This window comes from Schistocerca gregaria, chromosome X, assembly GCF_023897955.1.
Source record: "Schistocerca gregaria isolate iqSchGreg1 chromosome X, iqSchGreg1.2, whole genome shotgun sequence".
Classification (NCBI taxonomy): Eukaryota; Metazoa; Arthropoda; class Insecta; order Orthoptera; family Acrididae; genus Schistocerca; species Schistocerca gregaria.
The window spans coordinates 679,511,683-679,800,040 of NC_064931.1; the positions used below are offsets into that span (position 1 = coordinate 679,511,683).

Below are 288,358 nucleotides of genomic sequence, written 5' to 3' on the forward strand. Positions count from 1 at the left end.
TATTGTTTGTAACCCACTTCCAAGCTGTTTTCCATCTAGTGGGAATTCCATCCAGTACTTTTTCCCCAGAAAGCACTTGATTATCATTCCCAAGAACATTCTGCCTGAGCATAAGCTCTGTAGAAAGGAGTCACCAAAACTGTGTTATTCCTTTTCTTATATGGTATTTCTACAGATAATAAACTGAAAGCAAACTAAAATTCACAATGGAAATAAGTTGTAAAGGAAGAAGAGACAGAAACATAGGAAATAACAATAAAAATGATCATTTCATAGCTTTTAACACCAAATATTAGACATTTAATTTTCACAGAAATGTACCACAGTTATAACAATCTGACATCAATTTTTAGCTTACATGTTTTACAGATTTGCCATTGAAAAAGTGTATACACTAATATAAATATCCATATTACAACTGAATGAAGTAGTTGTAATTTCTGTTTCTAATGTGACTTCATTCTCTGACACAGCAGTGTATTCTCCAAACTTTTCTTCAATTAGCACTGTTATAATTTTGAGACATAATAGTAAGCCATACATAAGTTTTTACATTAAGCTGCACATAAGGGTAAGAAATTTTCCCAAATAGTTTTTTAAAGTGGAAGTACTAAACTTGGTCATCAAACTGTTACACAGTTTAAATAACTCTCAACATCAAGATAAATGTATTGGTTCCAAAAGCTGAAAATTCTCAGGTTTCTTTGCAAACTTCTATCCATGTAATGTAATTCCACAGCTGTTACAAAATAAAAATACTACATCTTCCCCTCCACTCACACACACACACACACACACACACATACACACACACACACACACAGAGAGAGAGAGAGAGAGAGAGAGAGAGAGAGAGAGAGAGAGAGAGAGAGAGAGGAGGAAGTACATGTATCAGTAACAATCGTCATCCTTGTCATATGAGTATCAGGTATTACTCACAGAAACTGACAATGGTCAATGAATTTATACTTAAATATGTTTTACTTCACACTACTAATCTGTATCAGAAATCACAAGAATTATGTCAAAAATAAAGTTACTTAGGATTTTCAGTGAAACTATGTCATTTTTTCTCCAGTAACATTTTTTTCTGAATAAGGTCGAGATATGTTCAATAATTTCAAACGTCAACAACTTTCAATCTCAGAGTTTTAATTTTGTAATTTTATATCAATAGTCTAATATTTCACAGCATAGTTAACACATAAAAGTTTCACAATTTTTTGTTTCAGGCTCTCTCTCTCTCTCTCTCTCTCTCTCTCTCTCTCTCTCTCTCTCTCTCTCTCTTCTCTCTCTCTCTCTCCACACACACACACACACAGATTTATGTGGGTGATCACTATCTTCACTCTGATTAAAGTACCAAATTTTCTCCCAGTAATACACTGACAATTACGACAATTTGAATAGTCAATGAGACACTAATAATGCATACCTAACATATGTATACATTTAACATCCACTTTTTCTTTTTACTTTACAATGTATGTATAAATTTCCATGTATAACTGATAGATATCAGAAGTGCATGTCTTTCAATGACAATTTTGTGATTATTTGCTGGTAAGAGAATTACAATATTAATTAACCAAAAACAATCATAAGTGTTAATTCATATTCAGCAAATTCATATGTCAAATACTCCTATTCTGCAGAAGTAGATTCTCACACTTAACCACAATTATAATAGAATAGTCAATGAGAACCCAATAATAGATGCCTGCCATATGTATACATTGAACATTCACATTTTTTAAAAGTTTCCAATGTATGTATAAAGTCCCAGGTATAACAAATTGAAATTAAATGTGTATACTTTTCAATGGAAATTCTGTTAATGTATGTATAAATACCCAGGAATAACCAACTGAAGTTAAAAATGTATACTTTTCAATGGAAATGCTGTTAATGATTTCTGGTAATGGAACTATGCAATAAAAATACCAATTGACCAAAAACAATAACAAATATAAATTCATATTCAGCAATCTAACATGTCAAATATTCTTATTCTACAGGTTATTCTCACAGTTAATCACAATTAGACTACTCAATGAGACACCAATAATAGACACCTATCATATGTAAACACTTAACATCCACTTTTTCCTTTTTTTTCTCTTTTTTTTTTTTTTTTTTTTACTTAACAATGTATGCATAAATTTCCAGCCATAACAGATTGAAATCAAAAGTGCACAACGTTCAATGAAAATTCTATGAATGTTTTCTGGTAACAGAACTATGCAATAGCATAGCAACAACAATTAACTGAAACAATAATGCAATAATGAATACAAATTTATATTCAGCAATCTAACATATCAACTACTCTTAGTACTGCAGGAGACTCTCACAGTTAATCACAATTAGAATACTCAATGAGACACCAATAATAGACACCTACCATATGTAAACACTGAACATCCACTTTCTAATTTTTTAGTTTACATTGTATGCACAAATTTTCCAGCCACAACTATTTGAAATCAAAAGCGCATACCTATCAATGAAAATTCTGTGAATGTTTCCTGGTAACAAAATTACATAATGACAATGCCAGTTAACCAAAAAACAACAAATATGAGTACATATTCAGCAGTATAACATGTCAACTACTCTTAGTTCTACATGTGATTTTCACAGTTTATTGAAGTTAGATTAGTCAATGAGACACAAATGACATACACCTACTATATGTAAATGCCGAGCATCCACTTGTTTTTAGTTTCTAATGTATGTTTCCAGGCATAACCAGTTGAAATCAAAAGTGAAAATGGAAATTCTGTGAAAGTTTTCTGGTAACAGAATTATGCAGTAACAATACCTATAACCAAAAACAATAACTAATATGAATTCATATTCAGCAGTAAAGCATGTCAACTACTCTTAATTTTACATGTGATTCTCGCACTTAATCACAATTACAATAGTCAGAGACACACCAATAATAGACACCTACCATATGTAAACACTGAACAACCACTTTTTTTAGTTTACAATGTATGAAAAATTTCCGGGGATAACTGATTGAAATGAAAAACTGCATACATTTCAATGGAAATCCTGTGAAAGTGTGCTGCTAACAGAATTATGCAATAACAATGTCAATTAATCAAAAACAATAACAAATATGAATGTATATTCAGCAATCTACATGTCAACTATACTTAGTTCTACAGGTGATTCTCACAGTTAATCACAATCAGAATAGTCACTGTGACACCAATAATAGACACCTACCAATATGTAAATACTGAATATTAGCTTTTTATAGTTTACAATTTATGTATAAATTTCCAGACATAACTATTTGAAATCAAAGTGCAACCCTTCAATGAAAATTCTGTGAATGTTTTCTGGCAACAGAATTATGCAGTGACAATATCAATTAACCAAAAACAATAAAAAAATATGAATTCGTATTTAGTAATCTAACATGTCAACTACTCATAATTCTACAGGTGATTCTCATAGTTAATCACAATTACAACAGTCACTGAGACACCAGTAATAGACACCTACCATCTGTAAAAACTGAACATCGACTTTTCTTTCTTTTTAGTTTACAATGTATGATAAATTTCCTGGGGTAACTGATTGAAATCAAAAGCGCAAACCCTTCAGCGAAACTCTTGTGAAATTGTGCTGGTAACAAAATTATGCAATAACAATACAAGTTGACCAAAAACAATAACTAATATCAATTCATATTCAGCAATCTAAGATTTCAACTTTACTTAGTTCTGCAGGTGATTCTCACAGTTAATCACAATTATAATAGGTACTGAGACACCATATAACAAACATGTACTATATGTAAACACTGAACATCTACTTTTTTTAGTTTACAATATATAATAAATTTCCAGGCATAAATGATTGAAATCAAAAGCACATACCTTTCAATAAAAATTCAGTTAAACTTTGCTGGTAACAGAATTATGAAATAACAATACCAATTAACCAAAAACAATAATAAATACGAATTTATATTCAGCAATCTAGCAGAATGTCAACTACTCTTAGTTCTACAGATAATTCTCACAGTTAATCACAATTAGGATAGTTAATTAGTTAATGAAACACCAATAATAGACACCTATCTTATGTAAACACTGAACATCCACTTTCCTTTTTCCTTTTTTTTCACTTTTTTTTTTAAATACAATATACGTATAAATTTCTGGGAATAACTAATTGAAATCAAAACTGCATACTTTTCAATGTAAGTTCATGTTAATATTTTCTTGTAACAGAATTATGCAATAAAAATAAGAATTAACCAAAACAATAACAAATTTGAATTCATATTCAGCAATCTAACATGTCAACTACTCTCAGTTCTGCAGTTGATTCTGCACATGCACACGCACACACATACTTGCACTCATGTACATGCAGGTGCACGTGCACACTCTTTCACACACACACACACACACACACACACACACACACACACACACACAAAATTCTGCCACTCAAGACTAGATTCATAAAAAGATGGGCACAAAAACTCATTTTACTTCTTTGAAAAACTTTTCATATAAAAAAATGTAAATTATTTTGTGCATTCATGATTTTCTATTACAACATAAATGTAATAAAAAATTAACAAAACATACATCATGCACAATTTTACATATATCAAATGCACATGATTATATATGGTATGTAACATTATCCTCATGCTGCAGAAACATTTGACCACCATTTGGTCACCATCTGCCATGTAGTATTCAAGCGAGGTAACTGTAGGTATCTCTTTGGTTCTCTGCTCGTTCCAAATATTCCTTCTCAATTAGTATATCAATACATTTCTGTAAGAATTCAAGACTACAATGATTATTTATGCATAAAACACAATTATGTCTTCATTATTCATAAGAAATCAATTAAGAATTTCAGTTTCAACTATAAAGGTCAATCTAATATTAAAGCTACAGAGCTGTGAGGATAAAATAATCTTATTGATCTACACCACGTGTTACTTACTTTGATAACATGAACTCTGGGCTTAAATCTTGATGCCAACTGCTCTAATACTTCAGCAACAAGTTGCTGGTGCTTCAGTGTTTTTCTCATTTTCAGTATTCTCACTATGGCTGCCTGTATTAATATTTTGCGATCTTCTTCGATAGTCTTCTGTGTTGCCTCTTGATCATGTCTCAATTCTGATTTCAATGGTATGTTGATATTCACCCTGAGTTTCTTACTGGAAGAGAGGGAAAACTATGATGAGGGTATTTAATATACAGAATATTATTATTTTGAAGCAGAAATTATTACCAGAGAAACTGCCACAGGCTCAAAAAAATTATTCATAAGAGGCCTTCAACACAAGGAGGTTCTGTCTTCAATACTCTAATTCTATCTATTTTTACCACGCATTTGAATGAAAATTACTGAACAGATAAAGCTAGTGAGTGACTTACTTTTTGTAGCTTGAACATAATGCTATAACAGAAGTAGGTTGCAAATCACTTTCATCATCTTCAGACTGAAGGAGCTTTGTTTTCATGAGAACTTGAATGACCTGTACTAGTACATCGAGACTAATTTGAGTTGATTCCTGAAGCTGTTGCACTGTCCAGACCTCACTCAAATTATACTGCAATAATACTGCCATCTGGAAGGTTGATGCCTGTAATGTATACCTGAAACAAAATATCATTTTGATGGAAACATTCAACAGAACATTAAGAGTTTCAGAGTAATGGCAGTATTAAACTATGTACTAAAGAAAGGTTGGTGAAAACATTCAGCTGAGCAATAAGTGTTTCACTGTAATGGCAATATTAAACTATTTATTAAAGAAAGGCATCCAAAAACACAGGAAAACAGGTACAAGTTTCTGTTGTTGACAAATGCAATATGGCCAGGGGAAAAGCATATAAACATTTGTTAATATGTGAAATTAATTTAATGCACTGAAATGAAATCTATAGACTGACGGGTATGAAAGTGATTAAGATGCAATGACATCAGTGCAAATCATCCAGATATACTGAACCTGCAATGTAATGATTATGTAGTGACAAATGAAATTCTGTGCCAGATTGGTCTTAAAACCTGGATTTCCTGCTTATCCCAATCAATCACCTTAATCATTTGGCTATATCGGCCCATCTCCAGGCCTAATTCAAACATTCATTTTATTTATGTTTCCACAAATGATTTCTGAACATTACTACAGGGGTTCTCCCATAAGGTATGTGAGAATAGCATCTTTGGGGGAATGAAGTCAGTGGAGGACCATGACTTACCATACAACAAAGGCTATATGCATAGTGATTCAAAAATACAATTGCAAACCTGATGGACAGGTTCCCTACAACAAAACAAGACAAAAATTTCATATAAGCATATGTAGTTTATTAAGAAACTTTGTGTTCAACACATCAGTTACACATTGTAACTGAAATAGTTATTAACTTAGAAACTCATAATAATTGTTCAAAATGCCTGTTGCTTCCATAAAAATATGCATTTGCTGAATCATGGCTTGTCATGCCCTTTCAAATACTCTCTGTTACGCAGTGTTCTGTGCCACATTGATGAAGAGTTTTTTCATCCGTCTTGACAGCTGCATGAACAATTTTTTAAGATGCCACAAGAGACATAACTCCAAAGAACTCACTCTGGGAGAATATGTAGCACATGGAACTGGTCCTCCCCTACCTATCGACATGTCATGTAGGTACCAGTCAGTTAAACTCAAACACTAAGACTAAAATGTGGTGCAAAATTATCATGCCATCTAGGATACTATGAGTCAAAGCTTTCTCTGAATGAGTGCTCTGAAGTTGTTGGGTTGCACTTGGAAAGCCACCTAATGTAAACTTTCATTAATAACTCAAAAACTAAGGATTTTTGGACATTTTTCTTGTTTTGGTGTAAGGGACATGTCCCAAAGCCTGTAAAGTCATTTTTTAATCACATTGTGTATGAAATTGATTAAACACACTGAAATGAAATGGACAGATTGATGGGATGCAACCAATGATGATGCACACATCAGTGTGTAGCATCTTTGGTAGAAGAGTTTACAAATCATAGATGGAAACATCATTGATAATGAACACTGGGATCAGGCCTGTAGGTATGCTCAGATAGTGTAAAGATTAATGTGACTGCTCGCGATAAGCAGGAAATCTGGGTTCAAGTCCCAGTATGATACAGATTTTCAACTGTCCCTACATATTAATTACATTGCAGTTTCAGCATATAAGAAAGGTTTGCACTAACTTAATGTCACTGTATCTTTCTTCAATTCACTCTCATAAATCTATTCATTTCAGTTCAACACATTTAATTAATTTCATATACAAGATTATTCATAAGTACCTCTGTGGCTTTAGAAGATGACTACAGAAAAACTACAAGACATACAGAAAAAATGACACATAACCATGTCTCTCCAAGTTTTGATTCTAAATACACACTGTGGCATAGTTGCATGGGGTGCCCCTAGTGGGCAGGTATCTTAGAACACAGCAGATAACGGACCAATGTTTATGTGCTTAGAGTCTTGAACTTGCTAAATGTGGTTCAATTTTGACTTTGTGCCAAATAGGAGGTAAAAAGACTCCAACAGAGAAAATAATCTATGGGAGTTATAACACAGTCTATGAGGTTGGCTGTTTACGAGGTGCAGAGAAAACAGCCATCCAAGATCCCCAGCAGAGAAGATGGACTGTGTGTAAGAATCACAGATCAGGATCCCAAAGGAGTCAATGACTCATGTGAGCAGAGAACTGCAGATACCATGGTCAACTGTCTGGCCCATTTCACATGAATGTCTGCATGTAAAGCCATACCAGCTGCAGTTATTGCATGCGCTGACTACTTCTGACAATGGGGTGCATCCTCATTTTTGCAACGGCTTCTATTGCTACCAGTGGAAGACGGTTTTCGACAGATGTTGATTCTCAGTATTGAAGTCATGTTTCATATTATTGGAAAGACATCTACTACTTTAAGTGTCTCATTTCATAATCTAATTCCCTTAGCATCACCTGATTTAATTGGACTGCATTCCATTAGCCTCATTTTGCTTTTGTGGATGTTCATCTTATATGCTCCTTTCAAGACACTGTCCATTCTGTTCAACTTACCGTTCAGGTCCTCTGCCGTCTCTGACAGAGTTACAATGTCATCAGCAAATCTCAAAGTTTTTATTTCTTCTCCATGGATTTTACTGGTTGTGCAATACGCAGACTGAATACCATCGGGGATGGCTACAATCCTGTATCACTCCCATCTCAATCACTGCTTCCCTTTTGTGTCTCTTGACTCTTATAACTGCCATTTGATTTCTGTACAAATTGTAAATAGCCTTTCACTCCCTGTATTTTACCCCTGCCATGTTCAAAATTTGAAAAAAAAAAAAAAAAGTATTCCAGTCAACAATGTTAAAAGCTTTCTCCAAGTCTACAAATGCTAGAAACATAGGTTTCTTTTTCTTTAACCTATCTTCTAAGGCAAGTAATAGGGTCAGCATTGCCCCACATATTTCAACATTTCTATGGAATCCAAACTGATTTTCCCCAAGGTTGGCTTCTACCAGTTTTTCCATGTGTCTGTAAAGAATTCGTGTTAGTATTTTGCAGCCATGACTTATTGTTTGGTAATTTCACACATATCGACACCTGCTTTCTTTGGAATTGGCATTATTACATTCTTCTTGAAGTCTGAGGGTATTTCACTGCCTCATGTATCTTGCTCACCACTGAATACAAAAAACCACAGTGGAAAAAGAACTGTAGATGAATATGCTATTTTTGTTAGTAACACACACCACTTCACATCTCTCCCTCCCCCTTGCCAGCCCCACCTACACAATTTTTACAATACACATTCTGTACAGAGTTACAAAATGTTTCTTTTCCCCACCACCACATGAAGTCTTAAGTAATTAGGACCTCAGTAGTATCATAACACACCTTTCTAATTTGTGTGGATTTTAAAATATACTAGTGCTGTAGTATTCGGCAACCTCTTGAACCAGAAATCAAATTACTGAGAGCCCCAATGCATCACAAGAATTACACAATTATGTCTTTTGAAAACTGATGAGGAAGGGAGAATAGAAGAATGAGAGGAAATACACACATGCACTTTTTTTGTTATGGCTTAAAGGATTAAACAGTGAGGTGATCAGATCCTTGGTCATGAGAGAGGTCACCTGGAGTTAGTGAGGTCAGATATAAATTTAACTGAATTCTGGAAGCATGTTGAAATGATAAAATCCAGTTGCTGAAAGCAGTATTGATACTAGAGCTGATAAATAACTTAATGGGAAGTAAAAATATATTGGTTAAGCAGGTATGTAGGTCAGGGAGAAGACAAGGGTTCCTCCAGAGCTCATCTGTGGTGAGAGAAACACAACCCACATCTGACCCCCATCCATGTTATTAAGGGCAAAGGCTGTTACACAGTCAAGAACATCTTCCAGCCAGGAAATTTGTTTTAGTGAAAGTGTGTAGGCTAACAACGTAATGGGCATCAGTTGGGCTGACGGTAATAAAATAAGGGGAGAGAACTAATCAGGTCAGTAGATGGGTGGGGCATGTTAAGCATTCCTCAAGGCTCTGCACGCAACAGCAGCCATACCTCACATGAGCCCCAAAGAATTATACTTGAAGTGTTAAAAATGGGAACAGCACTCACTATTCATCACAGTGCTAGCACAAAACATAAAAACTCATGTGGCAGGAAAAGGGCTAACTGCATGTAAACCAATGAAAGCAGAATAAAAGAGGGATGAGCAAGGCAACTGGCAAAGGAAGTATGGGTTGGTTCAAATGGCTCTGAGCACTATGGGACTTAACATCTATGGTCATCAGTTCCCTAGAACTTAGAACTACTTAAACCTAACTAACCTAAGGACATCACACAACACCCAGTCATCACGAGGCAAAGAAAATCCCTGACCCCACCGGGAATCGAACCCGGGAACCCGGGCATGGGAAGCGAGAACGCTACTGCACGACAATGAGCTGTGGACAGGAAGTATGGGTTGAGGGGACCCTAGACACAGAGTGCAGTGTGAGATGCACCAACCCAACCATACTGCCTCTGCACCAAAAGTAGTTAAAACATTATATCTGAGAATAAAAACAACTTTCATGGCGACAACAAGAGATCAGTTCAACTGCACACGAGTCGTCGGCCAATACTGGGAGCAAAGAACCCAGAACACAATGCGGAGTTTATTAGAGGGGGCAGTAGCCCACCAAAGACTGTTCCTAACTCTGAGTGAGTAAATTATTTATTTGTACCCATAAATCTTCATTTGGGATCACCAAAGTGAATGCTGAGCAAATAACCACTTCTATAGCCAAATGGTTGATCCAGTTTATTCCCTGGGATACCCACTGGACTTAGCACCAAGGTAAATATGACTAAGTATGCAGTTTGAATAAGATCAGAGAGAAGATCATGAATATCACATATCAGAGGCTGACAAGAGTAACATCAATCAATAATCTGGAGACTTCTCATTGAGTCAGTAGGGAGGTCAGTTAAATAAACCATAGGGCTCCGTTAATGGCCAACAGCTCCATAGTAAAAACAGTACACATTCTTGGCTGCAAATGTTATTCCTGACTGATGGGAGATGTAAAAGCATATTCTGCCCTATCTCTGGGTTTAGAGCCTTTGGTGTAAATGATAGTAGCATCCTGATATTCTAGAAAACCTGAGAGGTAACAATGTCGAAAGGTCATGGGAGCAAATGAAATTTTGGTCCTTGAAATAGATGAGACTTCATTTGTCATATGGGTACTAACCAAGAGAGCGTTTACAGATAAACATGGCAAGTCTAAGGAGGTTAGATGGAGGTCCCAGCAGAGGGCCTCAATGTGATCCCACATGAGGTCAGGGGTCAACACCCCTTGTATATAAAAAGAAACTTATAAGATAGATGATTAGGAAATTATCAGATGGTGACTGTGAAAGTGAGAAAGAGTTGATACTGTCAGAACTAACAAGTAAGAGCCCACTTTGGTAAGAAGACTATCTACAGGACTAATCTGGAAGATGCCAGTGACCAGTGATGGACTAGGTCCAACAATTTCAAAGCTGAAGGTTCCACTCAGCCATAAAGTTGGCAACCATGGCCCAATCAGGACAAGACCTGGACGCAGTAAATACGCAGTAGCGTAGTGAGATCCTCATCCCAACTATTGTGGGCAAGTAAGCAGAGAGCGTTAAGCTCTTGGATGCAGCTAGCTTTTAGTTGACAAATGCAGGACAGCCATGTTAGCTTTTTATGAAATAACAATCCCTAAAATTGGAACTGTGCATCGACATAAATTCATGACTAGCATTTTCACAAGACAGAACTGAAAACCATAGGAAAGAGTCGAAGAAGAGGCCCTTTAGATGGCACCTTTGAGCTATAGATTGGGAGCTAAACGAAATGCAAAAAATGCTGACAAATAGCAGGAGGGGGGAGGGTATGAGGGGGGTGCAGGTCACTTGCTGATTGATGATGGAGCTGAGGGAGATTGTAAGCCTCAAAAGCAGGCTGTTCCAACCGAGTTCCAGGGAGCCAGAGCGCTCCGGAGCACTCCCTGCAGCAGCTTGGAGTCCGCGCGGAGGGGGAAAGCGAACTCACTGCCCTCTGGCCGCATACAGCCCCGCAACTGACGCAATAATCCGTGTTTGATGACAGCTATGACTAGCCGCAGGAGCCTGTACCTCTATTGGAGGATACCTTTCTATTCATTGAGAGGGATGGTCGTCCGCAATGTCTTGTATGTCATAAAGTATTTAATTCTGCGAAGAGATAGAATATACAATGACACTATACACGTCTTCATGCAGCGCACTACGATCAGGTAGAAGGCGTTGCATGCAGAGAACTGGTAGCCCGGCTTAAGAATGACATAGCAGGACATATAAGTTCAAAAACAGTTTTGTAATACGGAGGATATCAAAACATGCAACATAGTTCATGTTCTGTAATGCGTTTATAATTTTCAGGTGAATGAGTGCAGAGAAAACACAACTAAATCTGCAATTCAAGCAAGCTACAGGGTCGCTCACATCATTGCGACAAGTGGCAAGCCATTTTTGGTGGGACCACTCGTAAAATCATGCAGGGTAGCAGTTGCACAATGTTTGCTTCCAGTGGAGATGCAGGCAATTGAAGGGGTTTGCCTGTCGAAGCAAACAATGTCTCGTTGAATCCTGGACATGGCAGCGGATTTAGAGACACTGCTCAGGAAAAAGGCAGAGAGCTTTGTTGCATTTTTGCTAGCACTTGACGAAAGCACCAACATATCGGACTGGGCTCAGCTTGCAGTCTTTGTGTATGGTGTCGACATGGAGCTGCAAGTAAATGAAGAACTCTTGGATGTGGTACCACTCGATTACACCGCAACAGGACGTGACATTTTTGAAGCTGTTTCTGAATCAGTGGACAATATGAATTTGCCATGGGATAAGCTCCATTCTGTAGCGACAGATGGTGCACCACAAATGATCAGGCGTCACAAAGGTTTTGCTTCTCGTTTGAAAAATAAACTCAGGGGCGAATTCAGGAAAGAAATTTTGACTCTTCATTGTTTTATTCACTAAGAGGCACTGTGTGCTGAAACAGTAGAGATAGGTGGCGTAATGAAAGATGTTGTGAAGTGTGTGAATTTTGTGTGGCGTCATGGTATGAATCATCGCCAATTCAAAGGATTCCTGAAAGATATGGAAGCGGAGTATGGGGATATACCTTACCACAGTACTGTTCGTTGGCTGAGTCGGGGAAAAGTTCTTGATGTTTTCTTTGCCATTCGTGAGGAAATATCCCTTTTTCTCGAAATGAAAGGGGAAGAAATGTCTTGTCTGAAAGATACAAAATGGATATCAGACCTGGCATCCCTAGCTCATATAACTATGCAGCTGAATAATTTAAATCTGTCACTGCAGGGCAAAGGGCAGCTAATCGTTGACATGCACAACCAGATCAAAGCATGCATGAAAAAGTTACATTTATTTGAGAGGCAGATGAGTTATGAACATCTAACATTCTTCAATCCTCATGCTTCTTTAAAACTACCTGAAGGTACTACTTTCAGCGATTACCAAGCAAAGTTAAAGCAGCTCATCACATCGTTTGAAACACAATTCCGAGAACTCACTAGTTTGGAACTGGAACTTAAGGTGTTCAGCACTCCTTTTTCAGTTTCCCACAATGACTTGTCACCGTCACTTCAATTGGAGATAATTGATTTGTAAAATTCAACTTTGTTGAAAGAGAGGTACTACAACACGTTGGAACTGTCGCAATAGTATCTTTCATTACAGCAAAAAACATTTCCCAAGCTTCACAACAATGCCGCTCAGATCATGTGCATGTTTGGATCTACGTATTCTTGTGAGCAGCTTTTCTCAGCAATGAAAAGAGTAAAAAGTAAGGAACGATCGTTTCTTCAGGATGCAACAATGAAGGCCATCCTCCGCATTAACGCTGCGAACACTTTGACGCCTGATCTTTCCGATCTTGTAATGAAAAGAAATTGTCAAGCTACAGAGTCCCAATAAATTTAGTATGCAATTTCTTGTATAACAGTAGTTTCTTATTTATTTCCTGAACATCGTATTCCCTGGTGTAGCATGTCACCACGCCTTAGCAGCTAAGAGTATGAGGTTGTCGATCTTGTAAAACGCAGCTGGCACATCAAAATGCTTGCCTTGTAGCATGCCTCAGCCAGCCGTGCGGCGTGCTGGCATGCCGGCCCACTTGAATGGTCACAGCGAGTGACACGGCTCCCTGGAGCAGGGAGTGCTCTGCGGCACACAACGGAGCCGATGAGCTGGAACAGCCTGCTCAAAAGCCTCAGTCATGGATAAAGTAAAATGTGATGGAATCAAGTGCTGGCATGTGCCTCATGGATATCAAAAAAGATTGTTATGTGGTGTTGGCATGAAGAAAAAGTCTGTCAAATTGTTGTTCCAAACAAAACTACTTGTACACAGTCAATTGTGGATCATCCCTCTCAGAAATTACACTCGCAGGGAGGAGAAAAGTCCAATGATTTGACAACACAGCATTATTATTGGCCTACCATCCTGTCAAGCAGTTTGCAGAGAAAGTTGGTGAGGCTAAATGGTCAGTAGCTGTCAATGGACAAGGGTTTCTGCCTGGTTTAAGGATTATGATGATGATGATACTATCTCAGTATTGCAAAGGGAAAATACCTTCTAGCCAAAGATGTTTGAAGATCCTGAGCAGAAAGAGTCTTTGAATAACATTCAAGTGTTGGATCATCTGATTATGAATTGTATCAGGGCCTGGAAGCAATCCCCAATCAGTGTTAGCTTCATTATATGTTTTGGCATGACAGTGGGGTGAGATTTAGAATAAGGATATGTCTTCAATTTGTGTTTATGAGATCAAAAGGTAGGTGACTAAGAAAATGATGCCAATGCTGTTGCAAAGTGTGTCACAAAGTTATCAGCAAGAACCTAGAAACACCACTATGGAGGAAGACATCCAGGACAGCTGCTGATCTTTAATAGCAAAGTAGACAATGGTGTTTGACCAATATGGAAGATTATGAGGCATAGGCTCTGAAGGTGGAAAGTCAGAACTGACAGCACTCCTTCTTAGAGCATTCAATTAGACAGTGAGCCTTAGCAGTGAGCTGCTTCAAAGTGATGAAGGTGGTTTAGTCTTTTCGTTTGCATTCAGAGCTGCAGCAGTTCTATTGATTACATTATTAATGGAGAGCAGCAGGCTACTATAAGTTTTCAGTAGGTATGTAATGCAAAAATCATATATCTTGACTCACCTTGTACAGAAATCCCCTGACCAAGAGAACAACAAGAAACACTTCAACTCATAACTTTCGACGTACTTCTTTATGACATTGTTTGATACCACACAATAAGTAACAGTAACAACAAATACAATAGCAACACCGTGCAATGATTCATCAGGAAAGCAAGCTGCCTGAAATTATAACACAGTGCAAGCAGATGGTGTTGTGATGATGCGGTGAGGTTTGCCAACAGGTATCATGGGATTGGCAGAATGCAGTCTGTGCCTCCCACATGGGCTCACCCCCCCCCCCCCCCCCAACCCCCCATTGCTGCTTCCATCATAGCTGTCAATGCAATTTTGAACAGACTATAATTCTGAAAATTTAAGACACTGTTTGATGTAAATTCCAGCACCGCCATTTTTGTTATGTCAGCTACAAGTTATGTCAGCTATAATGTGTTCCTGAGTGATAAATCTGTCAACCTGATTTTTGGTCAGGCAGTGTTCTGAGACACATATCACTTCTACATCCTTATTTCCTCAATCAAGCATTCATCAGACATGGTATATTCGAATCATACACGTTGTAATTGTCTATGTTGAGGTTGCTGGAATGTTTACTTTTGTTAAAAAAGAATTATCATCTACACTCTCAGTCTTGGTAGAAATCAATATCATTTCACCAAATTGGAAGCTATAGTCTAAAGATACATCACTTTTGTCTCTGATTTCATATGAATCATACCTGAAGTAATGACCAACAACTGCCTTTCGCTCCCTGTTGATGGGGAACCCAGATACTCTATGAAATCATTTCCCTATCGTGATTATTTCAATGTATATTATATTTTTAAATTGCCTGCATACATTTTATGTAACTTTATTTATCTTTTCTACTTCCTTATTCAAACAGCACCAGTTACGTAGACATTGATGATGGGGTACAGAAAAAAGACCGCATCTGCATTTCTGAATTCATGCTGTCTAGGTTTCATCTGCATTTCTGAATTCATGCGGTCTAGGTTTAAGGGAAAGCATGAAATCTTTTGCATCGTTCTTTGCTATGTCCCTGCAAGAAAAATAGAAAAAATCACTATTGTTTAGCTCTGAAATTTTTTCATGACTGATTGCATGCAGTTGCTGCCTTGAATTTTGCACCTGGTTTTACCATATGTTGATCTAATATCTAAATATACTTTGCAATTTTGAGGCTATAAGTGTAAACGTCACTTTTACATGTACTTTTGTGGAAGAATCACTGTTATTTGGTCAATAATCACTAAAAGTACGCATGGTGTCTTGAATCACATTTTCTTCATTTTTACTTTTATTAATAAGTGATCTTATCACATGGTTCCACACTGTTTATAGTTTTAAATAGTCTGTATTAGGAAGTATTTGGAAACAACTGTCATTCACTAAATTTCCATGCACTACACAGCGGTTTTCACTTTATGTATGCTGTTTTTATATAGCACTTTTGTCCACTGTTCTGAATCGCTTGGACTGTCTTGCAGAAGATATACCCAATTTTGTTTTGTTGGCGACTCAATTTTTTCTCTCTTAAGTTTTGAAAGAATTGCAAATTAGAAACACAATCTTTCAGCTTCATAAATTCATCTTTACACTTTGTACAACTTATTTTTCAACTGTGCAAGTTACGATTTTTCATGATAGTATTTTATGAACTATCACACTGGCCGCATTCTTGTATATTTGTCTACAATATTAGTGTGTCACAACTGGAATCAGTCAACACATACAAACAGCTGGATGAAACAAATTGTATGGATATGAAATGGAATTGTGACATTAGCTCAGTCATAGGTAAAGGAGGTGGCAGACTCAGTTAATTGGTGTCAGGCTTCAAAGTAAATTGTTTACAGAACACTTGTGTTGCACATGATAGAATGTTTTATGTGATGGATCCATACAAAACAGAAATAGCTGGAGATATAAACATCATATGACTCCTATACAGATCGTGAAGAATGAGTAGACTAATTACAGTGTGTACAGATGTATTTAAGCTGTAATTCTTCCTTTGCTCCATACACAATTGATAACTTGTCAATAAGAAAAGTAAATGAAATATAAAATTTTATGAAAAAAGAAGGATTACAAATCAATGTTCAAAACTAAACAAAAGTCAAAAATTAAAAAAATAAGTAAATGTAGGAATGAAGGGCAAAGCATGAAACGTGTTAACAGCTTGAAAATGTTCAAATGGGTGTGAAATCTTACGGGACTTAACTGCTAAGGTCATCAGTCCCTAAGCTTACACACTACTTAACCTAAAGTATCCTAAGGACAAACACACACACCCATGCCCGAAGGAGGACTCGAACCTCCACCGGGACCAGCCTCATAGTCCATGACTGCAGCGCCTTAGACCGCTCAGCTAATCCCTCGTGGCTAACAGCTTGAAAAAGTACATAAACTCAGCAAAGAAAATACAAAAGGAGGTGGTAAGCAGCAATGACTCAAATTTCAAAAAGAGCTTTCTAACAAACTGGAAATCAATGTTTCAGTGTACACAAGGACTGTGAACTGCTGAGAGAAAGAAAGATGGTTCATACAGTTAACTATGTATAAGAAGTGGATGTATCACAAATGTTAAGAAAGCAGATGTTTTAGGAGTACAGGAGACCACCCATCAAAAAGCAGAAGTATTGGCTTGTTGACAGGCACACACAGAAAAGAAAGAAACTTGCCAGTTTTCAGAATGAATCCTTTCTCGTGCTGGCAGTTTAATAAATGTGAAGGAATGATCAACACTAAGCACGCCAAAACATATTTACATGAGAAAAGATATAAAATCTGGCACATCAAAAATGCGAGGAAGTATTATCCCCAAAGATGAAACACCTTGTATGACAATAAAGAAGGGAAAATTTGCTTAACAAATGTTACAGGAGAAACAAAATCTTGGGAGAAAGAATTCTTCTGATAAGTAAGCAAATAACCTGAGGCAAAGAAGGTTTTCATCAAATTGTTTATATGGAAGGTATTATTGCATCAAATTCCATGGCAAATAACTGACATTATAGACAGAAAAGATTTAGAAGCAACTTAACAGTATAATTTCAGCTCTTTTGAGAAAGCTTGATTCAAGGATGCTTGTGTTATGGATATAGAAAGGAAAGGCCTTAAAGAAACAAAACAATACAAAGTGAAATCTATAAATCACATTCATTTCCACAAACACTCCATACAAACTTGTTGAAATTAAATTGCTCCGAAATAAAATTTTAATGATTATCTGACAAATACACCAAAGTAAATGGATAATACATAGATGGTCAGGGAGGTGGCAAAAGGGGGTGGAAAATGACTGACTTCCACAAAATGTTGATTTCTGTAGAGAGGACATTATTTTATTACTGACTGCTAAATAATTTTTCACGAATGGTCACAGTAAGGTCTTCCTCTATACAGTTTCGTATGGTTATTACAGGGTTAGTAAGATCTAAGTTTTCAAGTGCAATATCTGGTTGCTGTCAACCACAGCCTTTTGCGTTTAGAGTGAGCCCCATAAATTTCAGAACATAATACAACCAAAACAAAGATAAATACTCTGGTTTACATAAGATATCATAAAGCTTTCATAAACACACTATAACTTATACATTATACTACAGGCTTACAACAAAAGATGCATAACTATAAAAGTGGCATTATTTTCTAGCCAATAGATAAACAAGCAACAAACCTGTTTTTGAAGCAGTTTGTAACCAGTTCTCCCTTCGATAAGTTATGCAACCAATGCAGCTTCCTACCATTGTGCTGGGTGCCATAGAACATTGCAAAACGTTGTAAACTACGTTCCAGCTGGAAAAATAGATATAAATATCATAAAGGAGATAATATTTTTTCAAAGGTACTTCACATTTATTTCAAGTGGTTTCACTCAACAATCACAACACTTATTATTACAGTCTTGTTATTTAAAATGTTGCAGATATCACAGAATTTTTAAACAGGGCCAGCCATAATGTAATAGAGCTGAAAATTATTATACAATTTCTATATGTTGTGAATCAAAGGGGAGATATAATGAAACAAAACAATGCCAGTGAGGAGAGAAAAAGCTAATTCATAACGCTAATAGTGAAACAAAGGTAACAGTGCCGTGTTAGCAGCAGTAAGTTGTAGATAGGTAAAAGATAAAAATTTTATTTTTTGATGAATTTCCATGTTATTTTTGTCAAATTTGGTGCAATTTCTCAAAAATTTAATTGTTACTTTCTAAAGGCTTATTTTTCAAGTATGTTCTTCATTTGGGTTTTATTTCATCATTTTTCAGTGTTAGGTTCAAAATAATAGTAATTCCATGTAGCTCAACAGTTTGGCCAAATCTTTCAACTGGTCACTATTTCAGAGACTTTTCCCATCCCTAAGCTACCCCTGAAATCCTACAGGGAAAAAGGACCTACTGTTTAATCCAAACCATTTGTCATTTCTGGTGAACCTAGTTTTCTTGAGATGTAAAGGCTAGGTTAAACGTAGACTGAAATATTCTGCAGTCCAACCAGGTTTTGATCCTGCAACTTTTTGGTTTCCAGGGATGCACTTTACCACTCAACTAGCAGGTGCAACATGTCCATAAATCATGTAGTAAAGTGTACAGCAATATGCCACAGATAATGTTTACTGCATATCTAGATTTCCATCACTGTGTGGCCATCTTCAGTGCAGTACATGTAAGTTAAAACATTGAAACAACTTATATACAAACATAATATTCATGTCAAAGATTGAGTTCACAATGAAGGGGGTCACACAGTGAGTAAAATCTGGATATGCAATAAATGTTATTTGTGACTGAGTACTGTACCCTGTATTACTTAAAATAAATACAGTTGCTGGGCACATCTTTTTCCCCATGGAATCAAACCTGATGTTCATATACTTACAAATAATATTGGATTTTTTCCACTGCACATCACATTCACTTCAATTATTGAGAAAAGACATTTATGTTAAACTTATTAAATCTAATCAATTAAAGAACAAATAACTCTGCAACTAAACACTATTGAAAATATTTAAAAAGAAAGCAGTGTCATAACTTCCAGGTTCTCTTCAGACACATTAGTCAGCACTTCATTAAAGTGTGAAAACACCTGCTTGGGGTCTATATTTGAAGGTGGAAGCCAAACTACCTTCAGTACAACAGTAGACATTTTACATTGCTCATATTTTCTGTTTGCATGGAAAGTTGCTTTTCCAGTAAACTCTGAAAGGATTTGAAGAACACTAAACTGCAGAAACTTCCATTTCATGTATACATAACAGGCCATGTCAAACTTTGTGGCAGATTAAAACTGTGTGCCGGACCGAGAATCGAACTCGGGACCTTTGCCTTTGCATTTAATTAGACAGTGAGCCTTAGCAGTGAGCTTCTTCGAAGTGATGAAGGTGGTTTAGTCTTTACGTTTACATTCAGAGCTGCAGCAGTTCTATTGATTACATTATTAATGGAGAGCAGCAGGCTACTATAAGTTTTCAGTAGGTATGTAATGCACAAATCATGTATCTCAGGCAAAGGCCCTGAGTTCAAGTTTTGGTCCGGCACACAGTTTTAATCTGCCAGGAAGTTTCATATCAGCGCACACACCGTTGCAGAGTGAAAATCTCATTCTAGGCCATGTCAACATTAAAAGAGTTCATGATGACTCTAGTTCTAAAATAAGAACCTAGGACTGTTTACACAGATTTTCACAGATCTGTGGCCATAAGGATTGGCAGCCTAGTTTGAAGTTGCAACACAGTGTCTTTCAATGTTTCTTTCACTTCTGCCTGAAGTATTTCTTTCTTCATGTTTTTAAGAAGTTTGCTGGTTTCACCACCAAAACTTCATTTTCCCACAGTAATGAATCCATCCTCTAGCCATTTTAGCTTGGAAGGAAGGAAGATCAGGATTTAATGTCCCATTGACATTGAGTTAATTAGAGACAGATTTGTAACTTAGAGATAACAGTTTTACCCAGTGATGGCACATTCCTTGACACTTTTGCGCAACAAATTGTACTAGAAATTACATGTTTTTGATTGATCTTATGCATCAATTACATCACATTTTTTTGTAGCACAATACTGAATGCAAATACCACCAAATACAACTTTATTTCACAAACATGTAAACCAACAAAGTGCCTCCTCAGTTTGATTTTATCAACCAGTCACAGCTTGAGATGTCACACAAATATGTTTCTGTGATGTCACACAAAGGAGTTTCTAGTTATACAACAGAACAGTGAGAATGCTTATTTCAGTATATACTCAATATTATTTTTATTGCTATGCAGTTTTTTGGTGACAGCATGATCTATAGTGTAGTCCAAGGCTTGACTGGCTGATAGAAGCAAAGCAAACTGAGCAGGCATGATTTACATGTTTGCAAAGTTTAAGTTCCATATTTTGTGGTTTTCATATTTATACTTGCTTGCTACAAAAAAATAACTGTTTAACTGATGCAACACATAATACCGCTCTAAAACTCATTATTTTTTGGTACAATTTGTTGTACAGAAAAGTTAGGAAATGTGTCACCAGTAGGTATAACTGTTACCAGAATGGAGTTCGTGGGAATTGGGTTTCTCCATCTGGTGTCACAACTAAGGAATCAATTCTTCATGCAGGAAATGAATAATCGTTTTAAGATTACGTACATCGAGGAGAAGGTTGTGCCTGTGGTACAATGTACCTAGGAGCACATGATGTTTCCTGGTCAGTGTTTCAATCTAGTAACTGATTCTCAAATCATATGAAGGGATGCACATTAGAAACTGCCATATGCAGTTTCCAGCATTTTCTACAGTTTTTGTTGTTGAGAGCCATGAGGCTGTGTTTTGTGCAGAGTTTGTAAACATTGTGAGCTCTAGATATTTAAGTGCTACGTATTAAACCTATATGGAGGTTAGAGAGTCTTATGGTGAATATAATTCTGTATATTTTTTAAAACGATTTATGTAACATGTGGACGGTTAAGCCATACTTCATCAGTCACGCACCTTCTTGTACTTTTAAACAGGTTGCCTTACCATGAAGCATGTTATAATTGGAAGTGAACTGAGTTTCTCTAATGTCTTAACAATTTTTCCCGTCTTGAAAATGCAAATTTGTGTTAGTAGGCAATAACTTCTATTTAAAAATGTTTTTAACTTCTAACTGTGTTTTGATAATTAGTCTTCTTAAATTGATTTCACTTACTAATTTCTGGTGTGTTGTACAGTAATAATGTAGCACAGAACTATAAAATACGGTACTGACATGATTTTTTTGATTGCAAAACTTTAAATCTGAATAGAATATTTATTCCTCGGTATTCCTGACCATGTTGTACCTCACGACAATTTTTCACATTTGCAAAAACCTTGCATTTCTGGAGTAATTTTTGCAACTTCAGAAAAGATGCAGCACACATAAAGTGAATGCTATCATTTCAAAATGGAATAAGGAAATATATCAAACTCCTTTTACAGGGCTGGCTAACGGCTAAAGTCTGAAAAGTGTTTCAAAGTACAACACTCCCCCCTACCTCAGCCTTGAAAAAAAGTTAAAATCCAATTTCACCACTAGATAATTATCATTTACCATATTGGTAACCTGCTGCCTTCAGATTTATAACATTTTTACGTGGAAATGAAGAAAATTTCAAGTTTTACTACATTTCACAAAAACAGCATTTTTTGCATAACATTGTCAAAAACCTCCAGGTTAGCATTATTTGTCATGTTATCATTAATACACAATTTAATGGAGCTAACAAGGCATGGCATACCCAAAATAACTATAAAATATGGGAACAAAAACAAAAGTACCAATATGAATAAAAATGTAATGGTGGGAATCAAAATTTGATAAAATAAATACAGAAATTTTGTAAATAAAGAGAAGGTGTAGTGAAGGGTGACTAAAAGCCAATGAAGACAAAAAGAAGCAGAAAAAACTGAAGAAATCAAGAGTACAGTCTTGCCCAATAATGTAAGAGCAGCAAATTTTGTAAACTTTAAAAGAAATTGTACAGGAAAAGGAAAGAAAGTAGCACCTAATTTTCTGCTAACAAGATTCAGAGCACTTTGAGCAATACAATGTTATGAATTTCTGGTGAATTTAGTTTACAGAGCTTCTACATTAATGCCGAACGTATTTATGTACACATTTTGTGGCACATAGCTGTGTAGCAAAGCCATAATTTACTTCCAGGTGAGCTTCAGTCTTGCATTATATGTCCCAAGCAACAAGTAATAGAAAATACCAAAATATTTCAGTATTTTTAATTTCACTATTATAGCTAGTAAAAACGCATCAAACAAAATCAAAAACGTTTAATAGTTCTCTCATTTTCGACTAACTTTTTGACTGTAGTTTTATCTGCACAAGTGATAAATATAATGCAAAAAATGAAGATAAATACTAACTGTATTTTTTACTAGCTGTTAAACCAAGATATGTACAACAAGCCATAAGTTAATGTTTGAAGCCTGACAAGCTTTTGTGTTAATGGGTTTGAAACTGGTCAAAACATATTACTATCTTACAAACACAATGAAACAAAATAGTCCCATATAATATCAAACACAACACTAATAGCTGATAGGAATTAAATATTTTCTTATTTCCTTTCTATCACTTTTGCCACATTTTCAAATTGGATCTCCACCCTGATCATCAGTCTGCATGCTCTGAAAATGAATAGGCTCAAGTCCACTGTCCAGTTTCCATGGAGATATGTAACAGCATCACACAGTCTATTGTCTTTTTTGGTATTTCTTCTCTATCTGCAACCATGGTTTTTCATTAGGCATGAAACGAATTGCACTGGACATAAAAGTTGGCCCAGGGATTTCTGAACAAAACACCTTGTAGAGTTACAGGTTACAAAGGAGGAAGGACTAACTGTACTATCTGCTGCACACACTCCTGGAATTACATCTGCAGCTGTCTCTAAAGTCTTATTCAAATTTCCACCAGTACAATACTAGAAATAAAGAAAGATTTTACATTGGCAGCCACAGAACAGCACTTTACGAAAAGGGGCCTCAGTAGAAAGGTATAAAATTAGCTAATGCACTGCCTAGTGCAGTCATGGCTCTTCCTACAGTTAAACTGAAACATCAGCTTAAGAAATTTTTAATAAAACACCCTTTCTACACATTAGTAGAATATCATACTTATATGAAGAACAACAAATGCTTTGTGAAATTATGTGAATAGAAATCAGTAAACATCTTATTGTAATTTTGTTGTAAATTAATGACATATTCAGAAGAATGTGTCTTGTGTATTGTACAAATAACTTTAATCGTTACTGTTTCTTTGTACATGTGCAGTGTACCATTTGATGTTGAATAAAACTATTATTATTATTATTATTATTATTATTATTATTATTATATGAGTGTTCATGTCAGTAATGTTTTGATTTGGAGTTCTGTCAACCTAAGTCAAACAGTAGGCTATGCGTAACAAAAAGAAATACTGCAGAACAAGATGAAGCATGTGTGCACATGACATATGGGAGAATGTGTGTGTGAGTGTGCAAGGAAGGGGCAGGGGAGGATGTGTGTACCTGTCTGTCTAGTTCAATTGGGTTAATTAATCATTATGATCAACCTATAATTGCTATACTCACGGAAAATATTGTAGTTATTACAGGAATCAACAAGTCAAAGTCTTTCACAATATGACTTACACATTAAGAGAAATGACCTTATAATCAGTCATTATTCTCTAACTGCTTGTGTGTGTGTGTGTGTGTGTGTGTGTGTGTGTGTGTGTGTGTGTGTGTGTGTGTTCAGATCTTTGTTGAATATCAAATTATTTGCAATATTTTCTGTGTTATCATTCGAAATTTCCACCTATGAAGCAATGTGGAGTGGCTTTTGACACCTTCGAGAAAACAAGACAACCCAACAGTTTTGCTATGTCACCATGATGTAACGCTAAATGGTCTACAGCTAGAGGCTATATTGGCAATATGATGACAGTGTTTTACTGTTAGTGGATTGCTGCTGATCTGTGAGTTGCTGAATGTGTTGTTATTTCTAGACATATCTTTCACTATGGCACAGTATTTGCTTTCCATCACACAATGGTGAATAAATGTTGTGCACCAGGCTGTACTGGCAATTAACAGACCGGGAAAAAGATATCTGTGTTCATATTTCAAAAGGACACCACACTGAGGTAGAAATGGACTCAAGAAATTTGACAGGAGAACTTCACTCCATCAGATCATTCTGTGGTAAGCACTATCAAGTTACATTTATAACGAAGTATGCAACAATAAATTATAACCACAAAAGCTCCATCATCAGCAACAGTTTCACTGAAAGTGTTGTGCAAACAACAGTCAAATTTCAGATTTAGATTGTTTCGCTGTGTTAACTGTACAGTGCATAAGTTACATAAAATTATATGTGATAGCATGAACAGCTTATTTAATTTTAACTCCCTAAGAAATTAGAAAAGTAAATGCTTCATTTCAAAAATTCTGATCCTAAAGTTCTTTTAATTTGATGAGTAGCATTTTCTGCAGAATGAATAACAAAATGTTTTTAAGGAAGAGAAAAGTACTGATCTCTCTTTGCTATAAAAGATGTGTGGCATACTTTTAATAATGTGAAATATTTATAGTAAGATGATGTGTAAGCACTGGTACAAAAAATTTATTTGAAAATTTGTTAGGGATAACTTTCTTTTCATTTCCTTTCCAAGTTTGTCAAGAACACTTTATCCTGAGAGATCTGATTCTCCAAACCACTGCAGTTGACTGAAAAGCAGGGAAAACATAAACACTTCCTTTGGAAAATCCCAGATTGAAAGAAAGTGCTGCACCATGCTTATTACCAAATGTCCCAGATATTTGAGCTCAAGACAAGATGTTCCATGGGAACCCCCAAGTCAAAGAAGACAAGAGGCTGAAAGCAGGTGCTTTGGCAACAGCCATATCCGAAAGCACAGAAACAACTTCTGCACAAAAGGAAAACAGCAGTTTTCAAACTAATGATGAATTTGTGAGATAAAGTGAATATGTTACGAAGAATGAACTGTGGAGTAAATTTGTGAAAAAAGTATGTACTGTTCTGTATTTTAATTTTGAGAAAGCTCCATATGTTATTGTGTATATAAAAGTTTGCAGAAACCTCACTGTTGAATTGCATCTGACGCCTCCAAATGAAACAAGATGGCCAGGAGTGTGGAAATCGCAAATTTTAACACGAGAAATAGTTATAGTTATGTAGTTAAAAAGAAAACCTGTGAAAATTGTAAAGCTGAAATTACAACAGCTATATCTGAAAGCACAGAAACAACTCCTGCACAAAAGGAAAACAGCAGTTTTCAAACTAATGATGAATTTGTGAGATAAAGTGAAAATGTTAGAAAGAATGAACTGTGGAGTAAGTCTGTGAAAAAAGTATGTACTGTTCTGTATTTTAATTTTGAGAAAACTCCATGTGTTATTATGTATATAAAAGTTTGCAGAAACCTCACTGTTGAATTGCATCTGACAGCTATAGATATTGTTGCCAAATGAAACAAGATGGCCACGAGTGTGGAAATCGCAAATTTTAACACGAGAAATAGTTATAGTTATGTAGTTAAAAAGAAAACCTGTGAAAATTGTAAAGCTGAAATTACAACCCTAAACGAACAAATTTCAAGCCTACAATTCATAGTCAATAATTTAAAAGGGAAATAGCTGGACTGAATAAAGAAATCGGCAAAGTACAAACAGTGAAAAATTTGTGTGAAGTGAAACAAGATACACGTGATAAATCATCCAAGTCGATAGCAGTGTTGGAAAAAGTTCAGTCTCAAATCACAAAAACTGTTAAAAGTGTTACTTTCTTAGACAAAAACAAATATGATGTCTTGAGTCATAACGAGTGTACAACTGATTGTGACGTTGTAAAAACCTGCAATTCGGACACCAACAGTAAACTTGGAAACAGTGGTAAGGGCAAAAACGTATCATTAAGGAAAAAGTGTGGTATTCCCTTGCTTGCTGACAGCCACGGCAGAAAGCTATCAAGCATGCTCCGAGAGAAAAATCGAGAAATGGCAGTGACTAGTATAGTGAAACCTGGAGGGGGAACACACCATGTCGTAGACACCAATCTTCAGATGAACACAATACAACATAATGACTTTATAGTATGTATAGTGGGTTCGAATGACATAGCTAAAAATGAAGCCGATGCCTGCATTAAAACGCTACAGAACTTTCTAGAAGTGAATAAATCTAGGAACACAATAGTAGCCATTGTGCCTCATAGACATAACCTAATTTACAGATCGTGTGTTAATAAAGAAATTAGGAAAACTAACATCAAAATTAAGAAACTGTGTGCTGAATACGCAAAGTGCGATGTACTGGACGTAAGTAAACTACATCGAAACCTACACACCAAACACGGAATGCACCTTAATTATGATGGAAAAAGTGTTATGTGCGATCACATCAGTGAAATAATTAAAGAAAGACTATTACGAAATAGATCTGTCTATCAGCTTCCTGAAACACTTACAGGCAAAAATGAGGAAAGCAAATTCAACAAGAACGAAGAAAGCAGGAAAGAGGAGCCATCAGAAGATCCACAAAGGACTGCAGCAGCTACATCTGTAAGAGTTAATTTAAGATCAAGGCGGAACATACCCAAGAAGGAGGATTTTTTCTATCCCCCTCTGAGAAAAGAAAAAACTTAGCATCACCAAACAAGTTAAAGATAGCATCATCAAACAAGTTAAAGATACACCATAAAACTTGCAAAGGACTCCATCAGCAAATTGTAGTAAATAAGGTAAAGTCTGAACCTCCTCACCAATGTGTAAAAAAATTAAACAAAAAAATTATTGATCTAAAAGTATACATCCATAATGCGCAAAGAGTCAAAACCAAACTTAATGAATTAGAAATTTTGTTATCAAGTGCAAGTGAACTGTCAGATACACAGATATTATGTATTAATGAACATTTCATGAGGTCTTTTGAAATAGAAAGTGTTGTGATACCAAATTTTAAACTCGTAGGTCACTTCTGAAGAACATCTTACAAAAGTGGAGGTAGTTGCATATTTGTAAAAGACAACATTACTGCTACACCTTGATATTTTCAATTTGTATAGTATTAAAAAAGATATAGAACTGTCAGGTGTAGAGCTTACAGGTCTAAATGTTTATATAATAGCACTTTACAGGTCACCCTCTAGTAACATAGGGACTTTCCACAAAAATCTAACACCAGTAATAGAAAATCTAAGTAAAGGAAAATCATATAGTGTTCTAATATGTGGTGACTATAATATAGATTTTCTCTCAGAAAACACTAGCCACCTAAGCATTAAAAATTTTATGAACAGCTACAACCTAGACCTAATGGTTAACACTCCAACCAGGATAACAAATCACAGTACCACTTGTCTGGATCAAGTAGCAAGCAATATAAATTGTACTGTATCCCCTGTCAAACTAGGATTTTCAGACAACAATGCATTAATTATGCAGGTCTGGTTGCAAAATAACAGTCACAAACACAATAAAATCACTGTACAGAGGAGAAACTTCAATAAAACCCACATGCATACTTTCCTCTTTGATATACAAGATGAAAACTGGAAAAATGTATATGAGGCTCAAACAGTAGACAGCAAATATGAAGCATTCTTGGATATTTTCTGTTATTATTTTAATTGCCACTTTCCCTTACAAACAAAATGTATCAACAAAGATAGGAAACTCTCCAGCTGGATCACCCCAGGAATCATTAGATCATCACAAAGAAAAAGAGAACTTTTTTACATTAGCAAATCCAAACTAGGCAGTAGTGAAGCATTTAAGTCATACTTTACTCCATATAAAAAGATATTAAGGAATGTAGTAAATGCAGCAAAAAAGCTACAGAATGATAACTACCTCAAATTATCATCAAATAAGAGCAAAAGCATGTGGCAACTTATTAATATGAATACTAATAGAGGAAAACAACTACAAAGTGCTATTAGCTTAAAAATAAATGGAAAATTAGTCTCCAGTGGGAAAGAAACAGCAGAGGAATTCAATATCTACTTTACAGAAACAGTAGGAAACCTGGCTAACCATCTTAAAAATAGCTGTCCTGTACAACTAGAACCAAACTTATGCTCTGAGACTCTATTTTTAAGGCCTACATCTGAAATTGAAATAGAAAAGACACTTCACAGCAAAATTTAAAAAAAATCATCTGCTGGACAAGATCAAATTCCATGCTTCCTCCTTCATAATTGCAGTAACTTTATCAGTAAATCCCTAGCCCACATAATAAACTTCTCATTCCTGAATGGTGCATTTCCTGGTATGCTCAAAATTGCAAAAATTATACCTGTCCACAAAAAAGGAAGCAAAGAGGATCCCAGTAATTATCAACGAATTGCACTGCTTTCAACTTTTAGTAAAGTATTTGAATATATAATGGCCACAAGAATCATGTCCTTTCTAGACAAATAAAATATCCTGTCACCTGCTCAGTTTGGCTTCCAAAGTAAGAAAGCTACAACTGATGCAATACAAGGATTTCTAGATCATGCACTGGAGCTTGTGGACAAAAAACTCCCAGCCATAGGTATCTTCCTAGATCTAACAAAGGCATTCGACATGATTAATCATAGTATACTTTTGCAAAAGATGCATTTCTATGGAATAAGAGGAAATGCCTATGACTGGTTTAAAAGCTATCTGGAAGATCGACAGCAGTATGTCGAATTAAATGAAACTAAGCTCTCAGGTACATTCCTTTCCTCCATACATACCATAAAGCAAGGCATTCCCCAAGGCTCCGTCCTGGGCCCCTTGCTGTTCTTACTTTACATAAATGACCTTCCTCACAGCCTACCAGATGCAAAAACCCTTTTGTTTGCTGATGACACCTCTATACTCATATCTGCACCTGAACAAATTCTCCAATCTAATATAGATAGAACCACACATCAAATAAGTCGATGGCTTCAAAGTAACAGGCTGCTACGTAATGCAAAAAAGACAATTGGAATAACCTTCCACACGGCCCAAAACAGAAATCCATTACTACCAACTATATCACTGGAAAAAAATAATGTTAAACTTGAAAATGAAATAAAATTTTTGGGGGTTACTATTACTGATACGCTCACATGGAAAAGGCACATTGACGTTACCAGCACAAAACTTAGTAAAGTATCCTTCATGATTAGATCAATAAGGAATGTCACTAACACAAGTACCCTAACCACAATGTACCATGCACTCTTTCACTCTGTACTTAACTAAGGAATCATCTTCTGGGGACAAAATTCTGAATCAATTAAGATATTCAAACTGCAGAAGAAGATAGTCAGAACAATTATGTTCAAAAAACAAAGAGACACTTGTAAGCCACTATTTAAGAAACTAAATATTTTGCCCCTCCCATGCGAATACATACTAGAATTATTATTCTTTACCAAAAAAAGTATCAACAAAATTAGCAAAAATATGGATTACCACAATTATGACACAAGATCAAAAACCTCTCTAAGAATACTTACCCACTCAACAAAACTGTACAGTGATGGTGTCAGGTGTATGGGAATAAAATTATATAATCATCTTCCAAATTTTATACAAGAAATCCAAGAAAAATAAATTCAAACAGACAGTGAAGTCTCTTTTAATAAAAGACTGCTTTTATACCATCCAGGAGTATTTGGAATCAAAATTGTCTTAGTGCATGATAATGTATCAAATCTGAATGTTGTTAAGTCAATTGTCACATCATGTAACAATTCTCTGTAAAGCTGTAACTTTAAGTAACATAATTTTGTAGGTAATGTAAAATAATCATTCTTCTGTGTTCTTGTTTACTGTTTTAGACTCCTGTAAACTGTATATTTGTATTGACTTATCCCATTTCAGTTGTACAAGCCATTGTACTGATTTGATCTATGGGACAAATAATAAATAAATAAACACAGGCAGTTAACAATGTAAACACAGTTGAAAACATTTTGGAGTTATTTATAAAATTAATTAATGGCAGAGAGAGTGATTTACACATGCCAGTTATTCATGCCTTTCTTGGACCTTTACAAGTTAAAGAAGGTAAGAAGAAGGTTGTTCCATTCCTGAAGTCAGAAACTGCATTATCTCTTCAATCCAAAGATCATCATAAATTTGGTGCAGGGCTTTTGATTCTTTGTTCTCCACATGTTTGTAAGTTTTTATGAACATCTGGTTTTGTCATTCTATCTCACCCAAATTCATTAAGGAAGCTTAGCTGCAACACAAATGTGAACCCAAGTAATCCTCATTTCTTAAGTCATTTGAAGGATGAAGTTTCATGTTTGGAACCACATGAACAGTTTGTGATCTTTATGCTACATGAGATTCACATCAAACCATATGTAGATTTCAAAGTAGGAAATATTACTGCTGGCAATAGCAATCAGTGCACAGGCATTCATGATACAGCATATTCATTCTCCTTTCAAAAAAGTTGTGTCACATTGCCTGTGAAGAAACTGAATGCAGAAATATTTTTACTGTAAAATCAAACTTAAGTGCTGCAAATTGTTTTCAAGATGTTAAAAAACAAAATTCAGAATTTTTAGTGCACAGTTTGACAATGTTACCTTCTGTTGCTTAATATGGATTACTGGTTGCCTGTTACTATCCTCTCAATAAATCCATAATAAAATACTTTTACTCTTTAAATGAATGCTGCAGCGCATACTGTGCTGAGTGATAAATGCAAAATCAAACATGTCCTGAAAATGTCAAGAAACAAAAAGTTGAAATTTTCAGGCACAGTCTGATATAAAATTCCCTTTGAACACTTAATAAACATTGCTTCCTACATACCACATACTTGCACTTCCAGATATAACAACTAAGTTCAAAGAGAAGGTGAGTCACAAAGCATAATTTTTCACTGCTAAACGAAGACAAAAAATGCAGTGATTAGGTACTCCAGTCATGATTTCTTTGCAATAATTCACAACAGAGTAACAAGTGGCAGAAGGTCTCACAATGTAGCAGTTCTATGTGGGCAGCTAAGAGCAAGATCACAAAGCTGTTGGCAGGCCTTGTGTACTCAGAGGTGTTGGGTGACTCATGTGCCCCAGTGATGTAGACAGCTCTACTGTAGGTGAAACTACAACCGAGGAGTGTCTTTAGCAAGGCCAGATTAGGCCATGGTTCCTGATGATGGGCAGCAGCCTTTACAGTAGTTGGTAGGAGCAACAGTCTGCATGATTGACTGATCTGGCCATGTAACATTAGCCAATATGGCCTCACTATATTGTTACTGCACACAACTGAAATCAGGGGGAAACTATAGCCATTATATTTTTGCATTGAAATCATGCAGCTCTGCTTATGGCTTAATGATGATGGCTATATCTTAATTGTATTCAGCAGCAAACTCTCACATGAACACATGCACTCAGAACAATGCACAGTTCGCCTGGTCAAGTCATTCAACAGAGACTGGTTCTGTACTGATGGTCAACTGCACCAAGGCATCAATATAATTATCTCAACAAATTGGAACCAAATTTTTCTCATCACAACCATTACTCCTGTGTCCACAAAACTGCTAAGAGCACATTTTTAGTACACAGATTGACAATGACAGTTTATAAGGCCACTGATGATACAAGTAGTAATTTCAGGGTGCAAGTGGTTCAGCAAGGCCTGTCAGTGTTTTGCAGGTGTGTTCTGAGTTTTACACTTATGCAGAAAATACACTTCAACGTGGTAATGGTTGAGTCACTGCTGCAACTGTGCAGTATCCTAGTAATCCAGTGAAGGCCTTCACAGGTCTGAAGTGTATTAATATCAGAGATGTGACTGCTTATCGCACATTTCAATTGCCACCTGCTACCACTGAAAACACAGAGAAGACACTGAATGCAACATCTGCAACCTGTGCAACCCAATCAAACAACTTTCCAGTGTCCTGTGAGATTGTACTAAGTGCATCTGCTTCAGAGGGAGAAATAGTAAATGTTCTGTAACTTTATATTCACAATTGCATTTCAAGTTATGTTCAAAAGCAGACACTTTAAGAGACCAGCACTTCACTGACTTTCATTCAATGACTAATAGAAAAGCCATCTGCTACTAACACTGCTACTGTTGAAAACTCTTGACCATTGGGGCACTTTGTAGTTAGTTTTAGCATGAGCACTGTAATATAGTTGTACACCTGTGAGACTAAACTCTCCATGTTTGGAATTGAATTTAAGTGATGCGGTTTCTAAGGTGAGTGCAAGTAAATGGGAGACCATTGCGAAAGTGACGTTCAATTGTGAGAGGTTAACTTCACAGTGGTCAAAAATCCTAGAGAGCTGGGAATGCCCGCATTTTGCATGTGGATGGGAGTGTGGAGATAGCCAGGGGCCTATGGAGAAGGGAAAGTAAGTGGGTCCATAAAACAATGAGGCAAGTGATGGGACTACCCATGGGATTCCGGCCAGGATGAAAATGCACTATCTGTGTATATGGAGCATGAAAGAGAATTAACTCACGTGAACACAAACTGATTACTTGGTAGATTCAGTTCATAGCATTTGCCAGTTAGTTTGCAACACATTTCGCTGCAAATTATGTGATCTAATTGGACACAATGTTGGTCCCTTGGCTGAACTTTGTTCAAATTAAGTCCAACTTGCAAACAATAATTGGCATACAGCCATGGGGTACATCACAGGACATAATTTAATTACTGCAAACACATGGTTTAAGAATCATAAAAGAAGACTGTATTTTAGAAGAGACTTGGGGACACTGAATGGTTTCAGATTGATTATATAATTGTAAGAAAGTGACTTTAAACTGTAAGACATTTCAGGGGTAGATGCAGTTTTTGACCCTAATTCGTTTGTTATGAATTTCACATTAAAACTGAGGAAACTGCAAAAACAGATAGAAATTTTAGAAGATGGAATAAGGATAAATTGAAGGAACCAGGGATTGTTGATAGTTTCAGAGGGAGGATTATGCAGTGATGGACTGCAGCAGGGGAAAGAAATTCAATAGAAGGTCAATGGATAGCTTTGACAGATGAAATAGTGAAATCTACAGAGGATAACATATGTCTAAAAATGAGATTGACAAAAATGCATAATGACTAAGTAGTAATGGGTAGAAGAAACATGCACAACTATGGGGAAGATAGATGCCACCTGTACAAAAATTGAAAAGATCTTTGGAAGTAGGTGCAGATGAAATGGAAGACATGATACTGGAAGATGAATTTGACAGAGCACTTAAAGATCTAAGTATAAACAAGTCTTCTGGAGTAGATGACATTCCTATACAATTTTTGAAATCCTTGGGAAAGCCAGCCATGACAAAACTATTCCACTTTGTGTGCAAGATATACAAGCCATATGAAATTGTGAATACTGCTGAACTATCATTTTAATAAGACATGGTTGCAAAATATTGACATGAACTATTTAAAAAAGAATGGGAAAACTGTAAGAAGCTGACCCTGAGCAAGATCAGGTTGAGTTTGCCCTGTGGCTTACGTTAAAAAAAGGTAAATCTACATTTACAGCATTTGTAGATTTAGAAAACATTTTGACACTGTTGACTGGATAAAATCTTTAAAATTTTGAAGGTAGCAAGGATAAAATACAGGGAGTGAAAGGGCATTTACAACTTGTACTGCATTTATAAGAGTTGAAGGACATGAAAGGGAAGCAGTGGTTGAGAAAGCTGTTAGACAGGGCTTTAGCCCATCTCCGATGTTATTCTATCTATACAATGAGCAAGCAGTGAGGAATTATAAAAAGGGATTAAAATACAGGGAGAATAAATATAAATCAAGGTTTGCTCATGACAGTGTAATTCTATCAGAGATGGCAAAGTACATGGCAGAAGAGTTGCACAGAATGTATAATGTCTTTAAAAGAGATTATAAGATGATGTCAATGAAAGGAAAACAACAATGGAATATAATGGAATTAAATCACAGTTATGGCAAGGGAATTAGATTAGGAACTGGGACATTGAAAGTTGTAAATGAGTTCTGCTGTTAGGGATGTAAAATAACTGATGATAGTTGAAGTAGAGAAAAATATATAAAATACAGACTAGCAATAGCAAGAAAAGCTTCTCTGGAAAGAGAAATTAACTGACACAAAATATAAATTTAAGTGTTAGGAAGCCTTTTGTGAAGACATTTGTTTTGAGTGTGGCCATATACTGAAGGGCAAAATGTGGAAGATAAGCAGTGCACACAAGAAGACAATAGCTTTTGAAATGTGTTGCTGCAAAAAAAATGCTGTATGTCAGACCGGTAGACTGAATAACTAATGAGGAGGTTGTACTGAACTGAACTGAAGTAAAAAGAAATTTACAGCCCAATTTGCCTAAAAGGAAGGATTGGTTAATACAACACACCCTGAGGCAATCAGGTATAGCCAACTTGGTAACGGAGGGAAGTGTGGAGGTTAAAAATTGTAGAGGCCGATAAAAGAACAAGACGCAGCAAGCAGGTTCAAATGGATGTGGGTTCCAGCAACTATTCAGAAATGAAAAGGCTTGTACAGGATAGACAAGCATAGAGAACTGCATCAAACCAGTATTAGGACTAAAAACAACAACCGCCACCACCATCACTGCCGCCACCACCACCATCACCACCACCACCAAAAACAACAACAACATTTGTTATTCTTTAACACATTTCTAATGTACATCATAAAAATTTAAAAAGCACAGTAATATTTTCCAATTGTTTCAACACATGTACTCTATGACTGGACAGACCCTCAACTGTGTTTCACAATTGTCAAAATCATGCTATGTTAAGATAACTGACCTCATATCACTTCTTCTTCAACTTCTTCTTCTTCTTGTGTCTTTGTCGTACATCAGCACAGGGTCGGCATGGTTAGCAACAGATTTGGCATGGTTAGTTTAAGGGGCAGCCAAATGCCCTTCCTGTCATCTGTTATCACCCAGAGATGGAATATGTGTACCCGAGCTGTTTGTGTGTAGTGTGATTCATGTGAAAGTGAGTGAAAGTTTTCTAAATGTTTGTGAATCATGTAATTGTGGTAGAACTTGGGTACCAGCCTGGTATTCACTCAGTTGGATGTGGCAATTTGCTTAGAAACCACATCCAGGCTCAAAAGAAGACTGACCGTCATCATTAAGCCACTGGGCAGATTCAGTCACCAAGGATGACACATCTCACCATCCAGAAAGCAGTGCTTTAACACGCATGGCTATCTGGGTGGTCAACTGAGCTTGTATCATTGCTATCAATTTATGCAATGTATATCACAGGTATCACTTTGACACACACACACACACACACCCACACACACACACACACACACACACACATACATACATACAAGCACAAGGCCTATACAAAAGCAAGTATGCTATTTAAGAGTAATACTTACTTCAGAGGGCACTGTAAAGTCACATGGCTGCTGAAATGGCCAAGAACCAGATGAAAGTACTTGGATATTGAAATCTATGTCCAATGGTTCGTGTGAATTAATCAGATGTGTTTTGAACATCTCGTTTAAGTCTTTGGAAACACCTATGTCCTGGTGAACAAGAACAACTGCTTTATAAAGTGCAAAAATGTGCAAGGTGTTAAGAAAATTAGATTTTATTCCAAAACAGTTTTTACATTTTTGCAATGATACTAAAATGTATTAAAAATAGTAATTATAAAAAGAAAGATTATTAACAGACCTGTACACGCAACAAAAATGCTTGTAAATTTGCACTTAATTTCATTATAGCCTCAGATAAAAAAAAACTGTACGTAAATATAGTGCTTGAAAATAGTTCTAAAAAGAATAAAATCTACTGGTGACTCCCACAGATGTTATATAAAGAATTACATAAAGCCAACAGTGCTTGTGTGTGTGTGTGTGTGAATTTCTTCTTCATGCTGTGCATGCACATCACACAACCTATGCCAGGAGAATTTTTAACAAACTAATATGCTTCCAACGCGATTAATCTCTGAAAATGTAACTCATTACTGCAGACACTAATCATTGACAACTTTTGTACCATGAGACCTCAAATAACATACCAAAACAAATTATAAATTGGACAAGAAGGAGAAGAATCTTTCATCTTCAATTTCCATCGTCAATGCTCCATCCAAAATTACAAAATGGTTCAGATTCTCACTCCACTCACTCCATTCATTTGCCCCCAGCCAACAGACCTACATTATCACAAGAATTATCTGAAAATAATCACCTTGTTCAACGCTGATGTATTCTCCTCAGCTGTTTCAAAGAATTACCATCAGTAATTACAAAAATACCAATTTTGTAGACAACAGAAACAATCACTACAAGGCAGCTGATGTAAAATCATGTGGAGCCTGCAGAGAGAAGTATTGTATGACTTGATGGTGTACAGAACCAAGTCTAGCTCTTTGAATTCATTTTGCAGTTAAATCAATATGTGATTGCACGAAAAATTCAGAAAACTCCTAGATAATTTCATACTTTGATGCCATGAAGATATTTCTGATGAACTGAGAGTAGGTACTAAGGGAAATAAGTTTTCCCACCACCTGCTGACTAACTGTACTAGATTAATCTTTTTTTTTTTTTTGTATTTTACAATGAGCACAGCCAAAATGTTGCTTATTCCACGATATGTTACTCAATGTATGTGACAAATTACAACAGAAATTTTCTATTAGACATAAAAGTTTTCAGACCAGCTTCTGACCCCACATTTCAGAACAATTGCCAACATCACACAGAGCCACAAATTGTACTCAGATGTGTGTGTAGATTGAAATTCCAAACACATAACGCAAGAGTGTCAAGAGTATGACACTTTGAACTTACTGGAGTTATCAGCCAATACTTCTTGAGCTGACAATGATCTCCAATGAAACTTCAATCAAATAATGATAGAGAAAATATATTCATTAGATTTTCTATAACAATGCTCTGAAGTGAGGCCCATCCATGCTGCTGTTTTCCACACATAATCAAAAGAGGCTTCGTATCTCTATCTGAATGATTGCAAAACCCTGGTCAGGCCCTATGACACCTCACCACTCAAGTTTCTTACCCAAGGTTTCATATCCTTAAAACCATAACAACTCCAAAGCTATACACTTCAATATCATTGCTACAAGATTACCTAATTAATTTAAGGAAATGTACAAGCACTCATGTCATGTATGATCTTAAGTACAACCATTGTCCAGGTGTGTATTTATGCAATTATGACAACTGCTAAGCTGTCAGTATGGAAACATTGACATAAATCAGCTGGTCCTAAAATGATCATGTGCAATACCTTGTAATGGAGCATATGCTGTAACAATAGCAATTACTTCTGCAATTATTCCACCATGTGGGCAATCTTGATACTGCTAGAGAACTAGTACTCTCATAATATAGCAGATGAGAATTTGCACCACATTGCATGCTTGGTTCCTAATGCCTACTGGCCTCAATTTCATGCTCAAAACACCTATCAAAGAAATTCTCCATTACACTCTCCTTGCTCCTCTTCATAACTGCCATTGTCTAACTCCATTTTCCCAATTCTCACTTAATTTGATTGTTTCCCTGACTTCTTCACGTTTTTTAAAGCTCCGCAGTCCCAACCTTCACCCTCCCGCTTCAGTTTTGCAACTTTTATCACCAACTTACTTCCCTTAAGTGATGCTTCTCCACCATCTGACCATGCGTTTTTCCTCTGTTGGTGTTCATTTTTATCTCCACTATGTCTTTATCCTCAGTCTATTCTACCTTATGTCCAATTTGTTAACCACTCTTTATGCCACCTATTGTCTCTCAGATTCACATATTTTCACTATAATTAATATTTCACCTCTTAATCCCATTCTGCTGTTTGCTCACACACATAGAGTTCTGCATGATTTTCCTACTCAGTCACTAAATAAATAATCTTTTCTCCAATCAAGTCTTCTGTTCTGCCAAATTAAAAAATCTCTAGTAGTGGACATTAACATTGTTTCATCTTTCAGTTGTGCTTTGATCTGCAGCAGCTTAGAAAGTACATCTGTATCCCATATTTATTTCATCATGTTTCAGATGAAAGATAGCGTTGAATGTCCTGCCAATGACAAGGTAATTTAGAGATCAAGGACAAGGTCCAGCACATATGGATGAAGAACTTCACCACAGCCTTTAAGTAACTTGGTGAAACCACAAAGAATGTAGTTCCAGATAGTTGAACAGGGATTTGAACCACACCTCTCAAAAATGTGAGTTTAGTGTCTTATCCATTCAGCCATCTTTCTCAGTCATCTTACATTTTCTCGATTATGTAAAAAATTACTGAACATGGTTGCTGAAATAGACCACAACTAAAGTTGGGGGAACAAATTTTATAATTTCTAGATTTGTTTCCCTGACCAATTCACAGTGTTTATAAGTATACAATGCTACAGTTTGACAACTGAGTCATTTTCTGCTTATCAAGTCTATATAGCTGATTCTCATTTCCACAGAAGCTGATTTTGAGTCTTAATCTTCACATATAAGTCAAGTCTTCCCTTCAAAGACAGTATCTAGGGGCCAACTGCACCTACAGATACCAGATATCTGCTCATCCTGTAACATAATGCATAATGACAATGTGGAATGTGAGGTCATTCTACACTAACAGAAAGAGGCAGAACACTATTTCTTCTGTGTCTATATTAGTTTTTGGAATGCATGCTGTGGCGAGAGAGTGATCTGTAGTGTAGTTTGAGGTCAAAGGTGGTTGAAAAATGACAGTTTGGTTGTGAGTTGCAAAGTGGTGCTGAACACGTCAGCTAATCCATAATAATAATAAAGATCATAACAGTTTCAGTAAGGTGAATCCCATTTCCACGACATTTTTCAATACGACAAGTTAAAGTTAAACATGCAACACTACAATGTTGTGTCTCTTTACTTCCTGTATATTGGTACTGCACAAACTTTATCTGTCAGCAATACAATATAAAGCTACTCTGAAATAAAGAACAAGTTGAAAAAGGGGAGACAGACAGACAGAGAGAGAGAGAGAGAGAGAGAGAGAGAGGAGTAAGAGGGGAGGAGGAGGGAAAGGGGGAGGGGGAGGGGGAGTGGGAGAGGGAGGGGAGGGAGAGAGGGAGGGGGAGAAAGAGAGGGGGGGAGGGAGGGAGCGGAAGATCTTTTCATACCTGGAACATCCTTTGCAGTTTTGATGTGTACTCAAAACCACATGTTTGTTTTAATTTAGAAATCATTGATGCCTCCGCATCGTCACTTGCAGACATATGGTGCACCAGACGCTTTGCCAGCATTTTGCTATAAAATTTTTGAAAAACATCTTTGTCTTCTATGTACTTGAAGACAATCATCTGTAGAAATTGGAATAAAAAATTAACACTCACTGATGTCTAGGAGACATATTAGTCATTATGTACCATATGAAATTGACAACAAAAGAAACAAAATATGTTTCCAAATGTTTTTCATGGAATGAAATTTTTAATAAAGTACAAAAAGGCATTAGAGTCTACTGTCTACCATAAATTTATGTGGAATGACTTAGTAATTCAAATAGTGAATATGTTTTTGAATCATTGTTAGAAAATACAATACTATGATTTATTTAACTGTAAAATAAACAGTTTCTTTCAGGCTAATATACACTCAGCCAATCTAACACTAAGTTAGTTATTTGCATGTTCCATAGATTATAACTGCAACATCTTGTTACAATATGGAACTACTCAGGTATACAATTACAGTGCATCTTCTCAGCAGAAAATACAGCAACATGTTGACAGTCTCATTCAGAAATTCTACCATAGGGTAGAAGGAGGTGTCAAGTAGCTAGAAGTTTAATCTGCATTTGAAATTAATTTTACTAAATTCTTTACATCACTTAGCATGCAGTCAAAGATTTTTATGACTGAATACCTCACTCATTCCTGTTCAACACTAAGGCTGAGTCATCAATAGTGTACACCATTTATTTTTTTCCTCCAGACTGTGATTGAGTACTGAGAACAAACTTCATATGAGTGTAAATGTACTGTGAACTGGTTGTTAGGGGAAACAGTTTATAGTGATATTTGGTCCACAATAAAACAAGTGATACACAAAGAAATTAACTAATGCCTCCATTCTTTGTGGGTAAATGATTCAATCATGAAAATTAGGAAAATTAGTGCCAAAACATCTGTCAGGTAACCTGGAGGTAAGAAACAAATATGTGATGTATAGATAATTCTAAATAGGGGCTTGCTTGACTAGCTTTCACATTTTCCATGGATTTACAATGAATGTCTAACATAAAAGTACACAAACAGAGTAAAACACTCAGTGTACTTTCATGTATAACAATATATTATATAGCTAAAATCACTCTGAAATCACAATGAAGCAGAGTGAGAGGAAGACATGAGTCAAACTCAGAGCTTTGCTTTGGCACCCTAACTGAGCTGCTTTCAATAAGTAGTTTGCACTTTAGGTGGACTATGATGCCAGCTACTCATCTATACCATCTTTGTCATCTATCTGGCAAGGCAGAGTATTATTTCTCTAAAAGAATCATGTAAATGTGTTAAAATTGACACAATGAGGAGCTGCACTCATTTACAAGTAAGTTTACTAATTATTGTCAAATTATTGTGCTTTTTTCTCAAATTAGATTTAAAGTTGTTATTTAAAGTGCATCCCAGCAGAAGCTCATATAAATGATGCATTTATTTAAAGATACCAGAAACTATCAAATCAACGGATGTGCTGGTTAATGAACCAGCCTCCAGATTTTAAGTTGATCAGAATAATTAATATGATGACACTGCTGAAACTAAACATTCATACATTCAGGAAGTGAGCAGTCACATGATACATCATATGATGAATCTCCGTTAATCAATTATGGTTACTTTACTGGAGGATAAAATTTGTTTATGCAGGAAGTTTTTTGATGATAACTCTAAAAAAAGGAAATATAATATTTAAAACTCGATAGTATTTTTCCAATACCAGAAAATTTACCTTCGGTTCAACAAGTGAATGCTGTGGCTTTAGGAAAATAACTGATGTATATTTTGCAATATTGCAACTTATAAACAAAGAATGGTCAGTAACAGTCTGAAAGCTTCTATGCGTGTATCAGGGTACACTGAGCTGAGACATAACTGTTAAGAAAAAATTCAATAAGTTGTACTATTTCCATATGAATTAGCACTGAAGTTGGCCAATCAGCCTGTTGTGCAGTCAGCCTACAGCTACAGAAGCCTGCTTCTGTTTTGTGTGCATACAATGGTCACAAAATACTCGTACTTGGTGTGTGTAATTTGCCAGCAACTTTTTGGGATGTTACAAAATGTGTTTCCTTGCACAGATAGCTGTGGATGCATCTTCTCATAGGAAATGCTTCTTCTTATAGGATTGGAACTGTGGTCTCCCACCAGAATTGGTCTATCTGACAGGTCCATTGCTTTTGCCTCAAAAACTCTCAACAAAGCACAGTACAATTATAGTCAACATGAAAAAGAGGCACTCACCTTTATCTATCGGGTTACCAAGTTCCACCAATGCTTCTATAAATGGAAGTTCTGTTTCGTTTCTGGTAATCAGCCTTTAATGGCTTTGTTCAATTTTTCCAAGCCTATTCGACCCCTCCAAGACATGAGTGTGTGCATTCCATTTACAGAACAGAGAGGCATGAAGGAAACTGAGAATAACCTGGAGAGGCCAACAGCTGACCCACTGTGACACCCCAATGCTTCCTGGTCACAGCCCCACTCCAAACACAGCCATTTGTGTTGTGGTTTCAATGGCAGCCTATGCATGGGAAAGTATTCTCTAGTCTGGCTGCTGCTATTCTCCAACCAGTGGTGTGGGATGACACACAATGTTACAAGGAGGCCATTACTTGTTCTAGCAGTGCAGGTATGAATGGGCTACAATGTGCTTGGTGCCAAATATGGCAATCCTCTCTTGGCCATATGATGTCAGCTGATGTCTTGATGATAAGTTTGCCTATCCTCACCTTTCCATACAGTCAAACGCTGGACCACTGCCACATCTGAATACTCTACAAATCTGGATATTATATGATTGGACCAGCAGGTCGACACCCACAACGAGACCCCTTTCAAACTCTGTCAGCTGCTGATAACACTGTCTCTCACAAGTACATGGCATCTCAATGTCCTTCACAGTGATCTCTCAACGCCTGATGATGTTCACATCCCTTCCATACCCTACCATGTCTGGTAACAACACTAAACACAAACAACACTAATATGTGTGGATACAAAATTACCCTGACATCTGACCATGTCTTCTGGGTGCTTCACTTTCTTAGTTAGGTAAGCAAAAGCAAACCAAACAACTGCTACTACAACCATATACATGAGAAAAACTGCTCATTGGTAGTATGTGCTTGACACAGTCTCATGAGCAGTTTAGTGATTCATTCAACTGGGATGTCACTAGATACTGCACTGGCTGTCAGCAATGTAGCTGAGTGCAAGACTGGCAAGGTGTGCAATTTCATTGCATCAGATCACAGAGATCATATTGGTGCTGGGCTTTCCACATTTTGAGCATGAAAGGTATTAAGTGTGTATTCCAATTCTGTGAAAAGTACAGTCACCATAGCAAAATGCAGACATATGTGCAACAATGTAGCTGATTAGTTGTCATTTCAGTACTGGACAACAGCAGTCAGTTAGCAGTTATACTGCCCAGAACCATCTTCGGCTATGAGATACAGAAGCCACTTTCCCACACATATATTCCTACTGAATGCATGTCAGAGTACAGAGATAAACATGGGAGCAAAAACAGCACCAGCAAATCATTGAAGCTTGTAAGAAGGACTGGGGTAATGAGTTGCAGTATATGCTGGTACACACTGGTGGGAGGGATTGTTTTACTGCTACGTGCACATCTGAGATATCTCCTTGTAATTTTTATCTTTTACTGTAGATAAAACTAAATATAAATTATTGGTTTCTCACTGTTCATATGACAAAAATAGCCTTGCAACTTGAGGAGTGGACTTATAATATCCATTCCCAAATTCAGATAACTGACTGACTTGTTCTAGATAATCATTATACTTAAGCTTAATTTCAATAATTGCAAAATTTCGATTTGCAAAATGTGTGCTTGCATCACTCCATGAATAAAACTGAATTTTACGTACAACTTGATTGAGTGTATCCTCGAGTTCTGCTTCTTCAGGAATTCTGCTGCTTTTTTTCAGCACTAAATCACAAAATTTTGCAAGTAGTTCTGGTGACTTGGATGAACTATTTGCCAGCTTTGTCACTGAATTTCCATTGATAAATTTTCCGCAAGCTTTGTCAAGAGCAGCAGCAAATCCCGCATCATTCTTAAAAGATGTCAAAACCAAATAATTGTATTTCTTATACACTTCCAGTATAATCTCCACATAAATTTTTGGATCCTGAAACAAATATTTTATATCATTATGTACAGTAATGTTACTAAATTCTTGTTAAATTTGTCAAGAATGACTGTACACTAAAGTCTGAGAACTACATTGTGTAACATCAAAATATGTATGTAATTCTCTGTGACCAATAATAAAGTTATATATATTCAGTAATATTTCATTTTAAATGTACATTTCATCTTGTTCTGTGCCATATTTGTCAGTAGCAGCTAACTAAGCCATGAATTGTTCCTTAAGCTCTTAAGAAAAGTATTCATAGACAAATTTGATGAAATTCAGTTTCATCCTACAACTTCAAAACAAATAGTCAGTGTTGTCAACTATATTACATGTTTTTTTATTTCTTTTGTTCAAATAAGCTTTGTAATATATTAAAGTATTGACAATATTCTCTCTTCTTGGCAATATTTTCTAGTTCACAAAAAGGGGACAAAACAATGGTAAGAGATCACCAAATTTCATTAATATAAGCATTTTAAAAAAGCCATAGGAAGAGATGTACATTTTGTATAGAAAAACATTGTCATTGACAAAGAATATGAATACTGATAAAGGCTGTCAACTGATCAGAGTGTATTCATCTTGTTAAGATGTATTATAATCAACCAATCAGAAATTATTACTATTAGGACTATTTCATAACTCAGCAAAGATTTTTGACTGTACGCACCATAATATTCTCATGCAATAAAACCTGGTCCTCCCCTGTGTTCTATCTTTGGTCCTTTGTTGCTTCTAATGTAGTTTAATTATCTTTCGTTTGCAATGTCATGAGATAAAATGTTGTCCTTTTCACAAATGATACAAATACATGAATTAAAAAACAGTAACACTCATCTGAGCAAAAAGCAGCCTGTGAAAAATCTAAAAATATAAACAGATGGTTCAACGTTAACAATGGCAGTTTTCACAAGGTTCAATACATGTAGTTCTCCATTTGTCATGAAACAACACCAACTACAATCTGCTCACAAATGAAATGCAAGAAGTTGAAAGTGTTCTGTTTTTTGGGGACTACAAGTAGACCACAATCAGAATTAAGAAACCTCAAACCACACTTAATGAAGTGCCTTATTTCATTTATATTTGTAGTACACAAGAGCACAACTACATGTAATTTAAAAATGCAGAAATTAGTTTATTCAGCATATTTCACAAAATTATTTCTTGGTAAACATTTTCAGACTAAAAAAGAACATTGTAAGTATTACATTGTCTGTTAGTCTTCAACCACCATATAAGACATCTCGTCTTGAAAACTTATTGTGTAGAAAGAAAGCATTCAAACAAACTAAACCTGCACAAGAAAGGGCACTGGGATTCACAGCATGACTCATGAGAGTTAAAAATGGGTATAAACATAGCTAGAAGCACATTTAATAAAATGTTCTGGGCTACTATGCCATGGTCAAATGGATTATTATTATTTATTATTATTATTAGCGAATGTCCCCATAGGAGAACGATAAGCAGGTGATTTATCAATATTTCTTTAGGTTCTCCTTGTTTTGCCAATATTTCTTCATTTTCTCCCCAAAAGCCTTCTTTCTTTCTTCAGTCCACTTTGGTTGGTATGGTTTTGGTGCCGTCTCTGAAGTAAACTTCCACTTGTCAATTTTTCTTCTGAATGTATCCCTGTCTGATGCGTCTGTTATGTCAATTTTTGCTTTTGTCAAATCCTTCTTAACTTCAGTTACCCAGGGTATTGTTGCTTTAAGCGATGTCACATAGTCCAATAGACGTTTAGTTAACGTGTTTCCAGGTAATCTGTGTAGGTGTCCATAAAATTTCATTCGTCTCTTTCTGATGTCACTTTCGATATTTGATAGTTTTCCAGTTGTTTCGATGGTCTGCAGTCTGTATCCATCTTGTGTGTATCGTGGTCCCAGAATTTTCCTAATAATTTTTCTCTCTATTTTCTTAATATCTTGTAAATCTAGTTTTATATTCAGTGAGAGCGTTTCACTTGCATATGTGACTGTAGGTTTGATAACTGTGTTGTAGTGTCTGATTTTAGTTCCTTTTGACAGGCATTTTTTGTTATATATGCTTTGAACAAGTCCGAATGCTTTCTTGAATTTCTGTACTCGGTTGTTTTGTGCTATTTTCTCGAGTCCTGTTGGTTCAATAACTTCGCCGAGATACTTAAAGTGTTTGACTCTGTTGATTTCACCAAAATTATTATTATTATTATTATTATTATTATTATTATTATTATTATTATTATTACATGATATACATTAGTAATAATATAAACTCCATATGCACCAAATCTTTGATAAATCTGGCAATTTTGTTCATGTACTGTACACTTATATGGATTGAGCAATAACTTTTCAGCACTGAACTACCACACTGTTATATTTATTTGTCTGTGTGAGGAAAATGTGAAGTTATTGTGAGGAAAGATATGGCAGCAAAACCTCAAATTGGACAAACATTTGGATGGCTGGGGAAGGGGGAGGAGAGACACAGATGTGTCCATATCAAAATACCTATCCCAGCATTTTACTTAGTGATTTACAGAAATTACAGAAGATATATAAATGAGGGCAGCGAAACAGCGATTTGAAACCAACTGGTTCTGAATGTGATTCCAGTTTACCACCTTAACCAGTGTACCACATTATTCACAATAAATAGTTATACAATTCTATAAAATCACATTTTCAGGGGCATGTTTCAGAGTATTGACAACACTGATTAGAGGTGATATCAAACTTCATCACTTTACATACTTGATATGATGGTGACATCACGGTCTTTACCATCATTAAATACATGGCAGTACGTATGGTTGAGAACATAAAATGTCAAAAATATCTGATAACATAATTTAAAACTTTTATACAGAGCCCAGAAAAAAATGTAAAACTTCAAAATGCACAACACAGTCATCTCTTTGTCAGCTAAAATGAATTAAGGTTTTCTTCTTACACTTACTTTTGTCCTCTGTTCTGAATATAAAACATGTCCATTAAGTTGTGGCATTCTGAAATGAATATGTCACAGTCACTCACAAGAATAAAATGGCATGTATAACTTGTCTACGCCCAATATGGTGATGAGAAGTGAGGCTTCATTGCACATTATGGAATGGAGGGAGGAAAGCCTCAGTCAGATTGTTGCTTTTGCCACTTATTGCTTCTTCTGTCTCACCTCCAGTCACTCATTCTCTGATTGGTGCAGAACCTGGTCCAACAACATGCCAATTAACGAGCTCACAGAAGAATGGCATATGGTTCAACTTTGTCGCCATAACAGGTGCCTTCAATTGCTGCATACCCTTATGCATCTATACAAGAGTACCAAGTGTCACCACAATAGGTGTTTTCATTTGCTGCATTCTCTTATGCATCTGTACAACAGTACAAAGCTGACTGTCCCCTCCTGTGCTTTAGTAGCAGGACTAGGAGATACTGCACCTTCTGGATCATTTCCCATGTTTAATATATCTATGAAAGAACCTCTTTCTTGATAAGTGAATGGGAATAGATGAGACATTTCTTCCCTTGAATACATCCAATCAGCTCCAATGCTTTCAGGATCATGCAAAGCTCAGCCTGCAAATGGTAAATGTTTCTGGAAGGCAGTTCCTAAAGAGACAATAAGCGAAAACCACAGGACAGGTGAGGAAATTCCCCAGTATTGATCTGTAAGTATACAAACTGGTAAAGTATGGCGTTTATTAAAGAGATCATCGAAGTTAGGAAAAACATATTTAGCTGATTTCTTTTCCAAAGTATCATCTGATCTCAAATAATTCTGAGCCTTCTATGAAGTTAAAGTGATTACTTGCTTCACACTTTGAGCAACACATCAATATCTGCTAATATTCACAATTTCCAAAAGGCACTCAAAAGAGATTCATAAGTAGTCATGCAACAGTATGATCTGCCAGTTCCTGGGGTGCAGAACAGAAAAAAATGTAAGGTAGATGTCTCTGCAAGTCCCACATATGGAACTGTCCGAGGACATTAATAGTAGTGGTATGGCAGAAACTTCAAAGTCTCAGAAACAACCAATTGCCTGTGCAGGAAATCCTGCTGTATAACTGGCTCCAGCTGGTTTTAAGTTACTGATGCTGGAACAATATCTCCTGAAACTACACTAAAAGTGGCTAAGGAGTTATCTGGACTCTAAGACACAGACAAGACAGCAGCTGATTATATAATTCAAGATCTTTCTTACATAGCTAATGACAGTACCACTAAAATAATTTCTCTGAAAACTATGGTCCTTCCATGTTTAAGGGGTAAAATTAGTCACATGCCACGAATCAAAGTCATAGCTGGAGGAGGGATGGTTGTAAACTTCATTACTGGTATATACTAAGTCTCAAATGCCTGTTTCAGCAATAACTCTATCATGGATGAATGCTGCACACTTGTCTGACTTGTACCGGAGTGTAGAATACCACTACACTGGTGTTCTCCACTCAAAAAAGGAATGGGCTGAAGCAGTTAGAGGAATGTTTCATCAATTTATTCAGTACATAAACTGCAACAGCAACTGACTTTCTGTAGTGATACTAATCTCTTGACACAGGGGAATCAGAATCCTTAAAATCTGTTTAGAGCAGACACAAGCATATGAGCTACGCTGTTCCCAGCAGTTTCATTTCTTCCTTGAGCATAATGTAGCAGCCATGTTAGGGATTATGCTTTTCTCTTTCTTCATCAATGTATTCCTGACAGAGTCAAGTGAGGAGTTTACAGTGGCTCCCTCAGGCAGACATCAGTAACAACTTCATGATCAGGACTGCCGTCCTCTGATCCACTAGACAAGACCATAATCTCGTGACGTTGAACTGGAACTTCAAGATTTGTTGCTGTCCTTGATATTTTGTTTTTCTTTATCACCTCACCTGGAATATACAGTATTTTGTTGCTGTTTGTTCCTTTCTGGGCATATTCATAGGTTTTATCAGTTTCACATTCTGCACTTGCATACAGAAGTGCAGGTGTTTTGTATTTTAAGTAAATGCCATCATTTACATGTTAATGCCAGTATTTGGTTTGAATTACACTTTATTCTCTGAGTTGTAAATTTCTTTATTTGTACACGCAACTGGTCAATTTCTATGATCAGGCCTTTCTCAAGAGAAACTTAACACCCTGCTGGGCAATGATTGCAAAATTTTCTATACATATGGTTTCAAATTCTTGATGAAATGTTTAATGACAATTGGTATCTGATCTAGGTTACTTCATTACTGACTTTATGAAAGTGTAGCCTTGGAAAGCGTTAAAACATTTTTTCCGTCTCTGAGTGTGTTATACTCTTAGCTCAGTTTCTCTTCAATGAAGACTAGACTTCCCCACTCCACACACTAGGCAGCTCTCCAAAGTAATCAACATAGCTTAATTGGGGATTATGTTATGTGCGTCATGGGATGCTGAACCTCATTTGCCAGACTTTCGCGCATCATGGTGAAGTGCCTGAATCATTGGCAATGGAAGCAGTGCATAGATATATTTGTATATTGCTTAAATTATGAGCAGATGAAACCTGCTGAAATGTACGCTGGTGACTTTGCTACATGAAGTTATGAATAAAGGATGCAGTCTTTTGGAGGTAATGGATGTAGATAGAATGGCAAGTCAGAAGTTAACAATCTTAACAGAAACCACAACCATCACCACCAGTTCCTCCTCCTCCTCCTCCTCCTCCTCCTCCTCCTCCTCATAATCATCATCATTATCATCATAATCTACACTGCAACTCACAGATATGTTACTAGAAAATACACTGTGAATTGTAATAGAGAAACAACACCAGTGTCAAATGGTCTTCTGGCATAGTTGAGCCATCCCAAAGGGAATACCATCACATTCCCAACAATGTAGTCGATTAACACATGATGCTCTGTGTACAATCTACCAATTGAATTTGGGAACAAAATTATCTACTGTGAGAAGAATGTTCATGGAAGGGAGAGGGCCTGCATCTTCAATAAATACGAAGAAATATAGTAAGGGTTGAAGACAGGATAAACTTACTACCCAGAACACTTGTCAAAATTTTACTATATTCCAGTAACTTTTCAAACCTCAAAGTCTTATAACTTAATGCAAAGAGGATTACTCTGAAGACTGTAGAGATTTTCAAGGCAACTGAAGAGATGGATGTGGACATGTAATACACTGTGATGATGAAGGTTCCCCAACGCACAGGGACACTGATAACTTCTTCATTTACACAGTACTCCCAAGAAATAGGGCCCTACAGGAGTTTAATACATGTTATAGCACTATATGGTTGCAGAATTAACTTGTTAATGGGATAAGATATACATACAGGATCTGCAGTGTGAAATGGGAACCAAACCAATAAAAGGGGTAGGCTGATCCAGGATGTGATAGAAGATGTGGAGCTCTTATCTTTAAACAGAGTAAGGCAACTGAACACAACTATGTGGGGTCATTATGAATATCAACATCTCCATCCTCAATTGGCAGATTTACTGCAAAGAAAAAAATTTGGTAGTCCTATGGAGACCCCCATTAGAGATGTAATAAAACAAAATCTGAAACGCAATTCAGTTTTTAGAATGCAGACTGAGAGAAACTGAAGGATATTATCAGGTCATATCTTTTCCATACAGTGGTAAATAGTATAGGCTTTAGGGCACAATTATTTGTTCGACTCATTCAGCACCAATATCTACAACAATGAAGCAATTTAGTAACACAGATGTGGACCCCTAGCTGATCAATCTATTTCAGATGTTGAGAACACCCATAAGGCTATGTCACAGCCTTAAATGACACAGGAAAGAAAAACCAGGATCATTAGTTACAGACACTGTGAAAATCATTACAGTTCCATTTTACTATAGACTAAGCTAAGTAAATGGGAACATTACCAAAGTGCACAGATACAATATAACCTCTAGAACACGATCTACAAACTCCTGCCACAACTAGTCAAAACACACATTATATCATCCACACTGAAGCTAAACGATTGATCAATGACTCAAAGGTGGAGAGATTGCTGAATATTTGTTACAGAATCTATACTGTGACAATGACCCTAACAGAGACACTCAAGTATATATACAACACCAGATATGGAAGACACTGAAGAGAATTTCACAGTCACATTTATGAAAGAGTCAGTTATGCTAGCACTGACTAAACTGAAATCCGATAAAAACACCAGGCCAGATAACATCCACAATAAAGTTCAGCAACAGGCAGCACCTCAGATTGTGCCATTCCTAATGAAACTTTTGAATGAATATTAAGACTGGGAAACAACTGCCTAGCAATGCCTGTAGTATAGAAGTTGCTCTTCTAGCATTCCATTCAGATTGCTCTTTCAACTGACTGAATATGCATCATTCACGAACATGGTCACCTGGCACAGTGTTTCCTATATTATAGTTTATATCTTCCTGATGACAGCTTGGTTTTAAATTAATTCTCTTTCAGTTAATATGAAAAGAAAACTAATTTTTTACAGTTCCACAAAAAAAAACCTCTAGAAAATATAGTAATTGCTCATGACAACCAGGAACTAGAACAGGTGCAAACCACTAAATTCCTGGGGGTTCACATTGACAGTAGGCTCAACTGGGAACAGCATGTGTCCCTTACTCTAAAAAGGCTTTCATCTGCAACTTTTGCTCTGAGTATCATTACTCATTTTGGTGACATCAAAATTTTAAAATCAGCTTCCTTTGGGTACTTTCGATCATTAATGAGTTACGGCATAGTATTCTGGGGTAATTCACCAGCCTCAAAATAAATCTTAACTGCTCAGAAGAGGGCAGTCAGAATCATGTATGGGGTTCCTCCACGAACCTCAGGTAGAAAACTTTTTACACAGTTAAGTATTCTGACCACAACATTTCAGTACATATACTCTCTGATGAATGTAGTTAATAAAGACTATGCTCAGTATGAAACAAATTGTTCATACCATAACTACAATACTAGAGGTAAAGATGATCTACATGTTGAACTAAAAAATTTAACACTTGTACAGAAGGGAGTAAAGTATGCTGCTATAAAGACTTTTAATGCATTGCCTAATTATATTAAATGTACAAGAGAAAATGAAATGGTGTTCAAAGGTATGTTAAAAAAATACCTGTTTGACCATCCACTGTACTCGTTAGATGAATTCTTTTCCAGAAGTAATGCCCTCCCTTAATAATAGATGTATTTAGTCTCTTAGTTATTAGATGGATGATACAATATTATGTTAATGTTATAGTGTTAATGTTATAGTTATAATGTTATATTGAGAATTGCTATACTAGTTAAATGACAGCTTGTAAATGAGAAAAAGTGACACTTTTTAATATCTATATCATTGTATTATATTACTATTCTGTAGCATTAATTGTATTTGTACAATTGTATTGACACGTTCCACATCCACATGTACGGATCTATGGAATACGCACACCCAATAAAAAATAAAAATTAAAAAAAGTGACAGTCATAGATAAAACTTTGTGTCTAAGTATAAAACACAGCAGGTGGTAAGTCAAAAAATTCATAGTGCTTACGAATTACATAGTTAATTATTAGAATGGATGCCACATGCTGGTATTCCACACAGTGAAAACTTGGAACAATAATTCCTCTGAATGCTGGAACTGATCATCAGCTGAGCAGGTTGTCTGCTAATGGTATTTCCACAGTTCCCTTGACCACTGAATCCCAATAGGATGAGGCTGTGGCTAATATCTTGACTTTCTTGTAATCCATGGAATGTTCAGCCACTGCACATTTGTTGGGATGTAGAAGGCAGATATGTCACTAGTGTTCAATGTACCTTTCTTGTAAAGTGTGTACTGTTTCCAACACATGTCATCTAGTTAAATAATTAACCACCTAATTCATAAGTATCACAGATATTCTGACTTGTAGTTTCTTATGTTTCATTCTTAGATGCATAAAGTTTTATCTATGAATGACTATCCTGCTGCCAACTGTTTTATCTTTGATGCAGATGCATTTACTCCACAACATTGTGTCAATTGGTTTTAATTCTGGCTTGCCTTGAAGACAGCTATATGATTATCAGCTGATATACTAGATGCATGCCCAAAATATGACGAACAGATCAGAGTATTTGAAACCAAACTAAATTTGGTGCAGACTGGCTTACAGTAATGTTTGTTACCAAGAAGTTTGCATATCATACAAAAATACAGGGTGAAAAAAAAATGAAAATAATGCCATCAATCAATATACAAGACCCTACAGCATTTCCTCAATTATATCGCCATCCAATAGCAATGAAGAGAAGTTTGATCTCCTCAGATGTGGCCATCGATAAGGACCACATGCAGGATTTCTGCAGACTGGGGCCTAATGGATAGTGTACATCAGCAGAGACGATCACCAGCTGTAGCTGCAATGTGCAGAACTGCTGGGTGACAAGCACCCTATATAACTGGCAGCTTGACTTGGCATGCTAAGACCAATTTGCGCTCTTTTATAAAGCCATAAGTAATGAGCCATTAACAATTGGCCTATGATGACCCTAATTTGGATTTGTAATTTAGCTTGGCTACTGACTGGACTTTTTGACATTAGTTTACAGCAACTTTGGCATTAATTCCTGACTATGAATTGTCTGGCAAATAGTGTGGTACCTTTTATCACTGCTGAAAACTGTATGCCAATTGGACATTTGACTGATCATAGCGAAATTTCTCTAAGTGGCCATTCTCTTAACTGACTTGTTAGTGGTTTACCAAACTACAGGGTCATTAGTCTTACTTCAATTAATGGTGAAAATTGTTGAGAACTTTCTACAATGGAATGCTAGATTACTTCATTCCAATAGCATGAATTTTTTCCACAATGTATGTACACACAAATTTTTAATTTTGATTTTCTGAAACTCTCTGAGGATTACATCTCTAGAAGGTTGTACAGCATATTTGAATACAGCAATGTACACACGCAAACAGTGGTTCACAAGAAATGGTTTAGAAACATTCACAGAAAAATTATCTGTAGTATTGGTCAAAGGCAGCAATCAAAATAACTGAAGGGGTTTTTACCCAATTGTGGTGGTGACTGAATGTCCGCACAGCTCTAATGCTCCACTGGGTTACATTGTGCCTAGCCACTGACTGTGAAAGAAGTTGTTATGGATCTGTATTGAAAAAAATCAACATATGTCAATAGAAAGTGCTGAGGGTCTGTAGGCAAGCTGTGTGGTACACCTTGAAAGTTCACTATTAACTTAAGTGTGTGAACCTCCATAATTCACCGACACTGATTGCACCTCTGTGGCAAATCTCTTCCAAAAGAGCTCAAACCAGATCAATCAATGTCAAACACATTACCTCTGGATTAATAGGACTCTTCCCCTATTTGTAGATGTTTACTTATGTGTTAAAGGCACTACTACACCCAGGTTTCATGGAAGTTGGTTAGCTACAATAAACAGCAGATTCCAATCCTAGGTCAGTTCTCCACTCCTGTATCTTTCAAATCTGTTTTTTGCTCTCTCACTTTCCTTATTGTGGCTCATTCCCACACCAGAGACCTTTTCAGGTTAGATGCATTTAACACGTTAGATTTCTCCATTGCTGATGAGGTAAATTTAGTGTCAGATCAAGTTCTGTATCAGCAACTGGAGTCCCTCTGCTCTGAATTTTCATTTCTGTTTTCCCTGGACTAGGTTGTACTACTGGTTTTCAGGCCCACATTAGGAGGAAAGAGTCCATCTGCCCTCATTTTTTTCAGGCATGACAGACACCTGTCACATTGCATGGATCTGTCAAGGCTGAATTAGACCATTTGATGTAGCTCCACGTCATTCAGCCTATTTCTTTCAGTGAATAGGCTACACCACTGGTCATCATTAAGCTGATGGCAAGTAAGCTTCATCTATGGGGCGACTTCAATTTCATGATTAATGTACAGTCTGTGATTGATACATACCCTTTGCCCTGCTCTAATGAGTTGCTCACAAAATTTTCAGGCAGCCACTACTCTTCCAACATTGATTTGTCAGAAACACACCTCCAGTTCCCCTTGGATGAGTTCACTAGGCGCCTTTTTGTTGCCAATACACCTTTCAGCCTATACCAGTATCCATGCTTGCCTTTTGGTGTTGCTAGTGCACCAGTAATTCTTAGCATCTTTTAGAACAGCTGATAGCTTCTGTAATTGGTTGCATGAACTATCTTGACAATATCATTGTTTTGGATTCTTGCACTGAAGAGCACTTTAGTGATCATTGTTTTCTGTTTTTTGGACTGCGGGTCTCAGTGCAATCTTGCCAGATCTCAATTTTTTTAGCCATCAATTGTGTACCTAGGTTTTGAGGTTTCTTGCACAGGGGTCAAGCTGTTGCATCACAATGTTGCCGCAACTGCAGTTTTACCTTGGCCAACCTCCATTAAGGAATTACAGGCATCTCTAGTAAAGTTGTATACTACCATAAGCTTTTACTGGACAAATCCAGTGTTGCTCAGCCACTGCACACACTTTTGCACAAAAATATGCCTTTTCTCTGGTCCCCAGATTGTGACTGAGCATTCACTTTGCTTATCTAAACTTCAATCTGCCCCATGCCTTGCCACTTTTCAGCTGTGTCAGCATCTTGTGTTGGCTACAGTTGCCTCTCAGCACAGTCTTGGCATGGTGTTGGCACACAAATATGCAGGCAGCTCTGAATGACCCATTGCTTATGCTTCTAAGACTTTAACTCCTGCTCAGCGTTGGTATTCTCAGACTGGAAAAGAGGCTTTAGTGATAGTGTCCACCCTAAAGAAATTTCATGTCTTCTTGTATGGTTCTAAGTTCCATGGATCACATGCTGTTGATTGCTCTTTTCAACCCTTCAGCTTCCATGCTGGACCAGGGGGCACATTGTTCGCAGTGGTGGCTCTCTTCCTCTCCCATTATCATTATCAGATCCATTACTGGCTGATGGCGGAACAAGCCAACACTGATCATTTATCTTGCCTGCTGATCATGCCAGACCTGGTGTTTGATTGGGACAAGTTGCTTTGTTTCTATTTACATATTGAGAACCAGAAATTGGTCGATGGTTTTCCCATCACTAGCACCATGATAGCATCAGCCATCGCCACAGATCCTGTACTTAGTCTGGTCCTCTCTTTTGTGCAGTATGGTTGGCAGAATAAACCCCAGGCCACACCCGGATCCCTTACATAATTACCTCTCTCCAGCACCACCCTTCTGTGTAATGGAGTTCTTTTGTTAGCTACACAGGACACTGCTCCTCAGGTTGTGATCCCCACTTCCTTATGCTGTAATGTGCTGCAGCTTTGTGTGTCGGTCATTGGAGGACTTCTGGCACCAAGGATTTGGCCTGCCGGCATGTGTATTGGCCATGCATAGATGAGAACATTACACGGCTTATCGCCGTGTGTGCTCACTGTGTTCAGCAACAGGTAGCCCCGCAGTCATCTTTTTCTCCCTGACTGATGTCATAGTGCCCATAAAAGTGTCTACATGTAAATTTTGCTGGGCCCTTCCTAAATCGGTATTGGCTCACTGTAGTGGGTGTCTATTCCAAGTTTCCCTATGTGGCACGTTGTCCGTCCACACATATGGCAGCCGCTATTTTGGCCCTGTTTAAGATTTTTGCAATTGAGGGGCTTCCATATATTGTGGTTACTGACAATGGCCCCAGTTTGTTTCTCAAGAATTTGCATCTTTTTGTCAGACTAGTGGTGTTTGTTGTCTCACAGCTCTGCCATTTCATCCTCAATATAACGGTGAGGCTGAATGCATGCTGTGGATGTTTAAATCTCAGATATGGAAGTATGTCTCTGGCAGGTCCCCTGAAGCTGCTTTAGACTGTTTTGAGTTTGTACTATTTCACTCTAGTGGGGGACAAGAGCCTGACCGAGCTGCTACATGGATGCCAACCATGGACACTCCTTCACCTGCTGCAATCGATGCTGCTTCCACTGGCGCCACCAGCTCCGTGACAGTTCTTGCCAGGTGCACCTGTTTGGGCTTGCGGTGTTGGCTGCTGGCTATGCATGGTGGGGCTCTGCTGCACCTGATGCCGCAGCAACTGCTGCCGCCTCTGCTGCTGAGTCCTGTGAGGCTGTTGTCTCCAATGCCCCTGCTGATGCCTCTGGTACTGACCACTGACCTCGCATCCCCAGTCCTGCCCTATGGCCTCTCACAAATGGAGGGATGGCACACCAACCTGCCCTCTAATCACTTCCACTCCTACTCACTGGTGCCTGCTTGCCACATGCTGCAGCAGTTGCAGTCATCGGATGATGAAATCGAAGTCAGCCCTGTCATTGGTGTTTTCTGTAACTTGTGATCTGAGTGCCGTATGAGATCAGTGTCCCCCCCCCCCCCCCCCCCCGACACTACCAGTGCGTTTTTTATATCAATGCTGTTTTTCTGCACCACACATTTTTCTGTGCCTTGTGTTTTTCATGTTACAGAGGCCTCTTGGCACACTCTGGTCAGCCACTGAAGAAACATCATTATTTAACTGAGCACAAATGAGTGCTCAGCCTATTCTTTGTGCTGTATTACTGTTGTCCAGTCAATGGGTCCAGTGCTATGAACTTCTTGCTATAACATGGTAAAAACTGCCAAGACTTATGACAACAACACCCACTCGGATAATAAAATTTTGATGCAGTTTGTAAGATCAAATTTCACACCAATTAATGTATAGGCTGATGGTTCAAAAACCACCAGCTATGCTAGAAACATGTTCTACATTCCAAGTTTACAGAAGTCTGATTTATTTAAATTAGCAACAAGACCAAACACCAAACTATGCAACTTGTGGCCATAATAGAAGCACTACATTTGCACTCACATATGGCAAATGCCTTATACATCATAACTCAGTGATTCACTAATTGTTTTAACAATTATGAAGAACTTCAGTGACAACAAAAGTGAAAACCCTGTTGTATACATGCAGACTGAAAACCCTGTTGTAGACATGATCACTGAAGTGCTATTATTGATGTGAAGAGAAGACAAATCTGTTATCTTCAACTGGGCAAAATGAAATAGTGAAATTACTGGTAGTGAAGTTTTTGACCACCTGGTCAAGGAATCTGCTGCAGCAGTGAATGCAACTTGGACTGAAATCCCAATTATGGATTAGAGACATGTTGTGTTTAGAAGCATGACAGAAGGATGGCAATGAGAATGGGAGCACAGTAGTCCCTTTGCATAAATTTGTGAAACTTGATAATACAATGAAACCAGTGTGATGGGACAGTTAGCAATGCAGTATGATGTAACGCACAATGCACTTTTCCAGTTCACTGGTACTACAGGCAGCCAAATCTAATACCATACAATGTAGCACGACTGTAACACTGATCTCATAACATTGGTATATTATGTCTGGGAGTAATTTGACTGTGTGGTACAATCTAACAGAAATTAAAAAAGAAAGAAAGAGCAAGGAGGGTTTCCTAAGATCTGAAAGACTTCCAAGGTAATTATAAAAGATGACAAAACCATGTGGACCACAAGACACAAGGTCCAATTTGTCCCATTAATGACCTAGTTAATTCTAAGAACATATGGTCTTCCTTGGCCTAAGTCAATTCTAGTATGAGTTTAGACATGAAAAGTTAACTGACGATGCCATACATTAGTAGATAAATCCCGACACCCTTCCATTCTGGTGCCCCATATCCAGCTAATGCCAGGTACGGACTGGTATGGTATTTCTCCAATACAATACCTGTACACAGGCTATAATTATGATGGGATCACCACTCCCACAGGCATTTTAAAGCTACTGCCAGCTCCCCCCTCCCTCTCCTCGCTCCCCTTCTCTCTTACCCTCCCACCCACCCCCCACCCTGCCGCCCCAAGGAGGGATCTGTGTACTGCTTCTGTCTACTTCTGGTGTATATCATGTGGCATCATTTTTCAAAGTGTTTGCGCACTGTGCAAATGAGGTGGAAACTGGGAACCAGCCTAGTATTTACCTAAGTGTATATGGAAAACTGCCTAAAAATCAAATTTGGGCTGGACAACACACCAGCCCCTGTCATTAATCTGTACCAGAAGTGGGCACTTCAATGCCCTCGGCCACCCAAGCAGGTCAGATAAATTCCGACAAAAGTACATCATAGCAATGATAAACAGCACAGACGCCTTCAGTAATCTCTGGTAGCATACAATGTTCATATCAATAAGAGAACTTGGGATATGCATAAAACTTACTCCTTTGAAAATATAAAATATTGATGCCGTCAGGGAGTGTAATGAGGCACCAATTTTAAGTGATCTGCCAACCAAGCCCCTCTTCAAATCATGGAATGGGGATACAAAACATCGTTGTACTTATATATGACCTCCAGGACATGGGTTCAGGGAATTCCAGGATTGCACTGTAAAATAAAACCTGTGGTGTGATGGAACATAATGAGATGATGTTCCCGAAACAAAATTACCACTGCAACATACAAAACCTCACTTCCTACCATGGTAGAAACTTCAGAGAAACCTGATCGTTAAGCTGGGACCTGTAACTACAAAACAGAGCATTATTTGTAGGAGTGAATTTGGATAAAAAGGAAGTATTGTATACACGTTTACTCAGTGGGACTTAAAAACTTGCATGCATAAACTAGCCACAGTTTGCTCTGTGACATGCAGAGTACCCATACAACACCACAGTGCTATTTTCAGCAGTACCATTACCTCTGCAGTCAATGTATGTGCACAAGAACTGTTAATAGAGAAATAACACTGAGTTCCACCAGACCAAGATGGGCTACTCATCATAAGACTCACTGGGTCTCTGGAACTGTGCTAGTGGAGTCACTGCTTGCCACTCTGGGAATTTACCAACTGATATAACTAGTAGATATGTATCAGCATGGAACTGGTTGCTTATGTAAGATCCAGAAGAAGTACAAAAATGTGCCACAATAAGTAATCTTGTTTCAAAACTAGATGGTGGGTTTATGGCAGGAGAGTAGCACATCAGCAATAAGAGTTATAAATATTCTCCATGGGCTTCAAAGAAAAGGAAGACTGAACTATGTCAATCATTATCAGCACACAATCTACTTCTTTATGGGACCCAATACTTATTACAACTTTACATAAAATTAAAAGGCAATAGAAATGACTGTGTAAACATGGAGAACAGGATATTCCTGAACATAAAATAATTCACTGTACACAATTCACATACTTACGCATATCAACCAGGTAAATCATGCGAGTCAGCTCTCCACCAACTTGTTGGGAAGGTGGAGAAAGCACTTCACTTCCAAGAAATAGCCCTCTGTATCTTACTGGATATCAAGGGGGCCTTCAGTAACACGACCTTCAATTCCATGGTAAGGGCAGCAGAGGTTCATAACCTGGGGACCACTATATGCAGGCGGACCAAGGCCATGCTTAGTGGAATGAAGGTAGAGGCTACCATGATGAATGAAAAGATGCTAATTAACACCACTAGGGGCTGCCCACAAGGAGGAGTTCTGTCTCCTCTATGGTGGAATCTAGTGGTGAACAAATTCATTGTGGAATTAAATTCCAGACAATGCTTCTGGCAAGGATATGCAGATAACCTTGTCATAGTAATACTTGGCAAATTTACTGACACAGTTAGAAATACGGCACAAGGAAGTTTGGACATTGTGCAAAATTGGTGCATTAAACAGGATCTGAGGGTTAATCCTAAGAAGACTGTTTTGGAGCCATTTACAAAGAGACATATTCAACACTCAAGTTGGAATCTAAAGCTCTTCGATGAAACTCTGCCTGTGAAGGGGATAGTGAAATATCTAGGGGTAGCCTTAGATGAGAAACTAACATGGACCCCGCACATTAAGAGTATCTGCTCCAAGGCAAAAAGTACTCTAGTGGGTACTAGAAGGGCTTGTGGCAAAAACTGGTGCCTTAGCCCAAGGAATATGCACTGGATATACACCACAGTGGTCAGAACTAGGATTTCCTACGGGGCCGTAGTGTGGTGGAAGAAGGTAGAACAGCGGGTTGCAGCTAAGGAGCTTGCTAAGATGCAGAAACTAGCCTGCTTAGCCATAACAGGCAGAATTAGCAGCATACCAACTGCCGGAAGGGAAGCCATGCTGGACATTCCTCCACTACACCTTGGGTCAAGATGGAGGCAGCAGCTAGGGCACACAGACTTAAAACTGGCAGAAACTGGGTCTCATTCAGATATCCAAAATCACACACTAACATAATGAGTGAGGTAAATATAGAAATGGCTGGAGAAATGTCTGCTGACTATATAAAAACTGCCAACTGCTTTGACAAGCCTTACAATATAATAATTGGAAGCAAGGAGCAGTGGCAAAAAACAGTTCGACACTGTACAGGGGACATCGTTTGATTCACAGATGGGTTGAAAATAGACCACGGCATTGGGGCGGAGGTGTACAGTGTTCAGCCAAGACTTCTCTCTAGGAAAACTGGCCTTTGTATTCCAAGCTGAAATTACTGCAATCAGGGCATGTGTGGAGGAGAATATGCATAGGTGCTACAAGGACCGTAACATCTACATCTATTCAGACAGCCTGGCAGCTCTGAAATCATTGGCAGCTCCTGCAACAAGATCTAAGATTGTTGCAGAATGCCACAGGGCTCTGGTGGAGCTAGGGGGAAGCAATAGGGTAAACCTAGTGTGGGTCCCTGGCCACTCAGGGATCTGTGGCAATAAACAAGCTGACAGATTGGCTAGGATGCGGGCAACAACTCCATTTATTGGATCGGAACTGTCTTGATGATCACCAAGGCTATGATTAAGTTAAAACTCTGGAACTGGCTTAGGAAACAGCATGTAGGATATTGGACCAAGGTCCATAAACAAAAACATGGTAAGGTAATGATGCCCAAGCCATGTTTTAAAAGAAGCTCTGTAATCCTGGGATTGAACAGGAAAGAGATCAAACTCATGACTGGACTGATGACCAGCCATGGGAATTTCAAAAAACACCTACACACAATGGGTATAATGGAAGAGGACCCTAAATGTAGGATCTGTGATGAGGGTGAAGAAACTGCATCACACCTAAGCTTTGAATGCATGGCATTGGAGAGTACAAGATACAGAATCTTCGGGACAACTAGACCTGAAGAAATTGTGCCTAGCAAAAAACTGGTAGAGGGACGCCTTGCACTATTTAAGGGCCCTGGTTGGCTTTACTAGACAGACAGGGAGCGATACCACACCATAAACTTAGTTTCAGTGCGGGCAGGGGCGGGTTAGACCTAAGATGGTTTTAGCTTCCCTGTTAAAATCAAATCAAATCAAATCGTAAATACACAAACTTCACACAGAACAGATACTGACACATTCTGCCACATACAAATGTAGTGAAAACTGAGATTATGACTTGTACATTAAATTAGACAAATTGGCAAAGAAAATCTCAGAATAGTTGTATGTACCTTGTCAGTCCACAAATTTTTGAGACTAGTTTAATAAAAAAATAGAGAAAACATAAGATGGTGGTTTAATGTTGCAGGTGTTGTACATAGTCCCCCCACCACCACCGCCGCTGCCACTCGAGTACAATGCACAGAACATTCATACAACCGTGTGCAACTTTCAGAAAAGTCATTCCTTAGGACGTTGTTCTGTGTCACACTGGCTTGAATGTCAATTACGTAATCAAAAGTGTTGACCCTTCATATGCTCTTTGCTGTTATGGGGTAGGTTCATATTGATTTTATGATGCCTTGTCACGCATGATGAATTTTTTCTGAAAAGAACTGTCAGGGTTTGGCATTTCAATCAAGTTGCAACAGGCATCCACACATCATTGTTTTTGTTTGGGAGTCAAGGGGTGTGGGACAAATTTTGTGCAGACTTTTATCTTCTTTAACAATTTATCTCGAGATGTCGCTCCATTCCCATTTGTGGCACACCAAGGCTGGCACACTATAGCACACATCTACTACTTAACACTGCATGCTTACAATTGACTGGCAGTCTGCACATATGTTGTTTACAGCTCTTATTTCAAGTTTACACTGTAGTTACTGTGCTCAAATCATTTATACCAGGAATAAAATCAGTCTAAGAACTGTTTGGACACATGATATGTGTTAGGTCCACATGCACAGTAATGATCCCCTTCCTTCATACCCTAGTAATCTACTGATACAGAAAGTGCAAATGACTAGTAGTGAAAGTGCTACAGCTGCAACCTTGTTTATCATCAGAGATGTCACACCAATAAATGAAGTCAATGAATGTGGCCATGAAATGGCTGAACATCTAAAGATAATAGTTAGTTGTTGTTAATAATGTGGTGGTTAACCATTAACATCAACAGATATCAATTAGGACCGGAGAGAGAGAGAGAGAGAGAGAGAGAGAGAGAGAGGATGGGACAGAAAGGAGCTAAGACAATGAAAAACATGTTCTTTTATGACATCATAAAAAAAAGTAAAAGGAGAAGAAAATTTATTAGACTCAGATTTGTAGCTTACATTCAGAGCAGCTTCACCAACTTGATCTATGGCAGCAAGGCCCATGTTTGTAACATGGATGTCAAACAGGCTCCGTAAGTCTTGTAGACCAAATAAAATGTGAGATACCAACTGGTACATTCTTCCAAGATCTTCGGTTTTATAAAAATAGAGCAGCCTCTGGAACTCTACATGAAACATTTCTAATTGTTTTTCAATTAATACCCTCTCGCATGTGTCACAAAGAATATCCAATGTTGTTGGATGAAGGTATATGTGCACTCGTCTTTGTTCTTCAAATAGTCTCAGCTCAACCTGAAACAAATTTTAAGCATTGTATACTTAAGAAAAATTACATTCTAATCAATTACAATGTTGGGGTTTCCATATGCCATGAACTTAAATATAACAAGGAGAAAACAGGTAATGAATCTCAAATCAAAAAATTAACACATTGTTAACACTAGGTAACGAATACGAGTAGGAGTGGTTGGTTGGTTTGTGGGGGTTAAAGGGACCAGATTGCGATGGTCATTAGTCCCTGAGTAGGAGTGTATAGCAATATTACACATTTGTTCCATACTGCTTCAGGAAATGATAGTATAACATATCAAGCAACTGTGGCACTAGAAAGATGAGGGGCAAAAACTGCATGACATAAATGTGACATAAATGATCAGTACAGACATTTCAGAATGAAAAATAATGTAAAATGACAACATTTAAGATATAGAGAATGACAGTAGGAAGTACTTGCTTACATTGCCCACTTTCACTGTGACACTAATCCCTAGTACTCAAATACTCAGTACCAGGTATTAGTCATAGAATCTGTGGTGTTACACACTATTGACACTATGCCAGGCATTCTATATCAACAGGTTGGCAGTAACACATGTCACTGCCCAGCCAAACAACAGCCAGTTTGTAGATGCACCTGCACACGTGAGTAGCGCCACCACAAAACAATAATAATTAATAATTAAGAAGACAGCACACTGACACCAGGCAGTCTAATCATGGAGCTTACCTGCAGCCTTTACAGCATATTAGTTTGCCTCACTATTATTGTGATCGTTTATGATGAACATGACTGTGTAATGGACTAGTTTGGACTTGCAAAAGAACGTTAAGTATATGATGTTACATATAATGTGTGCTTCTAATTATTTTACTCTCTGTCTCAGCACCCACCTATTCTTCAGCATCTGCCCCTGGACCAAACCAACAACTGGCAATGAGACTGTACCCATGGATGTTCCAAAATTTGACCTCCACTTAGCTGCAATTTTTTTCTCCTTTAATTTATTGTTTTTCAGTGACTGTACATACTTTTCACTGTAAGAATTTGATGGAAATGATGACAAGAAATGCTTGCAGTTTAAGCCACCATACAATCGCCAACCTCGTCTCACACAACACAGCCACTGCCAGCATCACCTGTTTCTGGACCACCATTCTGTGCTTCTGACTCAACATACTAGGAGTAATCTGAGTACCAAGAAAAGCTCAATGCATGCATCATGGCACACTGCAATGAAGGTAGCGACAGGAAACCTTATTTTCTTGCAACAATTGGTTTGTTAATGTATAGGCTAGCCTGTAAGCTTTCCCTACTGCCCGCCCTGAAAGTGTTTCTTATGAAGAACTAACAGTTGCACTATGCAAACAACTTGATGAACAGATTAACACGGCAGCAGCATGTTAAAAATTCTTTTGTTTGCAGAGGTAACCAAGTCAGACTCATAAGCAGTGGGTAGCAAACTTACAAGGGCTTACACGCCATTGCAAATTTAAGTGCGAGTGTGGTTGTTATTACAGAAATCCCATGATCAGGGATGTCATTACTCAAAATGTGACAGATCCTTGCATATGCGAACAGATTCGTAAGACTCATGATCCTAGTTTGCAACTAGTTTTGGAATTAGCGAAGCATCAAGATTTGTGAGACAGTGCAATGGCCGACTTTGATTCTGCTCCTATTTGTGTTACACAGAATACTAGTAAACAGGCTGTGGCCATAGCTCGTGCACAACAGCACACAAAATCTCAGCCATGGCAGTGATATAAACAGATTCAGTGTGCCAGGTGGCAGACCAGTTGTGAAAAATCTTGTCTTCAGTGTTTCACAGCTCACAAGTGTCGGGTGTTCCCCTGTCTTGATGCTAAGTATTATCATTGTGGCAAGCACAGTCACTTTCAAGCTGTCTGCAAAAACCCAAGTCCAACAAGCACTTTACACATTCAACAAAGTCTCAATCAGTGCATGTAAATGCAGGTTTTTTTTTTTTCAAATCCAAGTAGTCACTCTAGTGTTACACAGTGCAAATCAAATGCACACACTTCTTCTATTCAGCATCACTCTGGAGACTGTAAATCAAAAAATAATACACAGTTGGACACTGGTGCATCAGTGACTTTGTTGACCAGAAGCATTTATGAACTGCCAGAAAAGCCTAAGCTACAGAAGTCACAGGCAACTATTTCTGGTTATGGTGGACATGAGATTCCTCTGTTAGGCATTTACAACTTACCTGCCACTTTTTGTAGCATTACCAAATAATTTTATTCACACTTTTGTGCCCATGTGACAGTGAAAACATTTTTGACATGGATTCTTTTGATTTGATTGGGTTGCACATTCAAGGCAATGTTCTCTCTGTGAACTCTTTTATGCCTACATACAAGTTAGCTGAAATGTGTGATGAATTTAGTGACTTTTTCAAGATGGCCTACACAAAGCTACTAATTTTGAGGCTTGCATTACTAAGAAAGACAATGCACAACCAGGGTTTTGCTGAACATGACCTGTCTCTTGCACTATCAGAGATCAGGTGGCGTAAGAACTCTTATCTTGGCAGGACAATGGTGTAATTTCCCCCATAGCAGCCAGTCAGTGGGCATCAGCATTAATGATATTTAAAAAACTTTCAGGCATGTTACACATATGTGCAGATTTCAAGGCAACAGTAAAGTCACACTGTGATTGATTCTCCCCTTTGCCATGGCCTGAGGAACTCATTGACAAATTTCATGCAGGCTGCTTCTTTTCAAGACTGATCTTTGCAATTCTTATCTGCAGCTTCCTTGGATAAACAGTCACAAAAAATTTTGTGATCAACATCCTCATGGGGTTATTTAAGTTCTTGAGATTATTCTTCAGCAGCGCATCCACACTTGCAATTTTTCAATGTTATTTGTCACAGCTGACTGCTACAGGTCCTTCTTGTTCAAACTATTTGGATGACATAGTCTTACTCCCAAGTAAAATCTTTCCAACCTCAGGAAATTGTTTCAAGTACTCTCAGATGCTGAGTTACAGTGTAATAAAGACAAGTATGCCTTCTTCCAGACTGAGATTGAATGTTTAAGATATTCAACAGTCAAGGCATCCACCCTTTTGCTGTCACACTAAACCACCATACAAGATCTCCCAGCTCCTGGGAACATCTGTGAACTCCGAGCTGTGTTGGGTAAATTGACTTCTTGCATTGGGTTCATTCTAAATGCCATACAGATTACAGCTCCACTGCATCATCTTCACCAAAAGAATGTTCCATTTAAATGGACTACAGAGTGTCCAGACACATTTCAGAAACTGAAAGATGCTTTACTGAGCAATTGTTGTTTGGTACATTTTAATTCTGTTAAGCCAGGTGTGCTTGTGGTCAATGCATTCTCTTACAGGATTGGCACTGTCCTGTCACATAGAGTTGCATCATTAGATAGGCCAATAACCTTCACATCAAAACTCCTTAACAAGGCATAGTGCAGCTACTCGCAGACTGAGAATGGAGCTCTTGCTATCATATATGAGGTGACGAAATTCCACCAATACTTATATGGCAGCTAATTTTACTTGGCAACAGATCACAAGCCTCTCATCTCATTGTCCAGCCCTTCGAAGCCACTCCCTCCATGCACGACACAAGAGCTGCAGTGTTGGTCTCTCTGCTCTTCTCAAATCACCAGTACAAAATTGTGTAGAGACCAACAGCTAAGCATTCGAACACAGACACTCTCTCTCGCCTACCAGTTGGAGCTGATTTGGCATCCGACACTTTTGAAGGTTCATGTTTGCATAATCATGTTCAGGACAATGAAACACTTGATTGTTTTCCCATCACAGATGGAGACTCCAGATCCAAGAATCTTTTGCAGTACCTCTGCACTGGTTGGCCAGATTCAATTCAGCAGATTAGTGATGCAGTTGTACACCATTATTTTGCTCTTCACTACAACTTTCTGTCCAGCTGTGTGTCATATTACACACAGACAAAATCCTGAGTAGTTGGATCACATTTGCTTCAGAAGGAAATTCTTTGCCTTCTCCATCAAGGACATTGGAGTACTCTGCACACTAAGCAGCTCACATAAAACAACTGCACACTGGTTGGCATGGACACTCCAACTGAACAACTGATTTCAATTTGTCCAGTGTATGCAGAACACATAATTTTTTTATTAGCCCTTACCCAGTGTCCCTTGGCAGCACTTGAATACTCACTTTGCAGGTTCCTGCTGGAATTCTCGTTGGCTTGTTGTGGTAGACACGTTTGGAAAGTTTCTGTTTGTGGTGACCCAGCATTCCACCACAATGGCTAGTACTATCCAAACTCTGAATTCGATATTTTGCACTGTAGGTCTACCAGAAGTGTTGGTTTCGGACAATGGACCCCAGTTCACATCGGCAGGATTTCAGCAGTTTTATGGCACCAATGGCATTAAGTATCTGATGAAAGCACTGTTCTACCCTTACTATAATGGCAAAGTGGAACGCTCCATCCAGCATTCAAGCAACAGATGAACAAGTTATGTGCTTCCCATACAACTAAGCATTAGTGCTCTTCCTTTCATCATACTGATCCCAGCAATAAAACACCATGCAACCAGCAGAAGTTTTGCATGGATGCCAACATAGAACACTGCTTCAGTTGCTGCACCTCTGCAGCTATCAACCCATCCTCCAGAGTGGTCTAAGTTTAATGTTACTGATATCATCATTTTCAGAATTTTTGGTAGGCACAGGTGGTAGAAATGAGGCATTATCGAGAAAGTCTTAGGCCATTCTTTATATATCTCACAAGGCCCCATTGGCCAGCAAAAGCACCATCAGCATCAGCTGCACTTGTGTGGGCTATGTGAACTTGCCACAGGTTTTTCATTTGTTGAGTCTGTGCCCAGGAGCACCCCGCAGTCACAGTCACCTTTGCCTTCCCCCATATATTGTGCTGTCCAGTGCCAGTCAGGGTACCAATGGCTGTCGATGCAACACTGTCACTGTTATCACAGTACCAGGAGCTCCAGCCACAATTTTGGATTTCATTTGCAGCCTTTGGAGTGTTATTAGTTTGCCTCTCTCTTAGTGTGACTGTTTACGATGAATTTGCCCGCACAACATACCAGTTTGGAATACTATTTGGACTTACAGAAGAAAGTTAAGTGACATTACACACATATTATGTGTGCTTCTAATTATTTTTCTCTCTGTCTCAGCATCCAACTATTCCTTGACATCCATCACTGGACCAACCCAACAAAATCAGCACTGTAGAAGACACAGGTAACAAAACTGGGCAGCAGAGCCATGAAAAGATACAGCAGGGCAAAAGGGGGCATACAAAATGAAAGGGAGGGACAGTGCCACATGTGTGGTCTGATGGAGGGAGGGTACTAGAAACTGGCATGGGGCAAGAAGTGATACAAGAAGCAACATCAGGCAGGAAGTGCGTAACATTGTTGATGGATCTGAGGCAAGGCGGCCACAGCACATGAGACAGCAGTCTAAATCACAGCAGATGGCTCTGTAGTGGGTAGAGCACTGCACAGCAGAGACCAGAGGGTGGATCATGGAAAAAAAAAAAAAAAAAAAAAAAAAAAAAAAAAAAAAAAAAAAAAAACAGGAGGTGGTGTGTCACGAGAAATGAGAGGGGGCCAGGTACCATGGTAAACGACAGTGTTGGGATGCTAGGGAAAAGTACACATTGAAAGTACTATGGGAAACTATACAAGGAAGTCTCTGTAGGAAATATGAGGGTCAGTGTGTCATAGACAACAGAAACTACCAGAGTTTGCATCATCAAATTTTGGCCTCATTTGAAGTAACTACTTTACATCATTCCTTCCCCTTAAAATTGCATATGCCGGGGCAGAGTGCTGTGGATAATGGCAGGGAGCAGAGGTTCTGAGTGAAATGGAAAGGGGGAGGCATATCATGTGAAACACCAGTGGCACATCGAAGACTCCATGACATGGAAAGGGAAAGCCACATGCCCTGTGAGGCACCACAGTAAATGCACTAAATGATGACAAAAGGGAGGGGGTGGTAGGGGGGAGGTGGGAGCCTGAGGGCATCCTGAATGTACACGTGGCAAGAGCATTGTAGGAAATGGCAGGGTGGCCCAGTAAGCACATGAGGCAGGCATGGGGTGCCACAGGAAAGTGCACAGAGCAGGGAGCTCTGGGGACAGAGAGGGAGAATAGAGCTATTAGCAATGAAAACTACGAGAATTATTATTTTCAAATTCTGAAATGTTTCACACATTTTATGTGACTTTTTTACATCATTCAGGCCTTTGAAATTTCATGTGTTGAAAACTTTAAACTACTTGGAAACAAATTACCTTCAGTACTGTTGAACATATTTTGCATTTGGTAGTTAACTGTGTCAGCAGTAACAGTGCCACGAGGAGTAGAAAGAGCGTTAGCTAACACAAATTTCATAATCGTTTAACTTTTTAACTACAAAAACCAGGACTTATTATTTGAAGATAGAATGTGATGGAAAGAAAGTTGTCAGCAGGAAGCAGGTAGAATAGAGTAACACCAATTAAAATATATATGTGGTGTCTGTAGACACCATTTTAATCCTGCAGACAATACAAATCAAGACAAAAATGAATTAAGGATATTAGCTGCCAATACGCACTGATTTATATCAATGGAGAAAGCTGAAAATTCTGGATGGTGTATCAGTCAGCGCATCTGTCTAGCGAGCAGGAGACCTGGATTTGAATCCCAGTGCGGCACAAATTTTCAATTTTCTCCATTCATACAAATCAATGCCCACTTTAATTCCTTTTTGTCTTGCACACCAAGCTTGAACTCTAACAGGAATTGGCAAAATGCCAAGAGTAATGAATATAATGGGCAAAGGACACTACATCAGTAGTGTGTGGATTAGTTGAGAATTTGGGTCTTGTAGGAGGTGTCCTAGGGTAGTCCATGCAGTTGCAGTTGCAACTGTATTCAGATGGGATAGTGGTCAGTGCATCTGGCCAGTAAGCATGAGAGCTGAATTCAAATCCAAATCCAGCACAAAATTTCAACTTTCCCCACTGGTAGCTAACATCTTTAATTCCTCTGTGCCCAAACCAATGTAAACGTTACTTGAAGACTGCCTGTTAGATTCTATCTCCACTTTTCTATACAAATATTTGCTATTTAGTTTTAAGGATTAATTTTAACACAGTACTTATAAACTTCATTCTTTATCATCGCAACTCTATTGTTCCTTTTACTCCTAGTATTTACCCACTTGTTACTTATTCTAATCCCAGTGTGCCCCAAGATTTTTCTGTCACTTATTGCCTCTTTCATTTCCTGCAATGACTTTTTAATGTGAAAAATACCAAGGTGCATCATAGTTTGGAATCTAAATTAAACTGTAGGTCTCCCTGTAACTGGCTGACTAAGGCAAGGACACATCATCTAAAATAGGACCAAGTCTAATAAAACAACTGTGGTATTAAAACCAACTTTTGTGCTGGAGGTGTATTTATTAACCACTGACTTATGTTGAATTAAACATGTGTACAATACAACAGAAAATAGTAAACAAACTTCCACTGCAACCAGCATATATTTTCATCTTGTTAACAACATAAACTATCTAAATTGGTTATAAAAAATAAATATATTGTGCACAAAGTCATACTTCTGTACATTCAAATGCATATTTACCCTCTTCATATATTCAGGAACTGAACTGTACCGAAGAAATTCTGTGCTTTCTCGGGTATAGTATCTTTCTGTATCAGCCAGAAATACATCTTCAAATGCCTCCTTGTAGAGAATCAAGTTCTTTCCTTTACCTTCTGGATCCTCTTCATTTGAACCTGAAATCAGAAGACCAATTTACAATTCAAATAATTGCATTTCTCTGACTACCATAAGATAATGTTGCACAATAGCATGCTCATAATCACACACATTTAATATGGAATACAGAGTTTTATAAAAAGAAACCTCTCATAAAATTTCACAAAGCAAGTTTCTATAAAAGTAGAGTATTATGAGAACAAATGCAGTCCTATTGAAACTTCCTGGCAGATTAAAACTGTCTGCCGTACCGAGACTCAAACTCGAGACCTTTGCCTTTCGACGGCAAGTGTTCTACCAACTGAACTACCCAAGCACAACTCACGGCCTGTCCTCACAGCTTTACTTCTGCCAGTACCTCGTCTCCTACCTTCCAAACTTAACAGAAAGTCTCCTGCGAACCTTACAGAAGTAGTACTACTGAAAGAAAGGATATTGTGGAGACATGGCTTAGCCACAGACTAGGGGATGTTTCCAGAATGAGATTTTCACTCTGCAGCGGGGTGTGCACTAATATGAAACTTGCTGGCAGATTAAAACTGTGTGCCAGACAGAGATTTGAAATCGGGACCTTTACCTTTCGCAGGCAAGTGCTCTACCAAATGAGCTACCCAAACACGACTCACACCCCGTCCTCACAGCTTTATTTGTACCAGTACCTCGTCTCCTACCTTCCAAACTTTACAGAAAGTCTCCTGTGAACCGGCACACAGTGTTACTCTGCGAGGAAGTTTCATATCAGCACACACTCCGCTGCAGAGTGAAAATCTCATTCTGGAAACATCCCCTAGGCTGTGGCCTAGCCATGTCTCCGCAATATCCTTTCTTTCAGGAGTGTTAGTTCTGCAAGGTTCGCAGGAGAACTTCTGTTAAGTTTGGAAAGTATGAGACGAGTTACTGGCAGAAGTAAAGCTGTGAGGACTGGGCGTGAGTCGTGCTTGGATAGCTCAGTTCGTAGAGCTCTTGCCCGCGAAAGGCAAAGGTCCCAAGTTCGAGTATCAGTCCGGCACACAGTTTTAATCTGTCACAAAAAAAGAAAACACAAATATATTTGATTGTTTGCAAATGTACTGATGAAGGCAATAAAGCAGAAATAAATTCATATACAAACATTAAATACCAAACAGCATATTGCCTACTCGTTCTGTGTGATATGAATTTAGTTGAGGCAGACCACTATTTTAATAAATTGAATATTGATCTAGTTTGGATTACACTTATATTTTGGTACCACATAAATATGAGAAATGTATGCGCTTGCAAAAAAGAAGATGCCATGGTGGTGGGGAGTAGGGTCAAAAGTAGCAGTAGAAAAAGCATATAAGCAATGGTTTGCTGTACTGGTTGTTGTGCAAGTCTAAAACTCTGTGTGTTATTTTAAAAAAGATATTTTGTTTTTCCATACACATTTATGGTATATGAAATCAGGGCTCACTGTTCACATTATTTGTTAGATATTAGGCTGGAAATGTTTATCAAAGAAAACTTTGATAAATTAAGTACTTTTTTCCTTCTTCCACTTTCTCATGTCAACTGTCGAATTACTACCACTTGGCAAAATACAGTAAATTGGAGCTTGATGTTAATATGGCAGGATGAAATGGAAATATGACATCAGCATGTAAGAAATATAACAGCAGAATGACATTTTCACTCTGCAGCGGAGAGTGCGCTGATATGAAACTTCCTGGCAGATTAAAACTGTATGGCGTACCGAGTCTCGAACTCGGAACATCTGCCTTCCGCAGGCAAATGCTCGACCAACCGAGCTACCCAAGCATGACTCACGCCCCATCCTAACAGCTTTACTTCTTCCAGTACCTCGTCTCCTACCTTCCAAACTTAACAGAAGCTCTCCTGCGAACCTTGCAGAACTAGCACTCCTGAAAGAAAGGATATTGTGGAGACTTGGCTTCGCCACAGCCTATGGGATGCTTCCAGAATGAGATTTTCACTCTGAAGGCAGGTGTGCGCTGATATGAATCTTCCTGTTAGATTAAAACTGTGTGCCGGACCGAGACTCGAACTCGGACCTTTTCCTTTCGCGAGCAATTGCTCTACCAACTGAGCTACCCAAGCACGACTCACACCCCGTCCTCACAGCTTTACTTGTACCAGTACCTCATCTCCTACCTTCCAAACTTAACAGAAGCTCTCCTGCGAACCTTGCAGAACTAGCACACCTGAAAGAAAGGATATTGTGGAGACATGGCTTCGCCACAGCCTAGGGGATGTTTCCAGAATGAGATTTTCACTCTGAAGCCAGGTGTGCGCTGATATAAAACTTCCTGTTAGATTAAAACTGTGTGCCGGACCGAGACTCGAACTCGGACCTTTTCCTTTCGCGAGCAAGTGCTCTACCAACTGAGCTACCCAAGCACAACTCACAGCCCGTCCTCATAGCCTTACTTCCACCAGTACTTCGTCTCCTACCTTCCAAACTTAACAGAAGCTCTCCAGCGAACCTTGCAGAACTAGCGCTCCTGAAAGAAATGATATTGCGGAGACGAAAACTGTGTGCCAGACCGAGAATCAAACTCGGGACCTTTGCTTTTCGCGGGCAAGTCCTCTACCAGCTCAGCTACCCAAGCACGACTCACACCCCATCCTCACAGCTTTACTTATACCAGTACCTCGTCTCCTACTTTCCAAACTTAACAGAAGGTCTCCTATGAACCGGCACACTGTTTTAATCTGCCAGGAAGTTTCATATCAGCGCACACACGGCTGCAGAGTGAAAATCTCATTCTGCAAACATCCCCTAGGCTGTGGCGAAGCCATGTCTCCACAATATCCTTTCTTTCCAGAGTGCTAGTTCTGCAAGGTTCGCAGGAGAGCTTCTGTTAAGTTTGGAAGGTAGGGGAAGAGGTACTGGCAGAAGTAAAGCTGTGAGGATGGGGCGTGAGTTGTGCTTGGGTAGCTCAGTTGATCGAGCATTTTCCTGCAGAAAGCAAAGGTCCCGAGTTTGAGTCTCGGTACAACACACAGTTTTAATCTGCCAGGAAGTTTCATATCAGTGCACACCCCATTGCAGAGTGAAAATCTCATTCTGTAAATATCCCCTAGGCTGTGGCATAGCCATGTCTCTGCAATATCCTTTCTTTCAGGAGTGTTAGTTCTGCAAGGTTCGCAGGAGAACTTCTGTTAAGTTTGGAAGGTAGGAGACGAGTTACTCACACACTACTTAACCTAAATTATCCTAAGGACAAACACACACACCCATGCCCGAGGGAGGACTCGAATCTCTGCCAGGATCATCCACACAGTCCATGACTGCAGTGCCTTAGATCGCTCGGCTAATCCCATGCGGCCCAAAAAATACTGTGTTCACATTCACTCCTCCAGTAAAAACCTTCATGACACTGTCAAAATAAATCAACTACAATGTCCTTATTTTCATAGTACACATTCCTGCTTTCCTGCTGCCAAAAGCTTCAAATTGTTGGCAACTTGCAAATACAACTATCACTTGATTTGGGAAAAGTGCACCAAAATGTTTCACATTACACAGCACTGCAAGAAATAGCCACAAAGCATGGGAATAATTACATGGGTGCAAACAGACAGTGGCACAAGGAATAGCATGATCTAAGGATTAACATACACTTCACAAACACACAATGGAAAATCCAGGATTGAATGTAACAATATTAGAGAAGGAAAATTGCTACTCACCATATAGAGGTGCACACTTGTCTGCAGTCTCAGACAACTGAGTGTGATTTCAGCTGTCTGAGACTGGAAACGTGTGTGTAAGTTGCATTTGCACGCATGTGTGTGTGTGTGTGTGTGTGTGTGTGTGTGTGTGTATTGCTGACAAAGGCCTTAATGGCCGAAAGCTATAATTGTGTGAATCTTTCTGTTGTGCCTATCGCGACTCAGCATCTCCGCTGCATGGTGAGTAGCAACTTTCCTTCTCTAATATTGTTTCTTCACAAACAAAAGTTTATATCTATCATTGTATCTTATGTACAGATAATGTAACACCACCATCAATGTTTGAACCTCTCAACAAGCAGTTAGGCACCACAGTAATAAATTAAGATAGTTTTCTGATAGCACATTCTATCTGTAGTATGTTAAAGTACAGTTTCAGAGAGTGCATTGTTGCTCCAATTTTAAGTGATTGAGCTAAGATTGCTGGAACAGCTCAGTGTGTGATATTATCCTGACACATCACTACACCATTTAATCTTATTCACACTGTCATTCTGTGTCAACAAGGGTTGACAGTGTGCAGTGTTGCTCATCACATGGGCATTCATCACAACACTTGTTTACTGAATATGTTTGTGTTACTAACAGTGAAGTGAAAAATGTATCTTGAAGCATTTGCCTGTGCAATGACATGAGCTGTCTGCTCAGTATGGCTCATAGAAACTCAAAGGGCTAGCAACAGAGCTAGATTAAGACTTCCTGATGGTAACATGGTGAAAAACCTAAAACTAGACTGGACAATCCAAAATTAAATCCACACAGCCATCAAAATCAGGTCTCATGAAAAATTTTAACCAAGAACAGCTGCCAAAATGAATAACTTAGAAGTAGATATCCTCAAAGTAGTGAAGCAACTTAAATCACTTAATAAAACCAAGTCTTCTGATCCAGACTGTATACCAATTAGGTTCCTTTCACAGTATACTGATGCAACAGTTCCATATTTAACAATTACATAATATCACCTGGTCAATGAAAGGTGCATTCCCAAAGACTGGAAAGTTGCATAGATCACACCAATATTCAAAAAAGGCAACAGGAGTAATTCACTAAATTACAGACACATATCATTGACATGCAGCAGGATGTTGGATCGTATATTGTGTTTGAACATTATGAATTACCTTGAAGAGAATAGTCTACTGACTCACAGTCAACACAGATTTAGAAAACATTGTTCTTCTGAAGCACAACTAGCTCTTAACTCACACGAATTGTTGAGTGCTATTGACAGAGGATTTCACACTGATTCCATATTTTTAGATTTATAGAAGGTTTTTGACACTAAAGCTCACAAGCAGCTTGTTATCAAATTGCGTGCTCATGGAATATTGTCTCAGTTATGTGACTACACTTGTGTTTTCCTGTCAGAGAGGTCACAGTTCATAGTAACTGATGGAAAGTCATTGAGTAAAACAGAACTGATTTCTGGCATTTCCTAAGGTAGTATTATAGGCCCTATGCTGCTCCTTATATTTACAAATTATTCAGGAGACAACCTGAGCAGCCATCTTAGGTCGTTTGCAGATCGTTGGTTAATTTGGGGGCGGAGGGGACCAAACAGTGAGGTCACCAGTCCCACTGGATTAGGGAAGGATGGAGAAGGAAGTTGGCCGTGCCCTTTCAAAGGAACCATCCCAGCATTTGCCTGAAGCAAACCTAAATCAGGATGGCCGAGTGTGGGTTTGAACTATTGTTCTCCTGGATGCAAGTCCAGTGTGCTAACCACTGTGCCACCTTGCTTGGTATTTGCAGATGATGCAGACATTTATCGTGTAATAAAGACATCAGAAGATCAAAACCAATTGCAAAACAATTTAGATAAGATATCTGTATGATATAAAAATTGGCAATTGCCTCTAAATGATGAAAAGTGTGATGTCATCCACATGGGTGCTAAAAAAAATCAATTAAACTTTGGTTACACAATAAATGAATCAAATCTAAAGGCCATATATTCAACTAAATACCTAGGAATTACTATTACAAAAAACTTATATTGGAAAGAACACAGAAGATGCAACAGATCTACTAAGGAGATTGTCTACACTGCACTTGTCTGTCTTCTGGAGTACTGCTGTGCATCAAGAAAGTTCAAAGAAGGGTAGCACATTTTGTATTATCAAGAAATATGGGGGAGAGTGTCACAGACACAATACAGGATTTGGGGCAGAAATCATTTACACAAAGGCGTTTTTCGTAGCGGCAGGATCTTCCCACAAAATTTCAGTCATGATCTTTCTCCTCTGAATTTGAATATATTCTGTTGACGCTGACCTACATGAGAAGAAATGATCATCATAATAAAATCAGAGCTTGAAAGGAAAGACATATGTGTTATTGTTTTCCATACACTGTTCAAAAGTGGAAATAATGGAGAATTAGTGTGAAGATGATTCAATGAACCCTCTGCTGAGCACTTATGTGTGATTTTCAGAATAGCCCTGTAGATGTAGATGTAGATGTCATCCAAGTGTAATACCATTCACAGTCATCCACACAATAGAGTGCTGAGCAGAACACATACAGAATTATCCAGTTGCTCATTGTCATTTTCTATTGAAATGTTATCAGAGAATTATTACTTTCGGATGACTCTACGCTCATGCTCAACATATATCTCCCCAACGTATTTCTTCAGTATGCACAAATACAATAAAAAGTGTCATTTGTCATGTCTCAGCTCAGTTGAGTGAGCCTAGGGTGGAAAAAACACGTAAATGAGGTGATGTACGTGCTATGGATTACTCCCACATGGTTACTACGAATGATATATCAAACCTGGGATAACAGTGTGTCAGTTTTCTTGGAGACAGCATGACATGAATGATATGAACATGTTTTAGTGCACAAGGTGACAACACTGTAGTGCCATGTCAGAATAGAGTGTTTGCTCACTATATAACAAGGGGTATTTTTGCCATTATCAATGCACATTTTAAAAATTCAGGCAGGGAAAAACTTTGAAGTCTGTATGTATAAGTTTGATGAATTTACAGACCAGACTAACTGTGGCACCAGAGATTAAATATTTGCCATGCATGTGACAGTCATCACAGATTTGCAAAATAAGGCAAACTTAAACTGCTAGAGTTCCTTCCCAGAAATATAATGACAACAAAATTTATTCCTGCGGCATCATAAATTAGCCTACGGACACAATTTTTTTTTTTACCTGTGTCATGAGTAACAGTCATTCCACATAATAAATCTCCATTATCTCTGTACAAAAGACTACCACCAGAACTACTGCCACTGATAAGTAATGTGCACTTACCCAATTCAACATAACAGTTGATAACTCCACTTACTAATCTTGTGTTTATTGTTTCTCCATTACGTTCCCTTTCAATTAATTTCAAAACAGCATTTGTCACCTGAAAGAAACATTAAAAAATCCAGTTTCAACCCATAGCTACACATGAAAGCTGTGGTGTAAGAGATAACAAAATTGGCCGACATACAGTGGTCTTCAGTGTTTTAATTGTTCAGCAACTTACTTTCGACTAAAAAGCATATGAGAAATCAACATGATTACACTCATGGTGTGGCAAGTAATGCAGGAACAGGAAGGAGTTATAGTTTGGCAGTTTACCTCCAATTGTGTGTATGTTGCTTCTGTTCTTTCAGAAATGTCTCAAACAACAGACACCATTTTGCCCCTACAGCCAATATGAATCAGGATGCAAAGGAATTAAAGATATTAGCTGCCATTCAGCACTGATTTACATCAGTGGGGAAAGTCTGAACTGCAGTACAGCACAAATTTTCAACTTGCCCGATTGATATTAATCAATGCCCACTGACAGCTAATGTCTTTAATTCCTCTGTGTCTTACTTTCAGCTGACTGTAGCTGTACATCTATCATAAATAGATTTTTGCCAACAAATGGAATCATGATGTGTGCACCAAATTAGGAATACAGAGTGTAGTTACACATCAGTAAATGAATTTTTGCTTAAAATAGAAAAACAATTTTATACAGCCTGGATGAAAAACTAAAATTAAAAAAATGGGTTTAACATCTTGTTAACATCCAACATTACTGATGACAAAGTCATTACAGGCTAGCACAAATTCTGATTGACCAAGCATGGGGCAGGAAACTGCCTTTGGCATTTTCAAAAGAGCAACCCAAGGCATCAGCTTAACAGATTCAGAGATACCATGGAAAACTTAAATTCAAATCATTAGATGGTGATTTGAACTCTGCTCTCTCCTAATGTACATCTAGTACCAATACCAATGTGCCACCTCAATTGACAAAAAACATGAAGACCCATAAGCAGTGAAAGCACCAAAGGAGAATGAAAGAAGCACTTCTGACATAAGTGTAATCAAGATACACGTTAATACATGACATGTATTTGCAGCTGCAAATATGTACAACTATCAGCTGTATATTTGAATCACAATGAAAATCTGCTGGATGACTCAAACCCAGTATTCCCACTTACTGCAAATGATCACCTTACCATTACGCTATCTGAGCATGCTTCATGGCCGGACCCAAACTTCCATTGTACATCCATTATGCATATTCCTGTACAGGGGAGAATATTAATTGAAAGTCACATACCCAGTGTCAGCTGATAAATATGATATTGCAGAGCCTGTGTTGTTCAGAAGTATGATGCTGTGTTCTTTCGGACATAACTTAAAATATCTCGCCTGCACAGGAATATACATGATTGATGTACAAGAGTAGGCTATAGGCACATGAACAACAACATACAGAAGTCTGAGTTCTGGCCATGAAGTGGACTCGGATAATCTAATGGTAAGGTGACCAATTGCAATAAGCAGGGAATCTGAGTACAAGTCCCGGTCTGGCACAAATTTTCATTGTTTTTATTCCATTATATAGCTGGTGGTTGTTCATATTGGCAACTGTGAATACAATTCATGTATTTCATAATGGCTGTAGTTGTCACTGTGCCTGTTCCTTCACACATGCAAGCATGCCTGAAGGAACTCTGCATCATACTTCTGAACAACACAGGCACTGCAATACCATATAACTGAATGTTTATGACAACAGTTTCATATGGTCAGCAAAGTGACTTTGCCAAAAAGATCAGCTGGCAACCATACTTTTATCAATATCCATCTGCTGTTTAATGCCATTTTTATTTGGTGAGCAGTGATCTATCATTATTCAAATATCACCACAATATCCTCTAAGAAAAACCATAAAAAGCCAATGGCATGTTACAAATAACCTGCTGGCCTGTATTACATTAGGATAGATGGTTGGTTGGTTGGTTTGTGGATGGGGGCCAAATAGTGAGGTCATTGGTCACATCAGATTAGGGAAGGTTGGGGAAGGAAGTCGGCCATGTCCTTTCAAAGGAACCAGCCCAGTATTGGCCTGAAGGGATTTAGTGAACTGAAGAAACTGCAAAAAGGAGGGAATTTAAGGAGATAGGATCTGGATAAACTGAGTAAACCAGAGGTTGAACAGAGATTCAGGGAGAGCATAAGGGAACAATTGACAGAAATGGAGGAAAGAAGTACAGTATAAGAAGAATGGGTAGCTCTGAGGAATGAAGTAGTGAAGGCAGCAGAGAATCAAGTAGGTAAAACGACAAGGGCTAGTAGAAATCCTTGGACAACAGAAGAAATACTGAATTTAATTGATGAAAGGAGAAAATATAAAAATGCCGTAAATGAAGCACGCAAAAAGGAATACAAAGGCTCAAAAATGAGATTGACAGGAAGTGCAAAATGGCTAAGCAGGGATGGCTGGAGGACAAATGTAAGGATGTAGAGGCTTATCTCACTAGGGGTAAGATAGATACTGCCCACAGGAAAATTAAACAGACGTTTGGAGAGAAGAGAACCACTTGTATGAATATCAAGAGCTCAGATGAAAACCCAGCTCTAACCAAAGAAGGGAAAGCAGAAAGGTGGAAGGAGTATACAGAGGGTCTATACAAGGGCGATGTACTTGAGGACAATATTATGGAAATGGAAGAGGATGTAGATGAAGATGAAATGGGAGATAAGATACTGCTGAAGAGTTTGACAGAGCACTGAAAGACCTGAGTTGAAACATGGCCCCAGGAGTAGACAACATTCCATTAGAACTACTGACAGCCTTGGGAGAGCCAGTCATGACAAAACTCTACCATCTGGTGAGCAAGATGTGTGAGACAGGTGAAAAACCCTCAGAGTTCAAGACGAATATAATAATTCCAATCCCAAAGAAAGCAGGTGTTGACAGATGTGAAAATTACTGAACTATCAGTTTAATAAGTCACAGCTGCAAAATACTAACGAGAATTCTTTACAAATGAATGGAAAAACTGGTAGAAGCTGACCTCGGGGAAGATCAGTTTGGATTCCGTAGAAATATTAGAACATGTGAGACAATACTGACCCTACGAGTTATCTTAGAAGAAAGATTAAGGAAAGACAAACCTACGTTTCTAGTATTTGTAGACTTAGAGAAAGCTTTTGACTATGTTGACTGGAATACTCTCTTTCAAATTCTGAAGGTGGCAGGGGTAACATAGAGGGAGTGAAAGGCTTTTTACAGTTTGAATAGAAGCCAGATGGCAGTTATAAGAGTCGAGGGGCATGAAAGGGAAGCAGTGGTTGGGAAGGGAGTGAGACAGGGTTGTAGCCTCTCCCCGATGTTATTCAATCTTTATATTGAGCAAGCAGTAAAGGAAACAAAAGAAAAATTTGGAGTAGGTATTAAAATCCATGGAGAAGAAATAAAAACTTTGAGGTTCATCATTGACACTGTAATTCTGTCAGAGACAGCAAAGGACTTGGAAGAGCAGTTGAATGAAATGGACAATGTCTTGAAAGGAGGATATAAGATGAACATCAACAAAAGCAAAATGAGGATAATGGAATGTAGTCGAATTAAGTTGGGTGATGCTGAGGGGATTAGATTAGGAAATGAGACACTTAAAGTAGTAAAGGAGTTTTGCTATTTGGGGAGCAAAACAACTGATGATGGTCGAAGTAGATAGCATATAAAATGTAGACTGTCAATGACAGTCTTCTTAAGAAGAGAAATTTGTTAACATCGAGTATAGATTTAAGTGTCAGGAAGTCATTTCTGTAAGTATTTGTATGGAGTGTAGCCATGTATGGAAGTGAAACATGGACGATAAATACACTCCTGGAAATTGAAATAAGAACACCGTGAATTCGTTGTCCCAGGAAGGGGAAACTTTATTGACACATTCCTGGGGTCAGATACATCACATGATCACACTGACAGAACCACAGGCACATAGACACAGGCAACAGAGCATGCACAATGTCGGCACTAGTACAGTGTATATCCACCTTTCGCAGCAATGCAGGCTGCTCTTCTCCCATGGAGACGATCGTAGAGATGCTGGATGTAGTCCTGTGGAACGGCTTGCCATGCCATTTCCACCTGGCGCCTCAGTTGGACCAGCGTTCATGCTGGACGTGGAGACCGCGTGAGACGACGCTTCATCCAGTCCCAAACATGCTCAATGGGGGACAGATCCGGAGAACTTGCTGGCCAGGGTAGTTGACTTACAGCTCCTAGAGCACGTTGGGTGGCACGGGATACATGCAGACGTGCATTGTCCTGTTGGAACAGCAAGTTCCCTTGCCGGTCTAGGAATGGTAGAACGATGGGTTCGATGACAGTTTGGATGTACCGTGCACTATTCAGTGTCCCCTCGACGATCACCAGAGGTGTACGGCCAGTGTAGGAGATCGCTCCCCACACCATGATGCCGGGTGTTGGCCCTGTGTGCCTCGGTCGTATGCAGTCCTGATTGTGGCGCTCACCTGCACGGCGCCAAACACGCATACGACCATCATTGGCACCAAGGCAGAAGCGACTCTCATCGCTGAAGACGACACGTCTCCATTCCCCCAGGAGCAACAGTGTCCCTAATTTGCTGGGAAGTGGCGGTGCGGTCCCCTACGGCACTGCGTAGGATCCTACGGTCTTGGCGTGCATCCGTGCGTCGCTGCGGTCCGGTCCCAGGTCGACGGGCACGTGCACCTTCCGCCGACCACTGACGACAACATCGATGTACTGTGAAGACCTCACGCCCCACGTGTTGAGCAATTCGGTGGTACGTCCACCAGGCCTCTCGCATGCCCACTATACGCCCTCGCTCAAAGTCCGTCAACTGCACGTACGGTTCACGTCCACACTGTCGCGGCATGCTACCAGTGTTAAAGACTGCGATGGAGCTCCGTATGCCACGGCAAACTGGCTGACACTGACGGCGGCGGTGCACAAATGCTGCACAGCTAGCGCCATTCGACGGCCAACACCGCGGTTCCTGGTGTGTCCGCTGTGCCGTGCGTGTGATCATTGCTTGTACAGCCGTCTCGCAGTGTCCGGAGCAAGTATGGTGGGTCTGACACACCGGTGTCAATGTGTTCTTTTTTCCATTTCCAGGAGTGTAGTTTGGACAAGAAGAGAATAGAAGCTTTTGAAATGTGGTGCTACAGAAGAATGCTGAAGATTAGATGGGTAGATCACATAACTAATGAGGCGGTGTTGAATAGAATTGGGGAGAAGAGGAGTTTGTGGCACAACTTGACTAGAAGAAGGGGCCGGTTGGTAGGACATGTTCTGAGGCATCAAGGGATCACAAATTTAGCATTGGAGGGCAGTGTGGAGGGTTAAAATCATAGAGGGAGACCAAGAGATGAATACACTAAACAGATTTAAAAGGATGCAGGTTGCAGTAAGTACTGGGAGATGAAGAAGCCTGCACAGGATAGGGTATCATGGAGAGCTGCATCGAACCAGTCTCAGGACTGAAGACCACAACAACAACAACAACAACAACATGGAAAAAGTAAACCAGGGTGGCCAGATGCAGGTTTGAAGCAAACGCAAGTCAAGTGTGTCAAACACCTACCTAACTTGGTCATGGCATTAAAATAAAAATAAAAACATTATTTACAGAAACTTAAAAGTAATTTTTACTGTGGCTTTATTTTGGAAGTTTAGATTGAGATGAAAGAAAAGCACAACTGTATACTGCTACTATGGAGCTTATTTATTTCAAGACAATATGTTATACACAAAGTGTGTTGATAATCACTTTCCCTTTTCATACCTTCATATCAGCTATTTAGTTATATTTGATTGGTTTTGTTAGCCACTTGCAGTGTGTGTGAAACTGTGTACAGTGCACTTCCCTGCCAATCACCAGTTACTGCAACTACAGTAATATAATAATTTTGTCACTGTTTCATATGAACACAAACAAATAGAAAAAATGCAACACCAAAAAACTAATTAATGTTAAGTAATGAAATTTTGGGAATACATTTGTCTAGGTAACATAGTTAAGTGAATAACACTGCAAGATCACAGGTTAATATAAGAGGGATACAAGCCATTGCAAATGTGAAACACTGGTGTATTAATAACCAGTAAAGCTGCCTGAATGTTCAATGTAAGCATGCAAACATGCATTCACTCTGTTGTACACATGATGGATGTCAGTTTGTGGGATGGTGTTCCATGCCTGTTGCACTTCGTAGTTCAGGCCAAGGCAACATGTCCACACTCTGTAGAGCATGTTGGCTTACAACAGCAGTATGTGGGCAAGCATTATCCCCTAGAATCCTGTTCATGAATGAAAGCTCAAAAGATGGAACCATCAGACTGACATACAGATTTGCAGTCAGGGTGTGTGGGATAACCATGAGAGTGCTCCTGCTATCATACAAAATTGCACCCCAGACCATAACGGCAGATACAGTTTCAGTGTGTCAAGCATGCAGACAGTGTGGTTGCATGCCCTCAACTGGCTTCCTAACCAACACATGAATGCCACTGGCACTGAGGTAGAGAACCAGCTTTCATCAGAAAACACAACAGACCCCCATCCCGTCCTCCAATGAGCTCTCACATGACACCACTGAAGTTGCGGTCTATGGTGGTTTGAGGTCAGTGGAATGCATGCTACAGGGCATCTGGCTCAGAGCTGTCCTTGAAGTAAACAACTTGATACAGTTTTTTGTGTCACTGTGGTGCCAACTGATCCTCAAATTGCTGCTGCTGTTGCAGTATGATACACAGGGGCCATACACCAAACACGATGATCTTCCCTCTTGTTAGAGCCATGTGGCTGACTGAAGCCCAGTCTTCTTGCGACCGTACATTCTTGTGGCCACTGCTGACAGCAATCATGTACAGAGGCAACATTGCCAAGTTTTTCAGCAATATCACAGAAGGAACATCTAGCTTCTCATACATGACCTCATTCAAACTCAGTGAGGTGTTGATAATGATGTCTTTGTTGCCTTAATGGCATTCGTGATTAACATCAACTCACCACATGCAGACTCAAAGGTAACTAATGCTTATGACCATTATGGTGTGTATTTAAAGTGAACTTGATTTTCATCCTCATAGTGGCACTACTAGTGCCACTGTTATGCGACTGGCATGAAATTTGAACAGGCATCATCTTTCAGATGTAGAAAAATATCCACCAACTTTCATTTATGTCACATAGTGGTGAATTTTTTTCCATCACTGAGTTAAGATGCTCTAGCTGTGGTAATTGGATCACAAAAGACTACCATACTTAGATATGTAATTCTTAATGTGCTGTCACTATGTTATACAACCCATAAAGAATAGATATGAAATCTGTAAGAATAAAATGTATAACACTTTCACTGAAGGGAACGTGTCTGCAGATTGCGTGTGATGAAAACAAATGATAGCTTTGAAGGCAGTCAGAGAAGGAACTTATTCAATCAAGAGAGCAACCACTCAAATCAGCACTTTCAGTTTGCCTGTAGAGGTTGTAGAAGCATATAAAGTTGAAAACATTTTCAAAATTGTTTCATGAATTGTATGGAGAAGATGAGAACAAATTAACTGATTCTTTAGATTATTTGTGGTTTACGATATTACATATCTAAATTTATATCACAGTTATCTTACACATGAGCAAAAAAGTCTTCATTCTGAATCACTGTGTTAATGATCAAGATTACAGTTACTATTACTGTATAAGTTTCCAGACTATGAATAAAGAGAACTTCTGTTTGATATCCCAGGACTTTCAAGAGTAGATTAACAGGAACAAGGGAGGATTGGAAAGTAATGCACAATAATGTTTTTATCCCTTAGTACTGCAGCTAGAATGTTGAAATTTTATTACAGTATAGTTTGAAGTTTGCACTACACAGAGCATTTTGTTTCCATGTTCAGCTCTAACAAGAGAAGCCTAAACTATGAAAAAAACAAGGCACACACTTTAATGTCATCAAAACATGGCACACATGTTACTGTTATCTACCTCTGAGGAGCAGCAAAGTGTAGTTCAATATTTGTGGGCCACAGAGCATAAACCAAGTGAAATTCAGAAGGACATGCATGACATGTATGGGAACAACTGCATAGGACCATAGCTATGTCTCCAAGTGATGCGCATTCTTCCAAGAGGGCCATGTGAAGATTAGTGATTTGCCACACTCTGAGAGGCCAGTTATAACTGAAACCCACAGTATGTTGGAGCCATTGGGGCGGCAATTTTAAATGACTAATGTTGCAAGTGCAAACCTTTTTGCAGCAGCTAAAAATTCCTGTGGTGTGGTGTATGACACTGTTCATAACACTTTGAAATTTCATAATGTTAGTTCTCACTGGGTGCTTAAGAACCTGACAGATGACCATAAGGGCCAGCAAATGATGACAAGCTTTGATCAGTTAATGCATTGTGCCGCAGAAAGTCAGTGATGATATGTTATGGGCATACCACTACATGCCCAAAAACAAGCAGGCCTCTATGGAGTGGAAACATGCTGGTTCCCCAGCATGAAAAAAGTTCAAAGTGACTCAACCTGCTTGAAAAATGCTTATGACAGCGTTCTGGGATATGGATGATGTGTTATTGATGGACTCCAGTGAATATGGGACCAGTGTGAATGCTGCAGCTAACATTAAAACTTTGGTTACATTGTATCATGCTGTTTGTGATAAATACAACAACAGTAATGCTGACAGTGTCAAAGTTCTTCATGACAAAGCTTACCCCCACAATACTGCTCCTGTCATGAGAAAATTGCCAAATTTGGGTGGTAGGTGCTCTGTTATCCATCATTAAGTCCAGAACTTGCATCATTATACTTTCATCTGTTTGGTACCACGAATAAATTCCTGGCCGGCTAACACTTCATAACAGATGCAGAAATGAAATCAGCAGTCCGTAGATGGTTATACTCCAATCAAATGGACTTCTACTAACAGGGTATATTGAAACTGGTACCACAATGGGAGAAATGTGTTGAATAACATTGGTGACTATGAAGAAAAGTAGGTAAAAGATCTAAGTACAACTGTGACTTTTTTGTTTTATTACCTAATAACCTTTTTGGTAATAAAATTATTGTGCATTACTTTCCGATCTTCCCTCACATTATGTGTCCACTTGATGATTTATTCTAATATTGAAACAAAATGGAAACAAGAATAAGTTTCTTTCCTTTTCCAAAATGCAGCCTGTTACTTCCAACTGAACAATTTCTGAGTGGAAAGCCGGAAGGAAGGAAGACATCACTGAAAACAGAGAACAAATTCAGAGGATAAGGATGTTGAAGAAATACAGTTGTGGCCTTATTTAAGATACTATTATGGCATTTGTTCCACTGATTTCAGAAAAATCACGGGAAATCTATATCATGGTGAGCTGGCAGGGATCTGAAACTTATTTCTTCTAAATGTCAGTAAAGGGTCCTAACTATTGAGCCATCTTACCTGGCACTGCGTTATGCAGCAGATGTCACTGAACCACTGACTGTACGCCTTGGATAAGGTAAATCTATATTTAGTATAGGAATGAGAAAATGGAGTGTCCCTCATGTTAAAATTAATGAGTGAACTGAAAATACTAACTAAAATGGTACTTACAAGTAACAAATCACAATACATCTTTAGCAGTATATGTCTACAACTGCCTGTAAGATATGGAATATACTGAAAATAATACTAAATGGTGTGCAGATATATTGATTGAAAGTTGATTCATTTTGCATAATTGTGAAGAGCAGTATACAATGAAATACCAGTCTTCATGGAAGTTACAGCAGTCTAATCACAATTTTCTGTTCCACTAAATTTGGTCTCACTGTATTTTTCTATTTTTAAAAAAATACCATCTGTGCTGCTGCAGCAGTACCAATACCTGTTTGTTCAACTGTTTAAACAAATTATCTCGCCATGTAACTAATGCCAGCTGATACACATCATATACAGTCTTCTTCCCTTCATCACGTTCTCTTCGGACCCAATGTCTGCAAAAAATTAGCAAACTGTCAGTTAGTCTGAAGCTATATAAAATGAAAATGGAAAGAAAAAAACTTATACAATACATTTTTATTTTTAACATAAATAATATAACAAGGACAATTTGATAAACTACACATGCTGTTATTCATAAACTAAATCACATGCATGTTAATGGGCTTTAATGTATACAGGGTGTCTCAAACATTTTCAGTTAAATTGAAACAGGTGATAGTAAATCCACAACTGATTATATTGATACAAGGGGTAAATGGTCATTAATGCATATACATTGTTTAATAGACATACACAGGGACAGCACATAACAACAATGTAGCTAATAGCAATTGTTCAAAGTGATGACCATTTCAATGCATGTATTGCAGTGGTGCATGCACTTGTGCTGCACTCTTGCAAAGATACCGGGTGTCTGTTGTACATTGGAACAGACAGCGGGTGATAAACAGCGTACATTTTCGACCAGAAAACAGAAGACATGACTTGAGGGATACAGTTTGGCGAGTGGTGGGGACAAGTATTAGACCCCTATCATAAAGACCATTTGCAAGCACAGGGATCAATGGATTTTGAGCTCAGCATTCACTTCTGTCAGTGGATTATACACCACAATGCTGTTGTGTCAAACTTCTTACAGTTTGCATTGTACACACATGAAGCCTCATTCACTCTTGAAGGCGTATTCGGCAACTGGGACAGCCATGTCTGGAGTGAGGAAAATTCGCATGCCATTCACAATGGTGGCCACCAGCAATGAGTCTCTGTAAATGTATGTCTGGGCATTGTCCAAAATCACCTAATAGGAACTTACTTGCTGTCTCCCTGTTTGACTGGTCCACATTACCTGCATTCCTGCAAGATGTGCTGCCACAGTTCTTGTGAGACTGTACCCCTCATTGTCCAAAAAAGGATGAGGTTTCAACACAATCATGCACCAGCCTCCTCTCACACTAATGCCCGTGAGCACCTCAACAATATGTACATTCATTGTTGGATTGGAAAGGGAGGTCCTGTCCCAGAGACAATTTAATAACAGCCATTGTATTAAGATGTTAAGTTCTCTCTCTACAAAGACAAAATGTATATTCTATCATTCAATTGTTGGCTGTCTTGGTTTGATGACTTAACTTGACAAAGCTCACCAAAGATCTAAACAAGTATAATCTACACATACTTAATCACTTATCTGCTTCATTGCAAGGACAACAACACAAGTGATTAAACCCAAAGGCATGTAGAAATTTACTAGGTAGGTCATTCTGAGATGGAACCAATGCTACTGGTTAGCATTCATTTTCACCACCAGGTGGACAGTGGCTCCACAGACTTTACAGTCACACATGGATTATACAGTGGCTGTAATCATTATTTCTATATTTACTTCTCTAATTAGACTAGCTTCCAAATCAGTACAAAAATCCCCCATAACAGGGAAATAAACAGCGCAACCTAATCAAGCTAGCCTTACAATTTCCTTTGGTTCTGCCTGTTTATCATTCAAAGTTCTTAGAAGAACATTGACAAAATTTTCACCATTAGTAATATCTCATTTCAGGAATCCTAAATAAGCTGAACAGACCACTAAATAGCATATTTTATTATGGTCTTTCCATTAGGCTATGTCACTGCTTCAGCCAGTATGTGGTTCTGAAAATATACAGTAGACCATTACCAACATCCATTTTTTTGTACTAGTATCAAATCATCAGATGAGCTGTACCCTATTATACTAATGATATTTCCAATCATCATTGGCTGAAAAAAATTGAACAACTCTGCCATAGTTTCAGTGAAACATGTCAGCTCTTTAAAAAATCCTGCTGTAGAAACATTCAGAAGCTTGAACAACAGGGCTAAATCAACTTTAATTTCCATTTATAAGCCATACTTTGGCAGACACCAGTTTCATCTGGTCTCTAAAATACCTTACAGGCTCAACCTACATTTAAAAAATTCATTCTACAGTCTCACAGATAATAAGTATCATTACTAACAAAACACTTGATCAGAATCTACATCTACAACAAGGAACTGGCTACATATAATTTATTAATGGTCTTCAGCCTGACAATGACACAGACTGAATTTTCACTCTGTAGGAAGTGTGCATTGATTTGAAACTTCTTGGCAGATTAAAACTGTGTACCAGACTAGGCTTCAAACTTAAGATATGGGATGGGATGACATGCTTTGATAGTTTATTCAGTAAAGCGTAAAGCACACACCTGTGTAAGACAAATGCCCCAGGTTTTAGTCCTGCTGCAGCATATAGTTTTGATCTGCCTGGAAGTCGCAAATCAGCATATACTTCACCACAGAGTGAAAATTCAAACTGGAAAGAATCCCCTTGGGTGTGGTTAAGCCTACTCTCTGCTATTATCATTTCTTCCAGGAGTGTTAGTCCCACAATGTAGGCAGGAGAATTTCTGTGAAGCTTGTATAATATTGGAAGGAAAAATTGCAGGTGTATGTAGCTACCCATGGTAGTCTATCCCATAAAACCTTTTCATTGTACTTTGAAGCTATGTACTGTATTCAAGCCTAACAAACTGGTGATTACCTGAGGGTCCTATCCACCAGTCCTGTCTTTTAGTTGGATTATGTCACAAATTTCCTTCCACCAATTTGAATTAGTGCCTCCTCATTAGTTACTCAGTCTACTGTTATAATCTTCAGCATTTTTCTGTAGCATCAAATCTCAAACACTTATATTTTCTTCTTGTCTGATGGGTTTATTGTCTATGTTTCAATTCTGTACAAGGTCAGTTCCATAAAAATACCTTGAGAAGGAACTTCTTAACATATAAATTTACATTCAATTTTCACAAATTTATGTTTTTTTGAAAACGCTTTTCTTGTTATTACAAATCTGCATTTGATATCCTCTCAGCTTCAGTCATCATCAGTTATTTTGTTGCACAACTCATAGGCTACATTTACTTATTGCATGCTGGTAGAGTCATGTGTGACGCTGTATCAAAGATGACTGAGACTGCTTATCGACTTTCGTGATTGTTCAAGATGCTTAACTGCAGTAGCAGTTCTTGTAAATGAATTAAAGGAGCAGCTTATTATATCCTCAATTTTGGAAGCTATTTATGTATTTGTTTTCTTTGGAAACATGAGTGCAAAGGACTATAGTGGGGTCATGGACCTCGCTGAGAGAGAGGGACTCCACAGTTTCACCTACTCCTCAGAGTCATTGAAGACTCTTAAAGTTGTCTTCCGCAAGCTCCCATTCAGCATGGACCCTGGGTACCTGCAGGAGCTGCTCGAGGACCTGGGCTTCCCGATACGCACCAGGGAGTGTATGAAGTTACCCAGGGACTACTCTGACATGCCGCTGTTTATGGCTGTTCTCAATGACATCAATACGCGGGTGACCATCCCAGTCGGGAATGCAAGATTCCGAGGACAGACGCGCCCACATGCAGTCATTGCAGTGAGAAACATGTGTCGTGTTACTGCGGCTGCACTGCCTTCCGGCATGCCGCCGCAAAAAGAGGACAGCCAGCACAATCTGTGCTGGTATGAACTGGGAGGAGCTACACTTCCGCTGCCACTGATAAGGCATCTGCCAAGTCGGTTGAGCAGTGTCCTGCTGCCCCCACTGATGTCCAGGGGCGTGGCAGGCAGTCGGAGCCTGCACCAGCAGCGGTAGTCATCCACGGGCGCGGACCGCCGAGGGAGCACCTCATGGCAGCCATGATCACCCGCCGGTGCAGATGGCAGAGGGAGTGCCCTGCCTACAAGCCAGCAGCCCCACAGCCCTCTGTTCGAGCCCAGCACTCAAGTGAGCGATGCCGTGCGAGAGGGTCAGCCCTGCCAGCAGCCCCGTCCGGCCCCCCATGTACGGCGATGCGGCAAATGACGATGGACAACGGCCTGGATTCTTCCTCTGTGGCTGCTTGCCCGCTCACAGCGGATCAAATATACAAAGTCCTGACACATTTACATACACAACAGGACTACCCGCAGTGCGCTGCTGACGAACAAGGTGAGCGCAAGTTCCTGCAGTACCTCCTGTCCATAGGATATGTGGCCAGGAAGTACCGCCGGGAGCCCTGCCAGGCGCGTCGACAGAAGACGACACTGCCCTGTCAGGGCGGCCCGGACAGGTGTTGCGCCACCGGTCACAGTTACGCAAGAAACTGCTGCACCTCTGGTTGCCCCATGGGTCTCTTCCGATCAAGAGGACACTGCAGCACCGGACACTGTCCCTCCAGGCGTGACGAAAGAAGACGTCACTGCTCTGCCAGTTGACGCAGACAACAACAGGATGGAGGACATAGTAGAAACCAACCTTGGCTATCTGCTGGAGTCAGAAACCATGGATACTTCTCAGCCCTCTAGAAAGAGGCCTGCAGCCACGGAGGAGGACAGCTCCTCCACATTTTCTCAGTCTATTTGCAGGAGAAGCCAGAAGCAGAAGACGGCAAACGACCCTGTCCCCACTGAGGCAGACCAGTCACCAGACAACGGGATCACATCGACGAGCCAGAGGCCATGGAGGCCACTGAGCCACCTAAGAGGCGGGCACCTGCCCAACACCGATAACTGTTTCATGGAAGTACACCTACAAGTCCTTCCATGATAAATTTCAGACAGTCGTGTCCGCTGCCAAGGTCAAATGTGTCAGGCGAGACCTATACCAGGTTTCGACCGGCACCATGGATGACTACCAAGCAGCCATGAAGATAACAGAGAATGACAACCTACACTGCTTTATGCATAATGCGGAGCCCGTGAAGCAGCTGAAGGTGGTCTTCCACCACCTCCCACTGCAAATGGAGACTTCACACCTCAAAGATGAACTGGAGGGGCTGGGCTACATGGCCAGCTCTGTGACCATCATGAAGTTGCCTAGGGCGAGGCGAGATATGCCTTTTCTCCTAGTTGTCCTCCCAGACAACTTCAAAAACAAGAAAATCTTTCAGTTGCAGATGGTGGCCCGGATTGGGGTGGAAGTGGAGCCGCTCAAGGCCAAGGGGAGGTGCGCCCAGTGCTTCTCTTGCCAGGGCCTTGATCACGTGGCGCACTACTGCTCCATGCCGGCCCGCTGCATCAAGGGCACTGACTCCCACCAGAGTTGGGGCTGCACCAATAAGAGAGAGGAAGCACCAGAGTGCTGCAACTGTAGCTGCATTCTGACGCCACCCAAGGCAGAAAGGATGGACAGCACCTGCCAGGAAGGTGCAACCTGGCACCAGCTTCGCCTCCGCCACCAAGGGCGAGTCCGCTGACGCCACCATGGCATGACAAGTGGCTTTCCCGCCACTTCCGCAACAAGACTGGAATGAGATAACATCAGCCACCGCGCCTGGCTCGTCAGCCCCACTGGCTGACTTCCAGACCGACCACCTCAAGGGCCTATCCAGTCAACACTACCGCGTCTCAGGCTGCTGAGCACGCGGCCCAGAGAACAGACGCTACGGCGACGCCGCGCCCTGCCGCCCCCGCACCCGCACCTGCGGCTGCACCCACGCCATCAACACGACCAGAAGCTGCAGACCTGGGAGCTCTTCCGGGATCCCTCTCTGCCTTGCTCCAACAACTTCCCATGGTAGTCACGGCAGTCATGGAAGCCCTCCTGGCTGCTACCGTCACCACGAAGGCGTACCATGGATAGTCCACTCATAAATGGACTCACCGCTTGCGGCTTCAATGAAAACAGCTTGTTCTCCCAACAAGGTGAGTTTCGCCAGTTCATGCAGGACGAGGCCATTGACCTCTGCCTGGTCTGCCAAATTCCCCTTAAACCAGGGGTCTACGTGCATGTAGCAAACTATGTTTGCTACCGCAATGACAGGCCAACAGCCGGCAGGGGCACCGCCATCTACGTCCATGGATCACTCAGGCACCACCAGGTGCAGCTCCCTGGAAAACACCGGGTTGACTGGCACCACCACAGCTGGGCAGATCATGTTCATGTTCGTGGCAGTATACAGGCCACGCTGCAGACACCTCCAGGAGGCAGACGTCGACCTGCTGCTAGCATTTGGGGGGGGGGGGGTGTTCACTGAGGGTGCCTTCAATGCAAAGCACCTGGAATGGTACTCCTGCCTCACGAATGTCAGTGGCCGTCGACTTTCTCGTGCTGCCCAGAGGAACAGTGCCCTGGTCCTGGGCCCACAGGAGCACACAATCTATCTGGCCAGGGGACGGCCGGACGTGCTCGATGTCGCAGTCATAAAGGGCATCGGGCACCACACGACTGCCTCCACACGGTGTGTGCTGTCGTCAGACCACCTGCCGGTGGTATTCACCATAGATGTTGCCGGAACCACACTGCCACCATGCCGACAGACATACCGGCGCATGTACTGTGAGCGGTTCCAGGAGACAGTCCTGGAATCGATCGTGGACGCACCTGATCCAGGTGCAGTGGGCGTGGACGCCGCTATGCATGTCTTCCCCCGCCAGCTACTGCAAGCAGCCGACGACAGAGCATACCACTGATACAGGTCGGTCAAGACGTCGTCTGCAGCCCAGACGGCAAAACAGGTGTCCTGGCGGACCAATTCGAGTCGTCATTCACCTCGGTGGACGACAATCTGGATGAAGACCATATCCAGCGGGTAGCCGAGCAACGCCCGGTGTTCCTGGAGGCAACGGATGATGGAGACGTAATAGACGCCATCTCCAAGGCAGAGGTGGCCGCACAGCAGAAGGCGCTCAACACTAGGGAGCTGGGACGCGCTGATGGGGTCACCAACCACCTACTGAAGAACCTGCCAGCATAGGCCCATCTCCTGCTGGCGGGTATCTTCAACCAGGTCCTTCGCTCGGGTGTCTACCCCTGTGCGTGGAAACACGCAGAGGTGGTGTCCTTCCCCAAAGCAAACAAGGATCCGCATGACGCCGCCAACTACAGACCCATCAGCCTGCTACCGGCACTCTCCAAAGTTGTTCAAACGCCTCTACACCAGGCGCCTGCTTCGCCACGTGACAGTAGGAGGAGTGATAGCGGATGAGCAGTTCGGTTTCCAGAGGGGACACTCCACGGTTCATCAGCTGATGCAGCTGGTGGAAGAGGCCATGTGCGCCCTGGAAACTCGGGAATATCTTGGGGTGGTGTTCCTCGACGTCTCCAGGGCATTCGACTCCATGTGGCACAATGGCCTCGGGTACAAATATTTTGTGCATGGGGTCCCGACGTCACACGGAGTCCTACTCTGATCATATCTGGCCGACAGGACTTTCCACGTCCGGTTGGACGAGGGGATGTCCACACACCGACCCATCCATGCTGGAGTGGCGCAGGAGTCCGTTCTCGGCCCACTGCTCTATTCCCTATTCACTGCCGACGCTCCGCGCGTGGCGCCAGTGAAGTTGACACTATACACCAACGACACGGCGCTATTCGAAGTATGAAGACAGTCGAGATGCGCCGCCTGCTCCAGCGTGGATGTGAGGCCCTTGGTGCATGGTCGACTAAGTGGCGCCTGAAACAGAATGCGGTGAAGAGCCAGGCAGTGGTGTTCACCTGAAGACCACTGCCACCTGATCTTCCGCCTGTCTCCGTCATGGGAAGCCCCGTCCCGTGGAGCAAGACTGGCCGCTACCTGGGAGTCACCCTCAACCAGAAGCTGACGTGGAAAGCCCACATCGAGGACGTCAGGGGCAGAGCAATAGGGCGCTTATGCGTTCTGTACCCTTTGCTCAACGCGTCGTCTGCCTTGCCTCTCCACCACGGCATCACGCTATATCTGGCACTGGTTCGTCCAGTTCTGGAATATGCGGCCGTAGTGTGGGGCAACGCAGCCGACACACACATAAACAAGGTGCAGAACAGGGCGCTCAAGCTCGCACTGCACCTTCCGGGGCTCTATTCGAATGTTCGGCTGCAACAGAAAACAGGCATCCCCTTCCTCCGCGACCGATTTAAACAATCGGCGCGGGTCTTCTATGAGCAGGCCGAACGGTCCGACAATAAGCTCATTAGGGACTTGGGCCACCCTATTCACCACAGGCCAACCACGCGTTGGCCTGACCTGTTACAAGAGTAATATCACGTGACAGAGCAAGGACAACACTCCCCAGAAAACACCTCAGGCCAATTCGGACCGTGAGGAACCCACTCCACAAAAATAGGTTAATGCGGGAATAGCAGTATATGTTTAGCTTGCCCCCTTCACAAGTCAGGGCAGACTCGTATGGTTAAGTGATAGTGACAGTGTTCGAGCCCACGAAGCGGCACCATCTCGCCGCACTGACAGGACATCCACAGTGAACGTCGCGGATGAAGTCAGGGCCTTGAGGGAGGACTTCAAGCAGCTCCTGCAAAAACTCCCGCCGATGATTGCGTCTGCAGTGCTGTCGGCCGCCCAGGCCACCACCACACCAGCTGTTTCCACACCCAAACATGGATAGGCACATCCAGGGTCTAACCGTTTGTGTGTGGAACGCAAACAGCATTCCTTCCCAAGCGGGAGGATTTCGGCAGTTTCTGCGGGACGAACACGTGGACGTCTGTCTCGTCACAGAAACTTGACTGAAGCCGGGAGTGGACGTGCGCGCGGCAAATTTTCGCTGCTACTGCACCGACCGGGCCACCCACGGCGGCGGAACAGCGGTATACGTTAAGACGTCGTTGCGTCACCACCAGGTGCAACTCGCCAAGACGCCGGCGTCGTGGTCAACACATCCGTGGGCCCGTAACATTTGTGGCGGCCTTTCGACAGCCGTCAGGACACCTCTACTCCAGGGACGTCGAGACGCTGCTGTCGATGCGCGGGAATCTGTTCAACGGCGGCGATCTCAACGCAAAACACCCTGAGTGGAATTCCAGGGTCACCACCATCAGCGGCAGACGGCTACTCCGGGTCGTTAATGACCACGACGCCATGGTGTTAGGTCCCTTTGACCCCACGCACTACCCGATGCGTGGCCGTCCTGACGTGCTTGACATCGCGATCGTGAAAGGGGCAGCACACAACAAGATTGCGACCACTCGCTGTGCCTTGTCTTCCGATCACCTGCCAGTGATCTTTGACCTGGACACAGACAGAATGGCACCACCTGACCATTGCAGCGCCCCTCAACACCAACTGGCAGATACGGTCACAGCTACACTCAATCCCAACGAGGAGGGGCTGGATGCAACACCAGCAGCATTCACCCACTACACACTTGCGGCAGCAGATGCAGCAGCGCCGCGGGGACAGCAGAAGCCGAAAGAGAACTCCAAGCAGCTTCCGCCTGACATGCTCGAGTCGATCTGTGTGAAGAAATGGGTTTTTCGTGAGTGGCAGATCACGCGAAACCTCGCCACCAACGGTTGCTCAACCGCCTGCGCTGGGAGATTTCGGTTGCCGTCGGCCACCACCGAAATCGGGACTGGACTGGCAAAATAGCCACACTCAGAATCGACGACGGTAGCGCCTGGGCCATGACCAGAAGCTTTCTGCGCAAGGGCCAGCGCATTCCGCAGCTACGAGTTGGTCGTGACGTCGGTTCAGAGCCAGACATGAAGGCCAGCGTACTCGCAGACACCTTCGTGGATAATTTCACGACGGTGGACGACGTTGTCGACGACAACGCAATCCAGGAGCGTCTCCAGCTGTACCTAAATCAACAGGAGGACGACTTCATTGAACCCACCACTGAGGACGAAGCGCAACGCCACTTCGCCTTCCTACAGCCCAGGAAGGCAGGGGGATGCGACAAGATCGACAACGCACTGCAGAAGAAGCTGCCGCCGGAAGCAGTGCGCATTGTCACGGCAACCTTCAACGCCATCCTTCGCACAGGCGCCTACCCCGTGGCGTGGAAACACGCCGAGTTGGTCGCCATTCCGAAGGCTGGCAAAGACCCCAGGCTGGCGCACAACTATTGCGCGATAAGACTCCTTCCTGCCTTTGCTCTCGAAGACCTTAGAGAGGATATTCGCCAAACGGCTGCAGCGTCACGTCGGAGAAGAAGGCCTGCTACCTGACGAGCAGTTTGGCTTCCGCAGTGGGCATTCGACACAGCATCAGCTACTGCGACTGGTGGAGCAGGCGATGGGGGCCCTGGAGCATTGCGAGTACCTTGGGGCGGTGCTCCTTGACGTCTCCGAGGCCTTTGGCAGTGTGTGGCACGACGGCCTCCTGTATAAGCTGCTGGTTCAGGGGGTACCCGTGTCGCAAGTCCGCCTTCTTCAGTCATACCTGCACGGGCGCACTTTCCATGTGCGTGCTGACAGTGGCATGTCAACGGCGCGCCACATCCGAGCTGGAGTACCGCAAGGGTCCGTGCTTGGCCCCCTTCTGTACTCCCACTTCGCTGCCGACGTCCCGAAGGCGACACCGAGGGTACATCTGACGCTCTACGCCGACGATACCGCGCTGTATACGCGCAGCTGATGCGCCGCCGCCTGCAGCTCGCCTGCAACGAGCTCGGAGCATGGGCCACGAAATGGCGGCTCAAGTTCAACGCCGGGAAGAGCCAGGTGGTGGTGGTTACGCGCCGCCGCAGTGCCGCAAGTACGGATCATGGGAGGCCCCATCCCGTGGTCGTGCACTGGAACATACCTCTGCGTCACCCTGGATCGACGCCTGACCTGGGGTCCACACATCCGGGATCTCAGGGGCCGACTGATTGGACGGCTGCGCCCGTTGTATCCCCTCCTCAACCCTACGACGACGCTGCCCCTTCACTGTGGCCTCACGCTCTATCTAGCACTCATCAGGCCGGTGCTAGAGTATGCGGGAAACGCTGCAGATACCAACCTCCAGACGCTGCAACGAATGCAGAACAAAGCCCTTCGGCCGGCGCTCCACCTGCCAAGGGATTACGACACTCGTCTGCTGCTCGACATCGCGGGAGTTCCGATGTCGGAGCGCTGCTTCCGAGCGCTCGCAAACAGCTTCTACGAGTCGGCGAGGACGTCACACAACCCGCTGGTCAGTGGAGTGGGAAACCATCTCCACTGGCGGCCAGAGACCACATGGCCTGACCTGCTGCTGGAATGTCTGGGCAGCAAGAGGAGAGGAACTGCTGTAGTGACAAAGAGAAGACAAACCAAAAAGAGAGGACCACACACCTACTTTGAACCTACGATGCTGGAACAGCATGCCGTGCTTAACCTGCTCCAAACGTGCACTGAATGCATGCGAGTCACGAACGCAACTTAATGCTGCCAGGTAGTCAGTTTGAAAGCTACACTCGTTGCGTTAACTCGTAAGTGATAAAAAGTGAACAACTGCAATTATTGGCGATTACCTTTGACTTCAAATGGTTCAAATGGCTCTGAGCACTATGGGACTTAACATCTATGGTCATCAGTCCCCTAGACTACTTAAACCTAACTAACCTAAGTACACCACACAACACCCAGTCATCACGAGGCAGAGAAAATCCCTGACCCCGCAGGGAATCGAACCTGGGAACCCGGGCGCGGGAAGAGAGAACGCTGTCGCACGACCACGAGCTGCGGACCCTTTGACTTCAGTCAGTATTGTGCTTAGTGATATTAGAAATATGCGGAGTGTGACCAAGTGCTAAGTTTACTAGTGTTGCATTTTTCAGTGAGAATAAAGTGAAACTTCCTGGAAGATTAAAACTGTGTGCCCGACCGAGGCTCGAACTCGGTCAGGCACACAGTTTTAATCTGCCAGGAAGTTTCATATCAGCGCACACTCCGCTGTAGATTGAAAATCTCATTCCGGAAACACCCCTCAGGCTGTGGCTAAGCCATGTCTCCGCAGCATCCTTTCTTTCAGGAGTGCTAGTTCTGTGAGGTTCGCAGGAGAGCTTCTGTAAAGTTTGGAAGGTAGGAGACGAGATACTGGCAGAAGTAAAGCTGTGAGTGCCGGGCGTGAGTCGTGCTTCGGTAGCTCAGATGGTAGAGCACTTGCCCGCGAAAGGCAAAGGTCCCGAGTTCGAGTCTCGGTCGCACACTCAGTTTTAATCTGCAAGAGAGTTTCATATCAGCGCACACTCCGTTGCAGAGTAAAATCTTATTCTGAGAATAAAGTGTTTATTCGAGAATAATTTGCACCAAATTCACCTTCGTCATAACAATATAATAAAATGGATCATTATGTAAAAAGAAAAAGAAAAGTAAAAACATCTGAAGATGCCGGTCACCATTCAGCAACAAAACACCAGTAGATGTACAGGCAAAGCCCAGCACTTCATCGAAACTTCCACAACAAAGTTCATTGACTGGTTCCTTTAATCCCATGGATATTTGCAATTATTTAGATATATTAGCGTCAGGGAATATTAGTGATGATATAAAACACAAGCTTCTCACAACTTCAAGGAAACCTGAAAAAGGTTATATCTTAACTACTTCCGAGCACAACATGATGAGACGGCTTGAAAGCAGACAAGTGCACGATAATCACTTTGGACAGTATCTGTGGCTGGCGTTCTCACTAGTTAAAAAAAGGGCTTCTTTGCATTAACTGTTCAATTTTTTGTGTATAATAAAACGGTTGGAGGAAAGAAATCCATTGTTGTTGTTGTGGTCTTCAGTCCTCAGAATAGTTGAATGCAGCTCTCCATGCTACTCTATCCTGTGCAAGCTTCTTCATCTCCCAGTACCTACTGCAACCTACATCCTTCTGAATCTGCTTAGTGTAGTCATCTCTTGGTCTCCATCTACGATGTTTACCCTCCACACTGCCCTCCAACACTAAATTGCTGATCCCTTGATGCCTCAGAACATGTCCTACCAACCGATCCCTTCTTCTGGTCAAGTTGTGCCACAAACTTCTCTTCTCCCCAATCCTATTCAATACTTCCTCATTAGTTATGTGATCTACCCATCTAATCTTCAGCATTCTTCTGTAGCACCACATTTCAAAAGCTTCTATTCTCTTCTTTTCCAAACTATTTATCGTCCATGTTTCACTTCCATACATGGCTACACTCCATACAAATACTTTCAGAAACAACTTCGTGACACTTAAATCTATATTCGATGTTAACAAATTTCTCTTCTTCAGAAACGGTTTCCTTGCCATTGCCAATCTACATTATATATCGTCTCTACTTCGACCATCATCAGTTATTTTGCTCCCCAAATAGCAAAACTCCTTTACTACTTTAAGTGTCTCATTTCCTAATCTAATTCCCACAGCATCACCCGACTTAATTCAACTACATTCCATTATCCTCGTTTTGCTTTTGTTGATGTTCATCTTATATCCTCCTTTCAAGACACTATCCATTCCGTTCAACTGCTCTTCCACGTCCTTTGCTGTCTCTGACAGAATTACGATGTCATCGGCGAACCTAAACATTTTTATTTCTTCTCCATGGATTTTAATACCTACTCTGAATTTTTCTTTTGTTTCCTTCACTGCTTGCTCAATATACAGATTGAATAACATCGGGGAGAGGCTACAACCCTGTCTCACTCCTTTCCCAACAACTGCTTCTTTTTCATGTCCCTCGACTCTTATAACTGCCATCTGGTTTCTGTACAAATTGTAAATAGCCTTTCCCTCCCTGTATTTTACCCCTGCTACCTTCAGAATTTGAAAGAGAGTATTCCAATCAACATTGTCAAAAGCTTTCTCTAAGTCTACAAATGCTAGAAATGTAGGTTTGCCCTTCCTTAATCTGGCTTCTAAGGCAAGTCGTAGGGACAGTATTGCCTCACGTGTTCCAACATTTCTACGGAATCCAAACTGATCTTCCCCGAGGTTGGCTTCTACTAGTTTTTCCATTCGTATGTAGATAATTCTCGTTAGTATTTTGCAGCTGTGACTTATTAAACTGATATTTCGGTAATTTTCACATCTGTCAATACCTGCTTTCTTTGGGATTGGAATTATTATAGTCTTCTTGAAGTCTGAGGGTATTTCGCCTGTCTCATACATCTTGCTCACCAGATGGTAGAGTTTTGTCAGAACTGGCTCTCCCAAGGCCGTCAGTAGTTCCAATGGAATGTTGTATGACTGCACCACTAACAAAGTTTGCCAAACTTACTGGTAAAGATGGTGACCTTGAGACCCACTCTCTGCTCAAGTACCACGTTGAAGCGTCAACAGATGCAAAATTATTTTTCGAGCGAACGCCACTTACATAAGTAAGAACAAAAAAACACGTATAACAATCTTATTCCATGCTGTGAAACAGTTATGTTATCAAGAATACTGGAGGAAATAAAAGATTCTCGTTATTACAGCATAATCTTCGATGACACTACGGACATAGCGCACCTCTCCCAATTGAGTTTAGCTGCAAGATATGTTGATGGTGACGGCAAAGTACACGAAAGATTTTTGGGTTTCATTGACATCCATAAAAACAATGAGTGTAGTGGAAAACCTGACGATGAACCTCAAGAGAGTCAAGATGAAGAGCGTAGCGTAACTGGTGAAGTATTAGGGACTACGATTCTAAGGATAATGGAAAGGCTTTCTCTGTCACTGGAGAACTGTGTAGATATAGACTATTTGCAACAATGAAGAGTCACCTAAGACTCTCGCGGCAGTCAAATTGTCAAACGAGATGGGTTGAGCGACGTGATGGTGTTACTCAATTCGCAGCTGATCTCTAAAGAGTCTGCAAAGTCCTTAAAGAAATACAGTGTTGGAAGGATAGAACAACAGCTGCCAAAGCCAATATTCTCCTTCGAGCTTTCTCTAATTGCGAGTTTATCATCACTCTGTTTACACTAAGTGACATTATAAACATAACATATCCAGTCAACAAAATCTTACAAGGCCCTAGCTTGGACATCGCGATGGCAAAAGCAAAATTACACTACTGTCCATTAAAATTGCTACACCACGAAGATGACGTCTTACAGACGCGAAATTTAACCTACAGGAAGAAGATGCTGTTATATGCAAATGATTAGCTTTTCAGGTTGGCGCCGATGGAGACACCTACAACGTGCTGATATGAGGAAAGTTTCCAACCGATTTCTCATACACAAACAGCAGTTGACCGGCGTTGCCTGGTGAAACGTTGTTGTGATGCCTCGTGTAAGGAGGAGAAATGCGTACCATCACGTTTCCGACTTTGATAAATGTCGGATTGTAGCCTATCACGATTGAGGTTTATCGTATCGCGGGATTGCTGCTCGCGTTGCTTGAGATCCAATGACTGTTAGCAGAATATGGAATCGGTGGGTTCAGGAGGGTAATACGGAACACTGTGCTGCATCACAACGGCCTCGTATCACTAGCAGTCGAAATGACATGCATCTTATCCTCATGGCTGTAACGGATCGTGCAGCCACATCTAGATCCCTGAGTCAACAGATGTGGGCGTTTGCAAGACAACAACCATCTGCACGAACTGTTCGACGACGTTTGCAGCAGCATCGACTATCAGTTCGGAGACAATGGCTGCGGTTACCCTTGATGCGGCATCACTGACAGGAGCGCCTGTGATGGTGTACTCAACAACGAACCTGGGTGCACGAATGGCAAATCGTCTATTTTTCGAATGAATCCATCAGCATCATGATGGTCGCATCCGTGTTTGGCGACATCGCGGTGAGCACACATTGGAAGCGTGTTTTCGTCATAGCCATACTGGCGTATGACCTGACGTGATAGTATGGGGTGCCATTGATTACACGTCTCGGTCACCTCTTGTTCGCATTGACGGTACTTTGAACAGTGGACGTTACATTTCAGATGTGTTACGACCCATGGATCTACCTTTCATTCGATCCCTGCGAAACCCTACATTTCAGCAGGATAATGCACGACCACCTGTTTCAGGTCTTGTATGGGCCTTTCTGGATACAGGAAATGTTCGACCACTGCCCTGGCTAGCACATTCTCCAGATCTCTCACCGATTGAAAACGTCTGGTCAATGGTGGCCAAAAAAAAAAATGTTCAAATGTGTGTGAAATCTTATGGGACTCAAATGCTAAGGTCATCAGTCCCTAAGCTTACACACTACTTAACCTAAATTATCCTAAGCACAAACACACACACCCATGCCCGAGGGAGAACTCGAACCTCCGCCGGGAACAGCCGCACAGTGCGACTGCAGCACCTCAGACCGCTCGGCTAATCCCGCGTGGCTCAATAATGGCCGAGCAACTGGCTCTTCACAATACGCCAGTCACTACTCTTGATGAACTGTGGTATCTTGTTGAAGCTGCATGGGCAGCTGTACCTGTACACGCCATCCAAGCTCTGTTTGTATCATCTGCATTTCTTCTTGGTGTAGCAATTTTAATGGCCAGTAGTGTAGATTCGACACTCAAGGTGTACGATGGTATGAGAGCTAATGTTGATAGTCACTTTGCTCGTATTGTTGAAGAGGGCAAGACAGTTATGGAAGAGTTAGACCTGGAGATGAGTGATCCTCGTCCTACACGCAGACAAAGACACAGGGAAAACTGCGATCATAATTATGACATATTGGAAAATAACTGTTTTTATTCCAATGCTGGACCATATGACATGAGAGAACGTTCTGCTGAAGAAAATATTTATCATTTAAAATTCAACTTCCTTTTGCCCTCACAACTACTGAACTATGACGGTAATGACCTAGCACATAAATGGAATCAGTGTTTAACCGTACTACTGCTCTCTGAAGAAGAATCACTCTTTGTGGTTAAAAAGAGACTAATGGGAGAGATTCTTCAATATAAGCAAACGAGCATAAACGCCCTTAATGATTGTGATACTGTTATGCAAGCATTGTATGTTTCTCCCAGATCTGATGATCGTACTTTGCACACGCTGTACAAGATATTTGCTTGTCTACCTGCATCTGTTGCTACAGTAGAAAGAAATTTTTCAACATTGCGGCATACAGAGACACATGGCTGAATTCATCATTGAAGGAGGATCGACTTAATGGCATAGCTCTGTTGAACACTCAGCCTGACATTGATTGTCAGAGTTCATCATTTAAGAAAGAGAACCACAATTGTAACTTTTTTATATCATAAGATGGCATTGTATAGAAAGCACATGGCAGGTCTAAGAGTCGAGGGACATGAAAGGGAAGCAGTGGTTGGGAAGGGAGTGAGACAGAGTTGTAGCCTCAACCCGATGTTATTCAATTGGTATATTGAGCAAGCAGTAAAGGAAAGAAAAGAAATGTCCGGAGTAGGCATTAAAATCCATGGAGAAGAAATAAAAACATTAAGGTTCACCGATAACACTGTAATTCTGTCAGAGACAGCAAAGGATTTGCAAGAGCAGTTGAACAGAATGGAGGGTATGATGAACATCAACAAAAGCAAAATGAGGATAATGGAATGCAGTCGAATTAAGTATGGTGATGCTGAGGGAACTAGATTAGGAAATGAGACACTTAAAGTAGTGAAGGAGTTTTTCTATTTGGGGAGCAAAATAAATGATGATGGTCGAAGTAGAGACGATATAAAATGTAGATTGGCAATGGCAAGGAAAGCGATCTGAAGATGAGAAATTTATTAACATCGAGTATAGATTGAAGTGTCAGGAAATCGTTTCTGAAAGTATTTGTATGGAGTGTAGCCATGTATGGAAGTGAAACATGGACGATAAATAGTTTAGACAAGAAAAGAATAGAAGCTTTCAAAATGTGGTGCTACAGAAGAATGCTGAAGGTTAGATGGGTAGATCACATAACTAATGAGGAGGTATTGAATAGAATAGGGGAGAAGAGGAATTTGTGGCACAACTTGACTAGAAGAAGGGATCAGTTGGTAGGACATTTTCTGAGTCATCAAGGCATCACCAATTTAGTATTGGAGGGCAGGGTGGAGAGTAAAAATCGTAAAGAGAAACCAAAAGATGAATACACTAAGCAGATTCAGAAGGATGTAGGCTGCAGTAGGTACTGGGAGATGAAGAAGCTTGCACATGATAGAGTATCATGGAGAACTGCATCAAACCAGTCTCACGACTGAAGACCACAACAACAACAACAACAAGATGGCATTGTCTTGTATTTGTGTATTTGGTTTAGCGTAGACTGCTACTTGGCGGCAATTTTCGCATTAAAAAAGTGATCCTCAGGAGTTTCCAACATGGTACTTCTTTCACCGCATAACTTCATTTAGGTGCTGTGCTGCTTTGACGTTCATACAGCGTTTCCCAAATTCACCATTTGCATAGCCAATTATGAGATCCTTTTTCCAACAGTCGGCAGGTTTACATTTTCAAAGAAAATAATGACATCAATAACTTTAAAAAACGCAGTGCGTATAATAATTGAAGATATAATGAGCGGCTCCTTTAATTCGTCTGCAAAAATGGCTATCGCAGTCGTCTTCAATACAGCGTGTACATTTCATAATGATGTCACGCGTGCCACTATCAAGAATCAAGGTTCAAGAATTTTATTCACCATACATCATTTTACAATGATATTGGCTTCATCATACAAGATGTACTAGTACATACAGAATAATAAAATAACTTCTGTCAATACATTATAGAATACATTTGAAGCATGGCAGTCTACCAAATTACAAAGGATAGCTTTTAAAAGTTAACGCAACAAGCTATCTTATAATCTAATATAATATAGTATTTTATTGTTTATAGTATAAACTTTGTAATTACACACGATTAACCACAGCAGAAAATAATATGTTTAACTACAGACAACTTTTAAATGCTTATATTCTCCTCAGGCATCTCAAAGAATTCTTTAATGTCATAGAATGGATGATCTGACACCCAGCTGTACCACTTAGTTTTAAAAGAATTTGTATCTATAGACTGAACATGAAATGGCAGTTTATTGAACATTTTGAATTGGTTAACTTTGTGGGAATTTCCTGTTCTCGCTAATCTGTGGCCGGGTATGTCTAAATTACCGTTAGCCCTGATGTTGTGTTCGTGTATTTCCCATCTGGCAATAAATTCTGAAATATTATTTTTAATATAGAGTACAGACACATAGATGTATAAATTTATAATTGTAAGTATTCTGAGTCTGTAAAAACGAGGACGACAGTGCTCCCTATGACCTCTTTTGCATATTATACGTATGACAATTTTTTTTGTAATTTCAATACGTTTTTGATGTGAGGGGGGTGCCCCCATATAATCAGACCATATGAAATATGTGACTGGAATAGCCAAAAGTATGTCATCCTGAGGTACTCCAAGCTCACTACCTCCCTTAGTTTCAAGAGAAGGTATGCCACCCGAGATATTTTTTGACATACATAATTGACATGTTCCTCCCAATATAGTTTTGAGTCAATGTGAATACCTAAGAGTTTTACCGACTTATTGCCTACTTCATTTGATGTTCCCATTAAAAGTTGCTGTGTTTTGTCAGGGTTGCATAGGAGCTTATTGGCTGCAAACCAGTCCAGGGCCGTATCTAGTGTTTCTTTTGTTAGGTTATTCAGATCTGAAATGTTCTGATGTGTGGTAAGTAGTGTTGTATCGTCAGCATAACACACAACAGGGCGAGCTATGTTTTTAGGTAAATCATTAATAGCGACAATGAAGAAGAAGCGTCCAAGGATAGACCCTTGCGATACACCTGTGCTGATTTCCATGATGGACGAATTTAAATTTCTGACTGAAACGAATTGTTTTTGGTTACTTAAATAAGAATTTATCACAGATAAAGTGCTCCCTCTCATCCTATAAAACTCTAGTTTCCCCAGTAATATGTCAACAGGAATGCAATCAAAAGCTTTTCTTAGGTCACATAATACCAGTGATACCATGTTATTATTTTCAAAAGCTGTTAAGGTTTGGTCAATGATTTCCAAGATGGCCCCTGTTGTGTTCTTCCCCTTTTGAAAGCCAAACTGATTGTTACATAGAATTTTGTGTTTTTCAAAGAAGTTGCTTATTTGTGTGTGTATCAGCGCCTCAAATACCTTTGAGAATATTGAAACAATGGAGACTGGTCTGTAGCTTTGGGGGAGATGTTTGTCTCCTTTTTTAAAAACTGGGGCAACTTTTGATACCTTGAGTGCATCCGGAAAAACTCCAAATTCTACACATTTATTAAAAATATAAGCTAATGGTTTGGCGATTGAGTCTTTTTAATTATGTTATTTGATAACCAATAACAGTCCATACTTTTAGAAGCTGAAAATTTGGATACAGCTGTTATAACATCAGCAGGTGTGACAGCCCTCCACTGAAATGCCAGGTTAACAAGCAGTGGTGTTCCAGCAAGGTTCACTGCAGATGAATTTGTTGCTTTGATACTGTTACTTATTTCTTTAACTGAGTTTAAAAAGTACTCATTTAATTCTTCAAGATCAAGCAGAGCTGTTTCTGTGTGTTTCGGTGTATTCTCTTGTTTTATTATTTGCCAGGCTGCCTTGCATTTATTGGGAGCTCTTTCTATATAGTTTTCCACTGCTTGCCTTTTTCCCAGAAGAAGTTTAGCTTTATAGTATCTACCATCGTTCACCCACAGCAAAAGTAGATTGATTGATTTATTGATCCATCTTTAAGCATTTTTCACGCAATTGGTGTCGTCATTTTACATACATTATATAATTACAAAATAAGTCATACTTTTTTAATATTCTGAATGAGTTAATATGTTTTATACTGCACATGTTTAGTAGTCATTAAACAGAATGACAAAAGAAGATACTATATGTGTAACACAATACACATGCTAAGAAAAACATTTTAACAAATATAAATGAGACAGGCTTAATACATGTTAACCATTGGGGGAAAATGCATTATGTAAATAAAGCACAACCGTATGTTACAATAACATTTTCAGAAGTGCTCTTGTAATATGGTGGTCATGTCATACAGCAGTTTTAATAGATTAGATCATTTTTATTACATACTTTAAATTCTTCTAGTCTATGAGTTGTGCAACAAAATAATTGATGATGACCGAAGCAGAGCGGATATAGTGCAGATTTGTAATAACAAGAAAAGCACTATTTCCAAAAAACAGAAATTTGTGAATTTTGAATATAAATTTATATGCTAAGAAGTTCCTTCTGATGGTATTTTTATGGAGCTAGTCTTCCTACTAAAGTGAAACATAGACAATAAACCCATCAGACAAGAATAAAATACAAGCTTTTGAAACATGATGCCACTGAAGAATGCTGAAGATTATATCAGTAGATCGAATAACTAATGAGGGCGCTCTAAATCAAATTGGGGGAAAGAAATTTGTGACATAACCCAAACTAAAAGGCACCTAATCATTTTAGCCGAACACCTAGTCAGTATGGGTGTGTATATTCGGTTACTGAGGAGAGGTAGCGGTTTTTCATTGTCTGTGCTCGCCGGCTTTTGCCAGGTAAAATTGATTTGGTACAACACACCCCGTCATTCATCATCACAGTCTCAAGCTATGGAGCATTGATCATGTATGATGGACAACCAAGAACGGCATTTGCAACTCTCCAGAGCATGTACGCGCCGAGTGTTGCCGTCTGGCAGCTCCGGCCGTAAACATGCCGCTGATGATGTAGTTGGCCGTGACCACAACTCGAATGACCGTTGCACGAGACAGCTGACCAGTGCTACAGCAACAGTAAGCAGACCGGACGGTGCCAGAGAAGCTTGACACAAATGCGACACCCCTCCCTTCCGTTGTGCAGGTCGTAACTCAGTCTCAGTCCTCACTGCCGGAAGTTACTCGGCATGCCCCCGCCGTACTCGTCGATGTACTTACATCGAGAGTACAGAAGCTGCCTTAGGCCGGAATTACACTAGCAAATTTCTTTGTCCAATATCTTTTTCAAAGAAATTTGATGGTGTAATAGGGAACTTAGTCAAATATTTGATCAAATTTAGGGCCTCGCTGTACATATGATCAAAGAAATCACTCGTCTTCTGTTCACTGCAATGTGACATGTCACCACGTGGAGCGCTAGCATCGCTGCAGCGTTCTGTCATCTGTAGTGTCTATATGTTACCACCTGGAGCGCTGGCATCGCTGCAGCGTTCATCATCTGTAGTGTGTTTATAAACATTGGCGGTAAATGCAATAGGTGTGTACCGACAACTACAAAATTAATAGAGATGTATGAAGCTGATGAGGCACTTAACAACATGAGGCACCCTGAATACAAAAATAATTTACGAAGATTGGAGACCTGACCTAACCTACCCTAACTCTCTCCTGTAGCAAAGCAGTTCTTAAGTGGGTATTATACATTGTGATATGAGGATACACTTCACTGAGCACATACAGAAATGTATGTTCATCCATTCTTAAGTACTTTATGTATGACTTGACGTTCTCCACTATAAGCTCACGTAATAAGTTTTGTTGAATGCTTTTTTTGTGTCATTGTAAAACCCACAGATTCACCCAAGTACGTTTCCTTTCTTTTCCAACTTCTCTTCCGCAAGTGCACACAGTGCAATTGTGGTACATGAAACTGCTGCAGTTAATAACAAGTTGTTGTCAGCATGATGACAATGTAATACCCCTTTTTAGCTCCATGTCAAAGATCTTTTTTAAATATATTTGACGAACATTTGATCACATCTTTGATCAAATCTTTCACAAAGAAATTTAATAGTGTAATACCGGCCTTAGGCTGGTACTACACAATTATATTTCCTTGACCAAGAAATATGATCAAATATTAGCCAAATTTCTTTGACAAAGATCTTTGACGTGACACTAAAAAGGGGTATGACACTATCATAATTTTCGTCAAAGTTCAAGATGGCGGACAACAACTTGTTACTGTGCGTTGCAGTTGGTTTTACCACAATGGATTTGCGTGTGCATTTGGAATAGAAGCGGTGAAAAAAAGGAAACATACTTGGGTGAAGCCTTAGGTTTTACGTCGAGATAATAAAAGCATTCAGAAAAATTTTTTACGAGAGAGACTTAGGTATATTCGTCAGGAGCAGAGAAGAGTTATGTGTATTGAAAACTGTACGGGACGAGTAGACTAAAGCCACAGGGGCAATGTTCAGTGAGACCAAAAGTTTCCTGCCAAACTTAAGAGGTTTCGCAAATATGTATTTAGACTGGGCTGAAAACGTGGAGCAACACAAATCCCTAGGAATCGCCTTTCATAAGCGCGCACTTAAAATGAATACCATGAATTGGAAGGCAATGTTGCCTAATATTAGATACGCAACAAGAGGAAACAGATGCAGAGACATGAAGGTCTTGCAGAACGTTCAGTTGGTTAATATTAATATCCCGGCAAACGCATTTTATTTATGACAATGCTTGCCAATCTCCAAAGAGGATAGCGAAGTCTATAATGACTCTAGTATGTAATTATACAGGGTGCACATAAAGTCTGGGAAATCTTTCAATTATTTATTGCACAAGAAATAAACATTGTACAGATGTCATACATATTGCATTTTGAAGCGAAACTTTTTTTTGTTTGTTTGTTTGTTTTACAGACATTCGATATGCGAAATATGGTGGACCGGCAGACGTCAATACGGTAATCGAATTCTTGCCATACCCGTCCAAGCATGGAATCGTTGACTGTGGCAGTCGCTGCCCGTATTCTTTCCAGAAGCTCTGTTACATCATGTGGTAGAGACGGTACGTACACCAGATCTTTAATGTGCCCCACAGAAAAAAAGTCACACGGAATGAGATCTGGTGATCGAGGGAGCCACTTCATGAAACAGCTTTCCCCTTCTGTAGCAAGGCCGATACATCGATGTGGCTGCTCCGTGTTCAAGTACCCACGGATTTCACGAGGAAAATCGGGTGGAGTCCCATCCTGCTGAAAAATGAACAGAGAGTTCAATTGCATTTGAGGCGTCAGCCATTGCTGCAACATGTCCAAGTAGAAATATCTGGTGACAGTGCTCTCGGCGAAGAAGAATGGCCTGTACAGATTTCGACGTAACAAGGCACATTCGCTTCACTCACACTAGGACGTCCGCTTCTCTTTGCCAGGCACAAGCAACCCGCAGTAACGAATTTGTTGTGCCAGTGATAAATGGCCTTCCTTGTTGGTGGCTTCTTACCGTACTTGGCTCCAAACATCCGCTGAACAGCTGTAGCACACTTGTTTTCGTCGAACTCCAACACACAGAAAGCTCGCTCTGCACCTGAACTCGCCGTGTTTGCGACGCGCTGACTATCGGCAAACTGCGCTGTGACGGTATGCATGAAAAAAAAAAAGAACTTTCAGGGTTTCTATTCAAAATGACATATGTATGATATGTGTACAATGTTTGGTTCATATGCGATAAATAATTGAAAGTGTTCCCAGACTTTATGTACACCCTGTACATGCCATGGGCACATATTCCGCGTTGCATCCAGTGCATTAACGCTAAACATTGATGAAGGAGGATTAGGTCTCATTGGTATGCACAGAAAACAACAGCCTTATATGTAAAAATAAATTCAGAGTGCACTGAAAACTGTCCAGACGCCATCACTGCAGCACTGCTGAAAGCGACAGAGCCCAAGAGCCTCGACCCGGGACGAATGTAGCATCCATCAGTCCTAAATTACAACATATAAGGCAATTTTACATCGAACTCACTCACTCCAGAGCCAAGTGAAGAAACCAGTCAGATGCAAACAACCGTTCGATGATAGAAGTGATGATGCATAATATGAAACGAAACAGAATTGAACAGAAATACTCAGATAAGAATTGGAATATAGTCTAGGTAAATCTTGCCACAAATATCTTATCAAATGAAATAAAGGTGTCCTCGTGCAGAGCCATAAATGTTATCAGTACAAATGAGAGACGTCATGGTATTGGTTTATGCGATACAAATCTGTGTCAAAATATTTCCCTGTCAACACGCTGTCACATCGATTCACATGTGATAGCTGTTTGCATATCTGGAAGGAGATAAAAAGAAAAATACCTGTGATTAAAAGAACTGACAGTAAATACGAGGGTTGGAACTTTAATAGTGGCAACTATTTATTTACAGTTCGTACAAAATAGATACGTGTTTCAAAGTTTTACTGCCTTTCATAGTAGTCACCAGCATTGTGTATAACCCATTGCCAGCAATGTGCAAGTCGTAGGATACTCTTAGCAGTACCAGTTGTGTTGACAGCTCGAGCGGCGCGGTCTATTGCCCGACGAATTTGTAACAGTTCAGAAGCGAATGCTGAGAAGTGTTTCCTTCAGTTTAGAAATCGAGTTGACCTCACGAGGGCTTAAGTCAGAGGAGTGCAGTAGATGGTATAGGACTTAGCAGCCCCATCAGTCAAACAAATCAGTAAGAGCTTGCACTGTACGTGCTTGAGCATCGTCTTGCAAAATGATGGTCAGGTCCTGCATAACGTGTCATCACTTCTATCTCAATGCTGTTCATTTTTGGAATGCAACCTACGACCAGCTTAGATACAGAAGTGATGACCCGGACCCTTAGGGTTGACATTCTGTCGCGCTGACCACTCAACTACTGGGGGCGGACAAGTAGTGGGGGAGGGAATTGATAACATGAATCCTGCAGTGCTGTCCATAACTTTGTAAAGAGTACGAGGAGGTGAAGATCTCTTCTGAACAGCACGTTCCAAGACATCCCGGATATGCTCAATAATGTTCATGTCTGGAGAGTTTGGTGGTCAGCGGGAGTGTTTAAACTCAGAAGAGTGTTCCTGGAGCCACTCTGTAGAAATTCTGGATTTGTGGGGTGTCGCATTGTCCTGCTGGAATTGCCGAAGTCCGTCGGATGCACAATGGGTATGAATGGATGCAGGTTGTCAGACAGGATACGTACGTACATGTCACCTGTCAGAGTCATATCTAGATTTATCAGGGTTCCCATATCACTCCAACTGCACCACACCATTACCAGAGCCTCCACAAGCTTGATTAGTCCACTGCTGACATGCAGAGTCCATTGATTCATGAGGTTGTCTCCATACCCGTACAAGTCCATCTGCTCGACACAATTTGAAACGAGACTCGTCCAACCAGGCAACATGTTTCCAGTAATCAATAGTTGATGTCCGTGTTGACGGCCCAAGCGAGGCGTAAAGCTTTGTGTCGTGCAGTCATTAAGGGTAGACGAGTGGGCCTTTGGCCCCGAAAGCCCATATCGATAATGTTTCATTGAATGGTTCACACAAGGACAAACGTTGATGCCCCAGCATTGATTTCTGCAGCAATTTTCGGAATACTTGCTCTTCTGTGACTTTGAACGATTCTCTTTTGTCGACGTTGGTCCCGTTCTTGCAGGATCTTTTTCCGGCCACAGCGAAGTCGGAGATTTGATGTTTTACCGGATTCCTGATATTCAAGCTACCTCGGAGATGCTGTGTCGCACCGTTCGTGCGCTGACTATAACACCACGTTCAAACTCACTTCAGTACTGATAATCTGCCATTGTAGCAGCAGTAACCGATCTAACAACTGCCCCAGACACTTGCTGTTTTATATAGACGTTGCCGACCGCAGCGCCGTATTCTGCCTGTTTACATATAGAATCAACAAGAAAGGAGATGATAGTCTACAGGAATTCCGAATGCATATCGAAAAACATTATTATCGGGCACTCTCATTTGAAGATCACAATGTACAATTTGATAATTTGCTAAACATCGTTTTTCAAAAAATGGATGTAGGATAAGATACATATAGCTCTACAATTTTTTGTTGTGAAATGTATAGAAGTAATGACAACACGTAAGGGATAGCTGCTGAGGGAAAATTACGGTAGGGACTATGTGGGCACCGGGGCCACTACGGTAGCCATAAAGGCCTCGGCAAAACCCTGAGATAGAATCCCTCATACGCGAGTCAGGTGACACTGCATGTAACTACGAACGAAAATGAAAAAGTACTATGACAAGAATCCAAACTCAAACTAAAATGGAACATGTATACATAATGAACAAGAAATTTTTAGTTTCCTTTATTGCGATGATTTTATTTCAGTTTACGTCATGAAAGAGAATAACTTTTTATTTTAAAGAGTTTTCATGATACTAATGTGATGATGAATCATCATCATATTAGTATCATGAAAAGACGCACCAAAACTCTTTAAAATGCGTGGCAAAAAAGATCAGTTAAGTGAAGTACTGCCGTAACATAGGACTAATATAATAAATTAAAATTGAATGAAATTAATTTCTTGATATGTAAATAAAAGTTATCCTCTTTCATGACGTAAACTGAAATAAAATCATCGCAATAAAGGAAACTAAAAATTTCTTGTTCATTATGTATACACTTAACTGATCTTTTTTTCCACGCATTTTAAAGAGTTTTGGTGCGTCTTTTCATGATACTAATATGATGATGATTCATCATCACATTAGTATCATGAAAACTCTTTAAAATGCGTGGAAAAAAAGATCAGTTAAGTGAAGTACTGCTGTAATCATCATAATATTAGTATCATGAAAAGACGCACCAAAACTGTTTAAATGCGTGGAAAAAAGGTCAGTTAAGTGAAGTGCTGCCGTAACATAGGACCCATGATTGAATCTAGAGAGAGGCAGACTTCTTTGTAAATGAGAAAATTGACGCCAAACAGCTTGGTACCTAGTCAACGCAAGTAGGGAATTACCTCCAGAAATGACTCAGTTGTTAAAGACTGAAATGTCTAAATCAAAAACATATCCTCCATATTGTCAACCAATTACAAATATCATTGAAGAACTGCATCAGTGTGTCTGAAATTGTACCAGTTACATTAATTTATTAATAAGTTTTTTTGAACCTGACCTCCAAACACACTTTCGAGATTTTCAGTCTGACCATGGAGAGACATTGGTGCCACTCTGACTCATTTGCCCTTCTGAGACATCAGGAAGCCATTAATCACATCTAATGCTAAATTAACTTCTCATTTCGTCTCTGTGTACATGGTAGGTAAAGCATTTTTGCTGAAAATGGGTGACCAAAGAACTTTTTTTTCTCAAAGACCAGTCTCAAGTGACTTGACTGAGCTGACAATATTAGCAAATGGTTCTTTACATCAGTAAAATGTAAAGTTTTGTTGGCATTACTCATCTGACATTTACTTTCAACAGATTTTTAAATTTACAGGTGTACTTTAATTGCAGTTTCCAAATGATGATAAATACTGAATTGAACAATTCTATTTCCGTGAAAAATGGGATGAAGATATTAAACTACCTGTAAAAATAATCTATGGTATGCTATTTTCTTCTACATCTACATTTCGTGAGTGAAGGCAGACTACTAAAAAATGGCTCTGAGCACTATGGGACTCAACATCTTAGGTCATAAGTCCCCTAGAACTTAGAACTACTTAAACCTAACTAACCTAAGGACATCACAAACATCCATGCCCGAGGCAGGATTCGAACCTGCGACCGTAGCAGTCCCGCAGTTCCGGACCCAAGCGCCAGAACCGTACGGCCACCGCGGGAAGGCAGACTACTACTCTTAAATGCATTGTCATTAGTCACGTCATCATAAACTTTTAGGATTGTAATGAGTAGTGCTAGCAAAACTTTGCATGTTATTACTTATACGAGGGTGGTTTGAAAAGTTCTCGGAATTACCATGAGAGGTCAGTGCTAGCACAACGAGTAGGCTCTGAGCACTATGGGACTCAACTTCTGAGGTCATTAGTCCCCTAGAACTTAGAACTAGTTAAACCTAACTAACCTAAGGACATCACATATATCCATACCCCAGGCAGGATTCGAACCTGCGACCGTAGCGGTCTCGCGGTTCCAGATTAAGTGCTTCGTAAAGAAAGGTATGAAAACCAAGGACATTCATGCCGATTTCCAGAATACACTGGGGGACTCTGCTCCTTCCTATTCAACTGTTGTCAAGTATACAAATGAATCTAAATTTGGTCGAGAGAGCTTAGATGATGATCCACGCAGTGGTCGGCCGAAGCATGCTTGCTCCATGTCATCTGAAAGGGTATATCACATTTTAACTGAAGAATTAGAAATGAACAAATTATCTGCAAGATGTATGCCGCGACTCTCAACGCTGGATCAAAAACATGTGCGGTCGCCATGGCAAAATTACACGAACTAAGGTATGAATTGTTGCCACACCCACCTTATTCAACTGGTATAGCTCCGTCAGAATTCCATCTGTTCCCAAAACCGAAAATTTTTCTTGATGGATGAAGATTCACTTCAAACGAAGAATTGATAGCTGGAGTTGACAACTGTTTTTCAGGCCTGGAGGAAACTCATTTTCGACATGGGATCAAGGCACCAGAACATCGTTGGACCAAGTGCATTAATCTACAAGGGGACCAAATTGAAAAATAAAATAAGTTTCAGTGATGTAAGTACTTTCTTTTTATTCCTTTCTGAGAACTTTTCAAATCACCCTCATATGTTACATGTAACTGGTCAACAATATGGAGGATATCCTTTGGCGCTAGACATTTCAGTTTTTAATTTTAACAACCGAATCATTTCTGAAGGTAATTCCGTCCTTGCATCGAGTTTATAACGTGGACTCCATGCCACGCTGCTACTTGGTGGCAATTTTTACAAGTTAATTGATCGAGCTACATGGTGTCGTTGATTGTTTGACTTCCAAATTTACCATTTACAAAGAGTACTGTGAGCTCATTTTTTTCCCCGAAAGTTGCCAGGTTCACATTTTCAAAGAAAATAAAGACATCAATAGATTCCAAAACCACAGTGAATATACCAATTGAAGATAAAATGAGCTATGACTTTAAGATCAATTCTCACTGGTCATCACATCACATCAAAACATTTTGCAACGCATTGCAGCTGGCAGCATCCACACGGGCCATCATGGCACCATCCAGATTTCTCGGGAAGAAAGATTTAATGGTTGACATCATCTGTCCATTGTTGAAGATGTGACACACAAGCTCACTTCCTCCTGCTATGGCTACAAGGCCATGTGCAGATCTCCATACTTCGTTTTGTGGTGGTGCTTGTGGCTGATATCACTTGTTTGTTGTTCGTTATTTATTATAACTTGGTTCATTTTGTTATTTCTTTTGTTAAAATTTATAATAAATGACGAAAGATGAATTGAAGAAGAGAGGTAGCAGTATGAATTGTACAACATGATTATGGTAAAACTGTGTGCCGGATCGAGACCTTTGCCTTTTGCGGGCAAGTTCTCTACTAACTGAGCTATCCAAGCACATCTCACGACCCGTCCTCACAGCTTCAATTATGCCAATACCTCTCCTCCTACCTTCCAAACTTCACAGAAGCTCTTCTGCGAACCTGACTGCAGAGTGAAAATCTCATTCTATGATTGTGCTAAATTACTTGCCCTCTACTACATTTGTGTAGTGAATTTTTATACTTGGAGGTTCCATACTTAATATTCTACATTGAAATGGATTGCAATATGGCTGCATCTTGAAGTCAAAAAAGTACTGTGAATAGAATCAAATTAATTAGTACAATGGTTCCCAACCTTTCTTAGACCATTACCCCTGAATACAATGAGACATTAGCTAGTACCCCACCCTCCCTCCTCTCCCACATTCTCACCAATTTTAGCACCTAACTAAACTGCAGAATAAGAGACTTTTCTTGGAACACTTATTTTTAAAATGAAGCATGAACAGGGTTGCCACAAGTTTCCCCAAGTGAAATTTTCTGATTTCCAGTCAAGTTTTAGGATTTTTCCCTGACAGATTTTGAGGTCTCAAGGGTAAGTTAAGATGTAAGTTGACAATCTGTCTTTGTAGCTGCAGTACAAGAAACAATAGTGCAAACGAGTAGATATCTTGCAAGCAGATGGTGTTTCCTGATGCGATCAAAAATCTTAAGCACTAACATCAACATCTTTTGTAATAAACTGTTTTAGATGGAGGAAGCAAGGCAAATGGTATGTGTGTTTCATTAAGACCACTGACTATTTTATTTCAATAAAACGAAACACATTTGGTGACAAAAATATGCATTTCCTTGGAGTTGCAACACTTATTTAATATACCTTCACTGATTTCAGAAATAACCTCAGAAAAACATAGACCTCTTAAAAGAAGTGTATAAGGAGGGGAAGAATTGGGAAAACTAATACTGTAGGTGCCAATAAAATATAGGTTGTACTATGTTCGTTATTGTCAGTTATTACCCACCGTGTTATATCTGTTATTTTACAGGTATTGTTTGACTTTTCTTCTGAGAAATATATGAGTACATAGTGCACAAAATGCCAGTAACTGACACAATTTTCTTCTTCTGATCATCGATACTTTCTATCACACAACTTACACTACTGGCCATTAAAATTGCTACACGACAAAGATGACGTGCTACAGATGTGAAATTTAACCGACAGAAAGAAGATGCTGTGATATGTAAATGATTAGTTTTTCAGACCATTCACACAAGGTTGGCGTTGATGGCGACACCTACAATGGGCTGACATGAGGAAAGTTTCCAACTGATTTCTCATACACAAACAGCAGATGACCAGCGTCACCTGGTGAAACATTGTTGTGATGCCTCCTGTAAGGAGGAGAAATGCGTACCATCACGTTTCAGACTTCGATAAATTTCGGATTGTAGCCTATCACAACTGCGGTTTATCGTATCGCGACATTGCTGCTCGCGTTGGTCGAGATCCAATGACTATTAACAGAATATGGAATCAGTGGGTTCAGGCGGGTGATACGGAATGCCGTGCTGGATCCCAATGGACTCGTATCACTAGCAGTCGAGATGACAGGCATCTTATCTGGGTGGCTGTAATGGATTGTGCAGCCACGTCTCGATCCCTGAGTCAACAGATGGGGACGTTTGCAAGACTACAACCATCTGCACAAACAGTTCGACGACACTTGCAGCAGCATGGACAATCAGCTCGGAGACCATGGCTGTGGTTACCCTTGATGCTGCATCACTGACAGGAGCACCTGCAATGGTGTACTCAACGACAAACCTGGGTACACGAATGGCAAAACATCATTTTTTCGGATGAATCCAAGTTCTGTTTACAACATCATGATGGTCACATCCATGTTTAGCAACATCACAGTGAACGCACATTGGAAGAGTGTATTCGTCAACGCCATTCTGGTATATTACCAGGTGTGGTGGTATGGGGTGCCATTGGTTATACATCTCAGTCACCTCTTGTTCACACTGACAGCACATTGAACAGTGGATGTTATATTTCAGATGTGTTAGGACCCATGGCTCTACCCTTCATTTGATCCCTGTGAAACCCTACATTTCAGCAGGATAATGCACGACGGCATATTGCAGGTCCTCTATGGGCCTTTCTGGATACAGAAAATATTCGACTGCTGCCTTGGCCAGCATATTCTCCAGATCTCTCACCAACTGAAAACGCATCTGGTCAATGGTGGCCGAGCAACTGGCTCATCACAATATGCTAGTACTACTCTTGATGAACTGTGGTATCGTGTTGAAGCTACATGGGCAGCTGTACCTGTACACACCATCCAAGCTCTGTTTGACTCAATGCCCAGGCATATCAAGGCTGTTATTACGGCCAGAGGTGGTTGTTCTGGATTTATAATTTGCATTTCTTCTTGGTGTAGCAATTTTAATGCTCAGCAGTGTACTTTTGAAGTGCCAAAGTGTATAGTAGAACAAATAAAATGTTGACAAAACGCCACACTGCACAACATACTTGCAGTGAGACAGTCACAATTCACCTATGGACTCTGGCCAGCTGAGGAGCACTGCAGTCCTGGGTCCATGGATAATCCACAAAAATATGCTGCACTACGCCATACACAAACAAACCCAGCCTGCGAGCAGATCGGTGAGACTACATCTGATAGGCAGGGCCTGCACATCACTGTGAACTGAATAATTTCAGACCGGCAGGCCCGATGCGTTATGGATGACTGCAGTCCTGGGTCCATGGATAAACCATGAAAATCTGCTGCATTACACCACACACAAACATACCCAGCTTGCGGGCAGATTGGTGAGACTACATCCGACAGACAGGGCCTGCACATTAATGGGAACTGAATGGCTTCAGATCGGCAGGCCCGATCTGTTAGATATCTGCAGGAATGGCCAGCGGTTTTGGCCCGTCATGAAAATCCACTTGTGTGGCCAGCTATTCGCGAGCCACAGACAGCATGTCAATGAAATGAGACTGCAGTGATCAATCCGTGCAACAGATAAATTGTTCAAATACTCTTGAGAATCAATAATAATGAGGATCGGTAGCAACTCACTGAAAAAATGACTGCTGAACCACAGAGAGGCACATGGAAAAGACAATCATCCTCTCACAAATAAAATTTCAGCCATAGCTTTTGTCAGAAAACAAGAGCACACACACAGTCACTCTGACACAACTCATGCACACATGACCACTGTATAAGGCCACTGTGTCTACAGTCTCTGTGAATCAGATCCAAACAAACCACTCCTCATGCCTCTCTTTGGCAGCTGCTAGGCTAGTGACAAGAAATGATGGCAGCACTGACTGCATGCTGAGGGGAGTGGTAGGAAGGGGAGAAGCAGTTGTAATGTGGGACAAGGGAAGCGGCGCATGTACTCAACAGCACCCAGCCAGCAACGAAGCATGACACCACAATATATAAATCATTTCATCTACTGAGACAAAAGATTTCTTTTTTTTTCCCCAAATTTCCCTGATCTGTTTCAAATACAAGAAAGCTAACTATCCACAGTGAGGGTAGACACTTGTTACAAAACATACTTCCCCTGCATTAATCCTCTCCATTGTGGCACTTGCCTGACCTACACATTACAATCCCTTCTAAAATCAAACAGGTTCACATGTGTGCACTGTACATACTGTTTGTAAATCACTCCTTACTTCTGAACTGACAGCAATTGGACGATTTCATGCTGTTAATGCTTTTTGTCTAACCACTCTAATAGTAATAACAGTACTAATAATAATAACAATAATAGCACTGTGTACAGCACTACAGTGGCCCTTATGTAGTTACTGCTGTGTTGTGCTGTCAATTAATTCATTTATCTGTCTCGAAGCGAGTAATGAACCTGTTTCTGGACTACTGCAGTTACTATCTACAATTTGGAGAAGACATTTTCTTGAGATATTTAGCATTTGTTACAGGTATGTCTTATTTTTATCATCAGCGATGTACTGGACAAGGAACAACATATGTATTGGGTGGAATATGTGAGTAACCTGTGAACTCCAAGTTACTAACTGAGAAAAAGTGTTTATTGATAATGTATGCAATTAGTAAATTTAGAGTTTTACAAAATGATCTTTTAAAAATAATTTAGTTTCATGACTGAAACAGAATCGAATTGGTCAGTTTTTCCCCCTCAGAAAATTTCAGGGTGTAATTACCCCCAGGTTGGGAACCACCTATAACTGGTGGAATTTATTTCAATGCTGTCAGGAATTTGTAGTCTTTCACAAAGACATGGACTGAAATCTTCAGACTGACATGAAACCCAATTTGTCTTCCTTCTATAATATATACTTAATGTGCTAACATTGATACAGGTAACACTTGCTGCATATCAATAGATATAACAGTAGTTTCACAATATAACAGTAGTTTCACAACTGGGGAGTTATGACTCGGATTTAAAAATGCCCATTAAATTCAATGTACATTTGTCTGTTCAACTTTGGCTGTAACTGAGGTATCCTTATCATCTTGTATTTGAAAACTTAGTGCATCACATAATCTGCATGTGACTGTATGAGGCCTGTGAAAAGACACACGTGGAAAATCTCTCTAAATAACTGACATGTAAAATCTTTAGGGAACAGATTTCAGCAGAAACATTACCATATATGAAATGGACATTCTTGATAGGTTTAAATCTGGACTCAAATACTTTTTACTCAACTTGGAATGATTTTTATGGCTTTCAACATGTGGGAAGCTGTTTATGTGATCTTTTAACTTACTGTCTGTGACTGTCACTGAACTTTTTATGGCCTGCATTCTTACTGTGGGTGTCTGCATACACAGATACTACTCCCTTTTCTCCAGCATGAAGAGTTTAAAAAAATCTGTGCTTGACCCCAAATATTTCCTGCAAAGTTGCTTTGCAATCTCACCTAGTGCCACCATTAGTACCAGGAATTATGTAACATGCTGTACATTGACAGTGATTGCTTGCTGCATTATTACATATACTGTGCCTGTAAATTTGGATTTCAATGATTTGCAATAAGTTCCTTATTCATTTTTGTTCCTTATTCTGTGATAACAGCTGAAAAGCTTCGAGTGATATGGTATATCACCGAATTAATAACTGCACTTTTAGGAAGCCTGAAGCAATAATATAAACTATACTGTAGCATTTTAAAAACTTAAATACAGAACACTGATGTTCCACAGTAACATTTATTTTGGGCTTCCTAGGCCATCCTCGAGTAATTTAAGAGCAAACAGATAGTCCTACATCAATGAAAGTTTATGGCTGATTAAAAATATTTTTCCAAAGATACATGATGTTTAGCAACAATGTATCTATAAAAATATCACCAACATAATTAAAGTACAATGAAGATCTGAACAAATAAATCATGTACTACCTTGTACTGAAATATTAAATGTATAAGATTGCATAGGCCAAACATGGTGTACAAGTGATCTCTGGAACATACTACTATGTTATATGGGCAAAATAAATGACGGATGTGATGAACACATCAAATAAGAAGGAAGGGGGGGCAGAGGGGATAAAAAGGTGTCCATGGAATGTGCATGTGGAATGATTATGTAATGGAGAGAAAAAATATTAACTGGCTGCTGTTACACTATATCATTTAAAATATCCAAACAGCCCCCAAAACATATGTTTTTCATATTAGGTGCATTGTGCTACCACCTGTTGCCAGCTAATCCATACCAGTGACACCAGTAGTCATTAGACACCATGAGACGGCAGAATGGTGCGCTCCACGGAACTCATGGACTTTGAACGTGGTGAGATGATTGAGTGACTCTTGTGTCATACATCTGTACGCAACATTTGCACACTCCTAAACATCCATAGGCCCAGTGTTTCCGATGTGATAGTGAAGAACAAATGTAAAGGGACACTTACAGCACAAAAGCGTATAGGCCGACCTCGTCTGTTGACTGATATAGACCACTGACAGTTGAAGAGGGTCGTAATGTGTAATAGGCAGACGTCCATCCAGACCATCACACAGTAATTTCAAACTGTATCAGGACCCACTGCAAGTACTGTGATAGGCAGGAGGTGAGAAAACTTGGATTTCATGGATGAGCGGCTGCTCATAAGCCACACATCACGCCGGTAAATGCCAAATGACGCCTCGCTTGGTGTAAGAAGTGTAAACATAGGATGATTGAACTGTGGAAAAACATTGTGCGGAAAGATGAATCATGGTACACAATGTGGCGATCTGATAGCTAGGTTATGTATGGTGAATGCTCGGTGAATGTCATCTGCCAGCGTGTGTAGTGCCAACAGTAAAGTTCGGACGTGGTGGTGTTATGGTGTGGTAGTATTTTCAGGGAGGGGGCTTGCACCCCTTGTTGTTTTGCATGACACTATCACAGCACAGGCTTACATTGATGTTTTAAGCACCTTCTTGCTTCCCACTGTTGAAGAGCAATTCGAGGATGGCAGTTGCATCTTTCAACACGATCAAGCACCTGTTCATAATGCGCGGCCTGTAGTTACATGACATTAACATCCCTGTAATGGACTGGCTTACTCAGAGTCCTGACCTGAATCCTATTGAACACCTATGGGATGTTTCGGAATGCTGTATTCATTCCAGGCCTCACTGACCAACATCGATACCTCTCCTCAGTGCAGTGCTCTGTGAAGGATGGACCACTATTCCCCAAGAAACCTTCCAGCACCTGATTGAACATATGACTGCGAGAGTGGAAGCTGTCATCAAGACTAAGAGTGGGCTAACACCATATTAAATTCCAGCATTATGGATGGAGGGACTCATTAACTTGTAAATCATTTTCAGCCGGGTGTCTGTATACTTTCAATCACATAGTGTATGTCATTCCATGTTTTTTGCAGTAAGTGCTTGAGGTGTTATAAGTTTTGCTTGTGAAAATTTCTACCTTTTCTTGTTATTTGTAGTTAAGTATTGCCAGTTGAATTCAGTAAATTGTGCACAGTGATCACTGAAACCCTGTTGAATAGAATGTGACAAAAGTATTCGTGGCATAAAAATGTGGAGTATAGCTTCTGATTTTAGGTCACTGGCAAGTACCTGTGAATTCCTACCTACATATAACATGGTGCCCCATGTGTTGTTAGCGTGGTTTAGTGCTTCCTGAGCAGGATACAGAAGTGCTCTTATCCTCTCTCTCTTCTTTCTACAAAGTATGTTCTCGATTAGAATATAGCTACAACTATTGCTGTATACTGTTTCCTTAATGAGTTTTAATTTATTTTCAAAATCTGATTTGATTTGGGGTACAGACGGCAGGTAATGCACCACAGAGTGGAATGCTGCATACCTGTGTGTTACTGGATGCTGGGAATTGGCAGGTATTCCTGTGTCAGTAGAAATTGCCTTCCTGCATTCTTAAACAACTGCTTTTGCTTGCTAACGTCAATGGTAACATCTAAAAAGCACATTGAGTCTGATCCCAACTCCATAGTAAACTTGACTTTAGTGTGGGGTGAATTTAAAAGATGGAAAAATTTATTTAATTGTCTGGTGGTGCCTGACCACAATCACAGTAAATCATCCACATATCCAGTACGGTACTGTTTTTAGACATTAGGGGCTCTTTACCTAACAACGTTTGCTCAAAATAATCCATAAACTTTTCTTCTAATGATGAGCTCAGAGAGGACCCCACTGATAACCCATCTGACTGCAGAGAGTCTGTTAGAATTGGAAATAATTTTGCTTTAACCATGTCTCAGTAGCTAATCTTATATCCTCTTTTTCCACTGGATTTGTTCTGGTTTTATATAACAATTCTGCCAAAATTTCCATAGCCTCTCCAACAGGAATGTTACAAAATAGCCCACTGAGATGAAGTGAGACAACTTTTTTGCAGTAGGTGGAATGGGTACGTTATTTAGTTTTTGCATCAATGAAAGCAAATTAGGTATTTGAAATTTTGTTTTTGTTTTAATCAGTGAATCTCTCTCTCTTTGGCTAATTTATGGCAAAGTACTAAAATTGAAGACACTACAAGTCTTATTGGAATATCTTCTTTGTGAATATTATGTAACCCGTACAACCTGGGTGCTGTTGGAAAACGTGTCTGTGAGGTATTTGCAGTGACTATCAGTAAATATTGATGAGCAGGTTTTAAAGTTTTTAATACAGTTCTTAATGTCTACTCCATATTTCATAGTCGGTTCATTACGTAACTGAGGAAATCTGCAGGACTAATGAATGTAAACACTTTTTCAATATATTCCAACTTTTTGCCACCAAAGCTGTTCACCTCATCAGATTTGGTGGCAATCACTTCTTGAGAAGACAGTTTTTTCTTTAGTGTTGTCAACACTCTTTGCTCCCTACAACTAGCACTGAACCTATCTTTATTTACAATTTTTAGTTCATGTGGTACCAGATGTTTTGTTTATACATTGTCTGACAAAGAATATCCAAGGTCCACTTGCAGTACGTCCAGCTGTTTTGCAGAAATATTACATTTTGGAGCATATTTAATTGCCTTATTTAAATTTTGGAATACTTCAGAAGTTAAATTTAGATTTGATAAGTTAATGACACATTCTGCAAATTGTTGATGTTTAGTGGATGTTGGGTCTGGTTTCAGTTTAGATAACTGTTCGATTTTAGCTTTCTGGTGGAGATACATCAAGTCTATAGTGGCAAGTGAATATTCTCAGACTAGACTGATGGAGCATGAAAGGAGGAGGTGACTGAAAAGAAAGATTCCAGCTTTGCTCACACAAAAACAGTTAATAGTGTGACAGTGGAAAATAATGAGCACAAGCATGCAAAAATCAAACTTGCCTCACAATAATCTTGAAACTCCAAGCAAAGAGAAAAGTGAAGTATCACATTCTCAAAGAAACTTACTGAATGAACCTAGTATCACGTGCACAAACAAATTTAGTGTGCTTTCAGAAACAAGCAAACAGACCAAGTGATGCAAATCTGCAACAGAAAGTTTAAAAGCTGAAAACAACAAAAATTAACAGCCAACACACAAAACAAGGTGCTGGCATTATTTATTTGCTTTCAGATAGTGATGGAAAAGGATTGGCAAAGATTATGAATGACAAACTAATAAATTAATGAGTCTGGACTTGTGAAACCAGTTGCTCCACTGTCAGACATTACTCAACACTGACACATACATTAACCAAGGAAGTTGTAACTCTTGCATTATTTCAATTGGAGCAAATGCTGTCTACAAAAATGAAGTTAAGTTTGTTTTGCAATCTCTAAGAAAAGCATTGGGAAAAGGTTATGGGCATGAAAGGATTTATAATAAGCATACCTCTGAGACAGAACCTCATGAAAACATCTTGTGTATATGCAGAAATACTAGCAACTACTGAAAATACAGGAAAATATGTGAGCTTTCCAGCAATGTAACATATATTAATGCAGGCAGCCAAAAAAGGGAAGACTTCACTATCTATGGAATGCACAGAAGCATGAGAGGCAAAGCACTGAAATAATTAAATCAAAATCAGCCAGGCTTAGTGCAATCTCCAGTTATAGCAACAGAAATGGAATTGCCAACCAAAACTACAATGATTGAAGAAAAGCTGAGCAGCAAGAAGAGGTGCCCATCAAATTGCAGTGCCACAAGTTAAAACTTCAAAAACCACTGGTGTCACACCTTGTCACTACCCACCAACTCACCCCACACACAATGGGAAGAATCACAATGTTTTTATTTATTTATTTATTTATTTATTTATTTATTTTTCATAGCAAGTGATTCCAGAGAAATGTTAAATTCATCTTGCAAAACATCACTGTGGGAAGAAATCTACAATAGTAAAATGTAATGAATGATATTTCATGTCTGTTAAACCAAGACAGGCCTAAGCAATCAAGTAAATATGCCACCATTAAAATTTATGTTCCTCCACCAAAATGTGCAGTACCTATCAAATAAAGTTAATGAGATGGAAATATTGTCATCAGGTGAATTAAACGACATTTTTATGTGTTAATGAAAAATAGTTGACATACTCCCCCCTCCCCCCTCCCTCCCCCCCCCCTCCCCCCTCCCCCCTCCCCCCCCCCCACCAAAAAAAAATCACGTATGTATTGTGAAGATTTTCATTTTGAAGCCTCTGGATCTGTAAATTTGCTGATAATAGGTCTGTTATATGGGTGACAATATATACGGCTCCTACAGGGAAAATTTGTGTTTTCTTAAAACAGCTTGAATCAGTTTTGTTAAAAATATATTCAAAGGCTAAGCAGTTAGTCACTCTGGGTGACTTAAATGTAAACTTCCTTACAGGCAACACCAATAAAAAGAGAACTAGAACATTTGTTATGAGCCTTCACTCTAAATCCAGTAGTTGAATTTCCTATCCAAGTGACAGATACCAGTGTAAGCCTTATCGACATCATATTTAGTGATAAGTTTAGCAGTAGTACTGTAGGACAAATTCTCATTAATAACATATGTCTGAGCATTAAATGTAAATAAGTTTTTAGTTGTTTCAGAACAATCACTGTGGACACGTTAGAAAATTTCAATACGCTCTTGCAGCAGATTGACTGGAGCTCAGTATATAAAGAAAGTAATGTTAATATTAAATTCAACTTGTTCACAGATGAATTCATGTCTCTTTTTGAAGCAGTATTTCACAAAAAAAACTGCAAAAATGAATCCCCAGGCTTGCAAAATGAAACCCCGGGTTACAAAAGGGATAAAAATTTCATGTAAGACAAAAAGAGAGTGCATAAGTCACAAAGATGTTCTGATGAGCCTGCTGCAAAAGAACATTATAGATCATATTGTAAAATACTGAAAAGGATTAAAAAGTGCTCTAAAACACTACATTTTAAATCTGAAAAGGACAACTCAAACAATAAAATAAAAATCATCTGGAGTGCTATCAAAATGGAGCTGAGGAAAAAAGATTATAGTGTTTTTAACATAGAAGTAAGACATTGTGGTAGTTTGATTAAATAAACTGATACGGTTGCAAGTGTCCTTAATGAGCACTTTCTAACAGCTTCCAAGAAAACCAGCTGTAAGGGCTCAGTTAATGAGGCTATGGACCTGTGCAAAATAATAAAGTGCATATAGCCCCAGTTACCGTCGGAAAGATGAAAAGGATGATCACTAAAGTGCAGGGCAAAAATTCATCTGGTTTGGATAATCTTTCCTCTAAGATACTTCAACATTCTCATAATGCCTTATGTGTAATACTTTGCCATATATTTAATGAATCCCTTCAACAAGGAATAGTCCCAGACAGAATAAAGTATGCATATGTGAAACCACTATTCAAGGAAGGGGATAAAACTGATGCTTCTAACTACTGCCAGATTTCCCTTTTAACAAGTTTTTCCAAAGTTCTTGAGAAACTTATACATAAGAGAATAGTTGAACACATGAACATCCACAAGGCTCTTAGCCATTGTCAATTTGGATTCATATTATCATACCTAACTGAATAGAAAGCAGAGGGTATTGCTTAATCATAGAGATGGCAGAATAGTCTCATGTGGTTGGGGAACAGTAAGTACAGGAGTGCTGCAGGGTTCTGTGCTAGCCCCCTTGTTCTTTCTTTTTGTTAATGACCTTCCACACTGTACAAAAGCTACAACCAAATTTACTCTCTTAGTAGATGATACATCTCTTTTAGTTGAAAAAACATCTGATAGTTACATTGCAACATCTGCCAATTTTGTGTTCAATGATATCTATAAATGATTCATCTGCAATGGCCTGACTTTTAAAAAGACAGGACATTCATTTACATGGGTCTCAGAAAGTGCAGGAGGATATAAGTCTAAGCTGTAAAGATCAAGATACACATCAAGCATATTCTTATAAATTTTTAGGCCTCCACATCAACAATAAATTAAATTGGTTGAGCCATATTCTGGACTTGGGAAAAAGACTTAGTTCAGCAACTTATTACATATTAGAGGAGCGACTGCAAATGCTGAGTCTGTTAAGGCTGTTTATTCTGGCTATTTTATTCATAGTTGTCATATTGCATAATGTTTTGAGGAAATCAACCAATGGCAAATAAAGTACTTGTCACACAGAAAAGAGCAATCCAAATTCCATGTGGAGTGGTAGAAATCATTCATGCAGAAATCTTTATAAAACAAACAAAATATTAACAGTGGCCTCCCAATATATCCTATCCCTTAGGTCTTTTTTACTTAAGAACCAACCCATGCACAAAAGCAACAGTGATTGTCATGACTATGGCACAAGATCAAAACACAACTTGCATGTGGACGGGAAAAACTTGAGCCTAGTGCAAAAAGGTGTACACTTCTCAAGCAAAAAGATGTTTAATGCACTTCCTATGGACATAAAAAAATCTTAGTACTGTAATACCACAATTTAAAAGTAAATTAAAAGAATATCTTCTGGAACACTCTCTTTACTCTTCCTTTGACATAAACACTTCTATATTGTTAGTCAGATATGGCACACTGACTTGTAAGATATGCCATTACTACTTTATAGCAGAATATGATGGCCCATGTCAGAATAACAATGTACTTTACTTCTATAAAAGTTATAGCTTAATATGGAATAGTTATAATTTATTATTGTATTGTTTTATACCTCTGTTTTACTTGTAAAGTGCTTAAGCTTGTAATAGGTAACACATTTTGTTCCTTTACACACATTGAAATTTGTATCTATAAGCAAATATAAGTAGGCTACTATTCTCATGTACAATTATGACTCGTTCCACATCCATACAATTCTCTTGTATACTGGATCGTGGAACACGAATAAATAAATAAAAGGCAGATTAAACTTTGAGACCTTATTAAACACTTACAACATACTCAACATCATTAAATCCCCAGCCAGACTCACCAAATCATTACAGATCAGTCACTAATAAATTCAGAAAAATATTCATACAAAATCGGAAGTGTGAATATAGGTTTCAGTAATCACTGTGCACAATTTATTGAATTCCACTGGCAATACTTAACTACAAATAACAAGAAAAGGTAGAAATTTTCACAACCAAAACCTAGAACACCTCAAGCACTTACTGGAAAAAACATGGTATGACATACACTATGTGATTGAAAGTATCCGGACACCAGGCTGAAAATGATTTACAAGTTAATGAGGCCGTCCATCCTTAACGCTGGAATTTAATATGGTGTTAACCCACTCTTAGCCTTGATGACAGCTTCCACTCTCACAGGCATACGTTCAATCAGGTGCTGAAAGGTTTCTTGGGGTATAGTAGCCCATTCTTCACAGAGCACTGCACTGAGGAGAGGTATCGATGTCGGTCAGTGAGGCCTGGCACGAATTCAGCATTCCGAAACATCCCATAGGTGTTCTATAGGATTCAGGTCAGGACTCTGAGCAAGCCAGTCCATTACAGGGATGTTAATGTCATGTAACCACAGACCGCGCATTATGAACAGTTGCTTGATCGTGTTGAAAGATGCAACTGCCATCCCCGAATTGCTCTTCAACAGTGGGAAGCAAGAAGGTGCTTAAAACATCAATGTAGGCCTGTGCTGTGATAGTGTCATGCAAAACAACAAGGGGTGCAAGACCCCTCCCTGAAAACACGACCACACCATAACACCACCACGTCCAAACTTTACTGTTGGCACTACATACGCTGACAGATGACATTCACCGAGCATTCGCCATACATAACCTAGCTATCAGATCACCACATTGTGTAACATGATTCATCTTTCTGCACAATGTTTTTCCACAGTTCAATCTTCCTATGTTTACACTTCTTACACTAAGCGAGGCGTCATTTGGCATTTACCGGCATGATGTGTGGCTTATGAGCAGCCGCTCATCCATGAAATCCAAGTTTTCTCACCTCCTGCCTATCACAGTACTTGCAGTGGGTCCTGATACAGTTTGAAATTACTGTGTGATGGTCTGGATAGACGTCTGCCTATTACACATTACGTCCCTCTTCAACTGTCAGTGGTCTATGTCAGTCAACAGACGAGGTTGGCCTATACGCTTTTGTGCTGTAAGTGTCCCTTTACATTTGCACTTCACTATCACACCAGAAACAGTGAACCTATGGATGTTTAGGAGTGTGGAAATCTCACAAACAGATGTATGACAAGTGACACTGAATCACCTGACCACGTTCGAAGTCCGTGAGTTCCATGGAGCGCCTCATTCTGCTCTCTCACGATGTCTAATGACTACTGAGGGCGCTGATATGTAGTACCTGGCAGTAGGTGGAAGCACAATGTACCTAATATGAAAAATGTATGTTTTTGGAGGTATCCAGTCACTTTCTAGCACATAGTGTATACACATGTGAGAACACATCTAAAAAAAAGTGACATGTTTATGGAAATGTTCTCACATTATTTCATGATTTCTTTTCCATATAGAAACCAAAACTTTGGGCTGACAACAGGCATTAAAAATCTAGTGCTAAAAAGAGAAGACATTATGAAATTTCCAAAACACAAAATGTTACTGAAGAATTTCTAGTGTGCTTCAAAAAGTCATAAAAGCAGCTAAAAAAAATGGCAAATGATCACCATATAATAACAGCCAGGAACAAAATGAAAGCCATGTGAAAGATAGTAAAACAGCATATAGGAATTGAACCCCTCAAAATGTAAACCTCCAGCTTGACCAAGAAGACAAACAAATTACAAATCCAAAAGAAGTAGCCAGTACTTTTAATAAAAAGTTTCAAAAGTATTAGTGAACAATTACTATGTGATATAAAATCTTCTAATAAATATTATACCACATCACCAACAAATTTAAATAGAAACCCTGACTCCCTATTTCTTCCTCCAACTAGCCCAAAGGAAATTATACTAGGAATTACTAAGTTATGAATAAAATTTTGAACAGATATGGATGAGATTTCAGGCTATGCCATTAAAAATGCATTCCATACCATTAGCCCACCTTTTTCAACAGTTCATTCACAACTGTAATCTTTCCTTCCTGCTAAAAGATAGTAAAACTTAAGCCACTGCTCAAAAATGGCAAGAAAAGCCCATTATAGATCTATTGCTTTGCTATCTATTTCTTTCCCTTTCTTTAAAAAAATATTAGAAGACATTTTTCATAAGAAGTTGCTAGATCTAGATTTTCTAGGAAAATGCAACATATTATCCACAGCCTAACGTGGTTTCCAGAAAAGCCGATCGACAGAAACAGCAGTATTTGAATTTCTGAGTGCAGTGCTCCACAAACTTGATAGTGGAGAAAAAGTAACTGCCATATGCCTTTATCTGTCTAAGGCCTTTGACATCATAGACCATAACCTATTGCTGCAAACACTTGATAGTATTTGTATCAGAGGTACACCTAACAACTGGCTTACACAGAACCCATTGAGTGCAAGGTCGCAAGTTCAGTCTTTAGTAAGGCTCATTTGAAAATGTTCTGTTAACAGTTATGACAGGAAAAATATTAGCTGCTAATGACTCACCATGTGCATCAGAAGGGCAACAGAAAATGAGTGTCCAGGAGATACAGATATCAGCCTTCTATGGGATGTATGTATTGCACTTCACAAAATGGATGTCATTGACATTCAAGAAATGTTCAAAACAAACCAATCACTTGCACCTGAACACCGAATGAAAAATAGCACACCACAGTGATCACAAAGGTTTGTACCATCAAGATTGAAGCTGAACTCCTTGGAACTACAAACCATACAGAACGTTCAGCTAGGTATGCACTCTTAAAGAATGCATGTAGAATCATATCGTGTAAAGGGGTGATGAGAACTGATGGAATGTGATGGCATGTAACCAAATGTGAAACTGTTTTTCATGGACTTTATTGTGAAACTGGCTACCCTTTAAGGTGTAGCTGCAGATAGTGTGATAATATGTTCAATAGGCATGGAAAAAACAAACATCCAGAGGCTCAATTTGTCCACTGGTTCCAAGTGATATGAAGTGCAATGTCATACACTTTTGAGGAGGGATAGTTTACTCTAAAAGAGTAAGATTCTTATACTGAGCCCAGGAATCAAGCAAAAGCACATTATTATGATCCACTATTGGCCAAAATCACTACTCATATCATAGTTGTTCTCTTATGCTCATTTTCCCACTCTTGTTTGATGTGACATAAATATTCCCTACTGCCATTGCAAGATCCCACACATGAGAAAAAAATTGTAGGGGTCAGAGCACCTCCAACTTCCGACAGCTCAATAAATAACTTTCCAGCCAATTTACCATCCATATTAACAGTCAGCATAATTGTATATGAATGCATTATGGCATTTACATTAGTTGGACTTGATACATCTCTCTTGGTACCTCTAATTTCCAGGGTTCCTTTCATATGAATTTTCTCTTCAAATCCCCATTGGCCAGAATAGAAAAAATAGTTCCTTACTGAATGATGGGATAAGTTTGTTTACATCATCAACAAATTTTCAGTCCAATTCTGTAGTTTGCTGTACATTTTCAAGTTGATGTTTGCTTGAAATTTCATTATTTTATGTCTTCCAATTCAGTAGCCCTGTTTGATGTTATGCAACCGTCCACTCCTTCCCTTGAAATCACTGTAATCTACGTCACACACAGGTCACTATCGTGTGCATTCTGTAATCTGTATCGAGTAGCCTTGAAATGTGCAAACGATAGTTTTTGTAATATGTGCACCTTGTACTCACTTGAATGTCCGCAGTTTTTCTTGCTGCAAACTCAGTCAAAATCTGTTACAGCATGTATGAGCATATGGAGTAGGTACACTGATATGTGAGTGGATAGAGGACTTCTTAAATAATACAGCCCAGTATGCTGTCCTCAATGGCGAGCGTTCATCAGAGACGAGGGTGTCATCAGGAATGCCCCAGGGAAGTGTGATAGGACTGTTGTTATTCTCTATATACATAAATGATTTGGTGCACAGGGAGGGCAGTAATCTGTGGTTGTTTGCTTATGATGCTGTGGTGTGTAAGGTGTCAAAGTTAAGTGACTGCAGGAGGATATAAGATGACTTAGACAAAATTAATAGTTGATGTGATGAATGGCAGCTAGCTCTAAATGAAGAAAAATGTAAGTTAATGTGTATTAGTAGGAAATACATATCCATAATGTTCAGAAACAGCATCAGTAGCGTCCTGCTTGACACAGTCACATTGTTCAAATATCTGGGCATCACATTGCAAAGTGATATGAAATGGAACGAGCATTTGAGAGTTGTGGTAAGAAAGAAAAATGGTCAACTTAGGTTTACTGGGAGAATTCTAGAAAATAGAGGTTCATCTGTAAAGGAGACTACATATAGGACACTACTGTGACCTATTCTTGACTACTGCTCAAGTGTTTGGGATCTGTACCAGGTCAGATTAAAGGAAGGTATCGAAGCAATTCGGAGGGGGCTGCTAGTGCATAAGGATGACAAAGATAAGATAAGAGAGATTAGGGCTTATATGGAGCCATATAGACAGTCATTTTTCCCTCATTCTATTTGTGAGTGTAACAGGAAAGGAAATGGCTACTTGTGGTACAGGTACCATCCACCATGTGCCGTAATGTGGATTGCAGAGTATCGATGTAGATGTAGATGTAGATGATTTTCCAGGTACGTAATTATGTTTAGTACCTGCTCCTTGGACAACAATTGTTCTTTACTATGTTTCACTAGGGACAGAATTTGTCAGTTCCAGTCCAACAACGATTATGAATTATATGGTTTGACACCTGTTTCAATATTACTTCCACTTGTAAAAAAAACCTTATCATCATCATCATCATCATCATCATCATCATCATCAACATCATCATCATCACTGCACTACTTGTGCACATTGTCTGCACAGTCGAGAGTATATGACACCACACACTGCACTGATTCATCTTGCAGAGATGCTAATATTTCATTGGCCACTTCTTTCTCACTCTGTGAAATTCCTCGGACACTTTCTGATGAAATGTCAACTTTGGCAACTGTTATTGTAGATATGATGCAAAAAAGAATAATGAGAATCATGGCTAGAATATAAAGAAACAAACTCCGCAGATCACTATTCAAAATGATGGGGATTCTTGCCCTCCTATATATTTACCTCCTTGAAAATTAAACCTTTATTAAGAAATATGTTAACACATCCTGGTGTCCTCTTCAGGAATGAAAATCTTCGGCATCATAACATGACAGAAAACTGACTTCCACATGCTCCAAATAAAAACCTGTTTGTACCAAAAATGAACATTACACCATAGTAAATTTTTTTACAAAAAGTTACAAAAAGTTGGAATAATAAATGATCTAAACAAATTTACATCAGTATTGAAAGACTGTCTTTTAATACATTGCTTCTATAGTCTGGAAGAGTTCCCCCAAAATCTTCGAGAGCCTAAGAAAGTTAATGTTAAGTGTATAAGCCACATTCTTTATCACTTACAAAAAATTGCATAAATATGACTACCTACTTGTAGCATATAAAGACTGTAATCATTAATATTAGTTTATTTATATTTTCAATTGTAATTTTCAGGATAAAGTATTTTAACAATAAGTCAGAGGTGAAAAAAATATAATTAATACACACAAAACATGTAAATGTGAAGATATATTTGCACTGACTTCTCCAATGTCTTATATCTGATGTGCTTTACTTTACATGTAAGATTTACTGGCCCAAATAAAAATTACAATTACAAAGGCTGAACATCCTTTGAATGAATGTCATTCTTATAATATTAAATGTAATGTTCTCCATAGACGAACTAAAGGCAGGAAAACTAGTATTAGTCACAACTGTGTCTATTAATAACCACCAATCAATGAATCTTGACCTTGTCCTTGAATCCTGACCTTATCCTTAGTGACCAAACACAATCTCATAATTTACCCTTACTGAAGTAGCAGCACCCAGATAATATTCTTTTCTCACCATTAGATAATAAGTTTGTTATAACTGTTCCCATGCACATAGACTCCTTGCCCCTTTAGCTCACCAGCTATTTTGTCCATATAACATAATGCTCTGTGCCAGTACTCATTTGTACACCATTTTAGGCCTATAAATTTTTATACTTTTAATCTTTAAGTACAATGTAATAGAGGATTTATTTGTTCAGAGATGCTTTGTGAATTTCTCTATGCTTGTGTTTTTGTTTATCGAAACTACTTGTTAAAGGTCACATAACTTTGGGCAAGTGATCATGGTACAAGAGATAAAGTTTTTCTTGTGTGGTGAGTACTAACTTAGTTTGAAGTTGTCTGAGGATGGCCTAGAAGGCTGAACAGTAGTCCATAATGAACTATAAAATAAATATTATTGTGCAACCTCAATACTGTATATTTCAGTTTTTAATAAGTATCAAGAACCAAAAAGCACTGATAATGTATTTTGTGAAAATATGGCACTTAAAATGTTTGACATTTCCACTCTTCATACAGTTACTAATGAAGCTCAGTTTATGAGAACTCTGGTGACTTATTGGTGGAAAACTACTTTCAGTCCATAGAGTTGTTTCTTAGCAGAATCAAATGTTGTAGATATTATTAACAACACTATGTAAAACTCTACATCTTCACATCTTACATGCAGTAATATCTTCACAATAAGTAAACAAGCTGATGTCAATGAATTCACAGTCAGCAAATAAATTTTCAGTTATTTTGTACAGCTGTGGACCACCAACAAGGTCTGTTCTTTCAGATTGAGAATAAATGAAAATGAGTTTTTAATTCTGTGATTTGTTCTACAGGCGTGAGAATGAATTTAAATAAGGGTTTAAAAAACTGTTAACAGTGGGACCATCAGAGATGGGGCATAAGGTAAGGTAACGATGATCTCTTCCTTCAACTATGGAGGCCCTCTGCTCGTTGAGTTCCTCGAGCGTGGAACAACAATCAAAGCGAACTTCCATTAAGTCCAAACACCCAGGAATGCTTTCGGACGGAATATCCTGTTGCATGATAACACCCGCCCCACACTGGAAGGGGAGGGGATGAACATTATCTCTTACGTTACAAACAATGGTGAAAAGTTTCTGATTAACAAATAAGTTCATTTATCTCAAGTTATGTATCAATATTGTTGTACACTGAGGTGAAAAAAGTCATAGGATACATTCTAAATCATGTCAGACCTACTTTAGCCCAGCAAAGTTCAGCAGCTGGACATGGCATGGACTCAACAAGTTGTTGGAAGTCCCCTGCAGAAGTATTGAGCCATGCCGCTTCTATAGCCATTCATAATTGTGAAAGTATTGTGGGTGAATTGTGAAAGTATTGTGGGTGCAGGGTTTTGTGTATGAAATGAACTCTCAATTATGTCCAATAAATGTTTGATGGGATTCATGTCAGCCAATATGGATGACCAAATCATTCACATGAACTGTCCATAATGTTCTTCAAACTAATTGCCCCAGAAATTGTGCTCTGGTGACATGGCGCATTGTCATCCATAAAAGCCCCATCGTTGTTCTGGGAACATGAAGTCCCTGAATGGCAGCAAATGGTCTCCAAGTAGTTGAAAGTAACCATTTCCAGTCAATGATCAGTTCAGTTGGACCAGAGGACCCAGTCCATTCCTTGTAAACACAGCCCACAGCATTATGGAGCAACTAGCTTGCACAATGACTTGTTGACAGCTTGGGTCCATGGTTTCATGGGGAGTGCACCACACTCCAACCCTACCATCAGCTAGCACCAACTGAAATTGGGACTCATCTGACCAGACCTCAGTTTTCTAGTCGTGTAGAATCCAACTGATATGGTCATGACCCCCAGGAGAGGCGTTGCAATTAATTTTGTGCTGGTAGCAAAGGCACTCATGTCACTCGTCTGCTTCCATAGCCCATTAACGCCGAACTTTGCCACACAGTGATAACGAATACATTCGTCATACATCCCTCACTGATACAGTTATTTCATGCATTGTTGCTTTTCTGTCAGTACTGACAACTCTACACAAATGCTGCTGCTCTTGATCATTAAGTGAAGGCTGTCGGCCACTATGTTGTCCATGGTGAGAGGTTTCTTGGCACACTCTTGACACTATAGATCTTGGAATACTGAATTCCCTAACAATTTCTCAAACAGTTAAAAAAAGAAAAACAGTGAAAATGTTGGAATGTACCATGCCTTTAGCTCCAACTGCCATTCAGCATTCAAAGTTTGTTAATTCCTGTCATGCAGTCATAATCAAGTTTGACACCTTTTTACATGACTTGCATTAGTACAAATGACAGCTCCACCAATGCACTGCCCTTTTATACCTTGTGTGCACAATACTAATGCCATCTTTGTATCTACATATTGCTATCCCACAACTTTTGTCACCTCAGCGTATTAATTTTATTTATGCAGTCTATAGAACTATTATGTGCGTGTGCGTGTGGGGGGGTGGGGGGCAAATATCTCATTCATTCTTAATGGCTCTTTTTATGTTCTGGAAACCTATGGCAATATTCAGATACAATTTGAAGCATATATTACTTCTGTTTCTCATCATAAATTATTCTTGTAGTTCTCTATTAGTATCGTTTACCATTTTCAATTTCATGATTAGGTGCAGAGAGTTGACAAAATCTTCATTTCAGTCCCACCGTGAACAATCTTTTTGAAAGAAATTGTTACTCAAATCAAATCTTGTATGAATATCATTATTTTAATAGAAACAAACTGTTCCATACCCTTACTGACCATTTCTGGGGATTAACCAGTTCCTTCCTTAATGCTTTCATACCTCATGATTAAATGCACCGATCATTTTCAGTTTTGAATCAGGAGAGTAATTTCGATCGAAGATGGCTAAGGTGGCAGAGGAGGATACATGAACAATCAATGATTGTTGATTTTTGTAAACCTGTGTGAGACTGCATGATATACATACAACCTTATGTTTATAAAAGTTTTGAAAGAATACTGAAATCCAAATACAGTATTTTGTTTTCAGAAGGCATACAGGAACTCAGAAGGGGTTTTCACATACACAATGGGAATGAAGATACAAATATAACATAATTTCATTCCCATCTTATGAGCATAATTGAAATTTATCACAGAAATGAACTTATTCAAGCAACAAACACACCCTCCTCTTTTTTTATTATTATTATTTACAGGTGGTAACTAGTTTCTTTCCTTTTTTTGAGGGGGGGGGGGGGCGGCAGACCAAACACTGTCAGGAAAATTTTTTAAAAATTGATCATATAAGAGCCACCCTAAAGTTGATTTGCCCTTGTAGAACTTGATGGTTCTGTTTAAAATAAAAACTTTGTAGCGCTATGAGAGTTAAAATTTATCCAAGTTTCTATCTTCATTCGCATAGAAAATCCTTTTTTGTGAAATTGTTTGAATCTTTTTGATACATTATTTACCTTGGATGAGACCAAATAATAAAGAGCAAGTTAATTGTATATGTGGTGTAAATAACAGACACAATTTGATCCTGCGGCCACTATGAATCATGACACAAAGAAATTGAAGGTATTAGGTACCAGTGGGCATTGATTTATTATATCAGTGGTGCAAGTTGAAAATTTATGCTAGACAGATTTGAACCCACAGGAGACCTGGGATCAAATCCCAGTAAGGCACAAATTTTCAACTTGTCCTATTGATATAAATCAATGTCCATTTCAACTTGTCCTACTGATGTAAATCAATGTCCACTGGCAGCTAACGTCTTTAATTCCTTTGTATCTTCAAAGAGGAAGGTAGTCAGGGTAAATTGTTCTGCAACAGTTGGGAAACTAACCACTCATTATATGTTCAATCAGTCATCACATATCATACGTAAATATATGAAGTCTTGATTGCAACACGAGAATTAACAGACAGCTAACTTGCAGAAAGAATAGGAAGCCAAATGGGCATCCCACCAACATCATCAAGAGCAGCCTAGGCTAATCTTACTGTATCACTTGCAGAGCTGGAACTACTAGGAACTGAATTGAGAGTCACACTACAACAAAATATTTGCTATACATTATGGGAATATTGATGACAATTCCCACTGAGGTAAGAGGTCTCTAGAGTAACCAGCAAAATCATTCAGTTTATAATCGTCGTTCTGTTAACTATACAGTAACACAGCAATTACACACTACCAACTCCTACAGGAATCCAACGGCTTTCTAAATTATGAATTAAATTACATTAAGTGTGATTGTCTTAATATCATGTGTTATGCACTTCTCAAATTTTACAGAGCAAGAAATAAATGCAGTATGGGTGAAATAATACAGCATTTGCATTGTCTGCTGAATTCTTCAAAAAGGCTTTATAAGTTGGTTGTGCATGAAAACTGTTGTCCAATTTCATTTTGCTCCACTTCATTATAAACAAAATGGAGACTTTAAAATACATACAAAATTCAGTTGACACTCCTACTTTGTGGAACATTCTATTTTCACCTACTATCAGAATATACAAAATAAAATTGTGATTTTCCAATTTATGGCACATTTTTCTGGAGGCAGTCACATATACAAGTATAAGGGGTGACTCACCCAAAACTTACAGCCTCATACACACTTCTGAAATGGAATATGCTATGGATATGCTTTCTTCACGGAAATGAAGTTTTGCCTAGGGTATAAAATTGTAACCCACATAAACATTTTAATAGTCACTAGCACAAATATTTATTTTGAAAAGTCACACTGTTTTGTTTTGAAATGCCTATCAACAATAACAAAATGAAACAAGAGTAAATTAGAAACTAGTCCTCCCCCCGCCCCCCCCCCCCCCCCTCCCTCCCTTTCTCTCTCTCTCTCTCTCTCTCTCTCTCTCTCTCTCTCTCTGTGGAAAATGTAATTAACAAGTGTTAACAATTCTCAAGAAGAAATGGAATAGGTCTTTCAAAGGTAGTGTTCCAAATGCCAGCCACCATGTTCCATACAAGCTTCCTGTCTCCACATGAAAATTGATACATACAGTCTAACATTTCATCAGAAATTTCAGTACAGCCAGCTGCCATTATTTCATATTATCTGGTGTAGTGAATATATGTCTGTAAACAGCATCTCGCAGTTAAAACATTTCATCAGAAATTTCAGTACAGCCAGCTGCCATTATTTCATATTATCTGGTGTAGTGAATATATGTCTGTAAACAGCATCTCACAGTTAAAATTTTTTCCCCTGGTGAGAAAGAAGAAGTGCCACAACATGTCATGGAATGGACTCGACTAATGTCTGAAGTAGTGCTGGATGGAACTGACACCATGAATCCTGCAGGGCTCACCACAAAGTCGTACGAGTATGAGAGGGTGCAAGGCATTCCAGATATGTTCAATAATGTTCATGTGTAGTGAGTCTGGTGGCGAGCTGAAATGTTTAAACTTCCTGGAGCCACTCTGTAGCATTTCTGGGGGTGTGGGGTGTTGCATTGTCCTGCTGGAACTGTCCAAGTCTGTCATAATACACAAGGGACATGAATGGATGCAGGTGATCAGACAGGATGTTTACGTATGTGTAATCCGTCAGAGTCATATCTAGACATATCAGGGGTCCCATATCACTACAACTGCACAAGCCCCACACAATTACAGAGCCTCCACAAACTTGAAAAGTCCCTTGCTGAAATGCAGTGCCCACGGATTCATGAGGTTGTCTCCCTACACATACACGTCCATCAAAAAAAAAAGTTACAATTTGAAACGAGACTGGGTCGTCCAGGCAACATGTTTCCAGTCATCAACAGTCCACTGCCGGTGCTGAGCAGCCCTAGGCGAGGCATAAATCTTTGTGTCGTGCAATCATCAAAGGTACATGAATGGGCCTTCACCTCCAAAGGCCCAGATCGATGATGTTTCATTGAATGGTTCACATGCTGACACTTATAATGGCCCAGCATTGAAATTTGCAGAAGGGTGGTTGTTCTGCCACATTAAACAATCTCTTCAGTCGTCGTTGGTCCCAATTTTGCAGGATCTTTTTTCGGCCACAGCAATGTTGGAAATTTGGTGTTTTACCAGATTCTGATATTCATGGTGCAGTGGTGAAATGGTTGCACTGGAAAATTGTCACTAACTCACTACCTTGGACATGCTATGTCCCATCACTCATGTGCTGACTATAGCACCATGTTCAAACTTACTTAAATCTTGATAACCTGCCATTGTAGAAGTAGTAACTGGTCTAACAACTACACCAGACACTTGCTGTCTTTTATACGCATTGCCACCCACAGTGCCATATTCTGCCTGTTTACATGTCTCTGTATTTGAATACGCATGCCTCCACCAATTTCTTTGGCACTTCAGTATATCTTTCAATTGTTTTAAAAATAAAGTGCTCATAGAAAATTCTTTTTAGTTTTGAAGTGTACTTTGATGCTAGTGTCTGTGATGGAGGGGGGGGGGGGGGGGGGGGAGGTACTAGCTAATATCTAATCACACCCAGAGTTAATGGTCTCAGAAAGGTTGGAAACCACTGATCTATTTCATTTCTCTTCAGGAGCCACCTAATCTTCCCTGTTACTGTTGAGATTATGGAATGTTTCACAGGAATTCATTTAGGAAGGATACCTCTATCCATATCAAGCCTACTAACCACATACAGTACCTCTAATTTGACAGCTGTCACCCTTCCATGCCACAAAATAACTGCCTTTTAGCCTGGCCGTCCATGGAAGGCGTATATGCAGTGATCAGAGTTCTCTTTCCCAGTATGCTGAAGGTCTCATTAAGGCCTTCAGAGGGGCCCCATCCCCTAAGCCTAGTCCACAGGCATATTTCCCATGCCATATCTTCACACTCCTCTAATTCTCCCATGAGCAAGATGTAAAGAAATGCTGGCCTCATCCCCCCATGTTGTTCACCAGACAACCAAAGACCCAGATGCAAGACTTGCAAAACTTGCCCACCAAACACATCCTGTTCCAGCCCTGTCACAAGTTTATCCTATCCCATCAGAGGGACAGCCATCTGTGAAAGCAGTCATGTCATCTATCAGCTGTACTGCGATTTCTGTACAGCATTTTATGTGGAAATGATATCCAGCTGTCCACCAGAATGAATGGCCACTGTCAAACTGTGGCCAAAAGCAGACTGGCCCAGTGGAAGAATGTACTGCAGAACACAACATGCTCGAGTTCAATGGCTGCTGTACAACCCGCACCTCCTGGATCCTTCCCTCAAACACCAGCTTCTCTGAATCACACAGATGGGAGTTATCCTTGCAACACAGTCTTCACTCCCGTAATCCTCGTGGCCACAATTGCCACTAACCCACTGCAGTCATACCCTCTACTCAACAGTTTCCCCTTCCCCTGTTCTTTCCTGTCACCCCTCCCAAACCATGCAAATAGTCATCGTGCACTGCACCAACTCGTTGGCTCTGGTGCTAATGTGTCATATTCATATCTCACATATGTGTTGCCTCTTTACACAACCATGTACCTCTCTTCAAACTCTCCTCCCAATTCCTGCCTCTACCCACCCCTCATATCTGTCTACCTGCTGAACTGTAGCCATGACACTGTGTGTTCAGTTGGCGCAATGTAGCTGCACTGGTTCATATGTGTGTGTGTGTGTGTGTGTGTGTGTGTGTGTGTGTGTGTGTGTGAGAGAGAGAGAGAGAGAGAGAGAGAGAGAGAGAGAGAGAGAGAGAGAGAGAGAGAGATTCATCAGAATGCTAGCAAAGTTTTCATTCTATTTTGTGTGCGATTATGACAATGTTTCTACTATTTGTTGAGTGGTCTCTTTTACTCCTGAACTACATAAAACAATAGTAAATTACACATTCACTTTTTGTAGATCTAAAATTGCAATACTGAACTTACTTCTTTCACTCATTTATTCCTTTTCCTGCAGCTGCTGTAGCACATTACCCTCTTATGGATTGCAAATCCCACAATCAAGTGCAATTCTTTTTATAATTAATTAGGTTCTGAAAGTGAAAAACTAAGTTGGTCACCAGACAATGTAGGAGTAACTGTTGCACTATAAAACATTCAGCAATGTGTGGCTATGCCCCATGAGCTTTCTCTGCCTGAAGAACCATGAGAACAATTACACTTCAATTTCTTGGAAACATTTCTTAAGAATTAACTGGCTTGTAGTAGCAGATTACTCATGTAATTTCCCTTTCCTTGTCTATATGTGAACCATAACTACAGTCAATGCCCCAGCCAAAACTGAAGAAGAGACTGGAAATCATCAACTACAGCAGCTGAGAGCAACAACTGCTACACCACCTGCTTTCAGCAGCTGGACACATGCACAATCTGTGCCCTCACTCACAACCAGCTCCAGATGACGATTTCTAAGGCAATGGGTGGGACTTGATGGAGACTAGGCCCCACCGTTGACCACTATTTCCCCTTAGCCACAGCTTAGTACAAGTGATTCTACAATGGTTGTTAACTTCTTGAGGAAAGGGTCCACTGAAAGTCCATATCATTTGAAAGGCATATTAAATTCTATCAAAATATTAACATTTATGAATGTTTCAGGCACAATATGTGCATCATAAAATTTCTGTTGCAGTTTATGAAAATTGTGGTACACCATGTTCCACACTGCAAATCCAAGAGGAAATGACAAATGAATCCACCCACACAACTGATGTAAATGCATTAGTGGTAGTATCAAAGAGCCATTAATTTTAGTGGAGATATCTTCAATGCCTCTCTCCCTTCCTACCAATCCAACCACAGACCAGGTGCTACCATCACTAAGGTTCAATTAAAGCAGAATAGATCTCATCTCCCACAACAACTCCACCAGGTGGTACTACACCACTGTGCTTTGCTTTCCTCTTACCACAGACATTACCAGGACAATCCAATCATCTGCTCTTGGGCTTAAATGTCAACTGAACGTCACATCACTTTCACTCTCAAAGGATTTTAAGTGATACAGACATAACTGCTGACCTGTGAATTTTATATTTTGTATGTCTTGTATATCTGGTCTTCTGTTTGAGTGTTTCTATCAGGCTGATAAACTCTGGGTATTCCTAAGAGTACCCCTAGAACTGCTGTTTGATTCAATAGCTATAAAGTTTATACTGTTACACGCTAAATGTATCTAGCACAGCTCTATGATGCTTATACTTCACAGACAATAAAGGAATATTAAGTATGACATAGTGTGCAGTCTTTTAGACATAGAACTTGGATGCCAACTGGCCGCCGCAGAGACTGAGCCCAAGTCATTCACTTACGGTGGCCACTAAAACTGGCCACCCTCCAGGCCATATGCACAGTTTGACAACACTGTAGGATGCAGAAGTGATGTCTCTTTCTCACTCTGTTACACTGCTGTATCAGCTCACCCTCTAGTGGTAAATGTCACAAACACAAATTGTGAGTTTGGGTCCACACATTCCCCAATTTTTTTAAATCGCATTTCAGCTGTCTGCTCTTTATCAGACTGATGGAACCTTGCAGACAATTTTCTTCACTTTTTAGCCCACCGGTAATAGCAAGAACTTCCAGAAACAGTTCTGTGAAACAGCTCGTGGCTGCATCAGGATCAGAACAGTTCACACTTGAGAGTTTCCTCATCCTGCAATGGGGTTGTTTGGGGGACGAGACCAAACAGCGAGGTCATCTATCTTATTGGATTAGGGAAGGACGGGGAAGGAAGTAAGCCGTGCCCTTTGAGAGGAAACATCCTGGCATTTGCCTGGAGTGATTTAGGAAAATCAGAGAAAACCTAAATCAGGATGGCCAACAGCTACTGGCCACACACCACCCACTGTCTGACACCATGATCATGGCCCTATGCGTGTGTTTATGAACTGTCATTTTCATGTCTGAAGCTCTAATATTAATCTTAATGTAAAATAGAGTTGCAAGTGGAAAATAATTATTGACATATTGTTCACCTTGGCATTAATAGAGAGATGAAGACAGCATTGCTTGCTTTGAGTTTACTAAAGAGGTGAAGGAAGCAGTGGTAGTTTGAATCTTTTATACAATGTGTGGGATAAGTGCTTTTGGGCAAAACAAGCCAGAATTTTTGTTTTTTCTTTTCTTTTCAAGAAAGATCATTCTGACATAAATGATTTTTCAATATCTGGGTGTATACATGGACAAGGAAAAAAAAATCCCAGATTTCCCGGTTGAAAATACACTTTCTCCTGGGTGAAAATACACTTTTTCCATGTTAAGTGACAGTATACTTTTCCTTAGCACTCTAAAACTTATCAATCCTTTGAATGTTTATGGTTTTATACACCAACGTAGAATTTCCCGGCACTTTAGAAAACAAAACTCAGGGGGAAAAACCATATTTTGGAAAAATCTTTGATGTGCAGCAACAAGTACGTTTCATATTTTCATGTTACAAAGGTATAAATTTGAATTGCACTAAACACCGCATGTTACTTTCTGAGGCATTGAAATCAAGATTGTAAGCCAGTCGTAGCTAATGTCACGTGATCTCACCAGCTGATGACAGCATAGGACACGTGATGTAGTCAGCCAATAGCAAGATCACTCTTCAGTAGCGAGTACACACAAATAAGAAAAGTTAATGGTTTAAATTAATATAAATAGTGTTGCTACAAGAAAAACAAAGCTTTCACATATAATATTGGTCTCTAAGATTAATAAGCTGAAAGAGAAGCTAAGCTTCTACATATAATGTTGATCTTTTTTTGAACCCTGCATGTTCCAGACAAAAACATGCCAGTAAAATTTTTAATAATGACGTAAATGGCTGATCTTCTGGGCTCAAAATTCTTCTAGATGGTCGTCCTCAAAGAGTTGATTTTTAAATGAGAGTCAAATGCTCTGTGATTTAAGAAATTAACCGTACATTCTCACACATAGTTCACCTTGCATAAAAGGAAATTTACTTTTAAAGTAATGCTTTTTAAACCACCGTTCACAATATTTTCCCATGACCAGTTAGAAATTGGTTAATTTCAACAGTTGGCAGAGAGTGCCAGATAACAGGCGTTACTGCACTTGCACAGCTACGATGACACAAGAATCCCATATGTTTGTACACGTAACACATTAAAAGATCTTGCATTATGTCATAAAAGAAACAAGACATCAGAGGATACTTCAAGAGCACTGGAAATTCATGAACCACACTAAAATGCATAATTCAGCTGAAAGTGCACATTCGTATGTCTAGATTTGGATGTAAATTTTCTTGAGTGCCAGTACTGTATTATCTCATGTTTGGTTCTTTATTATGGCATAAAGCCATACAAGCTAGAAGATGGAAAATATGAACTTCAAATGCAGCAAACAGTTGAAACTAGCCAACAGTGTGAAATTAAACACTTTGTTTCAAATAAATTGACTGCCTTGGCACAAAAGATTAATAAAAGCCACATCTCTTTAGCAAACTGACAAAAATAACTTCATTGTTCTGCAATGCGATTAATGCTGGACTGTCAGAAAGGTGGAAATAAAACCTGAAACTAATATCATATTTTAGCCTTCCGTAATGATGCAAACATATTTTAATTCATTTGATAGTTCCTGGCCACAGAAATCTGTTTTGTTTTCGTTTAATGTGAGAGCAATAAATGAAGAGGAAACAGAAAAATCACTAAACGTAAACAAGAGTCACATGGAGACTACCCACCTCACCACTACAACTCACACTAGTCTGTGCATCATCCTCGGTTCCACGATATTTCTGAACCAGAGAAATATTAAATAATGGCGCCCAGTCACACATCTGTAGCCAGAAGATGGAGAAGGTACTACCACAGTGTAACATAACAGTTGCGACACTCACTGCTGTAAAAGTTGTTACCCTTTGGCAGATGGAACGACACTAGCACTCCAAGTGGCAAGAAAGGTGAACGTCAGACGCATCGTAAGCATAATATTTGTTTTGCATGCATTTCCTACATAATTTACAAAATATATGAGTTATTTTCTTGCCTCCAAGGGTTTGTGTAGTATCAGAAGGCATAGATGTTTCTAAAAATGATTCTAAAATAAGTGCAAGTATGGACAAAAACCATGAATAGAGTGGCAAGCAACAACTCATTCGTGAAGAAACACTTGTGATGTTGGATAGAATTGCAGCTTACCACATTGATAGCAAAAGAATATAAACACACAGATTCACACTTAAGCAGCACAGACATGTACCTCTACATGCAAAAGGGATCGATGGCTCATTTATCGTTACGTAGGCCTACATTGTTTTAGTCATTGTCACCTGTTGCCACACGTACAACCTTCATTTTATATTATCCTAAGTGGGACAAGCAACTGCCAAATAGTGGGAGAAATACATTGAAAACATTATAATGAGCTGATTACACTACATTTCACACAAAATCAAATATTTTCGTCTTTCCATCTTGCAGCACTTTTGTCTTTCAATGGCATGCTAATCTGGCTTAACAACAAGTCAAGGGCATCTTTTTTTTTTTAAATATCAGGATCCTACAGTCTTCAACATTCGTTTGTCCTTGTTCACTTGATACTTCTGATACAGTTTTTGTCGCTGTCTGTATTTAAATTGATAAGCACTTTCCTTGTCCCGTAATAGTTTTGCTCGAAGTCTAGCGATCTGCACATTCTGACACTTCACACACTTTTGTAAGACACGAATAACCGTGTTTAATCTAACCACTTCATCATCAAAGCAGGTCTGTGTTGATGATTCACATGAATCTGGCACTGATACATGGAGAGTTGAACTGGCTGCTGCTCTGTTATAGGACTGTTTTACAGCTTTACTTGATTCTAAAATAAGTGCAAGTATGGACAAAAACCATGAATAGAGAGGCAAGCAACAACACATTCGTAACTGCCATCTGATTCACATCTGCTGTGCAGCGAGCTACATTAATTTAAGTATTAACTGTATTTTTCTTACTTGTCACTTCTTCTTCCGTGTGTTTTTGCTTTTAGGGAGCTTTAATTTTTGAGTACCAGTAATAGTGTTCCATAGATTTTGTGTTTGTTTTGAATACAGTCAGAGAGAGTCCCTTTAGTCAGATGTTGTGCTAGTTGTGCTAGTGTTTGTTTTGAATACAGTTCAGAGACAGGTAGCACTTATTTTCATTGTTTTCAACAAGAAGTGTCTAGTAACCACAGTTGTCAGCTACAGCCACCCTTAGTGAATTAGCAGTCTAGTTAAAAGTAAATTGTTGATTCCTCAGGATGGATAGAATGTGTGACTGTTGTGTACAGATGCAGGAGGAGCTGGCCACTGTTCGCGGACAGCTGAACATGTTGATGGCTGCGGTCAGCCGTCTTCAGGCTGCTGCCTCTGAGTGTAGTGGCAGTGGGGAGTCTGGTGCGTCACGTGGTACACCCCGGGGGTTACATGCTTCAGGCATCTTTGCAGGTATCGGGCACAGTTGGGCCACCCTCTCCCCAAGGGGAGTGGTGGGCTCAGCGGCGTTCGCGGCGCACGAGGCAGAGGGTCAATGTAGAGGCTGGCCGTGTGGCATCGCCGGCTCTTCCTGTGAGTGGACATGTGCCCACTCCTTCAGCAAGATCTGAGTAGGCACACAGGGGGAGTGGTTTATTAGTGATTGGGAGCTCCAACGTTTGGTGGGTGATGGAGCCCCTTAGGGAAATAGCAGAAAGGTCGGGGAGGAAGGCCAGTGTTCACTCAGTCTGCATGCGGGGGGGTAGGGGGGGGGGGGGGTCTCATCAGAGATGTGGAGGAGGCCCTGCTGGTGGCGATACAAAACACTGGGTGCACCCAATTGCATACTGTTGCTCATGTTGGGTTCAGAGGTCAACCTCAGTTCGTACAGGTTGGGGTTGGGTTGTTTGGGGAAGGAGACCAGACAGCGAGGTCATCGGTCTCATCGGAATAAGGAAGGAAATCGGCCGTACCCTTTCAGAGGAACCATCCCGGCATTTGCCTGGAGTGATTTAGGGAAATCACGGAAAACCTAAATCAGGATGGCCGGACGCGGGATTGAACCGTCGTCCTCCCAAATGCGAGTCAGTGTCTGACCACTGAGCCACCTCGCTCGGTCAGTTCGTACAGGTGGTTGGAGGAGTTGGTGAAGGCGGAAAGCCTCACTTGTGGGGTGGAATCTGAACTAACTATTTGTAGTGTCGTTCCCAGAATTGATCATGGTCCTCTGGTTTAGAGCCGAGTGGAAGGCTTTAAACCAGAGGCTCATATGATTCTGCGGAGATCAGGGGTGTAAATTACTCGACCTCTGCTATCGGGTGGAGAAATGTAGGGTCCCCCTGAATAGGTCAGGCGTGCACTACATGCAGTAAGTGGCTACAACGGTAGTGGAGTGCACATGTGGGTTTTTTACGTTAGAGAATTCCCTCCCTAGGTCCGACAAGATGCCCCCTGAGACGCAACAAGGTAATAGTAGGCAAAACACAACAGGGAATAACAATATTAATGTTGTAATAGTAAACTGCAGGAGCATCTATAGAAAGGTCCAGAACTGCTCTCATTAATAAACGGTCACAATGCCCACATAGTACTAGGGACAGAAAGTTGGCTGAAACCAGATGTAAACAGTAATGAGATTCTAAACTCAGATTGGAATGTATACCGCAGAGACAGGCTGGACAGTGAAGGGGGAGACGTGTTTATAACGATAAAAAGTGCAATAGTATTGAAGGAAATTGACGGAGATCCCAAAGATGAAATAATTTGGGTGAAGGTCACGGTCAAAGCAGGCTCAAACATGGTAATTGGATCTCTCTACAGGCCCCCTGGCTCAGCAGAGCACCTGAAGGAAAATTTGGAAAATATTTCGAGTAGATTTCCTGACCATGTTATAGGTCTGGGTGGAGATTTTAATTTGCCAGATATAGACTGGGAGACTCAAATGTTTATAATGGGTGGCAGGGACAAAGAACCCAGCGAAATGTTTTTAAGTGGATTATCTGAAAACTACCTTGAGCAGTTAAACAGAGAACTGACTCGTGACAATAACATATTAGACCTTCTGGTGACAAACAGACTCGAACTATTTGAAACAGTTAACACAGAACAGGGAATCACTGATCATAAAGCTGTTGCTGCATCACTGATTTCAGCCATAAATAGAAATATTAAAAAAGGAAGGAAGATTTTTCTGTTTAGCAAAAGTGACAAAAAGCAGATTTCAGAGTACTTGACGGCTCAACACAAAAGTTTTGTCTCAAGTACAGATAGTGTTGAGGATCAGTGGACAAAGTTCAAAACCATCGTACAATAGGCATTAGATGAGTATGTGCCAAGCAAGATCATAAGAGATGGAAAAGAGCCACCATGGTACAACAACAGAGTTAGAAAACTCCTGCGGAAGCAAAGCGGAACTTCACAGCAAACATAAACATAGCCAAAGCCTTGTAGACAAACAAAAATTACACGAATTGAAATGTAGTGTGAGGAGGGCTATGCAAAAGGCATTCAGTGAATTTGAAAGTAAAGTTCTATGTACTGACTTGGCAGAAAATCCTAAGAAATATTGGTCTTATGACAAAGCGGTAGGTGGATCAAAACAAAATGTCAAGACACTCTGTGACCAAAATGGTACTGAAACAGAAGATGACAGACTAAAGACCGAAATACTAAATGTCTTTTTCCAAAGCTGTCTCACAGAGGAAGACTGCACTGTAGTTCCTTCTCTAGATTGTTGCACAGATGACAAAATGGTAGATACTGAAATAGATGACAGAGGGATAGAAAAACAATTAAAATCGCTCAAAAGGGAAAAGGCTGCTGGACCTGATGGGATACCAGTTCAATTTTACACAGAGTACACGAAGGAACTTGTCCCCCTTCTTGCAGCAGTGTATTGTAGGTCTCTAGAAGACCGTAGTTTTCCAAAGGATTGGAAAAGGGCACAGGTCATCCCCATTTTCAAGAAGGGACATTGAACAGATGTGCAGGACTGTAGACCTATATCTCTAATGTCGATCAGTTGTAAAATTTTGGAACAAGTATTATGTTCGAGTTTAATGATTTTTCTGGAGACAAGAAATCTACTCTGTAGGAATCAGCGTAGGTTTCGAAAAAGATGATTGTGTGAAACCCAGTTCGCGCTATTCGTCCATGAGACTCAGAGGGCCACAGACACAGGTTCCCAGGTAGATGCCGTGTTCCTTGACTTCTGCAAGGCGTTCGATACAGCTCCCCACAATCGTTTAATGAACAAAGTAAGAGCATATGGACTATCAGACCAATTGTGTGATTGGATTGAAGAGTTTCTAGATAACAGAATGCAGCATGTCATTCTCAATGGAGAGAAGTCTTCCAAAGTAAGAGTGATTTCAGGTGCTGCAGGAGAGTGTCGTAGGACTGTTGCTATTCACAATATACATAAATGACCTTGTGGATAACATCTGAAGTTCACTGAGGCTTTTTGCAGATGATGCTGTAGTATATCGAGAGGTTGTAACAATAGAAAACTGTACTGAAATGCAGGAGGATCTGCAATAAACTGACGCATGGTGCAGGGAATGGCAATTGAATCTCAATGTAAACAAGTTTAATGTGCTGTGAATATATAGAAAGAAAGATCCTTTATCATTTAGCTACAATATAGCAGGTCAGCAACTGGAAGCAGTTAATTCCATAAATCATCTGGGAGTAGGCATTAGGAGTGATTTAAAATGGAATGATCATATAAAGTTGATCGTCAGTAAAGCAGAGGCCAGACTGAGATTCATGGAAGAGTCCTTTAGGAAATGCAATCCAAAAACAAAAGAAGTAGATTACAGAACACTTGTTCGCCCATTGCTTGAATATTGCTGACCAGCATGGAATCCATACCAGATAGGGTTGATAGAAGAGATAGAGAAGATCCAACGGAGAGCAGTGCACTTCGTTACAGGATCATTTAGTAATCACGAAAGTGTTACAGAAATGATAGATAAACTCCAGAGGAAGACTCTGCAGGAGAGACGCTCAGTAGCTCGATACGGGCTTTTGTTGAAGTCTCGAGAACATACCTTCACTGAGGAGTCAAACAGTATATTGCTCCCTCCTACATATATCTTGCGAAGAGACCATGAGAATAAAATCAGAGAGATTAGAGCCCACACAGAGGCATACCGACAATCTTTCTTTCCATGAACAATACGAGACTGGAATAGAAGGGAGAAAAGGGAGAACCGATAGAGGTACTCAAACTACCCTCCGTCACACACCGCCAGGTGGCTTGTGGAATATGGATGTAGATGTAGATGTAGATGTATATGGATTGTCGAATCTTTGTGGCAGTTTCCTCTTCACCGTCAGTTGAGGTGGCTCATTTGGGATGTCAAACAGTGTGGGTACTGCATTCCACATGAGTTTATTATTGTCTGCGTTCATGAACTGGTTTTGTTCGAAATGTAGCAAAAAAAACTTAATATTATTATGCAGGTAAACTGGGTCTTTTTTCAGAAGGTCTTCTCTTCTGCTATGAACTAGCCATTTTCTGCTCCTAAAATGAAACATTAATCATTAATACCCATGTAGTTTGCAAGTGAATCCTGATGATAAAGTTTAGTAAGATGATGGTATATACCTGTCAGGATCCTTAGGAAACCTAAAACAAAGACAGCTGTGGTGTCTTCTTCCTGTTGTTGCTGCAATTTATTGCACTACAAATGCTCCCACTTGTAAAAACCATTGTAGAAATCAAAATAATCAACTACTATTCGCTTTCACGATCGCGCTAAACTCAACAGTTTAACTTAATGGCTGCTTGGGGCGCTGCTGGCGTGGTAGGTAAATCGGCGTGAAGTGTCGCGACTGTTATGTTAGAGTGTGGTACTACTCATATGCAACTCAACTGCGCATGCACAAGAACCCGCACAACAAAATCGGCATGAAGTGTCGCGACTGTTATGTTAGAGTGTGGTACTACTCATATGCAACTCAACTGCGCATGCACAAGAACCCGCCCACAACTGTTCAAATGAATCTAATGTAAACAGCTGTCATGCCACGCTCATCAGAGGCAATTTGTTGTTAGGAAGGATTGTACAGTTTTCCTAAAGCCTTTGACATGCTTTGCTGTTAGCAGACGCTTGTATGAGCACTGTGTTTTGTTGCTGTATGTGGCACATTTCCTTTGTGACTTAAGTTTTATTTTTTTCCCCCTCTCATTTATGTTTTGTTGCTGCAGTATTATTCTGCAGAAGCGAGATACAGTAATATCCTTTGTTAGAGTACTGGTTCTTACCAGTCAAAATCACAAAAATTTAACTGAAAACTAAAACAATGAAAAATTCCCAAGTTTCTCACAGTTTTCTCCCGGATAAAAAAATTCCCAAGTTTTCCCCAAATATCCCAGTTGTCCCAGGTTGTATACACCCTGAATATTCAGAAAGTCTTGATAACTGACATTTGAGGAACTGCAACCATTTAACCATTGTATGACATTTGCATTCTATAGGCACAGTTCAGGAGTCTGGTTTAGGTGTACTGCAAGCTCTAATTCAAAGCAACAAAAACTATGGGAGTGAATATTGCTGCATATCCACTTGAGTGTCATCAGTTTTCTTATTGAGCAATCCTCCTGCAATATTGCTACTAGTGACTGACACATTTATGTTAACTTCTTAAAAAGAAATTAATGGCTGAACCCTAGCAAAAGACATATACTCGAGCAAAGGACAGTGTGAACGTAGTATTTTACATCTGGGGGCTCAAATAGGGTGTTGCACTCTACAGACTCATCCAAAAGGGTGTATCCATTGCAGGTAGTATCTGTTGCCAACAACTAAGACACCTTTCAGTCATAGTGTAAGAAAATGACCAACAAAACCCGTGTCAAGTGTTGCTACTACACAGTAATGCACTCTGCTGATTTCACAAATAAAATTATCCAGGAGTTTGTTTAGCAAGTCCTCCCTCACACATTTAATTCTTCTGGTCTCAAGCCCTCAAATGTTTACCTTTTCCACTCCCTATCTAACAACCATAATGAAAATTCCTGTTCAGACGAATACACAGTTCAAAACAGGTTTGACAACATCTTTTACCTCAGAACCAGCTGGTTCTTACAGGCATGGAATCAATAAACAACCTGAGCAGTGTCAGATTGTTTTAGATAATACTTAAGAATATACAATGGTACTCCAGAAGGAATGGTCAATATTCATGGACATGGCAAAAATAATCATTCAAAGCAGAAAAGTCTAGTAAACATGGGCTCTAAAATGCACAACTTAAGAGCTGTGAGCACTTGTTCAGTAGCAGAGAAGAGTTCCACAGTTCTGAAGATGAATGAATGCTCACAGCTCCTAAGGTATGCACTTGAGAGCCAATGTTTGCTACACATTTTTTGTTTCAAAAGGTTTTTTTCTATCATATCTCTGAATACTGAAACTTACTGTTGGGGTAACCTGTATTGCTGATAATTTCTCTCTGATGTTTACCATTGTGCTGAATAAACATCCTTGTGTTTTGTACACACAGATCTTTTCTAATAATCTTCTTTGCACATTTTTGTTGAGGTCTCTGTATTTGGGTGCCTCTCTCTCAATGTTTCATCTTTCTTCTATTAGCTGCTCAGTTTCGAAACTGAATCACTGATTTCTCTCTGTTTTTTGGTGCTCAGTGACCCTTTTTTTTTTTTTTTTTTTTTTTTTTTTTTTTTTTTTTTTTTTTTTTTTTACTGCTGTCCAACTACTGTTGGTAATTTCTGTTGAGAGTTTGTCCAGCTCCATTCCTCTTAACTTTTCTGCTGGTGGTTAAGAAAATTAATCATTTATCATCTCTGGTTTTCAGTTTGAAGTCCAACATTTCCAATGAAGAAATGGTCTTCTGTGGACGTCACTCCAATTTTTGTATTAAAATCTCCAAGTATTTAGGAAACTATGGTAGTTTTTGTATCTTTTACTGTTGTCCAATACTCGTACAACTGATGTAGTTCTTCAATGTTGAAGCGGAAGTAGCTGCATAGGGAAAAATAATCTGAATGCTAATCTTACAGTTCAACTTAAGGGTTATGTATCAGCCTGTCTGAAATGTATGTTGTCTTGATGATAAGATGTTTCCTGCTGTTGAGAATTAGCTGGGCCACGCTACCAATCTGTGAATTTACATTCAAGTTATTCTGTAATAGAAGATGCCCAGATTTGAGGACAATAGCTGCTTGTCTCACTGATTCCAAATGTGCCGTATTTGATGTTCTGCAATTCATGTTCCAAACAGTCAACATGTCTGCATCTACATCTTCACACATATTCCATAAGGCATTGCACAATGCATGGCAAAGGGTAATACATACCAGTACTAGTCATTTCCTCTTCCTTTTCCACTCACAAATAGACCAAGATAGAAATGACTTTCTATAAGCCTTTGTATGAGCCCCAGTTTCTTTCATCTTATTCTCATGGTCCTTATGTGAAATGTACAATGGCAGTAGTGCAATCATTCTGTGGTCAGACTCAAATGCAGCTTCTCTGAATTTCCACAATATTGCCTCATGAAAAGAGCATCATCTCCCCTCCAGGGATTCCAACTTGAGCTCATGAAGCAACTCTAACACTTGGCTGCTGATCAAACTTACTGCAACAAATCTAGCAGTACCCCTCTGAACTACTTTGAAGTTTTCCTTTAATCCTACCTGTTGGAATCCCCAAAATTCCCGTACTACTCAAGAATGGCTTACAGTAGCATTATATATCCCATCTCCTTTATAGATGAGCTACACTTTCCAAAAATTCTCCCAATGAAACAAAGTCTAGTGTTCGTCTTCCCTACTAGCAATCTGACATGTTCATTGAACTTCGTGTTCGTTTATAATGTTAAGCCTAGATATTTTATTGATGTGACTGTGTCCAGCAGCAAACTAATAATGCTGTATTCAAATATTACAAGATTCTTTTTACTACTCATCCACCTTAACTTATATTATTCTACATTCAGAGCAAGCTGTCATTCATCATTCCAACTAGAAATTTTGGTTAAGTCACCTTGTATCCTCCTCCAGCCACTCAACAATGAGATTTTCCTGTATGCAATAATAATAATAATAATAATAATAATAATAATAATAATACTATTCCTATTATCATTATTATTATGGTGACAACAACGATAGGTGGCTTTATTATTATTATTATTATTATTATTATTATTATTTATGGGTGAGATCAATACACAGCAAGGTCACCAATGCCCTTGCATTAACCGTATACTGATGAACATCATGAAAATGTATTAAAAATAACTATAAAACAGAAAACCAAGTCGCATTCTTCCACAATAACTGAAAAGAATTCTCAATAAGGCGATTATCAGAAAATTGCATAACAAAATCCTGATGATACATAGCAGAATAACTAGATAAAATCATGGATAAAATACCAGTAAAGACATGGTTAAAAAGGGACAGATGACTGTGGCTGGATGACTACTTATTAATAATGAGTGACCCAAGTCACACTGTGAAACATTAAAACCTCACACCCAATTTTATGTGAGAAATTCCAGACACCACACAAAATCTTAAAACATGAACACCACTTGCCTCATTGTCATTTAAAATAGAGGGCAGGTCCTGTGGAGACCCATCTCAACACTCACATTATAATATAAAACACACACAATTAAAATATGTCTGATTGATAGCTGTGTCCTGCACCTGTGATATATTGCAGGCTTCTCATGATGCAAGAGAAAGCCACTGAACCTCTCACCAACACATGGACTTAATGGTCATAAAAGGGGTGACAGCATGCAAGGGAATTGAACAGTGAGCAGGAGGTGGAAGGACTCTAGCCTCCTCTGCAGCTGAATGAGTTCATTTAGAAAATGATTTCCTTGTCTTGCCTTTGCAAGACGAGAGTATCCTGCACTTCTTGCACCATCCAATCTGCTGGGCATGGCTGACCAATAGCAAGGAGGACACTTTGAGAATCTGAGCAGACAAGGAATTTCTTGTCATAACACCATCTCATCTGTGCCACTGCTCTCAAGGTAACAAAACATTCCCCATAATTAACTGAAAACTGCTTTGGTAGCCCAATCCTGAGGGCAATGCTGAGTATCAATACACAGCAATTGATACAATTTCCATGCTTAGACCCATCTGTGTAAACAGTAATAAAACTGGGTGACTATGGAAAATCTAGTAAAATTAATTTTGAAAATATAGTCTGGGATACAAGCTTCCTGTAAGCAGTCAGTTCTAAAAGTAATATCGGCTTCATTTGTAGCAAGGGGGATGCCATACTCCAGCCCTGCCTTTGGATGTTAATACCCCCACCTGTAGTAACTCAAGGCTCTCCCTTGCATAGATCTCAAATGGCATTGCTGCCTGTAGCTGGTGACTGAATAGCCATCCCAGCAGTGGCTATGCAACATACCAGAATGCTGGCGATGTAGGACAGGATAAAGCCCTACATGCTTGGCATACCCCAAGAAGAAGAATTTGAATAGGCACTGAGGCTCACCAGCCCCCACACAAAGGCTAGCAACAGGACTTATGGGATAGGTCCTTGTTGACAGCCTAGTACCCTCATGGTGAACTGCTCCTGAGGTATGAAGACTTTGCTGACTCATAAGCCTGGCTTCCTTATTCAAGCTGAGGTTGCACAAAGACCTTATAACATTAGAGCAGACATGCCTTTTTGGCTCTCCAGGACCTACAACTGATGCATTGAAGGATATTTAAGGCCTTGAGACATCTCAACTTCAGTTTTTTAAGGTATGACAGCCATGTCAGCTTCTCGTCAAAAGTGAGGCCCAGATATTTCAACTTTTCTTAAAAGTGAGAATGGTATACTCCAGTTTTAAAACAGGTAAATTAAAAACACGGCAAGAGTGATTAAAATAAATACAGTTTTCCACACGGATTTTCAAAACTGTGGTGTAAGGCCATTCCTCCAACTGCCTGATTGTCAATCGCAATTGTCAAGCAACTGTTGAAAAGGTGGAGGATGCACAGAAGATGGAGAAGTCTTCCACAAACAAGGAACACCACACTGTGGATGTAATATTGTTTATTGCAAAGGTGAATGCCGAGACACTTAAAACACTCCCTTGAGGGACAACAATCTTCTGCTTAAAATGGACATTCCCAACCTTGTATTTAAAATACCTGCCCGAGAGAAAGGATCCTAGGAAGGTGGGTAGAAGTCCATGGAGCCCCCACTGATAGAGCTGCAACAAAATATTATGCCATCAGCTAGTATCATAGGCCTATTTCAAATGGAAGAAGACGCCAATAAGGTGTTGTTTATGAAGGAAAGCTTGTTGAATTGCTTCTTTGAGCAGGGCCAGGATATCAAGTGTGGAGTGACACCTCCTGAACACACACACTGGGAGTGACTTAGTAGTGACCTGGTTTCGAGAACCCACACTACGTGCCGATCGACTATTTGCTCCACTGTCTTTCCTATGCAGCTTATCATGGTAATGCTACAGTAACTACCAGGATTCATCCAATCTTTCCCTGGTTTTAAAATTGGGATTAAAATATATTCTTTCCATGATCTGGGAAAGACTTCCATCAACAAAATTTCATTGAAGAGCTGGAGGAGTACCTCCTTCAACAATGGGTCAAACTGTTTCAACATGCTGTGTGTTATCGGGTCGTGTCCGGGCATTGTATCATGAGCTGCTGACAATGCAGAATCCAACTCACACAGAGAGATAGGCTGGATGTATTCCTCCATACTGGAAGAACAGAAATCAAAATCAGCCTTCTCCTGTTTCTCCCAATATTGATGGAAAGCTGGATCCTGGATAGAATCGGCCATAAGGGATTTATAAGATTCAGTCATTGCCTGAGATATGTCAGCAATGTTAGGAGAAACACCTGCTCTTGTACAGCTGCTAATAGTGGTCCTGAGTTGCTCCTTGAGATCCACCTGATGGCTTCCCATACTTTACTTGCACATGTGGACCTACTGTTAGAGGTTAGGAACTCTTGCAAGATTCACGCCAGTAAGGCACTGACAGGATCTGCATATAGCCACAGAATGACACTCATCATTCCATCAAGGGACAGGTCACCCACTACATGTTCTCATTGACTTTGGGATGGATGTATCATGACATGGTGAATCCCAGCTATAATGTCATCCATGCAGTCCTGGACACCATCACACTGCTTGAAAACAGTTAACTGCCTATAAAGCATCCAGCTGGCCTTTCTGAACAACCATCTCAGAGGCTTCTTTTTGGGATATGCTCCATCGGGCAGATGGATCCAGATAGGATGGTAGTCACTACCATGAATGTCATCATCCACTCTCCACTGAGCAGTGTCTGCAAAGGCAGGCAAGCTGAAGGAGAGGTAAGTGACTATAAACGAACCTGTAGCAGCGCTAAAATGTATAGCTTGACCCATGTTCATCAGTATGATATCTGTAGTGCATTTCAGATCCTATAGCATCCAGCCCTTGAGGCAAGTGGAAATAGAACCTGATAGCACACTGTGTGCATTGGAGACCCCTAAAAGGAGAAAGGGACAGGGTAGTTCATCAAGAAGGTGTTGCAAGTACCTCACTGTCAACAGGCTCATGGGGCAGTAGCCTCCAAGTACAAGCGAGTCATTCTGTTTGAAATGAGTCCCTTGAAAACAGAGGCAAGAAGGTCTGTCCAATTCAAAACATCTCAGTTCCTCCAGATAAGTCCTGTATCCATTAATATTCCACTGGAATATGGGAGCCATTTCATTGATGTGGTATTGATTTACCTCTGTCCTTGTGCTGGAGTGTTAAGGAACTTTCAGAGGGAGAGGGGATGGAGACACTGCCTGAATTCGGTGATGAGGCATCAAAATCTATAATGTCCTTATCAGTCAAATGAGCCAGAATGATTTCTGATGGTGCTTGGGACAGCTTCTGACCCTTCACGGATGAAGAGTAAAGGGGGTGTTCAGAGGCACTCTGCTTTAGGGGGCCTTTGTGATGGACTCACTGCGAAACCATTGTTGGGCTCTTCTGTCGTAGCTCCCTGGAACACTATGTCTTTACTAACTTTGCTTTGGCATGTACAGTTACAAGTACTGGTGCTAGTGGTGAACAGTGGTGCACTGGATGTCATATGCATGGAAGCTCTAACCTTAGGAACAGATTTCTGCACCATGGAAGCAAAACAATTGGTAAAGATGGGGTTTTGTTGCCTTATATTCCTTTCTGGTTTCTGTGTAAAGGATCTACTTGGTTGTTTTCCTGAATTTTGCGTTCCTCAGCAATAACAGAGCAGTAGGAACCTTGCCATGATGTGTTCAGGCAAGATTGGGAAATTGGAAATTGAAGTCACAATGAAGGTGGCAGTCTAATTAATTTCTCCATTATTCCTATGTGTCCTCTGCTCCATATCCACTATTCCCTGTGATGACCATTCTTATTTGAGCTCTTTTACATCCACATCCACAACGTTATGGCATGTGACCACATCCTTGCTGGAGTTAAGGGAGTTACACAACTCAACAATTATGTCACAGTCCACCAATTTTTGCAACTTCGTAAGAAATTCCACCTGCTTTGCTCTGTTGCTCTATCAGTAAGGAACCACCTCACAACTGCTTGATAGGCTCTAAGGTACCCACAAGCCCTTCCAAGCCTTTATGGATATACACTGAAGCACCAAAGAAACTGGTATAGGCATGCATATTCAAATAAAGGGATATGCCAACAGGAAGAATATAGCACTATGGTCGACAATGCCTATATAAGACAATAAGTGTCTGGTGCAGTTGTTAGATTGGTTACTGCTGCTACAATGGCAGGTTATCAAGACTTAAGTGAGTTTGAAAGTGGTGTTATAGTCGGCACATGAGTGATGGAACACAGCATCTCTGAGGCAGCAATGGAGTGTGGATTTTTCCCATATGACAATTTCATGAGTGTACCATGAATATCAGAAATCTGGTAAAACATCAAATCTCCTAGAGCGCTGTGACCAGCAAATGATCCCGCAAGAATGGGACCAATGACAACTGAAGAGAATCATTCAATGTGACAGAAGTGCAACCCTTCTACAAACTGCTGCAGATTTCAATTCTGAGCCATCAACAAGTGTCACCGTGCGAATCATTCAATGAAACATTATCAGTATCAGCTTTCGGAGCCAAAGGTCCACTCGTGTACCCTTGATGACAGCATGGCACAAAGATTTATGCCTTGTCTGGGCCCATTTGCATCTCTGAGATGCAAATTGTAGTCACTTTCTAGCCCACATTGGACTGTTGATGATTGAAACATCTTGCTTGGTCAGACGAGTCTCATTTCAAATTGTATTGAGCAGATGGATGTGTATGGGTATGGAAACAACCTCATGAATCTGTGGACTCTGCATGTCCACAGGGGACTGTTCAAGTTGGTGGAGGCTCTGTAATGGTGTGGGGCATGTGCAGTTGTAGTGATTTGGAACCCCTGATACTCTAGATATGACTCTGACAGGTAACACACACGTAAACATCCTATCTGATCACCTGCATCCCTTTATGTTCATTCTGACAGACTTGGGCAATTCCAGCACGACACTGCAACACCCCACACATCCAGAATTACTACAGAGTGGCTCCAGGAACACTCTTCTGAGTTTAAACACTTCACTGGCCACTAAACTCCCGAAACATGAACATTATTGAGCATATCTGGGATGGTTTGGAATGTGCTGTTCAGAAGAGACCCCCTTGTATTCCTAAGGAGTTATCGAGAGCCCTGCAGGATTCGTGGTGTCAATTCCCTCCAGCACTACTTCAGACATTAGTCAAGTCCCTGCCACGTCATGTTATGGCATTTCGTTCTGCATACTTTGGGAGGGGGGAGGGGGGAGGGGGGGGGGCTACACGATGTTACACAATATTAAAGCAGGTGTACCAGTTTCTTTGACATTTCAGTTCAGAAGGGGGACACTTTTTCAAATATCCTATCCTTCCTCTTGATCACTACGAAAACATTCTGGTTTATGATTCCCTGTGCCCAATTAGTGAAAGCAAGTTGATTATCAGGAGGAGTAGCCTCCCTCATTTGGCTGTACAAGTGCGTGCAAGTGTGCTTGTTTCAAAGTTCAGAATTTTCATTCAGGAATTGTATCTTCTCATGCTGGTTCAATGTGTACTGAGAAAAGGTGGAGGGTTGTATACAAACTAGAGATTTGGATGGCTAAGTGTTTTAAGGCATAATCCCGTCAGGATACGCAGGCAAGGAAAGACAAGTGCTTGTATAGGACAAGGTTTCCACGCCTTAAGATGATTAAAACCTCGCTAATTCTCATATGAATACCGAGGTAGCCTATAGGTGTCGTAAGTATGAAATCATCGGGACTAAATCAATAACACACTGTGTCAACTGGAGTGTTGCATAGGAAATTAGCACCAAACATTCAGCTTGGTTCTCACTGTCTTAAGCATACTGCCAATTGAAATGCTTTTCAATGTATACGCTTTTAACTTTAATTGACAGAGCATCAGAAGGGATAATATTGTAATCATTACAAATACATTATTTTTGTCATACTTTCAGTATTTATAGACTGAATGATAATTTTACTTAAGGATCACTTATTCTACACATTACTGTCATTGCTCTGTGTCCCTTGTTCCATGTTCTGGTGACAACAGCTTCTCCTTTTATGTTACCTGGTTTGACTTTCCCCATTGCTTTCTGAGCCCTCTTTCTCGGTCATGATGTATGATTTCCATGCATATTAGACTTTCTTGATTTGGAACTTTGTCTTATTCATAGAGTCTCTATGTCTATGACTTCCATGCATATTAGACTTTCTTGATTTCAAACTTTGTCTTATTCATAGCTTACAAAGTCTCTCTGTGGATGTTCATGTTTCGCCATCAATACTGTGTTATCTTTTCATTTGTGTTCCTACATTTAGAGGATAGTGCCAATGACAACATTCTTAAAGAAAATGATGTGTGGCCCAATAATGTTTACAGCATAATTTATGAAACACTTCAAAAATGCAAATCCTGTCTGGTGAACCAGTGTTTTAGTTTTCAGTACATTGAAGACAGAAAACCATAAGTAACTGTAATAGTTATTAATTCATTATGTTTATTTTGCAGTTAGTGCATATGACTATTATTAGTAACTAAAGTTAATTACAGAGATGCAAATAAGACTCATCGACAAATACTTTGGGTATTCCGGCCCTTGACATTTGCATCTCTGAGATGCGAATTGTAGTCACTTTCTAGCCCACTCAAGGAACTCAAAGGCTGGTATTCTTCCTACTAGTAGTATAACTGAACCTTATTAACAATGCATGATATGTTTGGCAACTGTGTGACCAGCAAGTTATGTCCCGGTTAGCACAGAATTATCCTGCTAAATTCATTTTTTCCTCTTGGCATTTCCATTGAATAATCAGAATGATTTTCACTTAAGGTGTAACATAAGGTTGTCAGTTCACGGTTTTGAGTCATGGAAACTTGTTCCACATTGAAATTGCAACTAATTTCATCTTTTATATTGTGTGAGTGGAGGTTGCTTTAGCTCACAGCTCCAGTCTTGTTGAAGGCTAAATTTTCAGCCTTCCTGTGTTCCTACAAGCAGCCATATCAAAAATCTATAAGGAAATCTGAAGAATAACTAACCATAAAAAATTTGTTTTGCTACTTCCAATATCCCCAAAGTGCAAGGGCTAAAAACCTATGATACTATACAACTGATCATGTCCTTTCTGCTTCTGCCGATAATTTTTGGTAACTGCGAGTACACAGTTTTATTTAGGAAATGGCACATTTCCACTGTATTTGCTTATGGCAAGACAACTAGTAAACACAAACCATTTCAAAGTCCAAAGTGAGTATTATCTTAACAGTTCATGCCGATCACAGACTCACTCATGTTACCAATACTTTGCATTTTATTAATGACAATATTATGAAAAGGGCAGATTGCTACTCATGACAGAGAGGAGATGCTGAACACAAAGTTTTGTGTCTACATTTTGTGACATTTACCGCTAGACCATGAGCTAATACAGCATTGTGACAGCTCGAGAAGAAGACTTCCTCCAGACACTTCCATAGTCTACTGAGGGATGGCCAGTTTTATCGGCTGCCTTAACTGAACGACTCAGACGTTGTCTCTGTGGCACCCAGCAGCCAGGTTTTATGTTTAAGATTGTAAATTATTTATCAAGTAACAATAACATCAACAGTAAAAGTAATGACAATGCATACACATGAAACATACAATAAAAAATACATCTGCACGTCTCCTCAACACATCAACATTTTAAATGTGGGCAGTCCACAAATTGTGTGTTCTACATGGCAGTTCAGGAAGAACCTGCCATATTCGGGAGAGGTGGTAGCACTGACACTTAAGCATGAAGAGTTTGAACATGGTTACTAAGATATTTTGTTTATTGCATAAGATACAATCCATGAGAAACAAGATACTGGAAAGGCCTGGATAATCACTCAACATATAGTTATGCTTCGCTACACAATCTCAGTATTGAATTGTGTGGTTTTTCATGTGTGTGGGCTACATTGTGCTATTCTGGGGTAATGTAGCCATGCATGTGTGTGTGAATGTTAGCTCAGAGCAAGGGCATTGTCCAAAAACTAGGTTAAGAGTTCAGTTTTTCTTATATGTCTCTTGCTCAACCTTTACTCCTTCTATTGTCAATATGCACAAATATGCATCATACAACAGGAAATATTGCTTTGATGATACTGCCAGTTTTATCACAAAAATATATAAAGGACCTTTTAATATAAGGGGTCATCAAAAAGTTTCTATTTGAAGGGTTTGCTGCAGCATATATGCAACATAGTACCACTCCAATAGTGGTGTATAACCACCAACATGTAGGCAAGGGATTACAGTGGCCTTTATGTCTTTATAATGTGTGTGGCATAGATGAGGAAATGTGAACAATGACGATGTTATTACCAAATGTGTTCACACGTGACCAACATGCTGCAGTTCTTTTCTTGGTTGCTGAAGGGCAAACACTGGTATACATCAAACAGAGAATGAAGAATGTGTGTGGGAAGCACGTCTACGGAAAACACCATTAAGGTGTGGTGTGCCAAGAGTTGCTGCAGCTTCATTTTAATGCACATCCCCATATCACAACTGTCCTAATGCAGAATTTACTCCAACTCAGGCAGGAGACACTCGAGCACACACCCTATAGTGCTTATCTCTCCCTATGTCATTATAATGCCTTTGGTCTCTAAAGAAGGTCTTGAAAACTTCACGATTCCTGTCAGATGAGGGTGTGCAGCTGGTAATTACAGATTTATTCATGCAGCAGGATGCAGCATTTTACCAAATGCTTACCTTCAACAGTCGATTTGATAGCATTATTGCCCCAATGCTCAGAGCAATTTTGCATGATTGTTATACTGATTCTTGACTGTACAGTCTTCAAACAGAAACTTTTTGATCACCTCTTATACATTTTATAAAATTCTACAGCCCAAATTAATGAACACCTGTACTGTCAGAATATCTGTGCAGAGATTATTGGGGCACAATCGTTCCCACTTCACACCCCACACCTCCCTGTGTGATAAACCCCTTTCTCACATGCAAACTAAAATCCAAAGTTGGTTTAATTATATGGCTCAGAATACTAGAAAACAATAAATCCCAACTTCTCCATAGATTATGTAATATACGATTTAAATGCTTGGTTAAGCTTTGAATGTAATGGAATACAGCTCTGTAATATTTTGTGCATACACTATCAGATGAACAGTATCTGGACACTTATTAGTATACATTAATATGAGTTGTTGTAACCCTATACCTTTGTGAAGGCTTGACCTCTACTGCGGAGGTGAGGTGATATCAGCCCATTCTTCCTCAATAGGCGAGACCAAGGTAGCGACGTTGGATGCTGGAGTCTACAGTGAAGTCGACATTCTAAGCCATTCCAAAGGTATTCCATTACGTCACATTGGGGCTCTGGGCAGGCCAATCCATTTCAGCAGTGTTATGTCCACACACCATTGTCTCAAAGATGCTGCTTTATGGCAAGGTGAATTTTCATGCTGATACAGTAAATCATTTTCTTTGAACTGTTCCTCTATTATACAAATGCTGTAAAATATGTTATCTTTCTGCATTTAGTGTTTTCTTAAGCTCAACATGGGGACCACACCCTAAACACAAAAGCACTCCCACATTGTAACATTGCCTCATCCATACTTCACTGTTGGCACAGTCAGCACTACACACGCTATCAAGTAAAAATTTCTAGGCATTCACCAAACCCAAACCCCTCCATCTGATTGCCACAAGACACAGCATGATTCATCACTCATTTCCAGTCATCCACTGTCTAGTGGAGTTGCTCTTTACAGCACCTCAAGTGTTGCTTGCCACTGATTGTTGCTTATGAGGAGCTGCTTGACCAGTGTACCCCATTATTTTAAACTTGCTATATAGTCAATGAGTTAGCTGGATTGCTGGTAGCAATTTGCAACTCATGAGCGATTCCTTCTGTTGATTTCACATGATTTTTCATAGCCACTGTCTGCAATACTGAACACTATCTGTCCATCAGTATATGAGGTCAGAGTAGGTATGGTTAGCTGTGGTTCCTTCATGTGTCCACCTCACAGTTACATCACAAACAAGTGCCTTGGGCAGCTATAAAAGGATTGAGATGTTCCTGATGGATTTGCTACTCAGGTGACATCCAATGAATAGACCACATTCGAAGTCACTGAGCTCTCTTAACTGATCCTTTTTGCTGTTACTAGTTCTTACACCATGATACTCTCCACTTCCTTCTGTACTGGCAGGTTCATCTCTCATGGCATCTTGTGGTCACTTCCCCATCAAGTAGAGTTCCCAATACTTTTGATTTCTTCTTCTTCTCCTCCTCCTTCTCCTCCTCCTCCTCCTCCTAATGATGTTACAGCCCTCCATGGGTCTTAGACTCTTCAACAAATTTTGTCCATTACGCCCTCTCAGCACAGTTTTCTGCTATTCTCTAACTCTGAGAGATTTTATATCTTCTTCTATATCATCTATCCACCACTTTCGTGGCCTTCCTATCTGTATTCTTCCAATTGGCCTCCATTCAAAAATCTTTTCAGTTGTTTGGATACTTTTGATCAGATCATTTATGTAATACCTTGTTGCTAACATTCAATATTTAAACTGTTTCTTCAGTTTTTAACAATACTGCAAGGTTACTTAGACTTTTACTTGCAAATACTGCGCTAGCACACAATATCCACCCTCCACCTTCTGCAGGATTAATGTGCTCCTGCTCATAACAATGTGTTGAACTGCTGAATCACAAGGAAACCTTTATTGGCAGTGTCAGATCAAATATCACTACTGTTGCCTTTGATGTTCTACTTATTTCGAAGAATGGTTTCATGGTTTAATGCAGTTCTCCACACTGTGCAAGCCTCTTCATCTCTGCGCATCTAATCCAACATTCAGCCGTTTAAGGACTAGTTAGATCTCGTATACTTTGGCAGATAGTGTTCAGCATTGTGGACAGTGATATATATATATATATATATATATATATATATATATATATATATATATATATATATGCTACCAGCAATCCAGCTAGCTCACTGACTGTATAGGAAGTTCAGAATAATGGGGTACACTGGTCAAGCAGCTCCTCATAAGCCACATATTTCTGTAGTCAGTGGCAAGCAACACTCAAGGTGCTGCAAAGAGCAACATCTCTAGATAGTGAATGACTGGAAATGAGTGATGAATCATGCTGTATCCTGTGGCAATCAGATGAAAGGGTTTGGGTTTGGTGAATGCCTGGAAATTCTAGCCTTGCCCTCCCTCGACAATTTTTACCCTCCACACTCCCTTTCATTACCAAATACATGGTTCCTTGATGCCTCAGGATGTCACTCATCAACCACTCCCTTCTTGTAGTCAAGTCACCACTTCTACAACACCACGTTACAACTTACAAAACTGTAAATATAAGGGCCACCAGCCTTGCTTTGATTAATGAGATAGGGATATAATAGCCATTACTCCAATGGCACCCTGGACAGCCTTACAGTACTCAAAAATCCAACAGATCAGAAGTCACAAAGTATTTTGCACTTCTATGTATACAAATGCAGCTTTTTTTCTTTAATTAAATTGTGCCAAGTTTTTTTCAGAAGTCTCTAACTTTTTCCTTGTAGCTAATATCTTCACAATATAATATGAGGCTCATACCAACCCAAGATGTGCATGGGCAAAGACAACACCTACCAACAAAATCAGAAAAACTGATTATTATTCCAAAGGAATGAACTTGAAAATCATTGCAAGCTTCTTTTAGAATAGTATAATCAATTACTGCAGATTTCAAATTTCTAACTTCTGAGAACAGCAACACAGAGAAACAGTACCTATGTCCTTCAGTACCTATACCTTGCCTCCTAACCTGGAATGCTACTGGGTACATCTAAGATTTCGTGAACTCCAATCACCTCCAGAAATTTGTAAACATTCAGAAGTTTCAGCCAACAGTGAGTGAGTTGTAAAGTGGTTGGCTTTTGACTCATATGTCTGCATTATTCATTGCTCACCCCTTTTCTCTCACTAACAGCTCTTCCTTGGAAAGTTTTTCCTCTTATTAGGACTCCTCCTCATAATATTATTTCCAGCTTTATAGTACTGAAAAAAATATCCAGCACAGACTACAATATTTGGGTGGCATTTTGAGTCTCCATTACAGCTTACCTTAGGCAAGTAATGGAAAATCATCTCGAGGTCACAGTCTGAAAGTGATGGGATCGTGTAAACCCACAGGGATCATGGAAACTTTATCGGATTCCGGCTTTGAAATTATGAATAGCGAGGATCACATTCCCAAGAAACAGTTGCATATCAGACCAGATTCAAAAGACACAAAATTCCTACTCCAAAACAATCTAAAAGAGATAATTGGTCCTCCAAACACTTAACTTTTCACACTTGGAAATAATATGTTACAATATTTTCAAAACTATTGACTGAACACTCAGAAATCAGTGTTTTTCCCTACAATTACTAGTACATTTTACAACACATTGTGTTATTTACAAAATAGTAACAGCATTCACATTAAAATTACCACATTTTCTTAGTCTCATCGGTACAAACCATAACTTTTTGTCCTTAGTACATGGTTACTGCTAGCAATGAAAACAAATGTCGTCCTTGTATCATGGACACTTCCAGCATTCCATAAAGGTATCTAAAATGATGCTCTGATTTACTACCTGTTCAAGTATGCACAAATTCCATTGAGAACTTTGGAACTGAACCGGAAGTCTTCCCATTGCTTTGTGTAGAACAGGAGGATATCTTCGTCCATAAGATCTGCCCCCTCCTGCAAAACCATTTGACAACGAAATTTCACAAACATATTACAAAACAGTGGTCAAATAAGATATGAAACAAGTCAGTACTTCACACTAATATCTCACTGCACAAATTTTGACCCAAGATGTTTTTCCACAGATAACACCGACCATCTTTGTATTTTTCAGTCAGTTTCTTTATGACATCACATAAAAAAGAAAGCATTTTATATGTGAAAAACAAGAATCACTCAAAACATTGTCTAGTTACACATAAAAATTCTCATACCTTCACATTATAAACATTACTTTTGCTTAAAGCAGGAGCAGTCAATATTTTTTACCTAGCACCCACTTGTGTATCTCTGTTAGCACTAGAACTTTCTAGCCCCCACCCCCAAATCAGTTCCATAGTAATGGTGATTTATAAAGTAATGAAGTAACTTTATAAAATGTATTAAGCAGAGTCAGTAAGTTAAAGCATATGATAATTACACACCAAATAATTTATGTCAAATTTTTTTGAAAACCTAATGAAAATATTTTGAAAATCCCTACCACTTACTGACCACCATGACAGGCGGAATTCCCACTTGTGAGTGGTAGGGACCAGGTTGACTACTACTGACTTTGGGCAGGATTGGAAGGAAAGAAGAAAGATTAGACTTTAACATCCAATTGACAATAGGACCATTACAGATGGAGCACAAATTCAGCTAGGCAATGTTATTGGCCATATCCTTTCTGAAGAAAAAATTCCAGCATTTGCATTAATCAATTTATGAGAACCACAGCCCAATCAAGATGGTGAAATAAACTCTACTACTTCTTTGCAGCTTCTAGTATGCAGTATTTTATTTCCAAATTCAGAGAATGACTGTGCCCAGCTGCACTGATTCAGACCCCCCCCCCCCAAAAAAAAATAAGACTTCACATGATAATGCCTTTTCTGCTGCACAACACAAAGAAAATCTTGAATTCTAAGGATTGGCTTTGACATCCTGAAGACGCTTCTGTAATGACTTTGCCATTTCAGGCATGCAGGTAAATGTATTTAGACACCTTGCAGACCAAACTGAGATGTCATTTCAAAGAAACATACATCCTGAATCAATCAGTTTAAACTGATGTAGCTACTATTTGTGAAATCTTGCATGTCTGCCTTTGTGGTTGGCATTCCTAATGCATAAAAGTGTGATGATACTCTCCCTTGTAGAGCCAGTTTGAATCATTGTAGTGGAAGAAATGTTACTCACCAAAATTTAGCTGATAAAGGGATAACTGTGTCCAGTTCCACATCATTAGTTTGTGTACCAAAGTCCTGGGTTAAAATTCAAACCTCTGCAGAATCTCTATAAAGGGAGGGTACATCACATCATTGTGGGTATTATTTTCGCCACATCTTCCTGATCCTTGAGAGCAATAAGTTATGTGCCATCACTGAGGAAATTCCATCAACACAAAAAAAACATTATGCTCTACAGGCAAACATTCACTGCATTTCATTGGTACTGAGCCAGACAGGTAGACTGTTCAAGCTATTAAATTTCTGTCTAATAAGAGGTCTCCACCAATTTATGTACTACACAGAATGCAACTACGCAGAGGAGGCACTTTTTAACCCAATCTTAGCAAATCCAGAGAGTGACATTCCTGTAGTAGACATTCCTGTAGTAAGGTTAAAGTCTATCTGACAAATTCATTTCAAGCAGAACATCTATTGCAAAACAAACAGTAACTACAAAAATGCAAAAATCACTAGTAGCTGAAAATTACATGTGTTTTGTTTTCAAATTAAATAAGTAACTGCTTTAAAATGGTAAAAACCAGTATGTCCTACATGTGAGCACTTAACATTAGAAAATAAATATGGTATAGTGTCTTCACTGGATAAGCACAATCTTTTCTATGAATAGAATAAATTAATATCATTATAAAATGGCAACAAAAGAAAAAGCACTTCCAAAATATTACTCACACAAAATATCATTAATATCCATCAGTAATGAATGCCATACACACAAATATCTTATAATATCTGCTTCAATGTGTTCTCTCTCTCTCTCTCTCTCTCTCTCTCTCTCTCTCTCTCTCTCTGTGTGTGTGTGTGTGTGTGTGTGTGTGTGTGTGTGTGTCAACTATTTAATTACAGGTTAATATCTAGTTCAGATTTTTTCAATCTGATGAAAAGTGAGCACATGCAGCCATTTTGATGTATAATGGAATCTCATTCATACCCTGAAAATACTTTTAGGTCACAAGCATTTCACTTAATAGTAATCACCAGTCTAACTGTGGATTTCTGGATGATTACAAAAGTGAAATGTAAAGGTCAGCTGTGCACTGAATGATTTATAACAGCATAATATTAATAACTCAGAGGATCACAACTGTTTCCAGAGGTTTTCTAACAGCAACTTCTAATTTCTGGCTCTGATGCACACAAATGAATATTCAGACCTCCTTCCAATAGTGGCATCTTCTACAGTTAAGGTTATTGATTGTCATTAGGGTATGTAGTATGCAGCATTCTAAAAATAAAAAAAACTTTATGCTACTAGTAAGTACTATGACAATTGCATGAAAATATTTTTCAAATGGAGAATCTCTAGTTTAAGCTGCAAAATAACATTAAAATGGATAGGCAGATAATATGATTCATGTGCTACATACTGAGCAGCTGTAAGGCTGGGAATAGCACTTAAAAAGAGAAGGTATGTAAACAATTGCCTTCGTAACAGCATGCATGATGTCATAATGAGTACTTATGAAACACCAATTAACTATCACTTCAATGCCGTACAGCCCTGCCATTTCCTTTTTTCCTGACACTTTGTCCTCCCTCCCCTCCCCACCTCCCCTCCTCTGCACACAAACCATACTGTATCACACAGAATCTCAGTGAACCATTAACGCAAACAAAACTGAATGAACATTTACATTATACATTGTCTTACCTGGAACAGTGTTATAACATAATCCCTGAGAAAGTCTTTCACTCGTTTATACAGTTCAAAACCCACCAACTGAGCCCCACCATGTGGTCCCTTCTTTGATTTGTTTATTGGGCGGTTCACTTTTTGCTGAACACTTGTACAGTAGTTGTAAACATAACTGGAAAAATGTTAAGAAAAATTTGAAGTATAACTACCATAAATACTCACCACCTGTATTTCTTCACACCACACAAAAATTTTTCATACAATGAAAGCAACACAAAATATTCATTAGCAACTGCTTCATGAGGTAAGCAAGTTCATAACAACCGTTTCATGAACCCTGAAATATATTCATATGTATGCCTTGCAAACCCACCAAGAAGCAATTTAATGGCAGCACACCCAGAAACGAATGTTATGAGTATTCTGATCAAATGACTTCTCGTTATGTGCCTCATATTTTTAATATATCTGCCTGAATTATTTCTTGAACTACTTTTTCCACTGTGCTTATAGAAAAAGAAACATGTACTGTATTTTACGGACTATAAGATTCACTTATTTCTTTGAAAAATTGCCTTCAAAATTCAGGTGCATCATACTCACAAATAACATAAAAAGTCCAGTGTTTGATTTAAAATTCCCAACATTCTTAAAAATGGCTATATATTCAATGCCGCAGTAAACCTGTCTCTATCTGACAACATTGGATTCAATTGGCAGCAGCAGTGCACCGATGGAATGAACAACTTGTGAGGATTCACAAGCTTGCTTAAACTGTTCCCCTCCCAGCCTGCTCTCACAAACCCAGAACACTGTGTAGCCTATGATTCACCACCATGGTCTACAGTGCCAGTGATCTTCAACTGAAAGTGATTTGCGTTGTCAGTAACAGTACAATACTTTTGTTAGTTGCTAGTTTTGTACTGGAAAAAAATAAAAGGTATTCATATGATGTAGGCTACAAATTAAAAGTAACAGCATATACAAAACAACATGGAAACAGAGCAGCATTTTGGCCCTCCAACAACAGAAAAAACCATTCGCTACTGGTGGGCTAGTAAAGAAGAACTGAGAAAAATGAGTTAGACTAGAGACACCATCAAAGTGACATTGGAATTAATACAAAAATGATTCCAAAACATGCTTATAAGCTTGCACTACAGTGAAACTTAACAGACACTTTAATGGTGGAACTGGTTGGTGTCACAGGTTTATGAAATGTCACAGATTTAGCTTGCAAACCAAAACCAAAATACGATATTGCAGGCACTGCAATATTGTATTTATCTGCCGACACTGGACATGAGACTTTCAGGTAAAATGTCTCATCTGTACAGGAATATACACAATGGATGTACACGTACAGGTTGTAGAAGCAATGTTGATAACATATGGAAGTGTGGTTCTTGCTGTGAGGTCTGTGCAGACAACCAAATGGTAAGGCAACTGCTTGTGATAAGTTGGAAATCCAGGCTTGAGTCCCGGTCCAGCACAAACTTTCATTGTCGTCATTCCATTCTACAGCTGATGGTTGTCCATATTCACAATTGCCAATACATTTCAGGCTAAATCAAAATATCTCAGAAAATACCACAAGAGTATGAAGAGAAAATATTATCTTTTAGAACTAAGCCAAATAGTGAATATGGATGAAACTCCTGTGACATTTCATGTGACGAGTAACAGTACTATTGCCATGAAAACTGCTAAAACTGTAACTATAATGACAAGTGGACATGAAAAAATGCATTACACTGTTGTCCTTCCATGCTGTACTATTGGTACTAAACTTGATGGAATGACCATTCTCCAGCACAAAACAATGACAAAATCTTTTAAAATTCTACCGGGTGGTAGTGGTGGTGGTGGTGGTGGTGGTGTACATGACAATGGTTGGCTGGACAAGGCTGGTATGAAATTATGAATTAACAAAGTGTGGGAGAGAAGGGAACATGCTTTATTGAAGAAGAGTTCTTTCATTGAGCAAGATCAGTTAACTAGTCATTTGAAAAATTCTGTGAAAGAGAAATTGAGACACAGAAATGCAGAGCTTACTGTTATTCTGGGAGGACTTACTCCACAACTGCAACCTCTTGATGCCTGGATAAATAAACCATTTAAAGTGTATATGAAAGATGATTGGAACAAACAGATGGTGGATGAGACCCAACATGAATTTACACTGAAGGGAGCTTTAAAACGACCTACAATCAAACAAGTGTGTCAGTGGATAAAACAGTTGTGGTCTAGAGTGAGAGAAGAGATTATTGTTAAATCTCTCATGAAGTGGAGCATAAGTAACACTCTCAAACACATTGAAGACAATCCTGTATATTAAGAGGACAATGATGATGATGAAGCAGAAGAAGAAGAAGGAGGAGGAGAGGGAGGAGGAGGAGGAGGAGGAGGAGGAGGAGGAGGACGAGGAGGAGGAGGTTCATGTGATGATTTTCAGGGATTTTAAACATCAGTTCGATTTTATAAACTGAATCTGGCTCTTTGGAATGTAATAATAAAAAGAGTAAAAATGTTTTTTTTTTTAATGGCTTAAAAAATTGATGTGTATCTTACAGTACATAGCATCTTATAGTGTGTAAAATATGATAGCCATAAATGCTTTAGATACAGCTTTTGTTAATAATGGACCACGAAATTATGTACCACTGTCGAGAATTTTTCTCTGCATAAATAACATACATACATAATGTAAAGGCTAATGCCAAGTCAATGTAACCATTCTCCTCTGTTGATGACTATTTGTTTCAATTACAAGTAATTGTTGCATTCTATCCCCTTCTCAATGTCTTTCAAATTCTTCCTAGGCTGTCCTAGTTGTTTTCTTTCCATTCAAGAATGTTAATGATGGAAGTGTTGCATCTGAAAACATGCCCAATAAATTGAATTTTTTGTTTCCCATTTCCTTTCAAAATCTCATCTTTTCATTTGACTTTCCTCAAGACTTCAATGTTGGTTGTTCTTTTTGTTCAGCTTGTTCATTTCTTTTCCGCCCTATCCACATTTCAGCAGCTTCAAATCCATTTCTTTCCAATTTACCCAGAGACAAACTTTTCCATAGTGCAGGGCAATCCATAACTTTGGGCATCACTTTTCAGCTTACGTAACAATCACACATCAGCAACAGTTGTACAAAGGACATAAACAGCACTATTCATGACAGTTCAAAGCAACACTGATGATGTGTCTGAAGTTTATGAAGAACAATCTGAAACATAAAAACCAGAGATCTATAAATTCATGACTTTTGAGCAACAGTAGAACCTCATAAATTCAACCTCACACAGTCCGACTTCCTGCTTAGTCTGACCATCCCATTTCCAGTGTTCATTTGGGCTTGTAAAAAATCGTCATCTGCAATATGGATCAGTAGGCAGTTGGCCAATGATAGGAGTAGTAGTGTGATCAGTTTTAGTATGAAATAACTTGGATATAACTCAATAAATGTGCATGATAGTGCACACACATATTTTATAAATTAGTTGCAGTGTTGTTCTTACATATTGAAGTGTGTAAAACTAAATTGTGGCATCGACTAACTGTAAATCTGTGACACTCTCTTTAGTGGAAAAACATAGTACTTGTAAGGTTAGAGAAAAGTGACTCCCTTCAAAACACCCCATGTCAGGTACGCTTTGTTGAAACAACTGTTTGAGACTGGCAAAAAATTAGGAAAACTCTTTAAAGTTGCACAATGAAGATTGATGATAAGAACAAACTGAAAATATGCAAGACTTTGAAGTTTCCTAAAAGTGAAACTCTAGACGATGGTTTGTGGATGTAGTTTGAGAAGGAGAGAACAATAACAACTCAGTCATTTGGATCAATCATAAAAGAAAAGTCACTGATTTTGTATGAAAAACGAGAATGGAAAGTTTACAGTGAGTGAATGCTGGTTATGTCAGTGGAAATGACATGATATCCAAAATGTAATTAATTCCAGCAAGAAGCAGTCTGTTGGCAAAACAGTTCCAATGAATTTGTTCCAAAATTTCAAAATTTTGTTAAAGAGCTTAAGCTGTTCTCTGATCAAGTATGTAACATTCATGAGTTTGACAAACTACAAAATGCTCCCTACAAGGGCTCTTGTTGCACAAAACGAGTCAGTTGTTTGTCAGTGCAGTACTGTAACAAATTATGTACAGTTGCTGAACTTTCTCTCACAGTAACAATATTGTACTGTATGATATGTAAGTATTTCACTGTACAGGCATACTGTGCATTATACTTTCATGTAAGATTTTTTAATGTGTCTACCTTTTCTACTGTTTTGTTAGTACTCAAAGATGGAACAATGTTTCAGACAGCATTTCCAGTTGAACATTAAAGTTGTACCGTACTATATTGTGATGCTACAGGTCAATAAAGGTGGTCCTCTGATAATCCAACCTCTTCTGCCTTCCAATCATGCTCCTGATCCCTTAGGGAACAGATTAGTGATGTTCTACTATAGCTGCTTTAGACACAGCTTTGCCTCAGGCAATCAACATCTTTGGATTTGACAATTTAACAGCTTTCAGTTTTATAGTTCAGGTTATTGTCAACTTTATTTCATGTTGCACTCCCTTCTCCATTACACAAGGGGACATTAGACACTTGTCCTCCTCAATTTTCTTCGTAATTTTATAGGATTTGAAGTTCAATGCACAGACATCAATTTCCTTCTGTAGTGTAAAATAGTGTCTTTTACAAAATATCTTTCTAGGCCTTCAATATAATCTCCATTCTTGCTTATGACAGCTTCCCAATGTTTTGGCAACTTCTGTATTACAGACAAGGGCTATCTTCATCGATGAGCTGTCTGATTGCTCAGGTCACTACAGATTCATCACTTGTATCAGAATGTTTTCCACAAAGTTGTCCCTGCAATTTGGGAAACAAATCTGAGTCTGGTGGGCTCATATCAGAACTGTATGGCACGTGAGGAAGTATTTCCCATTCATATATGTTAAGTGCTGCTCTCACTGGTAGGTCAATATCTGGTCCTGCATTATCTTCCAAAATGAGGACACCAGCTGCAAGCATGTCAGGCCTTCTTTGCCAAATTTTCAGGAGCATGTTGCAGAAACATCTTTTAGTATTCACCTGTGGCATTGTATTTGTAGCTTTGAGTCCATTTGTGTCACACGCAAATATCATCATCAGTTTCACCTGCAATTATTGGTGATGGAATTTTTTCAGGCATGGAGGGTCTGAACTTTTCCACTGTGACAACTGAGATTTCAATTTTGGCTCAAAATCTCATATCAAGGTTTCATCAAGGGCAACAACTCTTTTCAGAAACTGTTGTTCTGTTTGATACCATTGAAGCAATTCTTCTGTGGTTCTTTTGTGGCCTGCTTTCTGCTTTTCATTCATTCAGATCATGTGGAACCCATCTTGTATCATCTTTAATTTTTCAGTCATGATTTTGTAAACTGACATGAAGACATTCTGGCCTAATTTACAATTTCATCATTTTTTTGTTGATCCCCTCTCAAAATGTCCTTAAAAAAACATGAGAGGTGTAGTCTGTTGCAGTTAATGGCTGTCAACTTTTTCGGTTGTCCTCAGTGATTATCCAATCTTCACAGAAATGAGCAAACTACCATGATACTGTCCTACGAACCGCTACACTATTCCCCCATACCTCTCTCAAAATGTTGTAAATATCCATCGGATCTTTGTAAGTTGGGATTTGATTATGATGTAGAAACTTTGATCACTATGTGTAATCCAACCTGAGTCAGTTTCAGCTTCCATTTTAAAACTGTATGGCACAGCCATGCGAACCAGCTAATGCATATATGACCATTACATCTTAAATCTCACTCACACAACTGACATGACTTTCAGCTTGATCACCCCTCCATAACAGTCTAGCATGTACAGTGTGCAGGACTTTTGAGTGATGGTTTTATTCTCAACAGCAACCTTTTCTTTACAGTTTAATTCAAATTTTATATTTATTGTCAGACAGAAAAGTTAGTTAACAAAAATACAGAATTATAATTTTTAATAAAATTAACATCTTTTTATTTTTAATTACTGGTTGCATCAAAATAAATTTAAATTTAACTGGCTTGTGAAATACCCTACTGTTAAAAGGCAACAATATACATCAATAAGACTGTTCAATGTCTAAGAAATAAATTATTTTATTTTCTCTTTGATGTTATGGATTTCTGTATCAATTTTTAATTTACTGTACATAAACATATCTTAAAGTTATTAGTATTTAAACCTAAAATATTTTTTAATAAAAATTGTGATTCAATATACTTTAATTAACATCCCATCTGTTAATAAATATAGAATTTAAATAAAAGGAAAGGAAAAGGGAAAAAAGTTGCTATAAACAATAACTGAACCAGCCACTTTACGATTACAAGACTTGTATGCTATGGACTCAGCTACTGGTAACTACATAACTAACTGAAAATGTTTTGTCCTTAGCAGCACTTTGAAACTGAAATCGTTTTGAGTTTTTGTGAATTGTGTTATAATGTTTTAGGAGATTGCTGTCTGGGCACTAACTTGAAAATTCTGTAAGTAAGAGGAAAACCAATGATGTGCAGTCCATGAAGTTACCTTGTTACACAATGTGTCGAAGTTACAGCTCTTTATCACAATGTCTTTGTTGTGCTTCCAGCTTTGAGGCACACATTAGGTTCAAACTTGCAGCAAAACCTAGAACTTTCAATTCTTGCATCAAACCAACTTCACGCATGGACTTGATGATACGGAAACACAAGACAGTCAGGCCTAAAGCAACATACTGTTAGGACTGTGTCATGCTGTTAGTTGTAGCGGAAAAAGTGAGTGGTTTGTTATAACAGTGCAAAGACCGCCATGAATATCAACTCTTAGCCCAGTCTTTGTCCAAATGGACAGCTTCCTAAATTAGGAGGTGGCAAATACTTTTCAAAGATAGATATTGCCGACACCTACCTCCATCTTGATGAAGTGACCACACAAATAATTATCAGTACAGTAGGCTACCATTCAGAGTGGCTAATGCACATACAGTTATCAGTTTTCTGTTGCTTCCTCAAACAGCCCACTCACATTACACTACAATGCACAAACCACATTGATGACAATTGTCCTAAGGGTAAGGAAAGAGTACCACTTAAACAATGTTTGGAAGATTGTCGTTAACCTCTGAGATGCAGGTTTTAAGTGTTCAAGTAACAAGTTTTTTAATTAGGCTGAGTATTTGGGCCATGTTCTCAGCACGGCTGGCACTTTGATAATTAAATGCCATCTCGTAGTCACTGATACACGGCCTTGAATGAACAACACTACTGAATTACAAGCTTGTATAGACAATATGACTTATCATGCAAAATGCACTTCCAAGGCTGCCAATTTCATGTATCAACTGAACAGACATAATGGTAAAGACGTCCTTATCACTGGTCTCCCAGCTGTAAAAAGCATTTGGTTTATCACAATTAAAGTTTCCTTCATTTCAGCCCTTAGCAAATTACAGTCAGGGCAAAGAGTTACAGCAGCAGTTATCTCAATACGGCATTGGTGGAATGTTAGCACACAAATCCAGATCATACCAAGAAACCTACTGGATACACAACAACAACAACAAAAATCTGGCGCAAAATAATTATTCACGAGTCAAAACAGATATTTTATTAATTCTTTACGTAATCGAAAAGCTTCTTGTCTACTTTTCACTATAACGTTCCATTTCACAACAGAGCATAAACCATTAGTAGCCAATTTTTTGGTTGCAAAACAATCTTTGCCAAAACGACAGCAGTGGCAGTAATGTTGGGCTCCCAATTTGGCTGCCATAGCCACGATGTGCACCGGTGGAAGAAAAATAGCTCCAAACATGACACAACACACCTTGAATGCCATGATCGAACCTGAAAGTGTCCAAGACCTTCAAGACATAACAGACCAGTTCATCGGGCCCTCCCAGTGCCAGGGCACAAAACATGACTGCAACGGCAGAAGATTTGGCCCCAAATTCCAACCCCAATCAGGCAGGTCAGACCAGATTTTGAGTCAATGGCAGCTTTAATTTTTTTAAACTGATAATTACTCTAAGACTTCAGTCATGATCAAGGTATATGAAAATATTATCTACTTCACCACCTCCGTACTTCCTCCATTGTTCACATATGCTTTTATCAAGTAAAATGAAATTGCATAAAATGCTTTTCCAACCAGCACCAATTTCTGTAAGTTAACTGTCTCAGTATTAACCATAAAAGTGGCTGTGAATGGTATCTTATAGCTAGTTAAAAATAATTAAGACTTCAAACATACAGAAAAAGAATAACTTTTTGATATTTTTATTTGTGGAATGACAATGTCCAATGCTGAGGAGCATACAATATAGCACATTAACAGTCTTGAAAAGGATACGTGTATAATTGCATATAGCGAGGTTTGGGCATTGGCTGGCGACTATAAACTTGTTCCATGCCATGTTTAAAATCATCCCAGATTTGATCAATGTCTGTCTGCTTCAGTCCTATAGCATATCCATAAGCTCCATAACCTCCATAACCTCCATAACCTCCATAACTTCCGTAACCTCCATAACCTCCATAACCTCTGTACCCTCTGTATCTGTACCCTGACATTTTTCGTGAGGACAGCCCTGTAAAAGAGAACAAGAATATGGAGAGCTGCATAGTTAACATGAGTGGATCATAGCATTCACCACATCCAAGAATAGTTCAGATGCCTGAAATGGTAGATTAATGTGCAAGGTAAGTTCTTTTCTGACTCAAGTTTGTTACAATGTTACACATGTACCAACACTGTAGATGAATGAGATAATGCATGCCTAATGCACATGAAAATAATAACCTGGAAATTTTGCAAATTCACGAACCAGACTGTTACCTTAACCTTACAACCAGTAACTGTACAAAGATAAGGCATGTGGTATATTATGAATTTCATATAGTTTCAGACAGTAACAAGGGGGGCAGGGGGAGGGGGGGGGGGGGAATAATTACGTGGTGCCCCAAACAAATCTCCTTTCATTTACCATAGCTGATGAGCAATGTATGTATGTAATACACAACTAAATACTCATCAGAGATTTGCCTATTATGTGATACACTTTTTCTGAAATTACTTTTGTTTTAGTAACTTATAGTGAACAGTAAGTTAAATATGAAGCAAATTTAGACCTTGGGCTTTGCTACAGCTAAGTCTGTTACCACAACCTTTACTTTGAATTCACAGTTGTTGATTTCACTAACTCACTAATTATTACCTTCCAACTAGATCTTTGGCTATACTACAGACCGGTTTGACACAACAACCCAGATTTCAAAATTAAGAGGGATATACTATTACAGCTCAAATGCATCACAGGAGAATAAGGAAAAATATAATTTTCTATTAGCCCTGAAGCTCAAAACCTTCATGTTATAAATAAACAATGTTTCAAATAAATTTAGTCTGTAGAGGTTCTATGCCAAGTCTGAATTGTCAAAACCAGTTCCTGCATCCTGAACATACAGGACATTTGTGTGTCAGCAATCAAATTCAGATACTCCATTATGAATAGTATCACACAATAAAATGAGCCCTTATCTTATGCTACCCAAATCATTTCAAGTTTTTTCTTCCATAACTTTGAATTCTGCGGTGACTCAGCATCTCCGCTATATGGTGAGAGGCAACTTTCCTTTTAATAATACTGTTGAATTTTGATTGTTTCATCCGTGGCACCAGATTCATCAGCTCTTTATATTTGTTGCTTCAAATCTGAAGTTGACCAGCCAAATGATGGATAAAATAACTGACAACATGCAAAGAAGTTAACTGTAACAATATGCCTGGAATTTTGTCAACCATTTGTTATTAATTAAGTAACAGTGAATAATCCACGAGATGTACTTCAGTATACTCTGCATTTTTATCTTATAACTATTAGCCCTTAAAGGAAATTAATCTATTAAATTAATTGTGAAGATGGTAGTTTGATCATAGTTTAACAGAAAAGTAATGTTCAATCAGCAGTAAATATTTTTTTCTTCATTGGAATCAGCGACATGTTTCTATTCTTTCTATAGTAATCAAGTTCCTTCCTTGCTTAACACAATGGTGTCTTGAAGAAGAAAATATCATTACTGATCTTTATAAGTATTACATAATTAATTGCTTCAGTAGTTTGCAAAAAATGTGTGTCTGATAGCCCCAGATGCAAATATCAATAAGTGCCAGACAGTAAATGAGAAGGATAAAGCTTGCCCTAAACATATTCGGGTGCACCATAAATAAAGCAGGGCTATTTGAATTAGTACGGAACTATTTTTCATGGCATATCAGATTTCTGTTTGCCTTTAAGTGCATCACCACACTGTGATTTGTTCAAGCAGTCTATTACAGACGTGGAGAATAAATATGTATGTTGATTCAATTATGTCCTATTTCAAAGGCAATCATCACTAATTGAACATATTTGGTAATTAAATAAGTTTTTATCAACAGCCTCATTTCTTTCATTAGCTGCCCTCAAATATAACTTGCTCTGGTGGAGTGCTAGAACATGGCTCTAGTACACTGCATATGAACTGGCTATTTGTCACAATGTAAGACTGCAGTCACAGCGGCACCGATATTGGTGGAATCTGTCAATGATAGACAACAGCCGAAGAAGCCCAATCTTTCAAATCAGTGAGCCACAATGTGCACGGTCACACTACAGCTGACTCATCAACCGAACATGCAGACTTTGGATGACAATCAGTGAAATTCAAATAAATTTGTTTTCTTTGGTCAAACCGACCAACTTTCTCACACACAAAATATGGAATGTGAGAAACTGATAAATTTAGTCCAAGACAATGTGAGTTTGTAGTACCCTGAGGATGAAAATATCATAATCAGGATACAGTTCAGTATCTATGGACTGAAGTCGCAGGTTTACTGGAACCACAAGCAAGCAAAATCTTTATCAGAAATTTCAAGTGTAAACTATAAACCTCAAAAAGTAATTTGTTCAAGTGAGGAGGATGGCTTACTTATGCTTATAGCTGTTGTAGTGGATATTTTTTGGGTTGTGGTATGTTGACAATAGCTGTCTACAAATTATTATAGCTTACTGGCATTTTTATGCCAGTGTGGTGTGATTCTGTTATATTAAGTGGTTCACAAATGTGGTGTATGGTATGTGCTATATTTCCACTTTTCAGTGCTTTAGAAATACAGAGTATCTTAGGTTCAACTTTATGCTTGTCTTACATGTGTGTGCTTAATGGCATTCATTGAAGGTTAATTGACACATATCTACACAACTTTAAATAAATACAGTAAAACATCATGTTTTAATCTTGCTTATTAACCCTTTCAGACCTGAATTTTTTTTCTGGAGGAAGGAAAATTTTTAAATATGTGGTAAAGCTCTTATGTAATTTTTAATGATTAGAGATGCAATATTTATACAAAACATGTACTCATTTTCAAAACATACTTTGTACATTTGACTTGATTTTATGGACTAAAATAAGTAATTATGAAATATTCTCTGTTGTAATAAATAGTAAAATGATCATTCAATAATTACCATGCAAAATAAAAACAACCACCTCATCCAAGTATTCTGGTGGTCACAAGCTGCTGCATACTGCTACACTGGCTTGACGATATTTTCATAGTGATATGCAACAGCTAGCAGCAGTTGCACATGTTGAAAAGGTTGAACATACACAAAATGTCTACCTCAGGTTTCCATTGGGAAAAAATACTTCCCTAAGACAAAGTAAAAGTTAATCTACAAAATTTTAGCCAAGGGGTCTGAAAGGGTTAACGTCACCACAAATCATCTCAATATGGAACAGAACATTTCTCCCATCAGTTTATTTTCTTATTCCAGTAAGCGCTAATGCGCTGCTTCCTGGACTTGGGTAGGTGCGCTGGCCCCAGATCGAATCCACCCGGCAGATTAACCACGGAGGCTGGAGTGCCAGCTAGCCTGGATGTGGTTTTTAGGCAGTTTTCCACATCCCCCTAGGTTAATACCGGGCTGGTCCCCACATTCCGCCTCAGTTACATGGCTCGCAGACATCGGCACACATTCACACCATTCCATGGATTACACTAGACGCAGACAGTTGGGGGTACAATAATTCCGTCCCAGGAGGTATGGGGTGGCGGCAGGAAGGGCATCCAGCCAGCCCGTAAATTAACCTTGCCAAATACGATTAATCATGGTGACCCTGCATCACTGTGGGACAAAGGCACACGCAAAAGAAAGAAAGAAAAGAATTCCAGTAACTGAGGACAGAGTGTACAGTACTCACCACATTCTTTTTGCAACAGATATAGGTCATTCACATGCATTTGGCAGCATTTTAATAGCAAAAACCACAATTCACCACTCTTCTCCACACATAGAGGTGTCCTGATATCCACCCCACCCTAAGAAGTTAAATTCTAACCTGTTTTGTACATAGAGTAGAGTCAAACCTAATCAATGTGTATACGTTGACAAGAAAACAAAATTTCTGAATTTTTCCTGTTTAAAAATACACTTTCTCAGGTGAAACACACTTTTTCTTTGGTGGAAGTACATTAAAAGGAAATTTACTTTGAAATTAAAACTTCTCAAACCACCACTCCCAATATTTTTCTGTGACCTGTCAGAAATGTAAACAGTTGTGACATCATGATCACCGAAATGAGGCCCACAAGAAAGACGCATCAAAAGCAGTTTCTTGTTATGAAGCATTGCATAGTCTTTGACACATTTTGCTGTCAACAGACACTCGTGTGTGCACCATGTTTTGTTGTTGTAAATGGCACATTTTCTTTGCAACTATAGTTTTATTTTGATGTTATTCTCTTATTGCTGCAGTATTATTCTGCAGTAGTGGGATAAAGTAAAATTCTTTGTTAGAATATCAGTTCTTACCAGTCAAAACTACAAAAATTTAAATGGAAACTGAAACAATGTAAATTTCCCAGGGTTCTAAAAAATTCCCAGGCTTTTCCTGGATTTCTCCTGGAAGAAAAACTTCCTCGGTTCTTCCCGGATTTTCCAGCTTTCCAGTTTCGCGGGTAGTATACGCCTGCTAACCTAACCTCCATGCCCCCATTGATGGAGATCAGACACACAGAGACCACACTGTTGGTCAATGTTTTGGGTGACCTATGGCAATGGCGCCACTGCATAGGCAGCCTAAGCACCCAAGTGTTATTCCACATACTAAATGACAAGGCCAGTGTAGATATCACAAGAAATGGGTGAACATAAATCTACAGCAGGTAATTACTTATCATAATACATGTTGTTTGCAGTGAGATATGGACTACAAGAAGTAATACTTTGAAGTCCCAAGAATTCGAAGGAAAGAACTGCAGTGCTTGACACAAGTTGTGTTCTTATCTGGAAAGAAAAGATGATGTTCTCTCATTCACTCACTTGTACCACGTGTACCGGTATGAAACAAGCGTTTTTTTTTGTTTTTTTTTGTGAAAATGAAACACTGATTTTGAATTGAAAAGTAAAAACATTTTATTCAAAGTACTGACCATTGCTTTCTATACATTTTGACCATCTTTCTGGCAATTTGTGGACACCACGCCAATAGAAATATTCGTTTTTTGAAGCAAACCAGTCAGACACCCAATTTTCGACTTCTCCATAGGAATCAAAGTGTTCCTCAGCCAATGCGTGTCCCATTGATGAAAACAAATGGTAGTTGGAGGGACCAAGTCTGTTGAATACGGCGGGTGGGCTAGCAGCTCCCAGCCAAGTGTTTTGATTGTATCCTGAACCAGTTTTGCTTTGTGTGCAGGTGCATTGTCATGTAAAAAAATTACTTTGCCATGTCTTGTGGCCCATTCTGGTTTTTTTTCGATCAACGCATAGTTCAAATTGATCATTTGTTGTCTGTAGCAATTAGTATTCACAGTTTCACCACATTTTAGAAGCTCATGATACACCTCACTTTTCTGATCCCACCAAACACAGAGCATTGTCTTCTTGCTGAATCGATCTGGTTTTGTAGTCGATGTTGATGGTTGTCCTGGATTAACCCATGAGTTTTCCCATTTAGGATTCTTAAAATAAATCCATTTTTCATTGCCAGTAACAATTTTATGTAAAATTGATTTTCTTTCGTGTCTTTGAAGCAAAATTTGACAAATGGTTTTTCGGTTTTCCATCTGTCTTGCATTCAACTCATGTGGCACCCATTTTCCACACTTTTGGATCTTTCCCATAGCTTTCAAACGGTCAGAAATTGTTTGTTGTGCAACATTTAGCATTGCTGCCATTTGCTTCTCACTCAAAGTATCATCTTCATCCAATATTGCTTGCAATATTTCACAACAAATGTTCCCTATCGACACATTTGTATCTTAACATTCATTTCATACCAGTACACCTGGCACAGTTAAACATGGTGCACAATAAGTTCAGTGTAGAAGAAAGTACATATGCAGCTCGTTGTGCCCAGTGTGGATCAAATAAATATGTACTGTCAGGCACAAGTTACCGAATAACTAACTGTAAGAGAAACAGCAACACAATGCAATTGCTATGTAGGAAGCTGAAAAGCTTTTAGCAGAAAGGACAAAAAAGAACAAAATGAAAGGAAACTAGGTAAACAGGAAACCCTGGCAACATATATCCCCAGAAATATGCACAAATATTATCCTATGCTTACTAAGTTTGAACCTCACCCACCAACGTAGCCACTTTAAGAAACTATCACCCTGAAATTATAATGTAATCACAAGATCTCAATTATGTGCTTAAAAGTAAAGGCAATCTACCATGAGAGCTTCATATGTATGACAGTATTACTTTTTTGCTATAATGCCAGCAATTCCATAAAAATTGTTCAAAATCATCTGCTAAAAGCCGCACAACTTACAAACCACAACATTCAGTAGATCAATTCAGCATGTACACCTAAGATGGGAAAACATCCTTACCAAGTAAGCTGTGTCAACTGGCTTTACTAATTCTCTAACAAGCACCAAATCATCAGGAATATAAATGCCCAAAGAAATCACAGAATATGTAGAGGTGCAGGACAGCATATCATGAGTTGACTAATTTATTTTTCTTTGTCATACTTATTAACAAAGAAGAATTTATTTCATATTATTAAAGATATAATAAAACTGAGTAATAGCCCACTCAAATGTACCAAAACAAGACCTAACACAATTAACTGTGGAAAAAAGATGGCCCATTGCGAAACATCTAGTATAAGTATCTTTTGGGACGTCTATTTTGCCTAATGCAAGGACAAATGAGCTATAAGAGTGACCTGATTTCAACTCCCTGTTGTGAAAAGGAGGTCACTGAGAAATCTTATATTCCCATACAAAGAAAGCCTTCAAAGGGCTGTGTATTCGTGCCTCACACTATGCATTGGTGCAGTTTCCCCCAAAACCATCGCAAAACCACCATTATAATAAAGTTTCGAAGAACTGTTTGGAGCCTACACAAAGCTTAGCTGTACTACTGTAAATCTACAGCACATCACCAAAAATCATAATAAATTAAAATAAGGTATCTTAGGATAACATAGCACTACTTTTTACAGCCTGCAGGAAGTGACACAAACAAGCAGTCTGTTGACTAGTACTAACTTTGATGACAACTGAATGACTGACAGAAATATTGCACCATAGCGTTTGTTTTTAAGTAGAAGCTAATTGCAAAGTTCAACAAGCTTTCAAAGAGGATGAACTGAGGACTTTATAACAGCTTCACTACAGTATCACATCGACCTATCTGATTCACATGCGATTGGCCAAACATAGCATTCCTTAAATTCACCGAACCCCCTCCTCCACGGAGATGATTCCTTGTGATTTTCGGCTATTAGTGAAGCTGAAAAATGCTATGATAGCCAATAAAGATACCATGCAAAATGTGATGATGCAGGTGAACATTATTCCAGGAAAGACATGCCAAAAGTACCAACAATTATGGGAGTTATGGGAAATGTGTGTGGAATAGCAACAAAACTACTTAAATCGGAATTATAGGTCCAAACCTCCCAATGAATAAATGTTTTATCAAAGGTTTGTATTCTGAATGACTTCTCAATTTACATCACATTTCAATTAAATACCAGGCAAAGACAATGGGGAGACCAACATCTCGTGCCACAGGTGTGAAAAACAGGCTTTGTATTCAGTGACAACATAGGCAAAAAAGTCTGAGAAAGTGATAAATTCTATCAGAGGAATTAAAGTCCGGATAAAAAAAGAAAAATGCTTCATTAAAATTTGAGTAGCAAATTTAGTTGCTATGGTAATGGGATATGGCAATTTACTGGTTTTAATCAATACCTGTAGGACTTATAGACCATAGCAGCTTGGAAGATTGTGCTCCAGAACAATGCATTGCCACAGATTTTTAGCAATGTCCTGGACTGAATTTGGAGAAACTTCCATGGTAGCAAGCCAGCTACTTATACCAAGTGCCATGCAGACTCAACATATTGGGAGAACAGTGGGAATTTTAAGTGACGTATGAATAAACTGGCTTACAAACATAAAAGATAGCAATGTTGAAGATCCCGTGCCATAATTCATGCTCATATTGTGTAAGCAAGGAGATGTATAAAAATGGAAAGGCACTATGCTAATGGAGATTTTGTACCACTTGTTTCAGAAACAATACCCAATTTGCTTGTCAACCGTTACTAATAGCCCATATAATTCAATACACAGGAACTAATATTTCAGAGGTGCTGTGGCTCTGCCAGATGCAGCCCACACTGTTAGACTTCACAGGGTGTGGTTAGAGACACTGAACCTATAAGCTAACTACAGTCCAAACTAAACTTTAATTATATCAGTTAGATATCATGTACTGTGTTAGGTTACTCAGGTTCAGAGGTTTTATGTCAGTGTCACACCTCTGCATGCAAAAGCCAAATATCTTTCAATGTACATTATTTTAATGAACAATTGCTCATGTCTCTTATGTGTTGCAGCAAAGTTATTCTGTTTTAGATATATTGCCCAGTAAGTGTGAAAGTAGGCCACTTTCCTACACCCACAGAATTCTGTAGCAGGGGGTTTTCTTCCCAATACCTGTATATCGGGCACGTAATTTAATGGTGGATACTGGATGTAAGTGCTTTCCATAATGCGTCAGTGATTTTAGTTGTTTTTGCTTCTGTGACTTTGTACTGGATGTAATGGGTGGTTTGTGGAGAATGGCTCATTAGCTGTTCTGAAACCTATGACATACTTGGCAGAGAGTATAGTTATTCTCTATTTTGGAGACTTCATAACTAGGCCTCAAGGACAACTGGAAGTAAAGTATCATTGTGTTAGGTATACACTACAGTGCTCAAGCAGAAAGAAAATAGCAAGAGAGATCAAGAGTAAGCTCTGTGTAAACCATGATGATATCATGTAATGGAAAATAAAATGAGTACACAATAACGAAGTCAAGGTTCTGGAAAAGCCATCAATTTGTTTAATTTTTTAAAAAGTTTCAGAGCCCTTCATGCATCAACTCCAATGAAAATATTGTTCACAGAGTAACAGGTATATTAGAGCAGAAAGGCACCATCAGAAACTTAATGTGTTACATTATAAAAGAACACAGAGCCCCACAATAAAAGCTTTAACCATTCGTATTTTGCATTCTCAGTGATCTTAGTTGTACCAGCATTAAGCTCTGGTCTAAGGCATGTTTCTGTGCTTAATGTTCCATCCCATAATTCTGGAGACATCCTTGAAGGCTATAAAGACTTCATTAGCAGATTTCTGAAATTCAGCTTGCTGAGCTTGTCTGATTTTGAAAAGCTACTAACCAAGTTTTTATAGCCTCCAAAGATGTCTGCAGCATTAGAAGACAAAATGTTAGGCACATGGCCTCAACCACAGTCTCAAAGTTCTCTCAACGTCTTCATCAGAAGCGTAATGATGTCCCTGCAGATCATCTCATTATTGGGAACAGATGGAAGTAAGACGGTGCTAAATCTGTACTGTATGGAGGATGCCATATGGTAGTGAAATTCAGCTGCTGAAGTTCTGCTGTGGTGGCATGTGAAGTGTGTGGTTTGCCAATGTCATACTGCAGGAAAACATTTCCCTTTTCCTTTTGGACCTTTTTTATCCATCGTTTTGGAGTTATCCAAGTGATACGACGATCATCCTTAATCAATCTGCCAACATTTTGCTTGTGAAACACAGTGGTTGCTGTCACAGAAAGTCCAACTCTGTTTGTCACGCAGGTCAGATGTTTCCGCCTAAACATCTTACTCATCTTACTCATCCAATGACGCACAGCCCTCACATCAATACAATCACCATAAACTGCTTTCATTCTCTGCTGAATCTATCTTGGGTTGACATCTTCTGCTATCAAGAATTCAATTACTGCACATTGCTTAAATCGCATTGACCGACCGTCTGCACAAGGTTCCATACTTTACATTGTAACAACACAACTGTTCATTGCTAAGGCTTCCTGCCAACTGGAGCTGTAGCAAAGTACCTGCCAAATATCAAAGCTGCCAACTGTTGAATATTTATGAAGGTGGAAGGCATTACTTTTCAGTCAACCCTCATAGTTGCAAGTGACAAAATTATGTCATTGCTCATGTTATGTCCCTGGTCAAACAAATTTATTGTCCACTGATCTGCAACCCAGTGAATGTATCATGTCTTTGCCTAACTCTTTTGCTCTTCAACACTCTCGTAAATGGTGTGGTGCAGCTCAAATGTTCAGTTCTAACATGTGTTATCTGAAAGAAAACTAGGTCTTCAGAGGATAGCAAGTTACTGAAACTCGAAACAACATACATTTGTCCCTCAGTACAGGGTGATTTTCCTTACTCTTCCTAGGAAAAGATGGGCATTTAAGACGTACAGAGGGCTCCATGTGTAGGTTTCATGTACAACTATATCACAGTGCTAATGTGATCAGTCTGTAAAGTACCAGTAGTAACCTTATAGTTCAAAACAGCAATGACCTTTCAGTATCACTTGCTGTTGTCCTTGATAAACATCCATTTTGGAAGGGAGTAAGTTCAGCAATAAATGGTCAGATTAAAAGATGTGGCGGGAAAGTACCTCCAGACCTTTTTACCTATCCCTGTGTTGGAAACATTTATTTTATTCCTGAATGCAAGAACTGTACTTTCTACAGGCACCTTGATCTTTGCACATTATGTTTCTATTTACAGTGATTGAAATAATGTAGGACATACAATGTGATTTTCAGATGGAGAAAGTGCTCACAAAAAATCAGTATGTTGACTGAATATAAAGGCAGAAATCTTGTCAGGACCTCTTCTGAACATTGGCTCTGGTCACCCTGTCATCGCCTAATTTCTTTATAATTTCTTGGAAGCAAGTTGCTTGATATTCTTGTAAGTTACAACTCCTTTCTTGTAATTAAAGTTAGTGTGTAAGTCTGTTATAATCCTGTTTCAGTGAGATTAAGCTTAAGAAGTTGCCAAAATGGCTACTTGTATACTTTACTTGTTCACAGAATTTGTAATTAACATAGAAAATTGTTTATGCTGTGATACCACTTCATTGTTCTTTGTACTCTAAGGTGCCCACTACTGTGCTGGTTCGATTTTCAGCATACCTACATTTCCAACAGAAAATTATGATGTGAATAATGAACCTCAGATTTTCAGATCTATGTAATAGAACATATTTAATGTGACTTGGTTGTGGACAGTGTCCTGGATGTTGCAGACTAAAAATTATTTAGCCTCAACAACCCTACGTTTCTCCACAATATGTTGCTTCCTTTGTTAAGGTTTTTTTTATTATTTTTTCCTCTCTCTACAGCTTTTGCACCGATGAAAAATGCACAATGCTCCATGATGAAGCTAAAGGACTGACACTTCATCACATATAATTCTCACAGTACAACGTCTACTGTGAAATTTGTCAATGCCAAGCTTAATATCTCTGAGTCTCTGAAGTTCTTTAATCATAACCAAGTTCCCTGGGGCATCTAAAGTAATTATTTACTTCCACACCCACTCTTAAACAATGGATTTCAGAAAAGAAAGCTACACACAACCCTCGTCTAATGTAAGCTAACTAGTGCAGCTCGCTGCTTGAAATATTCACTGAAACGCTAGCAATTATAATGGCACGGCTATGATGAGCCTGCAAAACAGAGCAAAATACTCACTGCACAAACAGTTAGGAAAAAGCTTACACCATCATTAATTCTGTAAGGAAATCAATAAAATTTAAGTGCACAAATGGTTATGCTGCAAAGTTAACATGGTGATACAAAACAATGCCAACATACTTCTGATGCAACACACAATGTAAAAATGATAATGTACAGCATATCAAACAACATTTGAACGTTATGTCACTGCAAGCTGCAAATGTAAGTAATCCAAAAAAATCATTCAAATACCATGTAAAATTACTAAGTTATTAATGTCATAATGAGATGTCACTGCATACGCTGCAAAAGAATGTGTGTCATGTATTGCACACCGATTTTGTGAAGAAGTCCTCAGCGATAGCCAGTGCAAATATGTCTAAATTGGAACAAGCATACCTTCTATAACTGCATGGAGCAATGAAAATATTACAGCTTTCAAAACGCCACAACAGTGTGTCGGAGCCTGTAAAAATAGACAGGAAAAATTCATTGCTGTTAACAAATGAAGTAAATTAAATACAGTTACTCACTAAGATGTAATATTAGCATGAAGCCTTCAAAAATAAGTTAGGCGTGATAAAAGAAACATTAAATGTAAAAATAAGTAAACAAAAATGCAGCAATATATGACATTCTTTTGCTTTTAGATCCAGAGGTGAAACCATAGTGATTATTTGCAGAAAAGAAACTTATTTTTAGGAAGATGGACTGCAAAATGAAATGATGGAAAAGTGACAAATGTGTTTCAGGTACAGGCAGTACACACCATGAGGATGAATAACCATGGATATGCATTACAAAATATGTTGTTGGAATGAAATCTCACAGATGTAAGGAAACAAGGAGATTAGCATAATACCATCAATCTATATTATGTGTAAATTTAGCACATCTCACTCATTTACACAGGAATCCAACAATTTAAAACACATTAGATGTTATGAGACAATCTCAGAAATAAACAGCAGTCATGAATGAAAAAGGGAAATAACAGATGCTGGATGAATACATGCAATCATATGAGATAGAACATGTACTTAAGGAATCTAATGATAATTATGCCACCTGACAATACCATTCTAAGCATGTGGATAAGTTCTGTGCCTACTCAGACTACAGCAGCATCTTGAAAATTACACTACTTTACTCAATTGCTTAAGCTAAAAGCAGAAGATACATAATGTTTGGCATTAGTGTATTCATTGCATTACTTCCATGCAGAAGGGTATTCAAATTTTAAGTGGCAGTATGGCCAGCATTCACCAAGATTGATATCCAACATTACTTCAAAAGAAAACAACATATAAACTAGGCAACAAGAAACAATATTTCAACCTCTAGCAATAAGCAGTGTAAGATTTTTATTTTGAAAAAGTTGTGTTTAATGCAGTGTGCAGTACTGATTATCATCTCATTTGATAATTACAGAAAACTGCTACTATCCTGTCTAATGACTAAGAAGACAAAACAATTTGTTCTGTTAGTGTTAGCATGCGACAACAGGAGGGGGGGAGGGGGAGGGTGGGGGGGGGGGGGGGGGGGATGGGGGCTGGTGGGCACATCACCATTAAAGAAGTGAGGTGTGTTGGTTGGTTGACTTGGGGGAGTGGGACCAAACAGGTAGGTCATTGGTCCAAAAGAGGTGAGTTTTATTGTCATTTCAAACTAACAGCTGCATGCTGTACAACATCTCAGTGATGAAAATGACACCTAAGAGATGTAGTGTTAGAAAAACTTTGGAAGGAAAAAAACTGTGTCTATGTTGCTCTAGGTGGACTCAAAAGGAATGGAGTAGAAGCAACATAGTATAACAAATCAAAACAGTTACTTGTGATTGTGTAATTACCTGAACTTCAGTTCAATCTACATATAGCAGGATATGAAGAGGTAGGACTACCTAATATGAAATAGTACAGCCCTGGTCTTACACCTACATTTCAAGAAAATTTAATTTTTCAGAATACTGAACAGTCTTTCATCTCTAAATTGAATAATGGCCATAAAATTAGCAACTTCATTTTTGAAAGATAATATTATTTCACTCTGACACCCTCAAAGAACTGCAATTAAGGAATATATTAGAAAGTAGGCCGCATGAGTGCTTCAGTGCTACATGGACAGTACTTCCAGTTCTCTCTTCCTTTCACCGGGTAGTCTCTTTAATTTCTCTTTTCTGCTTAAAAACTTTTACATAGAAATAAGAATTTGTGGAGGTTTTACCCTTGGGCCACAAAAACAGTATGCACCATTTGAGTTTCCTTTTCTGTTGTATGCACTCCAAGATGAAAGTGCCCCACCCACAGTGGAAAATTATACACAAAAGTTGTAGATTTGCTGAAGGACCACTTCAATGCACTAAACAAAAAATAAATGTGTTCTTTTTTAGTGTAAACTGAAACCAGATGCTGGAACACATTGCTTAGAGATGATAAATCACTATTATATTCACAATCCACATACAAGTTGCAATAATTAATTCCTTGAGTCCAATTATGTCAACAGCAGTGCTCAAAATTTTTCTCACTTTGTCATTACAAGGTATGGAAGTACTGCACCAAAAAGCAAGCTCTGGCACAGTTCTCCTCTTACATTATTAAGTGACAAACATGAATGGCAGATTTTTATTGGGTGTTAATGTCTCTTTCCCACTGACCTGAGGTTCAAGACTTACTGAGGTTCAAGTAGTTGTTCAAAAGAGAACAGACAATGGTTTTCATGAAGGAATCATCCAGTATTTGGCTGAACGGCTTTAGAAAAACAATGCAAAACTCAAATGAGAATGATTGGATTAGATCTGAACCCAGTTCCCTTGATTTTGAGCCCACCCTCAACACAGTGACACCTCACTCACAAATAAGTGTTCTTCATAATTTCAAATAACAGTTCCATTAGAATAGTGCCCAGTGTAACTTATTTAAGGTGTACCCAAAGCTACAGTCCAAAGTACACTACAAGTAGTATTCCAGTGAGGTACTTACTGGTCCTAGGAGCTGATTTGTACTGCATCATTTTTTTTTAATCAACAGTTAAAAAGGAGACACCTGAAACAGAGAAAATAAAACTTCTTGTTTGTGACACTATTACATCATTAACCAGTGAAAATAAGTTCACACACATTCCTCGCTACTGCCCCTGTAGTTTATTTTCACCACATGAAAATATTTGTTTGAGGCAGGAAACCTTATCAGAAATTTCAATGACTTTATGACAGCTGCCCACATACACAGAGTTATTTGAGGATTTTAACATCAGTATACCATAGGCTTAGTCTTAAAGTAATTTGCTACTAGTCAATCTTTATATCATCGTTGAAGAAACAATACAGCATTAATGCAAAAGTGTACAGAGTCACAGCATGCTGTTATTGCTTTTGACATATATTATATTGTAAGTCTTCCACATTAAGAGACTAAATATATCCAAGCTGAACATAATCCCCTCCAGAATCAAATATCTTTCTGGTCTTCACAATATCCTTTTGCCTCTTTCACATACTGAACACTAGTTTCAATATCTGGTTACTCAAAAATATTAGAGATGGTTATGTGCTGCAAATCAATTAAATTATTAGAGAAGTGCTGTCCCCAGCCAAGAGAAATTAAACATGTGTTTTTTCTGAAGAAGGCTTTAGCCAAAAGCAAAAAGTGCAACAGTCTCTTCATAGCACTGTCTGCAACTCAGTGTATCATCTTAAAGGTGATTAGCACCATCGTTTTCCTGACATTGTTGATATTCCAACCTGCTCTTTCCACTGTGAAAATTCCTGACTCCAAGATCAGTGGTGGACATCTGGAGCACTTGACATCATTGGAATATTTCAGTGGAATACCAAGAAGCAAAATGAAATAGTATGAACATACAAAATCCTGTACGGCACCCAAATTAACACTCAGATTTGTAAAAAGACTCAGATTTCTTACCACTTCTGGTTATTACAAGTATAGTTAAATGATAATGTGGTTGACCTCTCTCACTCACCTATGAACCCTGTGCCTTTCAGTTGTATAATGCATGCCCATCCTTAAATACTGTCAAGTTTGCTGTAGTTACATTCTACATATTTAAACTGTAATCCAGATTAAATATTACATAATTACTGCCTTGCATCATCATTTAGTTTATTTGATGTACATTGTAAGGTATTGTACTCGGAATTATTCCTAATTTATTTGCTGACTGTAGACTGTTTCAGAAGAAATTAATCAATTAATTAATAGACCAAGATGAAACAAATCACACTCAAAGACATGCAAGCTACATTTGTATCATTCTTTACAGTGTGCAGCCAACATACATAAAAAGGTTTGCGATTGAAAAGACTTTTGGAGCAGAGTTAAAATCATTACTTGTTGAGAAGTGTTTTTACAATGTAAACGAGTCTGTTAGCTAACAGGATTACTAGGCCCACATTTATTGTTGAGTACTTTTGATTCTGTTAACTGATGGAATAACTGTACTGTGGTTGTCTTTGTGAAAGACTGTTTCAGACATTCGTTTCTGTTCCCTTTGTTTCACAGTGCAATACACCTCCATGAAGTGATATGATGCTAACCTAGTTGTGATGGATATAGTGTTCACAGGTTTTCATGTATTATCTTTTCAGCAGTGTTATATAATACGATCATGTGTTTTCACTTTTTCAGTAGTACATTCATTTTCAAGTTGTCTTTTTCATTGATTTACTTCCTTTGCATGTTGCAGTCACAATGTAGACAATGTATTTGTGATTCTCCTCTCAGTAATGTTCTGAGCGAGATGGCTATACCAGTCTTAATGTACTGGGTTGGTTGGCTGGTTGGTTGGTTTAAAAGAGGGGGAAGGGACCAAACTGCTACGTCATCGGTCCCTTGTTCTGAATAAAAAATGCCACAAGGGTGACAATAAAACAAGTGAAGCTGACAACACAAAACGGAGAGAAAGGAAAAACCACAAGAACAACGGAAGGGCAACAAACACTTAAATGGTCAAAAGGGGAGAAGAAAACCACAGAAACACAAGAAACTGGTAGAAGAGATTAAAACGACAAAACAGATTACCATGACTGGCTCACCATGAGAATAAAAAGGAGAGGCCAGCCACTCTGCAACACATTAAAAACTCCACCCTACGAGCACTAAGGTGGACGACACAGAGGGGCAAAGGACATGCACTAAAACTTAGATCAAATAACACAACACACCCTCATGAATAAAACATAAAACTAAATCAGCCAATGAGGCGTTGTCAGATAAAATTAGCAGCAACAAGTCCGGTAACAGAAGGTTTCGTCGCACGGCAGTCAAAGTGGGACAGTGCACCAGGATATGGGCCACCATCAACTGTGTGCCACATCGACACTGAGGCTAGTCTTCATGGTGCAGAGGCGCTCCGTCTCTAATGACCTCATTGTCAACGAGACGTTAAACACTAACCACCACCACCACCACCACTAGACTCATCCTAAAAGCTCCTGTCGCTAGTCAAACGCCACAGTGGTGCACTGGGTCGAGTAAATGCAATGCTGAGGGCACCGATGAACCATAAACCAGACTCCCATAGTCAAAAGTGGGCTAGAACAAGGGCTCTGTAGAGCTACAGCAGTGTAGAGCAATCTGCACCCCAGTTGGTGATGCTCAGGCAGCAGAGGGCATTGAGATGCTGCCAGAACTTCTACTTAAGCTGCCGAAGGTGAAGAAGCCAAGTCAATCGCGCGTCGAAAACCAGTCCTAAAAATCAATATGTCTCCACTTCAGTGATGGGATTGTCAGTAAGGTAAAGTTCTTGGTTTCAGATGAATGGTACGGCGTCGACAGAAGTGCATAACACACAACTTTGTAACTGAAAACTGGAAGTCATGAGCTAGAGCCCATGAATGCACCTTGTGGATGGCTCCCTGTAGGTGCCACTCAGCAACACCAGTACTGGTGGGGCAGTACAAAATGCAGAAGTTGTCTGCATACAGAGTGGGTGAGATTGACGGCCCTACAGCTGCTGCTAGACTATTAATGGCCACTAAAACTGGAGATACTCTCACTACAGAGCCCTGAGGGACACCATTCTCCTGTGTATGGGGGAAATATGGGAGGCACCAACTTGGACATAGAAAGTAGGAAGCGACAGAAAATTGTGGATAAAAATCTGGAGCAGGCCTCTAAGACCCCACTCATATAATTTGGCAAGGATATGATGTCGCTAAGTGGTGTGATTCGCTTTTCATAAATAAGAAAAAGACAGCAACAAGGTGTTGGTGTCTGGAAAAGGCTGTTCAGATGACCGACACACCATATGTTCCAGCAGCTTAAGAAGAATGTTGGTGAGGCTGATGGGCCGATAGCTATCCACATCAAGCGGGTTTTTGCCAGGTCTGAGCATTGGTATGATGGTGCTCTCTCACCAGTGCGATGGAAAGACCCCATTGCACCAGATACAGTTGGCGGTGACTAGGAGATGTCATTTGTAGTCAGATCAGAGATGTTTAATCATCTGATTGTGGATCCAATCTGGCCCAGGAGCTGTGTTGGGGCAATGTGGAAGGGCACTGAGGAGCTCCCACTCTGTAAATGGGGCATATAGTGAATGAGGACTTTACCTTCCATCCGCTGTTTGAGAGTGCGAAAGGCTGGGGGGGTAATTCTCTGAAACAGAGGCACGAGCATAGTGCTTAGCAAAGTGCTCAGTAATTGCATTTGCATTGGTAAATAACATGCCATTGATGTTAATGCCAGTAACACCTGTCGGGATCTGGTACACACAAACATGTCTGATCTTCGTCCAGACTTGGGAAGGTGACGTATGGCGCCCAATGGTTGAGACGGACCTCTCCCAACACTCCTGTTTCCGTCGTTTTGTAAGCTGGCGAATGCGGGCATGGAGTCATTTAAAAGCTATTAGGTGCCCTAGGGAAGGATGCCGTTTATGTCGCTGTAGAGTTAGCCGACACTCTTTAATGGCCTCAGAAATTTCCAGTGACCACCAAGGTACTGACTTTCGCCAGGGGCACCCTAAAGAACAAGAGATTGTGTTCTCTGCTGCAGAAATGATCATTCTAGCAAGCTGCTAAACTACCACATTGATGGTACCTTGTGGGGGAGATTCAACAGTGACAGCAGAGGTGAAAGCTTCCCAGTCTGCCTTGTTTAAAGCCCATCTTGGTAGACATCCGGGGGAACGGTGCTGGGGGAGTGACAGGAAGATGGGAAAGCGGTCACTACCACACAAGTCATTGTGGGCTCTCCAGTGGACAGATGGGAGAAGTCCTGGGCTGCAGATGGATAAATCAATGGCCGAGTATGTGCCACGAGCCACATTGAAATGTGTGAGGGCCCCAGTATTCAAGAGGCAGGGGTTGAGTTGAGACAGGACAGTTTCAACATCTCTACCTCAGCCAGTAAGCACAGTGCCACCCCACAAGGGGTTATGGGTGTCAAAATCTGCCAAATGTAGGAAGGGTTTGGGGAGTTGTCGAATCAGTGCAGTTAATGTGTTCAGTGGTACTGCCCCATCTGGAGGAAGATATATGTTGCAGATAGTTATTTCCTGTATCGTCCTTATCCCGACAGCCACAGCTTCAAGAGGGGTTTGAAGGGGTACAGGTTCACTGCATATTGAGTTCAGGACATAGACACAAACTCCACCTGGCACTCGATTATAGTTGCTACAATTCTTGTAATATCCCCTATAGCCATGGAAGGCAGGGGTCCACATTGCTGGGAACCAGGTTTCCTTGAGGGCAATGCAGAATGAAGCTTAACATTTGTCATAGCTCAGCCAAGTGGTGGAAAAAACTGCAGCAATTCCACTGGAGGATGACGTTATCATGAGGCTGGGAAGGCATTAAGCATGCAAGGAGGCAGGTTATGCCTAAGGGTCACCTGCTGCCACCGACTGAGTATTTGCATCCATTCCTACTGTGGATGAGGCATCAGTGAGATCCAGGTCCTCAGTGGATGCAGAGATCTCCACCTCACCAGCAGGTGCAGAATTGGTAGGGAGTGGTGGTGTTGGGGCCACCTCAGAATCCTTTTTCTCAGCAGACTTCTTTGTTTGCTTGCCCTCACTTCTCTTTAGGGGCTTGCTGGGAGGACTTATCCAAAGTAGCTTCAGGCATGGAGGAGATCGTGAAGCTCTTCATCCAGCAGATTTTGGCTTCTTTAGCCACTTCTAAGTGTCCACTCTGGCATTAGTGGAGACCTTGGGAGAGAGGGTCCCAAGAGACCCCTTCCGCACGAAGTAGGTACGAGGGTCACTCCAAAAGAAATGCACACTATTTTTTTTAATCCAGCTTTTATTCTACATGTTTGAAAGTTTTACAGTGTGTAGATACATCCTTTAGGAACAGTATTTTCATTTCTCCACATAATTCCCATCCCTCTCAACTGCCTTATGCCATCTTGGAAGCAGCGCCTGTATACCCGCAAGGTAAAATTCTGGAGCAACCTGTTGGGAGCCACTGTTTGGCAGCGTGCACAAGGGAGTCATCATCTTCACACCTTGTTCCACGAACAGAGTCTTTCAGTTTCCTAAAAAGATGATAGTCACATGGAGCCAGGTCAGGACTGTAAGGCGGGTGTTTCAGTGTTATCCATCAGAGTTTTGTGATCACTTCCATGTTTTTTGACTGACATGTGGTCGTGCATTGTCGTGCAACAGCAAAACATCCTGCTTTTGCCAATGTAGTCGAACAAGACTCAGTCGAGCTTGAAGTTTCTTCAGTGTCATCACATATGCATTAGAATTTATGGTGGTTCCACTTGGCATGACGTCAACAAGCAAGAGTCCTTCGGAATCGAAAAACACCATAGCCATAACTTTTCCAGCAGAAGGTGTGGTTTTGAATTTTTTTCCTTGGGTAAATTTGCATCATGCCACTCCGTTGACTGCCTCTTCGTCTCTGGTGAAAAATGATGGAGCCATGTTTCATCACCTGTCACAATTCTTTCAAGAAATTCATCTCCATCATTCTCATACTGTTCCAAAAGTTCGCTGCATACCGTTTTTCTTGTTTCTTTGTGAGCCACTGTCAACATCCTGGGAACCCACCTGGCACAAACCCTTTTTAACGCCAACACTTTCAGTATTCTGCAAACACTTCCTTCCCCTATCCCAACGTAGCATGACAGTTCATTCACTGTGATGTGTCTGTCAGCAGTCACCAATTCGTTAACTCTCTGGAGTGTGTGCAGTACGAGGCCTGCCCCTGTGAGGACAATCTTCAATATTGCCGTGCCTGCTTTCATCACATAACATGCTTGCCCACCAACTAACTATACTGCGATCGACAGCAGCATCTCCGTAGACCTTTCTCAACCTCTTGTGGATGTTTCCCACTGTCTCGTTTCCACAGCACAGGATTAGAATTTCAAGTGTAGCAGCCATCTTGAAGACATGCTGTGATGGCACCACTCACGGGAACGGGTTGAACTAAGTTTGAAAACAAGTGGGAAGGATGTATCTACATACTGTAAAACTTTCACATATGCAGAATGAAAAGTTTATTTTTACAAAAATAGTGTGCATTTCTTTTAAAGTGACCCTCGTACTTTGGGAGCAATGGAAGGAGATTTTTCCCCCTACCACCAAGGGGGCGGATATATTCTGGAGGCCTGGAGGGCTGGCACAGAGTGTGGTGCAACTGGTACTTGTAATGGTAAAGTAGCTGCAGCATTTGTAGATGTCAACTGAACGGACAGGTGTAATTGTTCAAATTTACGTTTAGCCTTGTGGTAAGTCAAACAGTCCAAGATCTTGTACTCCATGATTTTCCGCTCCTTTTGGAGTACTGTGCAGTCTGGTGAGTAGGGGAGTGCTGCTCTCCGCAGTTGATGCAAGTTGGAGGAGGCACACAGGGAGTTCTGGGTGCAGTGGATGCCCAGTCTCGACATGTGGCGCTCGAATTGAAGCGGGAAGACATGTGCCCGAATTTCCAGCACTTGCAGCACTGCATAGGGGGAGGGACATATGGTTTAACATCACAGCAGTAAACTACACCTTGACCTTTTCAGGCAATGAATCACCCTCAAAGGGCAGGATGAAGGCACCGGTAGCAACCCTGTTGTCTTTGGGTCCCCTGTAAATGCACCGGATGAAATGAGCACCTCGCCATTCTAGATTGGTGCGGAGCTCGTCAGCAGACTGCAAGAGGAGGTCATGATGGAAAATAATCCCCTGGCCCATGTTGAGGCTTTTATGGGGAGTGACGGAAACAGGAATATCACCCAGCCGGTCACAAGCGAGTAACGCCCGGGATTGCGCTGGGGATGCTGTCTGAATCAAGACTGCACCACTTCTCATCTTGGACAGCGCTATCACTTTCCCAAACTTATCCTCACGATGATCAACAACAAATTGAGGCTTCATAGGTAGATTAAATACAGAGGCAAATATGGCTCTTCTTTCTGTGGTCCTACATTCATCCCATGGTGTAGCGAGGGAGGGAAACGATTTAGGGTCATATCTGTCAGCATTGTACACAATCTTGCCCTTCTTAGAGAAGAGCAAGAGACTACTTAGTCCGCTTCATTGTGGGTCATCCGCCCTGATGCCACCCACTCTGATCAGGGGCTCTTCCCATGGGTGCCACCCAGACACAGCAAAGGCCACCTGGCATGGTGGCCAATGCCGGGAGTCCTGATGCCCCAGGAAGACAGGCATCTACTCCTTGGCATACGTGGGGAGTTTACAGCTCAGGCATCAGCAGTGCAATCCCTGTGTTGTCAGGAGGCTATCCATCAAATGGGTACATGACAGCCCCACCACAACATACTGGCTACCATGCTGGATATTGGGCACAGAGAAATCCAATATTGTCATGGGGGCAAACGAAGGACAGGAGACAACAGAAGAAGATGACATACCCCGGATAGTGTCCTCACCAAAATAGTTGAATTGCAGGTGGAGATGCAAAGCCATCACAAGAGGTTCAGGAGATTGAATCTAACTCATGCACCATGTAAGACATCCTTCCCCATATGGCCTGCACTTCTGTAGAATTTGGAAAGTGGGAGGTCAAACCAAAAGATGGGACCTGAACTTATAGGGCTGAAAAGTGAGAGACTCCTTTTAGTCGCCTCTTACGACAGGCAGGGATACTTCAGGCCTATTCTAGACCCGGACTCACAGGGGGCTTAATGTACTGGGACTCGTATTAAAGAGGACCAGGTTTATTGCCCACCCAGCCATCCTAACCTGGGTTTTCCATGCTTTCCCAATATTGCTAAGGTTAATGCAGGGATGGTTCCTTCAACTAGACCAGGGCTGACTTGCTGCCTTCTCCTCACCTGATCCTATCCTACTTTGTTAATTTTTTATATTTGTATAAATTATGTATAAATTATTTCCGTACTGTATCTGACATGTCTGATAGTATTGCACTAAATGGACTATGGATGAATTAATGTGAATAAATAAATAAAGTCAATAAATAATCATCTTTGAAACAGTAACATGAGAAATGGGCTTGGAACCCAAAACATAGCTCAATTAACATAAAATGTTGAGAATAACAGGTAGCAAAGCATTTTCTTATGTAATAAAGAAAAGACTGTGTGTGTATTTAAACTGAGTGAAAATGTTGACACCAGCCACAGTTACACAGACCAATGCTATACTGTTTTTTTAACACATTTTGTTACATTAATAGCTATATCTCATTGTTTTCTGGCCCTGAAACCATATCTGGATTTAGGTGGTTGTGTCACATACGGGCCTATCACAAGGTAACTTCATTATAAACTAGAAAACTTATAACACACACAGTTGGAATGAAAAGTTATTTAATTGTTCAATAAAATATAGGTTTTATTGAAGCATAGACATGAATACTCCTCTTTATCATGTAGGATTGATGTGTCCATGCCCTTATATTTGCTCTCTCATTTGTCCTAACAGCACCCAATATAACTGTGCTACTCAGAGGCCACACCAGCTAAATTTTTTTTACAATTTTTATAGTTTTGACTACAAAAACCTCACAAACATGTTCATTTTCATTGGCCAAAATGTTTGACTCTATTCACTAACTCCTGCACCAGTAAGTGACAATTCTTTCCTGGTAACTGAACATTTCATTACAGATTTTAGAGGTCCAACTGACAAACTCCAATTTTCTTATTCACATGCTTCTTCATATTTGTCAGGGTTAGATTAGATTAGATTAGTACTTGTTCAATAGATAATGAATACGACACTTCGTAATGATGTGCATCATGTCAGGTTAATAAAAGGTGTCTATACAAGATATTATATTAGACAAAATATTACATTACCCACTTACTATATCCAAAAATTCATCTAATGAGTAGAAGGAGTTGCCATTAAGAAATTCTTTTAATTTCCTTTTTAATGCTATATGGCTATCTGTCAGACTTTTGATGCTATTAGGTAAGTGAGCAAAGACTTTTGTGGCAGCATAATTTACCCCCTTCTGAGCCAAAGTTAGATTTAACCTTGAGTAGTGAAGATCACCCTTTCTCCTAGTGTTGTAGCCATGCACATTGCTATTATTTTTGAATTCGTTCGGATTGTTAGTAACAAATTTCTTAAGTGAATATATATATTGTGAGGCTACAGTGAAGATTTCTAGCTCTTTAAATAAGTGTCTGCAGGATGATCTTGGATGAGCTCCAGCAATTATTCTGATTACACGCTTTTGTGCAATGAACACTCTTTTACTCAATGATGAGTTACCCCAGAATATGATGCCATATGAAAGCAGAGAATGAAAATAGGCATGGTAAGCTAATTTACTCAGATGTATATCGCCAAAATTTGCAATGACCCTAATAACATAAGTAGCTGAACTCAAATGTTTCAGCAGATCCTCAGTGTGTTTTTTCCAGTTCAACCCCTCATCAATGCATACACCTAAAATTTTAGAATATTCTACCTTAGCTACCAATTTCTGATCGCAGTCTATATTTATTAATGGGGTCATTCCATTTACTGTGTGGAACTGTATATACTGTGTTTTGTCAAAGTTTAATGAGAGCCCATTTGCAGAGAACCACTTAATGATTTTCTGAAAAACATCATTTACAATTTCACCAGTTAATTGTTGTCTGTCGGGTGAGATAGCTATACTTCTATCATCGGCAAAAAGTACCAGCTTTGCATCTTCATGAATATTGAATGGCAAGTCATTAATATATTTTAAGAACAGCAGAGGACCCAAGACTGAACCTTGTGGCACCCCATTCTTGACTGTTCCCCAGTTTGAGAAATCACCAGTTTTTTGCTTATTATGTGAACTGTTTATTTCAACTTTCTGCACTCTTCCAGTTAGGTATGATTTAAACCATTTGAGCACTGTCCCATTCATACCACAGTACTTGAGGTTATCTACAAGTATTCCATGATTTACACAATCAAAAGCCTTTGATAGATCACAAAAAATCCTAACGGGTGACTTCCGGTTACTCACAGCATTTAATATTTCATTAGCGAAAGTATATATAGCATTTTCCGTTGAGAAACCCTTCTGGAAACCAAACTGAAATTTTGTTAAAACTTTATTTTTATAAAGGTGTGAAGCTACTCTAAAATACATTATTTTTTCAAGAATTTTGGACAAGGAAGTCAGAAGAGAGACTGGGCAGTAGTTGTTGACATCAGACGTATCCCCTTTTTTATGCAGTGGTATAACAATGGCAAACTTCAGTCTATCTGGGAAAATACCCTGCTTCAGAGAGCTATTACATATGTGGCTAAGAATCCCACTTATTTCTTGGGAACAAGCTTTTATTATTCTGCTGCAAATGCCATCAATCCCATGTGAGCTTTTATTCTTGAGAGAGTTTATTATCTTCCTAATTTCAGATGGAGAGGTGGGTGGAATTTTAATTGTATCAAATGGTGTGGGTAAGGCCTCTTACATTAACTGCCGTGCTTCTTCTAATGAACATTTAGATCCTATTTTCTCTACAACATTTAAAAAATGATTATTCAAAATGTTTTCAACTTCCAGCTTGTTGTTTATCAAGTTTCCATTGGCTTTGATGATGTTGCCGTCATCCTGTACTCTTGGTTGTCCTCTCTCCCTTGTAATAATATTCCAAATTGTTTTGATTTTGTTACCAGAGGTATTAATCTCAGGCATGATGCATATGCTTCTGGACTTTTTAATAACCTTTCTTAATGTAGCACAGTAGTTTTTACAATACTTGGCTGTTTCTGGGTCATTACTCTTTCTTGTTGTTAGATACAGTTTCCTTTTGTGGTTAGAAGATATTTTTATTCCTTTAGTAAGCCAAGGTTTTTTGCATAGTTTCTTATAATTAGATTTAACTACTTTCTTGGGGAAACAGTTTTCCAACTCTCTTACAAGTCTATCATGAAATAAGTTATATTTTAAATTAGCATCGGGTTCCTTGTATACCTCATCCCAGTCTAACTGCTGAATATTTTCTCTGAAATTTCTAATTGTTGAGTCATTAATTGGACGCACAACTTTGGAGGGTAGTTTTGAATTACTGAATGGAGCTATGTCATATACTGTAACTAGCTGAGCATCATCATCGGAAAGCCCATTCTCAACAGGACAAGAATTTATGTTTTTAAACCTATCTTGGTCTATCAAAGTGTTATCTATCAATGTGCTGCTGTCCTTTACTACTCGAGTAGGAAAATTAATGACAGATGTCAAATTGAAAGAACCAAGCAAGACTTCCAAATCATTCTTCCTATTACACGCAATGAATCAACATTGAAGTCCTCACAAATAATAATTTGCTTTCCCCTATCTGACAGATAGCACAACAAGGCATCCAGGTTTTCCAGGAATAAATTAAAGTTTCCTGAAGGGGACCTATATACTGTTACAATTATAAACGAGCCCTCCTTCAGTTTAAGTTGACAGGCACATGCTTCTGTATGTTGCTCTAGACAAAACTTTTTTTGCATCTAAGCTTTCTACACAGTGATAACTTTTGACATATTTGGCAACTCCTCCTCCCACCTTATTCTCTCTACTCATATGTGCAGCTAGTTTATAACCACTGATATTTACCTTTTCCATATCAGACACAATGTGATGCTCAGACAGGCATAGTATATCTATTACATTGTTAAATTCAATGTCATCTAAACAAACCAGGAGCTCATCTACTTTATTCTTCAATCCTGGAATATTTTTCTGAGAATCTACTTTTTTCTTTAATCCACCAATATTTTGGTTAAATATGGTAACATTATTATTGACTTTCCTGTTGTGAGAATTTTGTGAGTTTTGGACCTCTTTAGCACCTGCCTGCCTGAACTTCTCATTGGACACTGATATTAGCCTAAAAGAGAGGTACATCCATGAGTGCTAGTGTTCCGCCTTATGGATTTTGCTAACAACCCTGCCAGTTTACCCTTTCCTTTCTTATTGAGATGTAGGCCATGCCTTGTGAAATCTCCCCTATCAAAAGCCTCAACAGGAACCAGTCCGACATCTGACAAAGTGGCCACCCTACGCAACTAATCCAACTCCATATTTACCCTCCTCACAGAGCGGTTCAACTGGGGCTGATCATGCCGCACGAAAGCAGGCACCAGCCCAACATTGGTATGGGTTGTTGCTGAGGCTATTTTCACCAGGTCACACTCAATGCTGTAGCCCTGATCCCTATCAATACTGTTTCCCACTCCACCCACTACCATCACATGATCCTACTTTGTGAATCCCTTGCATGAGGAACCTATATCCTCTACCACCTGGCTAAGACTTGCACTTGGCTTGAAAACGTTTGTGACCTGGTACCTGTCACCTAATTTTTCCTGCAAAATCTAGCCCACACCTCTTCCATAGCTGCTACCTAGCAACAGAGCTTTCCTCTTACTTTCTACTTTTTTTTGGGACAGTTGGTTTCCTAGTGAAATTCTGTTGCATCTTAACTACATCTACTTCTACTGGAGCCTCTTTCTTACTTAACTGTGGTAGCAAGGCAAATCTATTGGTTGTGCCAATTGGGAAACTGTCAGACACTGTCCTCTTTCTGTGGCCCCTGTTCCCATTTACCACTTCCCACCGCTGTTTGCCCTCCTCCCCCCTTAACCTCTTCAGTTCCTCCCTCTACACCCTCTATCAGTTTCGGTTCTGTCAGATTATTATACATCTCGCAAAGAAACTCAAAACATATTTTCCATTTTTGGGTAAGATTTTTCACAAACTGTTTTACTAGGCTCAGATTGATGTGTAGGGGTGATCATCAAATTTTTTCCCACATGCACAATAATCTTGTATGAAAAGAAAGAGCCAATGAACCCATCATGCAACCACTGACATCTAAATTTCATCTTCCTGTAGTCATTAACAGAAATACTAGCTGAAATATATATCATTAAATAAAAGAAAAAGGCATTTATAGAATATTGGGCGAGAGTTCTTTGTAAAAAAGAAAATGGTGTGTGATGCAGCCATTTTGTTGTGACACAGGATTTTCAGAAATTCCCATTACAAACTTCTAGGACTTTTAGAGGGGTGCAAATACATAATATTTTGAATTTGAACCTATGTCCAGAAATGTGCCATTCCCATCCTACAGCTGCTTGATAACATGTTTAGTAAGTAAGTACGCAACAGGGGAGTCATGTTGGGGTGTGCTGATGGATTAGCTGATGTCATTTGATGCCTGTCCTACACCTCTGACTTGGTTTGAGCATCATCCACGTATCTGTGCATGTTAGAGCGACACGGCTCAGTACACATTTGCAGAATATACTGACACAATCCATCTATATGGTGAAGTTCACAGTAACGGAAGAGCTGCCTGTCACCTTTATCAATCCACAAGCTAGTTATGCTCAACGTCTGACTCCATCAAATACCCTTTTTACTACAATTACACAATGGCTTCAAGAAAGGGGTACCTTCACCCTCAGCAGACATGACTAATGCTTCAAGGAGACACTGCACATCCAAAATGGAAGAGGCTGTACTGCATAATGTTGACAAAGGGGGGGGGGGGGGGGGGGAGGGAGGGAGGGAGCATGAAGATGAAGGAGCACCACAAGGATAGGGAGGTGGGAGAGGGGGGGGGGGGAGGTCAAGTGGGCAACATAGCAAGAATGTAAGTAATATGTTGTTAGTAGTAGTAAAACAAACTTACTGAAATTGGAGCAGAAACAACTATTTGCCACTTTTATAGTCAAATAAATAAGAACTACCATAGACTAAGAGATTCAACAGAGAAACCATACACATATATTACTCAGGAGTAATCATTCTGATAACATATGCTACCAAAAGGACCTAAACAATTTCTCAAAAATAATTTAGTGGTGAAGACCACATGATCAACCAGTGATCCGAGCTTCATAATCTGCCATGCACATCACACCATGTATGCAACATAAAGGCACAATGAATACAGAAACTGTATTACCCAACCAACAGCAGCCTATAGGTACCACAATAGTACACACTGAAATGAAAAGTTGTACTCCTGAGTACACCAGCAATGGAACACAACAATTATGGGGAGCACCTGACAAACCACCGGTAATTGCAAGAACCGAACTACAGATGGTAATATATGTAATTTATTTTTATAAACTAGTTAAGGGAAGGTGGAAGGGGAGCACAAGTTGCAGGCAGTAGTCAGACGGATGAAAATGCTCGACGCTGAAGTCAATACATGACAGTCAACCCAGTAAACAAAATATCATGATGAGAATATTAGAAACGGAGTGGTGGAGGAGGGAGGGGGAACTGGGTATACAAGAGTTTGTGAACAGGGGGTTGGCAGAAATGACAAAGGGATTAGTCGTAGGCGAAGAGAGTATGAACTCTACATCATTTTGGAACACAGAAAAGAAAAATTAAACTGCAAATTGATTGGTTCGTCCAAAACTTTATCTGGCTGCTTTATTTTGCTCTTAAAAATCTCAAGTGCTACATGTGGATCCTTCTAACAGGACCACATTTGGACAGCATTTATAAATGAGGAGGGTTGGTAGTATAGATAACACACTAATGGTTTGGAATCATGCATCAAGAAATACACACTCACATACTTTGGAGGAATTTGAGACTTTTTTATGCGCAAAATACAGGAGTCAGATAAAGTTCTGAACAAACAAGTCGATATTTGGTTTAGTCAGTTCTTTGCTCTATTCCAAAATGATGTATCATTTCCACCAACCTCCTGACAAGTGCCTGCATACCTACCTGCCTCCCTCCCTCTCGTTTGCCACCCTCCCCTCCCTTCTCCAAGTCTCACCTTTTCTAATATTCTGACAGTGACATTTTGTTCCCCAAGTTGATTGTCATGTACTGAGTTCAGTTTCCAGCTATTTCACCCCTCTGACTACCACCTGCAATTGGTGCTTCCCCTCCACTCCTCTCCCCCCCCCCCCTTTCCAAATGTTATTGGTCTATCATGCACTTCCATCATTACTCTGTTCCATTGCCAATATATGAGTAGTACAACTTTTGATTACAGTATGCCCTATTATTTGTGGCACATATAGGCTGTTGTTGGTTAGATAACAAGATTTCTGCATTTGTTGTGCCTTTATGCCGCATATGTGGTATGACTGGATAACAGATTATGGAGCTCGCTTTACTGGTTGATTATGTGGTCCTCATCACTTTTTTTTTTGCTGTTTATGTTCCTTTTTGTTGCTATATATTATTTGTCCAATTACTCCCGAGTAACATGCATATGGTTTCTCTGTTGAATCTATTATTCTATGGTAGTTCTTATTTATTTGATTAAAAAACGGCAAATAGTTGTTTCTGGTCCAATTTCTGTAAGTTTGTTTTACTACAACTGATAACATATTTACATTCTTGCTAGGTTGCCCGCTGGGCCCCCTCTTTTTTGCTCCATTTTCATTCTCCCCTACACATTTCTCCAGCTCTCCACCCCACCGCCGACCCCTCTATCTCTTCAACCCCATTCCCACCGTATCTGTCCATGAATGTGTTTATACCAGGATGGCAAGTACATTTTTAGTGCTTCATGAAAGACAACTTTATGGTTTAATGTATGTTTTTACCTGGGACATATCAGGAAAAAATTGTTTTTAAAGATTGTTATTGGTAAGGTTTTTATTCTTATAAAGGGTTGCAAATTCAGATTTTTTTTTCAATGTCCTATTATTTCTTTTTTCCTTAATACTAATACTGTGGTTCACATGTAATGATTTTTACATGCCAACATGGCATACAACTGTGTCATATACACAATATGTGGCACTGCTGTGTTTTACTGTTCAATGATTTTTAAGTATGTGACTGCTTTTGGTGCAGATTTCAAAAGTATTAGTATTATTGTTGACTTGCACTGTTATGGTATTAACTCCTGTATTTTTGAGTGTTTGAAACATTGTAATACATACGAAATGTTTCCTATATCCTGATAGAGCACCCCCTCCCCAAGGTTTCCTTAAAGCAACAGTAGTAGACTGCCGATAATCTGTATGCACTGTAACTGTTCCTTTTCACTTCATAATAAGTATATATTTTTGATATTGTATTTGTCTTTTCCTAAATACCATTTTGACTATGTTACGTAAGTCTTGAAACAATATGTTTTTACCTGGCATGTGCTCCAAAATAAGGTAATATCTGTATTGTACATGTGTAAATTTGGTTTTCTGTCCTGTAGGACGATTTTAAAACGGGTCTCTGGCACAAACTAGTTATCAGGTAAATAAAAGAAAATGGAATTTGTAACTTTGGCTGGTTTTTCATTGTACTGTTTACCAGATGTTGCAGACCTGCAATTATTTCAGAATGCTGGAAGCTCATACATATCTGTTTATCAGCAGGAGGGCAATAAAAAGTAATATGATAAATTTCAAATGCAGATGCAATAACAAAGATGACAGGAATGTTAGAAACAAGGAAAATTTGTGGAAGTATGCTTGAAGAAAATCAAATGATATTTTCACAATAAGTTAATTAACAAACACAGGATGTTGATTTGTCTTAGTATTAATTTTATTAACTGCTTCTTGAAAGTTGGCACAAAACATAACACCATGTTAAAAAAAATTCATAAAGTTTGTTTTCATCATTTCTTGGGGAAGAAATATCACTGTTCTGCAATAAGCCTCTCATTAAATGGTGTCTTAACATAAGACAGTAACACCCCTAATATATTAAGTTGTTATTTATTGTTTATGATGGTCAGATACATCTTCCTAAAGTGAACATTGTTCATTTGCATAAGCAACATTTGTGGGCACAATAAACAATATACACAATGACTTTCCTTTCTGAAATCAATTTATTTTTTAAGGCATTTGAGGGAAGAATGCCTATTTGTAACACTTAACCCTCATAACACCAACATGTTTTTAGTAACACGTATTACTGGGGAGAGGGAGAGGGAGGGGGGGGGGGGAAGATAGGTAGAGGTAGGTACGTTACATGTTGTACAGATCATTTTAATGACTTTTATTGAAACGATGTGGAACGAATCAGTTTACAGGATTTACACAAGGAAACTTTTAACATTAATGAACACCATCATTTTATTCCTGCTCACGCAATTCTGACATTGAATTATGATTTATTCAGCACAAGCTTTTGTATTTTGTTTGTCAAGTATGACTCAAACCAGCTTCGTAAAAAGTCAGCAGTTCCAGAAAACTTGAAACACTCAGTCATGAGCCAAAAATGAGTTTAATATACTGGTCCTGCGATGCAGGGTGTATCAGATATTAAGCTGATAAAAACAGATACATTTTGATCTTAGCCAAAATGAGCTTTTATAAGAGAGTATAATGATTTACACAATCTAAGGCCTTGGAGAGATCACAAAAATTCCAACTGGCATTATTATTATTATTACTTTTTTTTAATATTTTGGAAATTATGTCAGCAAGGAAACTGGGCGATAATTTCCTAAATCTTCATTGTGAACTTTCTTCTGAAGTCCTGTAGTAACTGTATATTTTAACGTCTGGAAAATCTGCATTGCATATATCACCCTAAATAAATAAAACCAAAATTTGTTAATTGTTGTTCCCTCATTAACAACAGACTTTTTGAAGAGTTACTGATGCATAAACTGGTTCTAGGCTATGAAAATACCTTTTAGCATATTCTACCTTCGAAATATGTAAACCCTTTCAGTAACCAGTACCACAAAAAAAGAGGAAGGGGGTGGGGTACTTTCTTGTCATCACCACATTTTTTTTTAAATAAAAATTTCGTTAATTACTTCTTGTTGACTTCTCACAGCATACTTTTTGATGAGACACTGGAGTGCTAGAAGGGCCTTGAAAATGAAAATACTTAATATGACGTTCACTGGAAAGTTATTGCTAACTGAGACTTAAAATTATGGGTTCAGTTTTATTGAACAATTAAAACATTTTGGGAATCTGGTACACGACTTCTTTAAAAATAAATTATGTGACTAAAAGCACAATATTCTCAAAAGGGGAACATACATAACGTCCGGCCCGCTTCCCCCCCACCCGGAATATCGATTTTGAGAGGGTTGATCGCATTATGTTTACACTTACACACGTTCGGCGGCGTTACAAAAACACAACCAACATTAAATAACACAAGAATTGTTTGTCATTAGTCTCACGAGCACGTGTAAATATCGAAAACTACCCCAGAACCTTACCTAATTTCGAATTTCAATCTACTACTCTCAATGCCCTACCGCCTGTTTGACAGGACTTGACAGTGCTGCCAGACGGTGTAACTGCTACCAACATAACGCAGTTCCAGTTGTATGTCTCTACCCTACTTTCCCCCATTTCCTATGCTATACCAAAGCATGTTTCCCACAGCTCTTTTTATCGGATTACCTTCAGAGCCAATAAATTAACCTGAAAACCCACTATTCTAACCAGAGTTTCATTTCGGCCGGAACGTGCTGGAATGTCGTTCGGCATTTTCCAAGATTTTTTTTTAATTATAAGAAATTAAATTTTAAAAGCGTTCATTTCAAAACAGTATTTTGTTAAAAGTCATTTGTCATCGAAACTTTTATCATAAATTTTCAAAAATCGAAACTTTTGATTTTTATGGTTGCGCGAGGGCCTTGGATGGGTGTAGAAAAATCAATATGCTTCTGGCTTTCGGCTGAAATCGGAAAGCGCTCACGTGACGTCACTCGCTCGCTACCCTTGGGACTCCATGTTGGCTCCATCATATTTCGATGGTTTCTGTATTATAACTTAAGCGTTACGGCAGTACGCCGTTATAATGCAAAGAAGCAATGAAGATTTAGCGCTCTGGGTGCAACTTGTTATTAAATTTCAGCTAACGACATCTGTAGAAATCGTAAGAAAATTTAAAGCAGTACTATGCACGCGTTAGCTGTGGTCCTGCGGTTAGGGCGTGTCGTCGTAGAGTCGAAAAAAGCACGTTCGAAAGTAGGATATACGTGCTCTATTATTAATGAGTTCCATTTTGTGACATCAGTCTGATCAAAAAAGCAAAGACGAAATTGCTGAGAATGAGAAAACCAGCAATGTCATTTTTGTTCTTGTCACAAATATTTGACCCTTTTTCCGAATATGTCGCGATTTTTGAGGGAGTGGTTAGCTGGGAATGAAATGAGCAGCAATCATATTGATAAGCTAGGTTGTCACGAATGTTCAGATGCACTGGTTTTTCTCTGGTGTACTTCCAACAGAGCGCAACTACGCATGCGCCTTTGTGCATGCGTAATTTACTGTAAGTGGCCGGGCGTATAGCGCATGACGCTGAAAATGGAAGGAGCAGGCACTGGATGAAGTCGGGGTGGATGCACGAGGAGGGGGGAGGGGCGGGGGTGCAATTCGCTGTTTTATTATGACCAAAACAAAGGTTTCTCCCTTAAAACACTGTGGGGAAACTTACCTTTTCTTCTCAAGGCCACTGATTTGACAGGCACATATTAGTGTGTACTTACGGAGCAAGGGGAAAGTTCGATAGGATTCGTCGGCTTTGGCCAGTGACGTAAAGTTAATTGCTGCTTTTTTTTAAAAAAAAAAAAAAAAAAAAAAAAGCTGTCGAAGGCCCGAACAAGAAAGCATAAAAAATTGGTTGTGGTTGGAAGACTGATCTGTACCTTAGCCTCTTTGAAAAAACTCTACGATAACTTCACGATATAATCGTCATATTGTTTACGGCGTTTGCCGCATGTTACCTGCGTCACTGGTCACACCCGACGCTCGTACCGAACACTCTTCTCTATACTGTTACTAGAGACGACATACTTTCGATGAGGCATACTTATAAGCAGGCAGTTGAGAATATAATGTATTGATCCTAAATTTAATTTGTTAAGCATCGACTACATCGTGGCAAAGCAGCCAATAGTTTTAATATTAGTCAAACTATTAGCTGTAATAATTATCAGTACAAAGGGCCCAAGATCCTTCCGACCATTGCACAACCAAAATGCGCTACTATTATAATTTAACCACTGAGATGATGCTTTTAGGCACAGGTATACGACAATATTGCATGAAAATTGATTAAGCGGTAAAACTTAACAAAGGGCCGTTTGTGCTCTTACCTTCATCCAGACGCTCTTCCCTCTGCTGCGCAGGTGCTTCTGTTTGGAATTTCGTTGCTTGGTCACCTGTGGCGCTAGTTGTCAACCCTCCAATAGAAGTTCACTCAGTCAAGACCATGTGTGACGTCATTATGACGTGTACACGCTGTATCGAACGCAACAGAGGCCGTGTATTGACTTTTGTGAGGATAGCCTACGTTCACAGTACATCGTGCAAACATGGCGTCATACGCCGTTATCGAATATAGTAGAAACTACTATCGACTTTTATTAGCGTTCGGTGAGGGGTGCTTCCGTAAAGTGCGTTTATTTTCCAAAGGTATTTCCGTTCCGCTGTTACGACGACAAGAAAATGTGTGTTTTTTCACTAGACTCGTTTTGCTTTATTGACGTAAAGCTTGTACCATGTATATTATGTCATCCATGTACCTGTACCAGTCGATGATGATGTAACTTTTCTTTGCTATTATGTCTTCAAATATTAATTTTTCTACATGATTCATGAAAGTGTTAGCTAATATTCGTGAACTAGGTAAAGCCATGAGTAAACCTTCTTCGTGTATTCTTGATTGAATTAAAAATAATTTCATTGTGTTATTAACTGTACCAATTTTATTGTTTCATTTGTATGTTCATGAAAGTAGGAAAATTTTTAACTTTTTGCTATCTGAAGGTGAATTTCATATAATTCTTGGTTTGGTGTCTGTGTTCTCGTATATAGTGACTTAATTTCTTCTTTCAGCCAGTCATTTTTACTGCTTGTCGTAACTTTTGCTGCTTTCAGAGTGTGTTTGTACATTACATGACATAATATGCATGGCAGATGAACCTAAAAATATGTTACAGTAACAGCACAAAGCCAGAATTACTCTACACAAAAACATAAAGCTCACAATAGAAGATGAACACGAAAACTCACTCAACTTTCTAAACATAACAAAAGGCAATAACAACCACATATTTGACATATACAGAAAAACCACAACAAGTGACATTATTTTAAATGCAACCTCAATCCACATGCAGAATCAGAAACAGGCTGCAATCAGATACATGTTAAATAAGTTGAACAGGATCCCTCTAAACAAATATGATTACTGGAAAGAGCTGGCCATTATAAAACAAACGTCATTTAAAATGGACACAAACAAATAATGGTAGACAAACTAAACAGAAAATTAAAGACACAAATAATTTTTAGAAAAAACTAACTGAACCACACCAACATACACAACCTGCACTATCACAAAAAAGGCATACAATGACCTATCACAACAGATTCACACATAAAATAGGTAGCATATACAAAAAACAAGATATAAACATTGCTTACCAAACAAACACCTCAGTAAAGAAGCACATCCCAAAACTGAAATCAAAAGCAAACAGATACCAACGATCTTGTATCTATCAGCTCAGTTGCAGAGATTGTGAGAAAATGTGCACTGAAATGACTGGCAGGACATTCTACACAAGCTAGAAACAACACGTCAGAGCATTTAAATGTGGTACAAACCATTCATCATTTGCAGATAATCTAAAACAATAACACCACAGAGCAAGCTATATTGAAAAAGATATGAACACATAAGAATCAGTAAAGACAGACACCTCCTACCTTTCCAAGAAAATTTCCACAGTCACAAAGCATTAACACAAAATAAACAGTTGCTCAATGGCCAAATAAATATTGGAAACCAGACACTATACAAACTAACCGAAAAAATAACACGGAAAAGAAAAGAGCCTTCCATTCTCCATCACCTCCCACCCAAAACCCTCCCCCCTCCGAGTTTCACTTCAGTTCTTGCTCCTCACCTTTTCTTCCAACCCATACTCCACCATGCTACTATACACATGTCCATTCATCATTACTTCTCTCTCCACCACCTAGAGAAAAAGCATTCCATCACCATTTCTTCACTACTCTTACACAGTATATAAATACATATCACCATAAGTAAATAAAGTAACACACATACAATTAACAAAAAAATTATAGGTCAAAGACAAACTAGTGGCAATGCTATGTTGGCTACACTACAAAACAGTGCACACTTAGAAGTATAAAAAGAAACAGTAATCAGTGGTCTACGAAAAAGTTTACTGTGTAAAACGCAAGACATGCATAATTATGCAGAGCAATGAAAAATTGGTTACAAGTATCAGTGTCTAATAAAGAAAAACACCAAAGTTGTGTTAGCACACGGCATTTCCTGACGTAAGCGAAAAACTAAGCAGGAATCACCTTGAGAAAAAAACCAGTGAGCTCGATAATAAACTGGAGAGACTACTCGAGGCGTCTCTGCCTAGAAACTCATGACTTCGTGGGGTCACCACATTGTAATGGGGCAGTAGTAGTTCTTATCGTTCTTCCTACTTATGATTTTACATTGGTTCTGTTTCTTTTTTGACAAACATGGTCAAGAGTTATATTGTATAGTAATACAGTAATCGAGGGACACCAGGACATGGTATTCAACTCCATCTGTAAGTTACATGTGCTTCTATATGCTTAAGGAAAAAATGTTCGATAAATTCAAATACTGTAAAAAGATATCTAAAATCTTTTCAGTTTTCCCCACTCACGTCCAGAACTTTTAAAAAAATGGATGCATGCAGTACAAAGGGAATACTGGATATCATTGAAACACAGTGTCATTTGTAGATCTCATTTTATAAAAAGAAGCTACATGTTTCGTCCAGGAGCTGATAGACAGCTACTGAAGTATGACGCTATACCACGTTTATTCAGTTTTCCAGGCCATTTGCAAGTGGAAATCCATTGAAGGAGGCAGTTCATTCGGAACAAATTATTAGTTTCTGAGGTAAAACCATGTACTACATTTACAACAAGGATACAGATTGCTGTTAATGTATCTTTCTGAATTTCTAATAGTTGCTGATAGATTCTTTTAATTTTGTTTCAGGAAATGAATGAGATCCAAATGATAAATGTGTTATGTGAATCCAATGTCGATCATGAGAAGTATGATGCAAGTGTTCAGACTGATGTCTCTCACAGAATTGTGGTCCTTAGGAAAAAAGTGAGACGATGACAGATGAAATTGAAGTGGCGTGGAAAAAACGTGGAAACAACAGCAGTATTCACTAGAAGTACTGAAAAAAAGAAACCCGTGCGAATCTTTGCCTTCAAATGCACAGAAGAAATTTTGAACACTTGCTAATCCACTCTGAATGCTACATAATTGTTTCAACTAATCATTATGAGCATTTTTGATATTGAAATCCTACATTAAAAGCTTTTTCTGCCATTTTTCTACGTTTTTCAGTTACTGTAGCTCCTTAATTATGGATCTGATCACATTACTGTAATTACAGTTTTTGTGCCAAATAACCTATGGAATAACCTCCAGCAACTGGGGGAAAACCTGGTGAAGCACCCTGTATATACACGTCAGACATTGGCAAATGTAATTAGCTTCACCAACGTCTGCCTCATGCAACAAGTTACCCTGTGCAGCAGCTGTTGCTTTTTTGTGTGTCCCTTTAATCTAATCTGAAGGTACACAGTCGCAATCCATCATATTAACTTGACTCATGCAGGTCTTCACAGTCAATGGCAGAGACTCGCATACGCACTTTGCCCAATACATTGGCTTGTTTACAAAAGAAAGAATAAAAAGAATTAATAAGCATGTCACTTTTTTGTTGTTGTTCCATACATGCTGCTTCCTAATTGACATATTACAAAAAAATTCTGCACTCTCTTTAAGATATTGTTTGTCACTGGTATTATGTTTTACATAGGTGAAAATCTCTTTTAGATAGCCAAGTTCTACAGAGTTCCGAAACGAGCCACGGTGTATGGAGCGCTACACTTGTGTTCACAGTACACTCGATCAGTCTTAAGTACACAAGTGCAGCGAGTGGTACGTTTGCATAACAACCATGTTGTTGATACTACAGTCATGGTTTACTGTTGTTGTCCTGTGTGTTTCATTGCAGAAGTATGCAGAGATGGTATAAATTTTGGGCTTCTGTGATGATAATGCAGAAGCTGCTGTTGCCGAATATCACCGCCGGTCTCTTAATCGTAAGATTCCAAGTTCCAAAACATTTGGTGGAACATATCGAACACTGCTTGAAACTGGTTCTCTTCCCAGTATTCACATTCACTCCGAAAGACATTGTGAAGTTCAAGAAGAGGAAAACATTTTTAATACAGTAGAGTGCAAACCTCGTTCAGGTGCAAAACGCCTGGCTACCTGATTGAATGTTTCACAATGCAGGATTCTTCATAAGAATGGACTGTATCCTTTTCATGTGCATTAAGTTCACCATTTAGAGCCACAGGATTGTACCAACAGTGTGCACTTTTGTAGCTGGTTAAATGGCAATCGGCAGCACTATCGCTTCATAATGTTCAGTGATGTGGCAAACTTTACAAGAGATGGCATCAACAACATGCATGTCTGGGCAGACGAAAATCCCCATGCTACGGTAGTATCTCAATTTCAACACAGATTCAGTGTCAGTGTCTGGTATGGTGTTGTGTGTGACTAGTTACTGGGGCCGTTTACTTTCACAGGAAATTTAAATGGTCAGATGTACGGTAACTTTTTACGAAAAGACTTACTGCTGCTTTTAAAGATGTTCCTCTGGAAACAAGACGCCACATGTACGTCTAACATTATGGGGCACCTGCACACTTCCACTATGGCGTAACAGCTTATCTTAATCAGCAATTCCCACATTGATGGATAGATATCGGGAGCTCTATCAACAAGCCTGCCATATCTCCAGGTTTAATATACTTAGACTACTACATCTGGGAGCAGATAAAAGACATCGTGTATGAAGTTAAGGTGGAAACACGAGAAGGACTGATACAACGCTCTTTCGAAGCCGCCACGTCAATAAGGAATGATCATGTGAAATTACGAAATGCTACTCAAGTGGTTCACTCCCTTGCGAATCTTTGCCTTCAAATGCAGGGAGGAAACTTTGAACACTGCTTTAAATCACACTCTGAATGCAAAAGGCTGCTACAAAATTGTTTAAATTAATTATTATGTGCATTTTTGATACTGAAATAAAGGTTTTTTCTGCCATTTCCTGAGTTTTTCAGTTACCATAGCTCCTTAATTATGGATATGACTCCATTACTATATTTACATTTTTTGTTCCAAATAACCTAAGGAATACCCTCCAGAAACTGGGAGGAAAACCTCGAAACTCACCCTGTATAGTGAATGATCCAAAACAATAAATTAAAATTCAAACTGATGTTTCCATGTTGCTGATTTGACCATCTCCTTCCTTTCCCAAAATTCTTGCCTGTAAATTGTTTACGTAAGGACCTGTAAAGTGATTAGTAGAATGATTTTGTAGGTTCTGGCTCAACTTTGGCTCACTAGCTCACTCGATCCGTTCGCTCGCCTACAGAATCATTATACTTTCTCCCTCTATTCAGGTCTGACTCACTCACTTTCTCATCTTGATGAATGTAAGAAAATAAATGGTGAACGAGAGTAAATGACTCGTTTCAGTAGGTGAACGGTAGAAATATATTACGATAATTAAAATCGATTTAATCACTTAGAAACTATAGCAAACTGTTTAATTAGTTTCACATCAGAGTTTTAATCATCAAAATCGGTTCAGAAATAGCAAAACTGTCCTGATATTAATTGTCTGCAGTCAGAGACATCTATTGGGGGCTTGCTGAACTGTTGCAAGAGAAGTGTAGATGAGGCTGTGGTACACAGAGATAAGGAGTCGTGGCAAGTTTTCTGAAGGCCACACCAGCTGCTTTATAAGAGCTTGCTGTTTCCTCTAGATGCCATTGGAGTTAGCGGTTTCATACGGGCAAGAGCTACGTGATTACTTGCACATGCAGCGGTCAGCAGCGGTCGATATGTTAACTGATTTTAAAAAATCAAGATGCTAACATAATCTACATAAAAGAGCTATCCTGAAGTCATTTCATTATTTTCTCGATTTTTCTGAAAATGTTTCAAAATGAATTGGAAACACGAAGTTAACAGTTCTATAACTTTTTCTATTTTTTATTCATTTACATAATTAAAAATTTTCAGTAAGTATTCTATGTTGTGCATCGTATGTAAGATGCTTCTTACCATAAATAACTATATAAGCAAGAGTATCATTCGAAACTTTATGGTTAAAAGTTGCACAAAGTTTCATAGTCGTTGTCTGTGTCGTTACATTACTCTTTCTACCAGTCATATTGATTACATAAATCGGACGATTTGTTATGAAATTAATGGGTTAATATGGATGTCTGTTTTCAGTAGAGCAATTCGTTTAAAATAGATAAATACGTCGTATGCTTAGAGAAAATCATTAGATCGATTAATATTTCACATTTCTTGTTGAAAAATTTCGTTTCTACCCTTTTCCAAATGTATATTTTGTAGTTTAACGTGATCGAATAATGACGAGTCAACTAATTGATTATTTTTTCGATTTGTCTGGAATGTGACAAAAACGAAGTAAGGTATGTCGAATTCTATCAAGCTGTAGTAATTTGTGATATCGAGTTCAGAATTATTTTTGGCAGATAAGCCAGCGAACAGTTTGAAGCTCATAAAAAGAAATAGGAATTTTCAGATTTTTCAGAATGTTTTCTCGCTGTTCTAGCTCGTAATTTGTTTCGTATTTGACAATAGGAACACGAATTTCCATCGATTCTATGACGATTTTTCCTTCTTTTGGAAGAGTGTCTTTTATTTCAATTCCGGTCTCATTATAGTCAGACCATTAAAGTATTGCACAAACATTGCAGTCAAATCTCCTTCCCACATAATTTCTTTGTAGTCTTTAAAAAACCCACCAAGCTTTGACAGTGGATAAAGGACTTCATTCCTCTTACTCTCATTTTTATAGTGTTAAGAATATATCCTTCTAAGCTTATTTTGTCAGTAACAGACGAAGCCAGATAGAGTAAAACTGATGAGGAAATAAAATGATGTTCAATTCTAGATAAAATATTATTCCCCTTCCTTATCATTATGAAGTCAAACAGTTCTGGTACGTAATTATCGATTAACCTCTTGTTTGATTCTCTGTCATACGTTAGATAATCCATTCCATCAGTTACAATAATACTGAAATTCATATAAAGTTGTGCATGATTCGGATGAAGCCACACACTGCCAATATTTGTTTCAATTTCTGTATCCTTATCTGAAGCATTCAGATTATTCTTAGAATTCTCATTCACAGGGAACAATTAAAACTGGTAACTCACGATTTTATTCATGCTTTATTAAGGAAGAAGTTTTATAAGAAATTTTTAAAACAACTGTTACAGTAGCACCATTAAAGTAAATTAAATTATCGTTTTCATCAATTACATTAATTTATAAGTCTAGAATTGGATAAAAAATAGGAATATTTACAGGATAATGTGGTTCATGAATTATTGAGCCAGCAAATTCGGCATTAGGTTGAATGAGGCGATAATATTAGTTTTTCTGTGAAAATGATCAGTATACTTTGCAAACATTCCAACAGCAACATTGAAATTTATATTTATCAGTTCAAACGGAATAATTTTAGGAACATCTTTAGCCACAGCTTTTTCTTAAGATTCAAAAACTTGGTTACTAACACCAAGCACATTTCCAATGCTATCTGCTATATCCATATGCAGGTTTACATCCCTCTCAATGGTAACTCAGTTTAGAATTTCATCTGCTTTAATATGAATATTGGGCTTTTTCTAGTGAATAATTTTTTCTAGGTATTTCAAAGTATACTGTCCTACAGGAATTTCTATCGTTTCTCCAACAGTATATAATTTATTACTTCTCGAAGTAATGTCTGGAGTTAAAAAGGTTGTATAGGTACAATTAATCTTTTTTTGAGAACTGAAAAATATTAATAAATGAACAAAACTGATTGGGAGAGAGAACTAAGATTTCTAAGACTTCCACAGAAGAAGTCAAAACATAAACATGGTAAGCTTTTACCAAATTCTGTACTATGTGCAATAATAGGACTGAGTGGATGTGGAAAGACCACAGTAATAATCGACAATTATATTCTAGCTTCTGGCTGGAACAAAATTAATCATCTGTATGTTTACTTTAAAAGCTTAGATCAGCCAGAATAACGAGAATTTATAAAAAGATGTGAAAAAATTGAAGATAAGCATAATGAAAGAATAGCTACCTTTGTCGAGAATAACGATGAAATTGTTCCATTGGATCAGTGGCAAGACAATTCAGTTGTTGTTTTCTATGACTTCATACTCGAAAATCAAGATATCGTGAGAGACTGTTTTACTAGAGGTAGACACAAAGGAAAAGATTGTTTCTATTTAGCTCAAACGTACTCAAAAGTACCGAAACAGTTAGAGATAACCTAAATTTTTTAAATATCTTTAGTCAAGATGGCACAAATTTAAATCATATTTTCCCTGAGTTATTGTAGGAGGTTTAAAGTTTGATGATTTTAAAGAAATGTGTAGTAAATGTTAGAATGATGAGTTCGGATTCTTTATGATAGACATGGCTAGAAAACCAAAGGAAGGAAAGTTCAGAAATAAAAGACATCATAACAACATAAACATTAAACATAAATGTTCAACACAAACTTAGAAATGTTTAATTAATGTTTTCTTCCCTAATAAATGTTTGCAAAATACGATCCATAGGATGTTAAAAAAGCTAAGCGAAAAAGACATAAAGCTGAAGAACTGAAAGAACAATTCAAGCTTTGGAAAAAGCAACCAAGAACATAACATGAAAAATATAAAAAGGAAGATCAACCTGTTATTGACGCTATAGAAAAAGTAAAAGAAGGAATCGAAAGATTAGGAGGTAACGTTCTGAAAGTGTTTGAAGAAAATAGAGAAACTGAAAAACAAATGATTCCATATTATCGACATCCTCATCATGAAAATTTTGGAAGTTTATTACCAATTAGACAATTAAATAATTGGTCTGATGATAGTCCTGGTAAATTTGACTTTATATTAAGTGAATCAGAAATTCAAGATGCACTGAATAAAAATGAAGAAGGGGAAAAGAAATCCAAAAAATTAAGGGGGATACAAAAAACAATAGAAGAGATGCAACCTGATAATGCTACAAAAATAAAAGAGGTGCACTCTGATAATGATGTAACAACAAATGTTAGTGAGAAATGTTTATAAATGTAAGTAGGAGAATGTTAAAATATATTAATCAAAGTGAAGATCCAACATTTGGATTAAGACCTGTTGAAGCATTTAAATTTGTTGGTAAATTACCTGTAATATTTCAAGACAATAGATTCAAAGTTGATGCAAAAGATTATAATGTTACAGATGGGCTAATAAATCTTTTAACTAAAAGATAAATAACTATGGATGATATGGAGAAAAATAAGATTTTGTTGATTTACCACATTATGGAGATATGTTGTACTGTTCAGGAGCACTATATTCTGAAAGTACTCGAAATAAAATAAAATCAAGTAGAGGCAAAACATAAAACAAACTGACAAAAGAAATTGTTAATGTCTATTTTCCAAAAGGATATCAACTATCAGATTCTTCATCAGATGAAGCAGACGTAGCCACTGGATATGTTTTGATTGAAAAGTATACAGAAAAACCAGTTGAATTCATTTGGATTAATGATGTCCATCAATTAATTGATAGTTTAGCAGTCATTCATGGTGAAGAACTAGCGGGGAATAAAAATTTTCACAATGAAAAAGTTGGCAGAACACAAATGCTGATAAACAAATTTAGCGACTTCATCATCAAAAATCCTAAGGGAATTCCATACTTAATCAGCTTCTTGAACAATCTTCCACATATGTTCTGGACAACCAAAAAAATGGGAGGGGCTTAGTAAACACTCTGATCACCTATTTACCATTCGAAATACATCTTACAGGCTACTTGTACTGTGGTCCAGGAACTAATTTGGATGACCAACTAGCGAGTGGGGATCCAGGAATTAATCCACTAGACAAAGCTTGTAAAAAAAACATGATATTGCTTATCAAGATCATGAAGATATAGAATCTAGACACCAAGCTGGTAAAGAACTTCAGTTAGCTACAAAAGAAATAATAAAGAAATAATGTATGCAAGTCATGCTTCATTAGGACAATAAGTTGCAGCAACAGCAGTTAGAAGAATAATGCATGTAAACGAAAATTAGGAATAGGATGCAGTTCTCAGCTTGCTTCAGCTGGTGCTGGCTTATATCTTGATGAAAATGGTTGGGGAGTATGAAAATCTTTATAAATTTTTTAATCTATACAAATGAATAACTTTGCGATCGATTATACTTTGCTACCTAGGGGCAATATTAAACCAAAATCAATTAAATTAAAGCTGAATAATGAACAATTAAATGCGATTGAACCAATTTTGACTGAACCACAAAAACGCAAGAAAGAGAAATCTGGAGGAAATTTACTTGTTACATTAGCAATTCCTGTTCTGAAAAAAATTATTGAAGATCTAACAAAAAGGAAAGAAGGTGCCAGATTAACAATAGACAAATGTGGATTTCTACCATTACTTTTGCCTGCATTACCATATCTAGCAAGTATCGGTTCACTTGATGGAGGATCTGCAGCAATCGCAAATGCAATCATAAACAATAGGAAAGCTGACAAATAATTAGAAGAACAGAAAAGACACCCAAAAAGCAATTGATAAACATCCTAATGTATTAAGTAATTTCAATATAGAAAAACTTGCTAAGCAATTGAAAATGAAACACTTTTGTGGTGTATACATGATTGATGAAGTACCGAGTCATCTGAGAGAATATGAATGTGGACTAGTTAATTTAGATAAATGTGATCACTGGATTGGGTACTATAAAAATAATGAGAAAAAATTTGTTTTTCATTGTTTTGGTGGTAGTATAACAAAACAGCTAGTTAACGATTTAGGAAAAATTGATCTGTACTAAAACACTTAGAGAACACAAAATTTCGATGAATTAATATGTGGTCATTTGTGTCTATTTGTTTTAAAATTGTTATGCAAGAATTATAAGTTTCATGAGATTTTGAATCTAATAAATGGACATTTTTGGGAATAAAATCAACACTCATGAGGACCCACCATATGATTTAAGCTCATTGCAATCAAAAATTAAAAGAGAATTAGGGCCAAAAGTAGAGAATTTAGTCAAATATATTCCAGAAAGAATTATGGGACATTTTTAAAATAAGTAAAACTTTCATCGATTTTAGAGGCAGACAATTAGTACACATAGAAGATCCAGTAAATGATTATGATACTGTTACTAAACAGTACTTATAGAAAGAATATGTTACAAAACCCAAATATACAAGCATTCAAAAGCAGTTCAGTAACTATGTCACCGATACACAGCATAATGAAAAAATTAATCAGATTGATTAAGATAACTACAACACTAAAAGCATTGCTTTACAATGAAGGAAGTAGAAAAAGCTGTTGAAGATTACTTTTCGAAGGCAGATTTAACGCCATATCTAAGTGAAATAAGTGATCTCCAGAAAAGAATGTATGATAAACATAGAGTGAAATTTGACTTTCATACTGGCACAGAAATATTCAAGTACACATTTGAGTATGATGTAAAAATCAAGAGAATTATTTTATTTGGAGTCAATGAAATCTTGATCTGTCACATACTGATTTTAAAATAGAGATAAATAGATTCAACGTTGATGAACTGCAAATTTTATGTCCAACATAGTTCAATAATCCATCACTTGAAATCAAAAAGAAGGATAAAATACTTATATCTCTAAATGAATCTGTTAAGACTGATTCCTGTTTCAGATGAATTAATCATGTTTCGTGAATTACCTTTAGAGTATTAAGATGGTGACAGTGGCAACTAAATTTATATTACTATATTTTTTAATCTATGTAAATGGACGATCACACTTCGCATTTAGTCCTTAAGGACGATCACATTTATTGCTTGAAGTGTAAAAAATTACTGAGACACATAATCCACACAGAGTAAAAACAAGAAATGGAAGAGAAACAATGGAAGGTCTTTGTACAATATGTAAAACTAAAAAGAGTAAACCAGTTAAAAATTTTTTGTAGGTGGTGAAGGTCTGGATAATATTTGTGAAGAAATAATTAATGAGTTACATAAACCGATGAGAAAAATTTTAAAAGAAGACAGGTTGTCTCTCTTGTTAGAAACGATTTATGGTAAGCCGATCTAGTAGAGACGAATTCAGGTATGAAACTTCCTGACAGATTACAGCTGTGTGCTGGACCGAGACTCGAACTCATAACCTTTGCCTTTCACAGGCAAGTGCTCTACCATCTTTAATTTTATTTTCTAAAAAAAAAGAAGCCAAACAACTTAGAAGATGGGTTACTCATGAAGTTTTACCTTCAATTAGAAAACACAGAGAATATATGATTAGAAAAGAATTGACAGTGTTTTATAAAGATCAAATTCCACATAAAAATTATTGCATAGAACAACTAGAAAAATAATTACAAAGAAGAAGAAATATTCAAATTAGAGGAAGAAAAAATAGAAAATTTAAGAGAAACAGTTAATATTGCTTCAGAAATAATATAATAAAGGAATGAACAAATAATCACATTATTACCTCACCATGTTTCCCAAACAATTGATGGCAATTTAAGAGCAACTTTTGTTCTTTTGAAGTTATTTGACAATGAATGTGACTATACTTACTGTCATTAAGAACACAACGAAAAATTTTGGGAAAGAACTATATAGAATCGAAGATAGGCATCCAAATTGTGAAGAAATAGTAAGACTGAATTATAATCTTAAGTCAATAAATCTGTATCAAAGAACGAAAGAAAAATTGAGGATTGTGTGTCATTTGAATTATTTCAATATATTGAATAACAATACGCAAGAACAAGTGATTAATGATATTAATATGCTTAATCAGACTGAACTATTATAAAATGACATTGACTATATTTACCCAACTATGGTGCAAATTATCAAATCCTAATCATTTAATATAAACTTGATCGCCTTTCTTTCTCTTAAGTTTTTTCAACAAGATACACATCTGGATATTTTGTCATCTTGTCCTTGTTCATAAAAATTTCCTTTTACTTCTTCATCATTTAAATCTCTCGATTTATATGTGAGTGGATTAGAATAAATAACATCTTCAATTTCAAAAATTTCAGTTGACAAATTGGCAGTATATCCATTTTAGAAACGACCTTTAAGTTTACTAATTTTCACTTTATCTCCTTATTTAAATTTAGCCTTATCATTAAGCACAATGCTGCCTATTTTATAGTTCTTTTCATTAACTTCTATTGGCATCATTTTTATAGTTGAATGTTTCATGTTGTTGTATTCATCAACTAATTTCGAAACTGAGTCAGCGTGAGCTGAAGCAGACTTCAGACTGTGTTCAAGCCATTTATAATAATTCCCTTGTATGTCAAATTTCTTCCACGTTTCCTCTTTAAGTGTTCTGTTAAATCGTCCAACAATACATGCTTTTAATTCTGAAGAAGTTGAATAATGATTGATGTTGTATTTCTTCCTCAATTCTTGAAATTCTTTGTTGTAGTATTCTCTGCCATTATCTGTCTGTAAATTTTTTAGCTATCTAACGCTGAAAATTTTTTTGAGAACATCATCCACATTCTTACCTGTTTTATCTTTAACAGGAACAGCCCATGCAAATTTTAAAAATACATCGGTAACAGTCGATAAATATTTGTATCCTCGATTTATTTTTGAAATTCCTATCAGATTACCTGGATCCATAATGAAGGTAGGAGACGATGGAACATGAGTCGTGCTTGGGTGGTAGGAGAGCTTCTGTAAAGTTTGGAAGGTAGGAGACGAGGCACTGGCACAAGTAAAGCTGTGGGACTGGGCGTTAGTCGTGCTTCGGTAGCTCAGATGGTAGAGCACTTGATCACGAAAAGCAAAGGTCTTGAGTTCGAGTTTCGGTCGGCGCACACAGTTTTAATCTGCCAGGAAGTTTCATATCAGCGCACACTCCGGTGCTGAGTGAAAATCTCATTCTGGAAACATCCCTCAGGCTGTGGCTAGGCCATGTCTCCGCAGTATCCTTTCTTTCGGGAGTGCTAGTTCTGCAAGGTTCGCAGGAGAACTTCAGTAAACTTTTGAAGGTAGGAGATGAGGTACTGGCAGAAGTAAAGCTGTGGGACCGGGCGTGAGTCGTGCTACGGTAGCTCAGATGTTAGAGCACCTGCCCGCGAAAGGCAAAGGTCCCAAGATCGAGTCTCGGTCGGCGCGCACACAGTTTTAATCTGCCAGGACGTTTCACACATCAAATTGTTTGATTCAGAAGCCATTAAAACTAGAAATGGCAAAGGAAGTATCATATGTACGTTTTAAAAATTATCAGCATACACAGAAAGTTCAATTTGTTATTTATTCTGATTTTTAAGGTTTACTTTTAAAGATGGACAACTGTCAAGCAACTCCTGAAAGCTCGTATATAATGAAGTATCAAAAACAGGAGCCAAGTGGATTCTGCTACTACATCAAATATGTGAATATACACTATAAAGACTCCATCGTGTACAAGGGGCCAAACTGCCATAAAAATTCATAGAATGCATGAAGCAAGAGGTTGAAAAGATTGGAAGAATTTATTCTGAATTTGAAGAAATGAAACCATTGACTACTGAAGAACAATCAACACATGCAAGTTCAAAAATTTGTACAATGTGTAGATATCATTACTAATAGAAAAATAAAAAGGTTCGTCATCATGATCATCTAAACGGAAAGTACATTGCCCCATTGTGCAATTATTGTAATTTGCAGCTAAAGCATCCTAGCTTTGTACATATTTATTTACATAATTTATCTGGATATGATTCTCACCTCTTTTTGGAAGAACTTGGCTATGATGAGAGGAAGATAGACCTAATCCCACACAATGAAGATAGATACATCGGTTTTGGAAAGAGCACAGAAAGTTTGAAAATGAGATTTATTGGCACATCTAAATTTATGGGTTCATCACTTGACAAACTTTCATCAAATTTGAAAAAGAATCAAATGACAAACATAAGGAAATTTTTCTCAACAGAGTTGTTCAAACTAGTGATCAGAAAAGGTGTATATCCATATGATTATATAGATTCCTGGAAGAAATTTTAAGAGAGACAGTTACCAGCAAAAGAAGAATTTTACAATTAACTGAATGATTGTGACATAAGTTATGAAGTTAACAAATATGCAAAATTAGTTTGGGAAAAATTCAATATGAAAAATCTTGATGAATATCATGATCTGTATCTGAAAACTGATGTTTTGTTATTGGATGATGTGTTTGAAAACTTAAGAAAAACTTGTATTAAAGCTGATTATTTGGATCCATCTTGGTATTTTAAAGCAACGGGTTTATTTTGGGATCCAATGTTGAAAATGACTAAACAACCTCTTGATTTACTACATGATTATGATATGATTTTAATGGTTGAAAAGGGTATACGAGGAGGAATATCACAATGTTGCAAGAGATGTGTAAAGTCAAACAATAAATATCTGAGTGATTATAATGTGACTAGGACATCAAATTATATAGCTTATTTAGATTCAAACAATTTATGTGGTTATGCTATGAGTCAATATTTACCATATGGTGGATTTGAATGGGATGAACCAAATAATTTGGATTCTGCAAAAATAGCAAAATGTCAAACACTTCTCAAGAGGGATACATGTTCGACGTACATCTTGAATATCTGAAGGAACTGCATGATTTACATAGAGATTTGCCGATTGCACCTGAAAATAAGATTGTACCTGGCACTAATGAGAGTAAGTTGTTGACTATGCTGAATGACAAACATAAATATGTGATCCACTATAGAAATCTCAAACAGTGCCTCTGTCTTGGCATGAAGCTTACAAAAATACACAGAGTTTTAAATTTTAAGCAATCTGACTGGCTGAAGAAATGTATAGACTTGAACACACAGATAAAGACCAAGGCTACGAATGACTGTGAGAAAGACTTCTATAAGCTAATGAACAACTCAGTCTTTCGCAAGAAGATGGAAAACATAAGAAAGAGAGTAGACATAAAATTGGTTTCAGATGGAGAGAAATGTGATAAGCTTATAGTGAGGCCAAACTTTAAAGGTAGAATTGTTTTTAACTAAAATCTTGCTGCTATCCATATGAATAAGACAAAAATCACATTTAATAAGCCTGTCTCTGTTGGAATGAGCATACTCAATCTGTCTAAAGAAGTGATGCATGATTTTCACTACAGGACAATAAAGCCAAAGTATGGGGAAAATATTGAGCTGTGCTACCAAGACACGGACAGCTACGTACGCAACATTCAGACTGAAGACTTCGACGAAGACATGAAAGGTTGCGAGTTTGAGTCTCGGTCCGACACACAGTTTTTATCAGTCATGAAGTTTCGTATCAGCGCACACTCCGCTGCAGAGTGAAAATCTTATTCTGGAAATATCCCCCAGGCTGTGGTTAAGCCATGTCTCCGCAATATCCTTTCTTTCAGGAGTGCTAGTTCTGCAAGTTTCGCAGGAGAGCTTCTGTAAAGGTTGGAAGGTGGGAGTCGTGGTACTGGTGGGAAAGGCACACCCCGTCTCCTGTCCGTATCGAGGTGGAATCACGTGACCGGCCTGTGGTCGTTGTGGAGGGGAGACTGCAAATTCCGTGTGAACATTGAGTCTTGCTGTGGTACTGGCAGAAGTAGAGCTGTGTGGATGGGCCGTGAGTCGTGATTGGGTAACTCAGTTGGTAGAGCACTTGCCCATAAAAGGCAAATGTCCCTAGTTCGAGTCTCGGTGCGGCACACAGTTTTAATCTGCCAGGAAGTTTCATATCAGCGTACACTCCGCTGCAGCGTGAAAATCTCATTCAAGTTTTATGTGATTCACCCTGTATATTTCTTGCAATCAAAAGAAACAGGAGTTTTAGGACCAATCACATCGCTATGTTGTTTGACTCTAACGAGAGACTGAATGTGTGGTAATCGTATTTGTTTACCCTCTATGAAGCTCAAACTGAACACACTGAATTTTCAAGAACATTATAATATCCAGCCATTCCATGTTTACTCACTGACAATACATTGTTTAGTAAATGTGACATAACAAGAACATCCTTTGTTTTTATTTCAAATTCCTTTCCATAAAAAATGTTTACAAATCAACTTCTCCAACCTTTGTGGCAAACAAAAGTGTATATGTTTTGACAACCTTTACTCCTATTGGATTTCCCAGTTCGTTTACGTTCATCAAAGGAATAGCTTCTGTTGCCCCTGAATCTAGATACCACTCTACTTTTCCATCTGGAAAACTTCAAGTAGCAACTGAGAAGCAAATATTATTTTCACTTCCACCTATTTCTAGCACATTTTTTGCTACATTTGCAGAATCGTTACTGTGATTGTTTTGTGACAGGTTAATTGTACATTGTGCCTTCATATGGGCTGGTTTGCCACATCTGTAACAAATATATTAGACCGAGCTTCAGTTGAATCATATATAACTTGAGACTTGGTTGTCTCTTGATACTTCCTTTGATCCTGCTGAGACAAGTGCTGTCGACGAAGAGAATACATGTAATGACTTTTTGTTACCTTCAGAATTATTACATTTTGCTTCTTCATCTAATAGTCTTCCCTTTACAAAACTTAGTTTCAATTACTCACTTGACAAGGTTTCCTGAGCAGTAACTAGACCTTCATATTGTGGAGACATTGTTAGTAACAAATTGCAGACTATATCAGTTTCTTCGATATTAGCAGCCAATGCTTTCAAATCGTGTATTAGCTTACAAAACTTTATAAAAATGATTTTCAGTAGTAACGTCATTATATCTCATTGTCAACAACGCCTTTCTAAAAAAATGATTAGCCATACCATTCTGCTAAAACGTTTGAGTAAGCCATTCCCACAAATCATAGGCTGCATCTATATTCTTGGCTTACTCTAAGCACCTGTCTGAAATTCTTTGGATTTATTTGTTAATTCCACTTCTCATGAATTTTGCTAAGTGCTCCCAAAAAAGCTTTCTTCTGTGAAAGTTATTCAGCTGTTTATCCTGAGTAGACTCTACGATTTCTGTATAGGGCTTTCCCACAAAACTCATTAATTTCAGTTAACTTACAAAGTGTTTCAATCCTAAGTTTCCAGTTGCTACAATTCGTGCCATTAAAGAATGGTATCCTGTACTTCTTCATTTCCTAGGTCATGACTGTGATTATGTATTTAATTCAGTAATTAGTTTTCCCACCCTTATTTGTTCAAGAATGGGTTCAAATGGCTCTAAGCACTATGGAACTTAACATCTGGGGCTGTGGCTAAGCCATGTCTCCGCAATATCCTTTCTTTCAGGAGTGCTAGTTCTGCAAGGTTGGCAGGAGAGCTTCTGTAAAGTTTGGAAGGTAGGAGACGAGGTACTGGCACAAGTAAAGCTGTGGGATCAGGCGTGAGTCGTGCTTCGGTAGCTCAGATGGCAGAGCACTTGCCTGCGAAAGACAAACGTCCCGAGTTCAAGTCTCGGTTCGGCACACATTTTTAATCTGCCAGGAAGTTTCAAATAACATCAAAGCTTGTAAGTAGGCTGTTTAGGTTTTTTTATTGGTAACGCCGCGCGCCACGTAGCACTCTGTATGAAAATCACTGGCTGTGCCGTGTGCAGTCTGTGGCTGGTTGGCATTGTTGTAATACTCGCCATTGTAGTGTTGGGCAGCGGCAGCTGGATGTTAACAGCGCGTAGCGTTGTGCAGTTGGAGGTGAGCCGCCAGCAATGGTGGACGTGGGGAGAGAGATGGCGGAGTTTTGTAATTTGTAAGACTGGATGTCATGAACTGCTATATATCTTATGACTATTAAGGTAAATACATTGTTTGTTCTCTACCAAAATCTTTCATTTGCTAACTATGCCTGTCAGTAGTTAGTGCCTTCAGTAGTTTGAATCTTTTATTTAGCTGGCAGTAGTGGCGCTGGCTGTATTGCAGTAGCTTGAGTAACGAAGATTTTTGTGAGGTAAGTGATTTGTGAAACGTATACGTTAATGTTAGTCAGGGCCATTCTTTCGTAGGGATTTTTAAAAGTCAGACTGCGTTGCGCTATAAATATTGTGTGTCAGTTTAAGCACAGTCGTGTATAATTTTTCAAAGGGGACGTTTCATATGTCGACCCTTAGCCGAGGATACCTCACTGGAATCTTCTGATTTTTTCTTGTAGTTTGTGTAATTAGTGTAGATTTTGTTTATTGCTAGCGCGTAATTGTAGAGAGAATCTCCTTTGTAGTTGCAGTCTTTCATTGTTGTACAGCAAAACAGGTGTGGCACGCATGTAAATTTGCACCAAGTATTTCGCAGCTGCGCTTGCAATTCACTAGTTATTATTTTCAGTGCTATGTTAATGTGTTTTCTTATTTTGCTCTTCAAATTGTGCTTTTCTGTGTTGTCGTGTGAAATATTGTGACTATAATGGGGTGTGAAAAACGTAATACTAGGCTCCAAAGTAAACTGAGAAATGACAGTGAAGACGAAATCAGTGTGTTAGCGCCACCATGTAATGAATTAACTAATGTTCAAAGTAGTAATTTGGTAATTGTACATAGGGAAACGAAGCGGGCTGCAAAAAACGGTGTAGACAGTGAAACAATTAGTGATCAGGGAAGCATTATCGATCGATCGGTCGGCAACAGCTCGCCTCAGGATTCCGAAATGACAGGACACATTCTTGCAAATACTGTAGATTCAGGTTTTGCGTCCTCCCCGTTTTCTCAAATAAGTCAAGACACATTTTCTGTTTTTCAAACTGCGAATATTGCTGGTTCAAATGCATTGCCGAATAGCACTAAGGAATATGTTTCAGACACCAGTGCAATGTTATTACAATTAATGCAACAAAGGGGACAAAAGCTTCAAAAGTTAGACACAATGGAACAAAATCAGAGACAAACACAGCAAAAGCTTCGAAAGTTAGACACAATGGAACAAAATCAGAGACAAACACAGCAACAGTTGGACACAATGGAACATAATCTTCAAACGTTAGACGCAATGGAACAAAAGCTTCGGAAGTTAGACACTACACTTGAACAAACACGTGAAAATTTAACTACTGAGTTACATAACATTGAATCGAAATGTCAAAAAATCTGTAATGACGTAAAAACACAAATCGTGAGCATTTTCAAACTATTTTTTCGCTGCATGAAAACGCATTACAGAATCACGAAGCAGCCATAAAAGAATTGCAGACTATTGTTCGTGAAAATCACGACACCTTGCAAGCTAAAATGGACTCAGTTGCATCCACCGATTCGGTTATGCAACTTGCAAAAACTCAGGAAAACTTTAAGGACACAGTAGATTCGATTTCAACACCAATGGACACTCTCAAACTGGTTCAGAAAAACACACTGAGGAAATGTGTTTACTAGCGGAGAAAGTAGCCGAACTTTCGGATCAGTTCACTAATTTATCTGCAAAGGTAGATGATGATCTGAATGACACAAGACCTGTAGCCATCACTGACACAGAAGAGTATGAACAAATTAAGAAATTCAAACAAAATCAGAATCAAATTAATACACAATACAAAAGAGAAATCCGGGAAGTACAAGATCAGTTGACGCAGGTAATACAAAAATTACATATTTCAGAGGAGACTAGCGCTCTAACACAGGAAGAGGAACTTAGAAATACGGAAAAGCCACAAAATAATAACACAGGGCATTTCGGAAATCATGAAAGAAATTGGCAAGGTGGACCGAATTTTGAGATGGAACCGCCGACACGACGTAACAATGACCGATATGCTATTCGCCGACACGATGATTTTGAGTATAAGCTGTTCATTACTGCACGTAAATTCAAAACATTTAAGAATTCTGGCAACGACATTCATCCACAAGCGTGGCTCCATCAATTCTCTCATTGTTTTCCTCCCAACTGGTCATTAGAGCACAGATTAGAATTTATTTGTGGCTACTTGGAGAATGAACCAGCTGCAAGAATGCGATCGGTCATTCACGATTGTCACAGTGAAGGAGAATTTTATCATGCCTTCCTCTCAGCATATTGGTCTCAAGCTACACAAGACCGAGTAAAACATGGCATCATAATGATGAAACACTTTGAACAATCTGAATTTTCCAGTCTTGTCAAATATTTTGAAGACATGTTGCATAAGAACCGATATATTTCAAACCCATATAGCCCTTCGGAACTCATCCGCATTTGCATAATTAAATTGCCTGAACATTTAAGGTATATTATTTTGGCAGGGCGTTGCAAAGACGACATTGAAGTTTTTCAGGGACTCTTACAAGAATTAGAAATTGACACAGACAGTCGCGGAATGCGAAAACAGGAAAACTATCACTACAGTTCACATCCGTCACAATTCCGTGACGACAGAAACAATAACTGGACACGACAAGTCTATTCTTACAACGCAAATCGTGACCAAAACAGACACCACCCATATGACAACCACTGGCGGAGTAATAATAGTTACAGAGAAAGATCGCATTTCCGTAGTAATGACTATCACAGAGACAATCAGAGAAACAGACAATATGGGAACAAAAATAATTATTATCAAGGGAGACAGAATAACTTTAGATGCAATGGTCCAGCGCGCAGTTACGATTCAGGGAGACATTCTCCGGGATTTAAACAGGGCAGGGCCTTCTCGTCAAGGTGAATTTGTAGACGTTAGGTCTCCTAATCCCAATAACGGCGCGCGCCAACAAAGAAACAGACAATGACTCGCACCGCAGGCAGCCGCGTGCGCCGGCTGGCTTACAGAAAAATAAGTTACACGCTAACCTTGAGAAAAATTCCAGTATTCTTTGCTGACGTATACCACATGATAATTGCGTTGAAGTTGAAACTCTGTGTACTAGGAATAGTAAAGGTTTACACCACATTTCACATGTAAAACCGTTTATTGAAATATAATCTGCTTTTTAACTTTGTCTTTGCCATAAAACATTTCACTTTACATTACTAGTATGTTTTGTCAGCCTTAAGAAATTCTTAACATGCAACAATGTTTGAAGTTAAATATCCAGTCGAGAACCAAGGGAACTTATTTAAACAGAAATTACGAATGCATTGTTATAGTGAACAGATGACACAGTGTTGTATTTGTACATTCTTGCTTGTTAGTTGCACGATTACGTAACGACTATCAGGCTTACATACTTAGGACATATACTGGTACTGCTAATGAGATTTTAATGCAACATTTTGGTTTACTTGAAGATACATTCTGGATTTGAAGTACTTTCTGTGAGATACTAGATGACACAGTGGTTAGTATATGTGACAGCTACACGATTATACCACGACACTGCTAATGAACGACAATTTAAATTGTTGCTCTTGCACAGTATCTGTTTTATATCTGCATAGTTTTTCTGTATTATTCTGGACAGTAAAACATGTTTTAGTAGTAACTTTTGTGGTATAGCTACAATGAGTCAGCCTTTTCCATTGCACAACAATACCTTATAGTACAGTACTTACTTCATCACGGCAGTAAGCGTAATAACAAAGATATCTATACGCAAAGCATTTCACTTTTGTTTGTCATGAGGTAAGTACATTGATCTCTGCAGAACTTAGCATTCGGAGGACGATAACTACGACACTTCCACAGAGATTATCTTACAACAAGACGCACAGTTTAGCGCTACAGTACACGTATTTGAGTGATTAATGTTGTACTTAAAACATTTATTTTTAAAGATATTTGAAGTACAATGATACAAAGGTTTTCCGTGATACATTTCATTCCATTGCTGTAATCTGCAACACCTGAGGATATAATTACAGTAATCCTCAGGGGGGTACACGCTTACTTTGTGTACCATGTGTTTGGCAAGCACAAGGAGCACTAGCTAATGTGGTATTTGCTTATACAACTTTGCACATCGGTACCATATTTCTCTATCACAGAATTACACAGCTATCTGATTATTTGACAGAGAAACAAACATATTTTTACTACGTCAGTGACACATATTTAAGCAATTACGCAGGTGGATAACTTCACAATTATGAAATTCTATTTCGTCTGTACTTTGTGAACTGTTCATATTTTTTCGGAACCATTGTAATACTATGAGAGGTTTGAATGATGTATTTGGTATGGGATCATGATTTTAAAGTACGTTTGAGGTAGATGACACTTTTGACATGAGCAGAGAATTTTTTTTAGGTTTTTAAATTATTGGAGGAAGCTACGACAATTGTGAGATTTGGCTGAGGTTTTATGATGTTATGATGACGATGTGTATTACCCTGTTGCGGTATGTTTATGATCAATAAGCTGATGCTATATGAGTTATTTGATTATGCTACGTATCTTTGTGATGGAATATTGAAGAAGTGTCGACGAATAATGTAAGGAATAATGAGTAGTGGTTAGGGACTCTGGTTTATGAAAGAGGTGGTTGGAAACCAAGAATCGTACTTAGAAAGTTATGAAATGTATGTAAATGCGTGAATGTATTACAATGCTGGAGGAACTTTTTTGGACACTGTTATATCAATAGGATTTTGTTTCTACAGATTTGTAACGCAAATTCTTGACCTGTGAAATATTTTTATATGAGACTGTCACTGTAGTGGAAACTGGTGTCGTAAATATTTTGATAAGACAGTTAAGCGACCACCTGCATGTAATGCGTCATGGGCACCCAGCTGCGCGACAACCACCTGACAAAAGAAAGCCATTAGTGTGTGCCTTTCAGAGGCACAGGTGAAAAAAAAGGAGGCTATTATCCTCGCTGTTGACATTCCTTTGTAGAAAGCACCGCAAATACGACACGCTCATTACTAAGAAAGATACTTACATCTGACACCTGATTATAACAAACGTCTTTCTACGAGAGTTGAGAGAATTCTACTAACTTATGAAATGTCACATGACTATTGAATGATATTTTTATGCTTTGTTTATAGTTGCTTATTTCATTTGATATCTGGTTTCCCGCTGTGTTGTAGTATTGGTTTTATAAAATAAAATTAAATGCATTTGCTAATGTGAACACTTTCTGTCAACAGATCTATTAAATAATTTTTTTATGATCCACATTCTTCGAAAAAGGAGCTCTTGGAACGGAAAGAGCAATAAGAAGCGACTAATAACAGTAACTGTATATATAATTTTCTTTTCAAGTACTTGGTAATTTGTTGTAGTATTAGTTTTTGTGGTGTACCACTTTAATTACATAGACATTAAGATGTGATTATAACTTTCCCTTATCTGCATTGTTGTCTTTAGTATACTATTTTTTCTGCTTGTGGGTTTGTCATGTTTAGATATAAGTTATTACATTTACTGCTGCTTGCTTTGCCAATTTCTATTTTTTTTGTTATTGCTGTTTGTATTAATTGTTTTGTGCTGCTGCATTGCCTCGTCCCTTAGTTTTGAGCTCAGTAGGTTTAAGTTAGCTTAAGAGGGGGTAGACTATATAAGAAACTAACTATGATGAATTGGAAGAAAAGCATTGAGAAGCTATAAGAAAATGGTTTGGCCAAAAGAAGTAGTGTAAAGTGGAGGAAAACTATTTTTGAAAGAAAATGAGAACAGAATACAGAAAGCATGCCTGGATAGGATTTTTTTTGGCTGGAGCAAATGTTGAAATAAGAGGGGCGATCTATGGAATGAAGTTTTGGGTTGGACTCCAGTACCAAATGTTACCCTGAAAACAAACCCTGTCCTTTCCTTTTGTGTTATCCCACTATGTGTTTGTGTACCCTTGTGTATTTATTTTCTTCCTGTCTCTGTGTACTGTTTCATAGAATTTTTTCTGTTCTAATACTAAGATACATTCACTATGACGAGGAATACTGTTATTCTCAAATATAATTTACATCAATAATATGTTATTTACTTTGTAAAGATGTTTAGACATTATTTATGCTATTTTGTTTTAATGCTGATGTGTGAAGTTGATGTTTCGAAATTTATTCTGACTTTTTATGTATGTGCTCCTGTCATAATTCCTGTAACACTGATTTATATGTTATTTCGATTCTTTTGTAAAGCCTGTATTACTGCAAATGTTATTTGTGCTATTATGTTCTTTAATGATATATTTTTATACCTTTGTTATTGTATTCTCATGTTATAAAATTCTAATTGACACCTGTTCATCAAATTAAATAACTTGTAAGTTACATTTCACTGCACACATTTCTGTTGGTCATAGTATATGGACAATATGTGAGAATCAGGGACTGATAGTGTTTGCACGTGTGTTAATAATTCAGTAAGGGACTGGATAACAGTATTGCTGGTTCTAAGGACATTTCAAGAACAATTTCTGTGAGTGCACAAGTGGTGGTTATGGACTTGCTATATTATCCGCAAGACTCTTCAATGGTGATTGTGCGCCTGCACAGCCAAACAGATGGCTGCTGGCCATCTCTGCAAGGACTACAGTGGGTCTACACCTTTGATGACCCACCAATACCATATTTTTCTACAAGGACTTCAGTGGGTCTGCACCTCTGGTGGCCCACCAATACCGTAATCTCTACCAGGACTACAATGGGTCTAGTCTGTGACGACCTACCTACCAATATTCTTTAAAACTTCGACTGACTCTACTGTGGGTTTGCTCTGTTGTGGCCCATTACCTGTCTGCATGTCAAGAGTCAGCACTGTCTTTCCGTTGGAAGGACAACACTACTTCTTCAAGACTGCATGGAAATCCACTACTTCCGTGTGCATTTTCTTTTACTACTCAGACTTTGAGAAAAACACTGCAATTTTACTTTGATGAATGATCGGGACTGTCTTTATGGACTGTGAGAAAATTGTAGCTTTTGACCAACATTGTATCGATAAGTGTGTGCATTTCATTTATTTGTTATTGTAAATATGAAAAAAATTTTCAAATCTGTATTGGCCACTGCCCAAAACAATTTGTAAATTTTTTTGTGGGAAGCATGGGGGCTATGTAAGTAGGCTGTTTAGGTTTTTTTTATTGGTAACGCCGCCGCCACATAGCGCTCTGTATGAAAATCACTGGCTGTGCCGTGTGCAGTCTGTGGCTGGTTGGCATTGTTGTAATACTCGCCATTGTAGTGTTGGGCAGCGGCAGCTGGATGTTAACAGCACGTAGCGTTGTGCAGTTGGAGGTGAGCCGCCAGCAGTGGTGGACGTGGGGAGAGAGATGACGGAGTTTTGTAATTTGTAAGACTGGATGTCATGAACTGCTATATATCTTATGACTATTAAGATAAATACAGTGTTTGTTCTCTACCAAAATCTTTCATTTGCTAACTATGCCTGTCAGTAGTTAGTGCCTTCAGTAGTTTGAATCTTTTATTTAGCTGGCAGTAGTGGCGCTGGCTGTATTGCAGTAGCTTGAGTAACGAAGATTTTTGTGAGGTAAGTGATTTGTGAAACGTATACGTTAATGTTAGTCAGGGCCATTCTTTCGTAGGGATTTTTAAAAGTCAGATTGCGTTGCACTGTAAATATTGTGTGTCAGTTTAAGCACAGTCGTGTATAATTTTTCAAAGGGGACGTTTCAAGCTCACCAGGATGTAGTTTGGTCCAAGTTTTAGATTCTTAAGCTTCTCAATAAAATGTCCTAAGTTCTTTATTAATGTGTGAGCCTTCCCCACGTGCGGCTCGAGCACAGAAGCCAAGTGTTTGCCAACTTACACGTCGCCGACCAAGGAACGAGGTTGTAGGGCTTCTTTGTTGCGTAGGTTCCTCTGTATGTCCGCCGAGAGAGAAGACGCTTTGATTCACAAACACTAGGCGAAATGACACATCGGAAAAAGAAATGTGAGGTACGGCCTCTCTGCCATACATTCCCATAGTGACGGACAGAATTGACCGTATATTGCGCAAACACGCCGTAAAGACTGTTTATAAACCGACAATGACTTTCAAAGAGGGTCTCAGAGCGGCAAAGGAGATAAAGGACCCTCTTGCAAAGTCAGGAATGTACCACATACCATGCGCATGCGGAAAAGTTTACGCTGGAATGATTGGATGATCAATCAACACCAGGATCAGAGAACATAAGCAACATTGCAGGTTGGGGCAGTTGGAGAAATCGGCTGTGGCAGAGCATGCGGTGTGTGAGCCCGACCACGTAATGCAATTCGCCGACACGGAAGTTCTGGCTGTAGAGAAGAGCTAACCCATCCACTTGTTCGGAGAAACTATAGAAATACACAAACATGAGAAGAACTTCAAAAAGAAAGATTAAAGCCTCAACGTGAAGCCTCCTGGAATCGTGTGCTGCAGTGAACGATTGTTGCAGGTTGCAAGAGGAGAACCACAATAGCCCTTGGACGTTGGCGCGCCAGGTACGTATAATCTGCGGCTACAAGGTCGACTCTAGTCCACCAGCAGCACTCCAGGATGAATGTCAGCCACTCGTGCTAGTGAAAGTCAGAAAAATCATCAGACGAACGTCGGAGGAAAAACTCGAGACGGAAGCCAACAGGCAGTTTGTCAACAAGTGGTCTCAAAAGCTTTAACAATTTTGTATTGAAAACTACTCCTGAATCATGATTTCTTTTTTTGGGGGGCGGGAGGGAGGGGGGGATGGTGTCAACATCATACTAGCTCACAACTGGAGAAGAAAAAAAGAAACATTTACGGCAAGTAACGTTTCACAGACGATACCATCCACATGCAAGGAGACAAACAGTTAACTTCTGGTATCTACAGATACCGTTTCTGTCAGGTGGCTAGAGTCTGATACTGCCGCCCCCTCCATGGAATATTGACTGAGGTGACAGGCCGATCTGTAACATAGCGTGAGCTGTAGGTTACGTCGACAGATGGCAGTTTGGTTACAAGTCTGTGGATACATTATAAGCAACTGTTTGATCTGCAGCATTGCTCAGCATTGACGTTTTGTACTACAGAAGTATGAACTCAACAAAAGACGCTGAAAATATGTTTCCTTACCTGTTATAGACTCCAAACCCGTCAGGTTAGCCGAGACCGCTAATGCGCTGCTTCCGGGATTCTGGTAGGCGCGCCTGCCCAGCATCGAATCCGCCCGGCGTATTATGGACGTCAGCCAGTGTGTCAGCCAGCCTGGATGTGGTTTTTAGGCGGTTTTCCACATCCTGCTACTTGAATATGGGCTAGTCCCCAGTTCCAGCTCAGTTACACAAATCGCAGACATCTGAACACATTCACACTATTCCATGGATTACACCAGATGCAGACAGCTGGGGTACACTAATTCCATCCTGGGGGGTACGGGGTGGCGGCAGGAAGGGTATCCAGCCAACCCTCAAAATTAATCTTGGCAAATCCGTCCTAACCATGCCGACCCTGCGAAACCATGGGACAAGGCAACAGCAAAAGAAAGACTTGGAATAGGCCCCAACTCCAGTTTTGTCACCATTTATTTTCTGTGGACATTTTCCAAACGGGATCATAATTCCTGTCATTCCAAGAATTTGTAAGCTTCACACAGTACGCATCACAAATTAATCCTACAATACTTATAACAAATGACAAACGGTATACTTACATCAAACGACGAATTTTTATTTTGCTCAGATAGTACTAAAAGCTATAGTGATATTATTTTAAGTTTTCAATAATACATTAATTGTAAAAAACTGAAAAACCTACCTTTTGTAGTACTAAATGTAAGTAAACAGGAAGATAAGTAGATTTGATTGAAATACGGAAATAAATGAGAATAAATAGTAGACCCTAGAAGCAAAAGCGTTGTGTTTTCATTATATAAACAGAAATTGTGAATATAATGAATAGTTTGTGAGACATCGTCCTCTAAAACCATCATTTTTGAAAACAGTTTGCCACTAAGCATTTCAGTCTGTGCCAAGCATAGCCACACCGCAAACATACCAAAAGTATTCAGTTTTCCTGTTCTTGCATATTTAACACTTTCCCATTTTCCCTGGTTTTAGATCTTCAACTGTTCTTTGTTCTTTGATGCTGGAGAAGTTAGAGGCAAGCCTGCTAGTTTCGCTCAGGACATTTGGCTGGGTTGCATGAATTGTCAAATATAGTGTTCCGAGGTTTTGAAATCCGAATATAAATGAGAATAAATTGTAGGCATAAGAAGCTAAAACGTTGAATTTTCATTATATAAATAGAAATTGTGAATATAATGAATAGTTTGTGAGGTAACGTCCTCTCAAAATCATCACTTTTCAAAACAGTTGCCACTAAGGATTTCAGCATGTGCCCAGCATAACCACACCGCAAACTTTGCTAAAGTATTTAGTTTTCCTGTCCTTGCATGTTTAACATCTTCCCCTTTTCCCTGGTTGTGATGCGGCCGCTGTGTGAGAGCACAAGAGCATATGAACACCCTAACTTTCTACACCTTTCAAATTTGTTGGTTATTTTTGTTTGACTGCTGTTAAACTTAATACTGATGCTGCTATCTGAGAGATACGGCACTTAAATCTAAGGCGCTACTCCTCCTCTAGACTCTGTGAAACTTGGCATCAAGATCGCGAGCACACCTTCTGTTGTGCACGTTTCAAGGAGTTTTTGTGCATACGCAACTCGCGTGTCGTAATTACATTATGAGCGAATTTGATAAACAAGATGCACAGTTCACGATGAGCACCAGGTGGTAGCACACTGCGGCAGACTTTTATCCCCGTTCACTCGGCATAAATCATGCTAGTTGGTAGCACACTCCTCAGATATGCTAAAGCACCCACTATATACTGTAGTAGAATTAGATCGGGCGTCAGTATATGTTAAATTTGGTCTGACAGTAAACCTATTTTGTGGGTTTCTGAATGAGTTTTAGTATATTAAATTATGAATTTTATCACACAGCAACCCATTGAAGGCACAGAGAATCACAAAGACCTAAAGCACATTGCTGTCGACTGTGACATTGTAGTATTTATTCACACTTCTGAAATCTATTGATCTTAGGGGGAGTCAGGTTTATTTGTGCTGTAGGCCCACATTATATATATGATAATCACGAAAAGCTATATCACTGGCTTCTCTTATATTCACTTAAAAGTGGGATCGACGTTGGTGTGCTTTAGGCCCTTGTGAATCTTAGCACGTGATTAGTATTTTAGTCAAGTGAACATGTTGGTAGACATTACTAGGTGAGTTAAACCATTTCCATAAACCGCACTCCGTGTTTGGAGTTGGTTGTTTACTGTGCGGGAATCGCCTTTCGTGTGCAGTGTAAACACGAGCTATGTTGAATCTATTTTAAAAGCTAACAGAAAAGTAAAGCTGTGAGGACAGGTCGCGAGTCGTGCTTGGGTAGCTAAGTCGCAGAGCACTTGCCTGCAAAAGGCAAAGATCCTGGGTTCGAGTCTCGATCCGGCACACAGCTGTAATCTACAAATATCAGCGCCCACTCCGCTGCAAAGTGAAAATCTCAGAAAAGTGGGAACAGAAAAGTAAATTACTAGGAAAAGTTAGCCGCAAAGGAACTAAGGTCTCCAAGAACAGAGCCTTCGATTGAGAGAGTGACGAAATCAAATGAGCGTGACTGCACGACAACATTTAACAAGGAAGGGTGCAGTTTGCACTATTTGTTGTCTGAGTACAACGTAAGAATATCTGATTTTCAGCCCAGAAGTAAATTCGTGAACTAATACATCTTTAACGATATTGTACATTTGTCTGAAAAAACGGAAAAGCACGAAAACTCCCACTTACACAAAAATGCGAAATGGAGAGTTGCGAAAGCTTACACATTATTTTGTTACTGCCCCGAACTTTACTTAATTACGTACAAAACAACAAAATTCCGCCGGCCAGAGTGGCCGAGCGGTTCTAGGTGCTACAGTCTGGAGCCGCGCTACCGCTACTGTCGCAGGTTCGAATCCTGCCTAGGGCATGGATGTGTGAAGTGTCCTTAGGTTAGTTAGGTTTAAGTAGTTCTAAGTTCTAGGGGACTGATGACCTCAGAAGTTAAGTCCCATAGCGCTCAGAGCCATTTGAACCAATTTGAACAAAGTTCCACAGAACAATTATTTCTTTTGTCAGATAAGTTATGCATCTTCTTCTTCTAATTGTTATTATAACTGTTGTTATTAATATTGGCAGTGGCTGTAGTTGTATGAACTTGTTGATAAGTCTAACTGTTATACAGCAGATGCTATTAATTCATACTCGCAAGTTTTTCTGAATCTCAAAGTTGTGAACACCCAGAATGTATACTCGCGAGCCGACATTGCTCTTGCAACTGAAACAATTTTGTTTGCCTTCATACACAACGTTTACGCCGACCTTTGTTTTGTTGTAGTACGTTATCATCCTTGTTTTTTTTTTCTTTTTGCGGCTGTCACTGTCAGTTTCATCATCATGAAACAATGACAAAATAAGCAACACTGATTTGTTTCATTTTGGTACACATGAAAGTAAAGTGACATCTTCCTGAAATCTAAACATAGTTTAGTACTCTTATTTAAGATTTTTTTGGGTAAAGACTCATCTGGAGTTTCACGCTTATTTTTTAACATACCAACAACTTTAATATTCTTTTCTTGTAGTACTTTCTTGGCGGCTCGGTGAGAAGTAAGCAAATTGTCTATTGTCATACTTCTTTCACACCCTTTTACTAAGTCTACAAGGCGCAAAACAACATTGTTTGCCTTATTACGACTTTGTACGGTCCTTGTTGTTGCGCACCTGCATACACTTACTGACGTTTTACTCTATGCGTTTTAGAACAAGCCAGAAAGAAAACTTTGATCCCATACTTGGCCAGTTTATTTGGGATATAGATGTTGAACCTGCACCTGTCTCTGTATCGAACGAGCATTTCGCCCAAAGTAACGTTTTCTGATGGAGCAAAATTTACATTGCAGTTGAAGACAATCAAATCAAGAATGGATCTTATGACAGCAAAATTATCTCGTGCTTTTCTTTCTTCCCTCGTATTGTTGTCGTCAAACCTGCTACAACGAGTCAAAAATCAGAACCTTTTCGATGACATATTTGCTCGAAAGATTTCTATTCCGTTCCCATCTGTATTCCAAAAGCCTTCAGTATTCGTTTTGCCACCATGCAATGTTCTATCTAAACTTGTAGGCCTAGCCATATGTGGATTACTTGTAAATTTGTTTCGAATCGAATCAATATAGATATTGGTCGATTCAAGAACTAAATCGATCAATGTATTGCTAGAAAGTAGCTGCCATAATTCTAATGGTGAATGTACATCCACCACAGTATGGATGGTTCCAGGCAAATGCATGGTAACTATGTTGTGACATCTTGTTCGACCGCTTTGTGGGAACAATTATTTCTTAACTTAGTTTCTCCATTCCTTTCTTTATAAAAGTGCATAGGTGATGCACCTGAGTCAACTACAGGAGCTGTATCAGAATCAACAAGAGTAGGTGCCTCAGTGTTGGTAGAAGGCTGAACATCTTCCTCTTCACCATCACTTATTTCACTAGTACTGTCACGATAGCTGTTTATTTTGAAGGCTGGGTCAGCGTCAGAATGGTCTATTTCACTCTCATCATCATTATGTAAAAATCTGTACATTTTACTGCGTGAAAGATTTTCTCTTGTAATTTTATATTGTAGACTGTTGACAATGATAATTCGGTTTTGGACATTACAAATAGTTTGCAAAGTAACCCAATCATTAGATCTGCACCAAAATAAAAATGGGATCGCTCTGGTAGAAATTAGCAACGTATATGATCGGGCTCGGCCTTACAGACCAGCTAGGTTTTTGGAAGACTGCCAAACAATGAGTAAACAGAGCCAAACTTCATTCACGTCTCTCAGATGTTTCAGGAAGTTAACAGAGCACTCAAGTCAAATCAGCAACTATAAGAATATAAATTCAATGAAACAAAAACCAGTGAGTCTCACAGATCCAGCCCGACCGTTCTAGGGTTAATAAAGGACCGGGATATGTGGTATGTATTTTCAAAAGGCAATACTACTACCGCTAATATATTAATCTTCATACGCTATGCACGGCAGCTTAACAAAGGAACGAGATACATGGTAAGCACATTCGGAAAGAATCTAATACAGTATTCCTGAACATATAGACATAACATTACAGTACATAATATTATACTCAATACTTTCTTTACCTGCCATTCTGTAGGATGGTGCGTTTCCATGTGTGTGTTTAGAGCAACCACAAACTTGTCACAAATGTGATATTTCTTTTTCTCTGCCTTGCTGTTGCTGATCGTCATGTAAAGGCATATCGGCGGTTAAAGCCCTCATGAGATATAAATTACAGCACAAAGGCCGAAAATTTGGAAGTTCGCCGTGGTGTAGTGAGAATAAGCGTGGAGTGGAGTTCCGTATTACAGTATCTGAGGGCTTGGTTCACGTCCTGCAACGTAAAAAAAAAAGAAATCCGGTTTCTATAAGATTCTAGGAGTACAGAAGTATGTCCAATATCATATGTTGTTATGTACGTATAAGAGTGCTCTCTCTCTCTCTCTCTCTCTCTCTCTCTCTCTCTGGTGTGAGTTGTCATTGTCAACAATTTACAAATTAAGTATGAGACACACAAATGTGAATAAATATTCAAAACACATTGATAACCTGACAAAACGAACAGCCACTCAGAATAAAAAGCGCAGAAAAGACTGACTCATTTGTAAAAGAATAATAAGAGAGTGTCAACCATCTATAAGGTATAAAATGAAATTTACGAGCCAGTTCTTTTAGGACACTTCTTTTCGATAGAATAATGTCTTGAATTAAAGTACATCTTTAACAACCAACATACGTTTTTCGTCATTTTATTAGAACGAACTTTTCCAGTACTGTCGCATTTTCAAGAGATCCTTAGTGTGTTGGTGTTTAGAAACAACATTTATTCGGAAGACATAAATTAGTTGCTGCTTTGATTCGTCTGCTAGACTGTCCAAACAGACCTTCTAGACCAATTCCTGAAACTAGTTTTCAGAGTTTCTAAAGATAAACTTATGTCAGTGAGACACCTTAATGAGCTCTGGAATATACACCAGTACATTATTGGATTCAGTGACGGCTGGCTTCAGTTTTGTCAAGTCAAGTCGCAAGATCTCAACTGGCACAGCTCTCTTGAGCGGTTTTTTTTTTTTTTTTTGCGGGAATTCCTAGTTTCGCAAGATAATTTTCAACTGTTTTTGTGGTGAAGTGCACATACTCAATACGGTAGCTTATACAGGGTGGAGAAAAATTGTGTTTCGAAGTTTTAACCCTGGTTAACTGATGAGAGTAGGAACGAAAATTACTTATGCTGTGTACGTCGACAACGCACCATTTTTAAACTATGGGAACTTGGCGACACGCGTGGTCGTGCGATTGCCCTGTTGCTGTTCGTCGGTTGACGGGCAGCGCTATGATTGTCGGTTCACACACACAAGCGTCCCTCGTCCCGTCACCGCCCCAACGTGATATGCACACGTGTCGAATAGGTCTAGCTGTTTGTCTTCACCTCACGTCAGAGGCATTCACATGTAAGCTTCGCTTCGGAGCACACACACGTCACCTGCGATTTAGTCATACAGTGAGCATGGCGGCACAGTATTCGTTTGAAGAACAACGAGACATGGTTTTTGTTTATGGGCTAGCAGACAGTAATGCGCATGAAGCTCGACGGTTGTATGAGGTACGGTACCCAGCAAGACGCCACCCACAACCGCAAACGTTTACAGCAATTCACCGACGACTTGGTGAAACAGGCTCGTTAGCGGGATATCATGGGGATGCTGGAAGATCTCGAACACGACAGTACGCAGCATATGAAGAGACTTCTCGAGCGCTTCGAGTGCTCGTACCTCGAACACGACGGGATGCTGCATTTGAAGAGACTGTTCTCGAGCACTTCGAGGAAGCACCTACGACATGTACTCGAGCGGTTGGACACCACATGGGCGCCGGCCGGTGTGGCCGAGCGGTTCTAGGTGCTTCAGTGTGGAACCGCGCGACCGCTACGGTCGCAGGTTGAATCCTGCCTCGGGCATGGATGTGTGTCATGTCCTTAGGTTAGTTAGGTTTAAGTAGTTCTAAGTTCTAGGGGACTGATGACCTCAGATATTAAGTCCCATAGTGCTCAGAGCCATTTGAACCATTTTGAACGACAAGGGCGTCACTCATTGGTTAGTCTGGGAGGTTTTGAGGGATGACAGCTAGCATCCATTTAGTTTCCACCCCGTGCAAGCCCTAAAGCCTGTGGTGGACTATTAACACTGGCTAGGATTTTGGCGCTGGTTTCTCCGACATGTTGCACGGGATCCCAACTTGCCCGCCACTGTGTTGTTTACCGACGAGTGCACCGTCCATCGGGATGGCCTTTACAAAACTCGAAACGTTCATGACTGGACAAGGGGAAATCTTTACGTCACGTACGTCCACGGACACCAGGAACGATTTTCGCTCAACGTTAGGCAGGCATTGTGGGTGTGCTACTGATTGGACAGGTCTGTCTGCCTCCTCGACTTAGCGGGGCAAATTACCTTCACTTTTTGCAAAAAACTATACCTGGCCTGCTGGAAGATGTTCTCATGGACATACGGCTATATATGTGGTTGCAGCATGATGGGGCGCCCACACATTACAGTCGCGCTGTGAGTGGATATTTAAATGAACTCTTCGACAGCCGGTTAATTGGCAGAGGTGCTCGAAGTACATGCCCCATGCAATCACTAGACCTCACGCCACCGGACTTCTTCCTGTGGGGATTCTCCAAGGTTCTAGTTCACCCAGCCGGACATGAATCGCCTAGAAATGGAGAGGAATTAATGGATCGCATTCAACATGCCGCCAATCACATCAGGGCAGTGCAAAGAGTCATTGAAAGAGTTTGGCAAAATACTGTTCGACGATACCAAGCTACTGTGACGTCAGAGCATCGTCGGTTCGAGCACCTGCTTTTAGTAAACAATGTTCTAGCTACAAAAATGGCCTTTTTCAGGACCGACACAATTTGTAAAAGACTTACTGCACGTGAACTAATAGCTGTTGACCGGACTGTTGTCAGTCTATCTTATTATGAAACTACAATTGATGTGCCGGGATAGAGGCAGATTCATCCCCAGGCCCCAAAGTGGACGGCTGGCGCGCTACCACCGAGCATGCGGCCGCCTGGGATACACCGCGATCTCCGGCAGGCAAAGGATTCGCGGTAACGCGTTATTCAGAGCACCTGGCAATAGGCAATCCCGTGGCCAATCGGAGCGAATGGCGCCAAGTTCCCATAGTTTAAAAATTGTGCGTTGTCGACCTACACAGTATTAGTAATTCTGGTTCCTACTGGCATCACTTATCCAGGGTTGAAATTTCGTGACAACATTTTTTTCCACTCTGTATATGTGGACGCTGGAGTACACATTTATACGAAAATGACATTTAAAGGACTCAAATGGTTTGCAGCTTGCGGAGATAGCTTTTATATTAGACCAACAAGACGCAAGTGCAAAACAACACAAAACGAGGGTGGGTCAGAAAAATGGGAATTTCACAGCTATGCAAGGGGCTTGAAGAAGAGGAATCTGCATTTTATAAGTGTTTTAGAAAGTCGAAGCACCAGTTTTTTCATTTGTTATGTCAAACTGCACCCAGAATTATTACTAAAAGAAACACAGAGTTACAAGCAGCCATCTTACTCCATGAACACTTGGTTTGTTTAAAATTAAGTTTTGTTGTCAGTCCAGAGCAAATTTTTGTGCAATATGTAACACTTATATCGATCAAAGTAGGTTCATATTATGAAACTGTGTATTTTTTTGGAAATTTGTGGTAAGTTCCTATGGGACCAAACTGCTGAGGTCATCGGTCTCTAGGCTTATACACTACTTAATCTAACTTAAAGTAACTTACGCTAAGGACAACATACACACACCCATGCCCGAGGGAGGACTCGGAACCTCCGACGGGGGGAAGCAGCTCACACCATGGCAAGGCGCCCAGACCGCGCGGCTACCCCGCACTGTGTATCTGCAACTATAGAGTGTGTATTCTTTGTTAATTAAAATCCTTGATTTGTGACAGGAAATTAGAGTTTTCTAATGTATATATGGAAAAGGCTAAATCAGTTGTTAAAAGGATAAATTATTATAATATGTGTTTGATTATAAAAAAGACTATGTTTATTGAAAACTGGTTCATGCTTAGGGCACTTGTATTTGTAATACATGAAATAAGTAAGGGAAGTCCCTCCGCAACGGAAGTGGCATGACACGATGTAAAAGGTGGTTTTGGCCGTCGAACTGGGCGGCTCCTTGGTGTGAACGGTACGCAGAATGTGGCTAGCGGTAGCACGGTACACGTCGACGTTGCCAAGAGAGCCAATTGAAGCTGCTGTGCAACGGATTTTTGTCCCGGATGTAGATCTGGATGTTATTTGGTATTCTCGGCAAAAAGGAATGGCTCTAAAATGTTGAAAATCGGAGGCCAAGAAGAGATTTTATAGATCATTCGAACATCAAGAGCCGTGAGTACAGATAGCCGCTATGTTTCTTGCCACCAAAAGATTCGCCACTGCTTTACTAACTTCATACATCCAGCTATGTATATGGGCATGGACCAGTTAATTAGTGTGTGTCGTTTTAATAATAATCCAAATGCTATAAATCTGTGTCCAGAACCATGTCTTCTATCCTGACCACAAACCTATGTAGGGTCCTCTCCTAAGTACTACTAAAACCGAGTATCCTGTTTATAATGAACAATTCTTGCATCCAAGTGTTTAAAAGTGGTTTTTTAGTTTGTCAAACGTAAAAGGAGAAGCAAAAGTTAAATTTAAAACCACAAAAGTGAAGTACTCTTAGTTTATGGCAAAGTAGAGTTTTGCAGGAATACAGTGCCATATTGTGTAAATGTTATTGTCTAAAATACCTGCTTCACAGGTGGTAAAAAAAGACAAATAAGTGAAGCTCATTTTAAAATTAATGGTGTTTTGATTTCTATCATGAATGGTTCCTTTTTCGAAGTTAATTAAGCTCAGTGTAGAATTTTTTGTCTTGCAAAGTAATTTATGAAGTACTCCAAGTGAAGTGAAGAATTTGATTTGTTTGAATTAGCCTTTTTTTTACCGAAATAATTATAATCTTTGACTGGTGACACTATACTAGTTTATGGGTCCCCATCATATTCTCCACATATTAGAAAGATAATTGGATTATTACTGCTGCTATGAAGAACTGATATATGTAGAGGAGTATATACATTGTATTTATGATATTGTTTATCTTTATTTGTGTTTTTGCATATCAGTGAAGATAGAGGTCCCTCATATCCAAATTTAGCTTTGCACTTCATGCAATAACATTTCACTATTGGTTTAAGTAACGATCTTGAGTATAGCTGTTATTAGTATGAGATTGGTACAAATTTGCTTTCTATAATTACTGATCTGTGAGTTATTGATAACAGCTGCTACACACAGCTCAGAGTGCCCTGTGTCAAATTGTATCCTGGGTGCTATTCAAAGTGATGAGTGTTATAAATAGTTTTAGCTCTTTCCAATCAAGATTTATTGTTTTTCTTTTCATCTTGTATTTAAAACAAACAACTCGAATACATTACTTGATGTACAGTTCACTTTTTTATGCTATTGCAGTTTTGAAGCTTTCAGTTCATTTCTTTATCAAATTTTACAACTGCTTGATAACAAACAGATAAATTACACTTACTAATCAATTTGAATGTATCCACCTCATAAATGTTCTAGAGGTCAGGTAATTTAGTATGCTCATGTCGTATGAATCACATTGCTACCTCATTGTTTCAGTTAATCTTCCGTAATCTTCTGTAACGTGATATGTGGGGATGAAAAGTGAGCACACTGACCAAATGTGCAAGATAACACACTATAATTTGTCTAAAAATACATATTAAAAGATACGCTCATTAGCGCCAAAATAATGCATAGAAGAACAAAGAACTCCCTCAAAAGATAACAAACACCGAATCAGGTCACTGCAGTCTTTGTCGCTCTGATCGATATAACTTGTCGCTACACTAGACCACTGTTGTGGTGTATGGTGCCCCAGGGGTGCCAGAGTACTGGCGGCGAGCAGCTCTTCTGGCCCCGATGAACGCTGGCGCGAATGTTGGAGTGGTGTCCTGTACACTGGTAAGATCTGTAGCGCGAGGTCCGGGTGAAACTCGAGGTTTATTATTTGTGGTTGCCATACTCGAATGTACGATGTCGTCTGTGCCATGCTCAGGTTTCAGCCGCTCTGTTACACTGTCTCGTGTTTTTGCCATTCCAGTCTATCATGAAGTCATTGGATACTCTTCGTAGTACTCGGAAAGGCCTCGTATATACTTGGTGTAGAGAAGGATGGATAGTATCGTCCCACAGTCAAACGTACGTCAATGTAGCCAGATCCTGCGTACAAATACTGCGTTGTTGCCATGATGTGGGAAGTTCATTTTGGAAGATAGGAAGGGCAGCATCCATCGTTAATTTATAATCTGTTTAATGCAGATTGATTTTAGCTACAGTGTAGCTATCTCCAGTGCTACATGAATAAAAGAACATATGCTAATCAGGTATTAAATATAAATTGAAGCCAGATCACAGATGTATTTAGTTCAGTACTGTTTACACAAACCAAAACAAAATTACTGATCTTAGGGTCGATTTGATTGGTGTGGACACGACTGAGTTATTAAGGGAAAGGAGGGGGGACGAATCATCTCACCATTATTCGTGATCATTCACTCTGTAATGCTGCCGGCAGCAGGTGCTGCGTCGGTACGGCACGTCGACTCGGAATTGTGCGGCGGAGTCATCCGCTCTACTCGGTGCACTGCGGATGTGCGGCGAGGCCCTGGAGCCCTATTCTGTATCTCTCCGCCATTTTGTCGATCGGTTCGGTACACGAGCGTACCGAATGGTCTTGTTTTCGAAAGAGCAAACTTAAATGCTGTTATCAGTTCTCCTTGCGACAACCAATCAAAAGCAATCTGCCTCAAATCCACGCATGCACACTCCAGCACTGCAGCGGCACGAACTTGAAGCGGCTAGCAACTGACAAAGGCATGTCATTTTTCACATTTACAAATAGTGTGGTTACAGTACGTAATAATGTTCAAATTTCGCTGACCATATGCTTCCATGAATGCATGATAACGATAGAATATTGACTGTGTTCTGGAAACTGTCCTAAATGTCACATTACTTCATTTTATTCTCATTCACATCGATATCTTGTTTGGGATTTTACGTTTCGGAATTTGAGTTAGGAATGGAGTATAGTACCACATTGTACAAACACATGTATAGAAACGCCCGAAAAATTCTTCATTTTTTCTGTTTCCCGTCGTTCCTTAGTTGCTTCAGAATTCATGGAGGTACGTTCCATCTATGTAACTAATTGAAGGCAGTTTCTTTATTTCCATACATGTTCCGCTCCCTTTATTCATGATGATGCTTCACAAATAAAAGAAGTGAAATGCGTATGGGAATAAATTGCTTTCAATTAGTTGCATAGATGGACATGTCTCCTCAAACCCGAAGAATTGTTTAAGAGAGTATCAAAGAATAAGAAGCTGCTTAGAATGTGGTTGTAACTCGCTCCTAGAGATCCAAATGATGAAGTAGCCTACTTCCCTATATGATGCATCAACAATTTGGTTCATAAAACCAAAATTTAACAAATATCCTTTTCGAAAGCGTCTGGTGAGTGCAGCTATAGATGATGTTGTAGTTTATAACATGCATCTGATGAATCAAAATGTTTCATATATGGTGGTATAGTCTGAAATATTGTGTCGGAATCTCATCTCTGTCTACTGTTGTTAAGGATTCGACTGCAGATAAATACTTTGACAAGCTAGAGTATAAAGACGATTGGTGCTAGTTTCATAAGTAGTAATTCACGTTGTGCTCTTAGATTCCTGTCTGACCACACTCTCGGAAATCGCTATGTATTCCGAAAAAAAATTATGTATTATTTGTGACAAGAAGAAATATTAATATCACTGTCAGTTGTTTCATGCACAGTAATTTCATCTTTTATTTCTTAAACATGTGGAAGTCATGAAATCGGCGATACTCGTTATTGAGAAAGCGCGCTCTTACATATAAATTACAATGATTATTTCAGAAAACTGCTTAACTTTAAAGATTAACGAAATCTCAGAATGTGTTGCAAATGCGAAGAGGAAAAAACGATATTTGCGTCCAGCAGTATACGAACCTGCGTCCTTTGCCACAGAAGTTTGTGGCAAAAAACTGAAGGAAAAATCCTTTGCAAAGCATCCTCCAATTGCCTCTCTTGGCACCATCAATGTGTAACGTGCTATGGCTAGCCACATACTGTGTACCGTTCACACCAAGGAGCCACCCAGTTCGAACGCCAAAACCAACTTTTACATCCCTCCATGCCACTTCCGTTGCGGAGGGACTTCCCTCTTAATTATAGTTATTTCCATCTGACATTTTAAAAAGTATTTTAAAATACAATGTAATTGCTTTACATAAAATTACAATGGCATTCCTAAACAGTAAAATGCGTTCAGTAATTGTGTTAAAACCAGAAGGAAGAATCCACATATAGGAGGTAAAAACTGAAATACTAATAACATTTGTTTCTGTATAAACCCAAATCAAAACTAATAGTAAAAAACAAATTATACAATATGGATATGTATCGTATATCTAGTTCTTAATTATTTATTCCAAAGTAGCTTGCATTACGAAAAGTAGTTTATACGATTGTCAAGTATCAACCAGTGCTACACTCTCAAGGAATGCAAAGTACGAAGTTACTTATAAAAATAACATATGTAGCTCTTTGGTGTTAGTAACAAACAGATACAATCACTGTCACTGGCTACCTGAACTACGGCTACCTGGACTATGAATTTTGTTCTCACTTAATGAGCTTCCACACAGCACTGCACAGAGACATATTTCAGACTTAACAACAATTTAAATTACTTTTCATAATGTAAGCTTTTTTACAGTAGATGGGAAGATGATGCCATTGGCTATCCACTCGAGACACAGTGCCTTCACCAATTGGTCTGTCAATGTCTTCTTTATCCGTGACAAATTTTTCTGGCGTTAGCCTGGAAGGATGTCTGATGTCCAATATAGTGCTGTTTGTCATGCTTACAAATCTCCTAACCTACATAATTTCCAGGAGACCCTGCAGAACACCATCATATCCATTGGTAACAGTCGCTAGCTAAACCACTTTGAGCAGGCGATTTGTTGACAAATCGGCAGCTAATTTGAAGAAAAACAAAAAGTCAGATATTAAAATCGGCTCTGTTACATTTGCCACGACGAGAGACAATGTGAATGTGGGTTGTATCCCTAGGTCGAGTGACAAAAATTTTTTTCCATCTCTATCGCAGAATTATTTGCTATCGTTAGCGTAGCTGGTACCCTCGAACCATCTCCTGTCAAGTATCTGCTCGGTAAAATGCTACAGTCAAAGCCTGTGTCAACCAAAAATGTCGTCGCTGACTTCTTGTCCCTCACAATTGATTGATCAGGGCCCATTGCTATGCTTGTCTGCTGCACAGTGCTAGAACATTTACGTTCTGAATACTCAATCATTCCCTCTGCTTTATCCACCAAGACCGTCAGTGACAAATCAATGTGTGCCACCATGACAGTGGTAATTGTTTGCAGAAGTCGTCTAAGACATAATAAATGCAGTGAAGCTACTGGCAACAAATCATTATTTGCTAGCGATTTTAACTCGGCTAAAATTTGTTTTGGCAACATATCACAGTCTGTGTTCCTCGTGATACTTTATGTAATGTGTTCTCTGGACTTAAGTAATATTCTCGAATTAAGCCTGCTTTAAGGGCCTCATAATTTTGCGAAGCTAATGCATCTCCTGCAGGAGTAACTTGAGCCTCATCCACGTGTGCCACAATACAATGAAATCTGCTCAACGTCACCAGAACGCCATGTTACAAAAAAATGCTAGAACCATAGATGCAGTATTTTAGTCAAAAAGCTGGAAAGTTTTATGTTTCCGAAGTTCCTACCTTCCTAGCTGTAGAGACTGTAGCTGCATGTGAAGAACTTGCCTTTGGATTAACATTCAACACTGAAATCAGATCACTGCTGTCTTTGTCGCTGTGATAGATATCACTTGTCGCTAAAAATCTTTCGTCATTCATTATAACGTTATAAATTTATGCAAAAGAAGTAACGAAACGAAACAATTTATAACAAATAACGAAGAACAGAGATGAGTGCATGTCTGTGTATTGGGAGGATGTAAGCTTGGGGGTCACGTGATCAACGACAGATGATGATGTCAACCGTCAGAGCTTGCTTCGCGAGAAACTTTGACAGAGCCATGATGTTACGTGACATGACATGGTGGCTACCGTAAACTGGCCTAAACTAGAAAATTAATAAAGGGCCATCAACAAAACCAGAATATTCGTAGCAGCCCATCACCAACACAACATTCTACATTTCTGAATAAGTTATTAATAATATTTCACCACAAAAATGCTATATATATCAGTAACAGAAACACCAATATGCTGTAACAGCAGAAACTAAAGACAGGGCTGTCTACACAAGCATTTAATGCGTCTCTCATCAGAACAAAAATTCATTATTGTATATAGTTTACTTCTGAGCAGACTGTCACAAAATATCTGTAATTTAAACAGATCCAGTAATAACCACTTCAACATTAAACAACACTAAACTGCCTATGTACATGGATAATAGGAACTCCAAGATGCATCAGAAGTACAAAATTGAGAAACGTCTATCCATAAAACGAGAATAATTGGTAACACTCTTGTCACTAACATAACATCTATAATGAGTAATATTTTACCGTACAGACTGGCAGATAAATCAATAATAGAAATGTCAATATGCTGCTGTCGTAAAAATTGATGCAAAGCCTGTCCATACAAGATGAATAATGCATGTGCATCCATTACCACAAGTAAAATATTTGGCCTAAAACATATGTGTAGGAGTAATGTATTTCATATTTTGTCATTTTCCGCCTAACAGCTCGTCTCCACTCTTCGAACGTCTGTCTGCAACTGGCTGCCACCAATCATACAAGGACAAAAGTTGCCAACACTTGCACTGTACTGCGAAAAAGACAATATGTGGACAGCCGTATCAAAGTTTACGCGATTGAGATTCGGTGCAATTAAGCATTACCAATAAAATCAGAAACTTACACGTAATGTTAAGCAAAGCCTACCTGTGTTTCCCTCAAATGTTTTACCCCTTTCTAAGAATGTTTACGTCATTCTACACAAACTCAATTTCGTTTGATAGTTTTGCACAAACAGGAATATATATTTCAGTCATAACTTTAACTTATCGTTAGTGCACTTATATTCAGTTATGATGTCCTTAAAAAAGTTTCTATTACAAAATCGTTATACACTTAAATCGTCATTTGATACTCAACAAAACTATTCTGTTGTTTTGTGAATATAAATCCTTATTTCACTTTCACAAAAAAACTAGCAACTTATTAAACAGTGTACCTCACCACAAATTTAGTTCACTGTTCTTCAAAGATAATTAGATTACTGTATTTTGCATTCATTTTTGTTTCTGTAAGAAAAATACTTTCAGCATTCTCGTTGTATGAGCAATACTATTGCATTGTATTGTAGTTTTCGGTCAAATTTAGTCATTTGACTCATGTGATAAGGGCCTTGCAGAAGAAGTTCATAAATGAAGACTGTATTACCAAGTGATTACAAGTGACCAGTGATGTCTCATGTGGGCACTAAAATAACAAAATTCCCTAGTTTGTTGAATCTGAGTATGTTAATATACAATAATCTTTCTTAATTACAATTTTATAAATTACCTTTTTATAAAATAAAATATAAATCACACATTGAAAGACAATTAACCTTCACATAACGACCAAGAACTGCCCTTAAACATTTCTCAGATTAATAAATAGCATTATTTTCAAATATGAAATACTGTAGATAGTTCAATTTGGTATACTATAAGTTCCCAATTACTAGCTAACGAAAGTTATTGCCAGTCTTATCACTGCAGTTTCCCATGCAGAAACTTTAAAATCTCGCTGTGACCTACTTCTGAAATATGCGAACAGATGTTGTCACTTTTTTACTTCTCGTACCACTGTTATTTAGGTAGTTCATTACCTACAGCTGCTTTTCCGTTTTCTTTTTCTGTCACCTTTTCATCACAATAAAAGCTCCCTAGCAAAAAAGGTAATACATAGCAGACTGCTTGCTTAATGTATCAATGTTAGGACATGAGACCTAAATATATGCGTTGTTTCTACAAATTTTTGTGCCTGCCCTTCTATTACCATGCAGCTGCAAATCCACATGAGGAAAGAGGCATCCTGTGAACATAATTTGAAAATACTTTCATAAATTTGTCGACAAGATAAAGATTGCACCACATAGGCGAAGGATGACATATAACTGCTGTCTTATTTCAGCTGACTGCCATATGGACTTCCGATTGTTGGTCACTCATTAAATTAAGCATTAATCCTAACCACTAATCACTAATTCAAGCACCCCTTTGTGTCACTACATTCATAACCCATCTTTCATGCATCTTCATTCCTATTCATCCTCTCTTGCTGCAAATAACTTCCATTACATGTCATTGATCCCATGACATACCCTTCCTTCCAGTTCTATAAAACGATGTTCCATCTCACCCTATCCTTCCATTTTCATCCTCCTCTCCCTCAAAAAATGTTAGTAGTTTCCTTTGTTTCCATAGGTCCATGTTTTAGTGTTCACCATTTCACTTACATCATGATTGTGACCCTTTTCATGCGCTGCCATCATCACCATTATATCATAGCATATCAATATCATCACCCCTGGTCATGTTTTTACTAGTATTTTAAAACAGCCCATGCAGCTTCAACATGATACTACAGTTCATAAAGAGTAGTGACTGGCATATTGTGATGAGCCAGTTGCTCGGCCACCATTGACCAGACGTTTTCAAATGGTGAGAGATCTGGAGAAAGTGGTGGCCAGGGCAGCAGTCGAACGTTTTCTGTATCCAGAAAGGGCCGTACAGGACCTACTACATGCGGTCGTGCATTATTCTGCTGAAATGTAGGGTTTCACAGGGATCGAATGAAGCATAGAGCCACGGGTCGTAACACATCTGAAATGGAACATCCACTGTTCAAAGGGCCGTCAATGCGAACACGAGATGACCGAGACGTGTAACCAATGGCACCCCATACCTTCACGCCGGGTGATACACCAGTATGGCGATGACAAATACACCCTTCCAATGTTCGTTCACCGCGATGTCGCCAAACACGGATGCGACTATCATGATGCTGTAAACTTAACCTGGATTCATCCAAAAAAATTACGTTTTGCTATTCATGCACCCAGGTTCTTCGTTGAGTACACCATCACAGGCGGTCCTGTCTGTTATCCAGCGTCAAGGATAACCGCTTCCATGGTCTCCGATCTGATAGTCCATGCTGCTGCAAACGTCGTCGAACTGTTCGTGCAGATGGTTGTTGACTTTGCAAACGTCCCCATCTGTTGACTCAGGGATCGAGACGTGGCTGCACGATCCGTTACAGCTATGCGGATAAGATGCCTGTCATCTCGACTGCTAGTGATATGAGGCCGTTGGAATCCAGTAATGTCGCGATACGATAAACCGCAATCGCTACAGGCTACAATCCGACCTTTATCAAAGTCAGAAACGTGATGGTACCCATTTCTCCTCCTTACACGAGGCATCACAACAACGTTTCACCAGGCAACGCCGGTCAACTGCTTTTTGTGTATGAGAAATCAGTTGGAAACTTTCCTCATGTCAGGACGTTGTAGGTGTCGCCACTGGTTCCAACCTTGTGTGAATGCTCTGAAAAGCCAATCATTTTCATATCACAACATCTTCTTCCTGTCAGTTAAATTTCGCGTCTGTAGCACGTCTTCTTCATGGTGTAGCAAGTTTAATGTCCAGTAGTGTATTTTCCAAATGGTCTATTTTCCTTCTTGTATTCATAACTATTCTAAATCTTGTTCTGTCTTTTCAGTGGACTGTAATTGTGCTATATTAATTGATTTAATTTCTTTAATGGGTTATGGATAAAGTTTATTGGAAATAGTTGATCTTCTAAACACAAATGGAGTAATATGACTTATTTTTATTAATCCTAATTCTTCGTTATCTTTTAGTACTGTATATTTTAGTACTGTAGAAAAAAGTATTGGATTTAGAAATATATGTTTATCTAGATTTTATAAACCATTTATTTTACAGGAATTATATTATTTATCTTTTCGAAAATGTCTATACAGTTAATGGGTAAATAGTTAAAACATATTGCAGATGAAACATATTTCATCGGTTTGTCTCTTTCTTCCTTCTTATGTATTCCAGTTTTTATTTGTATATGCATTAGTTTTTCCATTCTTTTGTTGCCCCAATAAATATTTGCAATGTTTTATTGTGCATTAGACAACTATTGTGTAATGAATCTGTTAATTTTTGTCACATTATAGCTATTGGAACAGAATGAAAAGGAGCTTTTTGAAATATTTGCTATTGCTTGTTATTAATTCTAAACCAGGGGTCTCCAGACTGTAGGCTGTGAACATCATCAATCCACTAACTATAATGGAAAAGACATGCATAGTATCTGGCCCACCACCATTTTTGTTTGTTACAGTCAATCAATACTTACCATGCATCTCTCATAACGAGTGATTAACACAATAATTAGAATAAAATGTAAGAAATTGCCTTTCGTAAGGAACGATGTTTTGCATAAAGAGTCTGTTTAGTATTATTTCTTTCAGTCTTCGATAACCATTTCACAAACACCGTATGGCCTGGATCGGTTTCTTTGGCCACTATAAATGAACATTAAATCACGCATCCCCTTATAAACTACTGCTCCAACAATGCTGCATTCAATCAGTTGTACTGATCACAGTGAGACTCAGACAGCATTTATTGTCACCTGTACGACTGCTTGGGAACCTGAAACGATGTTGCAAATTCTCTGCAATGCTGTTGCAAGATCTTTTCTTCAGTGGCACATGATGACCCACATTTTCCATTGCAGTAACTGGTTATTCTCATTTTTCATCGATAAATAACAAGAATTCATTATAAGGCAGTAGCTATGCATGCTACAAATATAATTAACAATGAAGCTATGTGACTTTTTCAACCAATCTTGAAGCACAGGCATTGCAATTATTTTCACACAACTTTCTTTAAAACATACTGCACTATAAATAAAAAATGATGATACTGTGTTATAAATTTGTTTGAGTATATATTTTTCTTAATTCAACGCCTTGATCTACTCTAAATAAATTCCTATGGAAAAAGCGTTTTACTTAATGAGTGTTAATGACATGTAAGACTCAGGAACAAATCATACTCATTTACCTAAGGATCACTGAACAGAGTAAATTTATAATGCAAATAAATCATACAAAATATGTACAATCATCAGTTGTTTTTATTTTATGACCAACTGAGATACACATTGACTGACAAATATAATGCAGTTGAACATTTTAACTGCATTGAACCACATGACACTTCCTGAAAATTTGGCTCAAATGGTTCAAATGGCTCTGAGTACTATGGGACATCTTAGGTCATCAGTCCCCTAGAACTTAGAACTACTTAAACCTTACTAACCTAAGGACATCACACACATCCATGCCCGAGGCAGGATTCGAACCTGAGACCGTAGTCCCGCAGTTCCGGACTGCAGTGCCTAGAACTGCACGGCCACCTCAGCTGGCCTGAAAATTTACTATAGCTGAGTGACATACATAGGCAATTCATATTATGAAATTGAACATTGTAATTACTGTTTATGTGGATGTAATTTCCAACATAGAACGTTTGCAATTGTAAATCATATTTACAGGTGCAAATTATCTGCAGTGACTTCAAACATTTATCAGTATGTTTCGATCTGAATATTTTTGTATATTTCATTCTGGAGAAATTATTTTTCGCAGATAAAAGTGGTAGCAAAGATGCAGGAGAGTCACCAGCAAATTTAAACAACTGAACAAATTGTGTGAGTGGGAGACCCTTATAAAATGCAATGATGAATTTAAATAGCTATCTCTATAGAAACAGCTACATTCTAAATCAACCAGTTCCATTTGAAGTCCTGTGGCAAGAATATCTATATCGGTATTAAAAGAATTTTGAAAAATCTTGATATCGTTTACCACTGCATCAAAATCTGAAATTCAAAACTCAATTTTTTTAAAGAACTCAAAGTTACAACAAAGAAAGGTACCAGAAATGGAGTGTATGATTGCTGACAGAATGTTTGGCATATTTCGAAATGCATGAAGCATTCTTTATTCAGTTTAGACTGAAAGAAAAAATTTTTTGTGCAAAGGATTTTATATGAGTGTACAAATCAGGCAGAAGCTGTTTTTCTCCTTGCAATTTTTTAAATTCGTTTCTTTTAATTTGTGTAAAATAACAACTTCAACAACTTCTCATTTGTTTTGGAACTCTGCCAGAGGATGATTCCTTTGATTCAAGAAAATTTCGATTGTTTTTTGTAGCTCAAGAAATTGTGTCAGAGATTTTCTACAGCCATGCCAGTGTAGTGCTTCAGTCTCTTCAATAAACTCACGGAATCGATGATGACTTAGTGTACGTAATCTTATATAATTTACAGCTGACATGACTGGCTTCACAACTTCTGACATATCCAAGCATTTTCCACACAAAGGCTGTTGATGAATGTTGCAATGTACGATTCATAGTTCTGAGCCACCATCATTTTCCACCATACTTGACAAGAAAGCAAATATATCTTTATTTTTTCCACACATTTTCTCATTCTGTTAAGTAAATATATTATCAGCAATATTATTTACTCTTCAAGCAACAGTTTTTGCTGAAAAACTAGTGTTCTCACATAAGTTAGCTGTCTCTGGGCGCATTTCTTCAACTGAGGCAAGCGTGCAATTCTTTACTAATTTGCCGTCAATAAATGACACGCAGAAGTTACAGGGTTTCATGAAAGAAGGTTGCAACGACTTCATGAGTGGTGTTTATTTGTAGTAAAGTACATGAAATGAAATTAAGGCTTAATCTAAAGGTCAAATAATAAGCATTCACTGTGTAATGACTACTGCACTGCCACTCCATTTCTAGGGTATCAGGTCTCAATAATCTTAGGTAGAGTACAGCGAGTACTTGGCCATTGGGACTTAGTGGAAGACCCAGTGTGGTCCTTAGGCTAAAATAATTGGAGACCACTGTTTTAAACAGCCTGTTAATGGATCGAATTACTGTTCTTTTTGGAAATCTGGGTTAATATAATTATAATCTGTTGCTTCTAATCCTGTAATTTCATTTTCATTAGTTAATTTAGAATAAATTTTACTGTTAATCTTCCATCTGGACATTTTAAAAAATCTACAATATGGCTGCCAAGTTGCTTGTTAGCTCCTGGACATATTAGTTACCAAATACATTTATTGTAGAGTTTTGTTCTAGAATTAGACATTATCGATGATAAGCAATCTTTTCCTATAAAATTAACTATTACATTACATTCTTTTTATATTCTCCTTCCATACAAAAATTAAAACCTTTTTTTAAAATATTTCCTGATTTCTTCTTTGTTAAAAACACCTGCAAAACCTTATGTTATGTCTAAATCTATTACATAATATTGTACCTCATTAAGTTTCATGAAAATGTCTCATAAATCTTATAAAAGTATATCACATTTAACATATGCTGATTCTAGTTTGTAAGGAACACCAACAGGATTCATATATTTTTGTTTTGTAATTTTTATTACTTTGCTAATAATTTGTTTAATACCTGCACTTATTTTTTATTCGAATCCAACAAAAATATAATTTTTGCTTTAACTTTCTTGACAAATTAAATGTAGAAAATACAGTATTCCTAAAGAAACTATTAAAACTTCGAAAAGCTTACCTTTTTACAAGATGTTGTCTATTTTGTATTTTTCCTTTTTAATTTTTAAAATATGTCATGTTTGTAATCATAGTGTAATCACAAAGTCGTTCAGTGATTGGTGTAAATTCTTCTAAATTTTCTCTCTCTCTTTGTGTAGATAACATCTCCAATATTTGTAGTATGATTTTTATTATCACTTACAGTTTCTGTAAGGAACCATTACCCATATCTTTAGTTGGTTGTTTTTGTTTTATTTCCATGAAGTTCTGTTGTAGAATACTTCTTGTTTATAGCATACATTTTATTTTCAGCTTGTATTTAGCGCAGCATGTACATTAAGTCCGGGAACACTTTCAATTATTTATTGCACAAGAACCTAACTTTATACAGATATCATACATATGTAATTTCGAAGAGAAATCCTGAAAGGTTTTTTCAATGTATACAGCCACAACATAGTTTGGTCATTTGCTGATAGTCAGAACTAGTCCCAAAAAAGGCAAGTTCACATGTGGAGTGAGCTTTCTGTGTGATGGAGTTCGAGAGAAGCAAGTGTGCTACAACTGTTCAACAGATGTTTAGAATAAAGTACAGTAAGAAGCCATAAAGAAAGAAGGACTAATACCACTAGCACAACAAATTCGTTATGATGGGTTGCAAAGGCAAAGAAAAAGCAAATGTCCTAATGTGCATAAAGTGAATGTGGACCTCACACGAGAGACATTCATAAGGTGTCCAAAGAATTTGATGCGTCGTGCATCCTATGAACCCGAAATGGCTCCAATGACAGTGTGGAAAATCCTGTGACAGAAGCTGTCTATGAAAGCATTCAACTTGTAGCTAGTGCAGAAGCCCAATGAAGACAACAAAGACAAGTGTTTTGAGTTTTTTTTCGCAGTTGCAACAACTGAATGAGGATGGGGATGGCATTATTGATCACTTAATTTTTAGCGAGGAAACCACCAGTGGGAGAGTTAACAGGGATAATTGTCGAATCTGGGGCACAAAGCATCCAAACGAATGCACTGGATTTGAGCGTGATTCCCCACAGGTAAATGTTTTTTGTGCCTCGTCATGTCCAAAAGTGTACAGGCCGTTCTTCTTCGACGAGAGCAATGTCACTGGAGATTCCTTCTTCGACATGTTGCAGCAATGTCTGATGCCTCAAATGCAATTGGACTCTCTGTTCATCTTTCAGCAGGATGAGGGTCCACCTCATTTTCATCATGAAGTTAATGGGTGCCTGAACATGGAGCTGCCACATCGATGGATCGGCCATGCTACCAAAGAGGCAGCTGTTTCATGAGACTTCCTCCATGACCACCAAATCTCACTTTATGTGACTTTTTTCTGTGGGGACACATTAATGATAAGGTGTATGTACCGCCTCTACGACATGATGTAGCAGAGCTCCAGGAGAGAATACGGGAAGCAACTGCCACAGTCACCAGTGCCATGCTGGGATGGGCATGGCAAGAATTCACTTACTGTATTGACGTCTGCTGACTCACTCACGGCTTGCATATCGAATGTTTGTAAAATACAATATGTATGACAACTGTACAATGTTTAGTTCTTGTGCAATAAGAAATTGAATGTGTTCCCAGATATTCCTAATAGGTTTGTGAAAAAGAATTCCAAAGGCAGCTGAAAGTGTACACTATGCTAATCTTATCTATGATTATAGGCCTGCAAAGGGAAGACAATATAAAAAAGAATGAAATTGTTGAGATTGTGATAAGAATTATGTTTATGAAAATGTTCAATAGTTTATTATGAAAATTATAAATCAAGCTATTTAGAAGAAAACTGAATGTGTCTGTGGTAGGATTGTTCCTGGAGTTAATATCATCTAAAGTCACAGCAACATGAAAAAATTTTACAAGCTTAAAATTGTTTTTCATTTTATTAGTTGTAGTGACAACAATGTAATGTATTAATTCCGTATTTTAAAACATATCTTTTATGGTCATCTGCACTTAAAACAATTTTATTGCGCTCAACAGTATATAGTTCATATTTGTATCATCTGACCAAACTCATTGTTCTAAATTGATTCACTTTGTCATACGAATTTTTTTTTTGTAATCATCAAATGTAATTTCATTTTTAACTACAAATTTTTTACTCCTCAGATTTGTTATATCCTTTATCCCCTATTCTATATGAATACATTTTTGATCTCAAACTCATATGTTTTTGCATTACCTTGCTATAATCTTCATGTTTCATATTTCTGAGAACCTTCTTCTTAACTTGAGAAATGTTATTGTCGTTATCTTTGGGATAATTTGTTGTTTCAAACTCAGTCAACAATGTCTTTATGTCATCATAGAACTCTTCAGTTCTTATATCGTATACAAAGGGATCAGTATCCATATTTTGGTTTCTTAGTGTAATAGTTAGAATCATACATCCTCATTTCTGAAATATATAAAATCCGCATTCCAGTGTATATAGGTTTATAGGACAAGATTTCTATCGTCTTCATGAGAACTGCTACTAGATTTTCTGAGAATATAGTTGTGTAACTATAATATATTTTGTATATTTTTCAGACTATGTCATTATTTTGATATTCTGTTAGTTTCTAATTGTTTTCCCAAATACTAAATTATTGAATAACTTGTAAAAGTCTATTTCAAAATCATATTTAGCTTTCTGTCTCATTTGTGTTCAAATCTGGAGCATTCATAACCAATCAGGTTCTTTAAATTTAAGACTCTATGGATTTTTGTTGAGTGTAATTCCTGATCTAGATAGTATTTAAGACTTCCGTTATGCAAAATGTATTTTTCTTTATTTCGCCAAGTTGTTAGCAATCCATCTTCTCCTTCAAGTACAATAGGCAAGTCTTTAGGTAAATCACGCAATTCCTTAGGATAATCTAGATCTACATCAATTATATATCAATATACAGATTTATCTGGAATTTCCTGTAACATTTCATCACTTAAATTCTTGCAATTCAAGTCCTCGATATGGCATAAATTGTGACATTGTCCATCCAAACCAGTTGTTTATGCCTAAATACATCGAATCTTTTGATTTTTTTAGAATCATTATTTTTCACATACTTATTGTTAGCTTTTGCATATTGTCTAATGCTTTGTGAAATAAAGTCTTGAATTCCTTTCTCAATAATTAAAATTATATCATTGTCATTTAATAACTGTAGTTCATTCTCAGTGACTTTTAGCATTGCATCCTATGTTAAGGATGCATGCAATTAAATGGTTACAATTCAAATCATCGATATGGCATAAATTGTGACATTGCTCATCCAAAACAGTGTAAAATACCATGAAGGCTCAAGTTTATATACTTTAATACACATATCTCTAAAATTTTCAAATATGTCTCTCAGTATCAATACACTTTTTCGTTATATAGTCCTGTATAATTTTCAACAGAACATTTTTCCCAAACTAATTTTGCATGATAGTATTCTTCATTAGTTATGTGTGACTTGTTGAGCCCAGAATAAAAAAAATTCTTTTAGGGCAATTTTGTTTCTTTCAATTTCTCTTCACAATCCATGTATTCATTTGGGTAAACGCCTTTCTTAAACATTAAGTTTAGTTGTCCTCTTTGTAGTGGTTTTGATGGTTCTCTACATCTTTCCTTTTTGAGATCTGAAGATAGTTTATCAAGGCCTGAAGACTTCAATCTGAATATATCTAAAAATCTTCATTTTATTCGACCTCCAATTTGTTTGTTAAGTGACATGTAATTTACTTTATTGTTGGAAATTCCTTTTAAATAGCTTCTGTCTGTCTCCTAATTTTTTATGAACATATGACCATCATAAATGCCATTCAAAACCCATTTAATACGAGACTCTCAGTGAAATATACAATTTTCAAATTTTATTGTTTAACTTTTTATGGGCATTTGTATTTTTACTTCTTTTTGTACCTTACAATCGTTTCCAAGTTCATATAATTGTTCTTGAGAATAATAATATCTCAGGCATCTATCAACAATACTGGGAGGTAACTTTATTTCTTATCAGAACTACACTCATGCTCATAAATTAAGGATAATGCTGATATATGGTGAAAGAACGCTCTGGTGGGCGCTTTGTGGGTTTAAATCACCTTGAGGTATGACCGTGTGGTGCATTTGAACTGCGATCGTCGAACAGTGCTGCTGGCAGCGGTCCACATACGCAGAGTACGGCGAAGCAAGTAAGTGTGCAGACGTTTTCAGGTGTGCTAATGGTGACTGTGTGTTGAAAATGGGTCAAAAAACACATATTCATGACGGTTTGTGGGGTAGAATAATAGGGCGACTGGAGGCTAGTGAAACGCAGCAGGTCGTAACATGGAGCCGCCGTCTGCCACTAAGTGTGATCTCAAGGTTATGTCTACGATACCAGCAGACAGGAAACGTGTCCAGGCGCTACAGTACAAGACGTCCACATTGCACAAGACCACAAGAAAACCGATATCTCACCATCAGTGTCCGCAGACGGCCATGGAGTACTGCAGGTACCCTTGTTCGGTACCTTACCGCAGCCACTGGAACAGTTGTCTCCAGACACACAGTCTACAGACCACTGAAAAGACATGGTTTATTCACCCAGAGACCTGGTAGCTGCATTCCACTGACACCTGGTCACAGGACAGCCCGTAAAGCCTGATATCAAGAACACAGTACATGGTCCTTGGAACAGAGGTCCCAGGTTATGGTCATGGACGACTCCAGGTATAGTCTGAACAGTGATTCTCCCTAGGTTTTCATCTGGCATGAACCAGATACCAACCCTGTAATGTCCTTGAAAGGCACCTGTATGGAGGTCGCGGTTTGATGGTGCGGTGGAATTATGACTGGTGCAAGTACACCTCTGCATGTCTTTGACAGAGAAACTGTAACAGGAGCTGTCCAGGGTGGCCGAACGGTTCTAGGCGCTACAGTCTGGAACCGCGCGGTCGCTACGGTCGCAGGTTCGGATCCTGCCTCGGGCACGGTTGTGTGTGATGTCCTTAGGTTAGTTAGGTTTAAGCAGTTCTAAGTTCTACTGGACTCATGACCTCAGAAGTTAAGTCCCATAGTGCTCAGAACCATTTGAACCATTTGTAACAGGTCAGGTGTATCGGGACGTCATTTTGCACCAGTATGTCCGCCTTTTCAGGGTGCAGTGGGTCCCATCTTCCTCCTGATGGATGATAATTCCTGGCCCCACTGAGCTGCCATCGTGGAGGAGTACCTCGAATCAGAAGATATCACGCGAATGGAGTGGCCTGACTGTTCTCCAGACCTAAACCCCATCGAGCATGTCTGGAATGCTCTTGGTCGACGTATTGCTGCACGTCTTTAAACCTCTAGGACACTTCAGGTGGTCCAACAGGCACTGGTGAAAGAATGGGAGGCTATATGCCAGCAGCTGCTCTACCACCTGAACTAGAGCATGCCAACCGCTTGTGCGGCTTGTGTACGTTTGCATGGTGATCATATCCCATACTGATGCCAGGGAACATGCGAAAGAAACAGTGGCGTTTTGTAGCACACGTGTTTTGGGACGGTTTTCTCAACTTATCACAAATTCCGTGGACTTTCAGATTTTTCTATGCTTGTTATTTATACAACAAATTCTATCTTTTCTTTTTCAGAAATCTCGTTGAGTTCTATGCCAATATTCCTGTACTTGGATACTCTCTCTGCATCAGATTCTGCTGGATGTAAAGCTGATTTTATTTCATATCAAAAACATTTTTGGTAATTATTTTTAACATTAATTACACCTTACTTACCTTTTTCTTAGGCAAATTAGTATATGAATATCCAAAGATTGGCTTATATTTATTAATCCTCAGGTCCAGATTATTTATGGAATGTAAAGAGAATCTAGATTACCTTATCAGACAATTTTACAGTTTAGTTAATATTGAAGGGTAAGAGATGTGGTAATATTCTTCTAAATTTGTTGATCTTAATATCACTTTGTTTGCTGTTTTAAAATTAAATTCTTGTTTTTCTTCCTGTCTTCTTAAAGTGCAATAAAAATGTAATACTGAATTTTGATCTTTCAGGTATCAAAAGATTTATGGTTTTTTGAGTTACAGAATTTCTTAGGTGATTGAAAATTCTTCTTGTTCTACAATATTATCAATATTATTTATTTCAAGTATTTGGATCCTATTTTTGAATGCTGTAGCTTTTCTATTAGTATTTTTAGTTTTGTTATGGAAATCGTTATCCTGAAAGTTCTTTATAAATTGGTTATACAATGAAGCGCCAAAGTAACTGGTATATGTATTCCTATTCAAATACAGAGATATTAAACAGGCATCATACAGCGCTGTGGTCGGCAACGTCTATATAAGACAACAAGTAACTGGTGCAGTTGTTCGATCGGTTACTGCTTCTACAATGGCGGTTTATCAGGATTTAAGTGAGTTGAACGTGGTGTTATCATTGGCGAACGAGCGATGGGACACAGTATCTCTGAAGTAGCGATGAGGTGGTGATTTTCTTGTATGACCATTTCACAAGTGTACCATGAATATCAGGAATCTGGTAAAACATCAAATCTCCAACGTCACTTTGGCCAGAAAAGATCCTGAAACAACGTGACCAACTACGAATGAAGAAAATCGTTCAGTGTGACAGAAGTACAACTCTTCCGAAAATTGCTCCAACAAAACATCATCCATATGACCTTTCGGAGCTGAAGGCCAACTGGTGTACCCTCAATGACTGCACGACATGAAGCTTTATGCCTCGCCTGGGACTGTCAACAGTGACATTGGTCTGTTGATAACTGGCAACTTGCTCCCTGGTTGGACGAGTCTCGTTTCAAATTGTAACAACCTCATGAATCCATGAATCCTGCATGTCACAAGGGAACTGTTCAAGCTCATGTGCAACTGGAGTGATATTGGACCCCTGCTACGTTTAGATATGACTCTGACAGGCAACTTGTATGCAAGCATCCTGTCTGATCACCTGTATCCATTCATGTCCATTGTACATTCCGACGGACTTGAGCAATTCCGGCAGGACAATACGAGACACCACACGTCCAGAATTGCTCCAGGAATAATTTCCGAGTTTAAACACTTCCACTGGCCACCAAACTCCCCAGACATGTACATTATTGAGCATATCTGGCACGTCTTGCAAAGTGTTGTTCAGAAGAGATCTCCACTCTCTCGTACTCTTATGGATTTTTGGACAGACCTGCAGGATTCATGGTGTAACTTCCTTCCAGCGCTACTTCAGACATTAGTGAAGACCATGCCACATTATGTTGTTGTACTTCTGCTTGGCTGTGGGGGCCTTACAGAATATGACGCAGGTGTATCAGGTTTTTTGTCTTTTCAGTGTATGTTATTGTTCCTGCTCTTGACATTGATTTCTGAAAATAATTATCTTTAAAATTCGTTATGAAAGTATTTTCATCGTCTTCTACAAATTTGAGTAGTTGGAATTTTTCTAAGTTTAGAATACCCTTTGATGCCTCTATTCGTAGAAATATTTTTAAGTTCTTTTACTGTTATTGTTCTTTATGGTGGTTCTGGTACCACATTATTATTGTTGCAGAGAATCTCAATGAGATGAGAGTTGCTAAGTTTTTAAAATCCTCAAATTCCCAACATTTTTGCTCTAGCTCTGAGCTCGATTTGTTTTGGAGTTCTCAAGTCATCAATTTATACAGAACAAAGTTTATTAGGATTGCGAGAAAATGAAATTCAAAATAAGATGTAATAGAATTTTGTCATGTCCTTTCCTAATCTCACCATGACATTTTGAACTTTTAGAGAATTAATGTATTTTGCACCTTATTAAAATTTTTCTATATAAATTGAAGCACTACTCCAGAAGCTCAGTAATGCAAGTAATTCTAATTAGTTTAAAAAACTTAGTGAACTACAAGTAAATGCTTTGTATAGTATTAATGATGTGAATACCTGAATACTAGATATGGATAGAAAGTTTATATTGAGCTCAATACCGAGATTAAGATTATTTTGTCACAGAGATATTTGAAACTGATTTGTTGTCCTGATTTTCAAGTTTCTGAAGATGGAAAGGTTAAATTGATATACAGGGGAAAGAAGAAACATAAAAATAACGATAATGAATTTCATGACCTAGAATGTCTAGATTAAAAATTTAATTTTTTGATTGAAATTTTTCCCATTTATTTCATTCACTTACTACAAGCTTTGTGAAATCATTTTATTCACGTTTTTTATTGATGTATCTTGGAGTTCCCACTCGACTGCTGCGCATCGCCCACCTGTATCACTTCCTTCAATCTTACTAATGCTTCTGTGTGATTCAAATTATTATTCTAGTCTGATATTTTTAGATATGAATATCAGTCTTGTTGCCCATTCATTTTACTTGCATTCCTGTACTTCACATGTTTTTATTATCCAATCATTTTAGTCATTTCCGTGGGGGAGGTGGGTTTGAAAAATACTCTTGTTGATAATTCTTCCAGGTTATAAGGCCGTGGTCCAAGGAATTCTTCAGGTCCTAACGTTTCGTCGAATACTACATTGGACATCTTCAGAGGTATGTCTGGTCCTGCTGAGTCCTGCCGAGTGACGAGTCGGGCGTCGGAGAGCGGCCTAAATACCGAGGAAAGTGGGTGTGGTCTAGCTTGCACATCGTAGCAGAGAGAAAACTAGTCAAAGATAAAATGTAACTATTGATAATAATAAAAATCACTTGTCGATTCTGTAACGCCACTATCCATATCTCGCTTAATTTCAAGGCCTCTTCTTTTCTATTAAAATTATCTTCATGTTTATAAATTTCAAAAGCCTCCCTATACAGTCGTGGATAATAGTTCGTGGTAGCACTTAAAACTGTAGTTTCAGAAAACTTAGCTACTTGGTCACCTGACTGAAGTGCATGCTCTGCAACAGCCGATTTATCTATTTTTCCCAGTCGACAAAGATTTTTATGCTCCTTTATCCTTGTATTCACACTTTTTTGTAGTACCAATATAGACCTTGCCACAAGTACACGGAATTTTATACACACCGCTAGGTGATAATGGTGGCCTTCTATCTTTAACGTAACGAACTACTTGTCTTATTTTTCTGGTAGGTTTGAATACCGATTTCACTTTATGTTTCAGCAAAATATTGCCGTTTAGATCCATAACGTTACTAATGAAAGGTAAAGACACCGTGTTCTTCCAATGCTGTGTACCATCCTTGTCCTTGGGCCTGCTGTAATTAGGTCTTAAAACTCTATTAATTTCTTTGTTTGCGTACCCATTCTTTTCGAAGGCCTGTTTCAGGTGATTCAGTATTGTATCCAGATGTTCTGGCGTACAAATCCGTTTTGCCCTGTCCACTAAACGTTTGATTACACCTCTTTTTTGTTGTGGGTGATGATTGAAGTTCTTATGTAAGTATCTATCAGTATGTGTGCTCTTCCGAAACACTTTATGTTTTAGACTGCCATCAGTCTGTCTCATGACAAACACACTGAGAAACGGAATATCCTGGTCTTTTTCCACTTCAATGGTAAACTGAATTTTAAGGTTTATGGTGCTAAGATAATCAAAAAATTCGTCTAAGGCTTTTTTACCATGTGTCTAAGCCACAAATGTGTCGTCTACATAGCGATACCAACAACATGGTTTCTTATTTGTTTTATTCAGCGCTAATTGTTCCAGTTTCTCCATGTAAAAATTGGCAGTCGCAGGGCTCAACGGCTTACCCATGGCAACACCATGCACTTGCTCATAAATACTGTTATGTTGCAGCATTTTGTCGATTTTGGTTCCCACACTAGAACTCTCATTTATGTACTACTGATGCATCTGCGATTAACTAATTTCACACTAACCTTTCTTATTTACTGCCTGTGATTGTGAACGTTTTTTTAGAGAAGCAGTTGTCAAACTTTCTTGCTGAAGACTCAATATCGAGATTGTGGAGCAGCACCTTGGGCTACATATGTACCGATATTATTAATTGGTAAGCTACATAAATTATTATGTTTTGAGTCCCCCAATAGATTACTTATACTAAGGCTGTGATAAGTTGAATGGCCTTGAAGATCTGATCGTTACAGTTGGTACGATTCGAAACACTTCATGTTGACTGTTCTTTGTTTCAGATTGCTGCCAGCATCAGCGACTCTAATGTTCTCACACTGTAGTTGCCGATGAAATGTTATGTTGTCAGTGTGAGCAGATCATTAATTGATTAATGGCAGTAATTGTACTTATACTTGAATGCATTATGGAATATGAGAAACAGTCAAAATCTTTCACTAAGTGTTTTGAATGTCTTTTTCTTCTACTCATTGCGCTGTACATATTACAATAGCCTTAATTTAATTTCATATTCCTTGTTTCAGATATGTACCGCTTTCAACATGACCATCTATATAATATGCATTCATGAATCCATGTTACTTTCAGTTGAAATATATACCACAGGAACTGGCTGGTACGATGCACTTAGGCCCAAGAATTGTCAACAGTGGAAGATAAATAATAAAACATTTGGTGCTGACAGTTATCAGTCATGTTTATCAAATTACAAGGTCCAATATAGGGAATAAGATTTTTAAATTTCCCTGTGCCAGTTCGAGAACTATTGGATTTCAATTGATGTAGTCACAGGAGTTGAGTGTTGACACACAACGTTCTAACAACAGTTAGATGTTTAGTCATGTTTAGATTCTGAACCATTTTCCAGAAGTAAATGAGAAAATAATGTTACTGTCACTAACATATGTTTTGAGTGGGCTCCTCCTTTAGCAAAACACAATTTTGTTTTTTGTCCCAGACAAGTTTCGCTGCAATTGCAGCATCATCAGTGTTTTTTTATTATTATGGCTGTTAAACATAAGGATTTTTTTTACTGTTTAAATACATATAAATATTAGTTTCTAAATCGTAAATACAGGTTTTCATGTGCTCTTCAAAAACCTGTAGTTACGATTTAGAAACAAATATTTATATGTATTTAAACAGTAAAGAACATTCCTTATGTACAACAGACATAATAATAAAAAAACCCACTGCTGGTGCTGCAGCTGAAGTGAAACATGTCTGGGACCAAAAACTAAATTGTGTTTTGCTAAAGGTGGACTCCACTCAGAACATGTTGTTGTTGTGGTCTTCAGTCCTGAGACTGGTTTGATGCAGCTCTCCATGCTACTCTATCCTGTGCAAGCTTCTTCATCTCCCGGTACCTACCGCTGCTTACATCCTTCTGAATCTGCTTAGTGAATTCATCTTTTAGTCTCCCTCTACGATTTTTACCCTCCACGCTGCCCTCCAATACTAAATTGGTGAACCCTCGATGTCTCAGAGTATATTCTACCAACCGATCCCTTCTTCTAGTCAAGTTGTGCCACAATCTCCTCTTCACCCCAATTCTATGCAATACCTCCTGGTTAGTTATGTGATCTACCCATCTAATCTTCAGCATTCTTCTGTAGCACCACATTTCGAAAGCTTCTATTCTCTTCTTATCTAAACTATTTATCGTCAACGTTTCACTTCCATACATGGCTACACTCCATACAAATACTTTCAGAAACGACTTCCTGACATTTAAATCTATGCTCGATGTTAACAAATTTTTCATCTTCAGAAACGCTTTCCTTGCCACTGCCAGTCTACATTTTATATCCTCTCTACTTCGACCATCATCAGTTATTTTGCTCCCGAAATAGCAAAACCCTTTTACTACTTTAAGTGTCTCATTTCCTAATCTAATTCCCTCAGTATCATCCGACTTAATTCGACTACATTCTGTTATCCACCTTTTGCTTTTGTTGAAGTTCGTCTTATACCGTCCTTTCAAGACACTGTCCATTCAGCTCAAATGCTCTTGCAAGTCCTTTGCTGTCTCTGATAGAATTACAATGTCATCAGCGAACCTCAAAATTTTTATTTCTTCTTCGTGGATTTTAATACCTACTCCGAACTTTTCTTTTGTTTCCTTTATTGCTTGCTCAATATACAGATTCAATAACATCGGGGATAGGCTACAACCGTGTCTCACTCCCTTCCCACCCACTGCTCCCCTTTCATACCCCTCGACTCTTATAAATGCCATCTGCTTTGTGCACAAATTACAAATGACCTTTCTCTCTCTGTATTTTACCCCTGCAACCTTCAGAATTTGAAAGAGAGTATTTAAATCAACATTGTTAAAAGCTTTCTCTAAGTCTACAAATGCTAGAAACGTAGGTTTGCCTTTCCTTAATCTTTCTTCTAAGATAAGTCATAGGGTGAGTATTGCCTCTCGCATTCCAACATTTCTACGGAATGGAAACTGATCTTCCCCGAGATCAGCTTCTAACTGTTCTCCCATTCATCTGTAAAGAATTCGCGTTAGTATTTTGCAGCTGTGACTTATTAAACTGATAGTTTGGCAATTTTCACATCTGTCAACACCTGCTTTCTTTGGAATTGGAATTATTATAGTCTTCTTGAAGTCTGAGGGTATTTCGCCTGTCTCATACATCTTGCTCACCAAATGGTAGAGTTTTGTCAGGACTGGCTCTCTCAAGGGTGTCAGTAATTCTAATGGAATGTTGTCTACTTCGGGAGCCTTGTTTCGAATCAGGTCTTTCAGTGGTCTTTCGAACTCTTCAAGCAGTATCATATCTCCCATTTCATCTTCATCTACATTCTCTTCCATTTCGATAATATTGTCCTAAGTACATCGCCCTTTATAGACCCTCTATATACTCCTTCCACCTATCTGCTTTCCCTTCTTTGCTTAGAACTGGGTTTCCATCAAGGCTTTTTATATTCATACAAGTGGTTCTCCTTTCTTCAAAGGCCTTTTTAATTTTCCTGTAGGCAGTATCTATCTTACCCCTAGTGAGATAAGCCTCTACATCCTTACATTTGTCCTCTAGCCATCCCTGCTTAGCCATTTTGCACTTCCTGTCGATATCATTTTTGAGACATTTGTATTCCTTTTTGCCTGCTTCATTTACTGCATTTTTATATTTTCTCCTTTCATCAATTAAATTCAATATTTCTTCTGTTACTCAAGGATTTCTACTAGCCCTCGTCTTTTTACCTTCTAGATCATCTGCTGCCTTCACTACTTCATCCCTCAAAGCTACCCATTCTTCTTCTACTGTATTTCTTTCCCCCATTCCTGTCAATTGTTCCCTTATGATCTACCTGAAACTCTGTACAACCTTTGGTTTAGTCAGTTTATCCAGGTCCTATCTCCTTATATTCCCACCTTTTTGCAGTTTCTTCAGTTTTAATCTGCAGTTCATAACCAATAGATTGTAGTCAGAGTCCACATCTGCCCTGGAAATACCTAACAATTTAAAACCTGCTTCCTAAATCTCTGTCTTACCATTATATAATTTATATGATATCTTGTAGTATCTCCTCAAAACATATGTTGTTGTTAAAGCAAACACAGGCAAAAGAGCTTCAACATCAAGATGATTACTGTCATTGTTGATTACTGAGAGGGGGAAATGCACTCTTAAGACGCTTTAACGTTAGTTCCCGATTTTGGATTCGGCCATTAGTTGCAGGATTCATATTATGATAAAATACGACTGAGAACAGCGGGCCATAAGAAACTTAATTCGAACTGCATGTGGCCCGTGAACACAGTTAGTTGACCACTGGTTTAGAGTAATGTGGCTTCAGTATTGGGAAGTAATACATCAAGGATCAAAAAGAGAGATTCCTTTAACAGAAACAAAATCATTAATTAATTTCATCTGTATTTAAGTTTTCCATGATTTTCCTAACCACTTATAGTAGGTGTTGGGGTGGTTCCTTTGAAAATTCCACACTCTATATTTTCTCACTCATCTTTCCACTATTCTAAGTTTATGTTCTGTCTCCTATGATCTTGTGGTAGACTGGTCTTTGTCTAAGCATGCTTTCTTCAATTTGCCACCAAACAAAACATGCCCTCAGCTGCAATGAGCATTTCTATAGTCTGTGACATTCTTATTGACAGCAAACCGGTTTCTTTTACATCTGCCCCATTTAAGCTAGAAATATAGTAATCCTTGGTCATGGATGGAGCACTGTAGGGAAGAATAGAATCATCTAGGTATTCATTATGCAAATTTCTACTGAACAAACACTAAGCGGAATGATCTTGGACATTACTAAATGTCAAAGACAATTCCTTTCTTAGCCACGTGTACCATTCTCAACTGTGACCCAGCATCAGAAAATTTAGTGAAGAATATTGTCATAATCTCAGTAAGAAACTACATGCAAACAAGGAGAACAGCCATTACAGTTCCAGCCTATTGCAGTGTCTTCTTCCCCTTCTCAAACAATAACTTGTCATCATTTCCACTTTTAATTTGGCGCAGATGCGGAAGATAGCCTTGATATATCCGCTACATAAAAAAGGTAATAAACAGTTGAACATAAAATATTTTCCAAGATCTTGCTAAACAGAGTAGAAACAGCAGTGGGTGGTAATTTAGGAAAATATCAAAGCGGTTTTAGGAGGGGCAGTTCAGTTATGAACAAATGTTTAATCTCAAGTCTGTCATCCACTTCAGGTCACTGAATTCAAAAGATAATCTAGTAAGGTTTGTTGATTTCGACAAAGACTTTGATTCCATTGACAAGTTGTAGATAAAATAAACTGAATCATTGGTTTAAAGTCTAAATTGGCACCACCGTTTAGGATAGAGAAAGTTAGTTTTGTGCAATATTCTGAGCACAAGTTACAGTCAGGTGGGGGGGGCAGGATTGCAGTAAGTTACGCATACCAACAGTTGTGATGTAGAATAGAGGCCACAGGGCCGTCAAATTGTGGAAAGAGTATACATAGCGGTTTTGCATGTCACAAATCACAGGCAGAAGGGGCCCACTAGCCAACCTATGAGTATGTGACATGAAGCGGCACATATGGCAAAATAGAGGCGCACAACCATATATAAATGATGCTTGTATCTAACGAGATTGATTCAAGTGTGGCAGCTCTTCTTGACGGTGGGGCTTGTCACACCACAAGCCACATGCAGCAGCAGATAGGGCGCCAGCGTTTCAGTCCAGAGGCGGCAGGGACACAGACTGCTGAGTCGACTGCCGGCATCCTGACGGCACCGCAACTCCGCAGGCGTACGAGGCCGACACAAAGAGCATGCACTGGTTGCTGAGGCAGCCACTCCAAGACAAGCTGTTTCGCAGACAGCAAAGTGGTGTCCTCAGCATTGACGGAACTAGTGAAGCAAACCGAGGGGAGCACAGCACTGTAGTTGGAAAAAATAAATCACTTGTCAAGCTCTGATGAGTCTTAATACGGTGCCTTCCACCTCTTCCCGCTAAATTTGGTCATCCTGATACATTTGGTGGCAGAAGTTGCCACTACGTTTGGTGTCAGAATAGCGGACGTTGGCTGTCCAGTACGACGTTCGAGCCCACCAACCACGTTACATCACAAGATGTGGTGAGTTTTCACCAGTTTTCTTTTGAATATTGGACATTTTCTCGCCTTTGCGTGTTTTGAGTATGGTTCATGGCAGGCCATTTTAGATGTTTTGTGTAGACATATTATTATTTTTTGTCAGAATAAGTGTTAGTGTATTTGGGGCAGTAAGATTTATTATTTTTTTTGTGGCATTTAATTACTTTTATATTGGTTTGATTATGATGTCACCGAGTATGATGATACTGAGGTGTAGGGAGTCAGGTTATTATTGTGCTTAAATGTTTTGTTTCGGCACTAACTAAGAACGAAAGCAACACAATGGCAGAGTCAGGGGGGCGAGGTTGTCGGAATGAGAAGCGGTAATTTTGTTGGAAAAAGTAGCACAATTGACAGGAGACAATACGCAGTTGCGAAATGAATTAACATCTAGAAGTGAGCTAGAAACCGCATCTGATCAATCGTTGTTGCTTAGGGTGCCGGAGATTGATTCAGCTGCCACGAGTTTGATTATTCCGTTTTCTGGCAAGGCATCTGAGGATGTGCGTTCGTTTGTGGAGGATTTGGAAACTTCAGCGGTGATGATTGGTTGGTCTGATGAGTAGTTGTTACATATGGCCAAGATTAGATTAACGGATGAAATGAAAACATATGTAAGGTGTTTTGAGGCCATAAGGAAGGCAGGACAGTTTAAGCAGTTAAAGTAAGGGCTTTTACAAAGGTACAAAAAACAGAATAGCGCTCGGTACTTTAGAGAGACGTTAAGTACAATGTCAAAGAGACAGGGGGAGACCATGCAAAAATTTGCGGACAGGATCAGGGAAATTAATGATAAAACTTTTGAGTTGGGTCAGAGCAATTAAGCGAATAGTGTTCTGTTAGAGAAGACCATGGAAAGGGCACTTGACGTATTTTTGAGAGGGTTACCGGCGCATATGTCACGGGAAGTGCGAGAAGGGACTCCAAAAGATTTGTAATTGGCCATTCAGCTGGCAATTCAATGCTAGGAAATAGCCGTGGCAACAGGGGTATGCAAGAGACAAACAGGGTTTACAATGGGTGTGAAATGTTTTAAGTGTGGTAGTACAAGACATGTGCAGAGGCAATGTACCCAGTCACCGAGGAATAAAGGAATGGGTGGAAATCGGCAGCGGAGAGGATGGAGAAGTGGAGATAGGAGATAGGAGAGGTGGACAAGCGTTAAATGGCAGAGTGGCCAAAAAAAAAAAAAACAAAAAAAAATGGTTCAAATGGCTCTGAGCACTATGGGACTTAACATCGATGGTCATCAGTCCCCTAGAACTTAGAACTACTTACACCTAACTAACCTAAGGACATCACACAACACCCAGTCATCACAAGGCAGAGAAAATCCCTGACCCCGCCGGTAACTGAACCCGGGAACCCGGGCGCGGGAAGTGAGAACGCTACCGCACGACCACGAGCTGCGGACGAGGGCGACCAAGACCCACCTAAGGGAGCTCCCATTTAATTTCAGTGCTAAGAATACGTATGCAGAGGTGGAATGTTCAGTGGTAGGATCCATAGAAACTAAAAAGTTTAAGATTTTGTTGGACACAGGGGCGCAAGTGTCAGTGGCTACTAGGAATATAATGGAACGAAGGAAGCTAGGCCCACCACGTTATAGGTTGGGTGGAGTGGGGCATAAAGAGGTCACGTCTTTGGGGTCGGTGATAGTTAACTTTCAATTAGAGAAAGTCCGATTTAATACATGCACGGAGGCAGTACCATTGGTACGCGAGGGCTACGAAATGATCCTAGGAGTAGATTTCTTGCATCAACATCATGCCAAAATTGACCTTGGGCAACGGACTGTGGAACTTGGTGGAATGTTATTTCTGCTAGGGGAAACTTGACAATGCAGAGCTGCCATGAGGGGTGTTCAACGTAATGAACAAACCAATTAAACCACGTACATAACCATTAAGGCTTAATTCACATGAGTGTGTGTCATTTGGCACCAGGGAAGTTGCTTTGGGTAAGTGAGGAGCCAAATCTACCTGTGGGTACAGTATGTGTTACTGAACCATTGGAGGATAATGAAGTTTTGGCTCCATTGTTTTTTTTTTAAACGTAGTGTTGTACGCATACAAGAGGGGAAGGAAGGGCGAGTAGTCCCCATAAACGTGGATAATTTTAGCACTGTAGACGCAAATTTGTGGAAAGGAATTTTAGTAGCAAATTTGGATGTGCCAGATGACGAAGACTGGTGTTCAAGAGGTATGTGAAGCGTTCAGCCTCTAACTGCCTATAGAATTGCATTGCGTGACAAAATTAAGCATTTGAAAGGAGGAGAAAGAGAACAATTGGGAGAATTATTGTGGGAATTTAAAGATTTACTTTTTCCACAAGGACCGTTACCAGCAACTGCCTTAGTTGAACATAGGATACCAACAGGGAATGAAGCACCTATTTACCGTAAACCATACAGGATTCTGAGGTATTTGCAACCGATTGTGGAGGATTTCTTTGATCAGCAGCTTGCGGACAGTATTATAGAACATAGTAATAGTTAGTGGGGAACGGGCATTGTCGTTGTGCCTAAAAAGTCTATAGATGGAACGAAGAAATATAGGTTCTATTGTGACTACTGATACCTCAATAATTAGAAGAGAGTAACGGACGCATACACCATTCCACACATATCGGAGACTTTGGATAACCTAGGACAATGCCAATACTTTTCTACGATGGATTTGACAACTGATTATCATCAGTTAGAGGTGGCTCCAGGGAATCGTCAAAAAACTGCTTAATCTACACCTGGAGGCCGTTACCAGTACATTAGAATGCCATTCAGTTTCAAAAATTCTCCGGCAACTTTTCAGAGGTTGTTAGACAGTGTCTTGAGGTGTTTGAAGCCACGGCAGTCTCTGGTCTATCTGGACGACATTGTAGTGTTTTCAAGTAGTATGGAGCAACATCTACAGCGGTTAAGGAAAGAATTTACGAGGTTAATATCAGCTCATTTGACATAGAGCCTGGAGAAGTGCCATTTTGCATTAGAAGAAGTAAAATATTTGGGTCATATTATCAGTAAGGACGGAGTGTGAACGGATCCGAGGTTGGTACAGGCTGTAAGGGATTTTCGGGAACCGAAAAAAGTTAAGGAAGTGCAGTAATTCATCGAAATTTGCAATTTCTATCGAAAGTTCGTGAAGGGTTTCGCATATTTAGTACAGCCGTTGATGTGATTGTTACGGAAGGGTGTGAAATTTGAGTGGACAGAAGAGTGTCAGAAAGCGTTAACATCAAGTCTGGTTGTTGTGTTTCCAGATTTTGAAAAGACGTTTATACTAGCATGCGATGCATCGAGTCAAGCATTAGCGTGCGTTCTTAGTCAGGAAAATAATGGGAAAGTGCATCCTGATGCCTGTGCATCGAGGCAGTTGAATGCAGCAGAAAGGGCTTACTCAACAACAGAGTGGGAGATGCTTAGCGTAATCTATGGAATCACATATTTTAAATGTTATTTATATTGGAGAAGATTTCGGGTACTGACAGATCATGCTGCGTTGAAGTGGTAGTTGGGGTTGAAGGATCCGTCTACTAGACTCGCTAGGCGGGCTGTGAGACTTAGTGAATTCGACTATGAGATTGTGCACAAGCCTGGGAAGAAGCATGGTAATCCGGATGCACTAAGTAGGAAGGTGGCAAAAGTAGAAGTCATACGTTATGACCTAGCAGCAGGCAAGGATTACAGGACGTGGACAACAATTGTGAATTGTATCGGACACAGCCACAATTTAATATGTACGACGGTCTTCTGTGCAGGGAAACGAAGTTAGGGACAAGGGAAGTAGTGCCAGCGAAGTTAAGGGATGAGGTTTCAAAGGAAGCACACGATCACGTGTTATCTGGCCATGGAGGTTGCAGAGCGACGAATAGGAGAGTAGCAGAAAGGCATTGGTAGAGAGGTAGGAAAGAAGATGTGGATCAGTA

At 39.0% G+C, this 288,358-nt stretch overlaps 1 protein-coding gene and 1 pseudogene across 4 annotated transcripts; both read right to left on the reverse strand.

Moving 5' to 3' along the window:
* Positions 1–1,234: 1,234 nt before the first annotated feature.
* LOC126297745 (cullin-1-like) lies at positions 1,235–218,330 on the reverse strand. Of its 4 annotated transcripts, XR_007552574.1 has the most exons (17): positions 218,179–218,262; positions 197,722–197,784; positions 183,013–183,250; positions 174,640–174,796; positions 171,602–171,711; positions 88,618–88,726; positions 78,722–78,821; positions 71,590–71,744; positions 63,649–63,942; positions 43,937–44,200; positions 39,942–40,121; positions 36,190–36,339; positions 18,477–18,595; positions 5,433–5,654; positions 4,993–5,212; positions 2,956–4,817; positions 1,235–2,400 (listed from the first exon to the last, which is right to left on the reverse strand). XR_007552574.1 is itself a non-coding variant. In XM_049988905.1 (16 exons), the coding sequence occupies exons 2-16, from the start codon at positions 197,750–197,752 to the stop codon at positions 4,737–4,739; spliced, it is 2,430 nt and encodes an 809-aa protein (XP_049844862.1). In that variant the 5' UTR covers positions 197,753–197,784; positions 218,179–218,330; the 3' UTR covers positions 1,235–4,736. The 4 variants fall into 4 exon arrangements, 3 of the variants coding, with proteins under 3 accessions (XP_049844862.1, XP_049844863.1, XP_049844864.1); XM_049988905.1 differs by having other exon boundaries at positions 1,235–4,817; positions 218,179–218,330; XM_049988906.1 differs by lacking the exon at positions 218,179–218,262 and adding an exon at positions 216,292–216,361 and having other exon boundaries at positions 1,235–4,817.
* On the reverse strand, positions 215,252–215,433 carry LOC126300014 (U2 spliceosomal RNA; annotated as a pseudogene).
* Positions 218,331–288,358: the final 70,028 nt, after the last annotated feature.

Bases quoted from the DNA above. Each gene is read 5' to 3' on its own strand.
- LOC126297745 (XM_049988905.1), bottom strand. From the start codon at position 197,752: ATGATGCAGTACAAATCAGCTCCTAGGACCA. The intron at 78,822-88,617 runs GTATTGGTACTG...TGTTTCTTTCAG, and splicing joins TTAAACAGTTGAACAAACAG to GTGACAAATGCTGTTTTGAA. The intron at 5,213-5,432 runs GTAAGTCACTCA...CCTCTCTTCCAG, and splicing joins TTATGTTCAAGCTACAAAAA to TAAGAAACTCAGGGTGAATA.